This window comes from Lissotriton vulgaris, chromosome 1_1 (genome assembly GCF_964263255.1).
Source record: "Lissotriton vulgaris chromosome 1_1, aLisVul1.2, whole genome shotgun sequence".
NCBI classification, from domain to species: domain Eukaryota; kingdom Metazoa; phylum Chordata; class Amphibia; order Caudata; family Salamandridae; genus Lissotriton; species Lissotriton vulgaris.
In genome coordinates this window covers 1612903822-1613192179 of record NC_141685.1, presented here as the reverse complement: position 1 = coordinate 1613192179, position 288358 = coordinate 1612903822, and the positions used below count along the sequence as shown (strand labels likewise).

The window sequence follows — 288358 nt, the reverse complement described above, 5'->3', positions numbered from 1 at the left end:
TAAGTAGGAAGCCATGTAAAGACTCTATCATGACAGATGAAATATGCGCCTTGTGATGGCACTAACGGTGAGGGAATCTGAGATGTATAGAGATAGGTATAAGAACAGATACTCCTCTCTGGCTGATTCTTGACATTCTGACCATTGATTTGTAAACAGAAGTTACCTCGATGAGGCACAGTCCAGATTGGCGGAGAGCCCCTTAATTTGGCCTTTTCCGTAAGACTGGTGACATATCGTGTTATGTTCCACCCATCATATGCTCTCTTCTTATCTACAGGAATTTTATTAATCTGAGCAATCTTAGCCATAGTCACAATTCCCTTAATCAAAGTACTATGACTAAAGTCTGCTCCACCACCATATGGACTGCCAGGACAATATCGCAACTGATTCTGGTAAAGGTTAGAAAACATAGCCAGATAAGCCCAGGCGGAACCTTCATAGGAGAATGGAAAACCCAAGTACGGCATGCCTCACTCTGTATTATGAGGCATGAGCCCACACACCCAACAATCAGTAGTATTCATTACTAACTGGTGTTGGTGTAATAGCTGAATGAACAAATTGTTGAAATATTCAGTCCTCCTAATCTGTTTGTGTGGTGAAAGTGTATAGAACTGGTGTGGGGAGGCAGTAGCAGAAAAAGATACAGGGACAGAAGTAGGAACAGGTAACGGCTGTAGGACATAAACAATCTAGCTTCCACATGCTAGTAAGTACATAAGCATATCAGAACACATAGGTTTATCCCACACGGACTAACCATAAGTTTCTTAAATCGATGTTTCATATTTACAATCTGATTATCAACTTCCACTTCCGCACCCATTACTCTAAAGGCGTTGCTCACGGTAATCTTCCTGGATCACTTAGCTGTGGTTGTTAGCCGTCCTACGACACTGCAAGTCCTGTGGAACCTAGGTTACTACTCAGGTCACAGCTTAAGACTCATACCGTGACCCTGCAACTTGATGGATGGTGGAAGAAAAATACATACACAAAATGTCTTTGTTTTAAAAGCAAAAGAAAAAAAAGGTATGACAAGAAAAATCATAAAAATTCAGTTATTCTCGACCCTTCTTGGTCGCAAGTTATATCGAGTCTTGTTGGGAATCGTCTGATCCGTAAACAAGGTTTCTGGATTTACAGTGTTCGAACGCAGATGTGTTGGAACAGCCTCCAGTAACACATCGTCGTCTTCTTTTTCACAATTCGTGTAGTCCAGGCGTGCACTACTAAATGGCATAAATCTGGGCACTGTCTCACTTTCGTTGTCCGCTATACCATCCCGAACCCATTGGTCAAAAGGCAGGGGCAGGGGTATCTTCTTACAGTGCACGCCGTGGACCCAGTTCTTCTTTCCAGAAACCTTCACAGCCGTCCTCGTGGTCAACAGCACTTGACGTGGTGGGCACCAACGAGGTTCCAGATTCCGCTTCCGCTGAAAATTCTTCACGCAGACCCAGTCGCCAGGTTGGATGGAATGACCTGGGTCTGCGGAGGCCTCGGGCAAAGCATTTTGAACCTGTTGGTCAACAACACCCAATTTAGTGGTGAGGTCATGCAAGTAGTCAATCAGCATTGGGTATGGAATATCGGAGTATTTCTTAGGACGGGGCACTCCCCAGACATTTGCTGGTTGCCCAAAGACGACCCCATATGGACTTAGACCAAAACGAGAATGAGCAGTAATTCTTGTAGACAGAAGTGCTAATGGTAAGGCATCAGGCCAGGCTAGACCTGTGCTCGCCTGAATCTTTGCCAATTTGAGCTTGAGAGTACCATTATAACACTCTACCAATCCCGCTGACTGAGGGTGGTTTGCCTCATGGAATTTCTGTTTGATACCCAGACCTGCACATACTTTCTGCATGATCTCGCCCACAAATTCACTTCCATTGTCAGACCAGACAATGCGCGGCAAACCAAACCTCGGGAAAAACTCCTTCAAAAGGACTTTAGCAGTAGATAAAGCAGTATTGTCCTTTAGGGGGTAGGCCTCTATCCATCTGGAAAAGGCACAAACCACCACCAAAACATATTTGAGATTATTGCAACGATCCATGTGAATGAAATCAATTTGCAATACCTCAAAAGGATTCGTAGGGGGTGCAAAATGACCTGCTGGAGTCGGGGTTCCCTTTCCTGGATTATGCATTAGACAAACAATGCAGTGCTTCACTACGTTTTCTGCACATTTCAGAATTCGTTCATTCTGCCATACTGGAGCCAAAACTTTACAAATGCCCTTCGCACTAATATGGGATGGACCATGCACCATAGTAACTACAGGTAGTACATAGGCGTCTGGTAACAGCCATCGTTGATGCTCTGACAACTCCGTCCAACACCCAGTCGCGTCCAACATTCCCGTGCTTTCTTTCCACTTACTCAACTCTTTCTCAGTAGCCTCTTCTTGAATCATTCTCACACTTTCTATTGTGTCCTCCCACATTCCTCCTTCTCTGATCCATCTTGCAGGACCCACAACATACATTCGACTCGTAACGTCTTTCGCTGTCTCTTTTGCTACCTCATCTGCAAAAGCATTCCCACGGCCCACATCATCGATAATCTTTTTGTGAGCGCTACGTTTGATTATTGCTATTTGTTTAGGCAAAGCAAGTGAATCAAGAAGATCAGTCACCAACTGACCATGCTGTATTTTAGTCCCATGGGAAGTAAAGAATCCTCTTTCCTTCCACAAGCGACCGAAACTATGAGCTACACTAAAAGCATATTGGCTATCGGTGTAGATGTTTACTCTTCTTCCTTTTGCCAAAACACATGCTCTTGTTAAAGCAATTAACTCAGCTGCTTGGGCTGAATTCTGTACAATATGTGCTGTCTCCACTACAGTATGCAAAGTAGTGACAGCATAGGCTGCAGTTGTCTCTCCATTCCGGAGCTTGAAACAGGATCCATCTACCCGTAGGATCCCATCCGGATCCACAAGTGGTGTATCTTTTAGATCTATTCTGCCTTTCGTTTCCTCCTCTGTTCGAAGAAAACAATCATGCTGTTCCTGAATGCCTTCCTCATCCGGTATGGGCAACAATGTCGCTGGGTTCAGAGTATTGCACCGCTTGATGTGTATTTGACTAACCAAAAGCGTTAGCTCATATCCAGACAAGCGAGCACTCGTCAGGTGTTGTGTCTTAGTTGTATTCAAAAGAGTATCTACTGTATGTGGTACCATGACAACAAGGGTGTTGTCCAATACCAATCCAGCAGACTGACGAATAGAAATTGCTGCCGCTGCCGTAGCTTGGAGACAACTAGGCAATGCCTTGGCTACTGGATCCAACGTAGCCGAAAAATAGGCACATGGCCGTGGTTTGTCTCCAAATTGTTGTGTTAAAACTGACAATGCGCAACCTTCTCGTTCGTGAACGTAGAGTGTGAAAGGCTTACTGTAATCCGGAGTACCTAACACAGGTGCGGAACACAAAGCATCACGTAAATCAGAAAAACTCTTTTGGCATTCATCAGTCCAAGGGAGAGGTTGTGGCGTATCTTTCAACGTAAGCGCTAGCAAAGGCTTAGCTAACAAAGAAAAATTCGAAATCCATTGCCTACAATATGAGGTAATGCCCAAAAAGGCACGTACCTCCCTCTGTGTGGTTGGCTCAGTCATTTGTGCAATTGCTTGAATTCGTTCTGGGGTCAATCGTCTTCCCGCCTTCGAAAAGAGATGACCTAAATAGGTAACCTCTTGGCGACAATATTGCAATTTAGAAGGGGACACTTTATGATGTAAATCAGACAAATGACGCAACAAAGAAACCGTCACATCCTTACAAACATCCTCCGAATCAGCAGCAATCAGTAAGTCATCAACGTATTGTATCAAAGTAGCACCCGAAGGCAAAGTAAACGCCTCAAGCTGAGATTTCAAAGCTTGACTGTAGATAGAGGGACTATCACAATAATCTTGAGGAGCACGTTTGAACCGAAAACTTAGGCCTCCAAGAGAGAAGCCAAAAATATCTCTGCTTTCCTCAGCAATGGGAATACTAAAGAAAGCATTCTTTTAATCGATAACAGAAAACCATGCTGCTGAGGTGGGTATCATAGTAAGCAAAGCAGTGATATCTGGAACAACAGGAAACTGGGGAACAACAATCTTGTTGACCTCCCGAAGATCAATCACAAAACGATACACAGGTGGTTGCGAAGGGTCGCTACGTTCAAGAACGGGGAGAACAGGACTGTTACAAACATTACCTCTTGTTTCCTCAACCACACCCTTCTGAACCAGATGATAGATAATAGCCATCAAGGCTCGCTCACCATCATTAGAGATCTTGTATTGTGGAATACGTGGCATTTTAACATTAGGCTTGATAGTAACCACATAAGGAGGAATCTGTAACAGACCAACATCGTTCGGAACTGTAGCCCAAAGTGTAGCAGGAAGAGACTGCAACTCAGGTGGAAAACTATCCTTCGATAAATATATGGGAGAAACTAATTCCTGACCCAAAGTAAGACGCACACCAGAGGGGGAACAGTACAATGTTGCATGAAGACGTTTCAACAGATCCAAACCTAACAAATTCTCTCCGCAACCAGTTGTTACAATAAGTGGAGCTTCCAGATCGTGAGGACCAATTGAAAGAGGCAAAGGACAAGAAACTGGGTTAGCAACTGGGGCGCCAGAAAATCCTACAGAAACGTTTGTTAAGCCAGACAAAGGTGCCCCAGGGAGTTTTGAATGGATCATAGAACTTCTCATTGCACCAGTATCCAAAAGAAATGGTTCTGCAACACCCAAAGCAACTACCTCAACATAAGGCCTATTCTGATCCACTGGAACTGATACGACTCCCTTTCTTTGTCCATGGCTGTCCTAACTAGAATGAAAATCCTGAACCTCACCTTCCACACAATAATCATCATTGTAATATTGCGCAGACTGAGTATTCTGCTGATCAAAATAATTCGAAGAATTCTGAGGGGGAAAGGAATGCTGTCCTTGAGGCAGGGCACCTCACCCTCTACCTCTAGGTGCTGATTGAAAACCACCACGGCCTCGAGGCCCTTGAGATCCACCATTACGCTGCAATAAAACCGGACAGCTATTCTTAAAATGACCTTCCTCTTTACAATAAGCGCACTGATTAGGACCTAGGAAAAGTAGCAGAACAAAAGGCTCAGGTTTCTGCAGCAACCTTTGAGACTGAATAGGCTGCTGAAACTGACGCTGACCGGAACGAGGAGGATAAGCCTGCTGAAGAAGAACTTTCGTTTTTAAATCCTTAGTCTTCTTCTCAGCTTTATCTTTTTCCTCCTTGTCCCTATTCTCATAATATTGAGCAGTAGCCAATATTTGAGCAGATGAAGAAACAGCCCAAGAACTTTCCGAATCTTTTAACTTATGGGACAATTCAGGAAGCAAATTGAAAACAAATTGATCCAAAAATAATCGCTGTCCCCCTTCAGTACTCAAGTCCTGACCACTATGGTCAATAAACGTCTCTTCAAACCGAGTAAAGAAATCGTAAACACTCTCATCCTTCTTCTGCTTGCAAGCAGCCAACTTATCCCAGTTAACACGTAAGGCAGGCATAATTGTCTTCATTAAAGCGATGATTCTACCAGGCAACTGTGTAATCAAATCATCTGACTTAGCACCACCCACTTGTGCTGCCTCCGCAGCAACTATAGCGTTCCAAGTACCACCTAAAGCTTGGTCGTCGTCCTCTCTACGAATCCGAGCCCATAATGCTTGTGGAACCACATTCCCCATCAGCATATAAATATTGGCCAAATTCATAAGACAGGCATCAACAGTCTGGGACAACTCTTTATAATAACCAGCAGGATTTTTACGAGGGTCCGGCAAAGACTGTTTAAGTACTAAAACTTCAGCTCTCTTCCAAGGAACATGTACCCATACACGCTGAAAATGAGCAGGGATAGGTGGAACATTACCTGCTTGGGGAACCGCGTCCCTCCAAACTGGAGGAACTTCTCTCATAGGATAATTTTTTGTTTTCTGTCTAACTGCAGGATCAGGTTCAGGAATAGTCTGGGAAGAATACAAGGTCCTAAAAGCAACAAGTGTCTTTATGGCATCCTGAACATCAGAACCCACTATAAGTCCCTTATCTAACTTACCCTGTATCTCCAACAAACCCTGAGGAGTTCAGTCCAACTCCATATCCTCCCATCCTTTAATGAGCGCTTCACACATAACATTAAAAACGTATCTTTGCGTAGGCGCATTCCATTGAAGAAAGGTACTCAGTATATCGGGTACACTATTGGACCATTCATCATCCACCTATGAGCAAGGGAATCAAACACAACCCGTTCCTCAGAATCCAGAAGTTGACTATGAGATTGTCTTCGAGAAAAAGCAGGAGTCCTATTAAACGAACCAAAGAGAGGGGAGAAAAGACCAGAGACAGTATCAACTAACCTATTACGAACAGGAGAAGAAGTGAGGAGTAAAACTGGAGATTAAGTATTAAGCAAAGGCAGAGAAGGGCTACCTGTCCCAAAGAGATACAAAAGGCAAAGGAGATTGAGGTACAGAAGATTGTGGCAAAGGGGGTGCTGGCGGTATTACTGGAAGAGCCAAAGGTACAGGCGCCGAAGCTCCTGGCGGAACAACAGGTTGCTGCGCAGGTGGCAATAATACGGGTGGATTAGCGCCGGGCGCATAAGGCGGAGGCAATTTCAGTAAATGCGACATTAAAGGATCTTCTTCAAGATCTCTAGGCTGTTGGGGTAACACAGGATAGCACCTATCTATTGCCATCTGATGCTGCCTATCCGAGACCTCAAACGCTCGATCAGTCTCATCGTCTTTAAATTGCTGAGCAGCCTGTATAACCGTCATATCTTTCATTTTCCTATCTCGTTTTGCTTGTTTAATTTCTTTCTGTTTGGCTTCCTTACGCCAAAGGCGGAAAGAGTCAAACATCGCCGGCCGGGCTTTTCTTTTAAACAGAATCGATTCCAAATGATCTAACATATCAGGCTCAAAGCTACCATTTTGTGGCCACCGTAAGACACCATCTTTCTTGGTATATCGGATCCATGCATCGTTAAAAGCAATACGACCATTACCATGTTTAGAATAGAGCTCATAAGTGGGAGTTCCAACCGGAGGAATCGGATATGATTCCTCAAGCCGGGAATCCCTAGAACAGCAAAAACAACAGAGTTTCCTAAGTCCGCTCAGACCAGGCATTTCAAGCACACTGATCCGTTCACTAACTTCGAGGAGTGAAAGCAAAGAACACAGTACAAAAGTACTCACCACTCAGCTTCGTCTATTGCAACAGATGAATAACAAAAAATCAAAAACAAAACAAAGAAGTGGGCGCTACCCACGAATACTTAACTAGATGGTCTTCTCACGCCAACGGCGGTCCGTCTAACGTCAACGTCAATCGAACCAGACATGGATTAACGAACTCAGCCAAACCCTGACATCGGGTTTCATGAACAAGGACAATAGAGTTGCTTCTTAACTAGAAGGGACACTTAGCATCTGGAAAAGCAAAAGCAATGCGCTCGCCGTGTCGCCTGAGTGAGGGCAACACAAAATGGCAACAGGACATAAAATGGCGGCTAGATACGGGATGAAATCTGAAATCGCAGAACCTCACAACTGAGGCATGAATTGCAGGGATAACTGCAAACCTATGTGAAGAATAAATTGGGATTAATGCAAATTGCAAAGATGTGTGTGAGTGGAAGCGCTATATGAACTGCACGCACACACTGGCTTTTTAAGCCCCTAGAAGCACAGAAGGTGCTTTTGCTGATGCTGCTAGGACATCTGAAGAAGAAACTGCCTAAATGTGAGGAAGAAACAATTGCCATGTCCTTTCCTCGTCTGACATTTAACGGACAGTCCAACCTCTCTTATGAGACTACAGGATCAGTTCTGGTAAGAGCGAAAGGTCCAGTCGGTTTGGTCCAGCCAAGACAGCTCAAACAACAGGCATTTTCACTCATTTGTCACTCCCAACACGAGGATGGTACACTCAGCAAAGGAGATAATAGGTGGTCTGAGACTAGGAATGCTCTTGGGGGCTGGGGGGAGCTAGATCTTTCTACCCTATCCATTATTTAAATATTTCCATCAACACAATGGTGAACAGAACACACAAGGGGAGGAGTATATTTTACTTTGGCATTTGTTAGCTTACGGCTGATAATGACTTTAGAAATAACATGGGTTGCATACACAATGTCAGCACAGAGTTTCTGCTCTCAATGGGAAAAAGCATGCCTTGCTTCCCACATGCCCCCTCTCCCCACCCATCTGACAGTTCTTAGAAACAAGGTTGAGAAAAGCAGAAAAACAATGTCAGAGAGAGAAAAACCTTTCTGTGCAGGAGACATTAAATGAAGACAGAAAGAAACGGCCGGACTAACACAGAAAGCTCTGCGGTGTAGAACGTAGGGAAGGTGAGACTCCTGAATGCGAATGTCTTAGTATAAGGAAGAACATCAAATAGGGAGTGAGTAAAGTCAGGTGAGGGTGGGGGGGTAAAGGTGTGGGGGTGGGTGTTGGGAAAGAGTCCTTACAGTGTGAAGGAGAAAGAGTGTGCATGTGTAAGAGAGAGTAAGAGTCAACGAGGGGGGAGGAGAGAGAAGCATGAAGGTGTGTGATCTTGTGTAATGTAATTGGGCGCTCATGTAAAGCGCTCCAATATCTTTTAGTAGAGTTTGCGCTATATATTTAAAAAACAATCCAGAAAAGCGAGAGAGCGAGAGAGACCAGGAGAGAGAGAAAAAGGGAGAGAGAGGAATGAAGAGATGGAGATATAGGGGCAGTAAGTGAGAGACCAGGAGAGAGAAAACGAGCACGCAAGTGGTGCGTGCGTGTGCGTTTTTGTATAAAGTGCAACTTCCAATTCTTCTCATGACTTTACACATGCTGACTAAGACTGGTTTGAAATTCAACAGCGCATGAATGTGAGACTCCAAGGGAGGGGCTATGCAGTAAGGGTCAGGGAAGGAGCCAACTTGTGTATGGGAAGTAACGGATGCGGGCAAAAGAATATTTTAAATGGCCTGCTTCAGTATAGAGAGTCAGGGGCTGGGGGGAGTGGAGGCCAGCAGAGTGATGCGATCTGTGGTGGGGGAGGGGGAGGGAACTGAAGCGTGGGGAGAGGCACACAAGGCTTAATGAGCCTTGAAAGAAACCCACATGGCAGCTGCGCACGTGCACGTGCACGAAAGCTTGACCCCAGTGGTAGCACTTTGAAAATCCCCTTACTAAAGTCGAGCAAGCAGCGCATGCGCTACTCTAGGCTCGACCTAAAAAGGAGCCGTGGCACAAGGAAACAAAGGACTGAAGGAAACTCCGAAACGCGTCGGACCTAGTGTTGTCATTAAACATGCTTTTAAACTGTGGCTACGGCTCCTTTGTTTGTTTCCTGCTGCAAATGGCGAGTAATGCATTAGATTTGAGGTGGATGTATGGGGGTGGCTATCCCTACCGTGTGTCCACCGTAGAAGTGACTTGGGTCCAGCCAAGCTAAAGGTGGTGTGAACAAGAGTACATCGTACTCTAAACGCGTCATTGAAAGGTTGCAATAAAATATAACATCTTGCCTGAAACGTGGGGTCCTGCTTCTTCTTTCGCCACGCCGTCTATTTGGGCTTCGACTCTGGTTTTTCCAAAAGGAATATGGTACCAGGAATTTGATATACTGAAGGTTTGGTGACCCTGTCGAATGCCCGCTGTGAAAGCGGCAGAAGCACGCCATCTGTGTTATATATATATATATATATATATATATATTAGCAGCCTGCCCCAGCGTTGCCTGGGGCAGAAGGGGAAGCATTTATAGATATATAGGGTCAAAATTGTTTGAATAATAGGGAAATTATTGAGTTAACATTAATATCTGCCTGAAGACAACCATGTATTCCTCTAAGGGCTTCTATGAAAGTGCATCTATCTAAATCTAACTCGCACATTCTAGCAGACCGTTTTCTAAACATCCATCAGATATGTGCCCGCCCAGATTACGTGCATCCTTCTGCTTACACTTTTCACGGTGTGTGAGTTTTGTGTCTCTTGTCCATCATTTCTAGGATCATTGTCGTTAACATGGCACTTGGTGTGGCTTGCCGTGATTTCGCATTTTCATTGGCACACATCGCTTTTATATTGGTTCAGCATTCAAACACAGCCCCGACATTGCCCAGACCGCCTCCCGCCTCCCTTCCGCCTCCCTCCTCCCACCTCCCGCCTTGCCTTTGCCTTTTCATTACCTGAGCCGCCGCTCTTCCCTGCGCTCCGGACTTCACTGCCACTCCTCGCTGCTCGTTACCGCTCCTCCCCGCCTGTCGTCATCAAGCACGTTGCGAACATCGCTAGGTCGCGGCCAGCGCTACGTCGCGGCCGGCGCTACTTTTAGGGGACTACTTTGTTTTTAAAGTTTAATTTTTTAATTTACGTTTTATTTTAATTTTATGCAGCCTATGTCCATTTACACACCCTGAGGATTACAACAATGTATTTGGTGTGTGGATTGGCGCTGTGGTTCCCGAGTTTACCTTGCCAAAAGGTTTCTGTTCTCTCTTTATAATAGTAGTATAGATATATATAAATATGCATAGGCTGGAGACTGGAAGACCCTCTGAGGGGATTCGGGCACAGCCTGTTCCCGATGAAATTGATGTACTTCATCAAAACTCCCACAGCTGCTGGCTGACAAGCGGGTCACGGACACCAGTTAAGTGCAAAATGTTCTTCTTTATTTGCTGGCGCTTGGCATGGCTTATGGCGCGTTTCAACCACTGACTGGGCTGATCACATGACAAGATTAAAGAATTTGGCCTCTGGCTGTCTTAGATATCTTTCTCTGTTTCCACCCCTTCTTATCGGTGGCACAGCAGCAACAACAAAATATTTTAAATCATCCAATTTGTTTTGATGTATTGCTTTAAAATATCTAGCCACCTGATAGGTCATATCTGAGTTGACAATGTTGCAAGATACACACATGTACTTGTAACTTTGTGCTGCCCACGTATTGCAAATCCCATGTGCAGCTCAATACGTCAACAGCCTATTCAGTGCGACAGTTGTATCTATCCTGCAATTTTCTTGTGATGGGGCCATAAACCGTTCTGTATTGGGATGTATTGACCCCAAATTTACACGCTCGGCATGTATTGCATTTGATAAATCCATCCGTTGCTAACCACATAGTGCTTGATTTAGCTGTATTAGAAACCAACTCAGGACTAGACCTGACTAGAGCGTTGTGTTAAAGTCGGAGGGGCAGGAAACAGTTGATTTAAGACCATATCAGTCTGTATAATTGGCTCACTGATTAATATAAAATCAAAGACTCTATTTAAAAGCAGTATTCTGCATGTATTTAATGTCATGAAAGTTTTCCTTTGCGCTTTCTGCAATAGAATACGGCCTGCCCGTTGAAAAAGCAAACCACATGGGTAATTCAAATGTCAGAGAAACTGACACCCGTGATCAAGGCTCTGGTGAGCAGAAACGTTGGAATAGTGAGCATCTTGCTTCTGTGTCGTTCCATGAATTAAATGAATTTGAAAGTAACATAACCAGTGTCAGTGCGCTGCTTTCAAAGGTATAGGAGGATTGATGGTGTTCCAATCGCTCAGTCCACAGAAGCATGAAAATCAAGCAAGTTGGGTATTTCAGCATTGTGCTTTTACTACGGAACCCTGCCTGATTCCCACTGGGACTATATTTCATTTGTTACCATCATGCATGCACAAGGGTGCTGAACAGTGTACCATGCTGACAGCCATTACAAGGTATTTTCCATTACTCACCCATATGAAATGGTGCATTCTGGGAACTGTATGCTAGAATCAGTCAGGTGACCAGGGACGCAATAAATATGGAGGCACAGACTCTACAGGTTTGATTCCTGCCCGTGATCAAGGCCAAAGGTGCAGAAACAAGTTGGGACTACAAGGAATGCTGTGCTGTAAACTTGATTAAATGCTCCCTGTTCACTGAAGTGGGCCTCCTGTGTGGTGCTTCATTGTGTGGAATTGCCGGGTTTTGGAGGTGTTTTCTTATATATATATATATATATATATATATATATATATATATATATATATATATATATATATATATATATATATATATATATATATATATATATATGTATATATATATATGTATATATGTATATATATATATATATATATATATATATATATATATATATATATATATATATACATATATATATTACCTACTGGCAGTCGCCAGTAGGTAGTTATAGTTAGGATTATTTTGTATAAGGAATTCGCAACATTCTATTGGGAATACATTTGGCGCCGGTTGAAGAATCTGCCTGAAATTTTCCTCAAATTTGCCTCGCGGCGCTCCGCTCCTTCCCTGAAAGTTTGGGGGGAATTCGTCAAGCGGGGGCCGAGATAAAAGGGGGGTCCCAAAACGTGTTTTCCCCATGTTAATTTCCATAGGGCGGTCAAACTCACTTTTAGCCCGAACGGCTGAATGGATTTCCACCAAACTTGGCAAAATTGTAGGGACTGGTACCCCGAAGTGCCTTTGCTATGTCTCAAGATATCTGCTCCATTGGATTTTGAGTAATTTAGGTTCAAAAAAATATATATATCTATAAGCGCGCCCCGGTACGCGCACCGGGGCGCGAAGCAGCGCGCTACGCGAGTTTGCGCGCGGAAAGCTGATTGGCTCTTGGGTGTCTGTCAACATTCCAAACAGTCCGGAGCGGCCGCCATCTTGTGTCTCGGTAGGATCGAGACACAAGAGGTGGCAAAAACAAAGGGGGAAATGACCAAAAGGGGCCAGAGTAGACCCCCCCTGACCCCCTAGGTTTGATGTGGGGGCCATAAAAGGGGGGAGCGCCCGGTACGCGCACCGGGGAGCGTACCGGGGAGCGTACCATGGGGGAAAAAGAATGACAGAGTTTTTAAAAAATGTAGCCTTTTTTTATAAATTGGAGGTAGTTCTAAAAAGAACTGTTTTTTTCATCTTTTTGTTGTATATTTTTTTAATGTTTTTTTGAACATTTTGTACTTTTTTGGGCTTTTATGAACAATTTTATATTTTTTTGTTATTTTTATGGGGAGAAACAAAAAACAGGGAATTGTAAACGGCTCAACTGAAGCAAAAAAAAATCAGGAAAAAATTAAGGTTTTTTGGGGCAATTGTGGTTGTCACCAGCACGGTTGATGAGCTTTATGCTTTTCTCACCATAGGTGATTGTTTTACCACAAAATATACAAGTGATCTTGTATTGCCCAAACTGGGGTTGTATGTTTGGGACCATCTCCCTTGTCTCTGGTCCCGATGGAGTGGGTTGCTTTCTTTTGGAGGTGCTGGGTGAAGATTGGGGAGGGTTTCTGGCCAGTTCTCGGACCTCTGCCGCAGCATAGTTGTTAGGATGCCGTCGCAGCATGTGGCGAATCATGGTGTTATTGCCAAAAGAGTACTTCTTGTTAGGGTTCCCCCTTGAAAGTTCAATGCCACAGATTAGGCAAGTAACCCTTGGCGCATTCACTTTTTTGAGGTCCTTTGGATGGAAAAAAACTCCCAGATAATGTGCTGCTTTGGCCTATATGGGGTATTATCTTCTGGTAGGAACATCCTCCTCCCCCCCTCCTCCTCCTCCTCCTCCTCTCCTCCTCCTCCTCCTCCTCCTCTTCTTCATCTCCACCACTGTGGTGTTGTGGTGGTCCTTTTGGTGGTGGTGGTGGCTGAGATGCTCCTGCTGCTGCTGCTACTGAAGCCATTTTTCAGTCCAAAAAGGTACAGAGAGGTCTTTCAACAGGTCTTCTTCACTCAAAGTACAAAGTGAGAATGAGGAAAAAAGGTGGGGGCTTTCATCATTAGGAAAAAAAAACTGTCCTGAAGCAATGAAAAGTGTTATTTTCAGGTCACATGACCAAGGCTTTCATCATTTGGAAACCAAAACTGTCCTGAACCAATAAAAAGTGTTATTTTTAGGTCACATGACCCGACGCGCTTACGCTAAGCGCCCCGGGGCGCGCCCAGGGGCGCGTCGGGTGCTTACGTTGCGCGATTGTATGCACTCGAGTGCTTCCGGGTGCGTTTACACCGTGCGCATAATGCGGAAACGGCTACGCGATACGTCACGATGATGTTTTAGTTCGCGGCAATAGCGCTAACGGGACGCTCACCGGTACGCGCCGCAAGACTGCGCTTACCGGTGCGCTCACCGGGAGCGCTCCAGGGCAAAAAAAAACAAAAAACCATGAACAATATACATAAAAAAAATAGTATTACATAAATATACAATATAGGATTCATTATAAAAAATATTACATTTCATAGCTATAGAAATTTGCTATTAAAAAACCCTTGAAATTCACTGAAAAAACCATAGGTTTCACACCAGTTATAGTTAGGAATTAGCATTTAAAAAACCTATGAAATTCACTGAAAAAACCATAGGTTTCACACCAGTTATAGTTAGGAATTAGCATTTAAAAAACCTATTAAATTCACTGAAAAAACCATAGGTTTCACACCAGTTATAGTTAGCTGGAAATTTTACTGACATAAAACCATTGAAATTCACACGTTATAGTTAGTTGGACTCACTATAACTTGCGCGCCTGCAATGCACTGCTGATGACGTCACATATTACATCACTCATGACATGGTCAGTGACATCACTCATGACATCACTGATGACACCATCCTTGTGACAGACTGACAGACCTCCTTTCAGTGTAATGTAACCCTTAAAACACATATTCAAAAATAGAAACTAACATTTTCAAAAAAATGGAGATACCCATACCAGTTACAACAACCAATTCAGTAATTCCACCATCTATATACACATCCTCTCATTCAGCAACAGTTCTATATAGTCACTCATACATATACTCACTCATCATATGTAGTGATACACATATACATCCTGTTACACACCGACAGTCATCCAAAAGTTACTCACACACATACTCACACATGCAAATAAACTATTGAACATCCATTTATTTGCATATACAGCTATACACACACTAGCACATTACTTCTAAGGAAACTTACACATACTTACTCTCTTAAACAATCACTTATAGAAACACATACTTATTTAAACAGGAACTCTTTCAATATCTCACTCTCACCTATACTCACTTATATACATCAATACTCACATATACTAGATTAAAACATATGTAGTTACTCATAAAGACACTAGTGAGGCAGGCATTCACTCACTAACACACATATACACAGTCATCCACCCATACAGTCCTGCACATATGCTGTCTTCAAAACACATACAAACAGTGAGTCAGTCACCAACCCATGCAGCCACTTATACACAAAGTGAAACACTGAGACATATATTTAAATATTTAAAAATTACTCGCTAATATATGTATTCACTAAGATACACTTTATAAGCCAGTTAACCAATCAATATTTTATTAAAAATAAACATCCATTTACACACTTATTTAAACATTTATTCGTCCATCGACCTTTACAAATACATATATAAAACATATTGATTTTCCAGAAAGACACACATTCACTGGATGGTGTCATCAGTGATGTCATGAGTGATGTCACTGACCATGTCATGAGTGATGTAATGTGTGACATCATCAGCAGTGCATTGCAGGCGCGCAAGTTATACTATAACGTGTGAATTTCAATTTTTCAATTTTATGTCAGTAAAATTTCCAGCTAACTATAACTGGTGTGAAACCTATGGTTTTTTCAGTGAATTTAATAGGTTTTTTAAATGCTAATTCCTAACTATAACTGGTGTGAAACCTATGGTTTTTTCAGTGAATATATATATATATATATATATATATATATATATATATATATATATATATATATATATATATATATATATATATAGATGATCTTTTCATCGTGTGGCAGGGTACGACTGTGAGTGCAGAAAAATATATTGTGAGTTTGAATAACAACTGCTACAATCTACACCTCTCTGGAACAATTAGCCGAGTTGCAGTCGACTACTTGGACCTGAGGGTGTATATTGATGAGGATCAGGTACATACCTCATTGTATAGGAAAGAAACGTGAGGTAACTCAATTCTATTTGCTAAGAGCAGTCACCCACCCACGCTTATCAGAAGCATTCCCTATGGGGAACTTCTCAGACTCCGTAGAAATAGTACACAAGAACAAGAGTTTGAGAAGGCAGCCCTTGAGTGCCTGGAACGTTTCCGACTCGGAGGCTATGACGACTCCCTATTGCAGAGCACACTTAGGAGAGTCAGGAAGATTCCTAGAGCCGAACTGCTGAAAACGAAAGAGAAGGAACAGCCAATCATGAACAATACTACTACAGAAAAGAGTAAATTTAGGATGATAACACCCTATTCCTCTGGAGCTAATCACCTCAAGGCCATGATGCGTAAAAACTGGCACATCCTGTGCACAGACAGTACGTTGAAGGAGGATTTGCCTCCACATCCTCTAGCGACCTTCAGTAAGTGCAGATTGCTGGGGGATATGCTGGTACATAGCCATTTTAACAAACCCACCATCAAGCCGAATACACTGAAGGACATGAGTGAATTCTACCCATGTGGCCGCTGTAAAGCGTGCGCAGCCAGTAAGAGAGTCCTTCGATATGAGAATCAGATGACGGGTAGATCTATGGTAATCCAGAAATTCTTGACTTGAAGTACTATCTATGCAGTGTATTGTTTGGTATGCCTGTGTGGCCTTCACTACATCGGAAGTACCATCAATCAACTAAAATTGAGGGTGTTAGAACATCTTAGGGCCATTGATAAGGTTGACCCCTCCTACCCAGTAGCCCGCCATTTCTCTGAGTATCATAACAAAGATCGCAGCAAATTACAATACTTTGGGCTGGATTGTATACCTAATAACATCAGGGGCGGAGATAAGTTAAGACGACTGGAATCGAGGTACATCATCGATTTAGCGACTAAGTATCCAGGAGGTCTTAATAGCGGGAAGGAAATGGCCGTCCATCTAGGGAAATGATTTACCTAGGGGAGATAGTAGTATCCATGCTGATGCACATGTATAGTATGTAGGACAAATCTGTGATACGATCTCAGAATATGAATTAGTATGATTTATGAGCATGAATTTTTGCTATGACCTTACACAGCTTGTTGACCACCCTCTTTATATTTGTCTACATATGTACACATATAAATATGTATATTTCAGTATTATTCCTCAGCTCTTCTATAGTTTTTCAGTTTTCTGGCTTCCCCTCTTCTTTTCCCTTCCTTCTTTTATCTTCTTTCTTTCTTTACTTCATCTTTTTTCTATTCTGTTTGTCTTATATGGAAGAGATGAGTGTAGGGGTATATTGTTTAACCCCGTTTGGGTATAGCTAAGGCATACTATGGCTATCATCTATTTTATTTTATTTTCTGGCTCCTAGGACAACAGGATGTAGAGATATTTGAGTCAGGTTAGCCATTTAGCATATACATCTCTCCGTGTATTTATGTATATATGTATATATTTGTTGGTGTATTCGCTCTTTTGACCGTTATGCTGATTCAAGCTTTACTCCTATAGGAACAGACTGATAACTAAAGGACTTATGCCGATCCACGGCTAGATGTTGTCACAATATACAATTTGTATAATTATCATTTTTTGCCCTTACCACTTGTTTTTTCAATGCATGAAGGGTAGATGCATGTGTTATTTAGCGCATTTTATCCACTACAAGATGGTGTATATATTCGACCTAGGGCTAGTCCTTTACCTATGTCTGTTATCACTAAGGAGCTTTATAATTGAGTCCTGTTCTTAGTGTCATTGACACTGACGAAGGCTGACGCCGAAACACGTTTGTTGTTGATCTTTCATTAAAAAAGACCGCTGTGATATTCACCACCCCCGGAGTGCTGTCGTTCCTTTTGAGGGAAGGGACCTTTGAGCGTTAGATATATATATATGTATACATATATATATATATGTATATATATATATTACCTACTGGCGGTCGCCAGTAGGTAGTTATAGTTAGGACCTAGTTTCCATAGGAAATCCGCAACATTCTATTGGGAATAACTTTGGCGCCGGTTGATGAATCCCCGCGAATTTCTCAAAGAAGATGGCCCGCTCCGCTCCGCTCCTTCCCTGAAAGTCTCGGGAAGATTTGTCAGGCGGGGGCCGAGAAAAAAGGGGGGTCCCAAAACGTGTTTTCCCCATGTTAATTTCCATAGGACGATTAGATACGGCTACAGCCCGAACCGCTGAACGGAATTACACCAAATTTGGGGAAATGGTAGGGTCTAGTACGCTGATCACGCTTTTGTTTAAATGGTGTAAATCCCTCCAGTAGTTCCTGAGGAAATTAAAGTTGAAATCAATTATATATCTATAAGTGCGCACTGTGCTCGCACCGTGCGCGCACCTTGCCGTGCACGAGCTTCATGCTGATTGGCTGCCACTGTCTGTCAACATTCCAAAACAGAAATTGATGGCAGCCATCTTGTGCCTCAGTAGACTGAGGCACAAGAAAGCAGAAAAACAAACGTGTAGAACTCAAAAAGGGGGCAGGGTAGAAGCACCCTGACCCCCTAGTCCTGCCCAGGGGGTCCCACAGGGACCCCCAAGGCAAAAAAAAAATATTTTTGGGGGGGAAAATCGCGGGGAGCGCGCACTGTGCGCCCACCCCGCGATTTCCCCCACCCCCCCCCTTTTTTTTTGCCTTAGGGGTCCTTGTGGGAACCCCTGAGCAGGCCTAGGGGGTCAGGGTGCTTCGACCCTGCCCCCTTTTTGAGTTCTAAAACTTCTCGAGCACGAGCTGCATGCTCATTGGCTTTCAACACTTCAAACCAGGAAGTGTTGGCAGCCATCTTGTGCTCGGTAGACCGAGGCACAAGAAAGCAGAAAAACAAACATGTAGAACACAAAAAGGGGGCAGGGTAGAAGTACCCTGACCCCCTAGGCCTGCTCATGGGGTCCCACAAGGACCCCCAGGGCCAAAAATGTTTTTTTTTTTTTCAAACCTGGTATGTTTATTTAAAAATTACCCCCCAGGGGGACCAAATTGTGGGGGCATAGTGATAAAGAAGTGTGGGGGGTGCCCAATCCCCCCCCCCCACACTGCCCCAGGGTCCGCCGCCCTCCGGGGCAAAGCAACGCAGCCCCTGGCGCATACGGGAGGCTCCTGGTGGGCTAGTTGCCTCCCAGGGACCCCCACTATGCAAGGGGAATTAGTTCCCCCTCTGCAAACACGCCCGGGGGCTGCGTTGCAGAGAGGTGTAAAAAGGGGCATAGCCTCATTACACCTCTCTGCAATGCAGCCCCCTGGCGCATACTGGAGGTTCCAGGTGGGCTAGTTGCCCCCCAGGGACCCCCAGTATGCAAGGGGAATTAGTTCTCCCTCTGCAAACACACCCGGGGGCTGCATTGCAGAGAGGTGTAAAAAAGGGTGTGGCCTCATTACACCTCTCTGCAATGCAGCCCCCTGGCACATACTGGAGGTTCCAGGTGGGCTAGTTGGCCCCCAGGGACAACCAATATAAAAGGGGAATTAGTTTCCCTTCTGCAAAGGCGCCAGGGAGCTGCATTGCAGAGAGGTGTAAAAAGGGGCATAGCCTCATTACACCTCTCTGCAATGCAGCCCCCTGGTGCATACTGGAGGTACCAGGTGGGCTAGTTGGTCCCCAGGGACCCCCAGTATGCAAGGGGAATTAGTACCCCCTCTGCAAACGCGCCCATGGGCTGCGCTGCAGAGAGTTGTAAAAAAGGGTGTGACCTCATTACACCTCTCTGCAATGCAGCCCCGTGGGGAATACTGGAGGTTCCTGGTGGGCTAGTTGGCCCCATGGACCCCCAGTATGCAAGGGGAATTAGTTCCACCTCTGCAAACGCGTCAGGGGGCTTCGTTGCAGAGAGGTGTAAAGACATTTTTTTTTATTTTATATTAAAAATATGTAATGTAATTTAAAAAATAAAATATCTAAAAATAAATAATTTAATATAATGTAGTAAATCAGTATAGAAAATATAACAATTATTACATTAATAATTTTTCAATTACAAACCATTGAAATTCACTGAAAAAACCATAGGTTTCAGCCACGTTATAGTTAGGAATTACCATTTAAAAAACCTTTGAAATTCACTTAAAAAACCATAGGTTACAGCCACGTTATAGTTAGGAATTAGCATTTAAAAAACCTTGCAAATTCACTGAAAAAACCATAGGTTTCACACACGTTATAATTAGGAATTAGCATTTTAAAAACCTTTGAAATTCACTGAAAAAACCATAGGTTTCACACATGTTATAGTTAGCTGGACATTTCACTCCTACAAAACCATTGAAATTCCCCCGTTATAGTTAGTTCAGCTAACTATAACTCGCGCGCCCGCAATGCACTGCTGATAACGTCACATATTACATCACTCATGACATGGTCAGTGACATCACTCATGACATCACTGATGACATCTCAAATGACATCACTGATGACATCACTAATGACATCATCCAGTGAATGTGTGTCTTTCTGAAAAATAAATATGTTTTATATATGTATATCTAAAGGTCGATGGAAGAATAAATGTGTAAATAAGTGTCTAAATTGATGTTTTTTATTGTAAAAATGATTGTATAACTGACTTAATAAGTGTATCTTAGTGAATACATGTATTAGCGAGTAATGTTTAAATATGTAAATATCTGTATCAGTGTCTCACTTTGTGTATAAGTGGCTGCATGGGTTGGTGACTAGCTACATGAGTGTCGATATGGGTTATTAGTTGGTTTTTCAGAGTATCAGTATGAGTGTCTGTATGGTTTGGTGGGGGTATTACTTACAGCATAGATGCATGAATGTGTGACTCACTGTTTGTATGTGTTTTGAAGACAGCATGTGTGCTGGAGTGTATGGGTGGATGAGTGTGTGTATGGGTGTGTTAGTGAGTGAATAACTGTCTCAATAGTATCTTTATGAGCAACTACATATGTTTTAAACTAGTATATGTGAGTATTGATGTGTACAAGTGAGTATATGTGAGAGCGAGAGATTGTAAGAGTTCATGTATAAATAAGTATGTGTTTCTATAAGTGTGTAACGTGATCTAGAAGTAGACCAGGACGAAAGTGGGGGTTTGTTTGACAGAGTGCTATTTATTTGTACTTCTGACACTAAACGGAAACAAAATGTTCTCACTGAGTCTGGTATTTTAATAGTCCACACACTGTCTTTATCCCAGGGGGTTATGGGAACTGTAGTCCGCTGTTTTCTTTCACAGTTCGGGGAAGTGCGTAGCTATTTGTCTGCCGGTTCGGGACTATTTCGTACTCCACATTGTGGCAGGCCAAAAGAGAAAAGAGAAAGAAAAAGAAATATCAGGAAGGGATTCTCCTTCCTTCCTATGTCGCGGGATGCAGGGGGGAAAGTGAAGGGAAGTCACCACTGTCACCACTGTGTAGCGCTCTTGCGGCAAATAACCGGTTTCCTAGGCTTCCTCACCCGTACCGCCCCTGGCCTTTCCCAGAACCCAGGTCCCTCCCGGTAACAGTTCGAGACGCCCCCGTACCTTGTTAAGCCACGACCCTTCTCCTGGGCTGCGGCGGGCTTCAGCGTAGTGCCAGCTAGGGTCTGGCTGCCCTTCTCCTCGTTCGTCCGCTCTCTCATGCTCCAGTGAAGGCTTCTCAGTAACAGCTGGCTCCGGCTTCTCCTCCGACGCGTTGTTCCACGGCGGCACCTCAAAGGTCGACACCAACGTCTGTTCCTCCCAGGCAGGTCCCGACGAACGACGGTTTCCCTCTGCGTCTTCCTTTTTCAGAAATCCTGTACCACATGCTCCCATCAGCTGACCAGCCCTGGCAGAGGAATTAAAGGGGCCGTATTCATTCTGTGAACATAGAATGGGAGAACAGTGAGGGGAAAAGTGCCCCGACTGGGCATCCACAGAGTCCATGTCCTCACACACCCCTACCCTAGTTTGTTCACGTTCGGGGAACAAAGGAAGGCGGGAAAGAAAGTCGGCATTGCCATTGTCAATTCCCTTCCGATGGACCACCTCAAAGGAATAGGGCTGGAGGGACAGGAACCATCTCAAAATGCGTGGATTGTTGCCCTTGTTGCGGCTCATCCACTGCAAGGGAACGTGATTGGTGTAAAGAAGGAAATGGGCCCCCACCAGATAGTACCGTAATTTCTCAATTGCCCATTTCATGGCCAACGCTTTCCTTTTCAATGATTGGTTGCCTTTGTTCCCGAGGAAAGAGTTTTCTACTAATGAAAAGGATGGGGTGTTCAGTACCATCAGACGGCAATTGGGACAATACTGCTCCCAACCCATGTTCAGAAGCGTCTGTGTGCAACAGGAAGGGTTTCGAAAAATTAGAAGACCTCAAAATGGGGGCAGAAGTTATGGCCTTTTTCAGGTTCACAAATGCTGTTGTGGCGCTCATGCTGGGGTGTTGGAAGTCTTTGGTTTTAACGTTCTTCTGTAGTAGGGCGGTCAAGGAGGCAGCCAGTTCGGAATATTGTGGAATGAACCTTCTGTAATACCCCAGAAGGCCCAGGAAAGCTCTAACCTCTTTCTTGGTTGATGGAAAAGGGGCCTCCACTATTGCTTTCACCTTTTCAGACTGAGGTTTGATAACACCGTTTCCCAGAAGGAACCCGAGATACTTCACCTTCCTGTAGCCTGCCCTGGACTTTTTCGCATTGATATGTAATCCTGCCGCTTGAAGGGACATAAGAACCTAGGTACAATGCTGTAAATGGGTGTCCCAGTCAGGGCTAAATATGACGATGTCATCAAGGTATGCAGAGGAATACTCCTGATGCTGTTGTAACACCTTATTCATAAGGCGTTGGAACCAGGCAGGTGCCCCATGCAATCCAAAGGGTAAGACCGTAAACTCATACAAGCCGGTTGGTGTAACAAAGGCAGTCTTTTCCTGATCTTCTTGTTTGAGGGGTACCTGCCAATAGCCTTTTGTGAGGTCAAGGGTTGTAATGTATTGAGCCTCCCCCAATTTCTCTATTAACTCATCGGCTCTAGGGATGGGATATGAGTCACATTTTGAAATAGAGTTAACTGCGCGAAAGTCAATGCAAAAGCGAACTGAGCCGTCCGGTTTTGGCACGAGCACTATAGGAGAGGACCAGTCGCTTTTGGAGGGTTTTATGACCCCTAGGTCTAGCATGCTCTTTACCTCCTCCTCAATGGCTTGTCTCCTGGCAGCTGGAATGCGGTATGGTTTCTGTTTTACTACTTTTCCAACCTGTGTGTCTATGGCATGCTCAAGTAACTGTGTCTTTCCTGGTAGATTGGAAAAAAGATGGGAAAAAGGATTCAGGGCATTCTGAAGGGTTCTGCCGTGTCCTTCAGTCAAATCAGGATTGACATTTAACTCCTTCAGGGTGGTTTCACTCTGGGGCGAGATCCATATGTGTTGTATGTTTTTGGGCGGGGGGTGCCCTAGCCATTTTTTTGTAACAGATTTATATGATACAATTGGGTCTTTTTAGGTTTGATCTGTACCTTGTACGAAGTTAAACCCACTTTCTCTGTGACTTTATACGGGTCTTGCCACCCTGACCGTGGTTTCCCTAGGTTGGACGGTAACAGGACTAGTACCCAATCTCCTACATTGAGGTGGCACCACTTCTTTCCCTTGTCATATAGGGTTTGTTGTTGTCTCTGAGCTTTTTCTAAGTTGGCATCAGCGAACTCCCTCAGTTTGCCAAGCCAGGCGTGAAGGTTTTGGGTATACTCCAGAAAGTTTTTAGTATCTTCTTCTTTCTCTTTTTCCCACACTTCTTTAGTAATCTCCAGAAGACTCCTGGGCTCCCTCCCGTAGAGGAGTTGAAATGTGGAACACCCTAGACTGGCTTGCACCTGGCTCCGGATTACATACAAAGCTAAGGGAAGTAGCTGATCCCATTCTTTTCCCTCGACAGTAAGGAGTTTCTTCAATGTCAATTTCAAAGTGGCGTTATAACGTTCACAGAGTCCATCCGTCTGAGGATGATATACTGATGTTTTGATGTGGGAAATGTCCAGAGACTTACAAATCTGTCCCATTAACTTAGAGACAAAAGGAGTTCCCTGATCGGTCAGTATTTCCCGAGGGAAACTAACTCGTGAAAACAGCTCCAAAAGTTTCTCAGAAATGTTTCGGGTTGTGGGAGTGCACAGAGGAAAGGCTTCGGGATACCTTGTGGCATAGTCAACCACAACCAAAGCGTAGAGATGGCCCTTCTTGGTAGGTGGTAATGGACCAATGAGATCCATACCGATTCTTTCAAATGGATTACCCACAATCGGTAAAGGTTGTAACGGGACGGCTGGTGGCCTGTATGGATTCTTTTTTTGGCAAACTTCGCACTCTTGGCAGAATCGAGTGACTTGTGCAAATATGCCAGGCCAATAAAAATGTTGCAACAATATCTGCATAGTCTTTTGGGCCCCTCGGTGCCCTGCGAGGAGATGCGAATGAGCAAAAAAAAAGGACTAGTTCTCTAAAAGCTTGGGGCACTAACAACTGGGGATTATCCCCTTGTTTCCCTATGTGATATAACAAGTCGTTTTTTATTTGGAAGGAAGGGTAGCTATTGGGTGTTTGTTGCACTTGAGTCCATGCTGGTTGCAAAGTTGGGTCGTTTTTCTGAGCGTACGTGAAACTTTGGTCTGTGACCCAGGGAGCTTGGGTTAGAAGAGTAGGCTGTGCTCTAGATGTGGAAGGGCTGTTCTGCAGCTTGCTTCTTAACATGTTAAGAAATGAGAGATTGTCTTGCCCTATTATCATTTGTTCAGGCAGACTAGGTACAACCCCGAGCCTAATATCTACAGTCTGACCTTGGGGAAGAGTGACAGGGATTTGGATGACGGGATAAACCTTCACATCCCTGTGAACACACCTAATTGGTACAGAGTCTTCTACTGTCTCAGGAAACGGATGTACAATTGACTGTAGAATAACTGACTGTTTGCACCCCGAGTCTAACAATGCCCTTACGTGCACACCTTTGACTTGGACACTTATGTGGAAGCGGGGTCCAAGTTCCACGGAATATAGGATGGAGCGGGGTATGCATCCGATGTCCATGGGCTCTTCGGGGGGCTTCTTCCTGGGACAGTTACGTGCAATATGACCCCACTCTCCACATTCAAAGCATTGTGGATTGCGTAGGGGAGGTGGTTCTAAACGTGGTGTTCTTGGTTTTGCTATCTCTAGTGGAGCTTTTAGTGGTTTCTTTTCTGTCTTTACCTGACCACTCATGGGTTTTGTAGATTTGTCAGAGTCCCAAGGTAAGGCCATAGGTTGAGCCCTATAAAACGTAGTAGCCATTTCTACAGCCTGTTCAGGACTCAGGTGTTTATGTTGTTTCAACCATCTTTGAATGGGGTATGGCAGGGCCTCTAAGAACTGCTCTAAATAAATAATATCCATGATTTCATCCTTTGATTGTGAACGGGGTCTTAACCATTTGTCTGCTGCTGCTTTTAACTTAAAATACAGAGTTTTGGGATTGTCTGATGCGGTGCCACGTTCTTTCCTGAACCGTACCCTATACGCCTCTGCATCCATGCCCATATGGTCCAAAATCAAGTCTTTTATTTCAGTATATGGAGTAAAGCCATTAGGGTTAGCCACTTGGTAAGCAGCTTGTGCTTCCCCAGTAAGAAGCGGTGCTAAGAAAAAAGGCCACTTTGCTTCAGGCCACCCAGATGCCCTTGCCGCCCTTTCGAAATTAAGTAGGAAAGCATCGGGGTCTTCTCCTGTCATATATTTCTGGAGAGATACATTTGGCCCTGTTCCTGCCCGAATCTGGGGTTGTGTTGTTAACTCCCGCCTGTCATCTGCTACTTTCTGCATTTGGTCTGCATGGTTAGCCAGACTGTCTCTCATAAGTTCCCTGTCCGCTTGAGCAGAATTCATCTGCTTTTCTACTGCCCATTCCAGTTTTTCTTGCCCACGGATTAGCTGCTGAATTAGGTTTTCCAATGTGAGGCGAATCAAGATCCCACTTCTGACACCACGTGTAACGTGGGCTAGAAGTAGACCAGGACGAAAGTGGTGGTTTGTTTAACAGAGTGCTATTTATTCGTACTTCTAACACCAAACGGAAACGAAATGTTCTCACTGAGTCCACACACTGTCTTTATCCCAGGGGGTTATGGGAACTGTAGTCCGCTGTTTTCTTTCACAGTTCGGGGAAGAGCGTAGCTATATCGTCTGCCGGTTCGGGACTTTTTCGTGCTCCACGTTGTGGCAGGCCAAAAGAGAAAAGAGAAAGAAAAAGAAATATCAGGAAGGGATTCTCCTTCCTTCCTATGTCGCGGGATGCAGGGGGGAAAGTGAAGGGAAGTCACCACCGTCACCACTGTGTAGCGCTCTTGCAGGAAATAACCGGTTTCCTAGACTTCCTCACCCGTACCACCCCCCGGCCTTTCCCGGAACCCAGGTCCCTCCCGGTAACAGTCCGAGACGCCCCCGTACCTTGTTAAGCCATGACCCTTCTCCTGGGCCGTGGCGGGCTTCAGCGTAGTGCCAGCTAGGGTCTGGCTGCCCTTCTCCTCGTTCGTCCACTCTCTCGTGCTCCAGTGAAGGCTTCTCGTAACAGCTGGCTCCGGCTTCTCCTCCGACGCGTTGTTCCATGGCGGCACCTCAAAGGTCGACACTAACGTCTGTTCCTCCCAGGCAGGTCCCGAAGAACGACGGTCTCCCTCGGCGTCTTCCTTTTTCAGAAATCCTGTACCACGTGATCCCATCAGCTGACCAGCCCCGGCAGAGGAATTAAAGGGGCCGTATTCATTCTGTGAGCATAGAATGGGAGAACAGTGAGGGGAAAAGTGCCCGACTGGGCATCCACAGAGTCCATGTCCTCACAAAGTGATTGTTTAAGTGAGTAAGTATGTGTACGATTCTGTAGAAGTAAGTGTAGTGGTGGTTGTATAGCTGTAAATGCAAGTAAATGGATGTTTGATAGTTAATTTGCAGGGGTGAGTATGTGTGTGAGTAACTCTATAGATAAGTGTCAGTGTGTAATAAGATGTATAGGTGTATGAGTACATATGATGAGTGAGTACATGGTTGAGTGTGTGGTTGTGTGTGTGGTATTGTGTGGTTGTGGGTGTGGTTGTGTGCGTGGTTGTGTGTGTGGTTGTGTGTGTAGTTATGTGTGTGGTTGTGGTTGTGGGTGTGGTGGGTGTGTTGTGTGGGTGTGGTTGTGGGTATGTTGTGTGTGTGTGGTTGTGTGTGCGTGTTTGTGAGTGGGGTTGTGTGTGTGGTTGTGGTTGTGGTTGTGGTTGTGTGTGTGTGGTTGTGTGTGTGTGTGGCTGTGGTTGCGGTTGTGTGTGTGTGGTTGTGTGTGTGGTTGTGTGTGTGTGGTTGTGGTTGTGTGTGTGGTTGTGTGTGGTTGTGTGTGTAGTTGTGTGTGTGTGGTTGTGTGTGTGGTTGTGTGTGTGGTTGTGTGTGTGTGGTGTTGTGTGTGTGGTTGTGTGTGTGATTGTGTGTGTGTGTGGTTTTGTGTGTGTGCGATTGTGTGTGTGTGGTTGTGTGTGTGGGTGTGTGTGTGGTTGTGGTTGGATGTGTGGTTGTGTGTGTGTGGTTGTGTGTGTGTGTGGTTGTGTGATGTATGTGTGGTGTGTGTGTGTGGTTGTGTGTGTGGTCATGTGTGTGGTCATGTGTATGGTTGTGTGTGTGGTTGTGGTTGTGTGTGTGGTTGTATGTGTGTGGTTGTGTGTGTGGTTGTGTGTGGTTGTGTGTGTGTGGTTGTGTGTGGGGTTGTGTGTGTGGTTTGGTGTGGTTGTGTGTGTGGTTTGGTGTGGTTGTGTGTGTGGGTGTGGTTGTGGGTGTGGTTGTGGGTGTGTGGTATGTGTGGTTGTGGGTGTGTTGTGTTTGTGTGGTTGTGTGTGTGATTGTGTGTGTGTGTGTGGTTTTGTGTGTGTGCGATTGTGTGTGTTTGGTTGTGTGTGTGGTTGTGTGTGTGGTTGTGGTTGGGTGTGTGGTTGTGTGGTTGTGTGTGTGTGGTTGTGTGATGTATGTGCGGTGTGTGTGTGTGTGGTGTGTGTGGTTGTGTGTGTGGTCATGTGTGTGGTCGTGTGATTGTGTGTATGGTTGTGTGTGGTTGTGGTTGTGTGTGTGGGTGTGGTTGTATCTGTGTGGTTGTGTGTGTGGTTATGTGTGGTTGTGTGTGTGTGTGTGGTTGTGTGTGAGGTTGTGTGTGTGGTTGTGTGTGTGGTTTGGTGTGGTTGTGTGTGTGGTTTGGTGTGGTTGTGTGTGTGTGGGTGTGGTTGTGGGTGTGTGGTATGTATGGTTGTGGGTGTGGTTGTGGGTGTGTTGCGTTTGTGTGGTTGTGTGTGTATTTGTGTGTGGGTTGTGTGTGTGTGAGGGTTTGTGGTTGTGTGTGTGGTCATGTGCGTGGTCGTGTGGTTGTGTGTATGGTTGTGTGTGTGGTTGTGTGTGTGGTTGTATGTGTGTGGTTGTGTGTGTGGTTGTGTGTGGTTGTGTGTGTGTGGTTGTGGGTGGGGTTGTGTGGGTGGTTTGGTGTGGTTGTGTGTGTAGTTTGGTGTGGTTGTGTTTGTGTGGTTGTGGGTGTGTGGTATGTGTGGTTGTGGGTGTGTTGTGTTTGTGTGGTTGTGTGTGGGATTGTGTGTGTGATTGTGTGTGTGTGTGTGGTTTTGTGTGTGTGCGATTGTGTGTGTTTGGTTGTGTGTGTGGTTGTGTGTGTGGTTGTGGTTGGGTGTGTGGTTGTGTGTGTGTGTGTGGTTGTGTGATGTATGTGTGGTGTGTGTGTGGTGTGTGTGGTTGTGTGTGTGGTCATGTGTGTGGTCGTGTGATTGTGTGTATGGTTGTGTGTGTGGTTGTGGTTGTGTGTGTGGTTGTGTGTGTGTGGTTGTGTGTGTGGTTGTGTGTGTGTGTGTGTGTGGTTGTGTGTGGGGTTGTGTGTGTGGTTGTGTGTGTGGTTTGGTGTGGTTGTGTGTGTGGTTTGGTGTGGTTGTGTGTGTGTGGGTGTGGTTGTGGGTGTGTCGTATGTGTGTTTGTGGGTGTGTTGTGTTTGTGTGGTTGTGTGTGTGTTTGTGTGTGAGTTGTGTGTGTGTGAGGGTGTGTGGTTTTGTGTGGTTGTGTGTGGTTGTGGGTGTGGTGTTGTGTGTGGGTGTGGTTTGTATAGTTGTTAGGCATTGACGAGCAAAGTAAATACGTGGTCGTGCACCAAAGAGACTACAAAGTTTGAGACTGAATAAAATGAAATGAAAAAAAATGTATAGAGCGCGATAGATACCCTAAGGCGTCCTAGCGCTACAGACTGGTGCGTGCTGGTGAAAGGGAGGAAAGTTAATCAGGGTGAGAAAATAGCAGACTAATAAGTTTATTTATAAGACTAATAATAATAAGACTATTTTGAAGCAACTCGAAAAAGTTTGCATCATGGTAATTTATATTTGGATTCAAACAAAAGTGAAAGTGATCGGATGAGGTTGTGTGTGTGGTTGTGGTTGTGTGTGTGTGGTTGTGTGTGGTTTGTGTGTGGTTGTGTGTGTATGGTTGGGTATGGTTGTGTGTGTGTGTGTCATTGTGTGTGTGTGGTTGTGTGTGTCATTGAGTGCGTGGTTGTGTGTGTGTGTGGTTGAGTGTGTGGTTGTGTGTGTGGTTTTGTGGGGTTGTGTGTGTGGTTGTGTGTGTGGTTTTTTTGTGGTTGTGGTTGTGTGTGTGGTTGTGTGTGTGGGTGTGTGTGTGGGTGTGGCTGTGCATGTGGTTGTGGGTGTGTTGTGTGTGCATGGTTGTGGGTGTGGTTGTGGGTGTGTTGTATTTGTGTGGTTGTGTGAGTGTGTGTTTATGTGTGTGGCTGTGTGTGGGTGTGTGGTTTTGTGTGGTTGTGGTGTTGTGTGTGGGTGTGGTTTGTATAGTTGGTAGGCATTGACGAGCAGAGTGAATACGTGGTTGTGCACCGAAGAGACTACAAAGTTTGAGACCAATACGTTTATTTGTAAGACTAATAATAATAAGACTATTTTGAAGCAACTCAAAAAAGTTTGCACACCATGGTAATTTACATTTGGATTCAAACAAAGTCAAAGTGATCGGACGGAGGCAGAGGGGAAAGTAACTTAATGACCTGTGACGGGAGAGAAAAATGGCTGCTGCGCGCGTGCACACGCACGTGCAATCAACCTTCAGACCAGCAAAATTCTGGTAGGTAGCACTTTTTTTTACCCTTTACTAAAAGTCGAGTAAGTCTCGACCTAAAAACTGCGACTCTTACTGCCCTGTACACTTCTCTGCTTCCTGCTTTGGGCGCTAAGGCTGCTGTCACCGCTTGAGCCCCAGCTGGCCGATGTGACTAAGCGAGTCCCGCGGCTTCAAACGTGGCACTGGGTCCTGCTGCAGCTCTGCTCGGACTGAAGGCCCATCCTTGCCTGTGAGACTGCTCTTCGGCGACCCCCCCCCTTTGAGCTGCCGCTGACCTCCTCCCCTGTGTGCATCAGGCCGGATATTGACCCTTCAGCAGCATGAGGGGCATTGGTGCCCGCCAAGCATGTTTCTCCCTTTGCTGCTCTCTCCCTGATATGGGGTGACACCCAAGAGTTGCGTTGCAGTTAGAGGATGGCTAAGGGAAGGTACCTCTGCCCTCTAGGTAGATTGGCCGAGTTTTGGGGGACTGTGGGGTGGTTTGGGATCTACTGTTCTGTTTTTGCGACAACGCATTGAAATTCTATGTTGTGAGAGGAGGGACTGGGACGGGAACTGTATTTATTGCTCTAAACAGTATTGGACAGGTACACATCGCTACATGTACTCTTTTTTTGCTCTGAGACAACTGTACCTGAGGCATCAACATAACCACCCTTTAGCTTATCCCCAATACAATGCCAATGCAGAAAACTCCACCTTGTATTAAACTGCTAACATGGAACATCAGGGGTCTCCGCGAGCTTTGCAAGAGGCGACAGATTTTGTCATATTTAGATAGATACCACATACAAATAGCCCTGCTCCAGGAGACACTTATGGACCCTAGATGACCATCGTGCGTTGGCTCCAGGTGGGCCACTGCACGTACATTCTCGTCCTATTCAACATACTCAAAGGGCTTGCTCATCTTAGTGAAGAAAAACACACCATTTATACTAGGAGGCACGTATAGTGACCCTTCGGGCCGCAGTTGTATACTTTGGGGTACCCTGGCCACGCAATCTGTCACACTGGTTTGCAGTTATGGCCCCAATTCAGATGACCCGGGGTATTTCACGACATTATGGGGGCATATACTTAAAATTAGTTCCACACATGTCATTTGGGGAGGGGATCTTAATATCGCACTCTGTCCCGCCACGGACCGCTCTAATCACCAACCTCATCATTACACAAACGCCCGTACAACTCTCTCTGAGCTGCTTGTTGAGCATGACCTTTTTGATGCTTGGCGGCATGTTCACCCTGATGCAAGAGAAGGCACTTTTTACACGGCCGGGGACGCAACACGGTCTAGGCTAGACTACTGTATATGTTCCCGCTGGGTTGGTCCATGGATAAAAAATATTACTCATTTGGCACGCACATTCTTGGACCACACACCAGTCTGCCTTGAACTGTTGCCCCCTAGCTTCTTTGTCGTCCCCCGTTGTTGGCGGCTAGTACCAGAGGCTCTCTTAGATGCGGTGTTCCAGGCTGAACTTGGGGAGGAGATTGTTGATTTATTTCACAGAAATAAGGGTTCAATGGATAGTGTGGGTCTTCTGTGGAAGGCATTCAAGGTTACGGTCAGGGGTACTTGTATATTAAAAAAGTTTTGGAGTGCTTGTGACATTAGGGTGAACCTGAGGTGCCTAGAACTCAAAAGCAAACACCTAGAAAAAAATATGTGGGCCTCTGATTCGGGCACCCAACGTGCAACACTCCACGAGAAACTCACAGATTACATTGACACTGCTAACCGGGAAGTAAAATTCCGGGGCAAATACTTTATCGCCCGCCGTTATGGAAAGGGGGAGAGGCCGGGTTGGGCATTAGCATGTGCGATTAAGAACCCACGCTTTTCCAACAATGTCCTGGATGTCGTGGACAATGATAGTGTGCGACACAGGGACAGCCTCGATATTCTTAAAACATTCACTGCCTATTATTCAGAATTATATATTACGCAGCGTACGGTTCCTTCTGATTTCTCCCCTTACTTTCAAGATATCGCTCTAGGCTCGCTGGGAGACTCGCAGCGCAAATTTCTAATGGTGCCATCCCAGGACGATGAGTTGCGGAAAGCTATAATGCAGATGGCTTCGGGAAAGGCACCAGGCTCCGATGGGCTTCCCATTGATTTTTACAAAACTTACATTGACCATCTCCTCCCTGTGCTCAAGGAGGTTTTTTTTAGAGGCCCACGAGTCAATGATCCTGCCTGAGTCTATGAGAGAAGCGCTCATAACGTCCTTATTAAAGCCTGGCAAGCCGACAGATCGTTATGAATCCTATAGGGAACTCTCTCTCATCATTTCAGATACGAAGATCCTAGCTAAACTAGTGGCAAATCGACTCAGCCTACTTATGGATAAATTGGTTTTGCCGGACCAGGCCGGGTTCATCCCGGGTAGAGCTACGTCCCATAATCTTATGACCCTATTCTCCCTCTTGCAGGCAATAGACCCAAAGTTGCAAATGGTAGCGGTCTTCAAAGGCATTTGATTCCGTGGAGTGGGATTACCTATTCACCGTCTTGCAATGTATGGGCCTCCCCGTCAGTTTCATAGCATGGATTAGGCCTTTGAACACTTCACCCATGGCGAAAGTCTTAATTATTGGCCACACCTCTTCTCCCTTTCCTCTCTCCTGTGACACGTGGCAAGGATGACCCCTCTCCCCCCTTTTATTTGCTTTGTTTATGGAACCCCGGGCAGCAAAAATTCGACAACATTCTAGTCATTCGGGCCTTCGTTGTTACCTCAGCCCGATACTCATCTCCTTATATGCAGATGACGTTACCCTTTATATTAAAGACCCACAGCATAACCTTAACCCGTTACTAAGAGAATTCGTCAAATTCAGGGGCTAATCCGGTATCCACATAAACTGGTCCAAATCACAGATTTTCCCATTGACTAGCTTGGTTATTCTTTTTGATACGGACTTTCTACTTGCATGGTGCTTGGACGAGGTTAAATATTTGGGGATCTGCGTCACGTCTGCTAGAGATAAACTAATGCGTATGAACTATGGTTGTGCAATAGAGAGCATCACTGCATGTGTTGCTTGTTGGATTATCCTTCAGTTGACTATGGCTGGACGTATATCCCTCATTAGAATGGTGATCCTTCCCAAATTGTTATATCTTTTTTTAAAATATTCCTTATGCCCCTGGACGCCATTTCTTTGCCACTCTTCGGTCGGAATTGGTTCGACTGGTGTGGGGCAGGAAGCAGCCGCGCATACAGTGGAATACGTTGATGCAACCCTATTCCCAAGAGGGTTAAGATGTACCCAATTTTGAACTATATTATTTATGTGCCCAGGCTCATTATGTCCATTATTGGTTCCACCCACCCCGGTACACACCCCATGTTGCCACTGAACACTGGCTTGTAGACCCCATCCCGCTGGATGGGTTTCTTTTGTCCTCCACTATGCCCCAGGACCGTAGCCTGTCTTCTGTAGTTTGCACACTCACAGCATGGTCTCGCATTTTGGCTTACACACATGCAGCCAGTTTGTATTCCCCCCTGCCACCCAGCGATATCACTATTACAAGAAGGGCTCTTTAAAAAAAAGGTGCGTATGCTCAATATGCGCTGTTGGGGAGGCCTATATAGTAATGGCACATTTTGCACCTTACAACAGCTGTGCAAAGCTCCTCCACCATCTATTATGGACACCTTTTTGTATGCTCGCCTTCGCCATGGCATTCAAGCCTGTAGTGATATTTTCCCATCAGAACCTGCAATATTCACCCCCTTACATAGTGTCTTACATGCCCCCACTGCCTCTCACTTAGTGTCCATACTTTATCATGGGTTATATGGAGACGTAGAGTACCCCCCATGCCCTGCACGTGTTAAATGGTCACGAGAATTGGGCCAGGATCTTACTGATGCACAATGGCTATACTGCTGTCGGCAGACAGAGCTGATCTCTGCCAATAGCCGACTTCGTGTCATACATTACAGATTTCTACACCGCAGCTACTACACCCCAGTTACACTGCATGAATTTGGCTTGAGGGACCCACATAATTGTGATGGATGTAGGATGGAACAAGCCAACTTTCTTCACCTGGCCGGGGACTGCCCTGATATTCGTACTTATTGGGACACTGTCCTTACGTCCATGGATTCTATGGTCTCTGTACAGATTCCAAGGTCGCCACTCGTAGCCCTCTGAACAACTCCCAGTCCAACACCGAACATTTACGTCCTTCTGCCTTACTTTGGCTAAACGGCATATAGCCTGCCGATGGGGTAGGGGTCGTGCTCCTAAATTTAAGGACTGGCTTTCTGACATGATACTCTGGCAAGACCACCTTTGCACCTATGCTGAACTTCTTCCCCACTCCTCCCGTCCCCGTGATATTTGGAGCCCACTTCAGACATACCTCCTAGAACACCTGTTCACTGATGAGTCCACGACTTTAAATGTAACCCCATCTCCCTCTACATTGGGCCGCCTTTGACTGGTTTGTCCTTTTCTTTTTTAAACACAGCCCTATTGGACCATGACTGTTTATGTTACATTCTGTTGGAGCCTCTGGCATATCTAATTTTTACCTTCTGGCTATACTAGCAATTGTATAATGCCCGATTTTGTTTTGCTCGCTCTGTACTGTTGTCACTCTTTGTTTATGTGTAATGTTCCACAATATTTAACTTGATACATGGCTACGGATTATGCTGTACTTCGATGTGTCTTTTGAACCTGGTCCTACTTGTCCCAAATGTATGCTACGTACAGATATTGAATGTTCTTGATAAATGAAAAAATTCTCAATAAATAAAGTTAAAAAAAAAAAGGTTGGTGCCTCAGGAACCGGCGCGGTGCCTACTCACGTTCCGTGCGTAGCGGCGGCTCTCCCAAGGCATGGTTCGCAATCCTGTAGCTCCGCCAGCCTTGCCACAGGTTGGCAGCCAATTCGACCCAAGCTCGTGCTCGGGGTTAGGCTCCGACAACATATGTACTTATCCAATCACTCTGCCAATCCCCAAGCACTTATAAATTCACCATACACTCTCCTTGCACTGCTCTAATCATCCAGTCCATACCCATGTACTCACAGAATGACTCAGACAAAGTTACATAACCAAGGTCTTCCATACTGCCAGAGGTAACATGGTTGCGTGCGCAGTCATCAGCACAATGTAATATGGTAGAGCCCAGGGCCATCATGCATACATAATGAACACACGGACACAGATAGATAGTAGAACTATCTACGGGCATGTGCGCTCGGCCCCTTTTTATTATCAGGGTCACATGACCAGTGACTTCTGTGCTGGATGCGTGTGGGTTGAGTGTAAGCCAGCCCTCAGGGAATGGTTGGTGCTGGAAACAACTATAACAGTGATCATCGGATCACACACAGAGATTCAATCATAGAGGGTCATGACTTGTGGTGCACTAAGGTAGGGGCAGCAGATCTGAAATCATACACAAAAGATTCTATCATAAAGGGTCCATGAGTTCTGGTGCAGTGAGGTAGGGGCACCAGAGATTAGCATGCTCATGTGGAGAGATTGTTAATAGCCCTTTGGAATATTCCTGCTGCCTGAGGAGACATTGTTGCGCCAGGTCTCTACAGCACAAATCATATCGGGTCCATGAGTTGTTATGTACAGAGTTAGTGGCACCTGAAGAGCTCAGCGTGTGCACAGCCAGCGATGATGGCATGTCCTTGCAGGACAGGATTGGATTGGATATGTGTGAGACCTGCTGACCGCAGTGTAGGCCGGAGGCAGCAGTCAGCAAGGGCCCACAACCACTTGGTGTTGACTTGTGGTGCACTGATTAGTGGCAACAGTGGCGTTCATCGTATGCACAGTCAGCGATATTACATGGTTCGGGCAGGCCGCACTGGGAGCAATGTCTTTTGCCTAACAAATTCTGCCTCAATAAGACCACGTGGTGGTGACTTGTGGGGCACTGAGTTAGTGGCATCAGAAGCATGCAGTGTGTGCGCAGCCAGCGATGATGCGTGGTGCGGGCGGGCCTCACTGGGAGCAATGTCTGTTGCCTACTGGACAGTGTCATCTGCAATCGTGACTCAATCTGAATTGTGAGCCCTGCTGTCCTCAGTGTAGATAGGAGGCAGTAGTCAGCACAGACATCGAGGAATGCTTTTTGTCACTTCCTCTTGACAAAATCCGAGGACATAGAGTACAATTCTCTCTGCAATTAATAAACCAAGACTGAATTTGAATTGTGAGTCCTGCTGACCGCAGTGTAGGTGTATAGAACAAAAGATTAAATATGTGTGGAATACATGGTTGAAATATGTAGGTTTCGGAGACGTTATAGTTAGTTGCCTACGGGACTCTGAAATGAATGAATCAAGACTGAATTTGAATTGTGAGCCCTGCTGACTGCAGTACAGGACGGAGGCAGAGGTCAGCAAGTGCCCTAAGGCATGTGGCATTGACTTGAGCTGCACAGTTAGTGGCACCTGAAGCACTCATTGTGTGCACAGGTAGCAATGATGCGTGGTCCAGGCGGGCTGCACTAGTAGCAATGTCTGTTGCCTACTGGACTGCGTCATCTGCAATCGCGACTCGATCTGAATTGTCAGCCATGCTGACCGCAGTGTAGGCCCGAGGCAGCGGTCAGCAAGGGCCAACAGCCATGTGGCATTCACTTGAGCTGAACAGAGTTAGTGGCACTAATGAATTAATAGGGCTATGTGGCAGTGACTTGTGGTGCACTAAGTTAGTGGCACCTGAAGTACTCAGCATGTGCACAGTCAGCGATGATGCGTGGTCCGGGAGGGCCGCACTGGTAGCAATGGTCAGCAATGGTCAGCAAGGGCCCACAGCCAGGTGGCGTTGAGTTGAGCTGCACAGTTAGTGGCACCAGAAGCATTCAGCGTGTACTCACCCTGAGATGATGCGTGGTCTGGGCGGGCCGCACTGGTAGCAATGTCTGTTGCCTACTGGACTGTGTCATCTGCAATAATGACTCGATCTGAATTGTGAGCCCTGGTGTCCGTAGTGTACATTGAAGGCAGTAGTCTGTACAGACATAAGTCTGTGGTGCTGTGCCGCCGGGTTCGCAGGGGGCCTGTGTCGAGGAGGCAGGCTGTTAGGTGGCTGCCTCATGGCAGGGTGAGGGCCGCCGCTCTGGCAGACGTGTTGGCCTTCCCAGAAGTGAACCACGAACAGAGCCCCGGCCAATTTATTGACACTCCTACGCTGGAGTGGCATAGGTTGGACCAGCCCACTCCGCTTCCGCTTACAGGGGGAGACGACACAGCAACATGACAGAGATATTCCCCACTACCTGAGGTAACATTGTTGCATCCACTGTCCACAACACCACAAGCACCAGCAGTATATGTCCACATGGAGAGGTCTGTGATCTGTATAGTGAGGTCTGTCCAGCACATCACTGATAATACACTTGGCATTGTGTGCATTGTTATTGACGGGTGACTTGCCTCTTTCACACATATTTGATTCCCACCTCTCCCAACATTCAGCTGTTGTGTGGCTGAGGGGCCATGCCATTTTGGGAAAGTCCGCTGTCCTGTTCTGCACTGCCTCAGTGGTGGTAGGTGGGTTGGTCCTGGGGGTGGTGGCGGTGGGTGTTGTGGCCTTCTTGGGTGTCAGAGTTGCATGATCAGTAGCTCTATGACATGTGTTGGTCTTCAGATGTGGCTCTGGGTTGGGCTCCCTTTCATACTGTAGGTAGTCGTCCTGCTTTACACCAGTAAAATAATAAACAAAACAGCTGCCAATACTGCTCTCCTTCTGACCTATTATTTTTCACAGCACAATGGAATCAAACCAAAGTGGGTTCCCAGACTAATTTTTCAGTCAGATTGAATCATCATTTAGTTTTATTCACTTTAAATGCATATGTCAATTATTTTATACACTTTATACAAATCTTTACATCCCTGCAATCAAAAACATTACATACAATCAATATTAAATACAGTTCAAAAACAATACCAAGCATACATTAATTCCCTACCAATCCAAACATCCAACATTCACCCAGTCACTTTCATACTCAGAAAAATTGTTCACCATTTACATAAAACAATCATTGCACCATAAACAATATTTATATATGTTTGAAAATTTGAACAAAAATTACAAATATTTGAGATCATATGGCGTATGAACTAGCAGTCTACGCATTTTGAACAATCCCCAGCACCACCTGGGATGTTGGATTCAATTAGCCGCCGTAATAATTGGAGCGAAACTTCTGAAGAATTACTTGTCTGCACCTGCAGGGACCTACTCCCCCTGTCAAGCAATGCGGTACACTATTGGAATTAATATTCCAAACATATATACCGTCTCATAGCAACACACCGAACTACAATTCACATCTACTCCGGGGTTTTGTAGGCTCAATTGCCGCTCAATTTTAGTAACGCGCAGACGCGAAGAGACCAGATGTCCACTTCAGTTGCTTCCGCGTTGCTTCGCAGAACGACAGACTGCTCGTGGAAGGTAAGAATCATAATTGGACCGTTTCAGGCGTACAGGGCGTTTAACTGCATGGCGCACGCTTCCCTGATACACTCCTTACTTGTGTCTTTCAGGATTAAATACGAGCGTGATTCAATCAGACCCTTTGGACATACGGTGCTTCGTAAGAACTAAAGTGACTACGATGAGGTAATTTCTCCATCTTGGCTCACAACCACCACTCACTGATAGACAGATAGCTAGGTTTAACAGAGAATCTCACAGCAGCATTCATTGTACTTCCATACAGGATCCCTGCTTCCTTATTATCTCCATAAAAGAACCGCTTCTGTTCCACCAGACCAGGGGCAATTGTGAGTATCCCCACCCAGTATGCAGCATGTGGAATGTAAGAAATGTTTGGGTGAACATTGTGGTAAAATAATGGTGGCTTGTTTGTTTTGCCACAGTGTCCCTCGTCGGATGTAGTTTTGAAACTCCTCTTCGATGAAGGAGGTAAGAGGTAGTAGCATTCCTGAGGGGGCAGCCATTGATCCATAAACAAGAAATAGTTATAAACAGATCTTTCTGTTTTTTCCCACAGTCATGAGGTCCTGATGAGAACTCCTAACCCATTTGGAGTTCGAAACGCGTAGACCGCTAGTTCATACGCCATATGATCTCAAATATTCGTAATTTTTGTTCAAATTTTCAAACATATATAAATATTGTTTATGGTGCAATGATTGTTTTATGTAAATGGTGAACAATTTTTCTATGAGTATGAAAGTGACTGGGTGAATGTTGGATGTTTGGATTGGGAGGGAATTAATGTATGCTTGGCATTGTTTTTGAACTGTATTTAATATTGATTGCAGGGATGTAAAGATTTGTATAAAGTGTATCAAATAATTGACATATGCATTTAAAGTGAATGAAACTAAATGATGATTCAATCTGACTGAAAAATTAGTCTGGGAACCCATTTTGGTTTGATTCCATTGTGCTGTGAAAAATAATAGGTCAGAAGGAGAGCAGTATTGGCAGTTGTTTTGTTTATTATTAGGTCAGTGGCTTGGCCTTACTGTTGGGAGCCCATACCCAGTGGTGTTTTCTTTTTTTTTTTACTCCAGTAAAAGGCAGATGTTAAATTCTTACTGCTAACGCGACTTATCGCCTGTTTTTGGATCGCATCGCAGATTTGGTTGGTCATTGAAAATATCTGGAAGTGGTGTTTTCGTGGTTTTTTTTGTACGAGAGTGCCTACTCTGCATATCATTAGTGTTAGTTGTCGCTCTCATTTGTGGTGATGTTTTTTGCGGACGCTTTCTCTGGAAAACGGCAGTTTGCACCAGGTTAAGAATGGGATGATAATTCTTTTGTCTTTTTTGCCGTGCTAAAGTGCCGATAACTCTGCGATAAGTCCTTGAGAATACGCCCCATCATTTATTTTTTTACTTTGGATTCACGCACCCAGCCGCTTTAACAAAAAAAAAAATTATAATAATTTTTGGGCCCTATGGGTTTTTGTGGGATTCCCTGAGCAGGCCTAGGGGGTCAGGGTGTTTGTAACCTGCCCACTTTTCTTTCTTTTTTCTAATGATTCGCATGTAGCTACAACAAAGTCCTAATAAACACAAGGGCTCATTTTAGAGTCACCCTATAACCCAACAGTGTGGACTTATCGCCAAGTTATCAGCACTTTAGCGCAGCAAAAGTGGCAAAAGAATTATCGCTATATAAATCAATAAAGGCTAGCTAGTTTAAGGGAAATATTAGGGAGACTCAGGTACGTCAGCAGTGACAATATGTGGAAAAAACACTGTTTTCCTTTGAAAGCCCTCACCCACCGACCTAGTCGGTGGCATGCTTCATCATCGGGCCCACCACAGTGGCACCGAATGTGCCCCGGGTGTGCTTCAACGCCAGGTGACTGCGGAGCTGGTATTTTGCTGAGTGTGCAGTGAAGGGGTGTGAAGGTGAGAAATTAAAATGCTATCCAGGAGGTCCCAGCACCCGAGGGTTTAGCAATATTTAATAAACTGGGCCTCTGTTAGCAGGTTAAAAAGGCGATAGGACGTTTTAAGGGAGAGTTACAATGACCTCCAGCGTCCAGTGTGGTCTTCACTGCACACTCAGCAAAATACCAGCTCCGCACAGTGTTTTTTCCACATATTGTCACTGCTGACGTACCTGAGTCTCCCTAATATTTCCCTTAAACTAGCTAGCCTTTATTGATTTATATATATAAACTGGGTATACAGGCTAGCTTATCTAGTCCTCTCTCTCTTGTTGATCTGTATAATAATAATAAAAAGAATTATCGCCCCATTCTCAAGTTGGTGCACAGTGCCACATTGCCCACAGGCTGATGGTACCAACACAGCAGACAATCAACATCCTTCCGCAGACAAAGCTGCTGGCTGTGCTGCACCTGTTGACCTCTGGTACCTTCCAAATAACAACTGCCAGAGTCGGAGGAGTCTTACTGTTGTGTATAGATTTAGATTCCGTATGAATTTCCCCCTTCATTGCCCTTATATATTCATAGAAATCCAGTCCTTATTTAGGCATAGTCCATGCTACCCAAATACAGGCATGGCTACTTACATCCGTTCATCTACGTCACAACGATTTCTTGGGAAAACAGACTCCTAAGCTGTTAGGGACTCATGTGACCGCACGTGCTCATGTGACCGCAGGGTAAGTGGAGTGAGAACGGTGTGAGTTCATGGCGAGTGGCATAAGTGCAGGGTGAGCGGATGCTGTGAGTGCATGGTGATCGGTGTGAGTACATTGTGATCCCTGTGAGTGCAGGGTGAGCATGAAAGTAAAGGGCGAGAATGAGGAGTGAGTTGTCTGAATGCAGGGTCATACACACTAGTTATTGAGGGACGACATAGGGTTTCAGATATAAGTTAAACTATTGCTTTTATGGCATTATTCAGGGTCCAGGTATTACGGGTGGAGGAAATAAATATTGTGCTCATCCTACAGCAAACTTCCAGTCTTGTGATTTGGTTTGCAAGCTAATTATATTGATGTCCCAGACGGTACATAAATAAGAAGAAGACCCCTAATGCCTTTTTTCAGCAATATCTGTGCATACGTAGAACAGCAAAAATAAATAGAAAACATTTTTAATTGTGTTCTAGGGCTGCCTCAATCATCCACAACTGATAATTAAAAGTAAGATTGAAAAGTCACATTACAAATGAATACAGACTATTTTATTTATAACCCTATTTAGTGTAAAGACAAGGCCTTTGCAGGCTCTTTAAAAAACACATAGCTGTCACTTTTCTTTTGGTAACCCTACTTTATATTCTGTTTCACGAAATGCATTCTAACACTAACGCAGTACGTTCAACTTATACCCAGAGATCGCCCCAAATTGCTTAGCCAGATCCTTAAGTGTACTAAAAGCAGATGAAACATCGGATGTTAGAACAACAATATCATCTGCGTATGCTAATGTGCGGTAAATAGCACCCCCGGCCCTTATTGGTAATATCCCCTGATCGCCCTCTATTCTACTCAGGAATTGATCAATATACAGGGCGAACAACAGGGGTGAACATGGGCACCCCTGCCGCGTGCCCCTACTGATGGTAAAACCGCTAGTTTGTTGACCAGAGATATGGAGTGCAGCTTTTGGAGAGGAATACAATGCCTGAATCGCCTGTATAAATTCGATAGAAACACCTTTCCACTGAAGCACGGCCCACAAGAACCCCCAGGAGACCCTGTCGAACGCCTTCTCGGCGTCCAACAGGATCACCCTGAGGGGAGAGGCCGTGCCCTACGCCCAATCTAATAGTGCTATGACACGTCTTACATGGTCCGAAGTGTCCCGTCCAGGAATGAATCCATGCTGTCGCAGGGAGACCAAAGGCATAATTACATGCGATAGCCGGACTGCTAGAATTTTCGAATACATTTTCGAGTCACTATTAATTAATGAAATCGGTCGAAAGGATAACGGTAACAATTCTGGTTTCACCCTTTTTTTTAAACAAAACTATAATGGTATCTCGCTACGATTCCGTAACTAAACCGTTCTGTGCCGCTCTGAGTACATTAAGGAGATCCTGTTTGACCTCTGCCAAAAATACCTTATAAAACTCGAGTGGTACAGCATCTGGGCCACAGGCCTTGCCATTTGCTAGAGATTTAAGCGCAGTCTCAACTTCCTCACACTGAATTGGAGCAGACAGAGCTTCACTCTGCTCCAGGGGGACCTTTAGAGTATCCAACCCTGAAAAGAAAGCCTCCACTTCAGTCCCTACCTGAGACCAAGAAATATCCTCCTTGTACAAATCAGAATAATAATTCAAGAACACCTAGTCAATACCCTCTGGAGTATCATGAACTACCCCAATTACATCTTGGATTTTTGTTACCCGACTCTGTACACTTCTCTGATGGAGTCTCTTAGCAAGAACCCTGCTGGCGTTCTCACCAAACTCGAACATCTCTGTACGATATTGCAGATATTTTGCGGCAAGGTCTTGTCCGAAAGACTCCAACAATCCAGCCTTTATTATTGCTACCTGCTGTTGGCTAGATTCTATGTCCGCTCCCTCTTTAATTGTACTAGCAAGTTCTACTTCTGCCTTCCTTAGGTCTAATAGCCGTCTCTGGAGCTGCTCTTTATCTAATTTCACCCTATAGGACGAGAAACTTTTTGTCTCACCCCGCAATCCGGCTTTCAGAGTATCCCATACTATCTGATCTGTTGCCGTACCCCTATTAATCCTCACAAATTCTTCCAACCATTTCCGCATATTCGCACTATAACTCTCATCAAATATTAGCTTTCTTTCGAATGTCCATTCGCGAGGAGGTTTTCTAATTCGAGGCCACGGGCATTCAGCTACCAATGGATTATGATCTGAAATAATCCGCGGAAAAGAACTAATCGAAGAGGCAGCTGCCACCTGCTCAGTAAGAAAAACATAATCCAATCTAACATATTTATTATGGGGGGCTGAATAATAGGTATACCCATCATCCATTTTATTATGCAGAAACCATAGGTCTACCGCACCATGCTCTTGAAGTAGAGTCTGCAGTGCTTTAAAGACTTTTGGTTTCCTCCCAACATAGTTCCCGTCTTTAACAATATTAAAGTGGCTTGCTAAATTAATGTTCATATCACCGCAGAAGAAAAGCGGGCTTGGCCAATTAGCTAATTCAACATTTAAATACTTCAGTACTTCAGGGTCATCTAGATTAGGGCCATACAGTGTGCACACCGTCAGAGTCCTTCTCTGGTGGTGCAGACACATGACATGCCAGTGTCGGATGCCCGGGTGGCTACTGAAGCTCTCTATTTGGGAGTTTCTATAACTGCTGCGGTTGAAGCTATTCCGGATTTAAATATCCTTCCGGTGATCGAGGCGGCGAACATTAAATTAGAGCGCTTAAACCATCTTCATCTTTCATTGTATGGGCGGTGTAGTGTTCTCAAAATGCTAATACTTCCTAAGTTCTTATATTTATTTAGGACCATTCCTTTAGAATTTTCTCAAAGTAGTTTGAGGAAGGCAGATAGGGTCTGCTCTAGGTTTTTGTGGGGATATAGACGGGCTCGTAGAGCCGCCAAGTTCATGTGCCTTCCTCGGGATCGGGGGGCCTGGTCAGTTCCAAACCTAGTTTTGTACTACTGGGCAGTGATGGCCCAGTCGCTGGGAGTATTGCTACTTGGAGATAAAGCTGTGACTCCACTGTGTAATCACCCGACTATCTTTGAGATGGGTTTGGGAGAAGGGGCCAAGGGGTTGCTGTTGGAGGTTTTGGAGCCAAGCTATTATAAAAGAACAAGATTCAAGGTGATTATAGCTGCATTCACCATCTGGCAGAGAATGAGGCGGAAACTTTGTATACCAGGTATTAATATTTATACACCTTTAAAAGCTGCTCGACTTCTACCTGCCATATTTCAGAATTCTACTATGGTTAGATGGCAAGCTCTGGGAGTACGAGTTATAGGAGATTGTATAGGGGAGGGGCTTGTGCTATCTTATGGTATTATAAAGGACACATTTCAGCTGTTACCACATGATTCTTTTAAATACTTACAGATTCAAAGCTTTTTTTATAGGCAATTGAAGGCCGAACCAACCATATTTGGCAAAATTCCCATTATAGAACTGATTCAAAAAAGATCTAGAATCGGCACAATATATCAATATCTATTGTTTTCCGGATGATCTATTTGCCCAGAGCATTAAATGGTAAGGTAAGCTTGGCAAGTCCAGTATAGATTTAACACCGGTGCTGGAACTTGCCAGCGAGGTCCTGGTTTCTGGGTCACTTAGAACACAAAGTTATATGACAATGCTGGACTTATATTATACACCTGCAAAAATCTCAAAATGGGGTAGCAGGGGAGATTCGTGTGCAAGGTGTGGATTATATGCGGCAGATATTATCCATATGTTCTTTGCTTGTCCCTCCCTTTCCAGATTTTTGATAGATATTGAGGGTTTCATTAATACTAGGCTTAAGATTGGGTGTAATCTGACTGCAGAATTGGTGATATTTGGCTGGGATCCTGGGAGTGTGGAGGCAGTCTGTAATACGCAACACGTATCTGCTTTATTATTTTTGGCTATGACTCAACTTCGGTTGTGTATAACGTCTCAGTGGTTATTTCCTGAAGCTCCCACTTTTTTTAATTGGCGAGCTAGACTGCTGGCCATTTACAAGTTGGAATTTTCTATTTTCTCTATTAAGGGCATGAGGAGGCGACAGACGGCAGTAAAGATATGGCAACCGGTTGAGGATTGGATCAAAGGATCTGATTAAGATATGTTTTCTTTTATTTTATCGCTTTGTGAACTCATATTTTTGTACTTAATATGATGGCTTTTGTTATAATTCTTTTTGTATTAATTAATGCAATGAATGTATTTTTGAATGTTAATCTCTGCCAATAAAAATTAAAAAAAAAAAAAAAACTAACACTAACGCAGTAAACAGTAAAATCCAAATGAAATGAATAGGCAGAGTCGGGGCCCAGGGGGTACTGGAACCAGAAAACAAACGGCCTCTGTAACCAGTTTACAAAGGTATGGGAAAATGCACATGGTCTTTAAAGACCTGTGAAAAAAATCGGGCGTTCTGGAGATAAGACTCCAGACACTGCCCAGCCGAGTCCACAGTAGATCGAGCTGCACCGCAGCCCGGGCTGAGACACACGCCAACGGGGGCTGAAGCCCTTTCAGCCTGCTGGGCGTTGTGCGCCTGGAAGAACAATGGAAGGTGAAGTGGTGGGACGCGCGCCCCCCCAGAAGGCCTATGTTCTAAGTTATGGAGCTGATTAGAACCGAGAGAAACCTTTGGCAATTCTTGGCAAAACTAAACCTTATGGTAAAGCAGCACCTACTTCTTCCCTCGTACTAGACCTAGGTTAGGTACACTGGTGTAGGCGTATTTTAGAAGCACCAGTTGAGTATTTTAGGCTGTGTTATTTGTGTATGTATTTTTATATATGTCATAGCAACAGATCATGCTATTACAGTATTATTTTATATTACTGTTTACGCTATACACATTATACTTTCTATTCTGTCTAAAGATTGTAGCAGTTCATATCTCTTGCATGAAAAAGAAGACTGTTCAAGAAACCCCTTTTATTGAAACGCCCGTCTCTCTATTTCTATGCAACTCTGTAGAAACGAAGCATGCACGATTCACTGAGTGAAATAGTTATGTATTGTTTCCACGACTCTAATGATATTGTTCCGACTCTAAGGGAAACAAAGTTGTTATGTTTATCGGTTGTCAGAGACTAATCCGTTCTTGTTCATTCAAGAAAGTTTCTAGTGACCTCTGAGTTAGCTGGCACACACACAATTAAGTTTAATATACTCGATAGAGACATACTGAACTCAGTCCCATGTCAAATCTATAGTGTATGTTATTCCATTGCACATAGCACATTAGGGATATAGGAACTACACTACATTACAGCCAGCCCTATTAAACTTCCTCACACGTCTTGGATGCATGTCCACAAATGCAACGTAGGGCCCCTGTATCTGCACCACCCGCTCATCCCAATTCGAAGTATTCCTGCACAACCAACCCCAACCCCAGCCGTTGCTTGATGCCTCTGTGCTCAGATCCAAAATTGTAGTCACTGAAATGAGGGAGCAACAGGTCATGAAGTCTAGAAGTCAACAGTAGTGTCAACAGTAGTGGAAAAACAGTACTTTATTAGAAAAACATAAACGAACAACACAAAAACATCAAACAACGAGTGACATACCCAACGGGGGACATCATCAGGGCAACTTGTGGATCTAAATAACAGTAGATTGTCCTGGACATCCCAATACTCCATATTCAGAAACCTGTTGGAAAAATGAAGACAATGGTCAAGCGTTAGTATGGTCACAAACGTAATATGGTACAATGTATTGCACTTGGACAAACCGGAATGCTTTCAGGTATGATCAATGCTGCACAAAATGACCGTAACAGTAGTTTGTGTGGTCGTAACCTTCTTAGGAAAGAAAAGGAACATTTCAACCACAAAAACTTCTGTTATGGCTCATTATGCAGGATTTATCATACCTGTAAGCATCACAGTTCATTTCAGCTTGATACACCTGCATGTTCACTTCACCCACACTGTGCAGGAACAACTGGAGACCAAGCAAGACTTCCTACACGTGTTGGGGGCAGTTGACTCCACACATGTACTACTTGTGCCCCCTGCCGACACTGCACACAATCACCGCAACAGAAACCACATGCATTCCAACAATGTGCGGGCAAAACTGGACCACCGGGCCTGTACATTAATGTCATCGCAAACTTCTCAGGCAGTGTGCATGATTCCTACATCTTTCGCAAGCATCCCAGCCCTGGTCCCCTTACCAGTCCAACGCCCAGCAATGACAGCCTGACCCTGTGCACCCAAACCTTAATGCTCACCTGCCGCCACCAGCGTGTCTCCTAAAGGGACCGCCACGTGCCGGAGCAACCTCCTCAGCTGTCGCTGGATTCAATTTTTTGCAAAATACTTTATTCGGTTTTAGAAATCATAAAACCATAAAAGTTACATTGCATCCAATACAATTATTAAAATTCATGGGAGCACTAATACATATTTCCTAAGCACAGTACATAAATAAACATTTATATTGAAGTGGGGGATATATATAATAAAAAACAATCATCCATAGGGTGCCTCGAGGCTCTCTGGGGATAGCTACTGGGATGGCAGCTACAGTGTAAGGGCATGTTAATACTCCAGACGGTTTCTGATTTTCAAGGAGGATTTCAAAAAACCGACTACAAATAAGGTGCATTCTGGGCTCAGCATTTGTAAGAAGCAAAGGGCAAGATGGACCTGAATAAAATTCAACTTTTGTAAAAGTGGCTTTAAAAAGAACCTCCGGGGAGCATCATAGAGGCGACAAAAAAACATAACGTGCACCAAATCCTGACGAGACACACTGTTGCAGCCACAGGATGGCAACACCTGGCCTCTGCGGCTTCCCTTCGGTACTGCAAGTAAAAGATGGAAATAATCCATTGGAAACCTAGTTAAAATAAACCGCTCGTGAGCCGACAAGGGCCACAGAAGATATGGCTCAATAAATGGCGTGGTTTTAAGCATCACGAATTTGCGGACGCTGGGTTTGCACAGATCTACCCCATCTCTGTTACATTTTTTCAGTAGAAAAAAAGACTTCTTTACGAACTCCACATCCGCAGCGATAACAAAATCAGGTCTTAAAAAAGGTCCGGACGCCCCAGCTCCGCAAAACAACCTTTTATATATTTTAGCCATGGAACATTTAGCAAATGGTCCAGACACAAGGCTTCTTTCAGTAACTTGTGGTTTAAAACTAATTCTTTACTCAACCAGCAGTTAAGCCAGAAGAGCAATGGGCGCAGGGCCAGCGTGTCACACATAAATGGTAGCCCCATTTCTTCATGAATTACTACATTTGAGGTTCCTTTAGGTACGCCCAGAAACTGTTTTAAAAGGCTGTTCTCTTCCACCTGAATACCCTTGGGTGCTGCATACCCCCTTAGCTCACTGCCATAGCTGTCAATTGCCACACTTTTTGCCTGGTATATTTTCAACATTGCCGCAACTGGGCGCTTGCCCATCTTTGCGGCAAAGTTAAAAATAGCTGTGTTCGCTCTCATGAACTCCCCCCTTTTTCTCTGACCATGTCATGAAGGATGTAATATGTGACGTCATCAGAAGTGCATTGCGGGTGCGCGAGTTATAGTTAGCTCAACTAACTATAATGGGGGAATTTCTATGGTTTTGTACGAGAGAAATGTCCAACTAACTATAACGTCCCTGAAACCTATGTTTTTTCCAGTGTATATATATATATATATATATATATATATATATATATATATATATATATATATATATATATATATATATATATATATATATATACACACATATATATATATATATATATATATATATATATATATATATATATATATATATATATATATATATATAAGGAGAACGAAACGCGTCTTGTGCCATGCTGTGCTGAAAATGCAATTGAAAAATAAAAGACAATTGGCAAATAATTGGTTATCGTGTGCGGCTCCACTTTCCTCTGCGGGAAAACTGTTGAAATATATGATCGGCTTGGTTCCGCCGAAGGAGACTGTGCTGCCATCCAGAGCGCCAAACACCCTCTAAATGGAACCCCACTGTTGCATTCCGAGAATACGGCCAAGGAGGATGTGGTGCTCCCGGGTACTGGACCCGGTTTTGGACCCAGACGTGCCATTAAAAAGGGGCTGTGTTTGGGGAAACCTGCTGCCGGACAATGCACCGAGAAAGGAAAGAAAAATAATAACGGCATTGGAACAACACCGAACCCACTGGAGGGTAGAAAAACTTTTAATAAAGGAATCTGTGGAACCGCTTGCACTACAGGTACCACCATGCACAGTAACAGGAAGTAACCTGCCACAAACCGACCATTGGAGGCTTGAAAAACATCAAAATCATTGTGCACCTGTGGTAGCAAATGGACTTTCACAGAAGAACGGTGTTCCACAACTGAAGAAGTTCAACGGAGAACGAAATGTGTCTTGTGCCATGCCGTGCTGAAAATGCAATTGAAAAATAAAAGACAATTGGCAAATAATTGGTTATCGCGTGCGGCTCCACTTTCCTCTGCGGGAAAACTGTTGAAATATATGATCGGCTTGGTTCCGCCGAAGGAGACTGCGCTGCCATCCAGAGCGCCAAACACCCTCTAAATGGAACCCCACTGTTGCATTCCGAGAATACGGCCAAGGAGGATGTGGTGCTCCCGGGTACTGGACCCGGTTCTGGACCCAGACGTGCCATTAAAAAGGGGCTGTGATTGGGGGAACCTGCTGCCGGACAATGCTCCGAGAAAGGAAAGAAAAATAATAACGGCATTAGAACAACACCGAACCCACTGGAGGGTAGAAAAACTTTTAATAAAGGAATCTGTGGAACCGCTTGCACTACAGGTACCACCATGCACAGTAACAGGAAGTAACCTGCCACAAACCGACCATTGGAGGCTTGAAAAACATCAAAATCATTGTGCACCTGTGGTAGCAAACGGACTTTCACAGACGAACGGTGTTCCACAACTGAAGAAGTTCACAGGAGAACGAAACGCGTCTTGTGCCATGCCCTGCTGAAAATGCAATTGAAAAATAAAAGACAATTGGCAAATAATTGGTTATCGTGTGCGGCTCCACTTTCCTCTGTGGGAAAACTGTTGAAATATATGATCGGCTTGGTTCCGCCGAAGCAGACTGCGCTGCCATCCAGAGCGCCAAACACCCTCTAAATGGAACCCCACTGTTGCATTCCGAGAATACGGCCAAGGAGGATGTGGTGCTCCCGGGTACTGGACCCGGTTTTGGACCAAGACGTGCCATTAAAAGGGGCTGTGTTTGGGGAAACCTGCTGCCGGACAATGCTCCGAGAAAGGAAAGAAAAATAATAACGGCATTGGAACAACACCGAACCCACTGGAGGGTAGAAAAACTTTTAATAAAGGAATCTGTGGAACCGCTTGCACTACAGGTACCACCATGCACAGTAACACGAAGTAACCTGCCACAAACCGACCATTGGAGGCTTGAAAAACATCAAAATCATTGTGCACCTGTGGTAGCAAACGGACTTTCACAGAAGAACGGTGTTCCACAACTTAAGAAGTTCAAAGGAGAACGAAACGCGTCTTGTGCCATGCCGTGCTGAAAATGCAATTGAAAAATAAAAGACAATTGGCAAATAATTGGTTATCGTGTGCGGCTCCACTTTCCTCTGCGGGAAAACTGTTGAAATATATGATCGGCTTGGTTCCGCCGAAGGAGACTGCGCTGCCATCCAGAGCGCCAAACACCCTCTAAATGGAACCCCACTGTTGCATTCCGAGAATACGGCCAAGGAGGATGTGGTGCTCCCGGGTACTGGACCCGGTTTTGGAACCAGACGTGCCATTAAAAAGGGGCTGTGTTTGGGGAAACCTGCTGCCGGACAATGCTCCGAGAAAGGAAAGAAAAATAATAACGGCATTGGAACAACACCGAACCCACTGGAGGGTAGAAAAACTTTTAATAAAGGAATCTGTGGAACCGCTTGCACTACAGGTACCACCATGCACAGTACCAGGAAGTAACCTGCCACAAACCGACCATTGGAGGCTTGAAAAACATCAAAATCATCGTGCACCTGTGGTAGCAAATGGACTTTCACAGAAGAACGGTGTTCCACAACTGAAGAAGTTCAACGGAGAACGAAATGTGTCTTGTGCCAAGCCGTGCTGAAAATGCAATTGAAAAATAAAAGACAATTGGCAAATAATTGGTTATCGTGTGCGGCTCCACTTTCCTCTGTGGGAAAACTGTTGAAATATATGATCGGCTTAGTTCCGCCGAAGGAGACTGCGCTGCCATCCAGAGCGCCAAACACCCTCTAAATGGAACCCCACTGTTGCATTCTGAGAATACGGCCAAGGAGGATGTGGTGCTCCCGGGTACTGGACCCGGTTCTGGACCCAGACGTGCCATTAAAAAGGGGCTGTGATTGGGGGAACCTGCTGCCGGACAATGCTCCGAGAAAGGAAAGAAAAATAATAACGGCATTGGAACAACACCGAACCCACTGGAGGGTAGAATAACTTTTAATAAAGGAATCTGTGGAACCGCTTGCACTACAGGTACCACCATGCACAGTAACAGGAAGTAACCTGCCACAAACCGACCATTGGAGGCTTGAAAAACATCAAAATCATTGTGCACCTGTGGTAGCAAACGGACTTTCACAGACGAACGGTGTTCCACAACTGAAGAAGTTCACAGGAGAACGAAACGCGTCTTGTGCCATGCCGTGCTGAAAATGCAATTGAAAAATAAAAGACAATTGGCAAATAATTGGTTATCGTGTGCGGCTCCACTTTCCTCTGTGGGAAAACTGTTGAAATATATGATCGGCTTGGTTCCGCCGAAGCAGACTGCGCTGCCATCCAGAGCGCCAAACACCCTCTAAATGGAACCCCACTGTTGCATTCCGAGAATAAGGCCAAGGAGGATGTGGTGCTCCCGGGTACTGGACCCGGTTTTGGACCCAGACGTGCCATTAAAAGGGGCTGTGTTTGGGGAAACCTGCTGCCGGACAATGCTCCGAGAAAGGAAAGAACAATAATAACGGCATTGGAACAACACCGAACCCACTGGAGGGTAGAAAAACTTTTAATAAAGGAATCTGTGGAACCGCTTGCACTACAGGTACCACCATGCACAGTAACAGGAAGTAACCTGCCACAAACCGACCATTGGAGGCTTGAAAAACATCAAAATCATTGTGCACCTGTGGTAGCAAACGGACTTTCACAGAAGAACGGTGTTCCACAACTGAAGAAGTTCAAAGGAGAACGAAACGCGTCTTGTGCCATGCCGTGCTGAAAATGCAATTGAAAAATAAAAGACAATTGGCAAATAATTGGTTATCGTGTGCGGCTCCACTTTCCTCTGCGGGAAATCTGTTGAAATATATGATCGGCTTGGTTCCGCCGAAGGAGACTGCGCTGCCATCCAGAGCGCCAAACACCCTCTAAATGGAACCCCACTGTTGCATTCCGAGAATACGGCCAAGGAGGATGTGGTGCTCCCGGGTACTGGACCCGGTTTTGGACCCAGACGTGCCATTAAAAAGGGGCTGTGTTTGGGGAAACCTGCTGCCGGACAATGCTCCGAGAAAGGAAAGAAAAATAATAACGGCATTGGAACAACACCGAACCCACTGGAGGGTAGAACAACTTTTAATAAAGGAATCTGTGGAACCGCTTGCACTACAGGTACCACCATGCACAGTAACAGGAAGTAACCTGCCACAAACCGACCATTGGAGGCTTGAAAAACATCAAAATCATCGTGCACCTGTGGTAGCAAATGGACTTTCACAGAAGAACGGTGTTCCACAACTGAAGAAGTTCAACGGAGAACGAAATGTGTCTTGTGCCATGCCGTGCTGAAAATGCAATTGAAAAATAAAAGACAATTGGCAAATAATTGGTTATCGTGTGCGGCTCCACTTTCCTCTGCGGGAAAACTGTTGAAATATATGATCGGCTTGGTTCCGCCGAAGGAGACGGCGCTGCCATCCAGAGCGCCAAACACCCTCTAAATGGAACCCCACTGTTGCATTCCGAGAATACGGCCAAGGAGGATGTGGTGCTCCCGGGTACTGGACCCGGTTTTGGACCCAGACGTGCCATTAAAAAGGGGCTGTGTTTGGGGAAACCTGCTGCCGGACAATGCTCCGAGAAAGGAAAGAAAAATAATAACGGCATTGTAACAACACCGAACCCACTGGAGGGTAGAAAAACTTTTAATAAAGGAATCTGTGGAACCGCTTGCACCACAGGTACCACCATGCACAGTAACAGGAAGTAACCTGCCACAAACCGACCATTGGAGGCTTGAAAAACATCAAAATCATCGTGCACCTGTGGTAGCAAACGGACTTTCACAGAAGAACGGTGTTCCACAACTAAAGAAGTTCAAAGGAGAACGAAACGCGTCTTGTGCCATGCCGTGCTGAAAATGCAATTGAAAAATAAAAGACAATTGGCAAATAATTGGTTATCGTGTGCGGCTCCACTTTCCTCTGCGGGAAAACTGTTGAAACATATGATCGGCTTGGTTCCACCGAAGGAGACTGCGCTGCCATCCAGAGCGCCAAACACCCTCTAAATGGAACCCCACTGTTGCATTCCGAGAATACGGCCACGGAGGATGTGGTGCTCCCGGGTACTGGACCCGGTTTTGGACCCAGACGTGCCATTAAAAAGGGGCTGTGTTTGGGGAAACCTGCTGCCGGACAATGCTCCGAGAATGGAAAGAAAAATAATAATGGCATTGGAACAACACCGAACCCACTGGAGGGTAGAAAAACTTTTAATAAAGGAATCTGTGGAACCGCTTGCACTACAGGTACCACCATGCACAGTAACACGAAGTAACCTGCCACAAACCGACCATTGGAGGCTTGAAAAACATCAAAATCATCGTGCACCTGTGGTAGCAAACGGACTTTCACAGAAGAACGGTGTTCCACAACTGAAGAAGTTCAAAGGAGAACGAAGCGCGTCTTGTGCCATGCCGTGCTGAAAATGCAATTGAAAAATAAAAGACAATTGGCAAATAATTGGTTATCGTGTGCGGCTCCACTTTCCTCTGCGGGAAAACTGTTGAAATATATGATCGGCTTGGTTCCGCCGAAGGAGACTGCACTGCCATCCAGAGCGCCAAACACCCTCTAAATGGAACCCCACTGTTGCATTCCGAGAATACGGCCAAGGAGGATGTGGTGCTCCCGGGTACTGGACCCGGTTTTGGACCCAGACGTGCCATTAAAAAGGGGCTGTGATTGGGGAAACCTGCTGCCGGACAATGCTCCGAGAAAGGAAAGAAAAATAATAACGGCTTTGGAACAACACCGAACCCACTGGAGGGTAGAAAAACTTTTAATAAAGGAATCTGTGGAACTGCTTGCACTACAGGTACCACCATTATTATTATTATTATTATTATGTTTCTTATATAGCGCCTGAATCGACCCCCGAAGGGGTATCTCCGCGCTTGCCTTGGGAACCCGTCCTGGCTTTTCCCTGTGAGATAGCCCCTACTGGGCATCCCCAAGGTGAAAGCCAGGCATCCCGCCGCGGGGGGCCGTTGTGGAGATTAAGCAAGCTTAATGCCCAGAGTTGCAGAGTGTGAACCCATGATTAGGTCAGGCACCGAAGCAAGAATTATCAAGTCCATGGACATTTGAGCTCAAGACCCTGCAGCGTCGGGAATTGAACCCTGGTCCCGGGTCTGACCTCTGCTTCAGGGTCTGCCTGCTCTAACCAGTGAGCCACACTTCTCCACTTTTACTTCCTTAGGTTACTTCCTTTTACCATGCACAGTAAAAGGAAGTAACCTGCCACAAACCGACCATTGGAGGCTTGAAAAACATCAAAATCATTGTGCACCTGTGGTAGGAAACAGACTTTCACAGAAGAACGGTGTTCCACAACTGAAGAAGTTCAAAGGAGAACGAAACGCGTCTTGTGCCATGCCGTGCTGAAAATGCAATTGAAAAATAAAAGACAATTGGCAAATAATTGGTTATCGTGTGCGGCTCCACTTTCCTCTGCGGGAAAACTGTTGAAATATATATATATATATATACTTATATATATACATATATATATATATATATATATATATATATATATATATATATATATATATATATATATATCTCCTTACCATGCACTGCTAACTATCCCACATCAGTCATGTCATCTTCTATGACATAATTGATAAAATAACTGTAACGTTTCAAATAAATGTATTGGTGAGATAACTGTGCATGGCAGGGTGCCGTTATAGTTACCTTAGGGCACAAGTTATAGCTCAATTTCTATGTTTTTTTGTGTGTAAAATCTGAACCTAACTTTAACGTCCCTGTAACCTTTGGTGTTTTTCACTGAATTTCTAAGGACTTTGCAATTCTATTTCATAACTATATTCTCCCTGGAATCTTTGTTATTTCAGTGAGTAGATATATACACTGAAAAAAACCAAAGGTTACAGACACGTTTTAGTAAGTCTGAGATGTCGCTTATGCAGTTATAGTTACCTGAGCTAACTATAACTTATGCCCCCGCAATGCACTGCTTAGGACCTCACGTATTACATCACTCATGACATTGTCAGTGGCATCACTAATGACATCTCAAATGACGTCACTGATGACATCATCAAGTGAGTATAAATGTTTTCAAGAGTTTATTGATGTTGAATATATATACTAACCTACTACAAAAGTTACATTAGTATACTAGGTGCACTACTACTGAGTAATACTGCTTCTAACATACATTATGTGAATGGCTGTGTGACTGTATGTATCTTTGTGTTTATGGGTGTGTATTTGGCAGTATGAGTGTATAAGTGGGTGTGTGTGTAGCTGCATGGGTGAGCGACATGCTATTTGAGTGGCGGCATTGGTGTGAGGGGTGTGTCAGTGGCTGTATGAGAGTGAGTGGCAGTGTGAATGGCTCTATGGGTGGGTAAGTGGGTATGTAGTGACTGTATGAGTAAGTGAGTGGGTTTCTGAATGGGCATATGATTGAGTGACCTAGTGTGAAAATGGCTGTGTGGGTGAGTGGTTATTTGAGTGGGTTTTGGTAAAGTAAGTTGGTGTGTGAGAGGCTGTATTTGAGTGTAAGTGAATGGCTGTATGGGTTCATCCCCTAACCAGCAGTGGACCAGCAGGCAGATAATTCTTATATGTTATGAGCTAATAACCATGCTTAGGTGATAAATCTTTCTGAATGGGTTCTTCATTATCCCAAATTAGGGTACTTTCATTTGGAAAGAGCTTTAATGAACCCATAATAAATGGTCCATCTCCTTGGAAAGGGACGGCATTGGTTCAGATGCAGGAGTGATCATCCCCAGATGTTGGGCTACAAGACCCCATGTTGGGAAATGAGCCACCCCAAATGTCAAACAAGCTCCAGACTCCAAAACAAAGTTGGTTGAGCCTGTGGGAGTAAGGAGCCCTTCTCCTTCATTCCTGGCTAATCACAGCGCTCGAAATCCTGGAGAAAATAAAGGCCATGCAGAGCAGCCCCTGGAAGTGTGCCCTTGTGCAGGGAAGGTGTGTTTGACAGCATGTGTTCGATCCCTCCTCCCTGTGTTCTGACACTGGAGTAGCAGCAGCTCCCACGGATTAACCTTCACCTCTGTCCTCCGCTCAAGGTTTATACCACCTTAATCCCCCCTGATCAGCATCTGAGCAGATTAGCTACTAGTTGGCTCCTGTGAACTTTTCTCTGTTTAAAGGCTCCTGCGAGTTTTATACTGGTTTGGAAAGTTGGGAGGGAGGTATCAGGGAGGTGACTGCCAGAGGACGTGGACCTTTTGGACAGCTCCTGGGCAAACACCGCCACCATGGGAAGCGCCGGCAGCTCCACGGTGGACGACCTCCAGGCTGTGGAGATCCACCACTGGTACAAGAAGTTCATGACAGAGTGTCCTTCGGGGCAGCTGACCCTCCATGAATTCAAGCAATTCTTTGGCCTCCGAGGGCTCTGCGGGGAAGCCAACAGCTACATAGAACAAATGTTCCAGACCTTTGACATGAATAAGGTAGGGGTTGCTGCATTTTGGAAATCCCACCTGTGCTCTTCCCCTTATATCATGAGTGTGAATTTTTGTCGACAGCGCTCACCATCTAGGGATTTATAGAACCCTGCATAGAATAGGAAAAATAGAACTGCAAGTCCCAAAATGCTTAGTGCTGTCTAAAAGTTGTGTGTTCTTAGCCCACTCTATGGATGGTTCGTTTCAAACACTGCTATGAATATAAAATAAAATAAAATACGACAAGTGTGGAGCAAATGAAAGCAATAATTGTTTTCGAGCAGAAAGAGACGCTTGTCTGTAACAGTGGCTAAATTGGATGGCACCAGCAAATTGATGTCTCTAGGGGGCACAAGCAGGGCATGAGTCGGGGGGGGGGTACACACAGGTGGACAGCCAAGAAGTTGGGCCCCATTGAAAAATATGCAGAATTCGTCCTGGTGTAATTTGCAAAAACCATGACACTTTCAGCAGCACCTGCACGTTGTTGTCAGCTTTGTTGTTGTCTGCTTTCGCTCCGCAACAATGTACAGGTGGGGAAGGGGGCTTTCTCAGTTCAGACTCCTGCTGGGCCCATAACAAAGGCCACATCTGAGGGGTCATCAGGCCTCCTTTTGTTGAAGTCTCCTGGAGGAGCAGCCAGGAGCCTCACACCGAGATGCAAATGCAGCAGAGGGGAAATAAAGGCTTACACCTTGTTACTTCACACATCACTCCTTGTTAGCACTTCACACATACTTAAAAAGAGGCAGCTTTTCACTTTGATAGACCTGAGGCTGATTTGGGACCCTGAACGGTGACACACACACACACGCTCCGTAGGGACTGTAGGCTCCGTAACGCTCTCCAGGACTGCACATTTCATAAAGCATGGTGACGCGACGTTATGCACTCTTGCCGGGGACGTGTACAGCGTCCTGCTGCACCGGATCTGCATGACGTGTCGGCACAGACGGTGTTTTAAAAAGAAAAGGGAAGCAATGGAGAGAAAAAGCCCCTGTGCGCCGGGAAGGCTTGCGGCGGGATTAACGGGCAGAGCTGATAATCTGGCGTTCTTTGTCCGGAACTCCCTGTTCTGAGGTGTGTGCTAAACGAACAACGAGGAGACAGGTTTAACAACACGTTATATTAAACAGTGCTGGCCACGCAGCAGGGTGCAGACCAGACTCATTTGTGGGTTTTTTGTAGTTTTATATAGCGCGACCTCGAACCGAAGGTATCAGCGCGCTTTATATGAGCATCAGTTGCATTGTAGTTGCAGACCAACACATTCATTTTAAAGTCACTGGGAGATTAAGGGATTTGCCCAGAATAACAGGATGCTCGAGCCTCTCGCCAAGATTCGAACCTGGCTCCCACGCTTCAAAGTGGGAGGGGCGGCTGGGGAGGATAACCCTCAGGGGGCAGCTTCACGGGAGGCCCAAAAGCCAATAATCATCTGTATGATGTACGAGTCTTAGAGCACTCATCACGTTGGGCATTTCTTTTTTCTTTATAGCGCGAAATCGACCCGGAGACATTGGAGCGCTTTACATGAGCAACAGTTATGCTACACAAGAACACATTAATTTGTTTTGGTAGGCACGGGGAAATTAAGTGATTTGCCCAGAATCACAGGATGTGGAGTTGACCCCAAGGCTCGAACCTTGGTTTTCCAGTGCCAACGTCGGCAGTCCAGCTGTGAGACCACATCTTCTCCTCTCCTTTGCTACCTTCATTTGGTGTTAGTCGTGGTGTGGCTTTAAGGTACACCACAACACAAGCGGTTCTCCAGACCTGCAAAGGTCTCGCGTGAAACTCCCACTGCAAGTCCCATGCCATGCCCCATACGTTTATTTCAGAGCCCGCTCTCAATTTGATGTTAGCAGGGAGACAGACTCGCAGCCTTGTTGGTGCTGCGTCACTGTCTCTCCTGGGCCGGCACACAGACGACACTTCAGCGGTTAATGTGTAAACTGGGGGGGCATATTAGCAAGGGCAATATCGCCGCTTTAGCTGGACTTTTTCCACGCTAAAGTGGCGATATTTTTATCGCCCTATCAGCAAGCTGTCGCTAACAGTAGTTAGCTACAGCTTTTAGGCGATAGCGACTGTTTGGGGCCCGCTTTGCATGTCAGCGATATTTATCGCTAATGGCATGCAAAGTGGGCTGACCCAACCTGTTAGCGACTGAAAGCAGTCACTAACACAGCTATCGCCTATTAGCAATGCCCGCGATGCGATAACAACACGTGCGCTAACCGCGATTAGCGCCAGGATTTTACACCTGGTAAAAACATGACTTAGCCATATTAGTCAATGGGAGGTGGATTCTATGGCTAAGTCCCCACCTGCCTATTAGCAAGATTTTCCTTAGCGATAGGATTTTTATCGCTGGAAGTCTCACATTTAACATGGGTTTCGCCGCTATCGCTGGATTTTATATCGCATTGGAGATAAACGTTGGTAATCCAGCGATAGGAGGTGGTGAAAAAATTCACGCAAAGCGAGGTTTGCGATAAGTTTCGACACTCCCTCTAAAACTTGACAACCCTTGCTGCAGCCAGGGGCGAGGCTTGATTTGTAAGAGTGGTGAGACCCAACTCAGGCCCTGATTTAATATTGTTGAGCTGGGAAAAAGTTGAAGAATGCCATCATTCATCATTATACTTTAGCACACGCACAGAAACAAATAGTTTTTTGGCGCAGAGCAACAGCCCCCTAATATTTAGACAAAGGGGCCATAAGGTAGTGTGAGATACGCAAACACCCATAGAATTTTATTCAACACCCGATCTGCTAAAACATTGTGATCTGTATGTGCTTTAAAATTGAAATCCCAGTCCTGAATGAAAGTGGGTGTAAAGAAAGGGCAAGTGGAATTCTGCACGACATTCCCATGCAGAATGTGTGTAATTTCCACAAAGTCATGCAATGTGTGCAATTTACCCTTAAATAGCGGCCACTCCACAGACATCTGTGCTAGAGGTTGTACCTCAATAGCACATTTCACACCAACAGCTTGCTCTCGCACCACAGTTCAATCGTTAGCATCATGCAAAACATTTTTGTGTGAGTGCTTTGTGAGTATGGCCTGCACTGCTTCCCCCATATGCACAGTAGTGGTGACTGCATAAAGTTTAGCAAATCTGAGGCCCAAGAGACGATGCAATGAGCAGGAGAAGGGGGTTTAAGGAGTTGGGAGAGTAGAAGGTTGTGTAGTGGTAGTGGAAGAAAATTGATATTTTGAAAACATTTAACACTGTGGAAGCATTTCAAATCTATCCAAGCATTGATGTATATGTATGAGGCACACAAAAAATTCACTCTTCATCACCAACTACAGAGGAGAGGCGGGTATAGCATACATAAGACGGCGCATCTTTGCACCCACCACTGCCATCGCGTAATCCCACAAAACCCCATTGGTAGCTCCGCATTTCTTCCTTTCCAAGGTGCAAGTAAGCCAGACCTACGCACTTTAACAGGCCAGGCTCCAGGAATTTTTATTTGGGTGGGCCAAGGATGCATTTGGGTGGGCCACTGCAGGCCCAATTTGACACTTATATATCTAGTCATGCCTTCTTCAGGGCCCTAGTTTATCGCTCCTTAATCCTAGAGCGGCCCAGTAAAACACACTTTTTTCTTTCCAAATCTCTTTCTATATGTTATCACTCTCAACAAGTATTGGAAATGCAATAGGGCTCGCATTAGAAAAGTTTGAGCTATTGGTCTTATAAATGATTTTTTTTTTATTTATGTGTTATTTTTTAAAATAGCTAAATTAATAACTTTGTCAATTACAATGCCAATAGTTATAACTTTCGCAAATGTGACACCTATAGCATTTGTAATGCAACATGTTTTGTATTTACGTGACTTAGAAGTATTGATATTACAAATAACAATGGCTTTTAATTTTTTAAAATAATTAATACTTAAATAATGTATTTAATTTGTAATGGCAATTGCTTAAACTTTTGTAAATAACTTTTGTGAAGATTATGTTCAGTGTTTTTTATTGTGACGAAAATCCAAGAACAGAAGTGAATTATTAACATCTTTTTGTGATTTGTAATAAAGCGTGAAAGCTTGAAAACAGCTTGAAACATTGAAAGAACATATTTGAACCAGTGATGCTGTGGTTGCGCTAAGTGATGCTGTGGTTGCGCTGAGTGATGCTGTGGTGGCGCTGAGTGATGCTGTGGTTGCGCTGAGTGGTGTGTGCATCGGTGGAGCTTAGTGGGTGCATTGGTGGAGCTGTGTGGTGGGTGCATTGGTGGAGCTTAGTTGGAGCATCGGTGGAGCTGTGTGGTGGGTGCATCGGTGGAGCTGTGTGGTGGGTGCCTAGGTGGAGCTGTGTGGTGGGTGCATCGGCGGAGCAGTGTGGTGGGTGCATCGGCGGAGCAGTGTGGTGGGTGCATCGGTGGAGCTGTGTGGTGGGTGCATCTGTGGAGCTGTGTGGTGGGTGCATCTGTGGAGCTGTGTGGTGGGTGCATCTGTGGAGCTGTGTGGTGGGTGCATCTGTGGAGCTGTGTGGTGGGTGCATCTGTGGAGCTGTGTGGTGGGTGCCTCGGTGGAGCTGTGTGGTGGGTGAATCGGTGGAGCTGTGTGGTGGGTGCCTTGGTGGAGCTGTATGGTGGGTGCCTCGGTGGAGCTGTGTGGTGGGTGCATCGTTGGAGCTGTGTGGTGGGTGCATTGGTGGAGCTGTGTCGGTGGAGCTGCGTGGTGGGTGCATCGGTGGAGCTGGGTGGTGGGTGCATCGGTGGAGCTGTGTGGGGGCTGCATCGGTGGAGCTGTGTGGTGGGTGCATCGGTGGAGCTGTGTGGTAGGTGCATCTGTGGAGCTGTGTGGTGGGTGCCTCGGTGGAGCTGTGTGGTGGGTGCCTCGGTGGAGCTGTGTGGTGGGTGCATCGGTGGAGCTGTGTGGTGGGTGCATCAGTGGAGCTGTATGGTGGGTGCATCGGTGGAGCTGTATGGTGGGTGCCTCGGTGGAGCTGTGTCAGTGGAGCTGTGTGGTGGGTGCATCGGTGGAGCTGGGTGGTGGGTGCATCAGTGGAGCTGTGTCAGTGGAGCTGTGTGGTGGCTGCATCGGTGGAGCTGTGTGGTGGGTGCATCGGTGGAGCTGTGTGGTGGGTGCATCGGTGGAGCTATGTGGTGGGTGCATCGGTGGAGCTGTGTGGTGGGTGCCTCGGTGGAGCTGTGTGGTGGGTGCATCGGTGGAGCTGTGTGGTGGGTGCATCGGTGGAGCTGTGTGGGTGGAGCTGTGTGGTGGCTGCATCGGTGGAGCTGTGTGGTGGGTGCATCGGTGGAGCTATGTGGTGGGTGCATCGGTGGAGCTGTATGGTGGGTGCATCGGTGGAGCTGTATGGTGGCTGCATCGGTGGAGCTGTGTGGTGGCTGCATCGGTGGAGCTGTGTGGTGGCTGCATCGGTGGAGCTGTGTGGTGGCTGCATCAGTGGAGCTGTGTATTGGCTGCATCGGTGGAGCTGTGTGGTGGGTGCATCGGTGGAGCTGTATGGTGGGTGCATCGGTGGAGCTGTGTGGTGGGTGCATCGGTGGAGCTGTGTGGTGGGTGCCTCGGTGGAGCTGTATGGTGGGTGCCTCTGTGGAGCTGTATGGTGGTTGCCTCGGTGGAGCTGTGTGGTGGGTGCACCGGTGGAGCTGTGTGGTGTGTGCATCGGTGGAGCTGTGTCGGTGGAATGACACATAGAGGGGAGAGACGGCCGGTGGAGAGTGTTATAGGAGAGTTGAAAGGCTGAGGTGAAAGGAAGAATCCGGTATGAAGCAAAGACTCTAGTGAAGGAAAGGGCAGGATGACAAGGAGAGTCCGTGAAATGCCGGTGGAGAGTGCCACAATGAGAGACCTAAAGATTGTGATGAAATAGGGGACTGGGTGAGAAATGGAGAGCCTCTTGTGAGAGGAGGTACAGAATGACGAGGGGAGAGATAGTACGTGAAGTACCGGAGGGGAGGGTGGGGGGCTATTAGAAGAGTGTGAAAGCAGAGACTCTGGTGAAAGGAGGAGTCCAGTAAGCAATCGCAAGCCCCTGGTGAAAGGAGGGACAGTGTGACCAGGAGAGCTGAGAGAGAGCAGTGAAGTACCGGTGGTAGAGCCGTAATGAGAAGGAATGGATGAGATGGAGGAGAGTGAAAAGGCTGGGATGAAAGAGGGGCCGGGTGATAAAAACTGAGGCCATGTGGGGAAAAGAGGGAGAGTAGACACGGAGAGGCAGCCCATGGGGAATGCCATTAGGAGAGACTGAAAGGCTGAGGTGAAAGGAGGAGTCCGGCGAGAAGCAGAGACTAGTGAAGGAACGGGCAGGATGACCAGGAGAGCGGAGAGACTGAAAGACTGAGATGAAAGGAGGAGTCTGGCAAGAAGCAGAGACTCTAGTGTTGAAAGGGGCAGGATGACCAGGAGAGCGGAGAGGCAGCTGTGAAGTACAGTTGGGGGGTGGGGGGAGGGGGGTACCACAAGGACCGAGCGAATGACAGATGAAATGAGTAATCGAGTAAGAAAGAAAAAGACTGATGATTGGAGGGACAGGGTAACAAGGAGACAGGAGAGATTGCTGTGAAATACCGGTGGGGTGTGCCACAAGGAGAGACTGTAAGACTGAGATGATATGAGTGAGGGGGTGAGAAACAGAGAGCCTCTGGTTAAAGATGGGACAGGGTGTCAAGGAGAGGGGGGGAAACAGGCTTAAAGTACTGGTGGGGTGTGTCAGGAGAGACTGAATGCTTGAGATACAAGAATTTGCAATGCAATCAGTGTTGTATTTATGAAAGTTAGAGGTACTCGTGTTTTAAATGGTAATGTTTTTACATATGATATTTTGTTTGCAGTTTGGATTTTTATTTATTTTTCAGAGGAAATTAGAGTTATACTTATTGTGGTTGTAAATCAAGCGATCAGCGCTCAGAAGACTGCGGCAAGGGAAGTCGTTTGGGGTGGGGAGATGAGAGGCTGGGACAGGAGAGACAAGTTGGATTAACAGTGAACAGCGGGAGGGGGGTAATTTGGGTACGGGAGAACTGGCTGTTGGTTCAACACCTTTGGAAAAGCAAATCAATCGGTTTGTGAAATAAAGAAATGCAAATATGTAGTAAAAGCGACTCCGATCTTAAACAATTAAAGGCACTCTAAAAGTCAAAGCGTTGCCGTTTAGAATTAAAATAAGAAGTGAGTAAACGTGGGCTTGCTTTGTGAAGTAAATAATTACAAGGGAGGAAGGGTGACGAGACGCACGGGGAGCAGCAGGCCGTGCAGTGAATAATTAGGGGAGGAGAAATGCCGGCCTGAGGCAGAGCGCACGCTGAGAAGCTTGTGGGAGGGGAGGCTGGGCTGCCTTTGATGGGGTAATGCGAGGCAGGCAGGCAGGCGGCTGGTGGCATTGTGCACGCGCTTTTTAGGGCTTGCGCTTGCGCAATGACCTAAAAAGCACATGCACTGCAAGGAATCGCCAGTGGAATCGCCAGTGGTGGTTAAACTCTGGATAAGCCACAATAGAGCTTTGCCAGCTATACGCAGAAGCGTATCAGCAGGCGAGCCCTAAAAAGTGTTTTTTTCCATGTAATGTCCTGATGGGAAGAGGAGGTTTCTGAGGTGGGAGTATCAGGCAAGTGACACTTCTCGGACTCTCCCTCATGACCTTCTCCTCGGATTCCCTCACCGCCACCCTCCACCAACGCTTCTCATCTCTGTGTAGCTCCTCCCCCTATGAACCTCCTCCTCGGATTCCCTCACTGCCACCCTCCGTCAGCGCACCTGATCTCTTTCTGTACCCCCCCCATTGACCTCCTCCTCGGATTCCCTCACTGCCACCCTCCACCATCGCCCCTCGTCTCTCCCTATCCCCCCTGTTGACCTCCTCCTTGGATTCCCTCACTGCCACCCTCCACCATTGCCCCTCATCTCTCCCTATCCCCCCTATTGACCTCCTCCTTGGATTCCCTCACTGCCACCCTCCACCATCGCCCCTCATCTCTCCGTAGCGCCCCTCATGACCTCCTCCTCAGACTCCGTCACTACCACTCCCCTCCAATGGCATGTATCACTTCGTAGCCCCTCCCCCTATTGACCTCCTCCTCGGATTCCCTCACGGTTTAAGGTTGCCTGGTGCCAAAGAGGATTTGTCCTCTTCAGCATGCCCCTATTTTACCTGCACGAGTGGGCAGGGACACAGGCCACCTTTCTAAAAGGAGATGTGTGATTGAGGGTGCCTGTGAGAGAGAGCCCAGGCCCAATCATGCAACTCCTAGAACAGGAAGAAAAAACAACGTTCGGAGGAACGTTTTACATGAAAGATGCCATTTACTACTGGCCTTCGTGCCGTCACTGCCAGGGCCAAGGCTCATGTTTAGGAGGGCCAAGGCTCACGTTTGTGTGGGCCTGGCCCACCCGGCCCACCCGATAGAACAGGGGCTGCACTTAAATAGTAAATCGTTTGGTTTCTGAGTGTCAATCAACTTTTTAAAATCAGAGTAGATAGTTTTGCAGACATGCATGGTTTTACTTAAACAAACTTATTTGTTTTAGTAAATCTATGACCAGGGGTGTGGAGGAACAGGAGTGTATGTTACACGGGCACGGCACATTTTGTAAACACAAACTTACACGACTGACTGCGTTCACAAACTCATCTTTGATTCCCTTTCTAATCGCCTTATGAAATGTTGATTTACTTCTGTCATTGGTTGGAGTATATCCTTTTCCAAAATGGGATAGGAAAAAGAACACCACACAAATTTTGGGGATTTCTCGAAAGGGGTTTGGAATGGGGAAAACATTTCCCTTGTGGGGTAATAACAAAAGCTAACAAGTGTATATGCAATTCATCTGTGTTTTATTTTCACAAGTGAAAATATGTTTGTATATATGCATGTGCGAAATTAGAATTCACAAAAGTTTAGCCAGAGTGCGCGGTTGTATGACGAACCGTCGCACACAATTTTATCGCAGCACTTCTAATCGCGCCAATTACATCGCAAAGGCCGTCACACCGGCCATTATCTCATCGCATGTAGTTGCGACGCAAATGCGGCAATGTAATTGGATCGCGTGTCACATAGGCGATTTAACATCGCGTGACATGACAGCGCGATGTTTAAGATATTTTGACACATTGTCAGTGCAAGATCCTCGTAAGTAGGCACCTAAGTGTCAAGCCGCTGCGTCAAAGGCGAAAATGTTTTTCAGTCACAGACTAAAATATTAACAAATGCTATGCACGCCTCGAAATTTTGCGAACACGACTTGTTGGGAGAAGCTCTCTGCTTCGTGCAAGGGGAGCAGGTCAAAATACCACATGTGTCCTGTTAATTGAAACAACTATAGAAAGTATACTCCATCTCAAATGTGATTGAAAGTGAAGAAGGAAACCTCTGCGTAGTCGCTGCAGAGAGGTCATATTTTTGCATGTAAATATACCGTGATACCAATTAAGTTATGTAAACAATTGCTTGTTATGGGAAAAGTTGCTGTCATGCATCATTTGACCTTTGAGCTCTCAACCTTTTTGTGCACGCTTTAATTTACGACATCCTAAATACTATTTTTTATCCTGAATTTGCGTGTCCTTCTGCCCTCTGTTCCCCTCTATTTGCGTGCACCTCTGCCCTCTGTATCCCTCGTTTTTTGTGTCCTTCTGCCCTCTGTTTCAATCGTTTTCCCCTTGTTTTTCGTGCCATTCTGCCCTCGGTTTCCATTGTTTTTCGTGCCCTTCTGCACTCTGTATCCCTCGTTTTTTGTGTCCTTCTGCCCTCTGTTTTAATCGATTTTTGTGGGCTTCTGCCCTTTGTTTCCCTCTTTTTTCGTGCACTTCTGTCCTCTGTTTCCCTCTATTTGTCATAACAATCAGAAATAAGTATTCAGAAAAGACGTGAGAGCACTTCTGCCCTCTGTTTCCATCTATTTGCATGCGCTTCTGCCCTCTGTTTCCCTCTATTTGTCATAACAATCAGAAAAAAGTATTCAGAAAAGACGTGAGAGGATAAAAGGAGAGTCAAAAAAGTCTAATCATGTTTGCTGGATGAGCGTAGTTGTCAAGCTTTGCATCCATCCATACAGCCATCCATTCATCCATCGCCATCCATTCATCCACCCATCCATACACCCATGCATCCATCCATCCGCAATCCATTCATCCACCCATCCATCCATGCATCCATCCATACAGTCATCCACCCATCCATACATCCATCCATCCATTCATCCATCCGCCATCCATTCATCCACCCATCCATGCATACACCCATCCATTCATCCATCCGCCCGTCAGGCCACATCCTCTCACTGTCATCGATGCGGTCATTCGCAGCTAGATGTTAGCCCGTTTTTAGTAAAAGGACATTTTCTTGTGTTTAGCCCGTAACCCGTTTTTTGCTTTGTGTCACCCCTTATACAATATGTTTGTTACGTTTGTTGCTTTGTGTCACCACTTTTAGTATTTAAACCCGTTTTTTGCTTTGTGTCACCCCTTATACAATATATGTTTGTTACGTTTGTTGCTTTGTCTCACACTTTTAGTATTTAAACCCGTTTTTAGGTCTCGCCTGTCAATGCGCATGCGCATTGAGCTTGCGAGACTATGAGGGCTTAAACAGACTTTAACCAACTTGCAAGGAATCGTGGTGATTCCTTGCAGTGCCCGTGAAATTCAAGCTCAATGCACATGCGCATTGACATTAAAAGCGGGTGCACATGCCCCCAGCCGCAGTCTTTTCCCTCAGGCGCACTCCTCCCACACCCCCGCTCCGCCCCCTCCCCTGCCTGCCATGTCGCATTTCCGTCTTGGCTCCCGCCTGCCTTGCATGTCTTTTCCCTCAGGCGCACTCCTCCCACACCCCCGCTCCGCCCCCTCCCCTGCCTGCCGTGTCGCATTTCCGTCTTGCCTCCCTAAACTACTCGCTGCCTCCTCCCGCTCTCCTTAATCCGCTCTCCCTCTCGTGAAATCCTTCTGGTGGGTGATTAGCTGGTTTGTGTTTCACCAAAAGAAACTCACCAATCCTGCCTGCCGTGTCGCATTTCCGTCTTGTTTTTTTAACTTGTTCTCTTGCATTTTACATTCCGATTTCCCACCCACTCCATTTGCGTGCAAACCTTTTCCTTCCTCCATTACTTTCACCTCCTCTCTTTCTGATCGTTCTATCCCCCTGTCTCGTCTTTTTTAGTTTCTCTCGTCGCCCTCACCCCTCCTCCCCGTCTCGCGTCTCGCCTGCAGCTGCACTTACTGCAAAGCAAAAGAAACTCACCAATCCTGCCTGCCGTGTCGCATTTCCGTCTTGTTTTTTTTAACTTGTTCTCTTCCCTTTTACCCTCCGATTTCCCACCCACTCCATTCGCGTGCAAACCTTTTCCTTCCTCCATTACTTTCACCTCCTCTCTTTCTGATCGTTTCTATCCCCCTGTCTCGTCTTTTTTACTTTCTCTCGTCGCCCTCACCCCTCCTCCCCGTCTCGCGTCTCGCCTGCAGCTGCACTTACTGCAAAGCCGAGGACACCACAGGCTGCCTGCTCCCCACCCCACATCCCTGCAGCTGTACTTACTTCTGAGCCGAGTACACCACAGGCTGCCTGCTCCCCACCCCCCTCCAGCTACACTTACTTCAGAGCCGAGGACACCACAGGCTGCCTGCTCTCCACCCCTCATCCTTGCAGCTACACTTACTTCCGAGCTGAGGACACAACAGGCTGCCTGCTCTTTGCAGCTGCACTTACTTCCGAGCTTAGGACACAACAGGATGCATGCTCCCCGCACCCCTGCAGCTGATCCACGGCATGTGTGAGTGATTAACTCAGCCATACCATTTTCTTTGCTTTCTGTGTCCTGTAGCTTTAGTTACTGACTAAATTCGGGACTACAAGTCCCAGAATGCAAAGTGTCTTTGAGGACTGTGCTCACTGCTGACATTGCACCAGATATCTCAGATATGCTCTGCTCGGTCTAAGGTACACTAATACTGTCTTGCACTCAAGCTGGCTTTGGAGGTAACCGAGCTTCTTATGTGTGCCAGTAATGGACACACTAGGCACATTTCTTTCCTTTGTAACCTGGTGCTTTCAAATGTTATTTCTCGAAATGGAAACAACTCGAAACTACATTATCCAGCATGCACAGACAAGCGGAATGGATGGTTATTCGTATCTGAAAATCGTTTACTGTAAAGTGAACATATTCTAAACATGTTTTGTAAAGAAGAGCCATGCTACACGTACTTCCAGTCATAATTTCACATTGCATTTATGCAAAACAGACCCATACAACGCACACTTGAAAACAGGCCTACTGTGACTTTCACCATATTAAGTGTTAGTAGCTGCTTTTCTAGCAGCCTGGTTTTAATGGGGGCAATTCAATCCTAAAAGCTCATGAGGAAAAGGCCTACAGCACCACACGAGCTGCTTAGACCTGCCAGGAGACACTTTGGGGGCTGTCCTCTTTGCTAACCTGTTTCATTGACCTTCCTGGGTGTTGCTGGTTGGCTGCAACGATCAGGCACACCACCTTTACCCAGAGTTTAGGGTAGTGTGTTGGCTCTGCAGTAATGTCCTGCATGTTGGACATGTGCACTTATTTATTTCATCAATACCCCTGCAGTCTACTTATTGGCATACATCACCCTGAATGCGCGACTTCACGTAAATACACGTGCTGCAGGTCTCGCCTCAGCTCAATTAGACACACTTGGAGCGCTAAAAAGGCTGCCACAGATGCAACCACCCGAAAGAGCAAACCGTTGGTTTCTTTTAACAAGCTACAGAGTTAAAAGAAAATGCACGATCTTCCATGGAGCAGTCATGTATTAAAAGCAGCCTTAATTGAAATTAACAGGACAATATTTATTCTAAAATACTATCCCAGTCACAATTGCTGGCCGTGGAGTGTTTGAACGCATGGTTTTATTTCTACCTGTAAGGGTGTAGCTGGGATGTCATTCGTAACTGTTTATTGGCCGCCTTTATGTATTAAAGTGGGCAGTGTGTACATTTCATGCTGTAGCCTTCTCGTGTGGTGCTACAAATCAAGGAGAGTGAGACTGCGCTTCATGGGTTCCAACTGCTTTCATACATAGAGGTTGGTGGTTCTAGTGAGCACATGAAATAGGCGGAGTACCTCATTTTGTTAATTACTAGAAAATGATTGACTCACAAAGATTGGGCGGGGTTTACGCTCCTGTGATCTGTTACCTCCTCAGGGGGAAATACTACATGTGCTTTTCCCATTCCCCCACATTGCTGGCTTCTAAGAATTGCAGTGTTTTTTCCGCCTGTTGGGTCACATTGTGGCTGATTGATTCTCCTTTCGCCTTGCTCAGTTTTTCAGATTTGGAAAGTAAATAACAAGTTGACATTATTACAGCTCTCTGCATTACTGTGACACATTCCTCGCTTTGCCATAGCACTCTACTATCAGCGCACTAAGAAATTGAGCTGGGAGAAGTTGCAGACCAATGCTAGCTATATCAACTAAACGCAGAAAAAGAGAAATTGAATTTTACATGCCTTGTTATATAAAGCCAGAGCTGCTGGAATTGTGCTAATAGGCTTAACCTAATCATGCTTCCAGGTTAGCTGCGTTATGTGGCATTCTGGGACGTTACGTTTCTTTTATGACATTTTAATATTTTTGGGTACTGAGGCAATACAGACACCAATCCTGCACATTCAGAAAATATCATATCCTACTGCAAGGGCTTAACGATTTGCTGAGCTAATGAGGGAGAGGGGCTTTAATGATTGGTATACTCCGTGGCACAAAGGCTGTAAAGTTTTAAAACATCCCATCCACTGAGGATAATAACATCTTCTAATTTAGCCAGGGAGAAAGAGAAATACACATATTGGAATTTTGGAGCTAAAGTTGTATATAGTAGCTTTTGTTGGTCTTCTGTCACACTGTTGTTTTTAGGTCTCCCCACTCACCGCTCTCCCCACTCACCCCTCTCCCCACTCTCACCACTCCCCTCTCACCACTCTCCCCTCTCACCACTCTCCCCTTTCACCACTCTCACCACTCTCACCACTCTCACCCCTCTCATCCCTCTCACCACTCTCCACTCTCACCACTCTCCCCTCTCACCACTCTCTCTCCCCTCTCACCACTCTCTCTCCCCTCTCACCACTCTCTTCTCTCCTTCCTCTCTCTCCTTACTCTCCCCTCTCCTCACTCTCCCCTCTCCTCACTCTCCCCTCTACTCACTCTCCCCTCTCCTCTCTCTCCCCTCTCCTCTCTACCCTCTCCCCTCACTCTACCGCACTCACTCTAACGCCCTCACGCCTTCACTCTACCGTCCTCACTCTACCACTATGCTGCCCTCACTCTACCACTCTACCGCCCTCACTCTACCACTCTACTGCCCTCACTCTCCCACCCTCACTCTACCACTCTCACTCTACCACCCTCACTCTACCGCCTTCACTCTACCACTCTACCGCCCTCACCCTACCACTCTACCGCCCTCACTCTTCCACCCTCACTCTACCACTCTACCGCCCTCACCCTACCACTGTACCGCCCTCACTCTACCGCCCTCACTCTACCGCCCTCATTCTACCGCCCTCACTCACTCTACTGCTCACTCTACCGCCCTCACTCACTCTACCGCCCTCACTCACTCTACCGCCCTCACTCACTCTACCGCCCTCAATCACTACCGCCCTCAATCACTCTACCGCCCTCAATCACTCTATCACCCTCCCTCTATCTATCACCCTCCCTCTATCTATCTATCGCACTCACTCTATCTATTGCATCACCATAGCATCACTCAGCACCACCACAGCATCACTCAGGGGCACCACAACATCACTATGTGCTACAACAGCATCACTGAACGCCACAGCATCACTTGTCGCCAAAACAACATCACTCAGCGCCACCACAGCATCAATCTGTGCAACCATTCAACAACTGGTTCAAATATTTTCTGTCAATGTTTCAAGCTTTATTACAAATGTCATAAAAAGATGTTAAATGTTTTCACTTATGTTCTTGTTAAAACATTGATTTGTCAGATCAATACATGTAAGACAGGGGAAAACAGAACATGTACCTTTACTAATGCTTTAGATGTAACATTTGCTAACTTTATAACTATTGGCATTTCTAATAACAAAATTAATACTTTTATATTTTGAAAAACATAAACAAAAAGTAAAAAATATTTACATTTTCCACACCAAAAGCTCAAACTTTTCTATTGCGAGACCTATTGCATTTCCAATGCTTGTTTGCTTTGTGTCACCCCTTATACAATATATGTTTGTTACGTTTGTTGCTTTGTGTCACCACTTTTAGTATTTAAACCCGTTTTTTTGCTTTGTGTCACCCATTATGCAATATGTTTGTTACGTTTGTTGCTTTGTGTCACCACTTTTAGTATTTAAACCCGTTTTTTGCTTTGTGTCACCCATTATGCAATATATGTTTGTTACGTTTGTTACTTTGTGTCACCACTTTTAGTATTTAAACCCGTTTTTTGCTTTGTGTCACCCCTTATACAATATATGTTTGCTACGTTTGTTACTTTGTGTCACCACTTTTAGTATTTAAACCCGTTTTTTTGCTTTGTGTCACCCCTTATACAATTTATGTTTGTTCCTTTTTCTGAATCTCGGATTTTTTTGCGTTGTAATGGCATTTTAACATCGCATGCGTTGTAATTGCATGCGATGTTAATGCCATTGCGCCGTTGTAGCATGCGCACTAAAATGCTGCGATGCCAAAAAAAATGCGATGTATTTACATCGATGTCATTGGTCTTTCCCGTATATGCAATTCCTCTGTGTTTTATTATCACAAGCGAAAATGTGTTTGTATATATGCATGTGCGAAATTAGAATTCACAAAAGTTTACCCAGAGTGCGCCTTTGAACCTATGACTGGGGTAGGTTTCAGGCCCACCCTGACATCAGTGAATTCCGAAAATCAGTAAACGTGGATCTATGTGAGGTGTAAGTCACAGGGTGCAGGTTTACTCATGATTGTTTACCGGGCCTAATATGAGGAGAAGATGGTGAATAGCTTTATGCTTGGCACACTAGGACTATTAGGCCATAAGGTGCGTGTTTTCTTTGTGTACTCCTGTCCTGCTTTGTGCATATGTGGCCACTGGCGTAAAAAAACTTGAGGCTGCCCCCCCCCCCCCCCCACCCCCTGCAAGATACGTGGAGGGGCCCCCTCCGGATTCAATCTGAATCTCTCTGGCCAGAGTACTGTGCTCTGTGGGCCCCCTGGTGCTTGCCACCCGCACTGCGGGGGTCAGATGGGGGCTGTGTTACACCACTATATGTGGTAGGAAGATGAGAGTTTCATCTAAACAGGTCGTTCAACTGTGTCTCTAATGATCAGGGCACAAGTCCTAAAAATAGAAGTGGGGGGCTAAACTAATTAATCAGTATGGTAGTGGCATCACAGCACGTGACATCATGGCACATGACATCGCGTTGCCTGAGGCGCGTGACATGACACGCGTGACATCACAGGAAGTGGCATCACAAGAAGTGACATCAGATCTTAAGCCCTCACATATATGTTTCGCATGTCTATCATGAGTACATTTGAGCAAATTTCGAGTTTACTTGTAAACCCTCCAGATTTAGGCAGAAAATTCACACTTTTGTAAGCTTCACATAAACCAATGTTGCCTTTTGTCAGCGTAAAGCTTCCTCTACCCACAGTGATTTAAAAGAAAAAATAGGGATATTTAACAAAGATTGATTGATACATGAATCATAACATGCTGCCTGCATTTATAGGCCCTTCTTTTCTAGGCACTTTAGCACTTTAATCTACATGGCTGGATTAGTCGCAACAGTTTTTGATCAACCCTGCCGTCTGCGTCTCATCAAATAGCGACTGCATGCTGCTTCTGTATACAAATTTTCAGCATGCAATTTGCACTATGAAAGATATTGGCCCCCAGTCACAGCACTTAGCACTTTAGTTTTAGCTCTTATACACGCATCGCTCATTTTTACTCATTGTCTGTATTTTACAAACCATACACTGTTTGCCACTGCTCTACGCACATCAACATCATGGTTAGGTGGCATTTTGAGACGTTGCTATCCTCTGCATGCCCGTGAGCTGTTACACACACGTCATTAGCATGCATTACAACTTTAAAAAAAGAGAAGACAAGGCGTTTTGTACAGAATAGCCTGAATCCTTGCATTTTTATAAGTTCTGTAATTATTTCACTGTGCTTGCAAGATATGTTCCCAGACAGGAAACGTAATTTTTTAAGGGTTTTTATTACGGTGTTCTTATTGTGATACTTGCATTTTATTTAACTTGAAATGATTTTAAGTAATCACACAATAAACTTAACTTGATTAGTGATATTTAAATTATTACAACGCCTCCTCAGGGGTAGTATGCGCGGTATAAATGCTATTCATTTTGTGCAAATACTGGGAAAGATCAACACATCTGATGGCCTTACAGTGCATGCATATCTTGTAAACAGAGCCTGAACAAAGTGAAAACTGCCTCTCTTGAATATGTGTGAAGTGCTAACAAGGTGTGATCCTTTGTTATTCCTCTGCTGCATTTGCTTCTTGGTGTAGGCTCCTGGCTACTTTCAGCCAGGAGACTTCAACAAAAGGCAGCCTGATGACCCCTCAGATTCGATACAAAAGGGGATGATGGACGCAGCGTTTGAGTAAATCAAACACTCACCCCCAGTCAACTGATCTGGGTTTAATCCATCACCATTCTTTAGCTCACTCAGCCACCTCAGTTCAGACATGGCCATATGCAAATCAGTCTCACCCTGTGCCTCATGGTAACAGTTCAGCCCGAACTGCCAAGCCATGTCTTCCCTGGACCGAAAACAAGCATCCTGGGACCCCTCAGATTCGGCCTTTGTTATGGGCCCGCAGGAGTCAAAAATAAGAGAGCCCCGTCCTGTACCCGCCTGCCCGTTGTTGCAGATCGAAAGCAAATAACAACGTGCAGGTCCTGCTTAAAGCGTCCCGATGTTTGGAAATGAGTTCAGGACATTATTTAGTGGGGCCCATCTTCTTGGCAGGGTGGACGGCGTCCACCCTGTGAAAAAAGTGGGTGGACGCCGTCCACCCGCGTGCCCTGCTAATGCTGCTAATACTGCTAATAACAAGGGACATAAAACATTCCTTTAGACTAGGAGTCCCCGCACCCGCCTACCAAGTAGATTTACACCTAGATTCATCAATGTCAAATTCTGCGATTCCTAAATTGCGAGAAAAAGTGAATCGCAATTTAGAAATCGCAGAATGGCATTCATGAAAAAATGCGATTAAAAAAAAAGCGATTCGCAATCGGCCGCAATCGCCGATTGCGAGTTTCCGAAAATCGCATAAAAATCGCAGAATCGCCCGATACCCTTGTTGAAATAGCAATCTCGCAAATACCGAAATCGCAAATTGCGATCTCGCTAATTGCGAGATCGCAAAAACGGGAAGTCGCATTCAGAGCTTAGTGATCCCATCACAACCAGGAAGTAGGCAGGTTCCACCCTTATTCACCATTGTGAGCCTGAAGTGGAAGCAGCATTGCCAGAGCTCCCCTCCAGAGTACCTACAGGTGAAATCCAGGAGACACCCCAGTGCACAACATGTCACAGGAAGCTGCAGGTGAAACTTCCACAGGAAGGAAAAGGAAAATTAAATTTTCTGAAGAAGAGCTAGAATATCTTATAGAGGGAGTGTGTAAGGACCACAACCGCCTCTTCGGGAAGGGCTCGAGAAGGGTGCCTGAGGCGACAAAAGAAGGATTTGAGTGCGCATCCGCGCAAAGGTGAATTCTGTGGGGGTGACCCAGCGCTCTGTGGATGACTTGAAAAAACGATGGTACGACCTCAGAGGGCGGGCCAAGGAGAAGATCGCAGAGAGGCTGGGGGAGCGTGTTGCAACAGAAGGAGGGGAGCCCACTGTCCCACCCAACACCCCACTTGAGGACCGAGTAGGGAACACCCTGAATCCGCAGGTATGCGTGGGGGTAATCCAGCTGGACTCCTCCCGATCCACCCAAGATACACATGGTAAGTGCCATGCGACTGCGACCCTGTCCCCTAACACTGGCCATGACCCCAGATCATCCCATTACAAACCCCAGTCATGAAGCCAAAGCACACCACAAAAGCCCGATTGCATTGTGGGACATGTAGTCTGACCACAATTACCATCTAGCCCCATACAGCCAGACCTGTTTAATGAGAGTCAATCCTGCAGCGAGTCAGGGAATGGTAGCCTGCATGCATGTAGGAAGCTTCAATGTGTAAGAAACATGTCACTAATCAACGTCCACTTTACATCACAGGTGGCGCTGAAGTACCCAGTACGGATAGCGATGCCCTGCAAATTGAAGAAATAACTGAGGACACTTAGGGAGACGTACATCCATCCCCACAGCCAGGACCATCAGGGCAAGCTGCCGCACCAGCGGTCATACCACCACCTGCCCCTGTGGACAGTGCCACCTCTGCGCCAACAGGCGCAGCAGTACCACAGCGAGTGAGTCAAACACCAGTGGGGCTGACAACACCAGCAGCAGCATGCAGACAAACCCGCCGCCCTGTGGCTGTGAGGAGCCAATCCAACGGACTGGTGAGGGAGCCGCGCAATACCACATCACGCGCTGGCAGGGGGTGAACGTGCGGGCACCTGGGCTCTCTATTGAGCGCCGTATGCTCCACGTCCACCAGACACAAGCCCGTCATCTCGCTGCAATACATCTCCAGCTCAACAAGAACGCTAGGAATGTTGGTCAGCTGTCAGACCGTATGGAGAGGATGACCGCTGCTGTGGAGGCCAACACCCAGGCCATGTATAGCCAGCGGGACACCAACTGGCGCAGACCCCGGCAGCTGCTGACCTGCCTGTCTGCATACACACGGTCCAATGATATAATCGGCAACGCGACCTCCCAGCTGTCACAACGCTCCTTGGCCATGCAGGTGGAAATGGTCCAGTGCTGTCAGGACGTCGCAAGAGCTCTGAAACAAGTGACAGCTGCAGTTCAGGGTATGCAGGCAACTGGCCATGGCCAGGCGGGGGGGGGGGGGCGACACTAGTGAGGCTAATTCCAGCCATAGTAGCCAATCCGTGCCACTGGTGATAGCACCCCGCCGCAGCACCAGGCCCTCTGCTGCCTCACGGCCAAATCCGGAAGAGGAGCTGGAAAGAAGATTGGGAGCATCTGGCCGGAGGCGCCATTGAACATTTGGATACTACCATGAAGGGCCATGCTGCTGCAACAAGCATGCCCTACTCAACATGGGACATATGACGCAATATGGCAATCATGTTACAGTTTGGGGAATTCCCACTTTATTGTGCAAAAAACAATAACAAATATTCTGTTAAACTTAATCTGACTCATGTCATTATTACTATTGTCATGCATGAGTGAAGTCTTGGGTGTGGGGAGTGGGTGCACTAGAAACAGTTCATGGTGATTTGGTTGCGGCGCCTGTGTCCTTCTACAGGATTCTCCCCACGTGCATGACGCACATGTGCAGGTGGTCGGTTGTCCCCTTCCGACTCACTGCCAGAGATCTCTACAGGTATCCTGCGCTTGGTAGCAATGTTGTGGAGGATAGCACACACGGCCACGATGCGGCAGCAGACCTCAGGCTCGTATTTGATGGCCCCACCAGTCTTGTGAAGTATGCGGACTCTGCTCTTCAAAAAGCCAAATGTCCTCTCAATGCAATTTCTTGTGCGTATGTGTGCAGCATTGTAACGCCGTTGCTGTGGTGTTGCAGGGTTGAGGTATGGGGTGAGGAGGTACTCACGGAGAGCGTAGCCGCTGTCACCTAAATGATAGGAGCAGAGGGTGAGTGCTTGTTCTGCGCAGCTACATGATCACAGTGTACTATTTTGGGGCATGTGTACTTACCTAGTAGGTGTCCTTCCCCAAAGTCTCCCCTGGCCAGTCGTGTGTGAATACTACTGTGCCGAAATATGAAGGAGTCATGTGTGCTCCCCGGGTACTGTGCCACTATGTCTGTGATGAATGTCTTAGCATTGCACACCATCTGGATATTGAGGGAGTGGTAGGACTTGCAGTTGCGGTACATGTATTCCGTTTGTGCTGGTGGGCAGATGTGGATGTGGGTACAGTCAATGCATCCTATTACATGTGGGAATTGTGCAACGTTGTAGAATTGAAGCTTGGTCTCATTCAAGTCCTGTTGGCTGGTCGGGAATGAGATGTAGTGGTGTAGCCGGGTCAGCATAGCCTCCAGGAATTTCCTTAGGAAGCGGGACATGGTGGGCTGGGATATCCCCCCTGCAACAGCGACTATCCCCTGGAAGCTTCCGGAGGCCAGAAGGTGCAGGCTGCACAATACCTGGACATGTGTGGGCACGGCATTGGTCCTCCTTGTTGGGTGCTGCATCAGGGGGTCTAGGTCCCGGATCAGCTTGATGATCATTGCCCCATTCAGGCGGTACTTAGCGTAAATTTGCTCCGCAGTTTGGCCCAGAAGGGTGAACCCGCTGGCGGAATATTCGCTCCTGGATCCTACGTCTGTTCCGTGCTGCTCGCTGTAGCCTTCGCCGCCTGACCACCATGTAGAGTCCTGGCATTGTGAGAGTCCTCATGCTCCAGCTGCATATCCTTAAGTGTGTTTGGTCAGGCCTGCAGCTGTTGGTAGTTTGTTAAAGTTTAAAAAAAAAAAAATCCTTACTGGTTACACCTGGTTTGGGTTCTCCTTAAATTGTGCGTCGCAAATAGCGATTTTCGGGTTTTTCGCATTTTGCGATTTTTCTTGAATAGCGATTGCGATTATTTTGCGATGTCGCAAATTAATTAGCAGATTCCATGGTTTCTAGCAATTTCCGATTCGCTAATGGGCTTCTTCCTGGATTCTGCGAATTTATTTGCGAACTCGCAATTTTTCTTTAGCGAATTCGCTTTTTTTGAGATTTCACTATCATGAATTCCTTTTATTCAAATTGCGATCGCAATTGCTAATTCGCAGTTATTGCGATCGCAATTTGGCTTCATGAATCTAGCTGTATGTATCTTACACAACAGGCAGACTCGCAGGACATCAATGTCCCTGCTTATAACATGTGTGAGGCACCCAATACACACACAAACCTCTGTCAGATATGTGCAGGCTGTGTGTATATAGAGGCACACAACACACCAACGTCTATCGGATATGTGCAGGCTGTGTATATATATAGGCACACAACACACACACGTCTATCATATATGTGCAGGCTGTGTATATATAGAGGCACACAACACACACACGTCTATCGTATATGTGCAGGCTGTGTATATATAGAGGCACACAACATACTAACGTCTATAGGATATGTGCAGGCTATGTATATGTAGAGACACACAACATACCAACGTCTATAGGATATGTGCTGCCTATGTATATGTAGAGGCACACAACACACAAACGTCTGTCAGAGATGTGCAGGCTGTGTGTATATATAGTTTGTGCACAGAATGGACATGTACGCACACAGGGTGCAGACTCTGGGACATCTGAGTATCTGCACTTACTTAATTAGAAGGAGAGAGTACCAACACTTCTCAGCAAGGATGCAGTACAAGTTTTGGGAGCGTCTCAGCACTTCCCAGCGGCAAGCAGGCAGTTTGGCACAGTGGGTACTTGCCCTTGTATATTTCCATTTCAAGCACTGAATTTAGCTGAGGAGAGTAGGTGGCAACATCCTCAGGGAGTTGGTGTCTACAAGGTGTGCGGTGGAGCACTGCTTAATTTGTAAAAAAATTAAATTAAAAAAAATAAGTGCCAGGGCTCTGTTCATGAGGCCACTGCAGCTTGTACCACCCATTGCCCCTGCCAGCGCTGCCAATGACCGTAACAACCTGACGACTTACCATCACACTCCTACAAGTGTGACAATTCAGCCTATTCAGGCTCCCAAAGCTATAAGAATGAATTTGGCGACAGGCATTAGTCAGTTTTTTTAATGTACATTGAATTATTAAACAACAGTTGTCATACTCCTCTCTAAATTAAACAAACAGTGGCACCATGTGTCAGACCGTCTTATGTGGCGGCGTTGACAATTAAGTGCCGGTAACGAGCACCGGAAACCACAGGCTCAAATTAAGCAATGGGTGGGGTACTATGTGGGTATCCACAAAGGAGGCTGGGTGTGAATCTCAAGAGGGGACCGATGGATGTGTTGGGAGGGAGCTGTGTCAGTGTGCCACAGGATGCACACGACAGTCCCAGATCAGTTTGCGCACAGAGGGACTTCCCTGCAGGGTCCAGTCGTGTCTCAGTGATGTGACCTTAGTGGACAGGGGGCCTCATTTATGAAAAGTGACGCATCGCTGAGTGAAAACAGCGATGCGTCACTTTTCACTGCGCACTCCTTGCGACACCAATGATGCGTCATATTTAATGTATGACGCATCATGTCGCAAGGACTTACAGATACGTCAGTATTTCTGACGCATCTGTAAGCGCAAAAGTGACGCATTGCTGGAGTGTGTCACAAAAGTGACGCAACTCCAGCAATGCATCTTTTCACATGGGGAAAGCCCCATGTGAAAGGGCTTGCATCAGTCTTACGCCTGCTGTGAGGCAGGCGCAAGATTTTGACGCAACAGCAGCCTAAAAGTGACGCAGTGAAATCTCATAGATTTCACTGCGTCACTATTACGAGGCTTTTTGCGGGGGAACGCCCCCTCTGCATACATTATACCTGACGCAGGTATAATGTGGCGCAGGGGTTTAAAAAGTGACGCATCTACCTAGATGCGTCACTTTTTAAATATGGCGCAACAAAGCGCATTTTGTACGCCGCTGGTGCGTCACAAAAAGTGACGCACCGGCGGCGCAAAACGGACGCAAGGCCTCATAAATAAGGGCCAGGGTGTGGTTTACTAGTGGCAGCAGTGGAATAGAGCTCTGGCTGAGCGTACCCAGATAGGTTTGGGTGGGTGTATGCATAGAGAGCTGTGTAGGGTTCCCTAGAGAGAGCTGGGTGGAGTGCCCTGAGAAGGTTCGTTGGGTGAGCTGGAAAGAAGGTGGGTGTTTGCAGGTAATATGTTGTTAGTTGGGGTCCTCAGAGTGACTGTTTGAGATGCCTTTAGGTGGGATGGTGAGGGGCTGTGGTTCCCGTAGTGGATTAGGTGGAATTGCGTATGTGGAACTGGCGGAACCTATCTAAAGAGGCAATTCAGAGGTGTTTAGTTGCAGTAAAATACATTGATATTGATACATTTGTCACAAGTTCAGAGCACACACCTGGAAATATGTTGTTTAAAATGGGGGGAACTGGAGAGATATGCTTGCACTGCTCACATTTAAAGGACTACTTTTTTCTTTTTTTATTCCGCACTTAATGAGTGTACATGCAATTTCTAGCACTCTCCCTCGTCTGCTGCTTAAACTTGTATACCTCTAACACACATTCCTCCATATTGTGTTACTCCTCACCCCTCCCAGCTTATCTATAGAAGCACGCAAAAAGGACGGACATTTTTGGTGGGGTATGGCTGAAGAGCGGACTTTAATGGTTGTTTTTGTTTTACCTCATGCATTCCACATATTGCAAGAAAGCTCAAACTTTGGCACTCTCAAGGCTTTTATGCACTTGGGGAAGGGCCATGTTGGGTGTGTGAGGTAGTCCTTGTAGTCTTTGTAGTAGGTGTAATGCCTCTGCACGAATGTTACTAGCTCCTGCTACTTTTCTGATGCTATCTGCATAAAGTTGTGTGTCTGCTCTTTGGGGGCCAATGAATATTCCTCCTAGGCCAGGAGGGAGGGCGCTATGCCATGGGCAGATCATGCAATGCTTATGCTCTTTCAGGATTGGATGGGTCCTCCAAATGTGAAAGGTGCAGACACTGTGATTGGTCAGGACTGGCCATAAGTACTTGGCCTCCTGACCAGTGCTTGCTTACCAATCTCTCAACTTCCAAGGATGGAGATACACAGTATAGCTGAGAAGGGTGGCATTACTGGAGTAGAGTCTTATTAAGTGCTGCATCCTCTTTCTGCCTGACTGGAGAAACACGCTGCGTCTTTCATGAGATTCTGCCTGCCAATGAGGTCTAAAGGCAGCTTTAAATAAATAAAGTAGAATAAAAACCAGAGCCCGACTGGCTGAGAGGACCAATGGGAGCCGCTGTTATACCACATCTGTTTCTGGACAAGAGGCAGCCCCACCAGCTGCTCTAAAGTCAGACAACATCATCATCCTTGACGTATACCAGCATGGGAGGCCAAGAGAAAAGTCATCAAGAGCAATAGCTGTGAGGATGAGCCTGCTTTAACCCGGACCACCACGCTGTGGGGCGCAGTTAGCACACTATAAATGAGGGGTCTCCAACCTCCTCTATAACAAGAGCTATTTCTGATAGATGAAAACAGTCCTGAGCTTCTAATGACTTTGACACTTGTGGTAGTAGAGACCACTTCAGTGGCAATCACAATAGTAACCACACTTTGCACTAGTGTATTACTAGTAGTGACCACTCAAATGTATGTCATAAAATGGAGTGATGCTAACATGTTATATCTAGAATACTGACTAATGCAATGTGATGAACATACATATTTATAGGTAAGTATGCACGTACTATTCTAAACTACACATCTACGGACATTGAAGATATATATTTACATATATATCTTCAAGATAAATAGATGTGTGGTTAAGAATGTAACTGTACTTACCTGTATAGATTCCCCATTTCCTTGAATATATTGGTCCAAAATAAGAACAATCTGCGACAGTTAAATATCACAAGGAGCCTATCCCCTGGTTCCAACCCGCATCGAATACATCTACGTTCGGCCCAGTCATACATCATCTTGATTCTATTTGGTGAATAACATATCATCCATTTGCAATGAAAAGCCATTCTCTTGAAGTTGACCGCACAAATAGCTTTCCTGCTGAGCTGATTGCAATAATGCCATTCTGCTAAAGATATTATGCAACCAGTGGTAGCGGTTATTTTACTTATGTGATCAAATAAAAATTTCGGACCGCACAGCTGATGTAAAATTTTATGCCAGTTTCCAACTCCTGGTTGAGGGACATGAAAAAGGTCCATCGAATTTTGTCCATTATTTCATTTAAGTCCATCGGGTAGCCAGAACAAAAATGCTGTATTTGGGTAGAGCTAAAACAGAGTGTGGGGTTAATTGGTGGATTCTCCTGCCTTAATGCCGGCCATGTGAAAAATTGATTGTTGCAAAAAAAAATCCTTAAGCCTCCAAAAGCCCAAAGTCGCCCAGTGGTAAGTATGGACCGACCGAGGCTCAAGCCGAGCCGTGAACTTGAATCGAGTTTTATTTGTGGGCCAAAACGGGGTATTTTGTATTCTTACAGGATAAGATTAAAAAGGTCGACCACAATTCGGGGAGTCTTATAACGCTTTGGCAATCTGGGAATCTGTAAAAAGGAGGCATGGTCAATTCCTATTGCTTTTGACATATTATTCTAATAGCAATTATGTTCACTAAATGCCCTCTTTAGAAGAGCTGCTTGATAATACGTTTTAAGCGTGGGAGCGCCAAGCTGCCTTTCCCCCGAGTTAATTAAAGAACTAACAGTTTAAACCACAGTTGTTTCCTTTGCCAAATAAATGCACGCATTTCTACGTCGATGTCCTCAAAGAATGATTTTAATCAATACATTAGAAAAAGCGAACAAAAACAAAGGCAACAAGTTCATTTTTATGAGCGAGATCTGACATTTAGTCAAAAGGGGAAGTATTTCATTTTGTTGATAAACCCTGATTAATAAGGAACCATAATTTAGAGCATATAGATTATTAAAATTTGAGGTTACCCTAACACCCAAGTATCTAATGGGGCGCCCTGCCTGAAATGTCGTACACATAGTAGATGGAAGAATATCTGGGGAACAGTTAAACAATAAGGATTCCGATTTTATACCCAACCTAGTGAAGTACATTTGGCAATCTTGTCAAAGGCACGCTGAATATTCACCTTACCTGCAGCTAAATATAGCACAATATCATCCATATATAATTTGAGTTTTGCCGCTCCCACAATTGGCGGACTAACAGCTTGGTCTTGCTGGATGGCACAAGTTAAAGGCTCTATAAATAGAGCAAACAAAATAGGAGATATCTGTCATCCTTGACACATGCCTCATCTGACAGATATCTCCCTCACCAAAATGTTATTCATGGTTATACTGGCCTTAGCCCCAGAGTTTAATCTCTTTAACAGTTTCAGAAAACTCGGCGGAAAAGAAAATTTATGGAGGATTGTATATAAAATCTCCCATTCTACTAAATCAAATGTTTTGTTATTAAATATCCACCTACTGGGTTGATGCAAAATGCAGTGGATAAAAATGAACATTAATGGAATGTCTTTTAAAGGAAATTGATAGATTAAAGCATTTGCAAAGTATGCAGTGTGTGCAAAAAATTAATAAACTTCATTTAAGAAACCCTAAAATCCGAACAAATTGAACAGCCAACATATTTTCCCTTTGAACGATACGAACAGACACCCTGACGCTTTGTAGTGTACATTTTAAGAGACTGGGACTTGAGTTATTGTTTGTGGTAATAGTATCCGGGAAATGATCACATGCCACTTCTGAAGATCCAGAGCCTTGTCCAGTTGAACACCAATCTGCTGCTTGCCACTGTAAAACTGTAAACATAAAGTGTAGTCCATAAACACTATGATAAAATTCGGAGTCATATCTCTGGCTAAGGAGAGAGATCACATTTACAGCTAAAACCCAGTAGCACCTGACAGGTCTTTGGTTGCATGGGTAGGAGGAAGAGCAGTAGAGGGCATTTTTATGAATCTCATTTGAGACTTCTGGGTGTAGAGGAAGGTTGGATGGTCAACAGAATAAAGGAAGATGCAAAGACAAACAAGGCAGCACTCTAACTGCTGAATATGTTGTAGGTTTTGGATGTAGTACTTTGGCAGATCTAGTTGTAAGGAATTTTCATAGCCCAACATCGATTGCTTGATTTTAGTGGAATTAAAATTTATATAGAGTGTTGCTAAGGTATGACCCTGAAGCAGTATGTGATTCTTGTCTAGTTTGCTGAAACCGGGCTAATCTGTGAAGCACCAGTTAAGCTCTTAGGGCCATATGTATGAAGGTAGCAATTAGCGATTCTGTAATAGCGATTTTTAAGAAATCGCTGTTTCAGAATCACTAATTGCTATGTATCAAGAAAATCGCAATTTTTTAGCGATTTATTGAATTTCCTTAATTGCAAATTTGCAAATTGCAAATTCGCAATTAAGGAATACTTTCCCATTCATTTCCATGGGCCAGGAGGCCCATAGGAATGAATGGGAAGTTTGCGATTCGCAATTTGCTTAATCGCAAATTGAGAGTATTTTCAAGGGTGCAGGGGTGTCCAAAGGACACCCTGTTGCACCCCTGAAATATGCATGGGTGCACATGTGGCGCACATACATGCCCTAAGGGCATGTATGTGCGTCACGTGGCACTTTGAAAAATAAAAGCATTTTTAAAGGAATTCGCAACTTACCACCAACTAGAAGTTGGTGGTAATTTGCAATTCATTAAGGTCAATTTGCGAATTTTTTTGCCTTCTTACATTGCATTTAAGGAATCGCAAAATTTGGCCCCACGCATTTGTGCAGCGGACTCGGGTCGCCAGCGCCTGACCCGAACATGGCGGCCACTTCAGACTCTATGGCGGCGCCATCGGATCTCCGCGGGAGGCCTTCATTGTTTAACCCGCCCCTGCCTCCACATGACGGATGTGTTGCACCGCAGTGGGATTGGTGTCCATTGGGAGGTAATGCTTTGTATTTCATCCTCGTGTTAGTGACAGGGCGCTGCCTCCCCCAGGCACACTGCTCCCCATTGTCTTCATGTCCCCTACAACACCGACTGAGCTCTCCTAACGGCAGGGTGCACTCCACGCGATCGCCCCCCGCTTGACGACCCTGTTTTCTGGTTGGAATTCCGCTTGGCTTTCGGCAACTGGCCCCATGACTCACGCTGCTTGGTCATTGGGCCTTTTTGTGACCTGCACACAGCAAGGGCCTTCAACCCTGTATCCAGTACTGCTCCACAATACTCCTCACAGGGCGACGTTTGCTCCTCCACTGCAAGCCTTGCCTCACTTGCTCTTCTAACCTTTTTCATGCCAGGGGGGTCGCTCCTGCGCTCCCCGTGTTCTGCACTACCTGGGAGCTGCTGAGAGGCGGGGGGATTGGTGCTGGTGTCTCTACTAATCTCCACCTCAAGCTACTACCCGTGTGGAAACTGAAGCGGAACCCCACCTTCTTGGATGTAATCACCTTCCTGGAGGGTCCACCTTATGCCACCAAAGAAAAAGTCATCCAATGGGCAGTGCGGGAGCCTGAGTCACTACACTCTGTTGTCTCAACTCTGTGGCCTCAACTCTAAAGCTACCTTTGTATGATGCCCGGTGGAGCTACCTCACGAACCATAGGGGAGATTAACTTTGGACTCCCTCCTTTGACTATCACCTACCTAGCCGGACTTCAGGCAAACGCTCCTGCGTCTCTCCTGGCCTTATCTTCCCCCTCTCTCTTCCCCCAACCCTCTCCCCTCTCTGCTCCTACTCTTTCCAGCTTCTGTCCTCTGCCATCGCCTGCCCTTGCCCCTTGTCCCCACCCTGTTTCTGAGTGAACCTCTTCCCTCAACACTTGAGACCGAACTATTATGTCTGATACCCAATGGAGCTACCTGGTTTACCTATAGGGGAGATGGGCCGTGGATTCCCTCCTTGGTCGTCACCTACCCAGTCGGTCTTTAGACAGACTTCCTTTCGTCTCTACGGTTGTCTCTTCCCTTATCCTCTCTTTCTCACCTCCCCTACCCCCACTACTTTTCTCTCTCCTTTCTCTCCTCTCCTAATGTATTGCTGATTGCTTGATGTAATGTGTAATTGTTGATCTTTTTCTATTATATTGTTGAACCACATTGTTCCTCTTCCTTTCGTCTCTCCTGTCATCTCCTCCCGCATCCTCCCTCTATTTTATGTCTTTCCTTCTCTCCTCTCTCAATGTATTGAGACTGAACTATTTTGTCTGATGCCCGATGGAGCTACCTGGTTTAGCTATAGGGGAGATGTGCCGTGGATTCCCTCCTTGGTCGTCACCTACCCAGTCGGTCTTTAGACAGACTTCTTTTCGTCTCTCCTGATTGTCTCTTCCCTTATCCTCCCTTTCTCACCTCACCTGCCCCCTCCACTACTTCTCTCTGTCTTTCTCTCCCCTCCTAATTGTATTGCTTATTTTTTGTTGTATTGTGTAATTTGTTGAACTTGTTCTGTTACATTGTTGATTCTCATGTAAAGCGCTCTGATACCTTCGGGTCTAGCCAGCGCTATATAAAACTTTTTTACATAAAAATAAATAAAAAGAAAAAATCAGTGAAGCCCAGCAAATGGACTAGTGGAGTAAGGAGAAAATGGTTGGCGGTCTCGCCCAACTCCTTCTTTGAAATCTTTGCGCTCACTGTGACCACATCATGCACCAGTATAAATGTATCCCGAGCAGCGTACCACTGATCTTTAATGCAGGCCTTCAGTAAGGTTGCTCCATTCAATCGAATGTCTTTTACTTAAACTAGAGGCCATGCCTCCTAGTACTCAGATGAATTCCGCTGGGAAAAATCCAAGTGCAAACGCCTGGAACACAGATGGCGCATGACCAAATCTCCCCCTGACAGAGAAGCCTATATGTTGATGCGCTGTAGTTATAATAAGAAAATTAAAGCAGCCGTAAACATTATATAACAAGAAAAATAAACCAAGCAGGAAATTCTACAAATAATTTGTTAAAGCTGTGAATGAATTTGTGAAACCTCTAGCTTGCAATCATGCCATTCCGGCTTCACAAACGCTATGTTACTCTCTAGCAGACGTTTTAGAAGGAAAGTTTAATACCATCTATGAAAACTTTGACTTCAATCTGCCTCCCCGAATGCTATCTCTGCCTTATTCAAATTTGAGCCATGCTCACAGGAGCAGGTACAGGAGTTATTGCCTGGTGCCAACTCAGGATCCCCATGAGACTTATACCCCCCCAGTATCACTTCCCGCCTATCCCAAATTATTGCACCATCAGTTACGGCTGTTTATAGCCTTTCTCTTGATTCAACTAAACTTCTGGCAGAGTGCAAGTCTACCCAAGTGTCTCAAATTCTAAAAAAGTCCACCGCCAATCCTGAAATTCTTTCCAACTACAGACCTGTCTCACTGCTTCTTTTGTAAGGGAAACGCCTAGAAAGCCGTATAAATAAACAATATGCCCTTTACTTGGAAGAGCATAAGATCCTGGATCCCCACAATCGGGTTTTATAGCGATGCACAGCACTGAGACCGCACTAGTGGCACTCACCGATACCACTAGACTGTCATTAGATGCAGGCACACTGGTCATGTTGGTACTGCTGGACTTATCAGCAGCTTTTGGTAGGTCTCTCATTCAATCCTAATCCACAGACTGCATGCCGCAGGTATACTTGGCAGAGCACTGCACTGGCTCAGGGACTTTCTTATTAACCGGACCCAAACTATCTCCTTAGACTCCTTTAAGTCTTGAACTATGCTGGTCAATAAAGGAGTCCTGCAGGGTTCCTTCCTGAGTCTGACATGATTTAACATCTATTTGACAAAAATCGCTGTATTAATGACCAACAACTGCCTCCAATTAAAGGGTGAAAAAACTGAGATGGTGCTGTTTGGTAAGGCTAAGGAGATTTGGTCGGCACACTGGTGGCCTGCTGAATTAGTACCACCTCCTTTTTTAAAACAGGTGGTAAAAAATCTTGGCATAAAATCCATGAAATACCCTACTAAAAAAATGATTTCCATGGCTCCCCTCCTCATCAAGAAAAACCCTTGTCCAAGCATTGATCACGGATGGCTTCGACTAAGCTAGTGGCGGCAAATCATTCACTGCTAGCTAAGCTTCACATTGTGCAGAACACAGCGGCTGGACTGATTTGCGACCTTCCTTCACGCTCTTCCTCCGCACCCATCCTGAAAGCCCTGCACTGGCTGTCAGTCAGAAAACGCGCCATCTTTAAACTATGTTGCTTGAATCATAAGGCACTTACTCAGCGGCTACCAACCTATATGAACACCAGACTGTGCCACTACCAGCCTAGAAGATTGCTCAGGTGTGCAAAAAAAGCTTTTCTAAGAATCCCTCATATCTGCTTTTCCAGATTTGGAGGTAGATCCTTCTCAGATCCTGCCCCACTTACCTGGAACAAGCTTCTTTTGCAAATTCGGTTCTGTCCGGATCCTTCCAAGTTCAAAAGACTTTTAAAGACGTGGATGTTCTAACTGCACTATACTGCCTCTGAGTAGCAAAGCGCCGAGATACAACTTCGGGTGAGAGTTACTGCAGTATAGCAATGTCCATAACATGCCTGATAATGTACAAAATGAAAATTCCAATAAAATGGTTAAAAAAATCAAAGTCACAATGACAGCAACAAGTCACTGCACACATCTGTCTGATTTATCCGTTCCCCATTCTGTATTATTATGCAAGATGCCCACCATATGACTCTGCAATATAATGATTGCCAGTTTACTGAGTGTAAATCAACCTCGGTTCTTCTTAAGCCTGGCAGGTTGGTCAACATGCTGCATGAAGAAACTCTTATATAACATTCTTGAATGGAAGCACTAATACATGACACTCGTACAAAAATAAGTATTCCTGAATTTCATGCCCTACAAATGTGTAACCGGTCAAATTCTGTAGTGGTAGCATTCCCACATTGAGTAGAATGAAGATACCACTGTTCTATTCCCATACACAGGTGTCTAGATTGTAATCCTCATGAGGGGCACACGTATGGTTGGAAGTGAGTATGTTTATAGAGTGATCAATATGGGCATCCATGAGGGACCAGGGGGCGGGGCTTAAAAAGGAGCTACACACAAGTCTGGCATTGACAGTTAAGAGGATTTTGACACTTTGTCTAAAATTAGTGATTAACTTGTGCCAGTGGTTGCAGGTGACTACTGGCGCTCATTTTTGGGATGCTGTACTTATGTTTCTTCATCAGCCTTTGACCTAGAGCAAGACACAGGGAGATAGAAAATGTAAAAAGAGGCAGGCACTGAAAGATAGGTGAACAGTGGCAAAGGAAGAGAGTAGGAGTAAAATTAACAGTCAGATAAGGCGAAGAGATGGGAACTGTAGGGTAGGGGAAGAAAGAGCCATGAGATGAAATGAAGATAAGCTGCCCTAGAATTCAGTAACCCAATCATTCATCAGTGCAATTGGAGCATTCCTAAGAAAAACTTTGCAACCTGCTTTACTACCCAATGGCATTGAAGCAGACATACACTTCAGGTAGAAATTAAATGTGGTTGTCTCCTAGTTCAAGTTCTAAAAAAACAGGAGAAAGCCATGACCTTGTCAACTTTAGTAGTCTTTACTTTGGAGCTGACAAAACCATCTGTCGGGGAAGAACTCAGGCACTCTTGAGTGGAGTGGCCTAGTTTGTGTTCGAGATAGCACCTATGCAAAACAATCTGAGAAGACATTGAAGTGTGTAACATTATTGGCTTGCAGTCAAAATGATAATGACTCTTCTGTAGTGCGCCCATGGTCAGTGCCCCAAAATCTTTCATCATACAAACAAGATGCCCCTTGAAGCTCAACCACGCTATTACGGGATGATGTAAAGCAAGTGAATATAGGATAGATTCACACTGCATGATTAATATTTTATATTACATTTTATCCAAGCCCCTGAATGAAGAAAGGGTGTGCAATTATAGAGAGCAGGGTAAGCCAAAAAAAGAATGATGGGCAATCGCCCCTCGTCCTACTGGACCTCTCGGTGGGCTTAGACACCGTCTCCCACTACACCCTAGCCACAAAACTCCACAACACTGGCATCCAAGATAAGGCCCTCAACTGGATCTGCTCCTTCCTCACAGACAGAAAACAACGGGTTAGACTCCCACCTAACTTCTCGAAACCGACAGATATCAATGGCGGAGAACCCAGGCTCCTCCCTCAGACTCACACTCTACAACGTCTACATGGCTCCCCTCGCAGCCAATATCACAAACCATGGGCTCAAGATCATCTCATATGCCGACCACACCTAGCTGATCCTCTCCCTCACCAAACAAAACACTGTTGCCAGGAACAACTTCCACAAAGGAATGAAAGCCGTTCCCACCTAGATGAAGGACAGCTGCCTGAAGCTCAGGTCAGAAAAGACAGAAGTCCTCATCCTGGGAGCCTCCCCCTCCGCTTGGAACAACTCCTGTTGGTCCTCTGCTCTAGGAAGTCCCCCTACCCCCTCGTACAACGCACAACACCTCTGCATCATACTGGACTCCTAGCTCACAATGGACCACCAGATAAACACCGTCTCCTTGGCCTGCTCCAACACACTCGCCTGCTTCGAAAGACCTTCAGAAGGATCCCCATCGAATCTAGGAAGACAGTCACCTATGCCCTCATCAGCAGCAGCCTCGTCTACAGCAACGCCCTCTATGCCGGCGTCACCCACAAACTCCTCCGAAGACTCCAGAATGTCCAGAACGCAGTAGCAAGACTAATCCTCAACATCACCGGTCATAGTCACATGCCTCTGCACCTCTGTGACCTCAACTGGCTCCCAGTCCACAGAAGAATAACCTTCAAACTTTTCACCCCCGCATACAAGGCACTTCACAGCACCAGACCCGCATACCTGAAACACCGCCTCACATTCCACGTACCCAACAGACCGCTCTGTTCCACCCAGCTTCCCCTGACTACCATCCCACAAATCCGCAAGAGCAGAACTGGAGGAATGCCGTTCTCCTGCCTCGCTTCCAAGACATGAAACACCCTACCCATCCACCTCAGGAAATCACCCTCACTGACTCAATTCAGGAAGGATCTCAAGACCTGGCTCTTTGGATGAACTCAGCACTTAGCCTGATCCGCTCCCTCCCCCCACAGCACCTTGAGACCCTCATGTGTGAGTAGCCGTGCTTTACAAACCCTGATTGATTGAATCCCCTCTTACCGCCAGGACTGAGATGGGAACTGATGATAGGAAACTCTACCACCAGACAACTTCTAGTGATCTGGGGATATAATAGCGGCTCAGGTATACTTTCTGGATGTGACTCTCACCTCTTGTCGTACAGTCTTGCTCTCAGCCTCAAATCCATATAACATTTAATGTAGCTTAACCACTCAGCCTGATTCACAAAGGCAAATTACACTTTTGAGTATACTTTAGCAAGTTTAGTATATTCAGTATGCACACACTCGGAGTGTAAACCTACAACAAAAGTATAAGTTACATGTCTCCACCCCCAGAATAATGCAATTTGCTTTTTCTTGTGTGGGTGGCTGACATCCCTTCCTAAAGACCACCCTAATCTGCCCTAACTCCCTCTTACTCCTCCCTAATCCCATCCCCTTTATTAGAAAGTCTACCCCGTTTCCAACACACTCCCCTGTGTCCCACCCACATTTACTGCACATATAAGTATAGGCAAAACGTACAGTTTGTAGTATGTTTTGTAGTATACAAAACGTATTGTAGTAGTACAAAACATACTATAATACTACAAAACGTAGTACATGTGCAATTTGTGAATTAGGCCAATAATCTTTTGAATAAAAGGTCCAAAAGATTTGGACTTTTGTGCATTTCAGGACCTTGAGTTCTGGGAACTGTGTGGAGTCCCCATGAAAGGCTAGGAGATTGCCTGAAAAGGCTTGATATGAGTTTCTAGTATGGCTGGCTGGGTGTGCTCTGGGGAAGAGGGCGTTGGTGTCTAAGCTGGGGCTAGGTCGTAGTGCTGCAAGGAGACTGTTGCGTTGGCCTATAGGGTTCTGAATCGGTGTGGGTGCCTGAAAGCACAAATTACCCAGATCTAGTTGACATATTTAATTTGTCATTTAAAAATGGTACTGTATCGCCTTCCTAGAAACATGTGGTAGTAAATACCTCTGTTAAAAAAACATTGTTATATCATGCATTAGCAGAAAATCATAGGCCTGTTTCCCTACTTCCAGGCATCAGTAAAATACTGGAAACACTTGTTAATGGACACCTTTCATAATTTTGGGGAAATTATAATATATTACATCCTACTGAATCAGGATTGTGTCCTGGATGCAGTATGGAAACTGCACTGTTAGCTATCATGGAAGAGCTTAAAAATCCTTGCTCAAGGAGATTGGCTGCAGTCTTACCCTTTAAAGTGTAGGGTGCCACAGGGAACTGCACTAAGCCCAATGCTATTCAATCTGCATGTTGGCCCGCTAGCAGATATTGTAAATGCCCATGGGTTTTCAATGGTGCTAGACGCATATGACATGCAGATTGCCATTTGCTTACCCCTGACAGTCTCCAATCACCTAAATATGTGCCCAAAGGAAGTAGCAAAATGGATGTCTACTAGCTGCTTGAAATTAAATTGTGATAAAACTGATGTGCTAGTAGTTGACAACAACCCCACTAGCTGACCTGACTCTCTAGGGGATCATCCAATCCCTAAATCAGTGGTGTAGCATCCTCCACAGCCCAGGAACATGCAAATGGATATGCCAAACATGAAGCTCTGTAACAGATGTCTTAATTCCTCATCATACAATCACACACTACCCACTGAATGCGTCATAACCATTAATAACCACTCCTTAACACCTCTCAGCAAGTTACCCAATTCCTCTTTTGAGTCCGCTCAGAAACACAAGGGTCCTAGCGCACACAGTCTCACTATACCACATCTCCCCGTTTGTTAAATAAAAAGTATAAACAACAGTTACATTATATTTCTTCAATAAGTCGGCCAGATTGGGTGGCATGAGGTTGTTGAGATGCACTTGAATTGTGCATTGATGGCACAGGTTCTAATGCTTAATCTAGACTGTGAGGCTGGATCACCTCATTCATGATTGCAGGAGCTAGCGTACATTGAAGTAGGTGCCTAAAGTGTAATGAGTTCTTTGTGTTGGACTTTCGGGTACAATGCACCGTCACCATGTGTCCTTTGCACTACACAACCCTAAGATGATCGACAGCAAAGGGAGTGTCTGTTTTCCGCTTTCGTTTCTGCTTGACCAGGGCCCAGACACCTTTATTGAAGACTGTTTCCTAAGCTTGTCAACGCTGATAAGCATATGTTTTCATTTTGCATTTTCGAGAAGTGCCTGTGACACAAACCTTATCAGCATTCAAGGATCGGTCTACTGTCCACGGTGGCAGTTTGGTTCCGATGGCTATCCCAGATAGCAAGGTGGTAGGACTCTCACTAGTTTTGGAGTGAGGAGTTGAATGATAAGCACGTAGCGCATGACACAGGGCCTGGTTTAACTCGATCCCCACCATCCATGCTTGTTGTATACTGACCCTTTTGAGGGTACCCTTAAATCGTTTCACAACACCATTGGCTTGGGGCCACAGAGGAGTACTCTTTTGATGTTTGACATTTAGTCTAACTAGAAACATCTTGAAATATTTGCTGTTGAATGGGGGACCATTGTCAAATTTGAGAATGGCAGGGATACCACACGCTGCAAAAATGTCATCCAGCTACTCGATGACCTTATCATGGGTTGTTAATGATAACTTCTCTACTAAAGGAAAGCTTGAATACTCATCACTGATTACGATGAGAGGATGTCTGTTTCCAAAGGGCCCAATAAAATCAACTGTAAGTCTTTCTCAGGCCTGTGCAGGAAGGTCAGGCATTGCCAAGGGATGCTGTGTCACTTTGGGGGAAAGGTAGTTGCAAAGATGACACTCTTTTAGTTCCCTATTAATTCGCTCGTCTAAGTGTGGGCACCACACTTGGTCTCTTAGGGTTCTTTTGGTGGCTACAATGCCACTCAGTCCTTCATGGGCTAGGTCAATGGCTTGCTGTCTTAGGCTATCCAGTATGATGATGCTCAAGCCTCTCAATACAACACCTTCCTTGGTAGTGGACAGTTCATCCGGTACATTTTAGAATTTTCAAAATTCAACATTGTCAGCAAAACGTTGAGCAACCTGCTGCCACGATCGAGTTGAAATGATGTCTTTGATGATAAGCATGTTTTTATCAGCCTTAGTAGCAGCAATAGCAGCTGATTCTAGCAATAAAAAAACAACGGAGAGAAAATCTCGGCCAATTTTCATCATGGCATGTTGACTATTAGTAACTGAATGACAACTAACTGTCTCAAGTTAAATTCCAATAAAACGGAAGTAATGATATTCGGAAAGCTTTCCCCTAATTGGCCAGGAGCATGGTGGCCCACTGAATTGGGCCCTCCGCCCATACCAGTAACCAAAGTAAAAAATCTGGGAATACTCTTGGACGATAAACTAACATTTGCTGCACATGCAAACTCTATCGTCTCAACCTCGTTCTACAAGCTCAAATCCATTAAGAAAATCCTTCCCTTCCTTCCCCCCAACTCAGGTAAAACATTAGTCACTGCTTTTGTCATGTGATCTCTTGACTATTGCAATGGACTTTTCATCATTGCCCAGCACAAAGTTATTCATAAGCTACAGTCTGTACAAAACGCAGCTGCAAGAATGCTTTCTGGCACCCCAAAGTTCAAAACTATCACCCAAGTGATCAAAGACTACCACTGGTTGGCGGTAAAAAATCGAATTAAATTTAAGGCACTCTGCATAGCCTATAAAGCCTCCCGCAAACTAGGGCCCCATTTTCTCTTGAAATCCTTGGCATTCTATGCCCCCAATAGAGCACTACGATCTATGAATGCCTTGCTGATGACCGTGCCCCGGACTAAAACAGCTTCGTGGGGTGACCGCCGTTTTACTGTCGCTACAGCTAAACTGTAGAACTCCCTTGATATGGACATCAGATCTTGCCCCACTCTCACTGTTTTCAGAAGAAAAATAAAAACCTGGTTATTGAACAAATAATTTTCACTGTCATTTCTCTGGTCTGCCTCCATTCATAGCGCCGAGACGCCCTTGGGCATTTGCTTGCGCTTAATAAATTTCATTAAAAAAATAAATAATAAAAAATAAACAATAATCTGTTCAATGGATAGGGCTGATGGTGTGCTGGACCTCACAATGAAGTTAATGTACTCTCTCAGCCATTTTGGATGTCGAACTGTGACAATTTAGCAGTACTTGTGAAAAGTAATTAGCAGGATTCTGATCTCCGTCCGGCTTGTGTACAATTGCATAGTTGTACTTTTGCCGTCGCAACCCCCACCTCTCAATTCAAGGGGGATCATTGCTTTCAAGTTTCCGAAAATAGTGAGCAGAGCTTGGTGGTCTGTAATGATAACGAAATGTTTTCCATATAGAAACACATGAAAATGTTTGCAGGCCCACACTGCAGCCCGACTCTCCTTCTCTGGCTGAGAATAAGCATGTTCTGTGTCAGACAGGCTTCGACCAGCATATGCCACAATGAGTCTCTGAGCTTTCAGATGACCAATATTTTTTTGAGGAAAGATTGCAACCAGCCGCACAGGGCTCACATCTATTAAGATTTCTGTATGTAATTTGAAGTCAAATTAGGCTCTCCCGGTTGCATTTTTAATCGTATGTTTTATTCTTTTGAAGCTTTGATCACATTCAGCAGACCACTGGAAAGGGACATCTCGTTTTATCAAGTCTCTTGAAGGAGCACTCACAGTAGCAAAGTCATGAATGTACCTTGCACAATAGCCAGGCCTAAGAAGAATCGCAGCATGGTGACATCTTGTGAGTGGCAAGTAGCTGACAGTGCTTGTACTTTATCTGGGTCAGGAGTCATTCCCCCATCAGAGAACATATATTCAAAGAAGTTAATTATGGTCTTGTGAAACTCACACTTTGCTGCTTTCAGAGTGAGACCTGTATTAGCAAGTAACTGGCACACCTGTGTCATACTTCTTTTGCGTTGCTCCAAATACCAGTATGTAACCAATTTAACAAAAAGTATGTGTGACAGTTTGAATTAACTGACATTTAACATCCTGTAATATTTCTGCAGCTGACAACACTCAAAAACTCAACCTTTTATATTTGAACAGACCAACATGAGTCAAGAAAGTAGTGATTTACCTACTTTTTCAGGTCAAGACGGGAGAAGATTTTGGCACAGTTCAGTTGCATGGTCATGTTTGTTATGTGTGGACCAGAATCTCCTTCTCTCTCAATTGCTTTGGTGGCCTGGCTCACAGCAACACAAATGCACACTGCACCTCCACTGTCCTTTTGTGGCACCACCACTATACGTGAAACACATGACGCAGAATCTGTAGTGTGCTCGATGATATCATACTTCAAAAGTGTTTCTAACAAAAAAGCGACTCTGCTGTGCTGTTGGGCAATTGGGGTAATGTCCTCATTAATGTGAAGTTGTACTTTCATTGTCTTGAACCTGCCTAGGCTATGAAAAAATGACAGAAACTGACTCACAATTTCAGGTTGAGTATGGAGGTTGTAGTTGAGAGATATCTGCCCATTTCAGCAACAGTGGCAAAACTGAGTAGGCATGTACTGGACGAAGTTCTTTGAAGAACGTGAATTGGTACTTGCTCTGATCCTGCTTTATGACGCATTGTCGCAGTGAATTACTCTTGACTCTGCAACAGTTTAGAAGCAGCCCACGTGTATACCTTAGTGTTTGATGGGTTGAGGCTTCGCACAGGAGACAGGCTATTAACTTCTCGACTGGTGTGATATTAATCGATGCACCACTGTGTATGATAAAGGTTATGGGGTAACCCTTGACCTTTATTGTAATACTAGCAGCCCGTCCCGACGTTGTCCGGGAGCAAAAGGCTTGGGAGTAATCAGGCTTCAGGGCCCCCGCCCGCCGAGACGTTGTCCGTGAGTCCCCCGGAGCGCACCCGTGGCTTCTTCACCTACCTTAGCAGCTGCTCCTCCCCGTGCTCCTGAGTTCACCGCTCCTCGCCGCTCCTCACCGCTCCTCCCTGCCTGTCCGCCTCTCCTCACCGCTCCTCCCCGTCTGTCCGCCGCTCCTCCCCGCGCTCATGTCCGCCGATCCTCCTTGCGCTCCTGTACGCTGCTCCTCCCCGCGCTCCTGATGTCAGCCCGCACATCGCGGCCAGCGCTACTTCCAAGGGACTACTTTTTTTTTTATCGTACATTTTTTAAACAACGTATATATTCTTTTTTTATATAGCCTATGTCCATCTGCTTGCCCTGACGTTTTCAAAGATGTATTGGGTGTTTGGATTGGCGGTGTAGTTTTCGAGTTTACCTGGCTCAAAGGACACAGTTCTCTCTTTATAATAGTAGTATAGATTTGGACAGTGTCTAAATTAACTCAGTTGTTTCGTTTGGTGGTTTGCCTTTGTCTTTTGTTTTTGCGAGCAAGCAGCCAAACCTACATGTGCCTGTTGTTGGTCGATACCATCATCGCACATCCATCTTCTTCACTGGCGCCTGATAATGATGTTGAAGAGTCTTTGTAGGGGAACTTGACGCTGATTGTCTTTGTCTTGTTTCTACTTGTCGTAACTTATATTGCGTTTTTGGCCTTGTGAGCATGTAGAGAATGCTTCTGGAACTTTCTGGCACCCATTTTCTTTTCTCGTTGTGATGCATTTGGTTTCTCTTTCACTCAGCAGGCCGTTACAAAGTGGTTTTCATTCCTGCAGCCTTTGCATGTCTGCTTCATGGCTGGATATTTACCTTCATGGGGAAATGAAAACCCACATCAGAAACACAACTTTTTCTTCTCTGTAGATATGCATTTGCGCTCATCTACCTTGTGTCTGCTTTTCATTATCAATGCAAATTCACCTTGCACTATTCCAGCTTCCATATCAGAGGCCTGTCGATCTGCACATTCTTCTGCCCTCGCAGCCATTACCACTTTCTCTAAACTGAGTTTCTCTCTCAACATATGTCTTCTGAACGAGTCTGAAACTAGACAACCATCGATGACTCCAAGGTCTTCATCATTGAATTCACTGAACTTGCAATGTTTGATAAGCATGTCAAGTCTCTCAACAAATTCATCCATTGTTTCACCAGCTTGTTGTCATGCTTGATTGAAAATTTACACATCAAGATTGACATTTGGCATTGGATTGAACTTGGCTTTAGGCTTCCAATGCTTCCTTGATTTGACAGTATGAGATTGCATCAGCTTGTGATAGTTTCTTTATCACTTTTTTCACTACATCACCAGCAAGGTTCTTTAATTACTTAATGATTTTCTTGTCATGTGCTTCTACCAGAGCGTCTATAAAATCATCAAACGTCTCAATCCATGCAGTCCACCTGGCGCCAATATTCTGCCTCTTGGTGGTTGTCGTTTCAGAAACACAACTGCATTGTACATAACACTCCCTTTTGCAGCCATTGAAAATATTCATTCTTCCAATGGCTTTCATTGTGCTGGATGCCACTTGCCTCTGTGTACACATCAGCCTCTCAACCAGTCCTGGGTAGTCACACCTGATTCAAGGTCCTGTTCTACTTCCCTCGCTCATGCTGGTAAGTACGCTTATATTTTCATACTTGGTTATAACAGCCTTTAGCGTTTGCTTTGGATTGATAATGGCTCTGTGTTATGGCGTGACACAGCATTTCTTCTTTCAGCCTTACCTACAGATTCTGAGAGTAACTGTGTGCATAAAGTGGCTTGGTTTGTTGTGCCAAGGTAACAGTGGTTAGTGGTGACTTTCGGATCCAGGTCTTTCGACCGCTAAGGAGCTTTTCAGAAGAACCTGGACGGTTGTCCCTACTGCAGGCAGGGTAGGTGCACCCAGTGTGTACCTGTTTCAGGAGGCCGAAGACAGTAACGGTTTGTATAGTTCCTTTTGGGGGCTGGTTGGTGTTTGCTGAGGAGATTAGGTTTGGGCGTCGATTTTATAGGGAAACACCGAGCACTTGTTGCTGATGACTGTTGGATGCTACACAGGATTCCCAAACTGCAATCGATCAGTGAAGGGCAGTTGGTGCCAACCATATTGCAAATAAAGTACCCTGGGCAGTGCACCCAGAATGGACCAAGAAGGAGCGTTGCAAGAAGGTCTGTACCAACCATACCAGAGGCTTTCAGTCACAAATTACTCACCTTCTAACACAACTTCACCCTTCTAAGCAACCTTTCAGTATGTTGCATTTCAATGCAAAGTGACTTGTCTGCATACCTTTATAATATATGTCAGAATATAATTAGGCTGTCCGGTTTTAGGTTTAAACCTATAATAACTGATAAAACCCCACCGGAAGGGAAATAGCCCTCACCAGTGTAAACATATAAACACTGGGAAAAAACCTGCACAATCACAAACTAAATGCCATTCAAAGAAAGGAAAAGGAGAGTGAAAGAGTCATTTTTATTTCTTCTTGAAGGGGTCAATACAATGTAACTTTGTTATATAAAAGGTAGCAGGAAGAAAAACTGGGCTAACATTATTCTACTTGAGGTTTGGCATTTACGGATGTTACTAAAATATTGTTTCTTCTTACTTTTTTCAGTTTGTGGTCTTTGGTCTAAAGATACAGGGGTTAGAAGCATGTTTTAAGTGTTGTTTATTTTATAAACTGTAGAGAATCAGGCATTATCAAAATCATATTTGATTTTTTGGCTACAATTGAGTCGCTGATAGGAAAAATATAGGTTTCATAAGAATCTTTCCCAATATGTACCATCACATTTACCCACAGAGAATGGGTAAAACCCTTGATACATCAGCCCCCTTTTCTAGTGAGTCACTATTGATAGTAGGTGAATTGCCAAACACCCCAGGCTTTAAACATTCAATCAGCCGCGGTGCGTCCATTGGGGCGTAGGGGCGTAGCCCCACTAAGACCTGGACGCACCTCGCAAGAGCAGCAGCATACACAAATGATTATTTGCGCAGCGCTTCAATCCGGGGTGCGGTTGCGGCGGGACACACCCCATAGGATAGGGAGTGCACAGAGGGTGGATCTGGCTGGCTGGTCTGCTGAGTGACAGTTTGCAGAGACGTCAGCGGGCCAGCAGCAGTACTAGTCTATGTGCGCATGAGGAATTTCGGGCTGCACCTAGCCCGAGCATGCGCGTTAGACTAGATGCTCAGATTGAATGGAGGGGTCGGGGGAGGGGTGCTGCTGTAGCCGGGCCTTGTGCTACGGAAAGGCGCCAGGGCGAGGAGTCAGTGTGCACCCCTAGCCAATCCTGGCGCTGCATGCAGCGTCAGGATTGGCTGGTCCACCGCGCTGAAAGGGCTGGCAATCCATTATTGGATGCCGCGCATGGGTGGCACACTGGCTCAGGCTCAGCACTGCATGGCCAATCACTGTGTGGCTTCAGCATGTGAAGCCATGCAGTGATTGGCCATTCTGGACGCGCCGTGATCTAGTGTAGGGGGCGGGCGGGGGCTCTCGTCTCAAGTCGTCGCCACTCGCCAAGTGCACACAGGGAGCAGCAGCAGACGTCCGTCATGGCCTGCACTTAGAGAGAGAGACTAGAGAGTCGCAGCGCTCGCTTGCTTGTGAAGGCATGTTCAGGGCTCATGTGGTCTCTCGGCGCTATAGCTGAAAGAAAGGTTAGTACAAGCAAAAGGAAGTGAGTTAAAGTGAAAAAAGATGGCATTTAGGCCGGCGTTTTCTGAAAAGTAGGAGAGATGCAAATTTGCATCCTGGGACTTTGGTATTATTTTTCACTTGTACACAGAGAACTAAAAGTCCTAAAATTAAAAGAAAAAACACAGAGCTGTGCAAGCAACTTACGTCTGACGTAGGGCGCATATGACAGGATTAAGAACCGGCGGGAGGGAAGCCTTTTGCTGAAGGTCGGGTGTGCTTGATCTAACGAGGTTGGTCGGGCAGGGTGCCGTCGGCGTCAATACATTCGGTAGAGAGCAATCTGTGAAAGATTGGCATGACATCTAGGCGCTTGTTGTCGCTGAGCCGATGCTGAGCCTGCGATATCGGTTTGACAGAATAGCTCCTGAAATGCCCTTGTAGTAAACATGACCTGCCCACCCATCGCCCCCCAGGGTCAGCGCTTTTAGAACATGTTAACTAACTTGTGGGAACGCGATGACAGGCGTGGACTCCATTCCTAGGCCAGGGCACGCTAGGATAATGTTCTACACCGCACAAACCGAGCACCCCCACCTGCAGCTGTCCAGTCGCATCCCGCACGCGGTACAGAGCTGGACTGGCCACAGTGGACGGTAGCTCGGTGGGTGAATGTGCCTCTTACACAGATTTGCGTGCAGCCTGTCTGGCACGGGTTTAAATCCCAGCGTACTAGCCCGGAAAATTAACGCACCTTCTACAGGCATTTGTGGATGATTTACAGGTTCTTGGCTTAAATTCCTCCACGATAGCTGAGATAGTCAATGTGCCTGCTGCAGAGCTGTGTGTGTAATCTACAGATTCCAGGTAGGTTCCAACCGCAGCAAGATTTCGCAGAAGGTCAATGAGCCTTGATCCGTGATCTACAATGGCGCCTGTTATTGACATTAGTGACTTACTACTGTGAGAGCAAGCACTATTAAAACACAACTTTATTGTTATTAGTTGGTGTGAGGGACACAGTGCTGCCAAACGTTCCTCCACCTTCAAGGCACTGCAGCTGCTGCTCTAAAAAGCTGTGGCGGGTTTTCTTCACCCATCGTGCTGCTGTTGGCCATTAAGTTCATGTTGAAATGATGATAATAAAAAGAATAAGAGTAATAATTCATTTTCTTATGGTGTTTTGTATCACATGCTCACAGCTTTACAGTGCTGTGAACAAAGGGTGTTAGTATATAACACATTATCTTTGGAGTCAGTGCTGCAGTTGTCATGACCTGACCTGTAGATTACAGCGACATCTCTGTAACAGCCAATTAACCCACTTGCTTACACGGGCAAATGACAATCCTGTCCACCCGCTTTGGAGGGTGCTGACTGCTGACTTGCTCTGTTGAAAACTGTTAAAAACATGGCTCTTCTAGATAAATCCCATTGGCTGTCTACACCACACATCTATTGACGTTTTAGTGCTCTATAAAACTGTGTTACATAAATCCAATATATGGTATTCGGACAAAAACATAGCTAGGAAAAAACGAGGGTACTGTGTAAAAGTCCCTTGAAAGTTGGTTGTACAACCAAGGACAGGGTCTCCGCAAATTTGCGATTCTGCAACCTCAGCATTTTCTGCATTTGTATGGATGTGCCATATTTCTCACAAATTCCATCATCTGCAGGTCAATCCACAGATTATAACAAAACTGTTCCAAGCTCAAGCGGATCAAAAGTTACTAAAAATAAATAACACGTGTTGTATTTTGACCTTTTGCCGCATAATTCGGTCAATCCTGCCGCGTAATTTGCTTCTCATTTGTTGCATGATTCCAGTGGCCCTGACCAAGGCCTCTAAAATTGCACGAGTCTGTGTCCGTGGCACTTTGTGCAGAATCATTCCTTTTCCACACATGCCACATAATCCACCGTCTGCTGATTAATCTGCAGATTTTAACAAAAGCAAACTTTATTTTTTGCTGAAACAAATCAAATGTTGCAAAAATCTTGAGGATGGTAATGGCGGAACTTGCGGCGCTTCACGCAACGGTGAGGGCCCAGGTCAATTATCGGCTGTCAGCAGCAGATGGGATCATAGGCCCGGGAGCAAGCCCTTACTCGATTTTTGAGACCCGGCAGCCGACTTGTCTCCTGTTGGGCGCCCCAGTGGCGCGTTTGGACCCGGTGCTGGAAGCTGTGCCTGCCCCCGAAGAAATGGAACTCATCGTGTGTGCTGAGATTGGTGACTCTCTTACGTTCTCGGAAACATCGGTCCCACAGTTATCGGAACATTTCACTGCTTCCCCCATCCTGGACACTGTTGGCCCACATTTTAATCTGTATCGGAATGAGTCGCACCCCCTCCCCAATCGGTCTCCCAACATGGCGGATGTAACGATGCTTGGCTTCGGAGACGGGGAGGGACATCGTTTGTGCAAGCCGTGTGCGTTGGGATCTGCTATTCCTCTCCCATTTGCTGGCCCAAGCCCCGGCTGCTTTGGTGTGACTTTTGACTTTCCGGGGATGGGGCTTTACTTATCCGAGGGACTCGGCAACTTTGATAGACGGGGCCAAGGCTGAGATTGTGGGTTGAATTGTTTATGATGGATCAATTGGTAACGGGACTGCTTCATCACCAGACGGATTCCGGGGCGGGGGTTTGTGGTTACCCCGGGGTATTTTTGTATGGTGGACAACTTTATTTGTGCTGGCTTAGGGGGGCCCCCCTTTGTTAGGGCGGGGAGGAGAGACCGGGAGCGCATAGACTATCGCCCTCCTCCACTTCCCCGTTAGGTGGGGTTTCTTTTCTTTCTCCTTTTTCTCTGTCTCTTCTATATTTCGGGTTTGGTTCTTGGGCGACAGGCACACTGCTGGGGGGGGGGGCCGTAGTCATCTGCAGGGGTGCAGGGTGGGGGGTTGGGGGAGGGGATTTTTCATTTTTATTTTGTTTCTATGGCCTTTTTTCTCTTCTCTTATCTGTCTTTGTCTTTTTCCTTTTCTGGGTCAGTGCAGTGGGTTTCTTTGGTATCCATCACTGCTTTTTCATCTGTGCCTCAATTTTCGTGGTGTTCTCTGGGTCTTAGGGCAGGTGACTGGCAGGCGCGAATTGACCGTAATATTTCTTCACATCCTGAACTGCCTGTTTCAGCGCCATTGCTTTGACCGATTACTGTTTACTGTTGACACGTTTACTATTCAGCCTGCCATTTTTTGCTGCTGGGAAATTGTTTGGCACCTGATCCTTCCATCTTATATTATAAAATGAAAACCTTTCATATCCTGTTTTTCTAATTGTGCTGTACGGTGACCAAGAGTACGCTAGCACGGTGATTCTGCTCCCCGAGGTGCTGCATGTGACTAATATTGCTCTCTGTTAATCTAACTGCTTAGCGGCCAGCCCCGGGGGTATTAGGCCCATACTTATATTTGGTTGAAATGTCAATAAAGGTTTAAAAAAAAAAAAACAAGTTGCAAAAATACGACTTGCTTGGTGCAAAGAAGCGGTTAAATGCTATGTAAAAGTTAGCAGGTCGCTTAAGGGGTTGGTCCTTGTAATGGGGGTGTTAATAAGCAGGTCCAAAAGAGGTGACAACTTAGCCCAGGTAATATTAATGCCCCAATTGATGGACTGAGGGAAAGGGTTTAGTCGGAAAAAATCCTTACATGTTTGATGTAATTCAAATTTGGTGGAAAGGATGATTCCTTCTTTGCCGAAAAATTGTTTTCATTACACCACAGACACTGTTCTGGAAGCAGTGATTATGTAAAGGAGCACTCAGAGTTTAGAAGAAACCCACATATGTGACTGCTCTACCACACAGTTCCTCCTTGTGAGACACATACATGTGTAATGTTTAGTCCAGTGCAGCAAGACTGTTTTTGAATGAAAATAGTGTCTTCCAGAGACCATAGAGGGTGAACCCAGGGTAAACCCAAAACACAGGACACGTTTGAAAACATAACATGGTGTTGGGGAATAAAAGAGGCACATCTTTTATTGCAATATGTGACTTATTTTCGATTGAACGCACCATTGTAAGTTTCATACAAACTATATTATTCTGAGAGGTAGAAAGGACTGTGTTAATGAAAGGATCTAAGTGAGTTTTATTATTTGTTGCTAATTATTACTTTGAATAAGATTTGCACAATGTGTATAGCTTTCTTTTTTGTGATCTCTTTAGATTTTCTATAGCAATACAAAACATTTTGTACTCTCGTGTCTTAAAATGTCAAATTAGTGCCATAACAGACCACAGAATATGTTGCGTAAGGCTGTATAGTTTGGCTTCCATGGATGGATAATTTGTCCACCTCTGACACATTTTTTGTCCTCTGTTTCCTCATAATTCCACCAGCTCTCTAAAACTCAAAGAATCTACTCATTCAAACCAGGAATCTGAACCAGGACTCTGAGAGTGTTGTCCGTGCTGCCAAACCCCCTCCGAAAGTGATGAACACGCATTTTTTTTTTGCACCCCCTATGCGCAACCGAGGTCCAAATGGATTGTCCTCATGTGTAGATCCCTCTGTTTATTATCGAGAGGAGAGGCATATAGAATATGCGAAAGTGACACAACCCCGATTGTGGGGTTTGGGGTCTAGTGGCTCGAGGGGAAGAAATCGTACAGGGTGGGTGTCATCTGGGGGTGGCAGCTTTTTTTGGGCTGAGGGGATTTTCACTGTGGTTAGTATTCACTTTTTTAGGATTGGACAAATATAATTGAAGGTCAGCAGAGAGTGATCATTGTCCTGAATCATCATGGTTGTAGAAGTAGATAGTGACATTTCTGTACCTACCGTGTTTGTGTATGAGACCATCATGATTGCTGGGTGGATTTGAGCCAGAGGTGAGTGTCTGCACTAACCTGGGATAATAATGTAGTGCTTTTGAACCAAGTTAGTCTGCTTGTGCACTAGTGTGTCTTTATAGGGTAGTCATGGTGGCCTGGGTGACTTGCACTGTAGTGTGTCACAAGTGAGAGTTGACACTAATCTTCTTGAATATTGCATTGCTTCTTAGCAGAGCTGTTTTTTGTGCATGTTGAACGCACAGAGGTTGTCAAGCAAAGCAGACATGTTTGTGGATGTTGGAAGAGATTATGTATTCTTTTTTTACCTTATGGCAACATATGGCATCATATATTTCCTAATTCATAGTGTGATTTGATTGTCAGTGTAATGAAAATGTTGAAGGGATGGTATTAAAATATCTTAGTGAATTTTCCGAGATTAGTTGTGAGCAGCAACCAGCAATGAATCAGCAAGCCCTCACCTAAAGTCATGGGAGAGCTATGCATTCCATGTGCTTCTGTGTTACAGACTTAAGTGCTGATGTTTACAAGTGAAGAAAGACTGCTGCCAGTAAAGGGCCCATGGCTTGAATTTTTGTCCACATGCCTATCAATTCATTTCATTAAAAATGCACGATTTTTCTTCTTTTTTTCAAATTTTTCTTGGGGGGGTAACCCCCACAAACCCCCCTTTTGGGGTTCAGGCTCGCTCGCTGCGCTCGCTCGCTACGGTGCTGTATGCAATTCACTTTGCGCCGCACCACTTTCAAATGTCATCCACCGCCCCTGAGTGCATTGTTTCTTTAACAAATTCTGCGATCCCTAGTACCGCACCACGGTCAATACTAGCACGAGAAGTCCCGTTTCAAATGATGCGTGGTAGATAGGCAGGCACCAAGTTAGTGCCTTCATGGATGTGCGAGGACTGTCCTAAGAATTTGACTGTGAGGAGCTAGCAAAGACGTTTCATTGATATTCGGATGTGGGTCAAGGTTAAACCTGGTTGCATTGGCAAAGGCTTGTCAAAATTCAGGGGGCCTTATAAAGTGAGGGTGGTTGGAGGAAGTTGGGGTAAATTAGAGAACGGACAGACATGGAATCTGAGGAGGTTGCCTTACATCAACGACAGGGTGAGGTTGAAGTAAAAACCGTTGGTGAAAAAAATTGTGAAAAAAATTGTTCACCATCACCATGTCTCCTTATGGGAAATAAGGAGTTTCAAAACGAACAAAGGAGTAGGTGTGATTAGGTTCCTGAGAGGGGTGATGGTGATGCTGGTGGGGTTCGGTCCATAGGGTGAGCAGGCCTCGGATACCTCATGCTTTTTTGGGAAATTATGTTTTGGCATACTATGGGTGGGACGTATTTTTAGGTGAGATTTTAGTTGTAGTAAGTTATCTTGGGGTTTTTGTCAGAGGGGTGGTGTTATCTCTTTCATGCAGTTACGTAATCTATTTGTTTGTGTCTTCGTTTATTTTTCAGTTGTAAATTCATTCATTGTGTTTTGTTGGGAAGGGAGGGGAGTGTGTTGTAATGAGCTTGGGTTTATGTAGCCTATGACAGGTGGGGGAATGTTCATGTGAGGAGCCTGTCTGACATATACAGATTCTATGATTTTGAATACTGCAGTTCGGTTGCTGACTGTGCCTGGCGCTGGCCATGTCTTGACTTACCTCTGATAAAATAAACGCATCTTCAAGACTTTGTCTGAGAAATCTGTAATTAATATCACAACACTATCATCCCATCTCCTTGCTTCCCTTCTGTACCAAAGTAATGTAGAATGGAGTTAATAGCCTTGTGAGTCTTTTTTGCTGCCCTTCAGATCTTCATCCAAGACCCTGCTATGCGAATCCCTCAAGGGTTCTTCTTAAATCATACTCTGTTTGATCTCTATGTGATCATTCTGGCTGATTTGATCAAGGAATTTTAGCTCTCATGTATGTGTTACTGGATGGTAGAGGAGATGCTCTTCCAATATTTCTTCACAAATCAGAACATTATCCTTTCATTCAACTGTGATTGGAGCCTGACTTTACTAATCCAATGCTCGTTATCACGGTCTCTCTGCATATTTAATTCAACATCTTCGAGAGATAAAGACCAGGGCAGCACAACTGCTTCTTAAATTACCACAACATGTCTCAATCTCAGATTACCTGTGGATTCTGCATTGGCTCCCTATAGACATGTGCATTCTTTCCAAACGCCTTTGTATTTGTTTTAGAGTGTTGCACGGCGTTGGCCCTTATTTTATCCAACTAATCTTTAAATGTTACTTTTCCCTTAGCATAGTATCATCCTCAGCTTTTCTTCTTTAGATCCCCCCCCAAAAGAAATACTTGGCAGGGTGGCAGATAATTCACTTACCAGGTAGGCAAAGCATGAAATTCATTATCACTCGAAGTGAGATTTGCCAAGCTCAAAAGTTTAAAAAAAACTTAAGACTTGGCTATTTATACAGTAAGCAGTGATTAGCGGATAGCCTGTTAGATAGCAATGGGACGCCCATGTGGGCAATTGTGCATTCTATAAACGAATAAATCACTGCCAGAAGGCTAACTTTTCATTAGCCTTGGCTAGGGCTTCATAAGCTGGAATGACCCTCAGCTGTTTGTCTTTGCATCTTGGATCAGCGTGACTTGCCCGGGTTCAGTGCCAATTTTGCACATACCCATTCCATAAAGTTGCAGTTTAAGAGTGTGTAGTTGCTAAAGGCTAAAACACCGGAGATAACAAAAATATGGTACAGTCCATTCATTTAAAATGGCTGTAAAATGTCTTTGGGTGTGTGGTTGAGGCTGGCTTGTGGTTAAGGTTCTCCTATAGGGATGTTCTGGTGGTTGTACCACAGTTTTCGTCTCCTCTTGGCATCTTCATTTACTATGAGGATTGTGAGTGTACTCAATCTCGGGCACCTCTCCCTGTTATTCGCACTAGTGTACACATTCCTACTGTCATACTCTGTATGTTGTTTAGCATTTGTCAGGGGTCAAGGATAGTAATGTTACGCACCCAGGTGTTTTAGTACTCAAGATACAGCGGCGCTTGCAGCTGTGCTGCTTTCATGGGTTGCATTAAAATGAGATAAGCAGTGTCCTGCAGAGACAGGGCAGCTATTGGAGAATCTATAACTGCATATGTGACTATAAACACGGGACATGCATGGAAAACTTCCCAAGAAGGAAAAAATGCTCAAATTTAGCTCCAAAGAAGGATAAACATACTTTGTAAACACACAGGGCCGAGATAAAATATACTTGGTAATCACTGGACTACATACTTTGTTAAAACATGGATGAATGTTAATCTATACTTTACCACACGAGATCCTCGTTAAAACTTACTTTGTAAACAATCTGCATCCTTGTGAAAACATACTATGTAAACAAGTGATCCATGATAAATTAAACTTTGTAAGCACATGGCATCCATGTTGAACCATAATTTGTAAACAAAGAAGACACACGGTATAACAACTTTGTAAAGATAGTTTAAAATATAGTGGCTAAGAACATGGGCTCCATGGTACAAAATGTACTTTGGAAACTCAAGAATCTGCGTTAAAGTATTGTTTTTAATAAAAAATGGTATTCATGTTAAAACTAAATTAGTAAGCAGATGGGATCCATGTAAATACATACTTGTAAATACCCAGAATCCATACTCATACACGCCCGGAAAGCAAACGGGATCCATGGTAGTCCACAGTGTGTAAGCGCCTGAGTTTCATGTTGGAACATACTTTGAAAACATATGGGATCAAAGTCAAATTGCATAGTGTAAAGAAACGAGAGTAGAATTTAAATATACTGTGTGAACGCATGATGCATGCTAAAATGTGTTTTGTGAACACATGGTACCCATATTCAGGGGGCAGTGGAGTTGACCACGTAGAAGAATCTGAAACACTGCGCACTACAAGTACCCAACATGCTTATAAACGCTCAAGAAAAGACTGTACAACTATGAAATGTGCTAATAGCATGCACACACAAAACACCCACGAGCACTGGCCCTGCTCCGGAGGTACAAGGTAAGCATATACATTCACAAGAACTGACTGTATACGTAAAAACTGTGCAGGTGATATGAACACACTAGTAGCATCTATAATCGCAGGCCCTGCCCTAAAAATACAAAGCACTAAGGGCCAGATGTAGGTAAATCCGATTTACCGACTCTTAAATACCGACTCATACAAACACAAAACGATGACAAACACTGCACTAACTTGCAGCTAAGGAAATGTATTTAAACAGGTAAGTAACTACTAGGTGTACAGGTGACATTTGCAAACACAACCATAACACTGAATCATCGCACACAACAGGGGACATGCATAAAAAAACAACCTAACCTTTGGCGATCCCAAAAAATTCAGTTTTGGAGAAATTCACAAACAAAAACAACTACAATGGCTGGTGTCTGGCCTATAGATAACTCATGTTTCCTCTTCGCACTCTTGTCTGTTCTGATCATTATGAAGCTTTGGCAGGCTACAATTGCTAGAGAAACATAGTCACCAACGCATTCCAGCATTTCACAATCGTCTATGAACATATGCAGTCCATTATGCAAATCCTTAAGTACAAAACGTTTTCATTTTTTCTCCCATCACAATCGGGCTGGAAACCTCTCCTGGGAGAGAGGCAAGCAAGGAATGATCAAAACAGGGAAGAGTGTAACTACGGTAAATAATTATAATCATTACCTCTTCCTCCCATCGCTCCGGTGGTCCTTATGAAAACTAATCCTCCATCCCTCTCATACATCTCCCTTCTTGCTCTAAAGTCGTTTTTTTGATTAGTTGAACTGTCTTATAACGCATAACGCTCTTTGTACACCTGAGACTCCTTGGGCACAGTTGTTGCTTTGTAAACGCTCTGACACCCTATGGGTACAGAAGCGCTATATAAGAACCTATATACAAATAAGAAACATGCAGTAGAACATAAGTTGATGAAAGGCAGTTACAGGAATCTCAGTGTGGCAGGGAGATCACAGTTGAAAACTCTGGTGGGACCATAGCTATGCCAACCTTGCCATCACTTACTGTGCCCAGAATCCCTCCTTGCTGCTACCTGTGTCGGAGGAAACTATATGCAGATCTGCTTCTGCTTCCAAGCGCTAAATACTCTGGATTGAAAGTCATATTTAAAAACACAACAGTGGTTGCTAAATGATGTCTTTCACTTAACTTTGTAACTTAAGAATGATTTCGCGAGACTGTTATTTCACCTGTGAACTCCAAAAGTTAATTTGTTTTGTTAACCTGATATCTCGATAGGCTTTTGCCACGTATTCCTCCATGCCAGATGCAGATATCTCTCACCTTTGGGAGAACACTGAGTAGTTGAAGTGTGTCTGTCTAGCCACAGTTGCAAAATATTTATGTTGCCTGAAATATGTCAATGAACTAATAATAGTTTAGCATTCGAGTCAAGCAGTTCAGGAGGCAGCAGCGTGTTCGTCCTAGTGGTAGGACATGGTGTGCATGTGCATTGTGTGCTTCTGTTCTGTCCAACACTCTCCCTGCTGGCTTGTAATCTTCCAGATTGTACTTTCTGTCGCCTGTCTCTTCAGTTTCTTCCAACTTTCACAGTCAGGTTCTCTCGTTATAAAAATCCATCTCTACTATTGCTTGCACCCCCTGTTCAAACGTTATAATATTATCAAGATCCCTGCTTTTTGGGCTTTCATGATGGGGAAATGACTTAATCTCACCCTCGAATTTTTTCCTCTAAACTATTATTCCTCTTCCTTTCTTCGCCCCCCTGCCTGGTCCGTTGCTCCTCTTCAGTGAGTCTTTTATCCAGCAGCAGCCGTCTTATTATCCTTTATGATGTGGTTCGTGGTTCACTTTCAGAGGAAGCTCTTGAACTAAAATTGCTGCCTTGCTCCTCCACGGCTTCTCTCTTCACCATCTATCACTGTGTTTTGCCTGCCAACTTCATCTTGTCCTCACACCCTCCTCGAGCCCAAACTCCGGTTCCCATTTTTAGGTCGAGCCTAGCATTGCAGCGCATGCGCTGCTCCCTTTGTGAGGCATGCAATATTCAGTATAGTTTGGAAGCTTCATGGAAGCTCCACTCACTCTCCGCTCATCGTTTCCATTGGCCTAGGTCCTAAATGCTGCCTTCCAATTGGTTTTAGGCTTGTTAGTCCCTCCTCATGATAGCATGTCATCATTTGTATCCTTTCATGGCTACTGGCCCCTTTACTGCGAACACTGAATCTGAATCTGAATAATCTTTATTCGGATAAGAATATCCATAAAAGTACAGTTCATCACCACCAAAACAGATACAGTAAAATAATAAAAACATATAAATATACAGTATCATCCAATACAAATACACAATACAGGGATAAAAACATGATAAAAAAGGGGTTCGATGGGCCTAAAAACTAGCAGCATAGATGGCATTGTGCAAAATATGAGTCGAGAACAATTTGTGCAAATCAGCCAGGGAATTATAATAAAGTGCATTAAAGTGCGGTCAAACTTGACAGTGCACATTATTTTAAGTAGATCTGTGCAGCGTCAGCAATAATTTACATGGGTAATACTCCGAACACTATTGTCTTCCTTATCTCGCACCCCGCCCCCTCCTGCAGACCGTGACTTCTCGCCCCTCAACCCCCACTCACGTTCGTGCCTTCCCGCCCACACTCCCGTTTCCAATGCAATAGGTCTTGCGTAAATGCGAGTCCTATTGCATTGCAAATGCTAATTTTCCAGACTACTAAACCATTGGTTTGACTGGTTTTTTCGTTCTATTCCGTATCTCTACCACAAATTCATTTGACCTCCTCCGAAAACAGTATCATTCATATTCTACACCTCTATCTTGACCCCTTCTCATGGTTGTCTTCGATTTGTTCTACATTTAATTTTACTACAATTTTGTAAGTGCTTGCGTGGTGTTTTGGAAAAAGTGACTTATAAGTCTAAATTTTAAAATTTGAATGAATGTTATTTGTTACCCACAGCAGGGTCAACATTGTACCACTTGCCAAAAGCCACTCATTACATATCATCTGCCACCGAACCTAGTCCCGAGCGCTATATGTCACGTGGAAACATGTGCTTGACCCTTTCATGACATTTCATGTGTCACCAGCATTAGGGTCAATCAAGACATGTCATCTACAATCTGCTCTCCTTCAATTTATGACATGTCATGCGGCAACTTCCCAAGGCCCCCTCAAGATAGTTCATGCATCAACTGCTTTAGATTACATCTGGCAATGTGCCAACTGCTGTAGTTCGTGATATGATGTGCCCCCGGCTTCAGGATCATGACTAGGACGTGCCAAGTACCGCGTGCCATAGGCTCACTCAAGATATCATGTGCCAGAGGCCCTAGAGTACCACAGAACTGCCCTAGTCTTAAGAAATCCATGTTGTCTGCCAGAACTCTATTCATACTGTATACAGAGAGCATTAGGTGACAACTGTCCCAACTCCCATAGAGCATGCCATGCGCAAATGACTCCAGTAACACCCAGGATGCCATGTGCCAACTGACCTGGACCTATTCAGGACAAGCCAAGAGGCAGCTGTCCTAGCCTGACCTCGGTAACTGTAATTATGTACTGTTATTTGTGCTTAGGATGTCGTCCTGTTGAAGTAGTGTTTGATGGAATAACTCAGTCTTTATTTTGGTCTTGTATTGTAGGATGGCTATATCGATTTCATGGAGTATGTGGCTGCCCTCAGCCTTGTTCTGCGTGGGAAGATTGAACAGAAGCTGCGGTGGTATTTCAAGCTTTACGATGTCGATGGAAACGGCTGTATTGACCGACATGAGCTGCTCAATATCATTAAGGTAATGGCAATAACAAGGTTCAAGTGTCCCAATGTGACCTCCTTAAACTTGTCCCCAAAAACATTTCAACATCCCATCTCACTAGCACTTCCACACAGTACCAGTAGTAGTGATAATTCCTCCAATCCATCAGTGCCATCCTTCAACCATGACACCAATAACTAGGGGTGGGCATAAGTCACAAAATTCTGTGTAGCATAATCACGTAGCAGCCACTCGCGTTTGCTAAATGCGCTCTTGGGGCAGGATTTTGCCCCAATTAACTCCCAACATTTAGAGCTTGTATCTCGGTAAAAAAGGCAGCCTCACATCCAAAATGGAGGCAGGAATGCATTTTGCACTTAGAGTTTAGCGCTAAATGCAACAGAACGCAACAGTAGCGTGAATAGCTGCTCGCTAAATATGCTTGTGCCGAAGGATTTTTTCTCCCAAATTAGACTAAATTACGCAGGCCGGCATAATCGCTTTATTACCGGTAATTCTGTGTCAAAGAGTAATGCACAATTACTGGAACTACTCAGAATATTTCAGCATAATTGAAATTTCATACAGGCCTACCAAAAACCTGACCGACAAAACAGGTCTGAGTTGCTTGTTATTCACAGTCAGTCTATATGAAACGATCAATGCAGTCAACCACTCATTATCAATCTCACATCTACAGGAATGAATGGATGAGAGAATACTTGCCTGCTCACCTGGACTTGGGAGGTGAATTGGTCCGGTTCTCGCAATTCTGTCAGCTTTAGCATCCCAGTAGCAGAGGTTTCTCCTCACTAATTCACGTTAAGCATTTTTAATTGCCAGTCTCCTTTCCTGTATGGAACAACTGGCTTACCCATATGCCTTCTTAAGCCTCCGATAGCATTTCCAAGCAGAGTACTTTACATGAGCTGTATTTATGTTTTTTATTTCCTTCCGCTTTCACACTTTATTAAACCTCTCCTGAGGAAAGAGGGCATTAGAAATTGCATTCCTGCACTGCACTTTTTGCAAAGGATAGAGACTGAGTTTGTCTGTCTCTCTCTCTGTCTAAACCTTACAAATTGAATGAGTGAATATAAAACGCACAGCTTGTACGCCGGTGCCCCTCAATATTTGATCGATCGTCTTCAGATCGTGCAGAATGCGGCAGCTAGACTGATTGGAAATATCCCCTACCGTCAGTCGGTTGCTTTTTATTGCAAAGAGCTACACTGGCTTCCCATTGCAAGCCGCATTCAATTCAAGATTCTCACCCTCGCCTTTCGTGCTATCAATGGCCTTGGGCCAGGATACCTGAAAAAGCGAGTGGTAATATCTCAATCAGTCAGATCACTGAGATCTAACAATTTATGTCTCTAGATTGTACCACGCTTTCGACGATCCAGAATGGGCGGCAGAGGGTTTAGCGTAATGACTGCTAAACCATGGAACTGCCTCCCACTTGACCTCAGGTTTTGCCCGTCTGAATCCCTCTTCCGTAGTAAATTAAAAACGTGGCTGTTCTCCAGATCATGAATCTAGTCCTACAATTGTCCTGTTCCTCCCCTATATTCCTGAGTTTCTGTTTTAGCGCCGGGACACCCCTCCGGGGGTAGCTGCGCGCTGTATAAGCTACTTAAATAAATAAATAAAATCTATCAAAGGCGTTCTGGCTCTGAAAACAGGACAGAGTGCGGGGAGACTTTCTAAGACACGCAGTGAAAAGAACGCTTTTCAGGGTTTTTTTCCAAAATGCTATCTGATTGGATAGAAGATAAAAATAAAGAGGAAGAGGATTCCAGGGAGTGGCACCAAGGTAGAAAAACAATCTGCCTTCTGCTGTGGAAATGTGATATTTGGGGACTTTCCGCCAGGCCTGGGAAGTGGATGAGAGCCGATATACAACATAAAGCAAGAAGAAAGATAGAGTCTTGTGAACAATATATGCTTGGACAGGAAGACGTTTGTGAAAACTGAGTAAAATACGGATAGGAGCATTCTATAGTCTGCAGCCGAGCAAGCTAATACTTTCTTAGTTTCAACAGTGTTCTAGTCATAGTGAAGGCAGGATGAGAAGGCAGTATAGAACACAAGACATTTGTTTGTGATAGAAAAAAAGGACGACTCTTCTTATAATATTTAAGGTGAGCAAAGCAGGACTAAGTGAGCTTGTTCACAAGTGGCGTAAAAGAGAAAGGCTGGTCAGTGGTCTCCCTGGGATTTTACCCTGCCCTAAACGTCCCAAGGCAAAGGGCAGCCCTAAAGATGAAAATGTGCACAGTTGGTCTCTAAAATTCGGATCTGACTCTTCTCCGAGTTAAGTTTTAAAGCATTTGTAGTCATCACAATTGACAATGCTATAAGGGAACTACACAAAACAGAAGGGGAATCAGAGCTATAGCCATCCACTTGTATAAAATTAAGTAACTAAATGTCACCCAGGTAGGTGAAAAAACAAAAAACAAAGGATATGATAACTGCAGCCATGGGATAAGCTGATCATTAAATAATTTAAGCCCAGTAAAGATCTTAGGGGGACAACAGAATCAAGCGGAGAGAAAGAAGTGTGGAAGTAGGGAGCTAAACAGCTTGTTGTTTCAGTGAAAAAGATGTAAGACAAATTAATTCCAAGGATGTGATACCCGTAGAATGCAGTCTAGTAAGTGAAGTGGTCTACAGTATGAAAGGCTCCAGGGAAATCAAGTAGGATCATGGCACAGGGCCTGAATCTTTCGGAGATGAGCGGGGGCAAGGGATCCATAAGCAGGAAGATGGAATGAGCTAGATGGAGTGTGTTACATATGCATTTCACCCATCTTGTTAGTAAAGAATGGGGACGGGTCAAGGCACGCTGAACAGAAACTGGGATGAAGGATGAGAGAGGACTGTCAAGTTCGTTAGCAATAGGAAACCCTCATTAGAGGTGTTCGACGGGGAGCAAATATGGGTTTGGAAAGAAATGGCTTTTTGAAGATGGCCAAAAGTGCTTTATAATTGCTTTTTAGGGTGTAGTAAAATCTCTGGCCATTCGAGCACAAGCTGCTAGCATAGATTACCTGATTTGGACCTCGGGAGAGAACCAAGGCGCGAGGGTCATCTTCCACTCTTAAAGCTAGCACTAATAGTAGCTACTAGATTAACAGCTGTCAGAGGCCAGGCTTAAACTGAATCTGCACAGGCTACAAGATCGGTTGATAGGGTCGGAATGGAGGGTGTCAGAGCTGAACTGAATTTAGTGGAATCAAGTTTCGATCGGTCTTTAAAAGGAAGGTTAGGCCTGCAGACCGTAGATGTTAGAATGTTAGAGTGGGGCTGCATTTTGACAGATAAAGGGATGGCTGAATGGTGAGTCCAAGGAAAACATAAAGTACAGTATTAACTTTCTTATCATATCTGTAAATTGTATCCAGCATGTGATGTGACCAGTCACATGAGTAGGGCCCTGACCTCAGTGCAGGACATACACACTAAAAGACCAGTCTACCGGCACTCATTCTGTCACCCAAACCTCTTAATTTGAAAAATATGTGCGGGTCAAACATATGTGCCCCTCCTTGTGCAATGTGATCATCACACCATATCCAGGGAAGCGTTTGTGGGACGGTCATATCCCATACCACCCTGATATAGCACCTGTGCCAGATTTACTTCAGTCCATTTAACAAAGAACACAACCTGATGCCGCAGCCCCAGTGCTGGCAGAGTTCATTGAAGCTCTTACCCAGTTTTCCCCAGTGTAGGTCCAGAAGTCGTGAATTCATACCTGATTTTTAGGATATCCATGAAATACAATTTTACATTAATTTAATGCAAATAGAACAAACTAACATAGTCATCAATTATCCTGAAAATATGGCCTGTATCTAGCCCTTCCAGAACTATTGTTAGTATTCCCGCTCCAAACGAACCTAATAAAAAATGAATTATCCATTTCATCAAACATGAACCTGTAGGCACAAGTTTAAGAACTACATGTGCACCTCTCATCACGTCATACAAGTTGGCAGGGTAGGGCCATCATAAAATTGGTCAGTCACAAATAAAAAGTAAATCTCATACTTTATACCACTAGAGCCATTTCCACCCATCCCCTGTGCAAGTCAATGCATTTAAGTGTTACATTTTATCATCCAATGAAGCAAATTCAATCCAACAGAACAAATGCAGGAATCTGATCCATTGTACCACTAGCACTGGTCCAGAATATGTAAAGTTCAATTTCCAGCGTAATTTCATTCCAACCCAGAAATACAAATCCAGAGGGCCTTGCTGAAGGAGTACACAGTGCCAATGTCACTGTGCATTACCCACCCAACCAATTCCATGTCAAAACACCAACCATTGCAAATGCAAGACCGTGCATGGCAACTTACCAAAGACCTCAACCACCACTAGTAAAGAAGTTGGATCAAGCCTATCTTAAGCCTAACCCAAAGATATAAATACACTTTCTAAGGAGCCTACTTGCTTTTTCTCTTTGCTGGCACAATGAGGATTTCAAGGGTGTCATATACGTCCGACTAGAGGATGCAACTGCAGCTCCTATGATCCCTTTGTGACTGTGTTACCTGTCTTGAATCTGTTTCTCTGAGATCCTAAAGTATTTTTATAATGTTTACCTTCCTCATGGTCACAAGCTGTGTTGCTTCATACCTAATGATGTAACCAGGGTTATGGGTTGACTGATGTTGCTTCCCATGGTTACCTGGGATTGTCAAATGAAATAAAATGTGGTGTCACTTCTGTAACCCTAAGATTCCCTGCCATAAGATTCTGCCATCCTATGATTCTGGTGAAGAGATGCCACAACTGCTAATGTGTAGTTTGGACAATTTCATCCTTACTGGACTAGAGCTAAGCTGATGCCAAATATTACTCAGCAGATACCATTCCCTGCTGTTCACCTACACATCTCTTTAAAGCCTTTTCTAAAAAAACATGCACACCATCAATGTCCTACAAATTGTTATTAGTAGTTGTTGCATGCGCATAAACCTACTCCATAGCTCTACACAGCGCTTTCATGCTTCAATCTCTTTAGAGCATGCATCTAAAAGGCTAAACAATAAACACAAAATACAGAAACAAGCACTCCTCAAACAAATACATAAATGATTAAATGTTTATTTAATTCCTAAACAATTATTATAAAAAATCTGAAATTTAAGTCTAATGGGAAGGTTGGAGCTTATCTAAATTCAATTTAGGCCACTCATCATCTATGCCATATTCTGTTGGATCCACTTACACTGCTCCCGTGAATCAACCTAAGGATACTATCTTAATTTTAGCCTTCAATTTCAAATTCCTACACACTCACAGAATGTTTTAAAAATTTCAACTCTAAATTTTAAATCTAAACTTTGCTTCTTCAGCAAAATAAAAATAAAAATGTGCTTCTTTATTTAATAATCTGTTAACTTTATTTTATTTCCTAAGCATTCTTGGACCCCTGAGTAGGCTTCGCAGACCCCCCTCCCAGGGGGCCTGGACCACAGTTTAAAAACTAGGGGTGGACGGAACTCATTGTGTTTTGCTCCATGGAATTACATGGAGTTACATGAAAACTCTGCAAGATTTCACAGAGTTCTGCGAGTGGGCAGAAAATATTACTCTTGCGCTGCCTGTGCTGCAAATTAGCATCTTTGGCGCGAACCACGCTGAAAAATCGGTGTAAATGGCACCATGTTGTGTGAAAGAGCGTGTCACCATTCGAGTTGATTTAGCTGCCACTCGATGAGAAAATGTACTTGAGTGTCAGCAAATCTGTATGAGAAGCAGACCTCTGACCGCAACCGCCCAAAACCACCTCCGTTCGAAAATTGCACTAGGGGATGCCAAATCTCGCTTGTGCTTGCTTGCCAGCTCACATTTCTGGAGCCTTGCAGGAAAAAAATCATCCACATGGAAATTGGCGAAATTTGGCTGGGACTCCGCATTACGAAAGTAACACGGAGTTCACCATATTCGGCCTGCTAAACATTCAGCCCACCCATTTTAAGCACCACTGAACTAGAGGAAACAAGTCAACATACTTTACATAGTACATAAGAGAGTAAAAGACAACACCACACCCCCACCTACTATTCCACGAACATGAATTTTCATCAGCAAAAAAAGAATTCAAATGATCAATTGAAAGCTAAACATTCCACTAAGAAGTTAAGGCAACCTTAAGCATAAATTATGGCTGCCCAATGACTCCAAACTATTTAATGTGCAGCCAAAAAAACGATGTGCTATACCAATAATACTACACCACAGAAGAACACTAATGGTCAGATCCCACTCAAAATGACCAACAGCAGACATGTCACCGAAATTTGAGGGCACAGCAAAACTATCATCACCAAACACCACAAACCGCTCAATATTATTTGTGGTAGTCCTCAAAATTTGCCAACTGTAAATGTACCTAAATCAACCTAAGACAAAATAACCTACAAACACCCTATGCCTTGAACCAAGTACAAAGATAACTAAGTGGAAAAAAACTGTTTTCAAATTCACTAACCATGAAAGTAAGGCAACAAGCTATTGGACGTCTGTAAAAACAACCTGATCCTTGCTGTGTAAGATTTTTCATCCTTTGCTGAGGACTTATATCCATGTAGCTGTCAGTTATTTATAGACAGCAGGCCTCATCTCTTGAGCTAGGATATACTATGAAAGTGAGTCATGCAGGCAGTTATGTAGATGGGATTATCGCATAATCTTATATAATAGAATTTAGCATTTCTCCAATGCTCCCGCCTACTAGTGAGTTGCGCAAGCAGCACAAGTAACATAACCCGGAGTACCCTAGGATCATTCCTAGAACTAATCAAGATGATGATGATGATGATAATGTCGCCTAAATCACTTACTACCTTTCTTAAAGGTGACCCTAAAATCCACTTTCTGCAAAACGGATTGATGACAGCAGTGCATTTGCTTTAGGTGTCACTATGTGGGCAATCTGGCCACTCAGTACCTACAAAACTTCCCGAGTATTCAAGTGCTCGATGTACAAAACATCTTCTTAAGTCAGGTGATAGCAGAATGATACACATTTGCATCCTGGTTAGCATAACAGATAATGTGCCTTGGTTATCAATCCATCTACTCATCCATTCTACTCACTGTCATTAAAGCCACGAGACCCTCGAGACTTTTAGGAGATGTGATCAGTTTAAGCATAATGTTTGTTTTTGTGCACCTGTGCTCGCTGTAACATATAATTAAGAAAGTCTGAAGTATGTGCAGTCAGTAAAGTGTGTGCTGTGGGACATGGAACGTGCCAGTAAATTGCCAAGAATGTGCCTCATGCCAGACCATTAACTGGTATTTATTTCTTCACCTCAACTGAAAAAACACCTAGCCAAAAAGTGTTCTAATTTAAATTTCTTTAAAAAGTTGTCTGTTCAATCCTTTGAGGGAACCTGTCATTGTAGGTTTGGTTTGTGTTAAATGTTGATGTGTAAGTGCGCTACATATTTCCTCATTTCAAAGTGCATCAGCACTCCTTGACAGAAACTCATGATATGGAATCACCCAGAGGGAAAGCATAACACGAAAGTCTGGGATCCAATAACATTCTTACTCCCACCTGTAGACAGACATATTGTTAATGGTGTTGAATAGCCTTCCAGGATACACCTTTGTCGGATGCCTGCTAGCAGTCACCGCATTTCATGCATTGGTGTCTATCTCTAAGCGTGTGTCACAACAATCCTACAACGTCCTACTCTTCAATGATCGTTGTAAGCCCCCAGTCATCAGCTATTCCTTTTACGTTCACTTCAACATAGATTTCATATTACATTTATTGTTTAATACACAGTGGAAGGTTTCTGAACTAATAATGCGCCCCTGAGGTGCAACAACTTCCCTGTTCACTACACTAGGTCGATGTTAATTCAGCAAGATATAAAGCTACTTGTGAATAATTGCCCGTAATACTGAATAATGTCCTTTACAAATTGTTTCTTCTTGTTATGTGTTTTCTTTAAATCCTTATTGATCCTTGTTGCCTCACATTGACTGAACAATGGAATTGTCATATAGTTAATGCTTTTCTATATATTGTGTTAATTTAGCATGAGTTTATTAAATGTTTAAACGACATATTTTCCTTCGGCTTCAGTTTGCACACGACACATAATTGTTATTGTAGCTTTCAACCTAGACGAAAGATGTGATTTATTTGAGAATAATATGTTATTGCTCTGATATCAGTTGTGCTTGGTACACTTGGTACACTGTCTGCACACTGAGAGCTGACCCCTCTAAGAATAACCTAACACAAGGTTGCTGGGAGGCCTTATCCTCGCACCACTTTAGACATAACACAAATAAAGTTGCTGCCAACATTGGGCTCTAAGCGGGTTTAAGATAGAGTTACTGAGAATGCAAAAACACACTTGATGGTGCTTCGCATGCAGAGAGCTGGTAGCTGATGATGTGATCTTCTCCTACTGACATTTAGAGGCATGGGCCCGCCCTGCTAAAACCCAAATGAGACCTTCTTAGATATCATATAGTATTCTAAATAGGGTGCGCGAAATATAGGTGATACAGATTTCTATAGATTTTTGCATTATAATATGCTATCACCGTTCGCTTACTATGGATTAGTGACTATGCTGATAACTCTGATTTTTATAATATGTATTCTGGTATTATATAAGATACTGCGTTTGAGAACCTTGCATTGAAAAATAAATATTTCAAACTTGCACGTGTGTTCTTTTACTCCCCGTTGTGGTTTGAAATGATTACAGAGCGAAAGAGTGTTCATGTGTTCCACGATACCTGAGGTAACCCAAGTTCATGTTCTGGTTTGTCTAAGTCATTGGGAGTTTGTTATGACCAATGAGACACTGTAGCTAGTTCGGTAAGGGGATTTTGGATACTAAGGTGGGTTTTGGGTCACCCTAATTCACAGAGGTTCCTGATCTCTGTGCACAGTTCTGTGGGAGAACGGAAACCCTGCTACAGAATGTTGGGAGCTCCATTGAAGACAACAGTCATACATTATGCCAAAACAGTTTGTTTCTGCGATGTGCTTGGGAGGCTGTGTTTGTGCAGGGATTGGAATTATAGATTGTGGAGACTTCATCACACCTGGTAATTACCGGGTGAGATAAACGCCACTCCTCCAGGTTAAATTTCGACATGTCACATCCTCTGGAATGCAATGGTAGAGAAGGGCTGGTCATTACTGGGGCCTGCGGATGGTACTCCTTATTACTGTGGAAAAACTGGGAATAGATGCTGTTTATCGCACCTAGTAAATTCTGAACACCATGGAGTCCAATTTGATAGGGTTAGATAAATACCGAATTCGCCACTTACTTGACTGTGCAAACAGTATCATAGTAAAGATCCCCTTTATATGATATGTACAACATTTCAGATAATTGTTAGGTTTATATGGCCTAGACTATAAGTATGTGTTTGTTATGAAGCATTGGTCTTCTCTAAGAAACTTAAAAGAAGAATAGTAGCTACATCTAAATGCATCCAATAGCCCCCAGAATTTGGTCTGGAATCTAAAATACCTTCACATTTGATCAAAAGTGTAGAACAACTACAGCATTCTAGGAGTGTCATTTTTAACCCGAAGTTTTAGCTTTTATGAAAACGTTTCCTTTTAGTTAGTTGTTCTTAAACGTACATACGGCATCAAAGAATGTTGTAGATGACATTTCAAATGAGACATTGTTCTATTATGGACTTGCCCCAGAGATCTACTTGCTCAGCACCCTTTGACATTTTTTAACTGACCCCCGATGTATTATGAAAATATCACACAGCTTTTCGTTAGCATGAAATGCTGGCCCTTTTGACTGTGTGCATAAGGAATTTCTTCTATGACCTCAAGAACTATAATCTAAAATAGTGATCATCTTCATCTAATTTCCAAATTATGTTTATAACATATTAGAGCCTTAATGATTTGATAAATCCAGTGTTGTGAAGGATACATGCCCTAACGTAAGCATATTTTCTGCAATCAGACCATTCCTTCCTGCCTATCAATGACAGGCCCTAGTATCTCAGGAGTCAATAACAGTTCACTGATACACTGCTCAGTTCCTGTATGAGCATCTGGAGGACATTTACCTCCAGATGACATATTACATCACATATGAATGTGACTGATCACCAGGTTTTCATTAGCTCTTCCATTTAACCCCATTTAGAAGCCCATCAGACTTATTTTTTATACTTATGTTATGGAGTGTTTTGCCGTGTTGGCATATCCACGGTGTAGAGGAAGAAAGCGCGTACTTTGCTAAGTAGAGTAACCATGTTTGACAGACCACTTAGCAAAGAGTATTACTTTCTTCTTTTTGATACTGTCTCAAAATGTCTTGCTGAAGCCACTGACAACATAGTTTATTCTGCTGTTTTCACCACTAGTAGGTCTAAAGATATGTTTTCTAATTCTCAGGTATAAGCCTTGTTGCCAAGTTATAATCTCCCATCACTAATTGATCTTGTTAATATGAAGAGACTACAATGTAAAAAGTTAATTAAGCAACTGGCAAGTAATTCATTCATCTAAATATGAAGCTGATATTGACAAATATTTGGGATTAAAAAAAATACCTGCTACGTCCTAGATTCCTGCAAACATATACTGCAGGATTATTTAGATTTACAAATAGATCCATCTGCGATAAAAAAAATTAAGGTTCCGTCTAATTTATACCACTCGTCCAGTTCTAGGGTTTATGGAAGAAATAAACAACTCAGATGTTAAGTCATTTGTGCCATTAAACTAATGAAACAATTTACCATGCTCTCTGTATCTGTCCTAAATTGCTTGACATGCAGATTTTTTTTTTAAGATCATTGTTCAGAGAGAATGGAATGAAAGCAATTAAGGATGTCACTAAATTTTATTTTAATGGCTTGTTGGGAAAACAATTTGATGTGATAAAATGTATGTTTATTAAGGAAGACTGTTTTAAATGTGTAATTTGATTTTTATTTACTAGTTCAGTGATTTTAAAATAATGACCTGTTCAGTTCAGGTATTGTATCTTCTATTTTTATTGAACATGATTTTAAGAAATGTAAACAATAAACTAATGAAGTACTACTGCTAGGGCTTACGTGACTATTCAATGTATCTATGATAGAATTTGTCAAAGATTTTATTTCACTGAGCACTACTTTGTTAGATATTTTGAAAGGTGAATTTAAAGGGATACTAAAAGACTGAGGGCCTGATTTAGAGTTTGACAGACAGGTTACTGTGTTCAAGCGTGACGAATGTTCTGTCCAGAATATTACAAGTGTATTATCCTATGTCACTTACAATACGGCGGACAGGATAGCTATCACGTTTGCAATGGAATAACCAATCTGCCAAACTTTAAACCCCTGAGTAGGCTTTAACTGCACCCGAAGAGAAAATGGTGTCGCTGGTCGGCAATGTCACTTTTCTTTGCTTCGCACATCCGACAGCCTTAGTTTTAAATACTAATAGGCATTTTCGCTTTTATAATCCGGAAATGTTCAATAGTCTGTAGTCTGAACTTTAGTCCTCCTCTACCAGATACCTGCCCTGCATGGGATTATGTTTAATTCTCAGTTTATTCTGAAGATAAGCATTTTTATGTAAACTATGCAGGAATCTAATAATCTAATAATCTGTATGACTTTTTGCAGGCCTATAGGGAAGGGGGGAGTAGAAGAGGGTATACCAAAATAAGGAAGGAGACACGTGGATGTCTACTGTTCTCATGTGTCCCTTCCAGTAGAGGTTTGAGAGAGATGAGAACGATGGTAGAGGAAAGTCACTGTCATGCGGGCTGCAGGGTTATCACAAGGGTACCAGGTAGCCCCTTAGGCCTCTAAACCCTCTATTTGTCTTCAATCGAGTCAATTCAAGAGCATGACTCGAGAAGAAGGTGAATTGGTGCTTTCAAAATAACGCATTCCTGCTAAACTCTCTAGCCAATGTAATAGTCTCTTTGGAGATGTAATTGATGGGGTATATCTTATCTGATCATTTAAAATGAATGGAGTACAGACTCCAGCATATGCTGTTTGAAAATCAACATCTGGCTCCGGTGGGCTGCAGCCTATGTACTCTGTATGCCCTAGCTTCTGGTTGGAGGGTGAGTCATTCACTTATCTTGAAATCTCCCCCAACAAAACAACAACAAAAAAGTCTAATATACCTGCCTACTTCTGTCTCTCCACATCAGTAAGAAAGCACAGCATCACTTTCATCCATTCTAAAAGGGTCAGTACAAGCGTGCGCCCACCCCCTGTCCACTTTGTCACTTACTTTCTAACAAATGGAGCACAGAGAACTACTGGAGTGTGAGCATCTGGTGCCTGTGATTGGCTATCCTCCTCGGAACCCCTTCTGTAAAACACTGAACAAACCTTAGGGGCATGTCTCACCTCACAGTCCTGGGTATGTCTTAGGGACTTTGACCATTCTATATGCAGAAGGTGTGGTCAAAATAAATGTCCTAGCTGTGTTCACTGTCTTTCAGTGCCACCAGATTCTTTCTCACACCGTCTTTATCCAAGTGTTTGAACCTGCTTGTGGTTGGTATTCTATCAATCTGAAGTTTCATAAAAGTTGATAAAAGCTGATCTTCATCTATTAATAGCTGCCAACTACACTCTGCAGCATCGGATGTGCTGGGGAGCAGCTGCTGAAGCGAGGACAACTTTTGCTGCAACATTTGTACTGATGAAAGGCCTCCTTAAGATGTTACAGTTTTTGAGAGGCAAAAGAGAGCATTAAAAGCATTCATAATGCCAGGACTTGTAACAATGTTCAGATGACTATGGGCTATCAAGTTGGCTCTCTGTGAAGCAAAAGTTTGACACTGTTCACCTATTAGTCAATGTTAGGTGCTTTATATCACATGTTTTCAAACTTGGGTGATGTAATCGGAGAGAATCTCACACAGTGAGCTTTCTTCAAAGTCCCAACTCATCTGTTTCATTATCATAAAAATTCGAATATTACATCAGTATCTTGCAGGGAATGCATGTATTTGAGCACATGCTTGTGGGACAGCTCCTTGTAATCATAGCTGGCAGGAGGCAGTTGCCATTTGAACATCAGATCTTTACAGACTCTTAGGCAGCAGGAATAAATAACAGCCCCAGTCTGCAGCTGTATATTGCGACTGTAAAGAACGAAGGACATTTGTATCCGACCTCAGCCTTTCAACAGGACCTAACTTTATTAACGTTATAAGCCTTGAAAGAGTCCCAAGCAAACAGCCACCAAGGGGTGAAATGTGTTGGCTGGGTGCATTCGAAAGTCCTGGAACCTGTGACAACCTAACCTCTACCAGCAACAACTACAATCAAAATGTATTTTTAAGAATTTTGAAAATGTACACTTATAAATAGAAAATTAATCTTTCTAACATTTTCCCCTTGTTTTATCCAAAGGTGGTTCTCACCCTCTCTAATATAAGGCTGTGAAAAACGTTTGGGAAAACACTCTTATTGCAGCAACACTCAAACCATTGTCAAATGTCAGAACCCACTTTTTAGGTCTCGGCCTGCTAAAGACTGCGCAGGCATGCGCAGTCGAGCTGGCGAGATTTAATGATGCAGGGAGAGTTTCACTAGCGAGGTTAAGCCCCGCCCCTCTTCTCCATTGGCTGGCTTCCTAAACGGTGGCCAGCCATTGGAGAAGAGGTCCTAGTGACGTTCTCCGTTCTCGCTAAGCCCCGTCCTTTTCAGACTGGGTTACTTGACTTACTGCTAAAGTAAAAGGTTTCTTAACTTCTTTATGGGTCCAGATGGCCCCATAAAGAAGAAAAGGAACCTTTTACCCCAGCAGGAAGTCGGGGCACCCAGTCTGAAAGGGACGGGGCTGTGAAGAGTAATTTCTTTTGTTTTAGTATGATCGCGCACCCCCACTTTACTTTTAAAATGTTACAAGTAATGCGCGGGTGCAGCGGTTATACTAAAATGAAAGAAATAGAATGCGCGGGTGCAGCGATTATACTAAAATGAAAGAAATAGACAAATCATCCATTTCTTTCATTTTAGTATAATCGCAGCACCCGCGCTTTACATATAACATTTTAAAAATAATGCACGGATGCCGCGATTATACTAAAATGAAAGAAATAGACAAAACATCCATTTCTTTCATTTTAGTATAATCGCAGCACCCGCGCTTTACATATAACATTTTAAAAGTAATGCACGGGTGCCGCGATTATACTAAAATGAAAGAAATAGATGTTTTTTCTATTTCTTGCATTTTGGTATAATCGCGGCACCCTTGACTCTACCCGCAGGCTTGCTTCCTCTCTCCGCCTGCGCTCAGTGCTGAACTTTCTCTCCCCAGGTTCTCGGCTGCCCTCCTATCATTATCCACTTATTCGCAGTGCTCATCTCTCGGGCCCCCCAAGTGCCTCCTCCCCTCTAGCCGCTGTCCATGGGCAAGTTACGGCTGAGCCCTCTCCCCAAGAAGGTCCTCCGATGCGCCTGAAAGCTTGCCCCGCCTCCAGATGCACCAGCTGAGTCCCCCACTCCCAGGGCACCAGCTGCGCTCTTGTATTCCCCGAGACTGTCTCCCCCCTCCAACCACATCTCTCACCGGGCAGCATCTTGTAAATCTGTATATTGACGTTTAGTGTCATCAAGGCAGAGTGCTCCTCCCCAGGCCTCCGGCCGCCTCACTCTGTACATCAGGTTTTCCCAAGGCTGATCAGGCTCTCTACCCACGCCCTCCCCTCAGTTCTAGAACCATTCATAGATTATTCCCACTTTGGGGTGGGGGTGTCCACCATTCCTATCTGCCCCTCTGCAATCTTTGAGCTGCGCGCTTTGCCTATCTGACACAGTTATTTCATAGGCACAGGTCCCTCAGCAGCGCAACTCGTCTGAGCCTCAAGCAAGACACTGCCTGCTGCAGCCTTGGCGGGGTTGGTGGGGCTGCTCGGCGAGGAAGTGTGCCCCCCTCCTTCTCATGTCTGTGCCATGAGGCAAGATATTCCTGAATGCTGTACACAGCCCCGAGTAAATTCTGAATCCTTTATTTAATGGTGCTCGATGCGCCGACTCCGGAAGGATGACATGCTGATTAGGCCATGCCCAGGTTCGAGCTCTTGAAGTGTAGGTCACAGTAGATATTGGTGCATTGCAAGTCGGAGAAACAGGAGTTAACTGAATACTAGTACTACCCCCCCCCCCGCCGCCTCCTACTACGTGTGATTCACACAGAGGAGTGTGTGAGGGTGCAACGTTTTTGTCTTCTGCACCACACGTGACGTTCCCCATTCGAGAGGGGATGAGGGGCGAGGGGGTGTTCAGTGGCTTTTCATTCCCGGCGCCTCCAGGTGGGCTCAGAAGTCCAAACCTGCCGTAGTGCGGTTGGATGTGGTTCCACAGCACAGGACCGCGCAGGCAAGTGAGGTCTGTCAGCGAGGCTCCGTTCTAGGGTGCTATCCCTGTGCTCCGCTCCTCCCTCCCTGCATCCAGGAGAGAACAGCGCGAGATCGGCCTTCACGGCCGCCTTAATTAGCGCCATTCATTATTTAATTTAATTGTGTGTCTCCCTTACCCCCCCCAAAAACACATACTGGGCGACACAACAGTCACCAACTAAATGAGAAAGCATTAGCAAAGCCAATCGTTCTGGCTTTTGTGTAGCGAAAAGATTTTAGTAAGTGCTAGTAAGATACAAATAAAAGGTTTCTCAAAGTCCCCAGCATTTTGGGGTTCCTGGCACAAATACACTGGGCAGTGCGTGGAATCTCCGCCCCTCGTGAAAAGGTATAGTGCTTGATTTGCACCTTGCAGACACAGTACGGGATGCAGTGACAAGAGGCAATTTTGTCATTTACATGCCAATAGCTCTAACTTTTGCAAAGGCGAGACTGTTGCATTGTAAATGCTTGTTTATTTGGTTAGAATATATATGCTAGCTGGATGTATTCTTCCAGTGGTTTACAGTTCCAGATCACATCTAAGATACATGGTGCAAAACAAATGCTAAAAATTACTAACTTTACTGGGATGGGGTGTCCCGGGTCATGTCCACTGTAGTGGGTTTCAGGTCCCAGTCAAAGAGCAATGGCACCTATTGGGAGGGACAGGGGAGACAACCTAGCCCAAACACACTAAAACATGGCTTATGCTAGCATCAGGAGAGGCCAAGAGGAACATTGCAAGATCATGGGGGTGGCTGATTCACCAACGGTTGGGGTCTGGTAACAAGATTTAGACTGGTGATAGCAGGCAGAGAAAGTGGTTTATCAAAGTAGAGGGTGCCCGAAAAAATGGGAAAAATCTGGACCCTGTGGGTGAGTTACAGAAGTAAGTTGCATGAAGCTGGAGAATTGTTAAACTAGGCGAGGCCAGAGCTCAAGTTGGCGGGCTCAGGAGCAACGAGACATACTTGCTTGTAATTGTACTAATCCTTCAGCTAATGTTGTTCTACCACACCCTGTATGTATATTGTATAGAAGATGTATTGAGCAATTGTTTAATAAAAAGAACTTTAAAAAGAAAAAGAAAATGACTAACTTGCTCAAACATAGTGTAGAAAGGAAGACCACCGTGGTAAAGTGAAAGGTTCTTTATTAACTCAGTTAAACACACAGAATGCCGTCAGCTGTCAACCTTGGAGCCTCGCTGCTGTGTCAACATTCCACAGCGAGCGCCGGCTGTCAAGAGGACTGTACCATGAACTGTCACCAGGGAAGGGGGGAAACAGGGGAATAGGGAGAGTGCATAAAATGTAAGTTACAACACATCATCCTCCCTATAGGAACGGAAGACAGAGAAAGGGCTAGGTAGCAGATGGGGTGGGGCCTGCACACCCACCTAGGTTAGAGGACGGGGCTGCCACCTGCCAGTCCTGACTCTGGCTCAACCACAAGGGAGCCTGCTTTGCTAGAAGGGCTCCCTACCCGAAGCTATCTCATTAGGTAGTGTTTGTGCCACTGGGGGGCGTTCTTGGGTCTGTCACTCCTCCTGTCCAGTCTGGTATCTCTTCTGATGTCCCCACTCTCAGACCTAGTCGTGTGTGACCTGGATACTTTCCCCCCAGCCGGAACCACCCTATCGTGACTCCACAATCTACCATCCTCCATGATCACCGCCGAATTCTTGTTTAGTGTTTTGATTTTACTGGGGGCATAAAACCTGTCACCCCCTTTTCTCAGTCTTTCCGGTTTCTTGACGTAGACGCTTTGTCCTTGCTGGAATTCTCTCTCTCTGACTCCCCACTTGTTGTCGTACCATTCCTTGTACTTTCGCTGATTGGCTTCAATCCTCCTCTTGATCTCTTGGGGGGTTGGCCTCCTCTACTTGTTTTCTTCCCATCCAACTGGGTGTGAGTTTGGTGCCAGCTTTTCTCCCCCTCAGTAACTCGAAGGGCGTGCATCCGGTGGTAGACTTTGGGGTGGTATGGTATGCCCACAACATGTCTCTTATTGCTTCCTCGAAGTTCTGTCCTGCTCGATTGGCCAGCTGTATGCACTCTTTCAGCATTCGGTTTACTCTCTCCACCTTGCCGTTTGCTTTGGGGCAATACAGGGGTGTACGGACATGAACGATGGAGCAATCCTTGAGAAACTCCTTCATTTCTTCAGAGATCAGCTGCACGCCATTATCTGTCACCAGTGTCGCAGGCACCCCCTCTCTTGAGAACACTTCTTTCATGAACTCTATGATGGTTTTAGTGTTCACGTTGTGGACAATCTTGCAGGTTATCCAGCTTGAGAAGTAGTCCACCATGACCAGTATATACCAGTCTTGGGCCCCTTTGCCATGTATCGGTCCGGCTATGTCAAAGCCTAACTTGTTCCACGGTGCCTCGGGTACTTCTACTGGTGATAAGGGTGCCCTTCTTGTGGTCTTAGACTTGTCGCTTAATCCGCACGCGTAGCAATCGCGCACTTTGTCTTCCATCTCGCTGTCCATCGTTGGAAACCAGTAGTCTGTACGAAGTCTAGCTTTGCTCAGACTTCTGCCTAAGTGTCCTTCGTGAGCCAATTTCACTATTTGATTTCTCAAAGCTTCCGGAGGGACAAGTTTCCCGGATTTCAGTATAAAGTCTCCATCTACCGATAGATCCTCCCTCACATTCCAATAAGGTTGGATCTCTGCTTCCATGTCCTTGCATTTCTTTGGCCATCCCGTGAGAATGTGTCTCTTCACTTTCTTCAGTACTTCATCTTGTTCCATCTGGGTTTTCCATGCGTTCTCTTCCACTGCTGCTAAACGCAGCTCCAGGATTGAGTCTTCCCTTGACTCTTCTTCCACCTCTCCCTCTGTCGGTGCTCTCGACAGGAAATCCGCAACCCTATTATGTTGTCCGGGAATGTAGGATACCTTGAAGTTGTAGGCCTGAAGACCCACTGTCCACTTGGCTATGCGAGGCGTCATGCTCTCCATGTCCTTCTTTGTAAATAATGAGACCAAAGGTTTATGGTCGGTTTGTATTTCAAAAGGAACTCCCCAAATGAAAAACTTATAATGGCAAATGGCCCAATAGACTGTCAGAACTTCTTTCTCAATTGTTGAGAGGTTTTTCTCTGATGACGTGAGAGTTCTTGATGCAAAGGCCACCACGTTGATTTTGTTCCCATCTCTTTGCGTCAATGTGGCCCCGATACCTCTGTTGCTAGCATCCGTCGAGATGATGGTTGCACCAATTGGGTCAAATTTCCCGATGAACGGAGCTTCAATGATGGCCTTCTTTATGCCCATCATTGACCTCTCTTGCTCTTTTCCCCATTTGAAGTCACTGTCTTTTTTAATCAAGTCTCTCAACGGCTGTGACACCATTGCAAAATCCTTAATGAACTTGGCCATGTATTCAGCAAGCCCTAGGAATGATAGAATGTCCTCTTTGCTCTTGGGAGTGGGAGCGTCTCTCACTGCTCTGACCAAGTCGAACTTTGGTTTGATGCCCTCCTCCGATAGAGTGTGACCAAGGTAGTCCACTGAGCATACTCCTAGCTTGCATTTGGATGGTTTGGTGGTGAACCCTACCTCTTTCAGCTTTTCCAACACCTCTTTTGCCATCTCGTTGTGTTCACCCTCGCAACCTCCATAGATCAATATGTCATCTTGGAAACAGATGGCGTTCTTGCAGTCCTTCAACACATGTTGCATTACTCTTTGGAAGGCCGCTGCCACTGACGCCAAACCAAAAGGCATTCGTAGGAACTTAAAATTACCAAACGGGGTTGTGAATGCCGTAAGTATTTGAGAATCCGGGTGAAGCCTGATTTGGTAATAGGCAGAGGATAAGTCCAGCACGCTGAAATACCTTGCCCCCCTGATCGTGCTCAACATTTCACCTATCCTGGGAAGGGGGAACCTGTCCACCAGGATGTTCGCGTTGAGGTCTCTCAGGTCCACACAAAGTCTTATACTGTTCCCTCCATCTTTTACTGTGATCGCAATCGGGGCCAACCAGGCAGAACTTCCTATCTCCGATATGACTCCCTGACTGACCAATCTATGAATTTCCTGCTGGAGGGGCTCTCTCATGCGTAATGGTATGGATCTAGTCTTGTGCACTACAGGTTCAGCCCCCTCCTTTAGTGTGATCTTGTGCATATAATTCTTAAAGACTCCCAATTTGTCACTGAAAACCTCTTCGAACTCTTCCATGAGATTTCCCGCTATACCTACTGGGTCAATTAATAGCACTTGTTCTTTATTATTCGGGTCCAGAGTGATACCCAACTGCTTCTGGTGTTTCCAACCCAAAAGTGTAGAGCCACTGGAGGATACATACACCTTTCCCACCGTGTGTCTATCTTTAAAGGAAATTCTCATGGTCAGCCTGCCCTCTAGGGGGATTTTCCCTTTGTTATACCCCTTGGGACTGATGTCCGGTTGCATCAATTTGACAGGATGGTTAGCAAATTTTTCCTCAAAAACATTTTTATCAACCAGGGTGTAAGGGGAGCATGAATCAGCGTACATACTAAACTTCACACCATCCAATAAAAAAACACACTTAGGATACATTTCCTCCTTATCCTCCTCCTCTTCACCTACTTGGAAAATATATGATCTCTCCCCTTCCTCTTCCTGTGTGGTCTCTTCAATGACATGCACTGCTTTACCCGGGGCTTTACACACCTTAGAGTAGTGTCCCCACCTGTTGCACTTCCTACACTGCACGTTCCTAGCAGGGCACTTCCAGTTAGTGGCTAAATGATTGGGACTTCCACATTTAAAACACACCATAGGGCTGGACTTACTGCGATTCACCTCTTTGCTCTTGTCCCCTACTTTACAGACTGTTTCTCCCTCCGTGCTAGACTTGTTCTCTTTGTTTGTCCCCTCCTGTGACTTCATTTCTCTGATACACCTCACTGTGTGTTCTAGTCCCTTAACTATGTTTATGGCTTCCTCTAAGTTGGGATTCTTGGTGAGTAATTCCTCTTGCGTCTTGGTGTCATTAGTGCACCTCACCAATTGGTCTCTGATCAATGAGTCAGTAAGTTGCCCAAATTCACATGTGGCTGACAACCCTCTCAATACTGCTACGTAATTGCTCACTTTCTCCTCCCTCTTCTGCACCCTCTTAAAAAACTTCTGCCTTTCCATTACCACATTTATTTTTTCCTTAAAGTGAGACCCTAATTCCCTCAGTGTGCTTTCATAAACATTGACACCTTCCTCTACCTCCTCTTGTTCATCCTCTACCAACCTCCCAGTTATATCTTCGTAGACCTTTCTGCCATGTGTGCCTAAATTGTGGAGTAATATATGCTGTTTCCGTATATTGGTGTAATTGCTTCCTCCTATGGCTATTAAATAAGATTTGAAAATGCCTTCCCACCTCCTCCAGGGAATCTCAGGTTCTCCTAAATCATTGAGAAAAGGTGGAGGCTGACTCATTCCAGCCCCTGCCATTGCCATACAATTACTTTACTTCCCAGGCTAATCTCTACTCTTCCTACTGAAAGGGGATGAACATAAATTTCAGGAATATTTACTTTAAACAGTAGCCTCCGTTTAAAAATGATTTAACCCCACTGCAGCCCACCAGTGGTAAAATGGCAAATATACAGGAGAAAACAGGAAAACTTGTGGATTAACCAGTCCACTTTCTACTTCCACGGGTAATTGCCTAAAGTCCAATGGAGCAGTAAGCCTCCTCCCCCTGGCGGGATCTTCCTGTAGAGACTTCCTCTCAAGAATAAGTTCCTGTCAGGGTATGTCGGCTTGACAAAGGATACTGAGATTCCGGGTTGTCGACTATGCTTCTGATCACCTTTCAGACACAGTTCATGGACACCCAACCCTCACCGAAGCGAGCGAACAGCACATCCGAGAGTCCTTGATGTTCCTGTGAGGAGAGCTGACGGTGAGCGCGCCGCCTCGTGCCACAGTTCATTCAACTAGCTGACACTTGCTTGATTCACTCCCCCACGAAGCTCCGTGAGCTTATGTTAGATAGCGCGCTGCTCGTCCGCTAACTCCCTCCACGACTACCTGAGCCGTTCACGTTGTATACTTATGTATTTTTTTTTTTCCTCGGCTTCGTGCTCCTTTCAGCTGCGCCCCTCAGTGCCCGGCCTGACACCCGATCGGGAAAGTTACGCGCTGGTCCCAGAGAGGACTGCTTTTATGTAAACACGCTGCCAAGTTAGGAATCTGAGGGAGCGGTGCCCTGACCTGACACCCGAAAACCGTACCAACCACGACCCAGGCAGGGAGCGCCGCGTTAAGGTCTGGTACACGCCAAAGTGCGTTAAACTCTTACTTGAGTTCCATGTTTCTGTCCTCGTGACAACTTAATTTCTGTGACTCGCTGCTTCTCCTTCAGCGCCTCTATGGCTCCGTCACTTTCCTTTTTATATTCGCGTTGACCAGCAAAGTATTCTCACCAGGGAGACGGCATCCACTGTCCCTGGCACAGTTTCCTTCTCCTCGTCGCCAAGAATTGTAGAAAGGAAGACCACCGTGGTAAAGTGAAAGGTTCTTTATTAACTCAGTTAAACACACAGAATGCCGTCAGCTGTCAACCTTGGAGCCTCGCTGCTGTGTCAACATTCCACAGCGAGCGCCGGCTGTCAAGAGGACTGTACCATGAACTGTCACCAGGGAAGGGGGGAAACAGGGGAATAGGGAGAGTGCATAAAATGTAAGTTACAACACATAGTCTATTACTGGAGGAGATACTTCAAACAGAAATCCACCATAGATCCCTGGCAGTGTTTCAGGAAGATGCAATGAATCTCTACTTGCAGTGTTTAATAGGATTAAGTTGACTGCAAGATAAGCTTCTGACAAGCTGAGGAGTTATCCCTAAAACAAAAACTTTGAGTTAAAAGTTCTTTTCCCATTGGTGTCAACTTCTGGAATGTAGACCTTCAAAAAAAGCATAGAACTGCCCAACAGGGTACCTCCAGGATAATAGAAGGGAATAGGCTCAGCAGTGCATGATGTTCATCTTGCCAACCCCTCCTCTTTTACAGTTTATATTATTATTGTTAATTGGCTTCTATAGCACACTTAGTACAGTTAGCTTGGCATCACAGTACATTTTCGAAGGACGTTATCCTCTCATTGGGCATTCAACTTCACCTACTATTAACCTGTATTATGCATTAAATTGTCTCCTCTGGCCGTAATCAGATTGTTTCAGAGTTATGCTTGCCCTGTTGCGTAGACTAGGCTCTGGGTAGTTCCACATGGTTTGGCTTTGCCATCCACAGGTGCCTGAAATTAGTTCAGTGCACCAATGCTTGAGTGTAAAAGTCCAGTATTTTGTAGCCCCATACAACCCCACATTACATATTTGTCAATGTGGTATCTATGCTTTATGGGTTACTAACAGTCCCCTAAAGAGGTCAGGGATACAGTGGTAGCTTAAACTTAATTTCGTTCTTTAGGATAGCACTTACCCATATTGCACTAAAAATACACTATATATTTAAAAGTGTTTATTTATACAGACTCATCCTGTTGCTTAGTACATGAGACGAGTAATAACCACACAGAATATAATTAGAACAGCACTAATGCATGTCACTAAAAGTGAGAATAATATTAACATTTCTAACATTCAGTCAGTCAGTCAGGATATCTTTATTCGACTTATTACAAGTCATACAAAGAAAAAAAACGATAAAACATAACATAGGGTACATATGTACATGCATAACCCAGCGTTTCCATAAAAACATTAAAACTACAAATACATATTAAATACTATATACAAAATTTTTACAATACAAATTATTTCATAAGAAGCAAGCATAATAACCCTTAAAAATTGCTAAGGCGAATTTTGACCAGCAGCTTTCACCCTAGCTGCAGCTACTAAGAAATTCGCGATGCAAAAGGTAGTGCGGGGATTTGACAAAAGCTGTAAATAAAGCAATGCTGGGCGAACCTGAGTGAAACCCGCTTCTTTTAGAATAGGAAGCAGATATTTTTTCCTCTGCTCATGAAAGAAGCTGCAAAACATAACGAAGTGCATTGTGTCCTGCACCGAGAAGTCATCACATCTACAAGGTGGAGCTTCATCTGGCTTCTGCCAGCCCTTAAATGAACCAAGATGGTAGTGTATCAGGTTGAACCTGAACTTGGTTAACAGGAACCTATGATAGGGAAAGGTTACAAAAATAAGATAAGGTGCGATGGAGGGGGCACTGACCAAAAGGTTATGTGACCTGACTGATGGCTTCAATAGTTCATCATCCTCGCGATGTGCTTCCTTACTTTCCATGAATGCCTTTTTTATGTGACCTATATCCAGGGCCCTGATTTTGTCTGGGCATGAAAAGAGCTCAGGGCGACCCAGGTCAGTAAAAGATTTAATTAGATAGGCCATCCATGGAATACTACTGTGTTTGTCTAAGGATAAAACATCCTTCAGTATTTTGTGATTTAGTGGGAGGTCTTCATTTAACCACATTTTCAACCATAGGATCAGGGGTGCTAAGCTCAATAGATCTGACAAATACGGTAAACCCACCTCTCGATGGATTGAATAGGTTGGGGTAGACTGAGGTACGGAGAGAAGGGATCTAATAAACCTGTTTTCCGCTCTCTGTATAGGGTCAAGATTGACATAGCCCCACAAAGGTGAACCGTAAAGTGCGATGGCCACTGGCTTGCTCTTATAGATCTTTAAAAGGGCTTCCATGGGCCTAGCTCCCAACTTGCCTGCAAAACCCAAGATCGCTGAGGAGGATCTAGTTACCGCCAACTTTTTAGCTCTTATCTGTGGCCCCCATGTTCCCTTTTGGTCAAATAGTACACCCAAGTATGGGAATGTCGTTACCATTGAAACGGAGACCCCTCTACAAAAGAAAGATTTATGCCTTTTTTTGAAACGCTCACGCCCCATTACCATTGTGTGAGATTTTGAGACATTTACCTTCAAATCCAAATTATTCATAAAGGTGCCAAATGCGTCCAAAAGAATCTGAAGGCCAACACCAGTTCGAGCAATCAACACGGCGTCGTCCGCGTACAGGAGTGCCGGGATTTGTACATCACCTGCACGTGGGACGTCCGCGTTCTGGCCGCGCAGATGTGCCCCCAGGCCGTTGATATAGATGGTGAAAAGCGTGGGGGCTAAGATGCATCCTTGCCGTACCCCCTTTAAGGATTTAAACAGTGGGGTACATCTACCATTGTTTGACACTCGAACGGCTGCAAACAGCTCCTGATGCATAGTGGCCATAAACGAGACCAATGCTTCTTCGATGCCCAGCTCCAACAGGATCGCCCACAGTTTTGATCTATTAACAAGGTCGAACGCCGATGAAAGGTCCATAAAAGCAAGAAACACAGAACCCTCCTTGGCTACCGTATACTTGGATATGAGTAAGTGCAAGTTAATACATTGTTCAATGGTACCTTTTCTCTCTCTAAAACCATATTGCAGGTCAGATAGGCCGCCACAATACTCGATGTTCTCCCTCAATCTGGCTAACAGAACTCTGCCCAGGATTTTTATGGTCGAGTCCAAAAGGGATATGGGCCTGTAGAATGCGGGATCGTCCCTCCGACCTTTGTTTTTGAAAATGGGGACGATCGTAGATATGGCCCATGAGGCAGGGGCTGGGTTGCCGTTTACTGCGTTAAACAAATTTGACATAACCTCAGCCCAAAGTTTAGGTGAAAACATGAAGAAATCGGCCGGTACTCCATCCGGACCAGGTGCCTTGTGTTTGGTGGTTGCCAGGAGTGCTTTTTCCACTTCTTACGAGTTGAAGATGATGGAATGTGCGTGGTTGCTGGGCAGCTGACCCCTATTCGTGCCTTCGTCATCAGCTCCCCCATATACGTTTTTGAAAAAGGACAGCCATGTTTCATCAGTAATCACACAGTCCAGGGGTGCGTTGTTATCTTCCGCAAATAGGGGCTGCTTCATGATCTCCCAAAATCTCCTACTGTCCTTTAGTACAGCCGCGGAAAGGAGATTGTCCCATGTTTCGCGTTTGATGGCGTCTTTGCGGTTTTTTGTGGCCGCTTTATAGATCTTCCTTTTTCTTGAAATATCAGCTTTATCCCTGGGGACAGATTTTAGTGCCACAAGCAATTCTCTGTGTGCTTTCGAGCATTCATGGTCAAACCACCGCTTGTGGCCTTGTGCACCCGGGGTGGGTTTGGCCAGGAGATCCTTAGAGACCTGAACGCATATTGCCTCGTAGGCTGCAACTATGGTATGCCCTTGAGTGCCCGGATTTCTACAGAGCTCGACTTGAGCTTTGATTTTGGGGAAGCATTTTTTATAGAAGTTTTCCGGGATCACTTTGGCCCACTTCACTCGTCTATCTTGATCAGCGGTCCTCAGGGGTTGTGCCACTTTCTCGGTTGCTGGAGGTGCCCCCATGTAGGCCCCCCAGGCCACTTCAAGAAGAACTGGGTTATGGTCACTGAAGTGAGTGGGTACAGTGCGATAGGTCATAGACCGGCTTAAAATGCCCCATGTGACAAAAATATAGTCAATCACTGTACCATGTAGGGTGCCAATAAAAGTTGGGGTTCTCTGGGCGCAGTCAGGTTCGTTTAGATCAAAGTTGGCCAGGAGTTCCTCAAGCTCCTGCCCCTCTGCAGAGTGTTCGAAATGAGGGCCCTGTATGGCTACGTCCTCCACCTCCTTAACGTCACTACCCTTGCAGGCTAATTCGCACAAATGAATATTAAAATCGCCTAATAAAATTAGCTCATATACTAGGTTGATATCCTGAAGTACTGTGTTTAAAATATTATCTAGACTAGCGATATTGCGACCATTGTAATCGCTGTTCCCAGAGTTATAAAAATTGACATATAATGTCTTACAATCTTTACTGATCACCCTCTCAACCATTAAAATGTTATCGGAATCAGAACTGATCTGCCTATAGCTGCCTTTTAGAGCCAGTGAGAACAAGATCACCAAGCCCCCCTTGGCTCTACCTGCTCTGCTCGGAACTGCAGGTTTAGTAAAACTGGTGTACCCATCCCACCAAAGGTTATTGGATGTATCCCAAGTTTCTTGCAGGGCGATAATATGATGTTTAGAAATGAAACTTAGCCATGCATGGTCCTGACGTTTGGCGTTTAGGCCCGCCACGTTCCAACTTATTATCTTGCAGGAGTCAGTGGGTGACCTTAAATCTACTTTCACGATCTCAACTGCTCTTTCAGCTGTTGGTAGTTGCGATGCCTGACCACCACTTGTTGGTAATGAATCAATCGGCTCCTCCCGTTCTTGAGCTACTCCTGGTTCAAGTAAGTCGCAGGAATTTAAGTCTGACAAGGGAGCAAATCTATTGCCAGTACCAAATCCCCACTCAAAAGGAGTAGCTACCTGGGCCTGGCCAAATGGAGCTAAGTTCCACATAGGTTGCGGGGTTATTGGGTGTACCGGGAACTGATCGTTTCCCAACCATTGTGTTGGCCTAATACCCCTGGTGCTATAATCATAGGCCCGTATGCCAGAACCCCAAACATTTCCCCTTGGCTCTTGTACCAAGGGTGGCCTGGTATTTAAGTCGTTTGGGCGATAGAGTCTTCCTGGCTCCCTATATGCTATGGGCTGAGACCAGTCGTTATGGAATCGAAATCTGGGACCCCCTCCCCATCTATCAGTATTAGAAGTTCTATTGTAACTGGGGAGTTTAGGTAGGGTGGTAAACCTATTTTTGTCAAAGAAGAACTTAAGGGTAAGGGGAATTATGGAGCCACTGCGTCGTTGGGGTGGAAAAATATTGTTTAAGATGTCTGGGAGGACCTCTGCATTGGCAAAATTTAGGATGACACAGTCCCCTTGAAACTTTTTGGGCTTGCTGCCGATCCATGGTACCCTCCTTGACATAACAATGTCCCCTGCCAGCTTATCAAAACCTTGTTCTGTCATGAGCATGTTATTAGTTAGCCAATGTAACGCTTTGTCCTTTAGGTCCTGGTTGGACTCTACTTTGCCTTGTGTTAAAACGGGGACGTTTGCCAACACCAGGACGACCGGCGAGGCTTCCAAGATAAATTGAGCTGAAATGTCCACTTGATGTGTTCCCGCTATAGCTGCAGATGTGCTGATGCGGGGGTCTGCAGCATCTGCAACCTGACCCACTGCAGGTAATGGTGGTAATGGGGGTGATGGAGGCGGAGGTGGCACCCCTTGCTGAATGGGTTGCGAGCTACTCTCATTCGGGGTGACCTCTATGTTTGTGGGTATTAAGTTTGTGACGAGGGAGGATAAATTTTCGACCTCGTCTGCCAGCTTGCTGTGTGCCACACCCAACTTTTTTACCTCGGATGTTAACTTATCTAGTTTCCCTATCATGGGTTTGATTATAGTCCTGATTTTAATATCAATCATGTCTTGGATTCTATTAAAAAGGTCCTCGTTGATGGTGCTTCTTGGCTCGATATCAGTATCGGGATCACGCTGTTTCCTTACTCGAGTAGGGGGTGGGGTAGCAGCCTTCTTCCTGCTTAGATGTTTACCCCCACGTTTTGCTGCAGATTTTCGGCAAGCTCTGACAGCCCTTGTGGCAGGTTGCGGAGATTGTAAGACTGCTTCCGTGGCAGCTATCTGCTGATTTGAATCGTTGATAGTGTTATCTGATAGATCTATCAGATCTTGTCTGTCTGATCGAGGGTCAGAATCAACTTTGTCCTCAGAACCTAGATCTTGAGAAATCAGATTTTCCGGGGTACCAGGAAGGTTTTCTGACGGTGGTTCAGATGTCTCAGAGCTTAAAGCGCTTGTCGAGGGACTTACTGGCGGCAGAATGGGTGATTGGCTCAACCCAAGAGATTGCCTACGCTTGTTGTTAATGTCATTAACTACTTGCACGAGATATGAGTCTAAGGTGTTCACAGACTCTGCTGGGACAGGAACCCGTTTTTCCCCATTGTTAAGATAGTAACAGCAGGTACCCAAGGATCAAAACAGCTCAAATGGGTTGTAATGAAGGTGTACTGCAGGCAGTAATACAACAGGCAGTCAGTAACAATGCAGTGACGGTGCACGTGGAAGCGATGCAATATGGTGACCGGGATATCAAGTTGGGTACAGTACCTTAGTTAGCGTCAGATGGATGACATGGGGGTGGCCTAGCCTGGCCTTTTCGTGCCTCTGAGGGCCACAGAGGGCCCGCCCTTTGCCCGGGCTTAGCCCCGGGCGTCCCGCTCGCGTCCCGCGACGCTGAGGGCTCTCGATTTTGTACAGCCCCTCCCGGCGCTTCTCCCGCGTCGGGGAACGCGCCGCCGCTAAGCCTGATGGGAAACGTAGTCCCAAGGCGGCGGCGCGACTGGTGGCGGGATTCTGGCGCTGTTCTCCGGTCTGGCGTGCGTGGCTCTCCATGTGCTTTTCCCCACTCAGGCACACTCAGGTAAGGCTTTGGGCGCTGTGTGAAAGGCTGTTTCTCCCCTCCGCTCCACCGAGGGCTCTCGATTTTGTACAGCCCCTCCCGGCGCTTCTCCCGCGTCGGGGAACGCGCCGCCGCTAAGCCTGATGGGAAACGTAGTCCCAAGGCGGCGGCGCGACTGGTGGCGGGATTCTGGCGCTGTTCTCCGGTCTGGCGTGCGTGGCTCTCCGTGTGCTTTTCCCCACTCAGGCACACTCAGGTAAGGCTTTGGGCGCTGTGTGAAAGGCTGTTTCTCCCCTCCGCTCCACCGAGGGCTCTCAATTTTGTACAGCCCCTCCCGGCGCTTCTCCCGCGTCGGGGAACGCGCCGCCGCTAAGCCTGATGGGAAACGTAGTCCCAAGGCGGCGGCGCGACTGGTGGCGGGATTCTGGCGCTGTTCTCCGGTCTGGCGTGCGTGGCTCTCCGTGTGCTTTTCCCCACTCAGGCACACTCAGGTAAGGCTTTGGGCGCAGTGTGAAAGGCTGTTTCTCCCCTCCGCTCCACCGAGGGCTCTCGATTTTGTACAGCCCCTCCCGGCGCTTCTCCCGCGTCGGGGAACGCGCCGCCGCTAAGCCTGATGGGAAACGTAGTCCCAAGGCGGCGGCGCGACTGGTGGCGGGATTCTGGCGCTGTTCTCCGGTCTGGCGTGCGTGGATCTCCGTGTGCTTTTCCCCACTCAGGCACACTCAGGTAAGGCTTTGGGCGCTGTGTGAAAGGCTGTTTCTCTAACATGGTTGGAATGTTCTTGGCAACCTAACACCCTACAGACTACTTACATGTGCTACACTATTAGAGCATGGAGTAGCTAGAGTTTTTGGGGATTCAGCACACTGCATGCATGTTCACAGCAGAGAAGCTATAGTCATGAGCCTTTGGCTGGGAGAGAGTGTTCCATCAGAAAGAAAACACACATCATCTGGGCTCAGCTCCTCTCCACTCTGTATCGTCTCTCAGCATGGACATGAATGCTGCAGCTGTACATTAGTCTGGCAGGGCCTCTTGAGATAACCTGGATCAAACCTCTCTGCCTCAGTGGTCACTTCTTGTGGTTTTTATAAGGTGGACCACTGTCTTTTGCCCTACATTGAGGGAACTTTCCATTTAGTCCAATATATAACCAGTATAAACCAGCATGATCAAAATATACATCAACTGAGGCTACATGTTTATTTTGCACATTCATTGTCAAACCTTGAAATGTAGATATCAGGGAATTAGATGTTAACAAAACCATTATTTGAATGATTTGACAAGTTCACAAGTTCCGAGAAAGATAAAGACAAGTGGTACATGAGCCAAAAGCAGACAGGCTAACTTAACATGCTCAAAATGGAGTCTGACTTTGGGGTCTTTATGACAGCTCCTCTATCGAGCAGCATTCTCTGTGTACTTTCCCTTGTACATATTATTCGGTTTAGGTATTGCATTGATTGGCATTGCTTCTACCCAAATATGGCTTGCTGGTCTCACTGGCAGCCATCAGTCTGCCCTACATGACACCATGACGATGGCAATCAATATAGGTGTCAATCGGCATCCTTATCTTGTGCCTTTGCCTTGGACTACCGTCCCAAAATTATGCATCGAGTTCAGACCCTGGCTAATGGGGTGGAATATAAAGGTTTCATCCATTTCAGGAATCCCAATACCATTCCCAATTTTTTTGAGGATCTCAAAGACCTAAAGGGGTGTATTGAATGTCTTTTCCATGTTTGCTGGCATTGGTCCATCTCTAGGAGCTCTATCCAGGACATGGAGTAATTGCCTCAGAGTGATCAACAAGTTATACCCTGGTTTGAAGTTACTTTGTGTCACAGGTAACAGCTTATTTGCTATTGTTTTCTTAATATTTTCTTTTCTTTTTAAAAGGGTGAAACTGTGGTATAACTTTACACATAAGGGGTGCCTTCCCTTTTTGGGCATTACCACTTGTACCTCCTCTTGGACGTCTAAGGCAACATTCTTTTACTCTTTGCCTCTTCATACATTGTCAGCATCTGAAGGGCTAGCCAACATTGTGTATGTCGCATATAATTCCTAAGGTAGCCTGTCTGATCCAGGTTTCTTTGCCCTGACCACCTGGTCGATGGCTTTTTATTTTCTTCAGTAACAGAGGTTTCTCTAATATGTCCCTCTGTTGCAAGGTTATGTTTGTTGTAGGCATGGTATTCCAATATAGTAAGATTTTGAGTTTGTTCCCAGATTGAAGAGGGGGCAGTGTACAACACATCCAATATTCAGCAAACACCACATTTGATACCGCTCATAAATTCACTACAACTCCTGCATCTGTGCGTATTGCATATGTGGGTGGTCTCGGCTTTCAGCAGCCACTAGCCAGGCCTGCACTGACACCTCCAGCGTGCTATTTAATGTTGTATTCTGCATTGTTACAACTAAGATGCCCCAATAGCATGGTATAGTTGGCCCTTGCTATCAGGCGATGAGCTGCCTGTGGATCAGTTGGGACTGTAACATAAAGGGAACTCATTACTTATTCAGCAGTTGTATCTTTCTTTGATGTGGGTTTAGAGGAATTCAAAATCTGACTTTTGTGGTTAGATAAAAACTCACTTTAAGTTCATCTGTGACTCGCCTGTTTGAATGAATATCTGTAGTCAAAGTCAAAACAAGCTTTATTCGGATCATACAAAATGTCCACAAAAGCATACTATACAAAAGTCTAAAATCCATTTATAATGAAATAAAAAAAAAATTGAAACATCAGGAAACATCAATTCATCATTTAAATTAAATAAGCACAAAGCTAAAAAATATGCTTACATTGCTTCATAATTCACTTTCCAAATGAACAAGTTCATTCCTTTGTTTCATTGCCTTCAATATATAACAGATAACAGCGTTACAAACTGAAACATTAACAAGGTACCGTAAATAATTAAAAGCAGTTTTGTAGGAAAACAGGCGATTAGATTTAAAAATAGGACAGAGATACATTTTTCTAATTTCAATATAAAACTTACAAAACAGTAAAAAGTGAAGGGTACTTTGTTTGGACCTGCCATCGCAAGGACAATTCAGCATGATGGCGCACCACTTAACCCTTTTAGGAAATGCAAATAAAAAATGCAAGAAACACAATCTTAATCTGGTTAGGTAGAATCTATGTTGCACATTGGTTACAAAAACAAGGTATGGTTGTAAACCCGTAGCCATGGGACCCTCGAGATAACAAGTAACTGTTTTCTTCGAGTTTGAGGCCTCAACAATCTCCCTTTTAATTCAGCCGTACTGGGATATTGAGCATCTCCCAGAATAAAATTATTTACAGTTAATTCGCAGTCCTCTAAAAGACCAGCAATATAACTTAACCAGGGATTTTTTTACAACCATCTTGAGACATGCAATCTAAAATAATATCCATCGTAAAATGAGTCTCTTCCCTAACCCAGATTCGATGCCACAAATTGAATGCGGCCATACAAATTTAATCACATATGTACGGAGATCCAGTTTCCCTGTGCACAATAATAGAGGGTGTGGCACCGGGGACAGCTAACAAGCGTCTTAGGAAGTTGTTTTCAAGAGTTTGTAATGGAGAAGTATCAATTTGACCCCATAGGGCCCCCCCATAACAACTCCCTGCGATGCACTTTGCTCCGTACAATTTAAGAATCTCTCGAACAGGTTTATTACCAATCATTTGGGAGAATCTAAAAATGGCCTCCACCGTTTTCACAAATTTCAACTTGCATAGGGTTATATGCTTATTCCAATTGCCCTTACTATTAAAAATGATCCCCAAGTAAGAAAACGTAAAGGTTCTCTCTATCTGTGTCCCGTTGATAAAGTGGGATTTTGTTTTAATATTCTTTTTACCACAGGACATTACCAGCATCTTACTTAGATTAATTTTCAAATGTTTCTCCGTCATAAAACTATTAAAATTATCCATCAGGGTCTGTAAGCCATTTGCCGTCCTTGAAATCAGGACGGCATCATTGGCGTACAGTAATATGGGTGTTGCCCGCTTACCGATCATTGGGACATCTACCCCACTATTCTGTAATAAAGTGTCAAAGCCATTTATATAAAGTGAAAACAGTAGGGGGGCAAGAGTACAACCCTGTCTTACTCCACGGGTGATTTTAAAGTGCTTCGTGATTTACCCCGTGTATTCCATATCGTATACTTTCCGATAACCGAGCGTAAATCTGTGATAGGAAACTAACAATATCATCCGGGGCGCCCATTCCCCTTAGTGTCTCCCATAGCTTTGAGTGGTTCACCAAGTCAAAGGCACTTGATAAATCCACAAAGCAGAGATGAAGGGAGCCCTCCCTCACAAGGGTATATTTTCCTAATATTAGATCCAAGTTCATGCACTGCTCAATTGTGCCAACGCCCCATCTGAAGCTATTCTGTGCCTTTGATAATATATTGTTTTCAATTGACCATTGCTCTAAACTGGCCAACAATATACGTCCCATGACTTTAGACGTTGAATCAAGCAAGGATGTTGGGCGATAGCAACTCGCACAACTTCTATCAACCTTTTTAAAAATAGGGACTATTAAGCTCTCCGCCCATGTAGCCGGTATCACCCCATCAATTGTTGCATTGAATAATTTAAACAAAATAGGTACCCAAAGGTCCATGTTGTGTTTAAATACATCAATTGAGACACCGTCAGGGCCAGCAGCCTCACCACTGGAGCTAACCTTAAGGGCTGTTCTAATTTCATCTTGGGTTATGCACCCTACGTTAGTATTATATGTGGTTATGACAACATTATCCTGAACATTTAAAAGACCCAGTTTGGATTTGTTAAAAATTGCTTCAAATGAGTTAACCAGTCCTCAGGGGCCACTACTGTATCAACCTTTACTGATTGCACCTCTTTGAAGAAAGGTTGATCCAGAGTTTTCCAGAAGAGAACTGAATCTTTAAGCTCTGCAGCTTTATTTAAAGACTCCCATGCGTTTTCCCTTATCTCAATTTTTCTCAGCTTCAGGGCTTCTTTATATAGTTTTCGTAATGTACTGATCCCCTCCCTATTGCGTGGGATCATTTTAAGCGCCAACTTTAATTCTCTATTCAATTTAGAACAAAGGTTATCAAACCACCTCAGGGAATATGATATAAATTTCTTGCTTTTTCTTCGTAGATTATCTGAAATTACAGTAGAGATAAGTTGAAAGGACTTAACAATATCAAGACTACTTGATGAATCATCCAAACAAGTGTACTGCATTACAAGGCCCGTCAACCGCTGACCTTATCCTCGGTACCTCCAAATCCCCACCGTTCTGCGTAACCTTTCATTCAAAGGCAATTAATGTATCCTCTATTTTGGACAGCCTATGCAGAATTGGGGACAAGGACGATGTAATTAAGTTTTCCAATCTACACCACATAGCATCAAAAGTTTTTACATGGTGGAGGAAAGCTTTGAGTGTTTTCAGTAGGAATCGGAGGCCTAGCACTATCATGGTTGGAGAGTTTCCTTTCCGGGAGATCACAATCTGTCAGCCTGGGCCCCTTCTGTTCTATCTCCAGGGGGCTCACGAAGGGGGTGCCACAAGGCTCCTGCCTTAGCCCTACATTGTTCAATGTATATGTGGCCCCCCTTGCTGAGATTGTGCGGAAGTATGGGTTCACACCGATCTCCTATGCTGACGACACCCAACTCCTCTACCCTTTCAGCTCTCTTGACTCTAAAGTCAAAGAGAATTTTGCTGAGGGTATGAGGGCGGTGTCACATTGGATGGCGAAGAACTGCCTCCAATGTAATGTCACAAAAACTGAGGTCATGCTTTTTGGGAAAGCAAGCATTCTTTGGTCCCCTGACTGGTGGCCAATAGATCTTGGCCCAGTACCGTCACCTAAACATCATGTGAAGAATCTTGGGGTGAAACTGGACCAAAAGCTGACCTTGAAGGAGCACACCAATTACATCGCAGGATTATGCTTCTACACTATTGGCCTGCTTAGACGTGTCTTTCCGTATCTTCCTGCTTCTTACAGGAAGACACTTGTGCAGGCATTAGTGACCAGTCGTCTGGACTACTGCAACGGCCTGCTGACGTTAGCAAATGCTGACGCAGTATGTCGTTTGCAGGTGGTCCAGAACACGGCAGCAAGACTGGTTATGGGGGCACCAGCTAGGACCCCCTCCAAACCCCTGCTCAGGGAGCTGCACTGGCTCCCAATAAGACAGCGCGTCGATTTTAAGATCTGCTGCACGGTCCATAGATGCATCTATGGCACAGGTCCTAAATACCTGTCTCAATCTTTGGTGCCATATCAGCCCAGTAGGTCCCTTCGCTCAAGCAGTCAAGCCTTGCTAAAGCCCCCGTCCACAAAGAAGTCCAGACAAGGAGACCGGGCCTTCTCCTCAGTCGGACCTGCCCTATGGAACAGACTGCCCCTTGAAGTTAGAACAACCATCAATCATCTATCCTTTAGGAAAACACTAAAAACAATCCTTTATCAAGAGGCATTTCTGCCCATCTAATTAATGTTTCTTATTCACCGACTGAGTTCCTACTGCTGGCACAGCGCGGAGATACCCTTACGGGATTGATTCTTGCGCTTTAGAAGAATTTAAATAAATAAATAAATAAATAAATAAACCACTACAACCGAATCTACGGGTGGCAATATATTCTGGGTACACTGTCCACCTTGTACCTCTACTGATGTATTAAATGGTAAACCCAGATCGCCATCTTCATCAATCGGCACAATATCAATAGCCATGGTGCGATCCGGGATGCATGCAGAGGCTATGGCACCCAAAGATGACCGCTTTGCAGTTTGGATATTAAGGGATAGACGCCGTTCAGTCAGTGCAATCTACAAAGAAAGCATCCATAAGCCATGTCTCCTGTATTAAAACCACATCGCAATGCTCAAAATGTTTGTACCAGTTCACATCCTGTAGTTTATTCCTAGCCCCTGCCACATTCATTGTCATTATCTGTAGGCAATCAGTCTGTGGCTGACTCACAGAACTTAACTCACCCTCTGGCAAAGACCTACTCTTGTGTGCCACTATGCTAGCTTTACTCAGGCTCCTCCCCACAACCTCTGGAAAATCCAACTGCATGGGCGGGATAGTCGCTAAGGACACTGGCAGCTGAGTGACAGAGCTATCCAAAGGTATTGAGCTTAAAGGATGTAGTCAATCACAACAGTCTAAGCCTGACAAAGGCAATCTTTGGCTGGGATCCTGCTGTGTTCTATAATTATTTTGTTCCTGCGACGTCCACCGACAATTCTGGGTTAAATGTGGTCTAAAGAAAAACCCCAGTGGTAACAGATCAATTTTATCAGGACTAAGATCTAAATTAGTACTCCCCAGGCAATTCAAGAGAAATCCCACAACTCGCTTGTTGTTAAAGTTTGCGACTATGCAGTCTCCTCCTCCTACTTTCCTTGATTGCCCAATCCAAGCACATTGTCTAGCCATTATCATATCCTTGCAAATGTCCGGACCCACCGCCCCCGTTTTCTTCAGTTGATTAGAGAGCCAATGCATAGTTTTGGCCATCAGTTGGACGGTGTTTTCTATCTGGCCCTCTCGAAGGGCTGGGACATTCCGTAATACCACTACCAATGGGGCGGCTGCTAGGGGGAGATGTAAAACCTGAGGGCCCACTAAAGCCTCCCTGTAATCCTGGCCCCTCGGCATCTGATACAATTTCTGTGCCAGAGCCCCTAAAAGTGAACCAGATGAGACCGCACCCCTAAGCCTCACACTTGGTCCACTTATCCCTCTTACCTGGCCACATACATCAACGGTACCAATTACTCTGTCGGTGTTATCAATATCCACAACATCTACATTCCTTCCTGTCACACTTAATGTAGCAGGTATTTGCCTTACTGCTAGGGAGTTAGGGGGGGGGGGGATTTCCAGGTACCGCATTACAAGGCCCGTCAACCGCTGACCTTATCCTCGGTACCTCCAAATCCCCACCGTTCTGCGTAACCTTTCATTCAAAGGCAATTAATCTATCCTCTATTTTGGACAGCCTATGCAGAATTGGGGACAAGGACAATGTAATTACGTTTTCCAATCTACACCACATAGCATCAAAAGTTTTTACATAGGGATCTTCTAGAGCAGTTGAATTCATAGTACTGGACATATTCAGCCTTATTGACTGCGAGTCCTCCATTGCAAGGGGTTGAGGTACACCGACCCCTCCATCTTTATTTGGCTTCTTTCGTTTAGCCGGTTTCTGTCTCTGTGGCCCACCACACCCGCTTACTCTTTTGCGAAGAGTCTTGATTAATTGAAGGAACGCAGGGTTTACCATATTCTGGTAGCGATGCGTGGTGGAGGAAAGCTTTGAGTGTTTTCAATAACCACTACAACCGGATCTACGGGTGGCAATATATTCTGGGTACCCTGTCCACCTTGTACCTCTACTGATGTATTAATTGGTAAACCCAGATCGCCATCTTCATCAATCGGCACAATATCAATAGCCATGGTGCGATCCGGGATGCATGCAGAGGCTATGGCACCCAAAGATGACCGCTTTGCAGTTTGGATATCAAGGGATAGACGCCGTTCAGTCAGTGCAATCTCGTGGGCAAGGACTGAACCAACTCTGATTAAGAACTGGTCCAAGGTGCCCACAATACTACCAGTGGGCTGAGCAGATCTTCCCTTCTCCTCTTGCGCGTTCATTCTCTCTGTGGTACTTAGAACAAGTCCAATAGGCTTAAAGTTATTGAAAGATATGCAGCCCTGGTTAAATTTACTTTATCTGTATTCAAGCACACTACGGGAGTACACTGACCTTGTTGAAAATAGATGACTTAGAGGGGGGGGCCTGGCCTCGTCCGGTCTTGAACAGGCTCAAACGGGCCCGCCCTTGTCCCAGGCTTCTCTCGGCGCCGCCCGCATGCGTCCCACGACGTGGGGACCCTGTCATCCTCTTTAACGCCTCCTGGCGCCTTGAAAACGCGGTGGCGGTGTGCGCGCCGCGTGTGCTGCTGGGGACTCAAGTCCCGATCCCGGCGCTGAAAGTGGCGGCAGGTTTCGCTATTAGTCCAGCCGACCTGTGCTGTGAGCGGAACGTCCACAAACAACCACGGACTTGCAGATAGATATCTGTAGTCATTTAATTCAGTTAAATCTGTTTTTCTAAATGTTCAGTAATGGTCTGAATAAGTTAAATTATAGTAATGTCACTACTCAGACTTTGAACAGCATCAATATTCAAAATAAATGTTACATTATACCGATCCTTAAGACATTTAAGAATTAGCCTTTCATACTGTTGCTATGCACTTATCTTTGCTCCTATGGCCACTTTTTTCGTGCAGCCAGGATTTAGGCTACAGAATACTGACTAATGATCTGCTATGGCTCTTTGAAAACGCTTAATAAATTGTAAATGATCACAAGTAATCCAAAGGTTATTTATTCAAGTAAAACTTCTAAAAGAAAATGTACATGTTTATAAATAATGCCTAGGTAATTCATTTGAGTTATGCCTGAGAAGATGGATGAAAGGCGCTGTGTTCTGTTGCACACACAAAGTAGAATATGTCTGGGGAGAGAAATTATATGATCTGTAAGAAAATAGATGGGCATTGATATTAATAAGTGGTATCTTCTGATTAAAGATGGAATCAATCACAACTAAATAGCATCCTCCACATCTTTGTCCATAGTGTTTATCTGAATTGCTAAATTAATTATTTTTTCAAAATGTCAGAGTCTATGCATGTACACACACAAAGTAGTGGAGTATGTATAATACCTTAAGTACAAAACTACTTCTCTATGTGCAAGAGAATACCTTACCTGTGGGCTCAAATAAAGATATGTGAAGATAGTTAAGGGTTTGCATCACCCACTTCTCCTGAAATGTTTCATCATCGGCGACACCCCGAACTTGAGTAAAATGGTACTACACTAGTGTCCTCAACCAAAAACTGGGAGTTCTTAAATATTATTTTCAGGATAATAGTAAAGGTTCGGATAATCAATTAAAAATACCTAAGGGTATTGTCAACAATACAAGGTCTATGGTGCAGCAGATGCTTCTGGGTTATTACTGTATCTCTTTTCAGGAGGGATCAGGCAAGGGTCACAGGACTTCAAATACATTACAAAATGTCAAAGCCATGGCAGACACAAGTATATATCATCCTGTCAATCTGTTGTGTTCACCTGTGTGATAGTACAGACCAGCACTAACAAAGAAAGGGCTAAGTTGTTAACTTCATGGTCTCCCCAAGTGCTGCTCATCAACCCCACAATTCCTATGCTGATGCCATCTTGAAAACATGGGAAGGTCATTGCATCTCTGAAGAAGGAAATATTAGCTAAGGTCAGTTGTAGGCTTTAAAAGACTAATTGCTACCATTTCAAGGATCCCAGACTTTGTATTTTATTTTATTTATTTTTATTGTTTTATATAGTTTCATGAAAGTTTGATAAACAAAACAGTTTATAAGCAGCCTGTATACTCATTTGTTATCTTCTGACACAGGTGTCCAATACAGTGTACAGCATGGTCGTAGACAGCATATACTTATATATAAAAGAAAAGGGATATACCTCTATATTCCAATATATTGTGAAGGAGAAAAAACAGAGATAAATGTGGGGAGTAGGTGGGGGGGACAATAGGATACATTAGGCAACGAGGTCTCAACCAGTGCTTACTTATGGAAGTATGTTTAACAGTAATATACTCCATTAGTCTAAATAATATGATTTAAATAAAGGAAAGAATATAAGTCCAGTCCATTAAAGAACTTCCGGCTTAGTGACAAATCCTAGAGTAGGCATAAACATTTCCGTCAGCGTGGTCACTGTAAAGGATCCCATGCTTTAATGTGGCTATTTAGATGGTTAGTGTTTACGGATCCAAAACACAACAAAAGGAGATAAAGACCTTCCATGCAGCAATATTGTGTTTAGTGGCAGTCTTCTCTGATGTCAGAACTAAATTAGTTTGTACCAAAATACCAACATCACACCTTGTATTAAATATTACTTTAGGTCATTTAAAAAAATGATTGTAATAATTTTCCTATTGACATCTCATGTGATATGACTATTAAAATCTCAATTGATGACTGACTATGCCCCACTCATTCACTTCCTTCGTAAAACATTCTTATAGTGACTATTTTTTAAGATGTGTGAATCATTTGATTGGGTTAAATATCTGTACATTATTTATGATGTTAGAAAGCACAGATATTAGGTTCCATTTATGCAGTATTTTGGCTATACACATAACTTTAAGTTAGCCTCACTCAAAACATAATAAGTAAATACGTTTCTTCATGCATATTCATTAATTTAATGGTGCTGCATTATTCAACCTAATATCCGTATAAAGGTAAAAAGAGCAAACATAGTGAGGCTTATATGGCAGTAAACACTTGTTGGTGAAGTCTAGGTGGCACTTACATTTTGATTATTCAATTAATGAATAACTTCTTCTTAGGTTTTCAGTCAACAAACTTAAAATAGCTAGGCATTATTATTAGTGATGGTGTGAATAACAATGAAGTGTTGTATACTAAAATATTTGCAGTTAAGTTGATAGAATAAAACTATTGTAGTTAAGAAGATTTGTAAGAAAATGGGTTACTGGTTGACAGAGGCGTGAGCCTTGGTCAAGCAGCAACCACAATCCTTGTAAGGGTAAGGCACAAAGAAACCTCAATTTAATCTGTGCTCAACCCTCGGTAGCTTGGCACAGAGCAGTCAGGCTGAACTTAGAGCTAGTGTATAGAGCAACACTTCAAACACTAAAACAGTGAAAACACCACACAAAAAAGATCCCACACCAGGTTAGACACATAGAGCTTAGTTTAATTAATAAAACAAGACCAAAACTACCAAAATCTAATTAGTACAACTAGAGATATTGAACTTTGTCGTTTTTAGAGAAAATAGCACCAAAAGTCGTACAGTGGCAACTCTGCATATCTGGTCGAAACTGGATATCTGGGACAAAGTCACAAGTTCAGGCCGACCAAGACGGAGCGCGGGCCGGCTACAGTGACCAAGTTAGGCCCACTAAACCAAGCACATTCAATCCTGGTTTGCTGCATGTTACGTGGATCTGTATAGCAGATGCGTCGCGCAGCTAAAGCGATGCATTGGTTCCAGGATGCGTCAAGACTGCAATGCAATGGCCTGCATCATTGCCAAGGATCTCATCGACAAAGCTTGTGATGTTAAGTCCAGCATTAAGGATGCAGCACACAGTCAGGGCAATGCATTGGTTCTGAGGAGTAGTGAGGCTGCGAGGCAGAGTCCGGCATTGTTGTCAAGGCTGCCGACGATGAAGGATGTGAGGGCCTGGGCTGAGGATGCTCGCTCAATGGCGGTTCCGAAGACATTGCCAGTTGCGACAGCGATGCGGGTCTTTGCGACAGGTCCAATCCCCGCAGCAGCGGAAATGCATTGGTTCTGCAGGTGGTTGCACAGTGGACTACATGCAACGGTTCCACTGGATCCGCAGAAGTTGGTAAAGCACTTTAAGTCCTCTTCCAAGGTCAGATGCAAGGCTGTTGGGAGCTTGTTATGTCCTTTAGGCTTCAGATCAGGAGGCCAGCCAGATAGCTTCGAGTCACTCTGGGTTCTGGGTTCAAGAGGCAGGTCCAGTCCTTCTCACCCAGCCAAGAGGGCAGCAGGCTTGTGAGCACAGCAAAGCAGGAATCCAGCAGTGTCAAACCTTTAGCAGCACAGCAGTCCTTTTTCCTGGCAGAGTATCCACAGGTCCAGAAGTGTACTGAAGAGATGGGGTCTGAGGTCCATTATTTGCACTCTGTTGGGCCTTTGAAGTGGAGGACAAGCTTCTAGGGCTTTCCCTTCGAAGTACCCAGGCATCCTGCCTTCCCTATCCTGGCTCTAGACTAACTACAGGGTGCATGAAGCTCTTTGTGTGGAGACAGGACACAGCCTATTCATGTGCAAGGGAGGATGTGCCCAGCTCCTCCCTTCCATCACGCCAGTGATGGCCCTTTAAGGCAAACCTAAGCTCCCTGTCCCTGTCTGTCTAGAAGGAATACACAGAGTCCAACAGTCAGCTATACCCAGTCATGTGACCAAAGACAAGCTGCAGGCACCAAAAATTAACTAGTTATCTATTTGCATTTGGAAATTACATTTATGAAATGTAATAGGCAACTCCAATGTTATCCTATGGGAGACATAGGCCTTGCAGTAGTGAAAATCGAATTTAGGAGTTTTTCACTACGAGGACATGTAAAACATGAAAGTACATGTCCTACTTTTTAAATACATTACAGCATTTCCTCTGGGCTATCCACAGCCTACCCTAGGGGTGACTTATATGTATTAAAAGGTAAGGTTTGGGCCTGGCAAAAGGGTTTATTTTGCCAGGTTGAAATGGCAGTTTAAAACTGCACAGACAGGCTCTGCAATGGCAGACCTGCGACATGTTTAAGGAGCTACTAAAGTGTGGTGGCACAATCAGTGCTGCAGACCCACCAGTAGCATTTAATTGAAATGCCCTGGGCGCATGTAGTACCACTTTCCTAGGGACTTATGAGTAAATTAAATATGCCAATAGGGTATAAGCCAATGTCACCATATTAAGAGGCGAGAGCACAAGCACTTATAGTACTGGTTAGCAGTGGTAAAGAGCACTGAGTCCTAAGGCCAGCAAAAACGAGGTCAGAAATAATGGAGGAGAAAGGCAAAATGTTTGGGGAAACACCACCCTAAGCCTGACAGGTCTAACAAGATGCTTTCCTTTGTGAGAGTCATTGTGAATATAGTTACGGTATATTTTTATACTGACCATACCAAGGTATTTTGATTTCTATTTTGCTTCATCTCACAAAGGATAGAAAATGTGTACACTTTGTTTATATTTATTGGAAAAAGAGCGGATGTATCAGCACATACTGATAAAATATATGGAATGTGATATTAGAAAATGTACAAATTTCCAGAAGAAAATACGACATCACAAGGAACGCTAACATTAAAATAATAATGACAGACAAACTGCTGCATTGCGGAAACTGATGCCTGCATTGATTCATATTGAGAACAATGTATAGATCTATAGCTACAATCAGATGGTTCAAACAAAATACAGATGGGCAATATTCGAATGTTGAGAAATGAATGCTATTGAGGGAGTGTCATAGCTTGTCATCAATGGAGGATGTCAACAGAAAATGCTTAAAATACATTTTGTATATGATAACTTTGCACAATGAAAGTCTTTGTGAGATAATGCTGATGCTTTGAAATTGGTGAACTAATGTCTATTACAAGGATTGAAGATGGTATTTTAGTACAGAATATTTTCCTTGTACATTTGTAACATTTTTTAAAGGAACTTTCCAATCTCTTTGAACTCTGACTGTTTGTAGGGTCTGTTAAATGAATAGGGGCCTGATTTAGATTTCGGCGGATTCGGTTTCTCTGTTACAGCGGTGACGATTATCTGGTACGCCAAAATATAAATCCCATTGAATATAATGGGATTTATATTTCAGTGGATGGGATATCCATCACCATTGTGACAGAGTAACTCATCCGCCAAGATCTAAATCAGGCCCTAAGTTATCATATACAAGTGATTGATTAATTAAGTACTGTTACCATGAAGTGACCTACTGCTTCATCAGATTGTCCAGAGCTCTACAAGCAGGTGGAGCTCAACAGATCAATGGAACAACATCTAGAAATGGGGAAGATTGTTTGAAAAGATTTATACACAGGACTTGGTGAAAAGATATTGTATTTAATCGAAAAAGCACAACCTCCTCTACATGCAATTTGAATCCTACACAGTGCAAGTACAGTCAAAGGGGAAGAACAGAGCGCACCAGATGGGTCATAGTGCTGAAATGTGCGACACAAAAAGAGAAAGTTAGAATGGTCACTCACATAAAGGGCACCAATTGTTGCTCCTTTTATAAGTAGCATTTCGATGTACAATATTCTGTTGCCTGTTATTAATCTGAAAAATCACCTTTTACTACATAAATATATGTATTCCTGACTTGTAATTTCCATGTAGTACCATTTAATGCTGCATGTGGCCTGGTGTATTTCATGTTGCTTTGCATATTAATATGGTGCATACCTGTCACCTGGGGGTGCATTAAAAAAACACAATGGGCCCAATTCACAAAGGCAATCTGAGACAAAAGTCTAACTTTACGACTTTTGGTATTCACTAAGGTCATTTACGAGTCGTATCTTTACGTTCGCAGTTGGGCTGGAATATCCGGCTTGGGTTGTACTCTCCGCACCCAGGCCGTACTTTCTGGCTTGGGCCCTACTCTCCGCACCCGGGCCGTACTCTCCGGCTCAGGGTGGATGAAGTGTAATCAATAGGCCAGATTGCAATTTTTACGAAAAAGAACATTAGAAAAGTGTGATAAATGGTAGAGCAGGTCATGAAAATCAGTTTGGGCAGGGAAAATGCTGTGGCCAGGCACTACATCATATCCCAGAAAAGTTTGCTCCTTTACATCATGGTACATGCAGTCCACAATTTGCTCTCCCCTCAACACTACAGTCAACATTAAGGGGAACATTGTGTTCACCTTAGTGTTGAATGTACTGTTCCTGCAGCGATATCTCTTTGCACAATGAAACATTGTGGTCAGCTTGTCCCAGACACAGGTGTGGAAATTAATTATTCACTCTCTATGGAACGCATATAGATTAAAAATTCTTAAGAAACCAAAACATTTCTAACAATCTAATTAACACAAACTACCGCTGTTTGGCTCCAGAAACAGACAGAAAAAGAAAAAGGACAAAGCAGCCAAAAGTACATTTTCATGTTAGCATGAATCATTTACACAGAGGCCTACATTAACTATGGCTAACTTAAGGTAAAAATCACACTTTATATATGTATAAATAATGTGCAGATTAGTGTAAATGTTCACGTCTCACAGTCAAATCCCTCAGGGTCGGTTCAATGCTCAATTGGTTCCACCCCTCGGCAGCCTCAATTCTGATTGCTATTAAAGCACAGAAGCTTGAGGTGATCAAATGAGGGAAGGAAGGGAAGGAGCAGCAGGGAAGGAGACCTAGAAGGTAAAAACATAACAATTACTCTGCAACACTTTGTTACCATATGCTAACCTCAGTCCTATTAACATTTGTTACCTGTAACTAAATGTAATCTTTACTCTGACTCAGAGAAGGATAGACAACAACTTAATTCTGTTTTATGCTTCCATATGCCTCTTCAGTGTTTTGCTGGAATTTTAAGGGGTCGATTCCAATTCGGTAAAAAAAACATCCGTACGATTCGTATTCGGAGCCCTCTCCGTACGAATCGTAAACATGCCGTACGACCCGACGAGTACGATCCGGAACGGGGTATGAGTACGCGATTCGTACGGTCCACGTCAGGTAAGGGCGATTCGTATGGAAAAGCACACAATCACATACACACCGCATGGTTCGAACACCTCATGATTGCGGGGGTACGGTGCGTACCCTGCGATCATGGGGTGTACGCACCGTACCCCTGCGATCGCAGGGTTTACGCACCGTACGCTCTGCGAACATGGAGTACGGTCCGTACACTCCATGATAGCGGGGTACGGTGCGTACACCCCATGATCGCAGGGGTACGCAACATACCCCTGCGATCATGGGGGGTACACTCCATGGGGGGGGAGGGGCGTTCCGTACCTGTTTTGAGGCGAACTCTACTTTTACGGCAGTTTTCAGCTCCCGAAGAAAAAGGGTCGTACGGTGCGTACCCGACACGAATCGTACTTGCTGGGTCAGAAAAACCAGCAGCGAACCATACGGATGTCGCGTACAGCGGGTTCCGAGGGAGAATCGTACAGGGATTTGATTCGTACGGTGTCTGTACGATTTGTAGGGAGTCCAGCTCCTGGTACGAATCGTACTTCGTCGTACGTACGGGGGACGTTGCAGGGTACGATTCGTAAGGGAAAAACGCTCCGAACGGCTATTCGGAGCGGTTTTTCCCGAATCGCAATCGACCCCTAAGTGACCTGACTATAATGGTTTATGGCAAATACCAACCGAAATTAGTACGAAGCCTTGCCTCATAGGGGAAGAACCAACTTCAAGGACTCAAAGATACTCCCGTTAAGAAAGGCAAAATCTATTCAAAATGAACATCGTACGACTAAATGAGCGCATATTCCTATCATAATGCTTCCATATTGTGATTCATCGTATTAGTATCAGCAGTGTTTATTGTACACCATATTCTGCTGTTGTAGCAATCCACAATTTATATCCACATTGCAAGTTTCATATGTTATCTTATAAAATGTATTTAGCGCATAGCTACCCCAGAAACGGGGATTTCCAGCGCTAGTTCAGAAGGAAAAACTGACTGCAGTAACAGCCTGAGATGAAGAAACACAAAAGAAAACAATCTTAACAAGAGAAAAGTCATATCTTTAGAGTGTTCCTGAAGGACAGAAGGTTCTGGATGCTCCTTGAGGAGGGAGGAAGTGCGTTCCAGAGAGCTGGGGCATTTGCACAGAACGAGAGGCCTCCCATTCTTACTCTCTTGACATGAGGGACAGTGGCCAGATTAAGGAGCTGAACATATGTGACATGAAGGAAAATACCAGGATAGCAGGTTATAGAAAATGGGGGGCCCCAGGGGAAGTTGGATCTTGTGAGCGGTACACAGGGTCTTGAAGGGCGCACACTTCTCCATAGGGAGCCAGTGCAATTTACGAAGGAGACCTGAGGCAGGGCAACATTTTGGAAGGTAAAATAGCAGTCTAGCATCTGCATTTAAAGCCCATTGGAGTCTACTGACTACTGGGTTATTGACTCCCATATACAGAATATTACAATAGTCCAACCACGGTAGAAAGGCTGCCTGAATAATGAGCTGATGAGTGGAAGGATCAAAGAATCCAAGAATGGGCTTGAAAGCATGCAAAAGCCCAAAACGTGTGCCTGACATCGACCTCGCCTACGCTTCAAAAGATAAGGTGTTATCCACCCAGATGCTCAGATTTTTTACAGAAATCTCAGGTGGAGGGGATGGGGGGGTCAAGTGAGGGGGGCCAACAGTGATCGCCCCAGAAGGGGGATATATTTTCTTAATAAAAGAATTTCAGTTTTGCACGTGTTCCGGTGTAAGCAGTTGGCATCCAATCACTCTGCGACAGTAAGCATAACCCTTTGAAAATTGGCCTGGTCTAACTTGGGTTGTCAGAGACGGAGAAGATGAGCTGAGTGTCATCGGCATAAGACACCAGCTCAACCCCAAGGATTTCACAACCTGAGTAAAATGTTGAATACAAATGTTAAACAAAGTAGTGCTCAGAGACGAGCCCTGGGGAATGCTGTGATGCAGGCCATGCAATTTGGAACTGGAGAGGGAAATAACCTGGAAAGATCACTCTGAAAGGACTGAGGTGAACCAAGACAGTGCAGATCCACCAATGTTAATATCCTTAAGGCTCTAGAGCAGGATTTTATGGGGTACCGTATCGAATGCGCCGCTTAAGTTGAGCCGAATCAGAGCTGCGGACTTGCCTTCAACTAAAGTACTGCAGAGTTGTTCTGTCACCACAAGAAGTGCAGATTCTATACTATGCATCAGCCTAAAGCCACTCTGGGAGGTGTCCTAAATCTGGTTCTTTTCTAGGAACTTAGAGTAGCATTGACAGGGTGGAGAGGTGTGGTGCAGCGGCCAGAGCAGTTGACTTCGGAGCACAGTGTTCACGGTTCAAACCCTGACTCCGGCAGCAGCTCAGTTCAGCACCATGTGACTCTGGCAATAGGTCACTTAATTTCCACGGCGGCCCCCAGCGCCTTGAGACCCATAAGGGTGAGTAGTTTGCGCTTTTACAAATACATATTTACATATTGACATGCATTTAATGGCCTTACTATTTCTCAGTAAGCCGAAATCTCGGTTTGAAAGCTGTATCCATCAGCTAGGATGGCTTTCAAGCCTTAATAGTCCCAGAATAGATTTGAACACACTGCACAAAAGCTGAAGTCACAACGGATGCGATTCCCACACGGAACTTCGAAATATGGCCCCAACTCAATTAGACACAGAAACACACACACACACTATACTCCAGATAAGGCTGTTAAAACAACATAACGCTGTCAAAAAACAGAATTGGTTCTTAAGCACATCACAGTTTGGAATTGGGCAGACAAGAACCAATTAGTTGGTGCAAGTACCCATGCCACCTCGCACATGGGAAAACAACAGCTTTGAGGGATTCAGGACAGGTTCCAGGAAGGAATAATCTGCCTAGTTTCACAAGCGGAAGTGACCATCATAGTATTTCCGGATCGGAGCTTGCTACCAATTACTACAAGGCTTACTCCACCTACCAGCAAGTGTTCATGGGAGTTGTAGTTTGTTCTTCCCCTTCGTTACATAATGCAGCAGGGTGATCTTTGCTCATATGTCTTGCCACCACCCCTGGGTGTTTGATACAAGGTGACTAACTTTGGACATTAGCCTGATTTGCGGCAATGTTTGCCATGATTAGGATCTACTTACACCTGACAGTGTTAAAAGCGTTTAAACCCCTCCTACTTGCCTTGCATGTAACAAATTGTTATGAAATCATAAAATAGTGACAGACAATTCCCCTCTGATGACTCAAAGAGTCATCAAACATTACATTCATCATTCTTAGATGACTGAATTTCAAGTCAAGTCAATAAGTCTTTATTTCGAATTTTCATCATAAAAGACATACTATACAAAAATCCAGCATTACATCCAATTCATACGTTGAAATGTTGGTATCACAGTATAATTAAAATAGAAATAAATAGAAATACTAAAACCAGGTTTAAAAAGGTATTAAATGTGCAAAATGGCAAAAGACTTAGACATTACGATAATAATTAAAAGAGGAGACTAAAAAAAGGGGTATACTCCAATCAGACCCAAGCCCCACAGAGGTTACCTCCAACACTAAAGCCAATTGATTATATTATATCCACCACTAAATTAGGGGCTAATCTTACACATCCGGAGTATCCATGGCCAGCTCATAAATTTGGCTACACCTACTACCACCAAAGTGGAGGTATCCGATTTCAAGATTCTACTTGCAGCCAGTGCAGATCTGGTACCCAGTGCCCGGCAGAAAGGATCTTAACCACCGCATTCTGGGCTGTTGGTACTCCGGACAGACAAAAAGGAAGTGATCAACCGTTTCAACCTGATCTACACGAAATGGACATTTGTCACTACCTATGATGTTCCATCTGCTTGTTAGCCCCCGTAACGGAAGGGTTCCTACCCTAAACTGGTGATACAGTTTACGGTCTGGGGGTTTCGTTATTGTGTCCCAATATTCTTCCAGGTAGGAATCGTCCTTAATAACAAGAAAGGCTGCAGACATAGAACTACCTATCAGGTATTCATGCCTCTTGGCTTTGATTCTGGCCCAGTACATATCCCTGAAAATCTTTTGGGGTGGGAATACAGCAGTGTCAGGGTTAGCCCATAGCTCCCCCATCCCCATGTCAATTAATATTGATTTAATTTCAGTCAGCCAAGGGATCCTGTGAGCTCCTCCAGTTTCCTTAACTTCAAAAAGAGCCTTGGCATATAAGGAGAGTTCCGGCGTAGTCCACAGGCGCTGCCAAAATGCCAGTGGTCTATACCTTACTACGTCCTCAACGGGCTGACAGCCAAGGTCATACAATAGGGGCATATGTGGGGTTGATTGGGGAAGCCCTACCACTGTCCTAAGGAATGAATTTAAAATACCAGTTGTTGACTTTTGCTATTTAGGTCTGCACTCTTGATTCCTTAATTCATCAACAGGTGACTTTCCATCCCCTCAAGCTTCACTTCTTCTTTCTTTCGTTTACTCCCATTTCCCTTTATCACTGATTCTCCTCCCTTACACTTTGATATATTCCTTTCAGTTATCAACCTGATTCCCCTCATAAAAAGAAACAAGCATATAGCTAAGATAGCAATGATCAAGATGGTGGTCAAAATAGTCTATAATAATCCACTGCCAATGCCACTAAGCTGTCTACCAAATGCAGAAAATCCTTTTCCTATGGCCTCCCAGGCACCTGTTGCTTCCAGTTGTTCAAATCTTTATAAACATCAGCAATATTAGTAATAAACTTGTTAATCTCACTACTGTTCGTTACGCACATAAGTACAACATTGCTGAACGTGTAACTTGCAACAGACTCCACTCTCTTAAGAGAGTAAGGTATCTAAAGCAAGCCTGTTCTGTAGAACCATGGCTCTAATTGCCACAAGTTCTCTATTATTAGTGGATAACGCACCAACTGTGTTGGCTGCAAGAAGATCAACCAATGTAGACAGCTTTCTAATGTTCAGACCACTCAAAAATACTCTTACAGAAGGAATCACTGCATCATAGAGGTCTCCAACTATTTGCAAAGCACTATGTTTAGCTCTCCCATTTAATGTATAGAAAAATAGTCCCGGTAATTTTATTTACCACATAATTCTGGCGCCCGAACAGGGACCCCCTCCCCTTCCCCACACGCCGGCGATGTACGCAGGCCCCTGACCCCTTCTACAGCCGTGACGGACTCCTGTGCACACCTGCGGGTTTTCCTGCTATCTCCCTCAGGCCCACGGAGGAGACGGAGACTGCGGTCCGGCATCCAGATGAGGCGGTGAGGAATGCGGAGAGTCCCGACCAGAGCCCAAGCCGAGAGAGCAAGGTCCGAGGTATCTGGAAGCCCACCTGTTCCGAAGCGCATGCGTAGTAGCAGCCAGACGCCGTAGCAGTCCAGTCCAGTCCAGTGTCGAGTTTCCGAGGCCTTCAGTTTTGCTTCCCGGTGAGTACCGTTGTTGGGAACGCATCTAGACGGGTTCATTAATTTGTGCCCGGTCAAGACGGGTCTGGGTACACAGACCTGGTCCAGACGTGTTCACTTAGGTGGATGCGGTATGACGTGTCTCTTTATGGGACGGGTATGTCTGTACTGTTCTAGCAGTGCATCTAGTAATCCAGTATTCTAGCATTGTTTCTCGAGATTTCAGTATTCATGTTTTTCTATGTACCAGGTAGTATCAGTCTGAAATGTTTTAATGTGTTTAATGTCGTGGTATGAATGATTGTTTGCTATTCATTACTGTGTTTATTGTGTTCACGTTCAAGTAAGTTCTAATATGCCGCTGTTTTCGAAATTACGTCAGATAGGAACCAGGAAAGGGATACTCGAAGAAGCAGTTCCTGTCCCGCCTAGGGACACTCCCGGACATTTTATGTACCATAAGCACGGCTTAGATGCCATACTGTACTTAGATTTATGGGTTGATTATACCAAGGATCTGGAAGAGAAATATAGATGGCCTGTCTCCGGGACATGGGATGCCGAGTGCATCATGAGAGTAGAAGAAGCATTGTGGAAAAAGAAAGCCAGACAATCCCAGAAAGATGCCATAGAATTGTGGCGTAAAGAAGCGCATAGAAGAACAGAGAAACAAATTAGGAAAGCAGAGAAAAGTAGGGAATCATCAGAAAAAGCCCAAGAAAAATAACTACTAGAAGAAGGTGAACGAGTTAGAGCAGAACAGTTAGACCGACAAAGAAATGCCCTTATGAAAGGCATGTACCCCCTTCTCGCCGAGGGCCTACCTAAGGCTACCCCGGAAGTACCCAGTAATTTACCGCCACCATTGGTTCCGACTAAATTCCGTCATAAACAGACCGCAGCAGATATTTTCCTGTCCTCTTACCTAGACGACATTGTCTCAGAATATGCAAATACAAATCCTCCTCCAGTTGTTCATCCTCACAACCCTGTTCAAGACGCGATACCCCCCACTGTCTCTCCTGCCACTGGTCCTAGCAATCCTTTTGATACACCTGCAACGCAGGGCCAACCTGCATTACCTACATTACCTACCCCTACTTTACCAGCTACATTACCACCAGCTACAGCACAGCCACTAATAGTAGACGACCGCACTTCAGGGGGAGCAGTAGGAGGTCTCCCTGTTACCCCGCCTCAAGTAAAACGAACTACATTAAGAGAAGCAGCATTACAACGTACACCCAAAGTAACTACATACGCAGCCCTTAAACAGTACCTTACTGATTGCAGATATGATCCAGTACCAGGCGAAGACAGATGATATTATATTCAATACGCATACGACGTGTTACAAATTATTTGACTATTTTACCGGACATGAGGGACCATTTAGACAACATATATCATTTTATTAGAACGGGGGAGAGACCAGGAAGTATTCACGAGGCCATGGCACACAGAAAGGTGGAGACTCAAGGCATGATCCTACAGTTTCTGATAAATTGTTTAATAAGGGAACAAGACCAGCCAGGTAAAGACAAAGAAGAGATGAAAGTCCTGATAAAATGGAGTGACAACATAGCTGATGGAAAGCATAGTAAACAAGGTTGTATAGAATCCATGTATAGAAAGATTTGTAAAGAAATCCTAGACATACACGCAAGGGAAAAAGCAGCGAGAGAAGCCGAGAAAGCGGATGATGACGTCTCAGAAGACGATGATATAGAAACAGAAACACAAGGCAGAATAGCGTACGTAGGTAGGGCGAGACCTTTTGACAGACCCTTTGACAAACCCATACGTCTAGAATGTAAGAAAAGTTTTCTTCCTTCCATACCAGAACAATGTTCTCTTGAACATCTATTCCAAGCCACTGATAAAGTATTGAAACAACGAATAGGTTACAGTGAACTTAGTACCATGCATGAAAAAGAACTAGCCCGGTCAGCAGTCCAATGGGCTGGCAATACCAGCGTATATAAAGATGACATAGTAGCGCAAACATTTCTGAACCTTTCCCCAGACGAACAGCGACTAGCTGGTATGTACATGATTCAACATCTCATTACACTGTACGAAAGTCAGCATTCTGATCCAGGTCCCTTATATAATATATTGGAAGAGTTACTGCTAGGCAGATGGAGTGGCCTAGGTACCGATTTGATTAATGTCATTCTAGAACAACGACACAAATACAGAACGTTCCTGACTCCACATTTCGTTCCTGTTCCACCCCCAGTAAGGAAAACATTTTACATAGACAGACAGAATCCCTTACGAGAAGTTCATCCCGCCCGGACCACAGGAGGTGAGCCAGAACGAGTATTCGTATACACCCCCTTGACTAAAATGGAATTATTAGAAATGAAAAAATTTGTGCCGTGTCATGACAAAGATCCAGCAGGATTCCACCGTGAATTAAAAGACATGCTCCTCATGGGGGATTATACGTATCCCGATATCCTTAAAATGTTAAAGGTATTGTTGCCAGCAGGCATCTACGAAAAACTGAAAGAAAAAGAATGGGAGGTGGGAGATAAAAAGATTATATGGGCAGAATTAGAAACCGAAGAAGATGGGCGAGTCCCAGGTACAGGTCTTGGGGAAAAAGCTAAAGCATTACCAGGATTATTAGTACAGGTCTTGCCAAGGTTATTGACAATTCAAAAGGAAGACTGGGATGCTATCTCAGCCTGCAAACAGAAACAAGACGAAGACACTAGCGATTTTTATTCCAGATTCGAGAAATGTTTCATTATTAATAGCGGCCTGAAAACAAGTAGTGAATCCTATCCACATCTTTTTGTGACCAAATTAGTAGAGAATTCCTTACCACAGGTTAAAAATAGAGTACTGAAAGTTGAAAGTACATGGCAAGCTAATACCCCTTCCCAAATGTTGCAAATGTTACAGTACCATCAAAACCAAATTAGAGAAGAACACGATCATGAACAGAGACGTATGAAAGACACGAAAATGAAAGTACTAGTTGCTCAGTCTGTCCCAGCAGATGGTCAGAAGAGGGGTATGGCACCTACTAGTCATCCTGCAGCTCCTGTTAAAGGGAATTGCAATTATTGTAAACAGCCAGGTCACTATATAAACGAATGTACCGTCCTGAAATATAATATAGCCACAGGAAAGACAAAAGAAAGACCGCGTCCACCTAGACAAGAACATGTTCCACAGAATATTCCGCAGAACACGCAACCTCCTCAGAACACACAACAGACAGTAGCTGTACCTCAACCCCAACCCATCGCTGCCACACAACATGTCACGCAACAAATATATCAGATTACCCCGATTATCAACAGTATTCATGAAACAGCCTAGAGAGGGTGGTTGGCTTGCCCCTTATCGAGGTTCCTGTAGATCAAGAGGGTCCCTATGTACATAGTCAGGTATTAGGGAAAGACAGAAAAGTTTTGATTGACACAGGGGCGAGCAGAACTACCATCAGTCATGACGAGGTTCCAGGGGCACCCTTCTCAGGCTCACAGAATGTTTCCCTGGGATTTTCAGGAAAGCCTATTGTTAACGAAGTGTCAAAGCCAGTTTCCCTAGAAGTTGGTCCATTGTCTCGTACTACTGACTTGTTACTTACGAAATCATGTCCAGAAAACTTGCTTGGTATAAAAACATTGAAAGCATTAGGAGCAGTGATTTGTTGTTCTCCGGAAGGAGTGAGATTGTTTTTACGTGATTTTAAAGGACATTATGTGTTAAGAGATTTTGATCCAAGATTGCAGAATGTACCACAGAATTTATGGGCACAAGGTCCAACTGACGTAGGTTGTATGCACATTACACCATATAGTGTTACTCTCAAACAAGGAGTTGTACTACCTCGAATCCGACAATACAAGTTACCACCAGAGGCTGTAGCAGCCTTACTGAAAATTATTGACGAGCTCATTGCTCAAGGAGTGGTTGTAGAAACTGACTCCAATGTGTGTAATTCCCCGATCATCCCGATACTTAAACGTACTGACCCGAATGCACCACCGGTCTACAGACTGGTGATCGACCTTCGAGAACTGAATAAATGCATAGTACCCCAGTACCCAGTGGTCCCAGACATTTCTTCTCTATTGACTGCCATTGATTCCGAAGCAGCGTTCTTTACTGTAATCGATCTCAAGAACGCCTTTTTTAGTGTTCCCATTCATCCAGAAAGCCAGTATCTCTTCGGATTCTGTTTAAATGTCCGAAGCTTCAAATTTGCAAGTGCTCCTTAAGGATTCACAGAGAGCCCTAGTATTTACAGCCAAGCACTGAAACGACAACTAGACTGTATTCACATGCCTACTGACACTGCCCTGCTCCAGTATGTTGATGATCTATTGATCACAGCACGAACAGAACGAGATTGTGAACGTGCATCACTGACAGTCTTGTATTTTCTGGCCGAAAAGGGGCATAAAGTGTCCCCTTCGAAGCTCCAATTCTGTGTCCAGCAGGTGGTTTACCTTGGACACTTGCTGTCCAAGAGGGGTAGACAGTTGACACCTGACCGCATCCAGTTAATTGCACATCTTCCACAACCCAAGACACAAAAGGAAGTACGGGCCTTCATTGGCCTCACTTCTTACTGCAGACAATGGATTCCCCAGTATGCATATCTAGCCAAGCCACTCATCCAGTTGACAACACAGGAGGCAGCGACTTCGACTGTCCTCCCTTGGACCCAGGAACATACACAAGCTTTTGACGAATTGAAGAAAGCCCTATGTCAGGCACCTGTTTTAGCGACACCATGTTACAGCAAACCTTTTACACTTTTTGTCACTGAACGCGATGGCACAGCATTATCTGTACTCACACAAGATCAAGCAGGAAAACACAAGCCTTGCGCTTATTTTTCTAGTACATTGGATCCAGTAGCCCAGGCGCTGCCTGCGTGCCTGAAATCAGTTGCAGCAACAGCTCTAGCGATCAGACAAAGTGATTCCATAGTGTTAGGACATCCACTGACAGTACAGGTTCCACACTCCGTGGAAGTTCTCCTAAACAGGACACAGACTCAGCACTTGACCATAGCACGACTGACAGGATATGAACTGACACTGTTTCAACCACACATAGAGATCAGACGTTGCAACACGCTAAACCCTGCTACACTTTTACCCTCAATCACAGCAGACCCTGCACCCATGACTGTGTGGACGTCATTAATACCGTAACCAAGCCAAGACAAGACTTGACAGACATTGCATTACCTGACCCAGACCTGACACTTTATGTGTATGGTTCATGTATGAGAACAAGTACAGGAGAGTTAGTAGCCGCATATGCAGTGACTACTGAAACTGAAGTCATAGAGACACATCGTATTGACACACTGTCTGCTCAAGCAGCAGATCTCATCGCTCTGACCCAAGCCTGCATACGAGCTAAGAACAAGAAAGTAAACATATACACAGATTCACAGTACGCATTCGGAGTCCTCCACGACTTCGGCGTTCTCTGGCAAGAGAGAGGTTTTCTGACCTCCCACAGAGCCAAGATACAGCATGGTCCCCTTATTCAGGCTCTGTTAGAAGCAATACACATGCCTACAGCCATTGCCATCATGAAGTGCAAAGCACATACGAAAGTCACTGACACTATTTCCCAGGGTAACGACCTGGCAGATCGAACAGCTAAACTTACAGCTCAGACTCATACAGACATACCGACTGACACGACAAAGACTGAAGTAACTCCACCGACACATTGCATGACAGTCAGGGATCCCACACAAGATGTACTCGACATACAGTTACATGCCACTCCGGACGAAATCAAGAAATGGACTGAACAAGGATGGGTCCAGACAGATCAGGGATGGATGACGAAGGGAAAAGCCACATGGTTTCTCCCCGACTCTATGGTTCAAGTTATCATTAATACAGCACATAGTCCAGCACACTTAGGAGAGAAAGCTATGCTAGACAGTATCCAGAATATCTGGTTCAACAAGCATTTACGTGCAGCAGCAAAACAGAAAGTATGTACCTGTATGATCTGTTGTCAGTTCAATCCAGGAAAAGGCATTCCCGTGGAACAAGGTGGATTTCATCCTCCTGACCATCCTTTTGAAGTCCTCCAGATGGATTATATCCAGATGGACAGATGCCGAGGATTTAAGTATGTCCTCGTAGTTGTATGTGCCCTTTCCAGATGGACAGAAGCTTACCCAGTCCCAGATTACACTGCTGTAACGACTGCCAAACAGTTGGTCCGTGAATTTTTCCCGCGATACGGTTTGCCCCGTGTCGTGTACTCAGATAATGGACAGCCTTTCTCGTCCGAGCTCATGAAACAGGTATCACTCCTGTTAGGATATCAGTGGAAATTCCACTGCGTACGACACCCCGAAGCCGCTGGTCTCGTTGAGAGACATAATCAGACTCTGAAAACACGGTTAGCAAAGGTCTGTGCAGAAAAAGGAATAGATTGGATGGTAGCCTTGCCGGTTGCCCTCTTTTACATGCGTATGGTAGCTCATTCCAGAACCGGACTGTCTCCTTATGAAGTAGTCTTTGGTAGACCACCCAACATGTGGGGTACGCCTATGCCGCGCAAGATAACTGATGTTGATAGTAATATGCTGACAGATTACCTGGCTTCCTTGATGTCTGCACTACTCTCTTGTCGTTCACAGGTCGCGGCTGCCTTCCCGGACAATACCCAAGTGAAACCGCATGAAATCGTTCCGGGAGATTTGGTCTGCGTCCGTAATTTTGACCGCTCAAGCCCTCTGGAGCCCAGGTGGAAGGAACCGAAACTGGTGTTAATGACGACGAGGACCGCAGTAAAGGTCGAGGGAAGAAAAGGGTGGCTCCATTCCAGCCACATCAAGCGATTCCATGAACTGTGTCCAGAGACATTTCCCAAGGACTGCTCCGTTACTGATACCGATACTAAACTCCCCCTGTTAGAGAAAACTCCACAGCAGGAGTACAAAACGAAGTTGAGGTCTAGTAAGTCAGACAGCGTTTAATTGTTTAAGTCCCTCTCGGGTGAAGCGGTTAGACAGGTTTCTGACATGTATGAGATAGACCCAAATAGCCAGAGAGATAGGCGAAATGAGAAGAGAGACAAATACTGCAAAAATATTCACAGCCGATGTATCATCACTTTGATTTTTATGTTTTTTCTGAGTCTTACGATCATATGCATAAGTTGGACGTTACATGTTTTCTTTCCTCCTCATGTACATTCTTCTTCCAATGACACCATAGAGCACACTTTCAGTGACCTTCCCCCTCACGAACTATCCTATCGTCTAGCACTGCGCAACAATACTTTTATCCGTATGTTACACCATTCTCACCAGACCAGCAATGTCACGAATTGTTGGGTATGTGGCCGACTCCCGCCTTACCAGAATTACAAGGGAGCTCTGCCTCTCTTTCCTTACCCGTTTACACATAATGGTTCATGCGGAGCATGGTTTACTTTAATGTCCTCCTTAGACAGTATGTCCACAGTTTCCCAGAGTAATTGGATATGGGGAGACCTGAATACAGTTATGAATAAAGCATGTTTCCCAGACAAAGACGGCCTTCCCCAAAGGACAGGGACCGATCTAGAAAATGAAGTATATGGATTAGGAAATTTTACGCTTAACCTCATGATTCTGAACGTTCAGTCCGAGACTAATTCGGACTTGCCGTTTATAACAGTTTTACCAGTGAAAGGTGAATTATGCGTCAGAAAGAATGGTTCAGTACACCTAGGACACAGTGATTGTAATACTGTGGTCGAATTCAGTGATAAAGGAAAGTCTACTTTCAAAACTTCCCACCATTCCTATTTTATATGTGGTCAGACAGCTTATGTACGTCTGCCATTAGATTGGGATGGAACGTGTTACATTGCGTTCCTATTGCCTCCTGTTTTTCTAGCCCGGCCTTCCTGTCTTCTTGCAAGTGATTTACCGAACCCGTTACCATGGTATACCCATGGCCCCCGCGCATTGCACCAAGACACGTATGCACGCACTAGCATTCAGTATTGAACGGCCTCTGCCCGAGAGACCTTTTACTTCAGACAATACATCCTCCAAACATAAGATACCAGATATGCTATAGGTGCAGGTCGTTCTGACATCCCAGACACCAGACTCCTCTACTAGTGCTAAAGTCAAACCCCCCAGCTCTCCCCAGTTACACGTCAATACCACGTCATGCTCAGTTGCGCACGCACCCATGCCAAAGGTTTCTGCTGACCCTGCAGAATCTCTCTATGCATCCACCCACTTATGACATTTCTGTGACGTTTCCAGTACACACCTCCGTGTACGCCTCTGTACACGCCTTCTTTTACGCCCATGTGTTCTTATCTTTCTCTTCCACACTGGTTACGCCTACTGTATTCAATGCAATTATACTGTTTTACTATATATAATGTGTGATGTTAATAAAATGTTGAATATCCCTTCCTGAACCTTAGTGGTGATGGAACTCGATGTCCAGGGTCTCGAGACACTTAATTAAAGCCCGTATGACTCAGATACCACGGGCTCTGCCTCTCATTTATTGAGCTATCCTTATTGTCATTTAATGTATAGAAAAATAGTCCCGGTAATTTTATTTACCACACTCCCATGAATCATTACTCCCTTATCATCTATCTCATCTACATGATACGCCTTAGGGACAACTAAAGCTAAATAGCAGCTGCCTACCCAATTTGCAATAAGCTAAAATTAAGCATTCTTCTTGCACACATAATAAACAGTAGGAAAAACGGGATTTCTTCTACTGAACACTTGATCTCCAAAAAACTTCAAATCTCTTCAAGCATTCACTCCACCATTATCTGAGGGTTTCTAATCTTCCCTTTTTTCCTCATAAAACAAAGATTTTTTTGATGTTGCCCAATTCAAACTCAAGTTTGGGTGTAATCCTGCATTCTTTAGTTTCTCTTCTTTTTTCCCACTCACCTTTACATTCTCTCTTTGAATGTAACTCAATGTATTCATTTTTGTCATCCAATTCTTCAAAAACATCCTTTTCAAGTCTAGTCAATTTACATGCTATCTTTTCTTTCTGAAAACAGGGAACATCAATCTTTGTTTGAGGCCGAAATATATGACATATCCTATCCATATATCTAGCATTATAACGAGGATTAAAATGTTTGTACAGAAGCACCTCAATAAAAGACTAAATCAAAATCAAAATTTGAAAAATAGCCCAGATGATAAAGAAGACTAAGAAATACACTTATATAGTTGAGACGTAGGTGATGGTATTTTGCTCCCGCCATAGTAGATGTAGGTAAATATGTGAATATAAAGCAGTCATGTGCATGCATGACTCGAGAATATTCATGCAACAGGTTACAGACATTATTAGAAAAATTCCCTTCATAACCATTTCTATGTAAAATCTTCAAAATAAATCTATGCTGTTCATCTACGTGAGTGGAACTAGACTTAGCGATAGTGGAAGCATGCTCAACAGGAGAATTTAAGCCCACTAGTAGACCAATCATAAAAATGACTAAGACAATAGTCACTGGTTAAAATTACTCTACAAGGCCATCCTCAGGCACTACCACCAACTCCAGAGAGTTACCAAGAGAAGAGCCCTCATGGATCCGATCGAAGCCAGCTCCATCACCAGCAAAGAGATACTTTCCATTATCAAGGGATTCACCACCCCAGACACCTCAACCATCTCCATCATCCCCTTACAGGAATGACCGTTTAAATTGCTTCAACAGCAACATCGAGAAGATCTACTATAATTTTAAAAAGCAACCCAACCCTGAGCATATCATCAGCAAACTGCACACCTACCATATGGACAGGCATCTACACAACTGAAAAAAACACTCACAGAGGAAGACACATCTACTATCATGAAGACTGTCCAATCCGGGGCCCCAACAGACACCATATCTACAACTTAGGAAGACCTGTGACGAGCAAATTCCTCACCCACAAGTCCTCAACTTCCCAGAGGAGTGGAAGTATGCTCTAGTCACAACCATCCTAAAAAAACATTGGCTGACCCCAATGAACTAAGCAACTTCCGACCACCCATCTCCCTACTACTTTATCAAGCAGAGTTGATAGAGAAACCAATCACCCATCAACTCGCCAAACACCTGAAACTCCACAACCATCTTAACCACTCCCAATCCAGCATTTGCAGCAATCACAATTCAGAGATAGCACTTATCACCGACTCAAATGAGATTCTAGACCAAGGAGAAACCGCCACCCTCAAACTCCTGGACTAAGTCACACTCCAGCCTCATCAAAAGATTACACGATACAGGCATCAAAGGGCCAGCCCTCAAATTGATATGCTCCTTCCAAGTAGGAAGAACTCAGAGGTCAGATTTCCCTCCTATACAACGTAGCCCAAGGACCTGATCTGCAGATTCCCCCAAGAATCATTCTTCAGCCCCACCCTGTTCAACAACGGCATGACATCACTCGCTGACATCATAAGATCCCACAGTGTCTCCATCATCTCCTATGCCGATGACACCCAGCTCATCCTTTCTATGTCCCCTATGACCAGATCTAACTTCACCAAATGCATGACCCACCTAGCAAAATAGATAAGAACCAACTACCTGAGACTCAATACAGTTAAGACAGAAGTGCTGATCTTCGGGAACAAGAACTCGCCCTGGGACTCCACATAGTGTCCAGCTGAGTTCAGTCCAACTCCATCACCCACCAAACACATAAACTGGAGATCATATTGGATGACAAACTCAACATGGCCGCATAAGTGAATGCAATTAGCTCCTTCTGCTTCCATATGCTACGGATTCTCAAAATAATCTTTGATGGATTCCAAAGAGAACCAGGTGCACCATCACTCAAGCCCTAATCACCAGCAGACTTGACTTTTGCAGCGCAGTGTACACTGGAATCCCAAACCACCTCCTCCACCGTCTTCAAACTATCCAGAATGCCAGAATGCCAGACTCACCCTGGACCTCCCTCGGTGCACTCATATCATGCAACACCTCAGAGATCTGACTGCCAATACACAACTGCTGCCAATTTAAAATCCTAACACACGCGTACAAGGCACTGCACAATACTGGACCAATATGCTCAACTGTTGCCTCCACTTCCATCAGCCTACCAGACACCTATGCTCTGCCTCTCTCCCTCTCTCTCGCACACATGCACCCCACACCGCAAAAGCAGAAGAGAAGGCTTACCTTTCTCATAACTAGCACCCAAAAATGGAACAAGGTCCCTCTACACTGAAGGTCCTCCTCCTCGTTTCTGTTATTCAGCAAGAAACTGAAGACCTGGCTCTTACACTGAAACCCTGCAGACAACTTGCACCTGCTCCAGCCCCTGGATACCCCTTGGGTGATAATTCAGGCTTTACAAATCCACATAACATAACATAACATTTATTTGGTTAGTAAGACACCATGGCTTCTTCGGAGTCAGACTTCAGGGGGCAGAAACATCAAAAAGCAGAAGCAACTTCTATTTGCTGTCTTCTACTTGTGGAAATCAGCAGAACGTTGATTAATTCAAAGTTTAATATATATTTAGTTATCTTCAGACGTTATACCCAACCTTACATCAGCTTCTTCTAAAATGACAACCCTACACTTCTACTGGGGCCTGGGCCCTTAGACGTTTCACAAGTTTCAATATAATTCTCGATATTTTAGAAATGTCACTTGGGTTGAGTAAGTCAAAATCAAATATTGACCAATTTTCGTTAGCTTTAATTACTAATTTTTTTATTGTATTGAATTATACTATGGGCGAAGCACTACATAATCTCTTGATCATTGACCGGAGATTCAGGCCCTGTATAATAGTACAATGATCTATGTGCACCATTAGTATTCTATAACTATAGCCAATCACATAAAGAACTGTCACATTCGTAAATCCGCAGCATCAAACACTATCAACTCAGAGGTGATGCTGACGTCTTCTCTATGTAGCACTATTTTACCCTGACCTGTGCCCTCAGGGCAGCACTTTCTCCAATTCAAAATTACTACTTTTTTTCAGCCTTATCTATGCAGCCCCCCACACGACCCCATGAATATTTTTTCCATTCTGTTTATATTTAGAGTGTTTTGGGCAGAGTATATATATATATAATATATTCAGTAGCCATTACTGTGATATAAAGCTTAAACGCTGGTGAGAGATCTTTACTGTATCGTACGCATGTACGTGACCCGGAACTGGTTAGATGAAGCCCGTGAATGGATCGGGTACATTTGTCGCACAGGCCGTGCTTGCAGGTTCTGACACCGGCTATGCCTGCGCATGGCTGGGACGGCTCAGAGGGACCCACTACTTGTGAAAACTGCCTGTATGGTCTTTACGCCTGCGGGGGAATCCCTGTGATGTAAACCCCAGGCTCAACGCAGTCTAGACTTGCAATCCTTGCTACTACACGTGTAGGCTCAAGAAAGAGACACCGTGCTTTAAATGGAATACTATTTTAAACTGTGCTGTACCCATACATGTCAACATTTTAAAAGAGGAAAGCAGGAGATTTAAACAAAAAAATTGGGAGCATGTACATTGACTTCTATGGAAACGGAGGCGATTTCAGACGGAAGACAACCAAGATCATTTTTTGCTTCAAAGTCGGGAGTCTCCCGCCTGAATCGGTTATATTTGCGTGCATGGACAGTACCAGACCTTAAGTGGCAGGCGCCATGCTTTCGAGGTGGCTGCGTGCCTTCCTGCAGGGCCATTAGCTCTTTTACATGGCACCCTGCCTGCTGCATCGCGTGGCGGCGAAGGCATTTACCTGATCCTGTAAAGGGAGGTAATCTCCAAGCTGATGCTAATAATAATTAATCTCTTCTTGCAAAATCACCCCGCCTTCTAATCCATGACCTAATTACAGCCCTCCACTTCTAAATCTAACCGAGCTCAGCAAATAGAGGCGAAAGTCCATTATGGGAGCGCAACAGCCTCAGCGGGAACTGCTAAACACCCCAACGACATTAGACAACAGGTATATAACACTAGCCCCTCCCCCCGCCCCCCACCCCCGAAACACACACACTGTGAGACAAAATCTATAGCACAGTGCCCAAAATACACACATTATGAGAAAATACATACAGAAAACAACATGAAACACGCAGAAAGCAAGAAAATAAGAACACTCGAAAGTAATGCTCAAAATACACCAGGGGACAAAAATATGAAATAATGCCCAAGAAAGCAAATATGGGACAACAGTGTGACTAATGAAGTGCTCCAAAAAGCAAGTACTATTAAGAACACACACAAGACTTAAAATATAACACACAGATACAAATATTCACCTCCGCCCACACAGAAACACGGCACTAAACAAAATAATAATCCCCAAAATATGCACATCATCAGATAATAATAATGCTCAGAACATTATCCAAAATACAAACCATTGTCCACAGTACGCGCAGTGCTTGAAACAAGAACAATTCCCAAATGCTGTTCAAAATGCACAGAGTACATTCCAAATGACACACACAATATGTTACAAAACACACAAATCCCTGCTCGAATACACTTACATGGCAATGAGGCAGAGTACTGCTCATAAACTGCCTATATTGGTAAATCATAACAATAGAAAAATACACTGAGGACTGTATAAACCAGGGATCTCTACTAGACTTTTCTACAACAAAAGTTAATTATTTTCAATAAAAACTATGCTTAGCTAGTAACATTATTAGTGTTGTAATAGTAACCAGGTTATGCAAAATTACATTGGTTGTCATCCTCTGCAAGATTACCGGCAGCGATCCTCTCTGTGCATCAGGCAGTGTTGCCAGCAGTAATGTAAAAAAAAGGCTTTGCCAGTATGGATGACTCTACATGGGTAAAACATGAAAGTCACAACTGCAATGCCTGTCGCAACAAGATTATGATTAAGTCTCCCAGTTTTCCGTTTTTTCTGTTTTTTCCAGATAAATTCAGACAGAAAAACATTTATTTTCTTGTCTGTATTTATTTTTAAATGTGGATAAAAACGGAAATTGGTTTTTTTGAGTGATTCTAAATACTCGCTGCCATGACCACCAGGCCAATAGCTGTTTGGGTTGATAGATAAAGGGGTTAAAAAAGAAAGGAATTTCATTAAAAAGGCTTAAACTGCAGTAGATATGCACAAGATTATACTTAAATTTGCGTATTTTCATATAAATTGATTTATTTATCTTCATCGTGTTCAGATCACCGAAAACTGGCAGACATTCAACCATGAGTGCATATTTATTGGTTAAATAAATGTGGAAATATACCAATTTCAGTTAGATTTTTTCACAAAACCCAAAATAAATATGGATAAATACAGATAAAATTTGCAAAAGATATATATGGATAAATACTGACAGAAATGTAAAAAAATATATATCATAAAACTGGGAGCCCTAATTATGATATTAGCAGTAAGTCTGCCCAACACCACATGATTTATCTCTCAAATATCAGCTTTAAATATATTTTGAAAACTGAGCAATTTTTTTCAAAACATCAGTTTAAGAGTTCTGAAATGACACACCTTTTCATCTCAAATACACAGTCTCCATTTTGGTATCTATCTATAAATTCATCCAAGGCAGGGCTTCTAACTTAATAGGCTGTGCTGCACACAAGAGAGACACCTACAGTCAGCTGGAGAACTACCAGTTGCTCACAAGCTACTCATTGGAAAAGCCTGGTGTAACCATATATGGCAAAAAAAAAACAAGGTGATGGAAGAAATGCTTGAATTAATCTCAGCCACTCAGGGTCAAATTGCAGGCTACCGTTTTTTGCCCACTGTGCCATTCTAGACAGTGACTTTGAAATAGAGGATTGATATTTTTTGAAGGTATGCAGCAAACTTCAAGATGGATGAGACAGATGAAAGAAGCTGCCATGATGAGTTAAGAGAGCATCACTCAGAGAGTGGTGCCTAAGCTTGATGTTGAAGATCCAAAGGATGTTGTGCAAAGAGAAGGTGGGGTAAAATCAAGGAGTTTTACTTGAAGGGACTCCAGATTAAAATGTGGTGGGCTGGTTGTCTAACAGTGATATGTGTTATACATCAAAATCCACTTGCAAAAACGGTGGCAAACATGGTCATTTTGGGTGTTTGCCACCATGCAAGAGTGAAAAGTGTGGAAGTAGTTATAAGTAATGTTCATTAACTAGTTTTGCAGATTACAACCCTGTCAATCAGGTGAGTGGTACAGTTGATGATGGTCGATTGACTATGCCTGATAGCAGTATTGAAATGGGGGGCACATTAGTAACAGTCCCTGCAGATTCAGAACAACCATGCGCTCCTATTGTTGACAAGAATTGAGAGAGCATTTTTTAAATGAGAAACATTAAACTTTCATCCCCAGCCGTTAACCAGGTGGATCTGGGGGAATTAAGATTGATTGTATTCGTTTTATTTTCCTGAAGATTGTTTTTAAAGATCACAAAACCTTTGGCAAGGTATATGTTGCCAAACAGGATGAGGAGGCAATATTTTAGGTTGGAGGCACCAGAGAGATTTAGGGATCATGCTCAATCTTAATTCTCCTGATCAAGAGCTAATGTTATCTTACATGAAAGATGACTCGCTGTAGGAAAGTAGAATCTGCTTTCATGGTCACCCCCACTATTTGCTAGTGTTCTACTGTTTTTCTGACTAGTCTGACTGGGATCCTGCTAATCAGGACCCCAGCCACTGTGCTTCCTCCCTAATTTGGCTATGGTGAGTACCTTTGTACATTCCTAATCAGTTGCTGGTGTAGCACAGTAAGTCCCTGGTATATGGTACTAAGGTACTAGGACCTAGATACTCCAGGGGTTCCGCATGGGCTGGAGCATATGTTATGCCACCCATAAGGTACCCTCCAAACTCTGATTACAGGCCTGCCATTGCAGCCTGTGTGAGTTGATGCATGCACCTCTCACAAAAGATATATCCTACATCACTGCACTTGAAACGTATAAATCACCCATCTAGCAGGCCTTTCTGTCCCAAAGGCAGGGTGCTTGGTTCTGCATGTGCAGACCACCCCTACAAACCCTGGAGTCCATTCTCCAGACTTTCTAAGTGAATCAGTCATTACAATATAGAGAGGCCATGCGTCATTACACAATGGCCATCTCTAAACTGTCTGGAATGAACCTGGGCATGTTTGGTATCAAACAAGTTGGAATCACACCCCAAAAAAGTATCCGGTGTTGGAGGTATGATTCCATCCAAGGTACCAAGCCTGACAGCAACCTAGGGCTGCTGCCGATTTCAGACATGATTCTGCCCTCCTCCTGCAGGGCCAAGCCTGAGCAGGGGAAGGTAGACCAATAGGTTTCCTGTCACAGGGAGGTGTAACCACCTCCCAGGCAGGACGTTGTATATCAGGCAACTGCAACTGAAGCCTCTTCATCAACTAACCTGTTTCCTTGAATTCGAGTGGCCTTCAGCTTCCGTGCCTCCTGGACGTCCCGGTGTGGCATAGACTCTGTCCCTTCTGCTTTCAGGTACTTTTCCACACAAACCCACGCCCGGGTTCCAACAGACTCTTTCAGCCTTCTGCAACAGCGGTCTCATCCTGACGTCCTCGATTGTGCTCAACAGTAGTTGTAGGTGTCCTGATTCTGAGAATTTCCACAGATGGGGTGGCTCCTCAACCTTCTGTCTTCCATGGGGTCTCTTCGGGGTCCACTGGGAAGGGTCTTTTCCTCTTTAAGACTGCAACATACCCTGAGTAGTATTGAGTATGCGGTCGTGTATCCTCTTGGCATACCACTATCATGGGGTACCTAGACTCTCACCTGGGGTGGTATCTTGGGTCCCTGACTCTCTACACCTTCTCGGCCCAGTCTCATCTACTCTCGTGGTTCACATTCCACTATTTTGATACATGGTTTGGTCTCTCCATAGGGACCACTGTGTATTGGTACTGCTTATTGTTCTATTTTGAAGTATTGTGTGCATTGACAGTATATCTCCAGGTAGGAGATATTGTATAGTGTTAGTGAGTGATTGAAATAAATATCTATTTTTATGAGTACCCTGTGTAGTTCTTTTTCACTTAGCATATGCTAAAGATTGGATACTGGTAAACCGAGCTGCTTTTTTTATTTTTTTATTTTTTTTTATTAGTCCTCATTACGCAACAGTTAATAGTAAGGAGTTTTCAGGGACCTTTCTCAACTTCGTGGCTCCCCAGAGAAAAGAGACCCCATACGTCCATACACTTATAAGGAGGAGGATTGTTGTATCGTAGTAGGTTGAGCTAGCCATATTTGCTACTCTTGCAATCCTTCCTCGACATTGTTGCGATAGCGTAATCATTGGACTTTATACAGAGAAGAAATGGGAAATCCAGAAATGATACCTCCATGTTATGTGCACAAAATATATAATATATACCTCTCCCTTAAATTCACCTCTTATGATATTCTTCCCACAAGTCCCAGAATCGATACTTTTTAGAAGCATTTTTCTTATTTCTGTCTAGGTTAAACACTTTCAAAACTGAAGCCAGCCATTCATTATGAGTGGGGGGCACCGGAGTTATCCATTTTACACAAATTTCCCTTCTTGCCAAGAGAATCAGTATGAAAATTAAGTTTTCTTGAGCTTTAGTAAAAGGTCTTCCTACAATCGTACTTGAGACCCCAAAGATAACTAGATTGATACTTACAGAGAGTTGTCTTCCTAAAACCCCTTCTAAGGTAGTACCCACTTCTTTCCAGAAGGCGTCCAGGCTGGGACAGCGCCAGAACATATGCAGGTCATCCGCCATCTGTAGACCACACTTTGGGCAGCTCTTCACTGTGGCCCTGTTCAGTTTGGATAATCTTTTCGGTGTCCAGTAGCCTCTGTGTACAGTGAGTAAATGATTTCTTTTGAGAGCAGCAGACGTTACAATTGACCAGCATGTGCTCATAGATACTTGCCATGCAATACTTGTATCCAGCGTCGGCAGGTCCTTTCCCCAGATACTTTCTGGAATTCGGAAGTCGTCCTCCCCAGCCGAGATTAGAGCCCAGTACCAGAAGGAAATTTCTTTCGGAAATGGTTTGGACATCTGCATCTTTATCTCCAGGGCGATGTTACCTTTTCTAGTCTCTTTGAGGGACTTACTCCAACTCAGTAGTTGGTAATATTTAAATTTCGAAAGAGTGGAGTTCGTGCATTGAGATAATATGTCCCAGTCAAGAAGTTTATTTTGAAACAGGAGCTGTCCCCATTCCATTATTCCTGCTGATCTTAGCGGAATCGCTAAACTGTCTTTAAGGCAGTCTGGTGTGATCTGAGAATCCCAGATCGGGGCCTTATCACTGTAAAAGGGGATATCCACTGTGGATCTAATACAGTACCACAGTCTAGCTGCAGATTTCAGGACCTTCAATTTAATTTTTTTAAAGAACTTCGGATGACCAAATTTGTAGAGAAAGTGGCTGGAATTATTTGTTAAAATTCGTAGGTATAATGGATAGTTTTCATAAGGACCCAACAACACTCTAATACTTTTGAATTGGAAAGCCCTGCAGTATTCTAGTAAATCTGGGCTTGCTATACCTCCTTGCTCTTTAGATCTTCTTAATTTACGCCATGCGATTCTTGGTTTTCTAGAAGACCATATGAAACTAGATAGGTCTCCCTGCATCTTTTTTATCTTGTCTCTATTGAACTCGAGCGGGATAGCGTTAAAAATAAAGGTGAATTTTGGTAATATTGCCATTTTTATGATGTTCGATTTACCCAGGAATGTTAAGGGCAGAGCTCTCCAGACTTTCAGTAACTTCTTTACCTCCATCTCTACCCTATGAAAATTTGTTTGGGTAATTCTATCAATCTCCTTTACCAGATCAATATCCAGGTATCTTATCTTTTCTTTACTAAAGGGGGATATAACATTTTCATTCCAGCTTACAGTTTCAGTTTTTGTTTGATTTATCTGATAACCAGATATCCTCCCAAAGTTGATTAAGGTCTCTTCAGTTGTTTTGAGAGCCTCTTCTAGGTCTGAAGTAAAAATCATGAGATCGTCTGCATATAAAGCAACTTTCTTATGCCACCCTTGATAGCAGAATGGGGGGATTGAAGGGAGATTCCTAAGATGTTCTGCAATCGGCTCTATATAGAAATTAAAAAGCAGGGGGGAGAGGGGGCATCCCTGGCGTGTACCTCTACCTATTTGGATGTTATTAGTTAGGTGACCATTAATTAATATTTTGGCTCTGGGTGAGTTGTAAATATTTTCTACCACTTTTATGATGTTGTCGCCCAGTTTAAATTTCTTTAATACCTCACTTAGGTAGGACCAGTTTACCCTGTCAAATGCTTTGGCAGCGTCAATTGTAATTATTGATAGTGGGATTTTCTCTGCAATAGCGATGTCAATTGCCCCAATCAACTCATGTGTGAGATCCTGAAGATGCCTTCCTCCCATAAAACCCTTTTGATTAGGGTTTATTAGTGACCCCGCTATTTTCCCCAATCTTTTTGCCAGGATTTGGGTAAAGATTTTATAAACACAATTTAGGATGGAAATTGGACGATAGGATTCACATTTCTTTGGGTTTTTACCTGGTTTCAAGATAATAGAAATGGTAGCATCGTTCCATGATTCCGGGATTTTAACGTTATTTATAAAAATCTTGTTAAATAGTATTGTTAACTGGGGAGCCAGTGTGTCTTTTAGCTTTATATAGAATTCATTTGGGAGGGCGTCAGGACCTGCAGCTTTTCCTCTCTTTAGTTTTTTTATCGCTTGGACAACCTCCTCTGTTTTTATTTCACTATTTAAATTTTCTTTTTCCTCTGGGGTTAAGACTGGAGTGTTTTGCGTTTGTAAAAAGTTGGTTATCTCCTCAATTTTTGGATTACAGTCCTCAGTATAGAGGTTGGAAAAAAAGACCGAGAATTCTTCTTTTATTACTTTCTCTTCAGACCCATTTTGAGAGCTGTCTGTTGGATCAATACAGTTAATTTTATTTCTAACTTGGTCTGTTTTAAGTTTCCACGCGAGCATCTTCCCGCAACCTTCTCCATATTCATAATGGGCAAGTTTACTGCTTTCCCATCTTTCCCTGATTTTGCATTCTAGTAATGTCGATAACTTTTCCTTCATCTTGAGCCTTTCTTTACTTAAGTCTTGACATCTCAAGGGAGAAGTGTCTATCAAGATCTGACGGTCCAGAGCTTTTATCTTCTCTTCTATTTTCTGGATCTCTTTTTTTGCATCTCTTGATTTATGAATGGCCAAACCGCAAATCTTGCCCCTTATTACTGCCTTATATGCGTCCCAGACCACTTGGGGTGAGGCACTCCCAATATTGTTCTGAAAATATAGTTCTGTCTCCTGAGTAAGTTGGTCAATTATTATGGGGTCTAGGAGGACAGAACGATCCAGAGTCCATCTCGGTAATGTAATATCGTCATTTATTTTTAAAGTCATTTGGACAGCCGAGTGGCCTGAGAGATGAGCGGGAAGGTGGGTCAGTTTGTGAGTATTTTCTACTAGCCCCTGGTCTATTAGAAAATAGTCAATTCTTGATTGTATACCGAGCTTTTTATTATTAAAGGTAAACCTGTCCTGTTTGGTGCCCTTCTCATCCCATACATCAATTAAGTTTAGATCCCTTTTATAAATTCCTAACCATTCTCTCATTTTAGGAAAACTGGCCTGTTTTTTTTTTGGGAGCCGATCTGTATTTGGATTTAAAATTATATTAAAGTCTCCGCCTAGAATCACGGGAAAATTTACAGAAATCAAATGGGAGTATAATGATTGTAATGGGGTAGGATCATCTAAGTTAGGGCCATAATACCCGGCCACATTAAAGGTATTATTAAGTATGCTAATCTTAGCTAGCGCCCATCTCCCCTTAGGGTCTGTCTCGGATGATAAGATTCTTGCCTTCAAGGATTTTTTTATGAGGATAACAACCCCTTTTGTAACACACTGTTGGTCAGTACAAACATAATCCTCAACCCAATGAAGAGTTTTAATGATCTCTTCCCATTCTTTTCTAAGTAGGTGTGTTTCTTGTAGAATTAAGATTTCGCTATCAGCAGATTTTAGATATTCAAAGATTTTCCTTCTTCTGCTCTTAGTTCTTAACCCATTAACATTCCAGGTAATTATTTTTATGTTCTTCAGGTTTTTTCCCATCTCCCTCTGTAAAGTGTTTTGCATCCATTATTAATTAACTGGTTCCTGATTATCTCCTTTGCTTTAAGATGAGGACTTTTTTTTATATTTTTCCCTATTTTGCTCCCAACCCTCATGTGCTCCCCCCCCTTCTCCCCTCTTGAAAGTGCTGAAAACCACTTGTGAATGTGGTAATTTAAGATAAACGTGAAAGAAAAAAGAAAAAAGGAGGGATGGGGAGACACATACCCTCCCTGGGAAAGCCTCCCTTTCCTTTGGGCCTTAATTATAGCCCTCTTTGAACCCCGTGCCTGTATTCAGATAAGGTAATTGAGGATATTAGTGTTGTAAGAATGTCTTAATACTAGATATCAATTCTTCATTTTAAGTATATACCATCTAGAGCACATATATTCAGACTAGGATTGGGATAGCGCTTGAATTTGAGTTTGATCCCGCATCTGTACTAAAAGATTATCGACTTCAAGAGGATCTTTGATGTTATACATCTTATTCCTCCACATAATCCTGAGTGAAGCCGGGAACTTCATTTGGACTGTGGCTCCGAATGATTTTAGTTCAGGCATTTTTTGACCCAATTCCCATTGCCTATCTTGTGTCACTTTCGCAATGTCAGATCGGATCCTAAAAGACCAGTCATCCCTGTTATATGCTCCACATTTTAGTGCTTCACTCAAGATCCTCTCTTTGATGTTGTAGGATCTAAAATTCACCAGGATCTTCCTTGGATTCTTCCTTTCTTTAGGTTTCCCAAAAGGATCACGATGCACCCGCTGGATGTCATTTTCCAAATCTAGGGTTTTACTCCATGGAAAATAATCCTCTATTAGCCAAATTATAAATTTCTTTATATCTGACCCTTATCGACCTTCCGGCACATTAAGAATTCTCAAGTTAGATCTTCTAGACTGATTTTCCAAGGATTCCAGCTTTTCCTCCATACTTTTGTCCTTTGCTTTTAAGTCTCTAATGTTTCGTTCTGATGCTTCCACCCTCTTAGTCAGGCCGACGGCTACCGCTTCCACTGTGGAGACCCTCTCGTTTAGTGCCAGTAACTTTGAGTCCAATGCTTCAAATCTATCATGGAGTTTGATTTGGTTTTCTTCTGATATCTTGAATCTGGATGTCATCTCAGCAAACATTTTTTCCATTAGGACCTCCATACTGCTACTAGGCTCGCAATGAGTCTTGTCAGATTTAGCGTTAGTGTTCGTTATATCTGAGCTGTGGGAGTCAAGGGATTCGATATTTATAGCATTCTCCAAATCTGAAGCAGGAGGCATAGTTGGACAGCTCAGGGAAGATTCGGTTCCAGAAGAGCCTTGAGGTATAATCAATGTATGACTCTGGGTCTGGCTGGAAGGAGACCTTGAGATAAGATCCTGAGATTGGGCTGTTGTCAGAGGCGCCTCGTGATCCTGATTCTCTATCTGATTCTCTAACTCTCTCATCGAGATTTCTGCCAAAAATTTGCTCGGGTCGCTTACGTCCTCCGATAATGGCTGAGATAACACCGGAGAGGCCAACTTATCCATTGCAGCTATAAAATCGACTTTGTCCTGCACTTTAAAATAAGACCTCAAGGAAGGTGTGATTTTTAATGCTGATTTTTTTCTCCTCTCAGCTACTTCCAGCCTCCCTTCTGACACTCCTTTCTTGTTTAATTGTATCCCTTTATCTATTTTAGGAGCTTTACGTGAAACTCTCTTTGTAATTCGTGGAATTACAGGTTGTTTAAGGGCCGCTGGAGCTGATTTTTTGAGAAATTGCCTGTTTCTTAAGCAGTAGGTGGACTTTTCTTGCTGTACCAGATCAAGTTCAGTTTCGGGTTTAGCAGCCAGACCCAAATTATCTACCTTATCTACTATAGTGTCAATTTTGCCTATATCACTGAAACTAGCTAGAACCCCTGTCTGCTTTGATAGTACAGGGATTGCTGGGGGTGAGGAACCACAAACTGTGCTTTCTTTCTGCCCCTCCACTTTTACTTCACCCAGCCTCCTTAAAGTGGTATGTTGTATTAGTAGATAGTGTGGCAAACTATTGTTCTCACAGGCTCCCACCAAATAATTCACCAGGAATAGATAGTCAGGGGGGAATATATTTAACAAGCTTCCCAAAACTGACGTGTCAGATTCAGACACTGTGCTATTAAACTGAGGCTGGTGTATCTTAAGCAGTGCCTCTGTAGAAAGGTAATGAATAATTCTCCTGTTGCTTCGCTGAGCCTCAGAACTAGAACTAGGGAGCTCCCCAGGGGAGTGTGCCCGAGCTCTAATCACTTCTAACCCCCCTGCCTTACCTCTAACACGAAATGAAAATCGGCTCACTGCTTTCCTGCAGTTTCGTCGCGCGTTCAGAGCAGCCTCCCACTTCCCGGCGTCTATGCCTGTGTTGAACGCCGAGTCACCGATGAGCTGGCTTGTTTTCCCGCTGCTCGCTGCTACTGCAACAACGGGGGTTGGGGGAGGATCTGGGGCAGGAATTCGAACGCTGACCGGGATCAGCATGAAGCACGGAGAGTCGAGACGTTGTCCGGCAAAAGCAATTACCGCAGGTAGGAAGCGGCTTCTCTATTTTAAAAGCACATGCGGTGCTCCGTAAAAAAGCCGAGAGAGAGGAAGAAAAACACTACCGCTAAGCTAAGCTGAGCTACGAGAGGTGCCGCCGCCAATTACTTCGCTTATTCACAATTAGCACGCCGTGATTTAAGCTAAGCTACAGTTGCCCTAGACACTATGCATCCTCATTGCACAGTACCGTGCATGGAGTTCAGGCACGGAGCTCCCGACCGGTCTCAACAGCCGGCCGCCATCTTTCCCCTAAACCGAGCTGCTTTACACTCCTCCTTGACTAAGCCTGAAGGCTGCTCTCCACAGCTACCACTTAGAGAGCCTTTCTAAGGTTGTCTAAACCACTAAAATCACCATAAGGGTCGTCTGGATTAGTGCAGGATGCTACACTTACATAAGTGAGCATCATATACTAAGCCAGCCTCTCACACTCCCTTATTATTAAATAATTTGGGAAGGTGTTTAAAGATGTTAGGGCTGCTTAAAATTTTTGAGCACAAGAGTATTTTAAAAGATAAAGTAAAGCCTGTAGTACACAAAGTCAGGGGAGTACTCAATCTTATGGGTGCGCCATTGAGAGCAGAACTGGACAGATTTTTAAAGTTGGTGGATTCAGAGGAGATTGAGGCCTCTGAATAGTTTGCACCTGTGGTTTTTGGCACCCAAGGACGGTGGCACCAAGATCAGAACTGGGGTCCATCTTTACAACCTTAATCAGATTAAAAGGGTGGAACGCCAGCCTCTACTAACTATATCAGAAGCCCTATCAATGTTAAGTGAAATGAAGTTGTTCAGTGTGATGGCACTCCACCAGGTATCACTTCAGAAGAAGCCAGAACTTTGATTTATTTTATGACAACTCTGGAAACATTCAGGCTTTTAAGGATACCCTTGATGGCAGCATATTTCCAGAAAATCATGAAATAACATTAGAGAAATAACTTTAGAGTGTATAGATCATGTGATGTTTTTCCAGGATGACATTTTAGTGTACGGAGAATGTCATGAGAAGACCTTATGTGTTCAGGGTCAGTGCAGGGTGTTAACTTGGTTACACTGTGTCAGGCAAAGGAGTCAGTCAAATCTAGACCTGGTAGTTTCAGTGATCAAGTCACCCACACTTAGTGATAAAGATTAGAGAAGATCTTTTCTTAGCCTGACCAAATACTATTCCAAATTTATCAGGAATTTTGCCAGTGCAGTCCAACCCTTAAGAATGCTGTTTAGGAAGGCTGTCAGGTTCTCCTGGTCTGGTGAATGAGAACAAGCTTTTTCGACAGTAACATCTGAGATTGGGGGGAAGCCCCTATTCTGGCATTGTGATGACACTAGAAGAGCAGTGGGTATCACTGATGCCAGCCTTAATTGTGTGGTTCCAGTAAGAACCAATTCGTAGTCAGTGAAGAAAGAGTAATTGCTCTCCCCTTAGACTCACTAAAAGGTGCTGAGGAACATTACTCCGTGATTGAGCGTGAGGCACTAGGTTGTTCATGGGCAATTCATCATTTCAAGTTTGCCATTTATTGTACAAATGGACCACAGGCCTCACGTCCAAATTTTCGTCAACAAGTGGCCAGAAACACAACCCCTCACATCAAGACATAAACTTAAGGGTTGGTGGAATTGTATGTCTGGGCTGAATATCTCCCTGGTTTAAAAAATGGAGCAGCAATTGTCTGTTGTGTTTGCCCTTGAAGAAGCAGTGTTGTGACATGGAGCCATCTGAATTATGGGTAAACAAAGGGGTCTTGTCCTTGCCAGAGTGGGAAAGCAAGCAGAAGTTGGATGCCCTGGGGCAGGAAATAATGAAGTATGCATTTGAAGGTTGGTCAAATTTTGCAAAACTGTCTGAGATGGTGAAAGAGTTCTAGAACGTAATTGGAGAATTCCGCATTTCTTATGACGATTCACTTAGGGGTAACCAGGTGGTACCTCTGATTGACTCAGAAAGAAGATGGTAAATTTGACCCATCAAGGATATTTGTGGAGAAATTTGACTAAAGTGAGTTCAGAGAGAAATAATGGTAACCCAAGGTGGACAGCGAGGTCTCAGATGTGGTCAGAGATTGCAATGTGTGTGTGGCCAACAGCAGGTCTAAAGTAGGTAGGCTGTTCCTCTTTCATCTGTGGAGATTCCTGAAGAATCCTTGGTATAGGCTTTGGTTAGACATAGTAGGCATCTTATAGCTGTTGTTGCAATCTGAGTGGCATGTGCTTGTCTTGGTTGACTATACTTCCAAATGGGTTACTGAAAGTTGTGTTGGTACCATTACTACCGGGGTAGTGACAGAATTCTGAAAGAATACGTTTGCTTGTTAAGGGATCCCCAAAGACGTTTCATTAATCTCCCTGGATAGAAAACCTTTATTTACATAATCTCTCTGTTGTTCATCAGAGAACTGCACTGTTCGCTCCATCGGCTAACGGGTTGGTAGAGTATACAAAAGGAGATGGATGGAATGCTTGAAATAATCTCAACCACTGGTAATTACTCAGGGCTGCATCCCAGTCCATAGTTATTTCGTACACCATGCCACGTCAGTTTGGACCCAGTCATATATGCAAATCGTTCTTGACCATGCTCCAATGGGAACAGTCCAGCCCCAACTGTCAGGCCAGACCCTCCCTGAACCAGAAAACAAACAGCCAAGGACCTATTTCACACAGATTAGGGCTCATCAGACAGGTATAGCTTGGTTCCAGTGACACAGTGTGCACTGGATCCACGTCTGAGCATACACATCCCACTTAGGGAGACACACTGAAGTATACAAAAAGTGATGGTTGGATTAATCTCAGCCACTGGTAATTTCTTGGGTCACACCACAGTCCATTGTTATTTTGCAAACCATGCCATCTCAGTTTGGACCCAGCCATATGCAAATCAATCTTGACCCTTTCCAATGGGAACAGTCCAGCCCTAAATGCTTTGCCAGGTCCTCCCTGAACCAGAAGCCTGGGACTTCATACTGGACTGTTCCCACTGGAACAGGGTTGAGACTGATTTGCATATGGATGGGTACATGCTGAGGACTGCAACTATGGACTGAGCTGCAGTCCGAGTAAATACCAGAGGCTAAGATCAATTCAAGCATGCTTAGCTAATTGCAGCTGTCTGCTGAATTTAAAGGTGTCAATCCTCATATGTGTACAGCCAAAATGTTGCCCCAGGTAAAAAGTCAAGTAAAGTCTCTTCCTCTTCCTTTGTCATAATATGTTTTGATAAGTTAACTATAGTCTTTCATTCTTCTTGTCTGTTAATTAAATTTAATTATTCACTATTCTCTGTTGTCTCTTGGTTCTCTTCCGTTGTTCTCCTTCTTCTTTTGTTTCTTCTGCATTGTTCACATCATATTGATCTCTTGCTTTCCCTCGCAGTCGCGCTCAGTCCAGCCCTTCCTCTGTGTTGCTTTTGCTGTCCCTTTTCATCAATCTGAACTTGTCGAACTTTCTCGATTTTAGCCTGCTTCTCTTCCACCACGGAAATCTTTTTAGCCCCGATTGCTGCTGCATTAGAGAGAGGACCCCGGTGCTTTTGTATTTACTGCTGGTAGAATTCCGTTCTTCCGAGGCGGCATACTTTCCCCCAAGCCGCCGCCGGATTCCGCGTTCCGCTCCTGCACGGGCTTCCCCACAGACCACGCCCGCCACAGCCTCAGGTGAGTACGGCAACGAAGCTCCGTCACAATCAGCCGAACAGACCTCAGCCAGGGTTTTCGCTGTTCCCAATCGCCGAACATACGATCAGAAGTTAACAATGCTTCTACTGTTGTTCTGATCTTCTTGCGTAAGTCTCCTTCTAGCCTTTTCTCCCATATACGCCAAGAAAACTGCACATCTTGACCAGGGAGTGACACTTGCACGATCACTCGGCCGCTATCTTGCCCACCGTGATTTATGTGATGTTTTAAACAAAATAAAATATTTTTATTTTTGACATATTAATGTTGTTTATGTAATTGCTAGGTTCTACAATATGGGCTATATTAGTTGTGGTGAGACGTTGTAATGCAGGGGTGACATAACAAAAATTCTTTTGTGTGGGCCCAAGCATTGCACTGAGTGATCTGATACAATTCTCCACCAAGGGATAATTCTTTTAGGTACCCTACCAGGGGAGGTTTGGCTTAAGGGGTCTCTCTTTTCTTTACTATTTCTATGCTTAGCACGTGGCAGTGGTAGGCTGGTTTGTCGGTTGTAGAGTCAGTTGATTCTGCAGCTCCTGCTGACCGGCGGTTACTTGTCATGGGCGAAGATTGCAAAAAATAAACGTACCTTTTCTACTGGAAGACTCCTTCTTTTATTACACTCTGTTAAAACAGTATACTAGTGCCGAAGTGCAATCTGGAAGACAAGTGACCCAGGGGACTTCTGGCCCTCGATCAGTCATACCTGTACCAGCACGGATTGTCTGAGCGTAATCTCTGAGAGAGCCTCACTACATAGGCGTGGCGGCTGCTGCAGGCTGCCTCTGGTGAGTATCACACATGCAGCTCTGTAGGGACTGCGGCTGGGTGTCCTTGGTGGTCCTCCAATGCATTGGTGAGTTTCCTTTGGTCCACATAGGTTGAGAGAGAGGAATTCAACAGCTTCTGGTCCCGATACTTAATCGGGGTTCTGGCCTAGGGTCACCACAGTGGCCTCTCCTCACGAAGATGACAACCACCAGCCTATGATCCTTGTCTTTTTACGGTGGCCCCCGTCTAGCATACTGGGTCACCACACCGGATCCGTACTCAGACAACCAACCAATCGGCACAGCCGCAGATTTCTCTTCATGGCAGCACCCTCTGGCATATGGGTCACCAACTTATAATCCGCACATGGGCGAGGGCCTGATCAGCACAGTTCGCTTCATGGCGGCCGCCTCTGGCATACTTGGTTGTGGACTTACATATTGCATCCCGGTGATGGCCCGATCCACACAGTTAACTTCACTCCAAGCCCCCTCTAGCATACAGGGTCGCAGAGTTACACACCACACACAGGCAATGGCCGGATCGGCATGGTTCACTTCATGGCATCCCTCTTGGGCATAAGCGGTTGCTGACTTACAAACGTCACATAGACAGTGGCCCAATCGGCACTGCTGTTTTGTACCTGTACGCTGGCAATTACCAGATCAGTGCAGAAGCCATCTCCTGACACCCGACTACTAGGATCCAGTCACCAGGATCCCACACAGAACTTTGCATCCTCCAACACTCTCCTCTTCCTTACAAGGATCACTGGCCTTAGAAGACACTGGTGCTCCAGGGGCAGATAGTCTTCGATGTCCCAGGGTGAGGTCCCTGACCCAGCTGGAAGACTAGCAGGTCTTAGCCTCAGCCCTCGTCACACTCAGAAGTCTTCCAGAGCTTCCCCTTCTCTCACAGCCTGACTGGCTGTTTGAAAGTTCATAATTTTGGGGGCCTCGAACTCCCTTTCCTATAGTCCATTTCCAGACATCAAATGCGATTTGGGGTCTGAGTCTTTGAAGATTATGTTGGGGTCTTCTTCCTTTTGAAATGCCTACTTCTTTTCCCTGCCCAAGCTCCAGAAAGCAGTCTGTCACAGCAGGAGCCACTCCAAAGCACCACAACACAAACCATGGGAATTACTGAGGTTCACACCTAAATGTCAGCCACAGTGATATGTATATCAAAAGGTTACCCCAGGACCTAGGCCCTACTCTTTATGTTTCTCTTATTGGCCCCCATCACCTCCCTGAGATGTGTCCAGGCCCCTTTCCAGTGGCCTCTCTCTGAATCAAAGAGCACCCTTTGAGGTGTGGTGGGGAGCCTGGCTCCCCTTCCTCCAGTATGTTCCCAACCCAGTTCATAGGAATGAAGCAATCTACAAATCTGTCTAGGGGGTTCTTGAACCTCATCATGCTCCTACCGTTGCCCTGAGTCTCCCAAAATGTAACCCAAAATATTCCATGTACTGTACCATACATATACACGCATACACTCAGCACATTCATACAACCCGCACACACTGCACACCGCTACATACTAACTTGCACAGAGCAGAGGAACTTTAAATGAGTGTGCCTGTAGGCCTCAGTTCAATGACACAGGTCAAATAAGCCTGCTTTGATGTTTGTTTCAATCTGTTTATTAACATTTTGCCATTTTGGTTACGAAATGATATGCAATACAATAACATGAATATAATTTTAGTTCCATTGAACAGTTATTCAGCAAACAAAGCACCCAAAAGCTGTAAAGTATGGAACATTGATTAATGTATCATGAAAAATGTGTCATTTGTGGCCTAAAGGATTTGCAAACTAACAGTGGCCCAGGGGCCATCTCTCCATAAATCAATCTTTCCATTGGTATATTCTAGTTTTCATCACATTACAGTCAAATATGTGCGCATACGATCTAATTGCCAATTGTCATAAACTTCTGAACATTGAACTAAACATCGGCCATCTGTGTGTCCGTGAAGTAATGGGCTAACCTATTACCAAATGCGCAATGTGGCGATTGAGGTGAAAGTGCATAGGAACGCTGTGATCTACACAATGAAGAAGCAGCAGGATATGCAATTCTGTGTAGGGAACCATTCATTTGCTATGCCACATGAATCTCAGGCAGTGTGGTCACTGTGAGTAGTCTGGTGGTGGAGTGTTCATTTGAAAATGCGCCAGGATAGTGTCTCAGATGCCGGTTAAGCGGTGTTTATGTAACCCTAGCGTATCTTCCCTATGCAGTGTGATGCTTTCCACTTGAGCCCAAGCTATCACCGAGAGCTCCCATGCCATGTATGTGAGGGGAGTGGGGGATTTCCACTTTTGCGTAATTAGTTGCTTGGCTAATAGGTAACCTGAGTCAAGGAACCAATCTGCGGCTCTATGTTTTTTGTCATAGTGGTGTAAACCCATTATACAGATCTTCAAGGCACCCAGAACTGGGCGCTTGGTGCTGTGCGCCAAACAAGAGGTAACCTCCGGCCAATAGGAAGTTAAGGAGGGGCAAGCCCACAGCATATGAATGATGTCAGCATCAACAAGACCACATCTTGGACAGGCTGCGCCAACATGCTGAAAAGATCAATTATCTTGTGTGGGGTTAGATAAGCCCTGTGGAGGATGTAGTGATGAATGAGCCAGAAGCGAGCATTGCGTGGGATGCAACTGGGTGCCTCCAGCACCACATCCCACTCTTTGTTCACCCATGGGCAGCGTAAGTCTGTTTCCCACTGGGGGACAATGTGAGGAGTGTTGGAGCTGTGTGGGTGCGCAAGGAATCAGCAAACCAGCAGATCAAGTGTGTGCCTGCTTCCTTGACGTGTACATTTTGTATGGTGAGATGCATGGGGCATTTTTTTTGTAGGTCCCCCAGCTGTTGCCCAGCACAACTATCAGTAAGTTGTGGAGAAGAAACTGGCCGGGGGTAGTCTGTCATCCTCAATCATGGAATCTAGTGGTATAAAGGCGCCTTCTCAATACAGATCCCCAAGAGCGTGGATTCCTGCAGTATGCAATGAGGTGAGCTCAGCCAGCAATGTAGGTGAAACGTGAAGTGGTGTTTTTAACAATGGAAGCGCTGGTGTGTATGGGTAGATATGTTTGGTGATGAAAAGGGAGAGCACTAGAAAGCAACGTGCAGGGGTGGAATAATTGGCAACAGTGCAGACTGGTTCCAGGCAGGAGTGGTGTTGGCGGTGTCAAATGCAACAGTGCAGAGTGGTCCCAGGCAGGAGTGATGGTGGCGGTGTCAAATGCAACAGTGAGGAGTGGTCCCAGGCAGGAGTGGTGGTGGTGGTGTCTGCCAGGCATGTCAATAGGCAAAAAAGGGGCCCCCTGTAAGGACGGATATATGGCAGACTAGCAGGGGAAATACAATCAAAAGCTAGCACGAAATAGTATCGCCCTTCTACTCAATAGCCAAGGCTCAAAAGAGTCCCATCATACGATTGGCAGTAAATATACTCACTACGACCCAGAACAACATGGATTAAGTCAAAACCAATTCATTATCAAAAATATCTTTGTATTTTATTTCATTTTTTCAAAAAGAGGGATATCCATTAAGATGTAATATACAACATAAATAATACAATCACCGAAAAGATCACAATAATTCTGCTATCAATGGTAATTTCAATAGTGTCCCACACATCCAATCACTCATCCTACCAATTATACAATGCACTCGCTCATTCTAACAACCACATTAACCTCAATACATTCACACATATTCTCACATACAATCTTCATTCTAAATACATCAATCTAGAGATGCCAGATGTAGTACACATATCCAGCGTCCTGGGGGGTCTCCGGATGTAGATAGGAGACTAAATAACCAGGGCACAGAACAGTTCTTAAGCGCCAACGCGCGTTTCGGTGCTTGGCCGGGTCGCAGGGCCGCAACTTCGTCAGGGCATACAATAGAAGGGGGAGGAGAGGACAGTGGGGCAACAAAACAACAGCATTCAATCCCGGGAAGGTTTTAGGTTCCCGTCCAGTTAGACAAACAATGGTCTTTTTCCAGGCTGAATTTCGGAAGCCGCGCGGGCAGCAATATGACCGAATGCCACACCCGTGGGTCGTAGTGAATATATTTACTGCCAATCGTATGATGGGACTCTTTTGAGCCTTGGCTATTGAGTAGAAGGGCGAGACTATTTTGTGCTAGCTTTTGTCTGTCAGGCATGTACCAGCCATCCATCCGACCAACCATTGCAGCTGGGAGGCCAGATAAAAGTTGGGTACAGCTAACCCTCCCTTGTCCTTGGGCAAATACAGCTTCTGTAGTGTTACACAACAGTGCATATTATGCCAGATCAATGATCACATCAGACCTTCCAGGGTGGTGAAAAAGGGCTTTGATACATAAACGGGAAGGTTAGCAAAATAATAAAGAAATTGGGGTAACATAATCATCTTAATGAGGGAAACGCAACCTGCAACCCCATCTGCACGCGCACAGACATTAGTGCCCTGGGGAGGTTGCCATCATATAGATCTGTAGGTGAATAATAAATGCCTAAATATTGAAACATATGGGGCTGGCAAGGCAGGCGAAGACCGTTTAGCATGGACACTGGGTCAATTATTGTGGTTGAGAATGGATATAAACAGGATTTGGTCCATTTGACCTTCAGTCCAGACAAGACAGCAAACATTTTGAATATGGAGGCTATGCCTTCTGGCAACAATTTGACATCCCTGAGATATATAAAAAGGTCGTCAGCATACAATGACACTGAGTGTAAGGTGTCCCCTAGTGGGATATCCCAGGTACAACTATCAGCATGAAGTGCCAACTCCAGTGGCTCAATGGCTAATGAAACAAGCATTTGCAATGTAGTAGGTCTCACATTTTTTAGAGTTAGAGCTATTGGTATTGTACATGACAATGTATTTTACCTATGTGTTTTGGTTTGTAGTGTAGTGGATGTATGAATAGAGACACAGCTGCAGCACTGCCTAGAGGACTTAGAATGAGGAATACCCACTGGGACCAGAAAAAAGCTGCAGCACTGTCTAGAGGACTAGGAATGTGGAATTACCACTGGAACCAGAGAAACAGCTAGCAGCACTGGTTAGAGGACTAAGAATGAGGAATTACCATTGGAAACAGTGATGCAGCTGCAGCACTGCCTAGAGGACTAAGATTGAGGAATTACAACTTGGACTGGAGAAGCAGCAGCAGCACTGCCTACACGACTAAGAATGAGAGATTACAGCTCTGGTAGGGAGATGGGTTGGAGATGGACGATGAGGAGTGGCAGGAGGCTCTGGCCTCCCCAAAGGAGGTTGCAATCTCATCCAGGCTATGTCTGGTCCAGTTAAAGGTACTCCACAGGATATATGTTTCCGGACCAACCCTGGTTAAAATGGGAAAGATAGATGAGGGTAGCTGTAGGCGCAGATGTGGGCAGATTGGTCATTTATGCATATAAATGGGAGTGCCTCCTTATCCAGTCCTATTGGTCATGGGTGGACGAATGAATGAGTCATGTGTCTGGAGTAGTCATACGGCCAGAGGCTAAGAGATGTCCCTTGAATATTTGGGAGCCTACCGACCTCAACAGTTGAAATAAGCTTTGGCTACACTGGGCCAGATGGTAGCTAAACAGAACATTGCGCAGCTATGGAGAGCGCAGGAGCCACCCAGGGTGGACTCCTGGAAAAATGACATGGACTGGTGTATGTTCAGGGAAAAAACGTTTATCTCTCCCGTGGGTGTCCCAGGAAATGGTCCTCCATATGGAACAAATGGAATAACTATCGCAGGTGTATTTGTACCGCCCTAGATCCTGTTTCAGATGACCAACTTGCACCATAGTCATTGTTGTCACTCAGAAATATTTGTATGCTTGTACCTAAGTATGCTTTAGACTCGAAGCATGTATGCATTTTCTTTGCCCTGTAATGTCGCCTTTTGATGGTTAATAAAAATTAAAAAAGGAATGAGAGATTACCACTGGGACCAGAGAAGCAGCTTGCAGCACTGGCTAGAAGACTAAGAATGAGGAAATACTACTTGGAACAGAGACACCGCTGTAGCACTGCCTAGAGGACTAAAAAAGGGGAATTGCCACTGGGAACAGAGACACAGCTGCCACATTTGTGACCAGATAAAGTACAAGATTCACAGTCCTGTTTACAGAAATCGAGCAACAGAGCTCCTAGTGGTGAAACATAATTAATGCAAAAAATTAAAGACTCGGTGAAAGGGAGCTAGCGAGTAAAGTAAAATTTCTAACATACTAACTTTGTGACTGCTCAACTTGATTTTCATTGACCCAGACAGGCATTAATCATTTGTTCGGTAACTGATCAAACTCACATGCCTCAAAACACTCAACTATTACCCCACTCCAATCACGCACTTCATATACTTTGCCAACATGAACTAACCTCTAAAGGATTTGAACCTGTGACCTCAAAAGTAGCAAACTGAAATGAACAAAGGACCCCGCAGCCCCCGCAGTTTGGGGGGGGGGGGCTGAGCTCCAGGGGGCCCCCCTCAGCCCAAAAGAATAGTCTGAAAGCTCCGGAGTATGTCAGGAGGGGGGCCCATCCATGTACTTTGTAGGGAAGCCCAATCAAGTTTTGTTACGCCACTGCTGATGCATGCTAATTTCCAGCTGAGCTATGCAACAGCTTTCTTGACTTCACTATGTTTAAATGTCTCCACTTCCATCTTGTGCTATACATAAACAAAACATGAACTGTTTCTGGCTTTAAGTTCAATTGTTTAGTCTTGCAAGGCTTCAGTGTTGAAGCTGGAGCCTTGAATCTAAACACACACATTAATGCAAGCATAGAGTAAGAGCTTAAATAGGCAGAGGGAAATTAAGTGCCCACCTCACACTCACTGCATAGAGTGTCCACCTCCAACTCACATTATCTATTTATTTTATGTTTAATAACAGAAAATTTCAAACTTGTCTTATTTCATGCTAATTTATTTCAGCAGCGCCTAAGTGATGTGAGACTGTTTTGGGATGAAGGTAGTGTCATTTAGTAAACAAAATTATTTACCACCATTTTCCCTAGGGCACTGGGTGGAATATGTGTGTTTTGAAGGAAGCCACAAGTGACCCAGTAGAATACAGTGGATAAAGCCGAAGATGTTTGCCGAAACATTACATTTATGGGATCCGGGAACAATCTTTACATAGAAAGATATTAAACATTGACACAGCCAATGGTTTCCGAGTGATTATAGCGAAGGACACGTTACCACAACTGAGAATATATGAGGGAGGAGAAGAGAGCAGAGAGGGTGCAGTTTTAGAAGAAGAGGGACTGGAAGAGGGAAGACTGGGTTTGAACTGATAGAGGAGAAGCAGGTGCTGGCACAGGATCCCGAGCAGGGAGATGGGTCAAAGTAAGAAAACGGCACTGTCTCAGTCCACAGTGACCCACGCATCCTGCAGGTGAGGGGTGCAGCTCCACTGGCCCGGGGTCGAGTATGACTCAGAGATTGAGACAAAAGGAGGATCACACGGACAAAAGGATTAAAGTAGGTGCAGTAACAGTCAGCCACAGCCTGAAGGGTAATCCAGAGTGGATTGCTTATGAAGCTTTCATGCACGTCAGGAGACTTAACTGAAAAAGTGTTGTCCTAAGGCAGGCCAGATATCCCAATGCCTTTGACCTGTTACAGGCACTAGACACCAAGAATAAGACATGGATACCCACAGAGAGCATCCTCACTGGTGACTGTTGGTGCTGTATGGTCTGCTACCCAGATACCAACAAATACTCAAAAGATACCTGTGATGTTCACTTAACAGTGATTATAGCTTAAGATTTGGAATCGGCTCGGTGCAGCAGAGGGATCCTGGGCCTCACACAGAAGCAAGATGGTGGTTGGACGCAGCGACGGGTGGAAAGCAAAGCGGCTGCACCTGAAGTCGTGGCACGCTGGAAACATATGAAAAATTTCCCAAAAACACCACATGAACAATAGAAGCAGACAAAAGAAGCGGAAGGAAACTGTACTTGGGTGGTGCTCCTGTGAGAAAAAACGGAAGTGACATATCGCTGTATTAACCATTTATGAAGCAGCAAAGAAGAGTGACACTGCACAGAACCAATGTGAAGGCAGCAGGTGGGAGCAAAGTCCTTTATCGAATACAGCTGCAGAGGCTAGACTGAAAAAGGATAGGCGAGAGGGGGCAGCCCTGGCGTGTGCCTCTGACAACAAGAATGGGTTCAGAGATGAGGGTGCTGGTACTCCCACGTCAAAGGGAGAGTGTAGAGAAGCCAAACCATACAACAAAGCGGGCTACAAGGCCATAAGGTTTTAAAACCTTAAAGAGAAAGGGCCATTCTATTGAATCAAACGCTTACTCCAGATCTAGAAACATGCAGACAGACTGTGGTCAGGAAATGGCGTGTATTCCATAACCCTAAATATTCTGTGCAGGTTGAGTGAGGTACTGCGGGCTGGGACAAAGCTGTTCTGGTCCAGGTATACCAGTGTCGGCACCAGCGGCGCCAGTTAGTCAGCAAGTATCTTGGACAATATCTTGTAATTAGTGTTCAAGACAGTTAAAGGCCTATGGGAGCCTAGTGCTGTAGAGTCCCTATCCAGCTTGGGGAGAGATAGTAGTGATGCTTCCCATATCGATGGTGGCAGTCAGAAGGCTTGAAGTGCTTCATCGTAGACTGTCAATAGACAAGGGGCTAATAATGGAGCGTAATTCTTGTAGACCATCAGGGCCCGGCAACTTGCCAGTCGACAAGGACCCAATGTCTCCCGACTTTCAGAGAGAGTGAAGGGGCTGTCTAGCTCTGTCTTCTGCTATAATGTGAGTTGCAATATAGTGACGGTAGTGATGAAGGCATCTATGTCAGAGGTAGTGGCATTAGAAACCGATTAATATAATGCAGAAAAGTGGGCAGTCAGCTCTGCATGTATGTCGCATTGAGTGTGGAGTAAATCCCCCAAAAGTTGTGCGCAGTGTCAGTATCTGATGTCGGGGTTGCTCTTTACTGAGTAAGGAGGCCAATAGTGCTCCAGAGTTATCAGCATCTGCGTGAGTCCTGGCTAAGTGAGCCGTATAATTGAGACAACAAAGTCTCTCCAAAAGGTCCATATGTTCCTATCATGCCTGTGTCAGTTAGTCCCGGTAAATGGGGTCCTGCAAGGCTTGCGTTTCATATGTTAGTGTTGTTACACTCGAGTTTCGTGATGTCTTTGTCAAGTTGGTGGTGGACGTTTCAAGTGGTGCCTATTCACTGCCGCCATATCACTACTTTAAAAGGATCCCACTCAATTAACCAGGAGGTTACAGTATCTGCATTTACTTTGACATTTTCTGTCATAGCAGTGTCTAGACAAGTATGGAAGGGAGTTTACTCAAGTGCAAACGCCAAGTAGGTACAGGTGAGGGAATCTTATGCTAGTTGAAATGCAGGGGTTCAGGGTTATGGTCAGAGTGCATGCAACCCAAATATTCAGTATGTGTGACATGTGGAAGGAGGTCCGGAGAGCCAATAATATGGTCAATGCGAACATGTAAGCTATGTAGGTACAAGTAAAAGGAATACACTAGGGTCGTAGAGTTACGCGCTCGCCAAATGTCTACTAAGCGCCAATTTCTGAGCCAGTCCATAAGATGTTAGGCATTCGTCATGGCAGTTGTGTTGGAGAGGAGGGGAAACGAGCCATCAAGGTCAAGTCTCAGGACACTATGACAGTCTCCACCCACAGCCAGGGCAGTCAGTTCCAGGCCGACAGCACAGCAGATAACTTGGTCAAGAATGCTGCCTGGTCCGTGTTCGGAGAATTTATGCTGCCAATTACAATGTGTCAACAGTTTAGTCTGCCCTTGATTAAAATGTATTGTCTGTCTGGGTCTATCCTGGAATCATTAGTCTGAAAAGGGACCCTAGCCTTGATCCACACCAGTACCCCCCTCACGTATGTTGAGAAATTAGTAGAGTATACCCCCTCTCCAGCACCTTTGCAGCTTGATAGCCTCGGTGGTGATTAAATGTGATTCATGCAAATAATCATTATGAGTATTGCGGCATCAGGGGTAGGAGTCCCCGGTATACCTGCATGCTGGAGTGTGCATACCACGGAGGTTCCATGGTATTACATTTGTGCCAGACATGGCCCAGAGTGGGGCTTGTGTCTGAATCATCTGGCTTCGCCAAGAAGGGCAAGCATCAGATCCAGGGTGCTGCACATGCCGATTGGGTGCAGACATGAAAACCTGTCATTAACCAAAACAAAAGAACAAGAAAGTTCGAGCACATAATTCCATTGGGTGCAGAAATACAACGTGCATCCGTTCAAACTGTGTAACATAGTATCCCTAGCGAGAGAGAGACCAACCAGTGGAATTAGAGCAGTGTCAGGTGCAGACAGAGGGGACGCCTCTGATCAGACACGACGTGGGAGTCCTTTTGCTTTGTCTCCAAGCAGAGAAGGATGTGGCGAATCAGGACCTTTAGTGTCAGTCCAGTGCCAAGCCTCCTTAGGATCCATGAAGAAATAAGATTTTCCATCCATCTGGACCCGGAGTTCTGCTAGTAAAAGAAAGGAGTATTTTACTTAATGTTCATGTAGGGAGCGTTTCAATGCCATAAATGACCTCTCTGACACTGCATCGCCAAGGAGTAGTCTGGGAAAAGCATAATCCGGTCATTATCCACAGTAAGGTCAGCCCCCTTGCGGGCCTCTCGGAGGATGAGGTCCCGGTCCCGGTAATGCAATACCTTGAAAGTCAGAGGTCTGGGGTTCGCTCCCAGCAGCGGTTGGTGGGCCGGCACATTGTGTGCTCTTTCGATCGAGAAGAACGGTGAGGGGGCAGACGGGGAAATAAATCCAAGAATCCACAGTTCGATGTAAGTGATGGCCTTCAATGTTCGCCCGGAGGCCTACCACTCGGATGTTGTTCTGTCTGGATCGGCCCTTCACGTTATCTGCTCTTTCTCCGAGGATGCGAACATGGTATGCAAGACAGTTGAGTTGAGTTTCTGTTGCATTTTCCTGAGGTTGTAAGGTGGTCAATGACTGTTCTGTTGCGTGCACTCTATCTGCCAGCTTCTGGTGATCAGCATGGAGAAGATTAAGGTCAGCTACAACAGTGTCAATCTTTTTTTCTGGTTAAAGTCTCGACTTCCCAATTGCCACCAGTACTATGTCAAATTTGTCCCTAGGTGTCGCCACACTGCCAGGGTGACCAGGGGGTTCTGATGTGTCAGAAATTGATCTAGAGACAACAAAATGTCAGGAGGGTTTACTCTTAGGCGACCCATGAGTTAGTCTGTTAGTTGTGCGGTGATTGAATTTCAGGATACAGTCGAGCCTGCTTGCCTATACCAGATGGAGTGACAGTATATGGCAGCAGGAGCAGCTCACCCGTGGGTTTCAGCGGCAGTTCAGGATGTTGGAAGTCACTGCTTTAGCTGTTGCATAGACATATTTAGAAGCCAAGATAGCTGCAGCAGTTCTGAGTAGGAGCAGTTGCCGCCGGACGTTGATGCCAACAGGAAGTTCAATAGGGTGATGGCTAGGGCCTGCTTGCACAAAAGGGATAGTGCAGTAGGTGCAGCCCTAAGTAGCCAAGTGATGACGGAGGTTGGCTCACCGTCGCGGGCTCACGACAAAAGCAACAACAAACTGCACCAGGAGCCCGGAAGAACCATGCAGGAGTCGTCCAATATTGGCAGAACATGGTGGCACCAGGATTGTGCGCGGTTATGAAGGCAGTCCTTAGGGAGGAAGTGCAGTGTTCAGTGACAAGGTGGCTAGCGACTCTGTATATGGCTTCAGGAGATGTAGATAAGATGTACATTGTCAGGGCAAGCTCACTCATTGTTTGTATCCGAGCAGCGATTAACGTGCACTTGATGCACATCAGTATGGCTGAGGCATCGCAGTGGGCCAGTGTAGGGGGCAACTGATGCAAGTGTCCTAGCTCCCTAAGTAATACAAACAGTTTGGGTAGCACAGCAGAGGTGTCCTGGTGAGCACTTCAGTGCAACCTCCCCCCCAGGCCACGGAGAGCTCAGGGGCATGGGCCTCTGAGCGCAGAGGCCATGCTCAAGGTAATTAGAGGAGCGATAGTGGCTGGCCAGTCCGCAGTGCAACAGGTCCCTGAGACACCACCAGCTCCCAGGGGGTCAACAAACAGGTCAGCACCCCATATCCAACAAGGCAGCACAGGAGCAGGGGGAGTGCAGTCGTGCTTGAGTGGCCCATGACACCTCCGGTGCGTCCGCCCAATCGCCAGTAAGACACACTATGATGTTGTGGTGGCGCTGGGTCTAGGGCAACAAACGCCAGCCCACCGCTCCACTGCTCGGTTCCAGATGTGGCCCCAGGATAAAAGTAATCTGTCCGGGCCCTCCTCTAATAAGGGGAGGAGGGGCCTTGTTTTCCGGTCTGGGGAGGACCTAGTCCCTGCGTTTTAGCACTGCCCTACTTGCACCTGAGCCATTCCCAGCACACACAGAGAATGGGCGTGCAAGGCTGCCCACTGGTGGCGGTTGAGGGGGCTCCAGAGTAAAGATACACCAGGACTGGAAGTAACAGAAAGTCAGCATAATGCCCTACCTGATACTGGGGTGATAAAGTCCGAGTTGCCAATGGAGATGTACGCTGGCCCACGGGCACGGCTTGGCACAGCAGCCCTCTGCTGTCAGGAGCCCGGGAGGTGAGGAGCTGGAAAACCAGTCAAAGCAGCTCCCAAGCCATCTGCAGGGTAGGCATACCCGCCTCCGTCAATGAATGCACCTTGTGCATTGGATAAATGGAGGATGAGAGGGATACGGTACAGAGCTCCTTCTGAGAGCATCTGCCATCTTGGCCTCTGATGCCACACCTCCCTAAAAAGGCCTGTTCACTTCTACTGATTACTACACGACATGCTTCCACCACCGAGCTTGTCTGCTTACCTCTGGAAAAGGCAGAAGCCTTTCACCACTTTGAGGGTAGAAGGTGGGTGCACCACCCAGTCCACAAAGACGGCAATCCTTGAGACAAGCCTATGTCATGGCACACGCCCATGATCGTGTTCGCCAGTAACAACAGAAATCAGCACCACGTATCCAGACATTGTTGCAGCTGGGGCACTCAGGACAGGGGTACACGTCTGTCAGTGGTGAACAAGTCAAGTCAAGTCAAGTCAAGTGATTTATATAGCGCGCTACATACCCAGAGGGTCTCAAGGCGCTTGAGGAAGGGTGGGGAATTACTTGTCGAATATCCAGGTTTTAAGTTGCTTTCTGAATGTAAGGTGGTTCTGAGTGAGGCGAAGGTGAGTGGGAAGTGAGTTCCAGGTTTTAGCTGCCAGGTAGGAGAAGGATCTGCCTCCCATGGTGGTTTTGTTGATGCAAGGTACAGTTGCAAGGGCTAGGTTGGAGGATCGTAGGTGGCGGGAGGGGGTGTAGAAGGAAAGTCGTGAGTTGAGGCATTCGGGTCCAAGTTCGTAGAGTGCTTTGTGTGCGTGGGTTAGGAGGCGGAAAGTAATCCTCTTGTTAACGGGGAGCCAGTGGAGGTTTTTCAGGTGTCCAGAGATGTGGTCTTTACGCGGGATGTCTAGTATGAGTCTGGCTGAGGCGTTCTGGATGCGGAGTTTTGCGGTGGTACCGGCGTATAGGGTGTTTCCGTAGTCCAGGCGGCTCGTGACCAGTGCGTGGGTGACCGTTTTTCTAGTTTCGGTGGGGATCCAGCGAAATGTTTTTTTGAGCATGCGAAGAATATTAAAGCAAGAAGATGAGACGGCGTTGACTTGTCTGTTCATAGAGAGTGAGGAGGTTGACACTCAAGATAACTTTTTTAATATTGCAGTGCTGAGAAAATAAATGTCAGCGTGTTTCGGCTTTTACAAGCATTGTTCATGACATCGGCCACCCTATTGAATCCCCCTTATCAGCCTCCCATGACATAAAAATAGAAACAAGGTGTGACTGCTTCCTCAGGTTCCTACACATCATAGGGGCCATCTTTGTCAATGCAATTCTACATACCTGCAAACTCAGTCTGTATTTATTTAACAGTACATTCCTACTTATATGCTATTGCTGCAAAACTTTTCAGAAATGAATATATAATTATTCAATATTAATTCATATTTCTAAGTATTTTGGTTTAAGTATTTTGTCTCATTAATGCCCAATTTCATTTCATTTCATAGATAAACTCATTACCGCACCTAACATATTGAGGTACTCATTCCTCCCAGGTGTGTTTCTTTACGAAGTTGAGCTAGTACAAATCAGTTCATTCAATACTCCTTAATTTATATATATATATATAGTAGGTGGAATGATGCACCAAACAGCCAATAGCATCCAGTGAGTGGAAAATGATATATGTGTGTGTGTATATATATATATATATATATATATATATATATATATATATATATATATATATATATGTGTGTGTGTGTGTGTGTGTGTGTATATATATATATTTTTCACTCACCGGATGCTATTGGCTGAGTAGGGCATCATTCCATCTGCTTGCATTGTATTGCATGAGGGACGATTTAACAACTCAAAAGTACACTCAATCATCACAAATCAAATTATTTATCTCATAGATAAATTGTATAGAGAAAGCAATCTTTTTAATTACATTTTTTTTACGCAGCACTCTTTAATGTTTTAGTCAAGACTTAAAATGCAAGCCAGGCTGATGACTTGCCAATTCTTGTCCTTCCTTTAGGCATTTTTCTATTTTATGAACTCTTCAATGAAGATGGTATCCACTCCAGTCACTCCTTTCTTGCAACAGGGACACAAGTAGACATCTTCTGATCCTTTCAGCAGGTCTATATAATACCTCCTTGTTTCCAGGCATACAAGAGTATTTAAACAATAGATCTTCGATGCTTTACCTACTATCTTGGAAATAAAACAGGCTATCCCATGTTCCTCGTCTCATGTCAGAACTACAGATTACAATAACATATTAAAGGGAAAGTTCTACATTATTGTTTTAATGAACAAACCTTTTGCAACTTTATGGGGGCATTTATTTCACTTTCTGCCCTGCTTTATAGCTAGTATAATTTCCATCCACCCAAATAGCAAAAGTTCTACATCTACTAAAGCCGCTTTAGAAAATCCAATATTAAGGATGTACTGATAGGGCGTCACCCGTGTCTCCACCAAAGTGGCTGCATCAATCACAGGAGGATTCATTTTGGGGAGATATTCCATCAATGCCCGTCAAAATTAGAGGAGTCTTGGTTGTGGATATCAGACATGTGTCCCTAAAGTAGGGATGCTTTGTCAGTGACCTCATGTGTGATATCCCTCAAACGCTGGAATGCTACATAGCATGCCAACAACACTACACTCCCTTATTGAAAGCTAGACGGTTGAAGGGATGGCTCGGAGGACCGTCGCACCCACTTAAAAGTTCTCCCAAAGCCTGAGATGAAAAATAAAATGGTAATTCATTATTATTTTCCATCCTCCCATCCTGAACTAAACGTCAGGACGGGGGGGGGCTGCTCAATGACAGCAGCAGGGAGTGCGCTTGTTCCTTTGGCTGGCTGTCTTGAGGCGGCCAGCCAGACATGCGCTCTTTGAAACCCCTAACTCAACTATCTCTGTCTTAAGACAGCTGGGTTAGACTAAGTGCAGGGCTGCAGTGTCCTTGGGAGCATCAAGTGCGGCCGCTCACTCCAATCAGGACGATGCTTTCACAGTATGAGAGCAGCGCCAGGATTGGTGTAGGGATTTTCATGGTGGCCGAGCTTTAGTCTCGAGAGCTCGGGAGCAGGAAGTCCTTTCCTATGGTAAGTTTACTTTTATACTTTTTTATTTTATTTGTGCTCCCGTGCCTGTTTATTTTCTAATGTTTTAATTGTATTTGTTTGTTAGCATCTCGCACCCCCTTCCCCGCTGATGCCAGCCGTCACTGTCTGGTTATAATTCACAGTGTTAAATCCTACAGGCATGGTGGAAGGCCAGTCAGTTTGAATGGACAGCTGACTCAATGTCATAGCTGGCAGAGTCAAATCTGGACCTGGGTAGAATCCATGAAGCCAAAGCACTCCCCATCAATGACTCTCTCCTGGGTGACATGCACTAGGCCATGTATAGTGCCGGTGGTGCATTATGAATGTGAAGGTTTTGTTTTGGTTCATAATGAACATTTCTCTCATTCTTGATGGTACATTTGCGACCACACAAATAGCTGGTTTACTACTGTGATGGTTCAAGTCAGTCCACAAAGTAAAGCACATTTGAGTATGGGTTTATTCCAGGTATCAAAGACCCAAGACACGACACGTCCTGCAAGTATGGATCCCAACAGCTCACTGACATAAACTTATGTTACTAGTAGAGTTGTCATGAATGACTGCGTTCATTAAACTAAATCTAAAATGATCCACCTCTTTCAAAAGGAAAAAGATGCCCTCTCCATGTCCCTAAATGGTGTATCAAAGAGATGCCTCTCTAGCTAATGAGTCTCCTATCTCTCAGACTTTCTCACACGTCCCTAGCTCACCGCTAGCTTTTTTAATACACCCCCCCACCATTCTCTCACATCGTATTCCTAGCTTTCTTTTTCATGTAACCTTTATATGCCACCACTTCTCTGCCTCTAGGGAGCTTTCCTTTCCCTTTCTTTCTCACTCTATATTTCATCTTCTCGCCCACTTCTTTTTCTCTTCCTTACTTCTTTCCCACTTTTTCTCTATCTTTCCTACTTGATTATCTCATTCTGAATCTTAGTCTCTTTCTTAACTCTCTTTATTTATTTCTCAGTTAAATCCGTCAGCTGCTGCTCAATCTATTTCCATCCTCCCAACCTCACACTCTTGCCTATACCTCTCACTCTTGCTGTTCTACATCACACTCTATTCGACCTAATTGTCTCACTTTCCCCTCTTTCTCTTTCATTCAAGGCTGTTCGTGCTATCAGTGGCTGTGAGCATGAATGCACTGCAGAGGAGTTTACCAACCGTGTTTTTGACAAGATCGACGTCAACGGCGATGGTGAGACCCGTCTTATTTTTAATCCCCTCCACTTTTCCTCCAACCTTTTAGATTTTTAGGACTGTACTTCTGAATATCGACACACATAATATTGTCATATAAAAATATCAAGGGCAGAATATCGAGGGGCAAAATATTGAAAGGTAAGTGCATATTGTGAAATACAGATTTACTATTCCTCACTCAACATCGACCTGCTTTGAAAATGTATGTACCGCTTAGGTACATATATGTGAAGTTAGGTATAGAAAATGTAGACCTAGTTACCTTTCAATATTTTTGGGGCTATTTTGCCCTCTATATTCTGTCCCATCGATCTGCAGGAGTCGATATTCAGGGTGCACACTGATTTTAGTACGTCTGTTACTACTCACCCTACCTGCTCGTTATTCAATCCACCACACTCCGCGCTACTTGAGGTGGTCAAGTACAGGAGAGTGCGGTGATGAGATGAGGTAAAGAAAAGGAATGGCTAGAGTGAGGAGACAGAACTGGAGGGGGAGATATCTCCAATACATGAAATAACCTAGGTGGCCCGAAAGAGTAGAGGCAGTCTGGGCTACTTGTTAGGGAAAGAGACACCATTAGCCAACAGAAGAAGTCTGGGGAAAGACGCCGCTGGGATAAATATGTTGTGAATAAATGCTCCCAAGCAGTAAACAGTTTTCTTGGATCAATCCAGACTATCTACAGAAATATAGGTAGCCTGAAGAGGGAAACAGGGTGGAACGACCAGGGATAAGGAGGATGCAGGTAGTACCCTGACACACTGAGGACATGTTGATCTCTGTATGGAATCTGCATAAGAAAATGGACGAGAACGTCCTCTCACCTCCCACAGAGATGCCCATGGTCCTTATAGTCAGTGGAAGATCTGAGGCATCAGTGCCAGGCAATCACAGTTCTTTGCAAACCTTTCTCTTGCATGCTCTTGTTTGCCACATTCATACGCTTGTGCACACCACACGCTGACCCTCTGGCCTCTCTATCATCCACAGGTGAGCTTTCTCTGGAAGAGTTTGTGGAAGGCGCCAGGAAGGATGGGGAGTTCATGGAGGTGATGATGAACAGCCTGGACCTGACCCATATCGTGACAATGATTAACAACCGGCGACACAGTGTCTAGAGAAGGCATACGGAAGGAGGGCTGTAGAGGATAGTGTGCAAGAGAGGGTGCTAGGGATAGTGCATGCATAAGATGAGTACACAGGCTTGACAAAGACAGATGGGGACAGTGTGTGTGTGTGTGTGACAGAGAGAGAGTGACATGTGTATGCATTAGGGCTAATGTGGACAGAGAGAGTACGCATGTGCAAGAGGAAAATGGAGATAGGGTGAATATGAGGGGGCGGTAGATAGGAGTAGTGTGTGTGATTGCCAGAGCTAGGTTTAATGTATGTGAGGTCAGTATGTGAGAGAGATAAGAACAGTGTGTGAGGGAATAGTGTGCTGTCACTCTGGGCCACTCCAGGTCTGTGGTCCTTCAAATTCTTCACATGATAGTAATCCATTGCAAGTAAAGGTGCATGATGGGTATATGATGTGTGGTTTTTAGGCGTTCCAACACTCAATCTTCCTATGTCAATACTTCCACAGAGACCTGCGGCTCCCCCCAGATCCTACTGACATATGTATATAACCTCTATTCACCTGGTACTTCCTGTGTACTTCCTCTGAGCTGTCAGATACTGACTGTCCAGCCTCGTTATAAATGCTTGTAACTCAGTCACAGAACCTTCCTGCTCTTAGTGACTTTAGCCAGCGCTGCATGGTTTGGTCGGATTACTGCTTCGGACACTACTCAAAAAAGCCAGTGCCAAACGAGTCATTACCACCGAGAGGCATTGGGTAAAACAAGAGATCAGATCTGGTCTGCAGCTGTACAAAAGGCGTAGACACGGAACAAAGGCACTTGTGTGCTTTGGAGCATGTCTGGTTTCAACAGGCCTATCTTGTGTGTTTTCCTCTGGAGTCTTTAAAGAGCTATCCTGCTGTGTATTGTAATTTAGCTGAGAATGAATGCTTGAATGTATCGCCTACACACTCTTGGCTCCAGGCTAGCTTTGCAGGTTGGGTTTACAGTACAGACCCATACTTCACTTCCTTGACATGGAAGATGCTTCCACGTCACTGCATCTGGCTTCCAATGCCTGGCTTGTTGCAAGAAAAATCAGGCGGTATGCGGTTTGGAGCACTCCGCTTACTGCATAGAAAGACATGCTGCAGCTGGGGCTTCAACCAAGATACCTGTGAGAGCCGCTGGGCTTCCATTGAGTCCAGTGTCAGTGGAGGTCTGTGGGCAGCGTGGTATTGTGCCACTGGGGTCAGAGGGCAGAGCTTTCTATTCCAATGGGGGAGTCCTCCAGAACAGGATGGGGCAACAGATCGAAATGACTTCAGCTAAGAGTGAGAAAGAAGGGAAAGAGGCTCTGTAAGGCCTACTTCCCTCAAGGGAAAATGAGAGAAGTCCTGCAGGAAAGGGAGGGAGCTGATGCAGACGAGGGAAGGGTTGTATTGAAGGGAAGGAACTTTGTGAAATGGGAAGGAGGGAGAGAGGCCCTGTAAGGAATACTGTGAAATTGAAGGGAACAACAGTGAGAGGACTGAGATGAGGGTAAGAAGTGTTCGACTAAGTAAAGATACAGAACAAGCTTCTGTAAGCTGGTGCCATGTATATACACAGGCTTTTGATAGCAAAGCGCCGTGCATAGAATATTGTGCAATATATATGTGTGTGTTTTATGTTCACCTCCCCAGACCATATCACTTTCCTCTGAGTAGATTCTTTCATAAAGAGATGTTCATACTGTGTTCTTTTCCACTCGATGAGGGCCAGGTGAATGTCCTACTTGAGTGAGGACGAAGATGAATAGGCATGATGTGAGGGAAGTGACGCCAGAGGCAGGTCCATGGGGCAAAGAGGATTTACAATCTTCAGGGGGCCAACTAGGTGACTCGAGATCTGCACGACTGAATGTTAGTCTCAACAAATAGGGTCTCTCTGACTCCTCAGTAGTGGATGGTCATTATGGGAGTTCAAGTGCCAGGGATCACTCTGGATCCTGAGGACCGCTTTAGGAATGGATGATCAGTGTCGGTGCTTATGGTCCAGGGATAACCCTGAACACAGATGAAAATGTTAGATCTTTATTGGATAAGGACCATAGGAATTGCCGTGCCCCTACCAGATGCTGCTGTTAGTCTCAGCATAATGCTGCTGCTCTCTCGAGTGTGCTGACAATGTGTATTGTTTGACTGCCAGTGCCATACGATGAATGTTGGACAGCTGACAGGACTGGCAGGGTTTGTGCCTTCCCCGTGGCATTGTTCATGGGACCATATGTAAATAGGAAGTGGCTTTTTTGCAATTTGTGCTTGATTTGTACTGTTGTTTGAAATAAAACGGTCTCAATATCCATCCAATGGGTGTCAGTGAGGATCTGTTCGCAGTAAATCCAACATTCATTCAATGTTTCCATCATCCCTCCATCAATGGACGCATGTATCCAACAATCTAGCCATGTATTCTCCCATCAAGCAATCAAGACAAGAATCCAGCTATCAATCAGTGCTCCCTCTCGTCAATCAATGAATGCATGCAACCATCCGTGGACTAAGACATTCCTCCATCAGCCAATGAATGCACCCATCCATCAGGCAGTCAGTCTACGCATTCATCAGCCACTGAATTCATCCAGCCTTAAATTTATGTTGTTGTCTCGCCAGCAATCAACACATCAGAATACGTGAAGAATGGCAGAAGTCCAACAGCAATCTTTGCCTGGAGCAGCAGCTTCTTTTTGTAACGCTCTGTCTGCACATCTAAGACCCAAACCCTTGCTCATGGCATCCAGACAATATTTACAAGATCACTTTTCATCTTTACCTAAGATTGAATTTCCTCTGGGTATCATGCCTTTCCCTGACCCACCTGCTTACACACTTTTTGTTTAATGAGAAACACTGCTGTGTCTGCTGTTCAGTCTAAAGTATCCTTATATTTCCATAAAAGTATGTGCAGTACATAAATAGCACTTATTTAGCAGGCCTGCCATTCATCCACTCACACCTGCCAGGCTATAGGTGTTTCCTGTCCTAACCCCTGCCTCCTACTGTCGTCACTGGCCTGGCACTGCCTGGGCCTCATAACGCTCAGTCCTCCACTGACACGTCCTTAACCTCTGTCTGCCAACCCTGTCCAAGCCTCACACTGGTAGCCCTGCCTTGGCACGTCCAGATCGAAGCCTTACAGCACTACCTGGCAGGGCCCACGCATCAGACTATCAGCCTCAACCGGAGGCGCCTAGGTTCTCCCCATCAGCCCTGAGCTGGCACTGCCCATGCCCCCGTGTGTGACATTGCACACTGGCATTATTCCATTGTCCGTACTGAAGAGGTGCGCTAGTGCCCACTGCAAGGGGAATGTCCAGGGATCACTCTCTGAGTCTCTCCTGCCACTGCCCAAGCCTTACTCTATTAAACCTGCACTGGCACACTCCTCGTTTCACGGCATCACCCTTTCACAATCTGCAACTCTGCACTGGCACTGCCGAAGCACGAGACTACCATCCTGGCACTAGCAGTGCCCACAACTCAAACTGGCAGTCTCAGATGAGACTGCCAAGGCCTCACATTATCATTCACATACTGGCACTGCTAGTAAATGTACTGGCATTGGTTATGATTCGCACAATTGGCCCTGCACAGGCATTGCTTACGCCTCACACTCTCATGCCAGTAATGGCACTGTCCAAACAGTCTGACAGTCCACCCCTGGCACTGCCAAAACCTCTGGTGCTGTCCAGAATTCACATGGCCATACCTGCCTTGGCAAAGCCAAGCCTTGGATAGACTGGTAGCCCCTAAAGATTCATGCTATCTGTGGTGCTTTGGCATTGCCGAAATTTCATACTAACAACCCTGCACTGGCACTGTCAAGCGGCATGCTTAGTCCTGTGATGGCAATGTAAAGCTGCGCACTGCCAGTCCAGCACTGACACTGATATTACCTTACATTATCAGCCTCCAGGGACTGCACCGGGACTGTCCAAGCCTCATCTCATGTTCATCCATGAACTTGCACTGCCCAAGTCCCAAATTGCATAAGCCCACCAAACTCACATTTGCATCCACAGGACTGTAATGGCACTACCCAACTTCACACTGTCAGCACCCACGGTCCTTGCCAGGTCCTCCTACTCTCATCAGCCCAATGCAGGCATTCCCAACTCCTCAGACTATGATGGGCTTATTTATGAGATCCCTGTGCCACTTTTGCACCATGTAAAGAATAAAGATTTAAGAAGCCACGCAAAGCCTCCCTGCGTGGCTTCGAGTGGCCCATAAATCATGAGTAAGGTGACGCAACGCAAATTGCTGCGTCGCCTTACTCTGTGCCCTGGAAGCATTCCATGAGCATTGCAGTGGGTTTTCCCATGCAACCCTTATCCCCTTCACTGCTGGCCCGTTTCCGCCCCTGTGCTGTAAACAAATGAACAGGGGCGGGCCATGACGAACCCCAGCCGTCATCAGCACACAAGCACCCTTATAGAATTTGATGCTGCCCCAGATTTACAAAGTGATGTAAACTTGGGGAAGCGTCAAATCTGTATGCCACTCCAGGTGCCCTACCATTAACATATTTCTTCTTGTTACGCCTTGTAACGAGGAGAAATATGCTCATTTCTCCTTGTTGTTTCCTCGTTCTATGTGTGCTGCGTTCTACAGCACACACGAAAGAGAAAAGGGGTCTCATAGGATTGTTTTTGTGCAGGAATGGCCTTCCTGCACAAAAACAATCCTGCCTGCTATGGAGCCACCCTTGCACCATGGTGCAAGTTTGCCTAAGTAGGTGCTAGGCCAAAACGGCGCCAGCGCAGGCAGAAAGAACAGGAATGTACCATATTGCTTGAATACGGTGCACTTGTGCCCTTTCACTTTGGCGCAGGGCAGCGCAGCAAGGTGCCATAAATGAGCCCCCAAAATCTCCACTGACACAGTCACAGCCTTACAGGCTCAGCACGGCACTGTATAACATCACCCTCCATGGGCACTGCCAGGCATCAGACTAGCTGCCTTCACTGCTCCTGTCAGTGCCCAAGCCTGGCAACCTTCTCATCTGGAATCAGTCCGGAATGCACAATGCTTTTGAGAGAATTTTATTGATTAACTTCCAAACTTGAAAATAAGACCAGAGCAAGAGTATTTGATCACGCGTCAGTATCACATAGGACGCTGCATGCGATTGAGAAGGAGAGAGCTGATCAGTGTTCGGACAAAAGGCTGGGCCTGCGAGGACACTGCTCAACAAGGCAGATCCAGAGAGGAGGCAGCTCCAGGAGTGTTTCCTCCACAGCATTGTTCTTCGGGTGTGTGGAGCAGGGGGTGGTGATAAGGCAGGCAGGCAGGCTGGCAGGCTGATGGGGTGAATTCGTTTCTGTAAGTGATAGAAGGGACTCCAGCTTGAGTTAACAAATGCAGGCAAAGGTGTCAGTCAAATATGTTCTGATAAATAAGGGTAGTTTAGCACAACCATGTGATTATTTTAAATCGTCCTGTTCTGTGAGAGTGTGACTTGGTCGTTCCTGAGGGCTAATTAAGGCCACATTACATATCAAGAGTCGAGAGACACTGTCTAGGGCTGGCTGTTGCACTGATTCCTACAGCGGGTGGGAAGGAGAGCAGATCCCTAGACAGTGAGGGTTATGTCGGCCATGTGATCTGGTCAAGGTAAAAGGTTTGCTGGAAGCAGTGGCATAGTGTTTACCGAAACCATACCTGGCGAGGGCGTGGGATATCAGGTCACAGCTATTTAGGGATAGGTTACGGGATAGATGTGCTGGCCTGAGATCTATTGTAGTTTTACATGGTGATGATATTGAAACCATGGGAAGGAAGGGGAATTTCTCCAGAGTGGTAGACCGTATGTCCTCCCTCAACTAAATTGAAAAGAAACACAGTCTTATGAGCACCTAATTATAAAGTTGGAACCCGACTGTGTTATGTCAGGACAGCTGGTCACAACAGGATGACAAACCATTTTGTGCCTAGCAAAATGAATGTGTCTGCCTGTAACGTAACTGGTGCTCATGTAAAGCGCTCGGATACCTTCGGGTCTAGTTTGCGCTTTATAAAACTCCACAAAAAAAAAAAACACCCGTCTAGTGTGGCATGTTTCATCACCTGTTTTCCTATCTACCATAGGAAGCATCCTGAACTGGCCCTATAGGTAAATAGACTCTCTATGGTATGATTATTCAGTAGGGAATAAACTTAGTACGGCCTATAAGTGGAGGTACACATTGTTTCTTTAAAATTACGAGAAAGGGGCGGGGTACCACTCTGTTAACAGATGTATTGAGAGTGGAGAGAAACAGAGAGTAAAGGAAAGTGGTGATTGATGTGTGAATAGATATTGCTATAGCTTCTCCTTGCACTAAGACGGTGGCAGTGGGTCTATCATGCTGTAAGCTTGAGAGAGGACTGTGTCAACATGAAGGCGTATGTTAGGACACCGTTGGAGTGGATGGTGTCTCGGAGCATGGCTCTGCGTCAGGAATGGGCTGGCATCTCTTCACATGCACTCCCACCACTCCAATTTGCACGCCGATGAAAGCCCCTCGAGCCTTGGTAGAGCGCGTTTCTCCATTTCCATAAAAGCGTGTGAGAGTGGCTGAGAAAGGCATATCCACTGTTATCTTCCTCCCCTCCATAATCACCTCACACACATGGTTCGGCTGCACTTCCGTCTCCAGCGAGAGGGTGTGCGTCACAGACTCTGTGCGAGTTGTCCCTTCTCGCCAATCGAAGGACACCTCTGCTGAAATGGTTAAAGATGTCTCCAAAATCTCGGGAATGCCCGCCTTGATGGTGGAGCTGACCCCGAACTTTGTTGAACGTCCAATGTCCCAGCGCTGCTCAACGGTGGTCGTTCTGCTCAAGGTGGCGGTCTTCTTCACTGTCTTACAGTCCTTGTTGATGACCCGGGAGGAAGCCAGCAGTTGAGGGGGCTGCTGGTAAAATTTGGCCTCATCTTTTAAGTACTGCACATCTGAGATCTTCTGAGCCTTGTAATCAGCGAAGATGCTCAACACCTCATAGCTCTTGTACCAATACTCCTTGCCTTTGTAAGGCAAGAAGAAGGCCTTGTTATGGGTGTCGACTTTTCCTAAGCCGTACTTGTTCTTCCCAACGTAGATGTTCACTCCGGAGCAGCTCCCAACGGAGTTCTTAGGAATGGATCCGTAGGACCCGGACTTCCACTCCAGAGACTCGAAGTTCTGGAGATTGACCAACACTCTGAAGGCGGAGGTGCGGTATTCCCGGTTTCCATAGGGGTAATAGCAGTATGGCCCAGTGGCAGGGCTGTAGAAACCCACTGCGCACCCTGGCGCAGCGCAGACATAGTCCGTGCGCGAGGTGTGCGAGTTCCAGATGGAGACGGCGCCTTCGGGAAGAGAGCCCGTCCACTCCTCCCAGTAGTAGTAGTAGTGTGTTATATAACCTGTGTTGCTGCATTTTCGTTTAATGGTCTGTGTTTGTTTAGAAATTAGGGATTTTACTTCTTTTTAATGTAGTCTGGATCGTGAGTGATATTTAGCATGTTTTGGTTTTTAGAGTGGTTAATCATAAAATAAACTATTCATATCCCTTCTCGAATGTTGCTCTTGTTCTCAGCTCCTGACAACTTGACGCCACCCTGTGGCAGGACCTGAAATTACTTTGCATGGTATTAAAGGCTTATACTTAAAAGCATATAATTAAGGCGCATGCAGAAAATCGCCTCCTGTCTGCAAGCTGGAACTTCTCCTGCGTGCAGATGTTTTAAGCAATGTAGGGATTCTCCATATGCGTTTCGTGTCTTTCTTAGTTGCTGTTACTTGTTATTAATTAATCAATTGTTTCCTTCTGTGTTTTTGAGCCTGCTGATTTCACTGTATTCAATGCCTTTATTGGTCAGCTTGTCCTCACAAAGAAGAAACGGCCATTTTGGGTAACCATAATCAGATACATCTCCCATCCCATTGCTGTGCTAAGACTGCAATACAATCCTTATTCTGCATTAAGTGTCAGAACAGTTCACAGAACGATACCGCACTTTATCAGGAGCATCAGAAAACAGAATGGGATATAGCCAGGACAGTTAGAAAGCACTGTACGGCTCTCAGCAGACCTTTCTGTGCCAATCGAAAAAACAAATACTAATTTTATGACTTTCTTCCAGCAATTCAGAAAGGAAATTCGGTAGCCTTCGCTGATACAGAAGAGATACTTTTAAATATATGCAGTTACTCACTGGACAAAATTTCAGACAATAAAAAGGCCGAACTCAGAGCTTTAACTCCTCTTGAGTTTTTTCTAAGTGTTGGGTCCACAAGAAGGAATATAACAATTTTATACAAATCGATCAGCAACTTACGTCAAACTCCGAAGCCTTCAGAGATGGCCACTTGGCAAAATGAACCTGATACACAAATAGGAGAGGACACCTAATTTAACATTTCTACACGGGCAGCTTAAACTTCGATTCGCAAAAAACACAAAGAATGTGGCTGCCCGAGGCCACCGTAGGGGGCCACTCAGGAAGGCGGCCCTCTAGTGCCATTGGGCTTCCCCCCCCCTTTCCCCCCCTTCTTGTCCCCAAGAGGGGGGTTGGCGAGAGGAGGAGTCTGCTGGGGTTGTGGCTGTGGGCGTGCTACGTCACGTCCGGTGCACCAGGCAGGGCGAGGGGTACTTAAGTCCCCCTCGCCATTTTCCCTTCCTCTTGATGCACCGGACGCGCAGTGGACGCCTGGGGGGTGGACACGCTGTCTGATCGCTTCCCGTCATGACGGTCGTGCTGCAAAATTCGTGGCGAATTCGCGTGCAGGATATCAAGGTTAGCCTGGGTCGTCCCTCCCCCACCCCAGTTGGGGCCCACCATGCGAGGGTCCCGTCGAGGTCACACTTTGGCGTCCGGCCGTCGCGAGGTTCATTAGGCTGCTGAGGGGGCCTGGGGTTTTGCTGGGCGTGAAAGGGGGTGGTCTGAGGCCTGCCCTGTGCAGTAGAGGCCCTTCGTTTTAAGGAAATAAAAGGTTTTCTGGAGGGAGGGGACACCTTGGGCCCATCCAGGTGCACAGAGACACCTGCTCCTCTTCCAGGAGGGTGTGGTATCCCCCGCCGCGGATTGTTGACCTAACGGGCACGGGTAAATGGGGGAGAGTGCCAAGTCGTTTGTCAAGGGAGGTTGTTTTTCCCTAGTTGCGGACGAGCGTGTCCCGTGGAGAACCAGATGCTCCCATTTCCTCCCTTACACCCCGCGCCCCACCCCCACCTAATACAAAATGGCGGCATACGGGACAGAGGATTGACTTACCAGTATCTCCGGGGCTCCTCGCTGGGCCGGCGGGGTTGCGGGTCTGCTGCTCCTCAAGGGTTGCCGGGGGTCGGTGTCCAGCTGCATTCTTCCATGGCTGGGGTGCGGGCAGATGGCGGATTAATGCGACCAGTGTCCGACTACGGTGGCGGCGGGCGTGAACCACGGTGGGGCCGCTTCACGTTCCTTCTCTCTGTGGCGGGATGCATGAATCGCAGTGTTGCAGGTCTCTCATGCAGGGCCTACCATCTTTTGCGCGGCAGTCATTTGGCGGCAGGCATCGGTTTTAGGGGCGCCGTGTGCACTAGAGGGTATTCGCGTGCGGGGGATCCTAAATTCAAGGGTTGTTTCTATCCCCCGGCGCCACAGAGTGCAGCACCGTTGCCGTGGGGCTCCTACCCGGCCTCACGGGCCCCGCAGCACTCATGGCGTCGGTCGCTGCACTCACGGGTCGGACTTCCGCTTCTGTCCGCAGGACCCGCCCACAAACAGGCGGCCGCGGGCAGCGGCAACGATTCCCGGACGGAGGCGGCAATGAGGGGTAGGCTCCCTCGGCAGACATAAACGCACGGAGGAGCGGGCACCAGCTGGGTTAAAAGGCCAAAGTCGCCGGGTGGACTCCCGTGCAGATAATTAACGGGCGAGTTGTGGGGTGTGAAGCAGGGTGGGCACCTGCAACGAAATTCTATGACGAGCGGGGTAGGCACCCGTCAGACATGCTCCACACGGGAATCCATTTGGGAGGGGTCCCCTCCAACAAGTCACGCAGCACAGCGCTGCACAAAACCCCACATATGCCTCCTCGGTCACAGGAATATTGGTAGGAGCATAGCGCTCCAATGTTGTGAAAGTTCCTGGGGGTTGGGAGGAAAGGCGTGCACGACGTGAGGAGGGGTGGGGTAAATAGTGGGGAATGTCTAGGATAGATTAGGCACCCCCGCTGGTAATGTTACAAAAATCCACCTATACATGGAGAGTTAATTTGTGCAGTCTGTCGAGTAATTAAGTATCCCCCACGTGCCTTTTCAGCTTTTCATAGAGTTTGGAATTGACTGCCTACGTAAAACCAATACAAAGGGACAATGCAGGGAATATGTGAAAGGTTTATTAATGTAATTCATTTATTTTGTACAGGCTACAGAACAGAAGGCTTTTCCCCCTTCCTAAGGCACAGCGCTGACAAGCATTAGCAGGTAATGGGAAAGTGGACAAGGTAGTCGTGGGGGTTCCTCAACTATCCAGTGTGTGGCATGCTCCTACGCATGAGTCTTCCGTGCGCTACTATGCATTAGATGGGCCATTTTAGTGTGGATATACAATTGGTGCTGGCGAAGGAGGTCAGGGTTCAGTATGCCAGCACATGGTTGCAATTTTCAAAGGGGGTCATACTGGGGACCCACGGATTAAGGGTACGTTAGCAATCCTCTCACGGTGTTGTCTTTCCTTTTCAGTCCCATTCCGTGCCGGCTGACTTCATCGAGGCATAGGTTTCAGCACAGGCCCACCCACAGGAGGCAGGCTCAGAGGTAATACACGTGGGGGGGATGATGTGCAACCAGTCACAACTGTGTGGGACACATAGAGTCTCACCAGCGGGGGGGTGGTTGGGACAGGACGGGCGGGCAAGGTCGCAGCGGTGCCAATGCTCAGCGGTCGTCAGGAGTTGAGTTGTCAATAATTCTCTCCTCATCCTCCGCAGGCAGGGTCAGGGAGAACTCACCGCCTCTCACCTCCCCCCCAACACACAACTCAAGTGTTGTCAGGATAAGTCATTGCAACGAACAGTGAAGTATGTACTGTGTGGGGGGATGGGACCGAGCAGACAAGGGGAGGGTCAGGAAGGTCGGCTCGCCACCTTCAGTTAGGTCGCTGGCTTACAGTTCTATTTCTTTTTCAGGTGATCTGAGTCCGAAACGCACAGTATGAATAGCCAGGGATCCTCCCCAAATTCTCACAGATGTCCCAGGTGGAGGATTCCCTGCCAGGAACCTCCCAAGATGCGCAGCTGGTAGCCGTTATGGAGATGGTCAGGGTTAAAGGAGTGGCGTAGGCTACCGAGCTAATGAATGCGTACAGTCCGGGTGACTCCGGAATCAACATGTCTGTCCCGCCTACGGGGCAGGAGCCCGCCAACGAGACAGGCCCCACCAGGTCAAAGAGGGTTCACAGGCCCACAGTAAAAGACTTCCCTGCAGATCCGCAGCCAGTTAAGAGTCGGATCATGGAAAATTCACGTGCAGCAGCCACTCCGGTCGTTGACCCTCCCCCCCGCAGTCGGACCGGTGGTACTCCTAGCCTGCGCTATGCCGTCGTCTACTTTTGCCACACGTGAGGGTCTCGGTAAGCTCAAGGACACGTTACCAAACTTTATGACTGAAGTCAGAGCTGGCTGCCAGCAACAACAGTATGGTCACTAACACGAATAGTGTGGGGGGGAGTAGTGTTATTAGCTCCACCGGTGCAGGCGCAGGATGTCCCATCTATCACACAGGTATGGGGTGGAGGGGAAGTTTCAGTTAGGACACAGGGATGCCCGAGTTCACACATCACCCCGTCAAGGAGTGAAGCGACAGGGGGGACTGCAAGTGATTTAGGCTGCCAACAGAGGGCAGAGCCTGTCTTGCCGTCCACAACAGTGTCTTTCCTTCCCCTGTTAAGTGCCCCAGCTGCGTCCCCACATACCGCGCTCCCAGATGAGAGCAATCCCACTCCCACAGCAGCGATGCAGATGGCGCTCGCGGTGCCTGGGCCACTAGTGACTTTGGCCCCCCTGTTGTCAGGACGGTGCTCCTTAGCGTGGGAAGTGCCACTTGCAGCCAAGGAGGGGATATGGCGGAGGTTCATTGATATTTTTACATTACTAATGCATGGGGCTGAGGGTCTGGATACCAGGAAAATGGGCGGCAAGGATGAGGAGAAGAAAGTGCGCTTTCAGGCATGGCCAGAGAAGTCGATTAAGACATGGGGACAGACCTTCGCCATCCTGGCAGCTGTAGTGATGGAGCGATACCCAGAACAGGGACCGGGTCTGTTTCAATATGCAAGCATCATCACCAATGAGGCTGAGACTAACGGGGGAATGGGTTGGTACAAGTACGACTGTGAATTTAGGAAGAAGATGGCCATGTGCCCAAAACTTGGTTGGGACCAGATGGAAGTGCGTCTTTGGATACAGCACATGGGCAAGGGTAGGGTGGAGCCCGGCGAGAAGTCTAGTACTAACTATAACAAGGGGGAGATGAGCAAGGGACAGAAGCGGGACAAGAAAGGTCAGTTTAGGCAGCCCTTTCGGGGAGGCTGTGGCTGGGGGCAGAAGCAAGGAACTAGACGACCCTTTAATGGGACGTGCAGGCTCTATAACGGGGGGACATGCTCCTGGGGGAAGGCTTGTAGATTCTCTCACACCTGCAGCAAGTGTGGCAGTACACACCCTGCCACCTCGTGTGACAAGTGCGAGCCCCCCACGGGGTCCGCTAGACAAGATAAGTAGGTTCTCTGACTGGCTGACCCCGGCTAGGTCCCCTCCACCCCCCATTCTCCCCACCTTGACTACTCCTGCATATCCCTCTCCCGCTAATATGGTCATGGTTGCAGTTACTTCCCCTGGTGCGCTTCCCGGAACTCTCCTGGCAAAAGGCCCATCTCCTATTGGCATTCCAAACTTGCTACCTCTGCTACGGGAGTATCCAAATGCTAAGGACAGAACTGTGTTAGCGCAAGGGTTCTTGGAAGGATTCAGAATTCCTTTTCAGGGGCCAATGGTTGGCAGGGATTCTGAGAACTTCAGGTCGACTAGGGATCACCCCAAAATGGTAGGAGTCAAGGTTAGTAAGGAAGTGGCCCTGGGGAGGGTGGCGGGCCCCTTTCAGCAACCTCCTCTTCCGAACTTTGTGGTCTCTCCCTTGGGTGTGGTCCCTAAGAAGGAGCCAGGGGCCTTTAGGTTGATCTAGCATCTGTCTTACCCGGAGGGTGACTCAGTGAACTTTTGGCTGGAGGAGGGCTCATGCTCGGTCTCATACTGTTCCCTTGACATGGCTGTCGACATGGTTAGGAGAGCAGGGAAGGGAGCATGGTAGGCCAAGGCTGACATCGAGTCAGCATTCTGACTACTGCAAGTCCACCCAGAGAGCCAGCACCTTCTTGGTTTCAAGTGGCAAGGGGATTTCTTTTTCGACAGGTGCATGCCCATGGGCTGTGCGGTGTCTTGTGCCTTCTTTGAGGCCTTCAGCTCATTCCTGCAGTGGGCACTCTCACGAAAGTTTAACGTGTTGGGGGTGACCCACTACCTGGACGATTTCCTGTTCATCGGGGGAGTTGGTACGCAGGAGTGCAGCAGGGGACTACAATGCTTTCAGGATTTGGCCTGACACCTGGGGGTGCCATTAGCACCTGGCAAGACGGAAGGCCCTGCGCAGGTTCTCACTTTTCTGGGCATTGAGTTGGACACGGTGATGGGTGTATCGAGACTCCCTGCGGAGAAGGTGCAGGCATTGCAACAGGACATCCGGTCTCTGCTGGGGAAAGACAAGGCGCCTCTAGGGGTCATCCAGAGCCTCTTGGGCAAGCTTAACTTCGCAGCCAGAGTCATTCCGGTGGGGAGGGTGTTCGCCAGGAGATTGGCCAGGGCCACTGCTAAGGTTTCCAAGAAGCACCATTTTGTTAAACTGTCATTAGGTCTGAAGAAGGACCTGGCCATATGGGGCGAGTTTCTGTCTCATTTCAATGGCACGGTTATCTGGAGGGCTCCTTGGGTTGACAGTCCTGAGCTTAGCTTGTTCACTGATGCATCAGGGAGGGAGGGCTTTGGGGCAATCCTGGGCAAGCGATGGTGTGCACTGGAGTGGCCCTATGCCTGGCATAAGCGCGGTATTACGTCCAAGATCACGGTCCTGGAGCTGTTCCCCACAGTCATCGCGCTCCACCTTTGGCCAGAGATCCTGTCAGACAGAAAGGTCCTATTCTGGTCTGACAACATGGCGGTGGTACAGGCCATCAATGGACAGACAGCCAAGTGCCCGCTAGTGCTGTGCTTGCTGAGGGAGTTAGCCAGAGGGAGCCTGCGATGCAACATCGAGTGTAGGGCCAGACATATTGAGGGGGTCAAGAACGTGGCCGCTGACGCTCTCTCTCGTTTCCAGTGGCACCGTTTCCGGGAGGCATGGCGGCAGGCGAAGATGACCCCCTTCCCCTCAATCCTCTGGCGAATTTTGTAGTGGAGCAAGAGTTGAGAGCACTGGGGGAAAGGTCCTTGGCCCCAGGTACTTGGAAACGCTACTTTGCCAAGCTGGCTTCATTCAATCAAGCGGTGGATGCTTTGGGCTTATTGGAGATACCCATGGAGGGCAAAGTACAGGCTTTTGTAGTTTGGGCATAGAAACAGGGAAAAAGCCACTCCTGGGTTTGTGGACATTTGGCGGCAGTCAGCCATGATCTAGGTTGAAAGGGGGGCCGGACCCAGCTAAGTCCTTTGTCATCAGGGCGGCCTTGAAAGGGTGGGCCAGAGAGGAGCCTAGGATTCCAGACAGCAGGTCCCCTATCGACTTTACCATGCTACAGGCCATGCTGGATGTCCTAGGAGTTGTTACCCACTTGCCCTTTGAGGCTTCCCTATTTGCAGCTGCATTCTGCTTGGCATTTTTTGGAGCCTTCCGCATTAGTGAGCTAGTGGCGCGCTCGAAAACTGACAGTTCAGGGGATGCCTTGTGTATAGCGGATATTGGTTAGGAGGACAGGTTGACCATCCACCTCCGGAAGTCTAAAACAGATCAGGCAGGGAAGGGCGTAGAGGTGGTGTTAAGGCCGTTGGGTGACCCCAGGTACTGCCCGGTCTTCAAGGTCAGGGAGTACATAGCGCTGCGCCCAGGGGCACCTGGTTATTTATTGATCCATGCAGATGGGGGGGCCTTTAACTAAGTATCAGATGGAGCGGATAATGGGGGCGTGCTTATCTAGGGCGGGCCTCTTTCGCACTGGCAAAAAATATTCCAGTCATTCATTCAGGATTGGGGCCGCGACCTCTGAATTTAAATCTGGCATGAAACCGGCAGTTGTTAAGAAAGTGGGACGCTGGGAGTCCCAATGTTACAAACGCTATATCCGCCCTTGAAGGCGTCTGTGTTATAGAACGTAGTTTTGCAGTGTTGTGTGACAATATGGTTTGCTGTGTTTTGCAGTGTTTGTGCAATGGCATAATAAAAATACTGAGTTGAAACGTGTCCTTTGTTTTATCAGGGTCCAGAGTGTGGGTCATTGGGCACTCGGCCATCTCCAGGTTAGCCCGTTGGGCATCGATCAGGAACTGGATGCGTGGATTTGAACAGACAAAGTTTGAGTGGTTGGGTTACCCAGGAATGCGATAAAGCAGCCTCAGGAACAGACTTGAGTACTATGCTGGGGGCCCCACCCAATTGTTTGGTGATACATCTGGGGGGCAACGACCTCACTACCTCTGGGAGGACTTTACTGTTGCAAATGATGAAATCCGATTTGGGGGAGATCAGCAAGCGCATGGGGCAGTGTGAGCTCTGGTGGTCAGAGATTGTGCCGCGTAGCGTGTGGCACGGGGCAAAATCCTGCGAGGTGGTGGAGCGCTCCAGGAGACGCGTTAACAGCTCCATGCGTAAATTCACGGAGCAGAGGGGCCTGGGTTTCATCAAACACGAAATGATCCAAGAGAGGGTCAAAGGCTATTATGAAGCTGATGGGGTCCACCTATCACCAGTAGGGATGGACTTGTTCCTGTAAGACTTGAAGGAAGCATTAGCGCACAAGGGTTGCAGGTAAAGGACCAGAGCGGTTTAGTGGGGGGCCCTGGCGGCGACGGTGGCCGCCTCCAGGGCTGTGGCGGAGTTACAGGGCGATCTGGAAGCATATGGGTACAGAAGGGTACCTCAGCGCGGCAAATAGAGGTGCCAGAGCCTTACACCAGGGGCCTCATGGGAGGTGCCAGGAACCTGTGTCTGCGCCCCGTTAGTCCTTCGTGCGGTTGTGGGCCTGAGCAACCTAGGGCTTGCCTAGCTACGCTCCGCCCCGAAAGGGGCGTGAGTATAAGGGACCAATGGTCATGTGATCCTGGAAGGGATTACCAAAAGGGGCAGTACATAGGTGGTACGCCACGGTGCTGCTTGGCTCATCAGGCGGGCAGGTGGCGAGAATGCTGCCTGCCCTTGGATCGCCCGTAAGCTAACCCACAATGATTAAATAACGTTGTATGTAATAAACCTGCAGCAGTTTTTCCCAAGTTAACACTTGTGTGGTGTGTATTCATTTGCGGGATGCATGCTAAGAGGGGTGGGGGCCTGTTGCCATGATGGTACTAAATAGTTACAAAATAATACTTGGTACCTAACCCTAGCCCGCCAGCACGCAATGTTTGGGTTACCAACATGTGCTTTAGAAATTGCAGGGGCGTATGTCTGTTGGTCTTGAAGGCTAGTTCAGCCAGTTTGGAGAATGGTTTTAGATCACATTAAATTAGGAACAGTTATTCATTTGCCCTGAATCATCTAAATCTATTATTAGAAGATATAGGAGGGGATTGAGAGTACTTCTTAACTACTCTTACAGGCAAACCTTTCAGCCACTTTCTTTTGGCTACACGCCTGAAGATAGCACATTCACGGAAACAACCTAATGCATCCCCCCACCCCCTCAAATTGTGAAGGTCTAAACTATGGTTAATTTATGAATCCAAGTCTGTGCTTAGTTTGTGCAGGCTGTTGCCCCAAATTCATTTTTTGGGAACTGCGACATACTTCATTAAAATTAGACCCGGAGCAAGAAATAGGGAGGGAAGGGAAAAAAAAGGAAAAGAAATAAGAAAAAAGGGACAACGTGAGACATAAGACATGAACCTACAAGGGTGAGATCAAGCATCAGAAAGTTTGACAAAATGAGTTGTGAACAAGGAAGGCAGCATTGGTATTTGGCAACTCCAGCATTCAGCAGTGATGGTGACTGGCTCCAAAGGAAATCGTTGGTTCCCTGCTCTCATTTCTTTACAAATGAACCACTAGTCCCAGTACCAGCTCTTTGCAAGATTATCTGGAGAGTTGACCCCTGATGCACTTGAGGTTGCAGTAGCCTATTGCTACCAAATGTTTCCTCGCATTTTTTTCATACCACTATACGACTCCATGATGCCTCCTACACGCATCTTACTTTCCTCCTCTAAGGGGTTAGATACCTCTTGCGCCTGGGTTGTGAGCCTTGTCATAGGAAGATTTGTCTTTTAGCTTACAGACTCTGCTTCAGTGAACCACAGCACAGAGATAGCCCTCATCGCCGCCACAGACGACATCAGGCGCCAACTAGACAATGGCGAAACATCAGCCCTCATCCTCCTGGACCTCTCAGCCGCCTTTGACACGGTCTGCCATCGCACTCTAAAGACACTCTCCATGTCTAAGCAGGTCAACGCCGTCTCCTCCTCCTGCTACAACACCCTCTGCATGCTCCGCATGGATCTACAAGTGGATCCCGACCGAAACAAGAACAGTGACACCGGCCCTCGTCAGCAGCAGACTGGACTACGGCAACACACTCTAAGCAGGAATCCCAGCCAAACACCTACGACGACTACAACGCATCCAAAACGCCTCCACCCGAATGATCGTCAACGACCCCCGCAGCAACCACATCACCCCCCAACTGAGAGACCTAAACTGGCTCCCAGTCGACAAGAGGATCACCTTCAAGCTCCTCACCCACGCACACAAAGCACTCCACAAAGCCGGACCAGCCTACCTGAACAGCAGACTCAGCTTCCACACCCCCACCCGCCAGCTCCGCTCCGCCAGCCTCGCCCTCGCCGCTGTCCCCGCATCCAATGGACGACCTACAGCGGCAGATCGTTCTCCCACCTCGCTGCCAAGACCTGGAAAACCCTCCCTACCCACATACAGCAGCCCCAGACCTACTCACCTTCAGAAGGCTCCTCAGGACCTGGCTCTTCGAGCAGTAGCAGCACCCCCCCCCCCCCCCCCCCCTCAGCGCCTTGGGACACACCCGGGTAAGTAGCGCGCTTTACAAGTACTCTGATTGATTGATTGATTCTCTACAACTGTTCTCCATTAGGAGTATTTCCCTTGTTGTCTTTGCTTCCTTGGCTGAGTATTGTGACTTAATTAAAGTCTGTTTACTTCATCACCAAGAATTCCTTTCTGAAGACGAACACAGCCAGACCCAATCTAGGGTGCTATAAACACCCAAAATATCACTTGTCGATCGTTAAGCAAGTAAGTGAACTTTTTATTGATACTTTTTCTGAATTAACATTGTAAGAAGTAAAAAGCCTATTTTGGTGATTCCAAGAGAAGTGGAAGATTTCCTAGGCTCTAATGCCTCATAATCAGGCACGCCAGACTCCCATTAACAAGAGACGCCAGGTCCTCAATTATACAGAGTTCCTCTGGAACAGAAGAACCAACAAATCCCAAGAGCTCAAACGTGGACTACAAAAAGGATTAAAAAAACAATCAGGGGAAATTATCTGCTTTGTCCTGTGCCAAGACTAAAAGCAATTTCTGCAAAGTTGTTACATTTAGAAGATCACACAGGACATCCTTGAGCATGGACAACGTGGTTCTGGAACATGATTTGCATAATTTAGAAGAAACCTCATTCTAGGAAATGCAAAGGTAAAGAGGTAAACTACAAATAATGAATGCCAAAAGATGTTCTCATCTCAATGGAAGAAAACCCTGCAATGTAATCGGAGGAAGTGACAGCAGCCCTCGACAAAGGAAGGGATTCTGCTTCTCGCACTCTCTTTACAAAGATCTCAAAATCTTGGAGAAACAGGGCAAGACACATGTGAGTAGCCGCGCTATATAAGCTCCTGATTGATTGATTGATTGATGTAACATATGGAAGATCTCTTCCTCTAAAAGACAAGTTTGAACACAGTCACAGCCAAATATATCTGAGAAAAGACAGACATATTGCACTTCAGTAATCATTCATGCTGGGTAAAGGCAAATGGGAGGTGGACCTGAAGACCCTAATGAGATCTTTTCTGTTGTCACCTGAGATTGATGTCTCTTACCAGGCTAGATAGGGTGTGCCCTCTTTGCAAAAAAAAAATAAAACTCAATACAAAAACAAACCACCTGCAAGATGACAGAAATACATTCTTCCGTTCTGCAAAAGAGACTTTGCAGCAATCTGCGGTCACCATTTGAATGCTAATATGTCGGTGATGGGTTTAGATTAATACCCAGGAAGTAATGGCGCACTTGCTGATACGTGTAAAGGATATGGTAGTGAAAGTAAAGTATACGGTGCAAACAGGTCAGGGGAGAACAAACCCAAAACAAAACAACCCCAGCGTTTGTGTGGCTGTTAGTCCACACGTACAAATGAAACAAAAGTCCTGTGCACACGTGTTAAGTGGAGGGTTTGCAGTGAAACCGGTTTTTCAACACTTGAGGATGTTCCAATGATGAAAGATAAGTCCTTGAAAGTTACAGCAAATGGATTTATAAGTCAATTCAGATCAGTACAACATACATTCTACCAGCCGACACGTGTTTTGTCACAACGTGTACAATTGTGACTCTTCAGGGCTGGGAAGGACAAAAAAAACAATTTATCGCATGAGAATTCTTACAATAACTGTGGAAATTTTGGTCACATTTACAGATATAATGTTTCCGGTTTTGTCACTGTAGACAATCCTAGTCTATCGCACTCTTCCCTAATTTTGCCATCGATAATGTCAATTACAATTTTAGATTCACTTTAGTAACTGCTGACTAGTGGTCACTAGACCTATATGGTGTATCTTATGATGTTTCTTGTTTCTGTTTTAAGCAGGCATTCTTCTAATTACTATCCAGCCATAAATGCGTCAGTACTGATACCTATTCTGTCTTGAGTTTCAGGAGTTCAGATACCTTGTTTTGCAATACCATAACCATGATCATCTATATTTTGTTACGTGTAGATACTGTGTTTCTTGGTCTTCTCTTAGATGCTGACATTTTACCATTCCAACCCTCATATTTACTCCAAGGCTAATGCCATTAGGCCACTGTGCAGATTTCAATTTGTCTTCTCTTAGATGGTCTAACATATTGCGCTGCCATTGAGCATTTGGTTTCATACTTCCATCATAGTGCGTGCTCCGGACACATTTGGTTCTCTATGTATTAGACAGTCACCATCAACATGCATCTTTTCACTATAGGGTTTCCACTGCCAATAGGGTGTTTCCGTTTTTGTCGCTCCTTTTGTTTTAATTTATTTTCACTTTACAGTCATTTTGTTGAGTTTCCTTGTCATTTATTGTTTTTTTTGTCCTTCCCAGCCCTGAAGAGTCTCAATTGTACACTTTGTGACGAAACACGTGTCGGCTGGTAGAATGCACGTTGTACTGATCTGGATTGACTTATAAATCCATTTGCTGTAACTTTCAAGGTCTCATCTTGCATTATTGGAACATCCTCAAGTGTTGAAAAAACGGTTTCACTGCAAACCCTCCACTTAACACGTGTGCACAGGACGTTTGTTCCATTTGAATGTTCTCCTGTAGTGTTTTAGGTTTATGCAGGTGCTCATTATTGAATTAAAATGGAATGCAAAATGGGACGCTGAAGCACAGAAGCACAGTCGAGGAGTACCAGGCCTGTCCCTGCTCCAATGTTTTTTCCAAATCTTTCTACAGCAATCCACTTCAATCTACCCCAAACTAACCCACTCTACCCGAGACCAATTTACCCCACCACACTCCAATGTACCCCACTCTACAACAATCTACTAGAATATGCCTATCTCTACTCTACCTCAATCTACCCCACCCCAATCTACCCCACTCAACTCCAGTCTATTTCACTCCAATATACCTTACTCCACTCCAATCCACACTACTCAATTCCACTCCAGTCCACCCTATTTCAATCCACTGACCCCACTCGAATCCAATCAAACCCACTCCACTCCAATCCACTCCACTCAATCTCATTCCACTCCAATCCACCCCAATTTACCCCACTCTACTTTACCCAATCTACCTTGATCTACCCCACTTCTATCTACCCCTCCCCAGTCTACCGCACTCCACACCAATCTACCCCACTCCTATCTACTCAATCCACCCCACTCCAATCCAATCAACCCCACTCCATTCAAACAATGTATCCAATTCTGATATGATCTGCCCCACCCCGCTCCACCCCAAACTACCCTATTCCACCCAGTGGTTAATTTGTAAATAAATAAGTGCCAGGGCTCTCGTCAGGAGGCAGCTTGCACCAGTCCATTTCTCCTGTTAGTGCCGCCTAAAACAGAACCATGAATTGGGGGAGAAGATGTGGCCTAATGTCCAGAGCTGTCGACTTCCGAGTTGGGGATCCAGATTCGAGTCTCAGCGTCTGCTCAACATCCTGTGATTCTAGGCAAATAACTTAATCTCCCCTTGCCTACCAAAAATGATTGCGTCCTTGTGTAGTGTAACCAGTACTCATGTAAAGAGCTTGGCTACCTAGGGTTGATTTCGCTTTATATAAAACTCCCAAAAAACGTTGGAACCTTTTTTACAGCACACACCTGGCCTAAGGGAAATCAAGTGCTTTACATTTCCTGTAGTACTGGGGCAGGAAGATTAAGGGCCAGATGTAGGTAAATGGCATTTACCGATTCGTAAATACCGAATTTTACTGATTCTGTATTTACAAATCGGTAAATGCTATGTAGGTATTTTTACTGATTAATTTACAGAATCTGTAGAATTCGGTAATTACCGAATCGGTATTTACCGATTCGGTAATTGCCATTGGTTCCTATGAGCCTTGAGGCCCATAGGAACTAATGGCAATTACCAAATCGGTAAATACCGATTCGGTAAAATTAACGAATTGTCAAGGGGGACAGGGTGTCACTTTGACACCCTGTTGCACCCCTGATTCAGGCTTGTGTGCCATGTGACACACATACATGCCCTTAGGGCATGTATGTGTGCCACATGGTACAGGTGTACATGCACAGATGTGCATGTACACAGGAATTCGTTATTTACCATCAAATAGTATTTGATGGTAAATAACGAATTCTTAAGGCCCTGTGGCACTGTTTTCAGTGCCACATACATGTCAAATTACCGATTCGGTAAATTTACAGAATCGGTAAATACCGATTCTGTAAATTTACTGATTTGGTAATTTTTTAGCCCCCTACACCTGAAAATCCAAATACTGGTCGGTAACGGCCGAAATCGGGCGTTACCGACCGATATTAGGTGACCTACATCTAACCCTAAGTGTTTTTCCAAGAATCACACACATCGTTGAGCCGAGGTAAGGAATTGAACGTTATTCCCCATGTTGCTGCTGAGTCAGCAGCTCTCACTACTATGTCCCATTCTCATTACTTAATAGTAATCTTCGTCACTGATAATGCTACCCCTCCTCTTCCCAGTCCTTGCTCGCTATCAGGCCTTCAACAAGCGCTTGGCAGTGATTGGGGGATGCTGGGAATGCCAGGCGTCTCAGGGTGCCCAGATGAGGGAGGTCAGGGGATTACTGGCACCATTTTCCTGAAGTTTCCTGGCTCCCGAGGTAGGATTCGCCTCATGAAGCAATGCCTGGGACCACTAGAACTATGAATAATGGGCTGGAACAGAACACTAACAAGAGAATCTTATGTAGAATATTTTAATTCTGATTTATGGGGCCCTAATTTGTCACTGTTTTCGGTAGACGTGGCAAAGTAAAGAAAAAAAACATGTTTAACTTTTGCAAATGTTAAACAAAAAAGGATTGCACACGTCTCAGCACGTACCAATTTATTGAAAAATATATAAAAATGAAATACGGAGAGTTTATGCAGTAACCAGAAGAATGCAGGCCCAAGGAGGTCAATGGTCTGCAATAGGTCGGTTAGCCTGGAGGGCTTGAGGCACTTCGCGTCCCAGTTCCCCTGCATAGAGTCTCCACACCAGCCAGACAGGTAGTCCCATAGTGTCCCTGTGCCAGGTTACTCCTAGCGAGTCACTGGTTGTCTATTTGATAACTGTGCAGGCCCACGAGCCGGCAAAGCTCACCAAGGGGCCTCTAGGAGCTGCACGTACATGCATCGCTCATACAGACCCAGATACTTACCATATGTGGGTGATTGCCCATCAGGCGCTCACCCCGCGTTTGGAGCAAAGTGCCACTGGAAAACACCAGCTCAAATTAAGCACTGATTTCACTCCACTCCACCTTCACTCCAATCTACTCTATTGCACTTCAATCTACCCCACAAAGCTGTACTCCAATCTACGCCATCTGCTCCACTAAAGTCTATCCCAATCTACCCCACTTCACTAACATCTACACTAATATACCCTACTCTACTCTATTCCAAACTACCTTGATCTACCCCACTCCTACCTACCCAACCTCAATCTATCCCACTCCACTCCAATGTATTCCAATCTACCCCACACCACCCCAATCTACCCCACTCCGCCATCACTCCAATTTACTCCATTGTACTCCAATCTACCCCACACAGCTCTACTCCAATCCACCCCACTCTGCTCCAGTACAATCTACCCCAATCTACCCTACTCCAGTCTGCCTCACTCTACCCCACTACAATCAGCCACATTGTACCCCAATCTACCCTACTCCACTCTACCCCAATCTGTCTCTCTCCACTCTATCCCAATCTATTTTATTTATTTAAAAGGTTTTATATAGCGCTGGCTAGACCCGAAGTATCAGAGCGCTTTACATGAGTATCAGACAATAATTGCAGGTTATATCTTTACAAAGGTTACACAGTTATTAGAGCATGGCAACATAGTGACAAGTAAGGTTGAGAAAAACAAAAAACAACATACAGACAAGGTAAAAAGCAGGCAAGGGGAGATATTCCGAGGAGTGTGGGGGGGGGGGGTAGGAGCAGGGGAAGTAGACAGAGAATGGAGGAGGGAAAGAGGAGGGTAGGGTTAGAGACAAGGCATGGCAAGAGGAGGGGGAGGGGGACGAGGACACAAACCGGTAGACGAGTCAAAACGGCGCCCAAGGTCCAGTAAGCTGTGATCCCAGAGGGAGTGGTATCATTTCCCCATCTCTGTAGCGAGAGGCTCCCAAAGCGCAGTGGACTCTCTCAGAGGGGTCTCTGAGACTCCAAGGCCTACTTACTGGATTCTTCCCCAAAAAGAGTATAGGAAGTGCTTTGGCAAGGGGTGCCATACCATACCTCAATTGTGAGTGGCCCCCTTGGCACTGTGGACTCTCTCCGCAGGTACGCTGAGACTCCAGCGTATATATCTTGGATCTTTCCCCAACAAGGGGAGAAGGAGTGCTTTGTCAAAGGGCACAAAAGGACAAGGGTCTAGGCGGTGTAGCGGGCAAGATTCAGGTGAGAGGGGATAGGAGCAAAGGAATTAGACAAAGAACGAAAGAATGCTGAATGGGAACAGTTAGAAAGATAGGAGACAAGGAAAAAGCAGAGTAACAGAAATACGATGGGAGGGGTGGGCGAGACAGGGAGACGGGGAGAAAAACTGTGCCCAAAGTCCAGCTGTGTAGGTGACGGTCAGGGGATGAACCAAGGCCGATCTCCTCAATAGCTGAACAGAGCAGCTCCACCGGGCGTCGGACATAGTGCGTCGGACATAATCTACCAACTCCACGCTACTCCAATCTACCGCATTCTAACCCCACTCAAATCTACCACACTATACCTCATGCACTAACATAAAGCCGTGCTGAGCAGCAGCCACACTGGTGTACAACATGGCTAAAATCCATTGCCAAAGCCAATAGCTCTCGCATAGGCAAGGCATTTTAGCTTTGTCAATGCTTGTTATTAAAAGCCCTGTGTTGTGGGTGTACAAAAACAGGGAATAGCTGCTAGGGATTTCAGACCCTTGCAAGACAGTGTAGCACTTTAAAGCCCTGTGGAGCAGTGCAGTTTCATGATGCCCAATGTGCTGCTTTTTTGAGTAAGCCCAAACGACTCGGTTAGTGCTGTAATGATAGAAGAAAAACTACTTTCTGCTGTGTTTATATATGTTCAGTAGTAAAAGACAAATGGAAATGTTGTCGTCGTTTACGGGTGCCAACACAGAGTCACAGTACAGTAACAGTAATTACAATTATCAAAATAATTCCATGGAAAAGATGGCTAGACCCAAGATATGCTCTACTCGAAAGATGGGTAGGTGCAGTGAAGGATCAAAAGTACTATCAAAAGTACTAGATGACTCTCTAGTTATATACTTTGATATTTCAAAAGTAGGATAAAAAGGGTAGAAGATGAAGCCATTAAATAGTTCAGAGTTATTGGATACATTTAAATTCTGCTCCTCCCTAAAACACATTGATTCTGGTGACATCCAGGAGTGGGATTTGCGGAGGTGGTAGTGCCCAGAGGAATAACAAAAGGTACACTATTTCCCCACACTATTAAGAGTATTATAATAGCAGCAGGAAAAGAGTTAATTCCCCAGTGAAGTCAAACAACAGCATTCGAGTCCCTTCCTGAAGTTTCATGTGGGGTTAGGATCAAGATATGTAGTCGTCACCAGGGGTGGGCGAGGTAGTAATCAGCAACATAGGGTAGTAGAGCAGGCCGTAGAAAATTTGCATATGGTTGTTATGGTGAGAGCTAACAATAGTTATGAATGAACGAGGAGGATTCAGCGTGCTCAGAGCTTAGTGGTCTAAGAAATCTCAATTAGGATATATCCAGCTCAGAGAATCTATTCTTGGTAGTTTGGAACGTTCATGTGTTAAAACATTTGCTACATTTGGAATTATATGAAATTTTTTGGGAGGAGAAGGATATTTTATGCTTCAGGAACTTGGCTTCGTGGGATAAAATAACAGTTCCTCACTTTATTCAAATATTTTCATACACCGCTCCGAATACTTCTGGATGCAACTCAGGAGGCTAATTACTTTGGTCTCAACCCGAATTACAAAACAGGTTATTCAGGTATTCTCAATAAGCGACTGGTTGCAGCCTTGTAAGATCACCTTGTTTTTTAACAATGTGACAGTAGAGAGCAATCTTATTATAAATGTGTATGTAAACCTCAGAGAAATGATCTATAATTTCCAAAAATTATCACTGCCTTTGGGAGACTTGGACCAGATTGGCTCACGCTTCATGAAAGTCATGATAATAATTATTAGAAATGAGGTCTCTAGTCGGCAGAGGTATTCACCCTGTCTAAGTAGGGACCACCACTCTAGTCAGGGTAAGATAGATACACACTAATAGATAACCTGTGCTCACCGTCTGGTAGCTTGGCTCAGATCAGTCAGGCTTATCTAAAGAAGCAATGTGTAAAGTATTTTTGCAACATACACACACACGCCGTAACATAATGAAAACACCCCAAAAGACTCTTCATTGGGTTAGACAAATAGACAATAATTTTATGAGTAAAACAAGCCCAAAGCGACACAAATTCAATATTTAGAACCAGAGTTATGAATTTTTTTTAAATAAATAAAACTATAATGCTTAGAGTCATAAAGCGCCAACCGGGATTATATAGTCATGCAAGACCGGAGTAAATCTAAAGTTCAGGCTAACCGTGATGGAGTGCAGGCTGGCTACTGTTCTCACGCAGGTCCTGCTGAAAAAGTACCTTGGAAGGAGGAAGCATCGATGTGGAAGACCTGATGCAAGGACCAGAGGAGGCGATGCGCTGTTGTCAATCCCATGGATGTAGGCGATGCGTAGGTTTCGACATGCATAGTCAGCAAAACTTAATTGACGAACTCCTTTGCGTTGCAGGCCTTGCTCCATTCTCAAGCCGTGCAGTCCGTCGTCGTCAAGCTGCACAGTCTGTTGAAGCGGTTGCCGAGCAGCAACTGCGTAGGCCCGGAAGGAGATGCGACTGTTCTGATCAGTGCAAAGTTGTTGATGCGTGGATTCTGCTGAGCAAGCACAGAGAAAATCACTTTCAAGGGCCCAGGACTAGATTGGCACCCATTGGAAAGGCAGGACTCAAAGATGGCAGAGTCCAGGTGCTATTGCAGGGTTGTAGGAAATCTTTGATGTCCCTGAGATTTCCCAACAGTGGCAAGCCAGCATGCCCTTGGAGTCAATCAGGGTTCAAGTGAAATTGGTTTAGTCCTTTCTTCTGCAGGGCAGATGGCAGCAGGGCAGTAGAGTAGAAAAGCAGTTCTTTCAGGGCAGCAGTCCAGCAGAGTAGCTGTCCTTGTAGCAGCAGCGCAGTCCTTACTCCTGGCAGAGTTCTTCACAGGTCCAGTAGTATACTCTCTTGGTGAGGTCAGAGACCCAGTTCTTATACGCAGTTGTGCCTTTGAAGTGGCAGTGACTGCAAAGAAGAGTCTTTGAAGAGCTCAGAAGCCCTTCCTTTCCAGGCCTGGCTCCAGCAGGGGGTAATCAGACCTTTGTGTGAAAAAAGGGCACTGCCTATTCAAGTGTAAGTGTCAGCCCCTACCTTCCTTCCTGCCCATGAAGCAGATGAGTGCTCAGCCCTTCCTTCCTGTGTTTGAGGCTATCTAGAGTGCATGCCCAAAGTGCAGGTGTCACCGACCCCAAACGTGTATTGAAGATAGGCCGCAGGCACACAGAGCAGAGAAATGCCCACTTTCTAAAAGTGGCTTTCTAAAATAGTAATGTTAAATCCAACTTTACCAGTAAAGAGGATTTATCATTGCCACAGATATAAAAACATGACAAAATTACTCCCTTCTAATAAGGAATTAGAACTTCAATGTTTATTAAGGAATCCCCAATGTTAACCTAAGTGAGGAGTAGACCTCACAGTAGTGAAAAACAAATGTAGGTGTTTTTCCCTACCAGGACAGGCAAAAGTCAAAAGTACATGTCCTACCTTTTATTTAGCACTAGCCATGCAACTCACATGGCCACGTTCTATCAGCCGGCCTAGGTCGTTCACACACCTTAGCAGCCGGCATCATGTTGTGGCATAAGAATATCTCTCTCATTTTGACCTTCTCTTGTACGTCTGTTTGTGTCTTTATGTTATGTGTACAGTAAAGCAGAGGGAATCCCCCTCTTTACACGTATAGCACCTTAGCGAGTGCGACACTTTTTAACAAACACTTATCAACTAATATAATTTATTATTTTTTCACTCACACACACTCATTGGTCCTGAGGAAAGCCAGATGTAAATAAAAAGCCTGGCTGAAACATGTAGACCACATAGGACGTGGGAGCCCATAACTAACTCCACTGCGTCCGACTGCCTTTTTACCTGCTAGCAGGGGCCCAGATATTAAAGTTATCCATATACCCTCTGGAACTGGGACCCACTGCATAGCTTTTAAAATCACTTTCACACCCCCCTCACATGCACACTCAGCAAGTATACCAGCTCCTCAGTAATCTGGAGTCGAAGCACACCCGGGACACATTCGGTGTCACTGTGGTGGGCCCGATGATGAAGCATGCCACCAACTAGGTTGGTGGGTGAGGGCTTAACAACCAAACCAATAGGTTTGCCAACAGACGTACATACTGAGTCTCCCTAAACACAACTGAGTCAGTCCATTATTGATACTACACTACCTTTTATTTACACAGCACCAGGCTCGGCCAGTACAGGTAAGAGCGGTGGGGCTGGGGCAGGGCTGGGTGTTGGGGGGTGGGGAGGAGAGTCGACATACGACTGGATAGGGAAAACAAAATAAATAAATAAAACCACTTTACGTGCGCTAGCCGCATCGTAAGGTCAGCTATGGGCTAACTAGGGCCTACCTTAGAGGTGACTTATGTGTAATAAAAGGGGAGTTGGCAAAGGGTTTTAAATGCCAAGTGGAAGTGGCAGAAAAACTGCAACCTCAGGCTTTTGAGTGGAGGCCTGAGACAGGTTTAAAGGGCTACTTGTGTGGGTGGCACAGTCCGTGCTGTAGGCCCACAAGTAGCATTTAATCTACAGGCCCTGTGTATATGGTATACCACTTTACAAGGGACTTACAAGTAAATTAAATATGGCAAACAGGTGTAAAACAATTATACCATATTTAGAAGAAAAAACAGATGCACTTTAGCACTGGTTACCAGTGGTAAAGTGCTCAGCGTCCTAAACCCAACAAAAAGATTCAGCAAATAGAGGAGGAAGGCAAAACGTTTGGTGTGCCCCTTAAGAGAGGGCTGTTTTCCAACAATAATCATGAGCGATTTCAATTTATGGTCCCTTTCCACAAGGATATTAAGATTTAGTGAAATAATGAAGCATCACTTAATCCCGTTGGCATGTTTCCCTAGGTGCGTAAGTTCAAGGATTGGTCGGTCAATGCAAAAACATTCAGAAATGTGCAATTTCTTTTGTCTGAATGGATGATTTCAAATGGACTCACCGGATAACCAGACTTATAAACTTGGGAAGTTAAAAGGTCCAAGTGACTACATTTGTGTTCAAGACTGGCATTTTCCTCTAGTACAGGATTTTCAACTACTTACTTTGAGGGGAAGTGATCATCTTCCTCCAGAGCCAACTAAACTCAGCTCAGATTAGTCAGTACCCTTCAAGGGGAGGAAGAGCTTTCTGAGCTGGGTGCGCAGGAATACATCGGAAACGGAGAGCTTATGTGGGAGAGAGATGCAGACTGTGCAAATGTTCTGCTGGATTATGGACACCCTGTTGGGAAATTTACGTTAAAGTGTAAGCATTTGGAGACCTGGAATTAAATGTAAACTCAATAAAATATGATTAAAATAAAAAGGATAAGAGAGCTTCGTCCCTACAGGCTGATCTTGTTCCATCATGTACCCTTCATGAAAACAAGCAGGAACTGCTTGCCCAGGGGAAGCAGGCTTCAAAGAGAAAACGCGAAGAAATTTGAACCAGCAAGACTAAAAGAAATTAAGTTCTTCCAAGACGCCACAGCAACAGTGCCACATTACAGAATTGTTATTGTATTAATTATAACATTTGGATAGCGCTTACTACCTCTATGAGGGGCGCTGATGTGCTTACTCATTTGGATAGCAAGGTACACTGAGTGCATGGTTGGAAATGCGTTGTCTTTGCTTTTAGTCCTTTGTCTAGTCTCACCGCTTTCCTGCTGCTGCTCATTCTTCCTTAGCTCCCTAATTAAGGTACTGCGCTGTAGTCCCCCAAGGCTCGATCCCACTGTGGGGATTAACATTTTTGGTTTGTTTTTGCCTTGTTATTTGTTTGCCTTCAGTTTAGCTGCCCTGATTGGCCTTGCCCAAATTCTTTTGCCTCCACTTTTATTTCATTGTAAGCTACTGTTAAGTGGTAATTTCATAATTTGTTTTGTTTTTGTTTTGTTTGTGTATTGCTGTTTTGAAGCGGATTCTGCCGCCATTCCTGCTGCTTCCCAATCCCACCCTCCCGCCTCCTGCCGGCTCCTCCGAGGACTACTTATGAAGGCCATTGAGTGGCCCCTGCGAGTAACTCTTGACCTTCGTGGTCTTGTGTCGCCGCTCCCCTTCTACCGCTCATTCTGCCTTGGCTCCCTGATTAAGGTACGGAGCCGCAGTTCCCCGAACCGCTGGTTCGATCCCGCTGAGTGGATTTAAATTTTTGGTTTATTTTTGCCTTATTTGTTTACCTTTGGTTTAGCTCCCCTGTTTTGCTTTGCCTAAATTCTTTTGCCTCCACTTTTATTTCACCATAAGCAACTGTTGAGTGGTAATTTTCTTTTTTTTTGTTTTCATCTCGTAGTGCTGTTGCAAACCCCGATTCTCCTGCCAATTCTGTCGCTTTCCACTCCTGTCCTCCTGCCTCCCTGCTGGCCCGTCCCGCCTCCCAGGAGTACTTATGGAGGCTGCTGCATGGTCGCGCGCAGCAGGCGCACCACCAGTGCACCAAAGACAAGCTTGTCTGCGCCCGTTCACGCCTAGACCGCACCCAGCCCCAGGACCTCTGGATCTTAAATCCCACAAAGCTACACAGCTGCAAACCTCCGAGCCGTATGCACCAACACCCACTTCTGCTGCACATCCCCGCACACTACCAAAGGGCCATTCTTCTGCCGATATTGCCACCTCACAAAGCACTAAAGCAATCAACAACACCAGAGACACCGCAAATGCGGCCACATCCGCCATATCGCCCAAGACCACCATGACACAACTCCAATGCATCCTACTCAACGCTTGATTAATTGGTAAACATGGTACGGAGCTCTGGGACACAATCTCATTCCTCACCCCCGATGTAATCTTCCTCACAGAAACCTAGCTAAACCCCACCTCCGCACCAGACATCGCCACAGCCATCCCTGCAGGGTACAAGATAACACACCGGGACTGAACCAACAAACATGGAGGTGGAATCATCATCCTCTATAAAGACACTATGCGCTGCACAACATCCCAATTCACGGTTGCAGGACCCACCCACTTCAGCACCATATCGCCCTGAACTACGCCTGAGACTGGAAAAAGTATCAGAAGGTCAGTGGAACACCGCTCTTTGTCCCTACTTCCCAGTCTCTACACAAGACACAGAATAAGCAGCAAAAACGACTTCCTTTGGATCACAGAATGCACTTACACCATCCCCCCGCCAGGACAGCCAAAGTCAAAGTACCAAGCAAAAGGCCTTACTGGTTCACCGAGGAACTGCACTCCACCAAATGCAACTGCAGGAAGCTAGAAAGGAAGTGGCGCATCAGTAAAAAAAAAAAAAGAAGACCGGACCGCCTTCAGGATCACTCTCAACCAATACCACCACCTTCTTAAAGAAACAAAAAAGAATTCCCCGGTATACCGCATTGAAGCCAGCACATGCCACAGCAAGGAATCATGAAAGAATTCTCTAATCCCACAGCCACCAAGAACAGTACACCCTCTAAGGAACTGTGTGACAACCTTGCTGACTTCTTCCACAACAAGATGTCAGCCATCTACGAAAACTTTGAACTCCAACCCACTGCCAGCTCACAAACTCGAACACAAAATCAGAACACCCGCTCAACAACTGGAACCCCCTCACTACACAAGACACTATCTCCATCATGAACGCTGTACATTCGGGAGCACCCATGGAGTCATGCCCCCACCACATTTTCAACCTCCAAGTAAGACCATCAGTGAGGAGCTCGGGAAAGTCCTGAACACCTCCATCACCGTGGCCTCCTTTCCTGAGGACTGGAAACATGCTGAAGTGAGACCATTTCTGAAGAAACCGTCAGCCGATCCAAAGAACCACTGGCCTATCTCTCTCCTTCCCTATACAACAGAAGTCCTTGAGAAAGCAATCAACCAACAACTCACCCAAACCCAAGAAGACCACACCTCCTGGACCCCTTCCAATCCAGACTTTGAGCTAACCACAGCACTGAGACAACCCTGATCGCAGCCACCGATGACATCAGAGCCCTCCTGGACCACGGAGAAATGGCAGCACTCATCCTCCTAGACCTCTCCACCGCATTCAAAATCATTTCCCATCACATCCTGATCAACAGACTTCTCCACATAGGGATCCAGGGTGACGCCTTCAGATGCATCGCCTTATACCTCACTGGCAGAACCCAAAGGATACATCTCCCACGCTCACCTCGGAGCAAAAAGAAGATCATTTGCGGAGCCCCCCAAGGATCGTCCCTCAGCCCCACCCTTTTCAACACCTACATTACCCCCCTGGCTGCCACCATCAGATCACACAGATTCAACATCATCTCATAGGTCGACAACAACCAGTTCATCCTCTCACTGTCCGAAGATCCTTCAACCACCAAAACCAACTTCCAGAGATCCATGAGGAACATTGCAGACTGGATGAAGGACAACTGTCACAAACTCAACATGGACAAGACGGAAGTCCTAATTTTTGGGAATAACACCTAGCCATGGAACGACGAATGGTGGCCTGCAGAACTCAGTCCACCCTCCACTCCGACAGACCATGCCTGCAACCTCTGCATCATCTATGGCGTGGCAGCTACCCATGAAGAAACAAGTCAACGCAGTCTCATCAACCTGCTTCCTCACCCTTCGCGTGCTTTGTAAGATTTTCAAGTGGCTCCCAGCCAACACCAGAAGGATCTTCACGCAGGCCCTTATCACCAGCTATGGACTATAGAAGTACGATCTACATAAGAATCACCGCAGGCCTCATGAAGAGACTCCATGACAACGTGCAGATGCTTTTAAGTGTCACTCATCTGGGCTCATTATGTCTGTCTAGGGCAGTGAGCATGGTATATGATTATGTCGTGCAATGAGTGATATACGATAAGCAGTGCTGTTCAGACAATCCTATACGTGATGAACTTAAAGAACTGGGGGAACAGGGCCAAAAAAGAAAGTGGGGGTAAACTTGGAGCTAAGTTGGAGTATCCTGTGAGTCTGCCCCGGATTGTGTGTGTGTGTGTGTATGTGAGTAGTCCATTGCACCTACACCCGCAACTCAATCAGCTGTCCCCCTGGCCAATGCCTGCCCCGGATATCGTCATGCGGTTGGTGACAACAGGTCAAGTGTCTTTGAGTGGCTTGGAGATGCAGGACACATGCGTGGCGTCACTTGGGTAGGTCAGGCACCTGCAGAGGCTAGTCTGGCTGATCTGTACTCTGTTGTAGCGCTGTCAGGATTACATCCCAGTTTGCTGCTATAGGAGTTTTCCTAAGTCCCATGGTTTCTTCACGTCAAATCGCTATGCTCTCTGCTCTAGCCCATGCAAGAGTGGAGCGTCGCCATGCATTTATATGTGGGGGGTTTGGGCGTCTTCCACTTTTTCGTGATCAGTCTTTTGGCTGTCACTATGCCCAGATCTAAAAACCTGGAGGTTACGTGTTCTGCGGAATTTGTGTAGTAGGCACGGCGGCCAGTCAAAGGGTATGTCTCTCTCAATGCAGGTGCGAAGTACGTCTGCCACCGCCCTCCAATATGAGCCGAGGCTGGTGCAACTCCAGAGCATGTGTACGAGATCAGCGTCGGGGACGGCACATCTGGGGCAGGCAGAGTCAGCACAGTGAAAATATCTGTTGATTTTACAGGTGTGAAATACGCCCTCTGCGTAATATAATACTGTATTTGTCTGAATCTCATATTTCTGGTGATCTGTACTGGGCTGGTCACAGTACTTGTGCCCATTCCTTGTCTGAAAATTTCCGGCCCAGGTCGTGCTCCCACTTGTGTCGAAGAGGGTCTGGGCTTTTCACTGCATGCTGTCTCAGTGAGGGCGCAAACCAGCGCGTAAGATGTCTGCCTTGTTCCATGATGTGTAAGTATTGCACAGTGAGATACGTTTGTGGCTCAGTGGTGAGGTCACCCCATTTCACTGTTAGCGTGGCCATCAGCTCAGCTTAGCCATCAGTGGCAGAAGGAATCGCCCTGTAGGGAGCCCTTCAATTTCTATTAATGTCGCATTCGAAACGAGTGAGCGAGTTATCGCATTATAAGTCATCTGGAGTCTGAATTCCTGCCTCATGAAAATGTAGCAGTTCAGCAGCTGAAAATACTGCCTGACCCCTAGAGTGTCTTCTAGAGGGAGCGCAGGGGCATAGGGCGTAATGCTTCATTTTATGCAGAGGTTTCTTCGATAGCATTTGTATACCACATTCAACATTAGGGGCTCCGGAGGTCGCGTTCGTGCGCCAGGATGGAAAAGCTTGAGGAGCTGGGCGTATATGGTGGGTGCATGGTCGCCGTGTCGCCTTGCTGACGGTCTGCCATCCACATGGCAATCCAATGGAGCTGGGCTGCCTGATAGTAGTATTGGAAACAGGGTGCTGCTAGGTCTCCCTGGTCTACAGATTCTTTACCGCCACCCTGTGCCAACTGGGGCCCCAGATGAAGTCATGACCATCTTCTCTAGGGGGTGAAAAAAGAGGTGGGTATATAGAAAGGCAGATTGGCAAAATAGTACAAAAATCTTGGCAAAGCCACGATCTTTACCAGTGCCACTCCTCCTGTGACTGCCAGTGGGAGCATGCTCCAGAATAGCATCTGGGATCTGATGGCAGTTGGTGCCCTGCCCAGGTTACTATCAAAGAGATCCTGCGGCTGGCGATACACTTGTATGCCTAAGTAGTGGAATGTGCCCTCAGTCCACAGCACCCTCTTGCCACTGAGCACAAGCCCTGAGTTGTCATTCCCTTCGCCGAAGGCACATCAGATATGTCTCTGAGATAGACCAGTAGATCATTAGCATACAATGACACTGTATGTGTGCCATCTCCTAATGGAATGCCATCATGCTGATGTGAACTTATTGATTCTGCGAGTAGCTCCATCGCAAGCGCGAAGAGGAGGGGGGACAATGGACAGCCCTGCCGTGTGCCTTTTCGCACTGGGATCGTGTCTGATATGTATGGCCCGTTTTCACCCTTACCACTGGATTTGTATAAAGCGGGTCAGGTTCAGGAAAGAGGGATCTAGGTTGTATTTTTCAAGAGTGGGGAACATGTAATCCAGCTCAAGAGAATCGAAGGCTTTTTCGAGATCAAGTATGAGGCAACCCGCCCTCTGCTACGCGCATACAGAGAAGGCTGCAACTCGGGAAAAGCAACGTAGATTGAGTGAGGTGTTTCAGGATGGCACAAATCCGTTTTAGTCCGAATGGATCAGAGTGGGAAGATTTGGACTGGGCGAAGGATTTGTAAAATGGACAAAGGTGTTATGTGCTTCGACCACAGCTAGGGTAAGACTGAGAGAGGTGATATCGGGCCAATATTTGATTCAGAGGGGCACCAGGCAGGGATGCTCATTGTCGCCCCTGTTGTTTGCATTGGCGATCGAACCCTTGGCGGCACAAGCGAGGCTGGGAAGATTCTATGACGGACTACTGCATCGGGGCGACCCGCACTACATCTCCTTATATGCTGATGATCTGCTCCTATTTCTCCGGGAGGCCGAGGGGGACTTAAGCGGGGCGACCTCTATGCTATCCAGATTTGGGAGGGTCTCCGGTCTTCGGGTGAACTGGTCCAAGACGTGCCTCTTTCCGGTGCGGCGGAATCTCTCACCCCCCGCTGAGCTGGGTACCGTTAAATGGAAACCGGCATGCATCACTTACTTGGGGGTCCGGATATATCATGTAGACCAGGATCTCCTGTAGGCCGAGGTATAAGAGCTCTGAAAAAATGTATGGAGTTCTGGGCAACGCTTCCTCTGTCGGTAATGGGGAGAATTGCACTTCTTAAAATGGTGGCGCTCCCCAGACTCCTGTACTATTTCCGTACACTGCCGATATGGATCCCAACGAGAATCTTCAGGGAACTGAAGTCGTTGATGGGGGGTTTCATCTGGGGCAGCGGTAGGCGACGCATAGCCCTGGCAACACTGATGAGGCCCAGATCGGAGGGAGGCCTGGCGGTGCCGGACTTTGAACGCTATTATTTGGCGGCCCAACTGCAGGTATTAACGCAGAATGTAGCGAAGGAATATCGGGGTCCGGGGAGTAGTTGGGGAAAGGGAATCCCTCGTCATGTGCAAGCCTACATAGTTCTGCAACAAAAGTTGGACCGGTGGGATTTGACGGGGGAAGAACGGACCCTCAGGCTTTGCTGGAATAGGATGCAAAGACTAGCGAGGAATCCCCCCCGTACGCACCGGAGATACAGTTGGGCATGTTGACAGCATTGCCGCATGGGGGGAACTGGACCCCATTGGCGGTCTGGGAACAGATGGGGGTTCAGGTGGTGGGAGACCTGTATGTGAACCGGGAAGGGCTGAGCACTTCATGCTGCATGCTGCGGTCACGACTGCCATACAAAAGCACTGGAAAACCGGAAAAATGGAATCAGTGGAAAACCTTGCTTGCCAATATGTAGTGATGGCGGCGGGGACGGTTAAGGCGGTGACCTGCATCCAATCCCGGCTGCTCCATGAAAGCATGCGTCCTCTGGATGCCCTTAAAGCGAAACGGGAGGAAAATATAGGTCGGCAGATTCCGGATACTGCTTGGGCCCAAATCCTTAAGCGGGCATGGAAATGCACGAGAAACGCGCGTTTCCAGTTCATCCAGTACTGTGTGTTACATAGGGCCTATCTGACACCGGAGAAGGTTCGGAGATACTTCCAGGTCCAGGATGCAGCGTGCCTGAGATGTTTGGAAGGGGATGCTGAGCTAGAGCATATGCTATGGCTTTGCCCATGCATGGGGGGCTACTGGGAGGAAGTAGGGGAGCTGCTGACCATGATCACAGATAGACAAATGGAGTATGACATGGCCGCCTGCTTGCTGTACTGGTTTCCACATACGGCTAAGACCAAGGTAACCAGCAAATTTATTGACTTAGGGCTTTTGCTGGCGAAACGTGAAATAACATGGCATTGGAAAGCGAAGGAGGGCCCGTCCTTTGAGAGATGGAGAAGGGAGTTCTGTAAGTGGAACGAAAAAACAGAACATATGTGTGGAGGGTCAAGGGGTATATTTATTAACCTGTCTGCTCGCTCCCCTACTTATACGATACAAAATACACAACAGAGCAGACCAGGTCTGGAAAGGGTGTGTAGCTGTACTGGCAAATGTGCAACAGTGGATGCATGCATGAACGTATGCCGTTGAAAACACACAAAGGCTAGAGAAATCCCATCAGACCACCCTTATGGTGGAGTTTACGTCATGTGGGATGTTGCTGATCCTTCCATCTCACATCTGACCATGTAATGTCGAAGTGAAAATGGATGTCAGTGAACTAGCCCATCAAAGATTGGTGTTACTAAAGTGCAGTGCTCAAGTGACAGTGAGAAAATAATGAATAAATAAAATAGACTACGCAGATGCTGCAAAATGTTCAGACAGCGGTCCATGTGTCAGAGGTTAAAAACACGCCGGGTAGTAAGACTACCCCGTGGCGCTGTGTGAGACGGTCGACATGTTTCAGCCTGTGGGGTATTGCCCCGGCTTTCTTCAGGACCATTGAATGGCTACTGCAACTGTGAATAATGTGTGAGGTGAAAAATAAAATAAGAATGTACTAAAAAGAGAGTTACATATCTACCAGGAACCTTCACATTTGAATGCCCACTGGAAGGAGAGAAGAACATCTTCTTCCTAGAAAACAAAAATGTTTGCAAAAACACTATTTTACATACATACATCAGCATGAATACACAGAGACCGTACAGACAAACACACCTGCATGAATGATTTGCATTCAGCGTTCTATGAAAAGCATAATAGCTTAGCCAACCCGAGGCATTTCCTTGAGATGCTACTCACCCAGCTTTGTGTGGGTGAAAGACTCACCTCACCCGGCGACCGCTCGAGAGTATGAGGCCCAGCTCTATAGTGTAGAAAAAAGACACAGTAAGCACATACCTCTACAGTGTCTAAGCCAATTGCTCTACACAACAAACCAACAGACGTGTGATAGTCCCCCAACTGTCCAACCATGAGCTAACCTACATTCAAAAGTCCGTAAGACATTTAGCAAACACACATATTTTAGTATCTCACTTATCATAGGGCACACAAAATACTTCTGTTCACCTCTGAATGGCTTCTTATTAATTCCTCAAAAACTGTTTCAAATCACAGTATATAATTATTAGTAGGGGGTCATAATAGGTTAATAGGAGGTCATAGTAGATGCCCCAAGGGTAGTACCTAGGATTAACCATTATGAAGGGCTACTCGGGTGCCCAAGAGCATGAAGCATAAAGCAGTAAGGGCATTAATAAGCCCCAGATTCTAATGGACTTGTGGGGCCATCCAAAATCTACAGTGCGAGATTACTCAATTTCGATTTCAGATTCCGATCTCTGTCTACCCGCTCGAACTCTGAGGATGCAAACTTATATAAATCCCCTCTTCATTTGCAAAGAAGTAGTGACAATACGAGTTACATCAATACAGAATCTCTCGTTGTATTTACGCTACTGCGCATGTGCTAAAGAGTAGTGTCTTTTTTCCGCGCCTTCGTCCGTAGTTGGATGAATCTAAACACCCATTTCTGCTTCATTTTTTCAATCATCGGTGGCCACAAAAGTGCGCGATGCGCTCTGACCTACACCTCCACTTCCGCTCGGTTTACCAACGGGGGCACCGACGGACAGGTGAGTCCCCTGATGTTCGTTTTTTCACCATCAGTTAGCCCCCATTGAGGGGCGTAGTTGAGTAATCTCGCGCTGTAGATTTTGGATGGCCCCACAAGTCCATTAGAATCTGGGGCTTATTAATGCCCTTACTGCTTTATGCTTCATGCTCTTGGGCACCCGAGTAGCCCTTCATAATGGTTAATCCTAGGTACTACCCTTAGGACATCTACTATGACCTCCTATTAACCTATTATGACCCCCTACTAATAATTATATACTGTGATTTGAAACAGTTTTTGAGGAATTAATAAGAAGCCATTCAGAGGTGAACAGAAGTATTTTGTGTGCCCTATGATAAGTGAGACACTAAAATATGTGTGTTTGCTAAATGTCTTACGGACTTTTGAATGTAGGTTAGCTCATGGTTGGACAGTTGGGGGACTATCACACGTCTGTTGGTTTGTTGTGTAGAGCAATTGACTTAGACACTGCAGAGGTATGTGCTTACTGTGTCTTTTTTCTACACTATAGAGCGGGGCCTCATACTCCCGAGCGGTCGCCGGGTGAGGTGAGGCTTTCACCCACACAAAGCTGGGTGAGTAGCATCTCGAGGAAATGCCTCGGGTTGGCTAAGCTATTATGCTTTTCATAGAACGCTGAATGCAAATCATTCATGCAGGTGTGTTTGTCTGTACGGTCTCTGTGTATTCATGCTGATGTATGTATGTAAAATAGTGTTTTTGCAAACATTTTTGTTTTCTAGGAAGAAGATGTTCTTCTCTCCTTCCAGTGGGCATTCAAATGTGAAGGTTCCTGGTAGATATGTAACTCTCTTTTTAGTACATTCTTATTTTATTTTTCACCTCACACATTATTCACAGTTGCAGTAGCCATTCAATGGTCCTGAAGAAAGCCGGGGCAATACCCCACAGGCTGAAACATGTCGACCGTCTCACACAGCGCCACGGGGTAGTCTTACTACCCGGCGTGTTTTTAACCTCTGACACATGGACCGCTGTCTGAACATTTTGCAGCATCTGCGTAGTCTATTTTATTTATTCATTATTTTCTCACTGTCACTTGAGCACAGCACTTTAGTAACACCAATCTTTGATGGGCTAGTTCACTGACATCCATTTTCACTTCGACATTACATGGTCAGATGTGAGATGGAAGGATCAGCAACATCCCACATGACGTAAACTCCACCATAAGGGTGGTCTGATGGGATTTCTCTAGCCTTTGTGTGTTTTCAACGGCATACGTTCATGCATGCATCCACTGTTGCACATTTGCCAGTACAGCTACACACCCTTTCCAGACCTGGTCTGCTCTGTTGTGTATTTTGTATCGTATAAGTAGGGGAGCGAGCAGACAGGTCATTAAATATACCCCTTGACCCTCCACACATATGTTCTGTTTTTTCGTTTTGAGAGCAACTTTTCAGTTGCGGGTCTTAGGAATGGATGCAACGCATTTTTTGTTGCATCCTTATAGCTCACCCAACATAATTGTGGGTGTTTTCCTTCTGTCCTCTTAGTCTAATCCCTACATTCTCTGACTCTTTACGATAACAACAACTTCCTCAAACCATAAACATTATGATCCTTCATAAGCGTCATATCGCGCCTTACCATATATCGTTTCCTATTATTTTCCACTCTGAGGCACAGCCCTTCCTCATAAAAAGCGGTTGGGAGTGGATGTCACAATTCACCATATAGTGACCCTGTATGGACTAATTATTAGTTTCCATTCTGGGGCTAGGCCTTTTCTTATAATGAGCATTGTGGTGGAGATATCTTAGGAAAACCGTCTCTGTGTATATATATATCCATAGAATTGGTAGAACCTTACCTTCTCTTGAAACTAAGTTTGGGCTTTTTCCACATATCAGATGACCATTCACATTCTTCATAAAATTCATGAGAGTGTTGCCATTAAGCCTTAAGGTGCATGGTACACATTTGGTGCCCGTATGGGGATATGTGAACTGATGAGTCTAGGACGCTCCTGTCTAGTTCTATTCAGTTATTTTGGACGCATGTCGTAAGCACAGTGTCTCCGTATCGGACATGCGCATTCATCCATGGTGGTTTCTGGATAGAGGCGACCACCACACCGAGTAGACGTGCTTACCATTTAGAGGGACTCTCATGAGATTCCGATCTCTGTCTACCCGCTCGAACTCTGAGGATGCAAACTTATATAAATCCCCTCTTCATTTGCAAAGAAGTAGTGACAATACGAGTTACATCAATACAGAATCTCTCGTTGTATTTACGCTACTGCGCATGTGCTAAAGAGTAGTGTCTTTTTTCCGCGCCTTCGTCCGTAGTTGGATGAATCTAAACGTCCATTTCTGCTTCATTTTTTCAATCATCGGTGGCCACAAAAGGGCGCGATGCGCTCTGACCTACACCTCCACTTCCGCTCGGTTTACCAACGGGGGCACCGACGGACAGGTGAGTCCCCTGATGTTCGTTTTTTCACCATCAGTTAGCCCCCATTGAGGGGCGTAGTTGAGTAATCTCGCGCTGTAGATTTTGGATGGCCCCACAAGTCCATTAGAATCTGGGGCTTATTAATGCCCTTACTGCTTTATGCTTCATGCTCTTGGGCACCCGAGTAGCCCTTCATAATGGTTAATCCTAGGTACTACCCTTGGGGCATCTACTATGACCTCCTATTAACCTATTATGACCCCCTACTAATAATTATATACTGTGATTTGAAACAGTTTTTGAGGAATTAATAAGAAGCCATTCAGAGGTGAACAGAAGTATTTTGTGTGCCCTATGATAAGTGAGACACTAAAATATGTGTGTTTGCTAAATGTCTTACGGACTTTTGAATGTAGGTTAGCTCATGGTTGGACAGTTGGGGGACTATCACACGTCTGTTGGTTTGTTGTGTAGAGCAATTGGCTTAGACACTGTAGAGGTATGTGCTTACTGTGTCTTTTTTCTACACTATAGAGCGGGGCCTCATACTCCCGAGCGGTCGCCGGGTGAGGTGAGGCTTTCACCCACACAAAGCTGGGTGAGTAGCATCTCGAGGAAATGCCTCGGGTTGGCTAAGCTATTATGCTTTTCATAGAACGCTGAATGCAAATCATTCATGCAGGTGTGTTTGTCTGTACGGTCTCTGTGTATTCATGCTGATGTATGTATGTAAAATAGTGTTTTTGCAAACATTTTTGTTTTTTAGGAAGAAGATGTTCTTCTCTCCTTCCAGTGGGCATTCAAATGTGAAGGTTCCTGGTAGATATGTAACTCTCTTTTTAGTACATTCTTATTTTATTTTTCACCTCACACATTATTCACAGTTGCAGTAGCCATTCAATGGTCCTGAAGAAAGCCGGGGCAATACCCCACAGGCTGAAACATGTCGACCGTCTCACACAGCGCCACGGGGTAGTCTTACTACCCGGCGTGTTTTTAACCTCTGACACATGGACCGCTGTCTGAACATTTTGCAGCATCTGCGTAGTCTATTTTATTTATTCATTATTTTCTCACTGTCACTTGAGCACAACACTTTAGTAACACCAATCTTTGATGGGCTAGTTCACTGACATCCATTTTCACTTCGACATTACATGGTCAGATGTGAGATGGAAGGATCAGCAACATCCCACATGACGTAAACTCCACTATAAGGGTGGTCTGATGGGATTTCTCTAGCCTTTGTGTGTTTTCAACGGCATACGTTCATGCATGCATCCACTGTTGCACATTTGCCAGTACAGCTACACACCCTTTCCAGACCTGGTCTGCTCTGTTGTGTATTTAGTTCTGTAAGTGGGCCAGCTGCGAGAGTGTGGTGTGGTTCCGACAGGCTACCCGCTCAGGTAACGAGAAAGCTCTGGAAGTAGCTCGGTCATGGGAGGCCTTGGTCCAAACCTTGAGGGACAGCCAGCTGAGAGAGGAGGGGGAGTAGGTTTCGCATCCACATGATGGTTACAGATATAGCGTAGTTTTGCTGACCCAGCGATCACCCAGTTGAGGTACACCAAGCAAAGCAGTAAGCGCCCACACCACCACACATGTCCGGGGGGTGGGCACCGGGGGGGGAGGTGGGAGCTGGAGAATACGGCGGAGAAGTATTGTTAATGTTGGCTCCAGGGTTAGCTCTAGTTTGTTTAATGGGATTTTGGAGGGAGAAAAGAAAAGCGGATGCAGGAATCCTTCTGTTAGCCAAAACAAGGTTTTATTTCTGTGAAACATGCACGCATGCTTAGACATTGGAAATTGCCGCCCGACCCTCGGGTTGTGGGCTAAATGGCTGTGTAATTCGACTAGCACTGTTTCGCAGACATAAAAAGCTGATTACAAAGTTGTTGACTGGCTTAAATGTGTAACAATATATCTGCAATAAAATATATTTTCAACAAAAAAAATGGATCAGAGTGGGAACAACTTACGCCAATCTGTGTACTAAGACTTTTGCTAACAGTTTGTAGTCGAAGTTGAGTAGGGGAAGGGGTCTATAGGAACTCATGTCTGTTGGGTCCCTTTCAGGCTTGGGCAGTGATACTAGATGAGCTTCACGCTTCGTAGGAGGGAGTTGCCCTACTTCTACATCTGTCGGCGTGGCACTAGAGATACACTATACGCTTTATAGTATTCTGGTGGGAGCCCATCAGGTCCCGGGGTCTTCCCTGTAGCCAAGGACAATATTGCCTCCTGGATTTCCTCCAGTGAGATCGGGTCGCTCAATATCTCATTATGTGCCGGCGTTACTTCAGGCAGGTGTATTTGGTCTAAGAAGGCTGCTAGGGTGTGTGCGTTGCAGCAGCTTTGGGACTGGTACAGTTGACTGTAGTGTTGTGCCATGGTGGTGTGAGTGTTGCGCTGTGTATGTACTAGAAGCCATGTGCTAGTGCGCAGTGCACCTATCGATTTGTGAGTATGTTCCTGATGGATTAGCCAGGCCAGAAGATGGCCCGCCCGATCAGCTGTGACATGAGCTCGGTCGGTGTGTGCAGCATAATTGTGGCAGCAAAGGCTTTCTAGGAGTTCAGTGTGTTCTGTGCGCCGCTTCTCTAGGTGACGCGCATCCCTTCCCCCTTCTTCCCCATCTATTTCATTTCTATTTTGCTTAGGCTAGAATCTAGCTACCTACGCATGCTCCAGGTCGCAACCATACAATGACCTCTTGTTGTAACTTTAAAGGCTTTCTACTCCACAAGTGTATCCCCTGCTGTGTTTTCATTGAGTTAAAAATATTCGAGTAGTGCTGACCCTAGCATCGAGTGAAATGCTGGGTCTTTTAATGCTGCCGTGGGGGCAGGGGTGCGCTCAGGCTCCCAGGCAAGTTTCAGTAGTTAGGGGTTGTGGTCAGAATGTGTCCTGCCTAGGTACTCTATCAGGTGGACCAGGGGAGCAACGCAGGGGATCCTATCACACGGTCCAGACGCACGTGCAGTCTGTGCACCGCTAAATAGTATGAGTTAACCTGTAAGTCTGGGTTAATGGTGCGCCATATGTTTAAGAGTGTCAAGTGCCCTAGCCAGTCTGTGAGGGTCTGTGCGTTGGATGCCACTGTCGTCTTGGTCAGAGGCAGCAACGATCTGTCCAAGTCTATGTTAAGCACAGAGTTAAAGTCTCCTCCAAGGAACCAGGGGATCCCAACCCATTTGGTTAATATCTTTGCTAGGCTGTCTAGGAAGGATGACTGACTGACGTTCGGGGCATAGATGGAGCCTATAAGTATCTTTTGGCCATTAAGTCGCCCACTGGCTAACACGTACCTTCCTGCTGGGTCAATTAGCACGTCCTCGCTTATGAACGAGATACCAGATGAGTACACCGCACGCGTGGGCAGAATAGCGTGTGCCATACACTTGGCCTCTCCATCTGCTGCACAGCCGTTCTAGTTGCATGTGGGATATATGGGTCTCTTGGAGTAACGCTACACTAGTAGCCCTGCGCTGTAAGTAGGCATAGATTGAGTATCTACGTGCCGGCGTGTGTATACTGCGCACATTCCATGTAACTATATTGACCTGTGTCATTTTATTCCCTTAGCTAGTAAGGGTAGCTCCGAGAGGGCAGGGCATTGTGGCTCTTGATGGGTGCAGATGTACTCCAACTCAGTAATGCTATTAACGAGACAAGGGTACGAACTGAACCGTGCATAACTGTCATGGGCGAGACCCAACTGGGTATTTGTCCAAAATAAGATGCCCAACTTATGGCAAAAACAGTGCCAGTATGACGTGTGGTATAGGTGTGTGTAGCGCGAGACAAACTAGGGTTGTTACGACCCTCGGTATTGTAGTGGAGTTTTGTGTTACCCCTGCCAATCCTTTACATGCGGGATGCGTGAGCGCCGCAGTTGACCTATATTGTGGAGTTCGGAAAGTGTGCAGGGCGGTGTTGTCGCTTGTTTGGAAGAAGGCCTATATGCAAACAACATGTAAATTATTACTCAGCGTCTAGCTAGGCCGACAGGTGCTTGCGCGTGTTACTTTCTGAAGGGCGTGTCTGATCCCAGAGAGTCATACAATGTCATCTGCTGTCTGTGGCATGACCTCCGGCATCTGAAACTCTTCGGAGTCGCCGAGTCTGGAGGGTGTGGAGATGGCGGTGTCTGAGGATCTGGACAGGCTCAGGTGGGAGCTGGGGTTTTGTGCCATGACTCCCAGTGTTGCAGCCACGTGTATTGCCCCCTGTCTCTCCATTCTTCTCTGCCCTGAGCTGGGGGCAGTGGAGGCTGCAAGGGTGTCTGCTCTAGGCCCATTGTGCCCGCCTCAATGACGCCTTCTTCTGTTGGGCTTCTGTAGTGCTTCTTCTTCACGCAGCCTGGGGCCCGTCCATGCTCCCGATTCCTCCAGCCAGTCCCAGACTTCAGTAGGCGAGTCGAAAAAGCGTGCCACTCCTTTGGCAACCACCTTTAGTCTGGCAGGGAATAGCAATGAGGATTGAGTTCAAGCACACGCAATTGCCGTTTCACTACAGCATATGCACTTCTGCACCGTTGCACTTTTGCCGTGTAATCTGGAAATATCATAACTTGGCTGTTGCCTATCTGAATGTCTGCCAGCTTGCGCGTTTTTATTAGTATCGCGTCTCTGTCCCTCTAATTTACAACTTTGAATAGGAATGGGCATGGACGGGCTACTGGTGGGGGTTTCTGTGCTGGGACCTGGTGTGCTCTCTCGATAACAAATTGTGAGGACATTATGCCAGTGGGCAACAGTGTACTGATCCAGGGCTCTGTGAATTCTTCAGGTTTGCGTCCTTCTTCACTTTCTGGCTGGTCCACAACTCTGATATTATTTCGGCACAAGCACCCCTCGGCGTCCTCCACCTTATCTTCCAACTCATGCACACGACTGATTAAGTCTTGTAGGGCTGCGGTGTGACTCTGCGCGACAAGTTTCAGCTCTGCGAGTGTTGGAACCTGCTGACGTACTTTCTCCCTCAGCTTATGGTGATCGGCCCTCAGCTTATGGTGATCGGCCCACAGCAGGGTAAAATCCAGAGTAACTTTATCAATTTTTTACTCCAGTGAAGAGCGGGTTTGATCAAGTGTAGCTCCACTCTTCTCCACTGCCGCAAGCACTAAATCCAGCTTGTTGGAGAGCACTACATGTGCCGCCTCCGTGGCGGCGCCGTTTTCCGTGGCCGCCGAGTCTGGATTGCTGTTCCGTGGGTTGGGCTGCTGGGCAATTGTGCGTAGGCGACCCATTGCCAACTGTTATGCTTTAGGCATTCGCAGTTTGTGTAAGCAGTATCAGTCATTCAAGTCGCAACTTCTCGGGTGCAGCGCTGCATGAGGAGCACTCACATGTGGTCATTGTGTTATAGGACAAAGTGCTTGGTGGTGAAATTAGTTGTCGACTTTAAAGACCCTCCAACCATGTAATAACATTGGGACACAAACATCAGTTTTATGTAGACTAAACGCAAGAGAAACATATTTAATCGAGCCTGCAGAAGAGTTTGAGGAGGACTCTGGCTAAACCATGTTTAAGTAACTCAGGTGTGCACTGAGCTGCTCTACAGACAGCACAAAGAAGAGAAACCAAGCTAAACCAGGCTGATAGAAGTCTGAGAATTGTGTGTTTTTGAGTCACCAGGCAGTGAGCCACCTTCTTCGTGGGTCTCAGTATCTGGGAAACGTTCTAGGAAAGACTGGGGCAGTCCACAAAGACGTAGATGAGAAGGGAGCAGGCCATGGCTGGAATGCGCACCTCTGAAAGTGGTGAAAAGTGTTTTAATTTAATATCTTTCTTTAAATTCCACATCCATTTTCCTAGTGACAAGAATTATTTTCTATCTAGACACTGAAATGTTCCTTCTTCAATTAGCCTTTTGCTGCTGACTGGGTTTAATCGATTTGCCTTCCATTGACGTCACGCAGCAGAGTGTGAATCCACTTCTTCAGATAATACAGACTCCCACTTTCTCCATTTCAAGTTACCACTCCTTCGGGAACGAGCCATCGCCATTGCTGCTTGATGACTCTTCACTATTCCATCAACATTCATCCTTGGTGTGACAGCGCCATCTAGCGAAACCACGCCCTGCTTCCGTATATGAACTCAATGGAACAATCTCCCTAATAACATTGCCAATTCTGCTCTGCACTCCCCTCCGTGGGCTCCCGGCCGGGAACCCTGTGAGTTCTTTGTTTTCACTTCCACCACACGGTGCCACGTTTACTTAAATACCAGTCATCCGGTATTACATCCTCAATTCAGGTGTCCCTCTATTGAAACGTCCTGAAGAGACCCTATAACCACGAAGGGTCGGAACGCCGTCGACAGTTTAAAAGACACAGACCACGCATAATAGTTGTCCTTACTTCCAACTATTATGTACTTATCTGATTTATTGTATTTTATGGTCGTCTCTTTTCAAAGTGTATAATATACAATCAGAAACCGCTGTTTATGTTATTTTATGTTTCACCATAGAAGCACAGGTTCACTTTCAAATATTCACTTGGGACACATTTTCACTTGCTAAAGTATGTATATATATATGTGTTACATATTCTGTAATGTTAACCCCCACCTTTTAAGTGTGTATAAAATATGGAAATACTTCAACATCTCCCCCAGTGTATATGCAGCTTCTTTATTTCGACATCCACTCCAAAATACCCACATTGCCCTTGTGCATAAATAACCTATCATATATGATTCATATCTATCCACTGGAGCCGTTGTTTCCTTGATATAGCACTCTCAAAGAGAACCGATACTTTAAATATTTTTTTTTTAAGTCTGTGTGGATCCTGCCACATCTCAAGGTCCTCTAACACACACACCAACACCCACCCCCAGAGTGCACACTCAGGAACTCCCCACTCAAGAAGGAAGTGCCACTCACGCAAGGGAGCACCATCAGGGAAGTGGATGCAGGTGGCCCACTGTCCCCAGCAAAGAGAACAGCCACATTTCACATGTCCATCATCTCCATGTTAAAGCTCCCCTTCTTGCTTGTGTGCCGAGGCCCTCAACATCTGGTATCATCAGGGACACAGGGCCTTATTCATGGGATTTTGCTGTAGGGCTGCTGCTGCACTGCCTACACCAAAGTGAAAGGGCAGGAATGCACCTAATTAAGCAATAATGTGCATTCCTGTCCTTTCTGTCTGCGCTGACGACGTTTTGACAGCCTAGAGCCAACGTAGGCACCCTTGCACCATGGTGCAAGGATGCCTCCGTTGCAGACAGAATTTGTTTTGTGCAGTAAGGGGCACATTCCTGCACAAAAACAATCCTACCAGGTGTTTTCCTCTTTCTATGTGTCTGCTGTAGAATGAGCACACATAGAAAAAGGGGAAAACTAGGAAAAATTAACATATTTCTTGTTGTTACGTCTCACCTTGAAAGGCCTACAGATATGATGCTGCCCAAGGTTTACATCAATTTGTAAATCTGCAAAAGCGTTAAATTCCATGGATATTGCGTTGGAACACCGGCCGCAACACCCATGGAACGCCTCCCAGGCCCAGAGTAAGGCGACACAGCGATTTGCATTACGTTGCCTTACTCATCATTTATGAGGCCACTCAAAGCAAAGCAACGTGACTTTGTGTGGTTTCATAAATCTTTATGAGAGCCCAGCTCCACGCAAGTTCCACTTATCGGGGTGCAAAAGCGAAGCAGGGCTCTCATAAATAAGCCCACCGGAGCTCAAGGTCCAGGAGCACAGGAAGGAAATTTGAGGTTTAGGACCAAAATGTAAACTTTTACCAAGCAAAAGACAAACCTGGGGTGAAAACATTTGCTAAAGTCAATGGGGACCACTGCAACTGGTCAAAAATGAATTTGTATGCCAAGGCGGGAGGCGTGAATGCACCTGTTTGAACCTCTAACGTCTGCTGCGAAAAGCATAACCCGGAGGTTAGAACTATTGATGGAGCTGAGAGTCATGAGCTTTGAAGTAAATGTCACTTATACTTATTCTGTACACACAAGAACTCCCAAGGACTCCTGATAGTATTTTGTGTATGGAGATACCCCAAATTGACCTGACTTACCTGTAGATTGCAGCTCCACCATAAAATCATGGTACTCTGGAAGGTGAAGAGCCTTTGTGCATCCCAAGAGCAGGACTGCCAGACACCCCCACAGCATGAGCTTCATCTGAAATGGATTCGATCGAGAAAGAGATCAGAGCAAGCGTACGGGTACATAGGACACACAGAGCTGGAGAAGATGGGACAGCGAAGAAGGACAAAAGTGAAGGGAGCGAGGGGAACATAAAAAAGAAGGAAGGAGAAAAAGGGCAGAAGTGGGAAAATGCATCTAACTTGGGGGTAACCGGGAGGAAGTAAAGAGAGGGTACGTGTGAAGTGAGAAGAAAGGAGGGAGACAAAGAGAGAAGAAAGTGAAAATTAACACAAGACGGAAGGAACGAGACTTACACTGCAAAAACACAACTGATGCAACAGCTTTATGTATTCAACAACTGCCCAAGGAAGCCTTACAAGATACTCTCATTCCCACTGCATTCTTACACATTCATGCCTATCTGCTCCTGTTTTATATAGCCACTCCGGCCCATTGCATCCTTACACATCCAATGTCATCCTTCTGTTTGCTTGGTTTGCCCTACGTTGGCAGGGTATGCCCAGACGTGGGTCCCTTGCTCACTTTGCCACTGGATTCAAGCTAGCCTGGCTGATGAGGGGTGTTACCCTGAAACCGGTCCCAGGTTGCTTGTTTTCCGTTCATGGAAGACCTGGCTTGGCAGTTGAGGCTGGACTGTTCCCATGAGGCACAGGGTCAAGACTTATTTGCATATACCTGTGTCTGAACTGAGGTGGCGAAGTGAGCTAAAGAACGATGATGGATTCAACCCAGATCTGTGACTTGGGTGAGCGTCTGAAAAGTTTCCTTGCTCCGTCCATCATCTCCTTGTGTTTGCTTTGTCATCCCAGTGCAGGCATACACAGCCACCACCTCTGCTATATACAGCACCCTGCCCACTGCATCTCTGGAGTCATATCACTGCCATCTTAGCCTTAATCAGCTACATGTACCTGCTGCTGCTCTTTACTGCCACCACAGCCCACTGCATCCTTACATCGACATCCACCCACTGCATCGTTAAATAACCACTGCCACCCCCTACTGGTTTATGCAGCAACCACTGCTCACTGCAGATTTAAAGAGATGCCCTTCGCGATGTAGTGTTACACATCCACTGCGGACCGCGGTTGCGTCATACAGGCAGCCCCCTGACTATTGCAGCCTTACAGCCACCTCTCCCACTGCAGTCTAAAGAGCCCCTCTGCTCACTGCAGTCTTACGTCGTGACTGTCTGCACACTGTAACCTTACAATCATGTCCGACTGCTTCAGTTAAATGTGACAGTTTACTCGACCACTGACACCACACTGCGGCCTCCACGGGGACAGCTCGTGGACTGAGAGCACACAGCCAGGTCGCATAACACCACAGAAAGCCACCTCATGTCCAGTGCGGCCACCCTCGGGAGTCTTACACAGCTGGAGCACGGCACAGCAAGTAACGCGGACAGTGAACGCTGCAGTGCACACTCCTCACAGGGTATGTCATGCTCACTCCACTGCAAGGGGCGGTCATTCCTCTGGCATTTACGCTGCACCTGACTAATAAAGTCCCCAGTCATTGAAGTTCATGTTCTTCTCTTCAGTTGATGCGAAGCCGGGAACAGGTATTCCCTCAAGGAGTCAGTCTTTCCTGAAGCCCTTAGAATGCGCTAGATGAGCGATCTCCAGTCGGTTCCAAACACGAGGTAAGGGGGGCTTGGGGGAGGGCAGCCGACCCCTGGGAGGTCTCCTCCCCCGGGCTGTTTGGGAGGTTTGGGTGGGGGCCATTTTGGAGCAGCTTCCCCTTTTTGGGCTTCTTTTGGTTGTTTTTGGAGCCCAGCCTATAAATGTGTTGGGCTCCTCCTCCCGGCCACCATTTTAGGCTTAGGTGACCTGGTGGCCGGTTGGTTTTGCAGCTAGTTTTTGTGGCGGTTGGTTTTTGTAGGCCTTTTCAGTAGCGAATTTGTAGGTGATTGTTTATTCAGATTTCGTGATGGCTGGCAAAGATTATCGCGTGCTTGAAGCGATACGCCTGCTTAGCGAGGCGGGCCGCTTAGATTTGGTCATAGGTGACCGAGAACAGGTCGGGCCCCAGCGTCCCCAGCGTTTGGCGTCAGCAGGGGTGTCGGCGGTCGTGGCGGCGTGTTTTTCTCCTAAACGACGGCGCCAAGAGGCGGTAAGTGAAAGGGGCTGCTCTAGATCTAGGAGAGCGGTCCCGGGTGTGAGGGCTCGGCGGGGCAGTGGTTCGGGGCTCTCCGAGCCTGTGGGTGCGGTGGGGCTTGCTGCGGGCGGGCCTGGGATGGTTGGAGAGATTCAGGCTGCGCCGGTTGAAGTACCGGTAGCAGCCTTACGTGACAGAGCTGCTTCGGCTCCAGTATTGCGAGGTCGTCGTGCCTCTAGACAGCGCGGTTGCACGCGCCGCTCTGCCTCGGCCTCCAGGTGACGGTTGGTGACGTCACTGGCGGGGGAGGGGCGGAGGCCTTCTTGGAGCGCGAGGCAGTGGCTTTTCGGCCGGTGCAAGGCGGTCAAGTTCATCCTATGTCCGAAGTGTTTTCCCATCAGGGTGGTCATAGGCAGGCTGATTTTTCGGCGCCTGTGGAGTTACAGGGTGAAAGTTTACTTACGCCTAGTCGCATACATAGAGTTTCTTTTCCTTCAGGTCATGAGATTGCTGATTTGTCTGAGGACATTGGGGGTACTGGTGCAGACATGGGTCATTTTAGCCCCTTATTGTTTTCTCCTCCGGTATCAGTTAGGGGTGAGGTGATTTCTGTGTGCAGTGGTTCTGTTGGGGAGGGTGAGTGGGCTCAGATGGGGGGCCTTGAGGGTTCTTCTCTTTTGCATTCAGGTATTGGGCAAAAGGCTTTGGTATTTTCACAGGTTCCCTCTTTGTCTGGGTCAGGAGACAGGGGTGTGGAGGGGTCTTTTCCTGTGGTAGAACATTTGAGTGAGCCTCAATCGGGGGTCAGGGTTCGATCCTGGGGCGGTCTGGATATCTTTCCATCTTGGGAGGAAGGGCTCAGGGACGCCTCGGTATTACAGAAGAGTGGGGATATTGGGGGTATGCCTGCTATGTCTGGTGCGGTGAATTTTCCAGGTTTGAAGGTGGGTGGGAGGGATAGGGTTTCAGGTGCTTTGGGGGGGACGGTGGTTCAGGGTTCTCAGGTACAGGGTCCGGCGTCTGAGTTTATTCAAGCTTTGTTGGATTGTAGTACTGACGAAGAGGTGTGCAGCCCTTCCCCCTCTCCCCCTCGGTTGAGAGCTGTTCTTAAAGGGAAAGACCCTGTTGGTTCAGTCGTTTTTCAGGATAGTGGTCAGGGTTTTAGTAGGGCAACAGGTGAAGTGTCTTCAGCTTCTGGTGTTTTATGTAGTAAGGGACCCGGCACATCAGTCCGGCCTTTTTCTTTGCAGGTTAGAGAGTGGTCTGGAGCAGCGGACTTGGTAGGGCGGCATGCAGCCCAGTCGCGCCAAGGTGAAGGGAGGGTGGAGCCTTGCGCGGCACGTCCTGTACCATCGAAGGATCCCGTCGTGGCCACCACAAGCAGGTTCAGCGCGACCTCGATGGTCCTAACGAGGGAAGTCACCACAGGCAGTGTAAGTAGGTCAAGCGCGACCTTGCTGGCCTCATCGAGGGACTACAGCGCTGTTCATAGGAGCAGGTCCGGCACGACTTCTCTTGTTCCTCAGGTTCTTCAATCTCACAACTTGGTTTTGCCGGTGGAAAAAGCTTTTGTGAGTGGTAATAGTGGGGGAGGGTACCGGCGAGTACAGTCGGCCTCCCCGCCACGGTCACAGTTAAGGGTTGGTAAGGCCCGTGGACGTTCGCATACATTTGAAAAAGTTCAGAAGAATGTGGTGTTACCTGCTCCTCCCCAGTTAGAGGAGTCGTTAATTCTTGATTATGATGAGGATAGCCCTGAGGAGGGCGAAGTGCGGGACATGGTGTCTGGGGGGGGGCATTTTCATGTCTCTCGTAGTTCGTTACAGGCACCGGTGGTGCAGACTCAAGCGGCGTTGTCCAGACCAAGAGAGCTCGGCCCCTCGGTGAGGGCTCCTCGGAGGGCGGATGACGGTTCGCGTGTGGCATGGAGAGCGGAGCCAAGTCAGCCTCGTTTGTTGCGTCCAGGTGAGAATGTGGAAACTCAGGTGCAACCTAAAATGGTGTCTGTTGGGATTGGGGTGGATTTGTTTTCTGGTGGGGCTGATGGTAAGTTGTATAAGGGTCGCATTGTGAAGGACCAAAGTGTGGGTATTGCTGATGAGGATAAAAGTATAGGCGCCAAAGTGGATAGTGGCACTTCCACAGTTGGTTTGGACACGTCCAAAAATGTCTTACATAGTAAAGAGTTAAAAATCAAAAAGTTGCCCTATATGGGTGTTACTAAGCCCTTGGGGGCTCATTTAATGCTCAGTACTAAAGAAAGGATATGGAATGGTGAGTACGTGGAGCTTCTGAAATTGTTACACAGGGAGGTCCGGGCTAAAGAAGGTTCTAAAGAAGAGGAATACGAATTGGCTAAGCGCCCCAAGTTCCCTTTGAATATTGAAAACTGGACGGCGGCCTTTTTAATTTATGCCAGCGTCTATTGCGAGAAGTTCCCCGAGCGCTGTGTTTCACTGTTTAAATATATGGATGTGATTAGGAAAGCACAAATCACAAGGAATGATTTTGCATGGGCACGGTATGATGAGGAGTTCAGGGCACGCATGGCCTGGGACCCGGAGGCAAAATGGGGGGAACTGGACACGGATCTTTGGCAACACACTATGGGTTCCTCTGCTAGTGGTAAGACTATTTTTACAGCTAGTGGTTTTCCTTTGGTTTATCGCCCATTTCAGGCGCGACCCACCCGGGGAGGGGTGGGGGCCAGTTCGTCAGCGCAGTCCAGTTCAGGCACATGCTGGGATTTCAATAAAGGGGCGTGTAATAGAGAATTTTGCAAGTTCCGTCATGAATGTTCCCAATGTGGAAGGCAAAATCACCCCTTGTCGAGATGCTGGGGGCCTAGGTCTTCCGGTGGTCACCAGGGGCCACAGCAGGGTTCGGGACCTTATGTTGCACCACAGCCCCCTCCAGCTCCCAGGGGTGGGATATCTTCATCGGGCGTTGGGCCCAAAGGCTCATACACCGGTTAATGTCCTTCATTTGGCTGACGCTTTGCAGGATTATGAGCCTGCTGAGCTGCGGACGTTTTTATCATCAGGTTTTCAAGACGGTTTTCATCTGGGTTATGAGGGTCCTCGTCTGAGGCGTTGGTCTAAGAACCTAAAGTCAGCAAGTGAACATACTGCTGTGGTCCAGGAGAAGTTAAATAAAGAAGTGTGTGAGGGCAGAATGGCAGGTCCTTTTGATGATTGGCCTTTAGAGAACCTAATCATTTCTCCTATTGGTGTGGTCCCCAAAAAAGAACCTGGGCAGTTCAGGCTCATCCAACATTTGTCTTGGCTGGAGGGTGGGTCGGTAAATGATTTCATCGACAATGAAGCTGCTTCTGTGTCCTATTCTTCTGTTGACGTGGCTATGGCATTGGTAGTAGCAGCAGGCCCTTCTGCTTTGATGGCAAAATGCGATATTAAATCTGCATTTAGACTGCTTCCAGTCCATCCTGAGGATTGGAGTCTTCTGGGTATTCATTTCCTTGGGAAGTGGTACGTGGACAAGGCATTGCCAATGGGCTGCTCCATGTCATGTGCATTGTTTGAAACTTTCAGTACGTTTTTACAATGGTTTTTCACTCAACAAAGTGGACATACGTTGGTCACACATTACTTAGATGATTTCTTTTTTGTGGGTGCTGCAGATTCTTTGGACTGCCAGAATGCTCTGTTTACGTTTCAAACACTTATGGATCATTTGGGTGTGCCACTGGCTCCTGAAAAGACCATGGGTCCTTGTGCGACCATGTCTTTTTTGAGAATCGAACTTGACTCACAGACTATGCAGGCGCATTTACCACTGGACAAGAAGCGAAAAATGTTGGAATTGGTGGAGGTGATGTTGTCTAAGGAGAAAGTTTTGGTGAGGGAGGTTCAAGTTTTGCTGGGTCACCTTAATTTTGCATGTAGGGTGGTCAGGGCGGGCAGAACATTCTGTAGGCGCTTGGGCAGGGCTCTCTCTGGCCATTACTTGCCCCATCACCGAGTTCGATTGTCAGCAGGGGTCAAAGAGGATTTGCGTATGTGGGTCACTTTTTTGCATTCTTTCAATGGTGTGCGTTTATGTAGGGAGGTTGACTGGTTGTGGGATGTTCAGATTTTCTCTGATGCGGCTGGCAGCGATGGTTTCGGCTTGTACTGGCAGGGAAAGTGGTGTGCGCAACAGTGGCCGGAGAGTTGGAAGAATGGAGGCAGGAGCATTGCATTTTTGGAATTGTTCCCTGTTGTGGTGGCAGTTACTTTGTGGGGCCAGGATTTAGCTCACAAGAAGGTTCTTTTCAGAATTGATAATATGGCTGTGGTGCAAGTGATCAACAGACAATCTGCTAAGGACATGCAAATCCTGAAACTGCTCAGAGTCTTTGTTTTAGGTTGCCTTAAATTTGACATTTGCTTTAGGGCCCTGCATGTTCCTGGTGTGGACAATGACATTGCGGATGCTTTGTCTCGTTCACAGTGGGAGAGATTCCGTGGGCTCGCTTTGGAGGCAGACGAGGTGCCGACTCCCATGCCGGAGCATCTGTGGACGGTAGGCAACACAGGGTTGTTCAGCTGGTTTTAGGTTCTTTGGCTCCCTCTACTAGAATTGCATATGAGTTGGCTTGGAATGAGTTTTTGTCTTCTGGAGCTAGTAAGAGAGAGATTCTTTGGCAGAGGTCAGAAGATGTGGTTCAGTTTATTTTGTGGTTAATGGATAAAGGTTTATCTAGAGTTACAATTGCTGGGAAGTTAGCGGGTGTTTCTTTTATGGGTAAGTTGTTCTGGGGCTACTCCCCGTCGGCTGGGGAGCTGGGTAGGAGAATGTTGGAAGGGTGGTCTCGGGAGCGGGGAAGTGTTCAGGCGGTGAGGTCCCCTTTGTCTTGGCAGAAATTGTTCAATATCATAGCAGTGCTGCCTGTGGTGTGTACCGATAGGGCGAAAGCTTGTCTTTTTGCTACTCTGATGGTCTGGATATTTTTTGGAGCGTTTAGGGTGTCTGAGCTGTTGGGCAACAAATTTACGAAAGGTATATTGTGGGGGGATGTTCAGTTGTCAGTTAGGAGAGTTCATATTTGGCTATCTCATTCTAAGACGGATCAGAGGAATAAAGGCAAAGGAATTTGGTTGGAAGCGGTTTCCCCCCCCGGAGACTTGCCCTTTGCGGTGGGCACGATGCTGGTGGGAGTTTTCGGGTGGGGTTGTTGAGTATCCTGTTTTTCAACACCTGGATGGTTCTGTGGTAACGAATTATCAATTGCGCATGGTGCTGCGTAAAGCGCTGCGTCATCTTGGCCTTGATGAGTCTTTATATGGCACACATTCTTTTAGAATCTGATCTGCAACTGAGGCTTTTAACAGGGGTTGGTCGAGGGAGGACATTATGGGTCTGGGGCGCTGGACTTCAAACTACTTTCAGCGCTACGTCAGACGGGAGGTTGCGTCTTCTTCTGTTTTGCCTCTCGGATACATCTTTTTCTTTCAGGTTCCGTGGCTGGTCCTCGCTCTGAGTTCTTGACTGTTTGGATCGTGGGGCATTCCTTCATAAAGAGAGCTCAACTTCAAGCTTGTTTGAGTTATTTTGGCACGATGCTGGGGTTTAATGACCGTTTATTTAATGTTGTTTGGAAGGGGAAGGGGGGTATGTTGTGGAAAGACTTAATTCCAGCCCTTAATTCTTGGTTGGTAGGCGGGGTTTGTCCAGATGTTTTGGTTATTCATCTTGGGGAAAATGATTTGGGTCTGGTTAAGGGTGTTGTTCTTCTTCGAGCTATGAAAAAAGATCTTTCTTTGTTGCATCAGCATTGGTCTGGGTGTCACGTCCTGTGGACTGAATTGATTCCTAGGAGGGTTTGGAGGAATGCGTTGAAACCTAAAGCCATTGATAAGTCTCGTAGGAAGGTCAATCTGGAAGTTTCTAGGTTTTGTAGAGATTTAGGCTTTGGTCGTATTGTCCATAGTGACATTCGTTACGGTGCTGTAGAATTCTTTAAGAGTGATGGGGTCCATTTGTCTCGAATGGGGATGGATTTATATCTCTTGGAGCTGCGAGAGGTACTGTCTCGCTGTTTGACGATTCAAAGTTTCTTGGGTGAGTAGTGTTTCTCTTTTGGTGTTTTTTCTGCTTCGATCTCAACCCCCTCCTCCAGTTGTTTAGTTTCTTTGCGGGGGGCAGAAAGGTGGGGGTTTTCGGTTTCTTCCCCCACTGCTTTCTGGGTGGCGGATTATTTTGGTTTGCCAGTTTTGGGCCATGATGGGAGCTGATAGTTTTTGAATTTGGATTTTGTTGGGGGAAGTTGTGCAGGTTGAATTTGTGTTCGGAGACATGAGTTGGGGATCTGGATTGGCTTGGGATGTAATTGGGGTTTTGAGATATGGCTTTGGGAAATGTTGAAGTTATAATGTTTTTGTGGGATTGTTGTATGGTTTATTATGTGATTGGGTATGTACGGGTGGGGGCGGGTTTGATGAAGGGTGAGGGGCGGGGCGGGTTTTGGGGGGTTGAAAACAATACAATCATTTGGTAAGGTTTAGATTGTTAGGCATTTGCTGAGGTTATTGTTTTGTACATGTGCACCTGTTTCATTAAAGCGGCCTTTTTCACACTCTACTGGTTTCTTGGTCTGCTCACTCTCCCCCACCCCTCCCTCCCAAATAGCTCTTACAGTCACAGACCTCGCCCTGCACGAGGTGGGTATTTACTTACCATCCACGCACGAGGAGGGTACAGATTCTGAGGAGATCGGCAGTGGCTAGAGTCTACACTGCTCATGGTGAATCATTCCTGCAGTCAGGCGCGCAACACCCATTGGACTCACCGGGCTTCAGCACCCCCGTCGTGTGTGGCAGCCCGGGATGAGACAGATCCCGGGGACACACAGAGCCGCACCCGAACGTTTCACAGGTCTTTAAAAGACCATTTGAATGTTAATTAGGCCTTGCAGTTGTGCTGCAGTCCATGCGCTGCACGAGGCCGGTAACGTACAGCTCGTGCTCACCACAAGGAAGGTGCATACCTGCCACCTTCAGTACAAGGCGGCTGCCCAGTGATCTCCAAAGCCTGTACACTGCAGAAGACGAGCAGCTCCCCAGTGAGGACAAGAATACCCCCCTGCCACGCACTGTGCAGGTGTCAGTGACTCCTGCAGTGCCTCCTGGGAATCAGCCCAGCCCAGTGGCTCTGCAAGGGTCCTGCATGTATTCCCACATTGCTCACCTTGGTCTCCGCCTCTTCCTCAGGGCCCTCTTTCTTTGGTTCTGTTCAGTCTCTGTTTGCAGCTGGCAGGAAATAGAGCTTGAGGTGGGAAGGCTGCCTTTATACCTGAACCTGCCAATTATTAACAACAAGGGACAGGCAAGTAACCAATGGGGGGTCAGTTGTGCATATCACAGTTCATCAATGCCCCGCCCCCTTTCAGTATCATGCGCAGACGGGGCTGTGTGGAGAATGTTGCAGCAGACAACGAGGATTTAATGAACCCTGTGGCAAGAGGGTGACTGTGTATGGCAATACCATGGGCAGACAGTAAGTGTGTAGTGACCATCATGAAAGGCTGCGACTTTAAAGGGAATAATATGGTCACACTGAGAATGTATACGGAATATCATGGATAGAGTGACTGTATAGAATATCATGGACAGATGGTAACTCAATATGAGACTTCTATGGATAGACCAACTCTTTACGGAATATCATGGATAGATGGTAACTCATGCCATGGACAGACTGCAACTCGATATGGATATATTATGGCCTGACTGAGACAGTGTAAGGAATATCATGGATAGAAGGTAACTCAGTATAGCAATAATATGGACAGACTGCAACGGTATATGGGATTTCAAGACAGAATGTGACTATATATGGAGTATCAAGCCCAGACAGTGACTGTGCATGGACTATCATGACAAGATGGTTACTCAGTATGGGAACATCACGATCAGACTGAGACGTATCACAACCAGACTCTGACAGTGCATGGAATATCACCGACAATCTATGACTGTATATCGAATATCATGACAGCCAATGAGGCTTTATTGAATAGTGTGGCAGGATGGTGGCTGTGTATGGAATATCATGGACAGACTGTGACTGTATATGGAATGTAATACACAGAATGTGGCTGCATAAAGCATGCCATACACAGACTGTGACTATGTTTGTAATATCATGGGCGGGCTGTAACTTTATAAGGAATATCAGATTGTGGATGTATTTGTACTATTATGGTCAAACCGAGACCTTATAAGGAAATAGCATGTACGTGTATCTAGAATATATCAAGGGCACAAATTAACTCTGTACAGAATATCATGAGCAAATGGTAACTCTGCATGGAAATATCATGGCCACACTGACACCTTATATGGAATATTATGGATATACTGACAGTAAATGGAATATAAAGACCAGATCGTTGCTATATGTAGAATATCTTGACAGTGAATGAAGCTTTAATGCACATTGTGGCAGGATGTTTACTGCCTAGTAATATAAAGATCAGACAGCAACTATGTAATGAAATATCATGAGTGAGACTGAAAATGTGTTGGGGATATCATGGATAAAAGGACTGTATGCAGAATATCATGGACAGGCTATAGCTGTATAACATATATTATGCATATGTAATATGTGTCTAGGTATGTATGTGCAATGTGAATAGTGCCAATACAGCTAAAAGTTTACAAGTTTCAAGTTTAAATGCTTTATTCGACAACATTGTCATAAAAGCTTGTATCCCTAATCTAGACAAAATAAATACTAATCTAATAATAAAAACGTATTAAATACCATACAATTTGTACTTTGTTGGCGAATAACAATTTTTAAAATTACACATTTTTAAAAAAAAAAATATCATCACAGCCCAAAGGAAGCTCAAGTAATTCATAGGAGTTTTAACCACTTGGCTGCTAGGCGTTTTCCCGTCCTGCGCTAAAAAAACATAAATCCTATACACCATGACGAGCTGGCCTTGTCATCCGCGCACGGCAGGTAAGCGCCATGACGAGCCCAGCTCGTCATTAGCCTCGAAGGGGTTAAAGTGCGCGTGCGTATTATCCAAGCCCACCCCAGGAATTTAGCTACAGCAATTGCAAGATTAGGGGCACAGTTTGATTTCAAGACCCTAAAAGCCTCTAAACATCTCCTTGTACCCAAATTTCTGCATGCAGGTTTCAACCATCTATTCCTTGGGGCAGCATATAAGGGGCAAACAAATAGAAAATGCAAGATATCTTCTCCATGGGATTTACAATGGAAGCATGTGTTAACGTTATCAGAAGACCATTTAACAGTAAAAGCATTTAGGGGCAACGTGCCAATCCTGAACTGGAAAAACAATTTCCTATCTAGAGACTTAGAGATCAAATCCCAATACTGTTCAAACATTGGGGAAGTTTTAACTTCTAGGAACTGGGATGTCAGGGCAGGAGATTGACTAGAGGTCAGTACAGCGTTGTTTATCATGTCCCAGTATAACTTTTTTAATGTAGTCTTTGAAGGAAAATCATCTGGGTCTGTTACGGACCACAAGTGTTCAAGGTGCAATTTTTGAAGTAATTTCCTCACTTCTTTTAGCCAGAGAACTTTATGGAAATTATCAGAGTTATCAACATCCAGAAGAGCAGCTGCGTAATGACTCAAATCTGGAGTGGTTTTTATACGCCTCCAATATAGGAGGGGACGCAGTCTGATCATGTCCTCAATCCTTTTCCTCCCAAGGTCGTAGTGGAGAGGAGTTGAGGGGGTGCTCTGTGGAACACCAATTAGACCCCGCAGAAATTTGTTTTCTGCCGTTGTTAAAGTGTTCAAATTGGTGAAACCCCAAAGTTCGGAACCATAAAGGCATGCACCCAGCACTTTCATGCCATAAATCTCCATTATTGGCTGTAATGGTTTTGTGAATGAAGATTTGTGCTTTTTGGCTATTGCTCCTGCCAGCTGATTAAAATTTAACAGTACAAAGTCCATATGAGATCTCCAATTCATACTAGCATTCAGGGAGATGCCTAGGTAGGTGAAGGCATCCACTTCTTCCAAAAAAGCCCCATTGTAAACCATTTTCCCCTTGAATTTCTTAGAGGGATTCAGATCCATAAATTTTGTCTTGGTTGTGTTTATTTCTAAGCCCCGGATCCGGCAGAAATCACCAAAAGCGTTTATTGTCTTTTGTAGACCACTAGGGGTCCGCGAGATCAGCAGGGTGTCATCTGCGAACATTAGTACTGGTACTCGCTTCCCGTCTAGTAATGGAGCATCCGTCGGAACTTGCTTCAGAAAGTCCACAATGCCATTGATGTAAAGGGAGAATAAGGTGGGGGCCAAGACACAACCCTGTCTTACGCCTCTCTCAACAGGGAAGGGTTCTGTGACCTCTCCCTGGGCTCCCCACCTTATCCGGGCATAGTTGTTCTCATGGAGCCTTACAAGCAAAGTTAATAATTCAGGACTTATTCCTAAATCCCTTAAAACATCCCAGAGTTTTTGCCGGGGAACTAAATCAAACGCTGACTTCAAATCAACGAAAACAGCAAACAGAGGACCATTTAGCAGGGTAACATTTTTCCAGTATACAGTTAGGAAGTGGAACACCTGATCGACAGAGCTGGTTAAAGGGCGAAATCCTGCTTGGTAAGGGGAAAGGATGTCCTTATCAACTATCCAGGCTTGAATCTTGTTTTGAACCATCCTGCCCATCAGTTTTGGGCACAATCGATGAGGTTGATGGGCCTGTAGTTGCTTGGTAGAGCCTTGTCCCCTTTTTTGTAGACTGGGATTATTTCTGCTCCTTTCCATGTTGCTGGTATCCTTGCCCCCTGTGCAATGGCATTTCCAAGCCATACAAAGTATTTACACCAGCTATCTCTGTCTGATAGGAAAACATCTGCCGGTATGCCATCAATTCCTGGTGCCCTGCCTCTGGTCACTCCATCCATTGCCTCGTGTGCGTTTTTTAATGAAAATAATTCGTTAGTAAAAAATACCCTTTCTGGAAGGGGAACAGCCTGTGGACCTGAATTGTCAGCAGGGTTTGAAAAAATCCACCCAGGACTCCTTAGGTACATGATTTTTCGGGCATTCAGCTACACCCCCTGAGCCCCACTTTAATATGGCCCAAAACTCCTTCTGATGTTTATCAACACATGCCTTCTTCAAATCTAACCAAAGATTTTCGTCCCATTGCTTTTTTGCCTTATTCTGGGTTTTTCTATATTCATCCCTGGCATTTAGAACTCCCGTTCTAGATCTTAATGCGATACTAAGGTTATGTCTTGCTATTCTACATGATTGGTCGTACCATCCCTTCTTTAAGGGTGGTCCAATACCCTTCCTCTTCTTGTTTGTTTTAAAGAATAGCTTCTGAATACTAGCAAAGAACTTTGGCTGTGACTCTTCAATCCTAACTTTAAAATTTTCATCGTGTCTAAAAACCTGTAGTCTGGCGACTTCATCAATCACTAACCCCTCAAGGACCTGCATATCCTCTTGGTTGCCTGCTAAAGTTGCCCATCTGATGTGACGGAGATTATTAGATGGAACAACATCCAAAGTCGTAAGGTTCCTAGCTAAATTTTCTATCATTGTTTTTTGTTCTAGGTTGAATAGTAAAGACAAAGGATTGTGATCGCTCTCCAACCTAGATATGACCTGCATGTCCACCACTTTGCTCCAACCTCTAACATCTATCAGAATATAATCAATCCTGCTACTTGATCTTAGGTTATCAAAGGTATGCCTACCCTGTAGATCAGAAGGGGTGCGGCTGTTGGCTGCCCTCAATCCTCTGGATAGGCATAAACTTTTAACCTGTATAGCTACTTCTGCCCATTTTTTAACCATCTGAAGGTCTATCTGGGGGATTCCCCATTTGGAGTCTTCTTCATGTGTCAAGTCGTTATCTTCACAGCCTAGGGGTTCAAAAGTTGTGTTTAGGTCTCCACCCACCATGATAGTGTATTGAGTGGATAACATCTCTAGGTCAATGTCTAAAGCTCCTACTATATCAGAGGACATACCCCCTTGGGTTCCCCTTGCATAGATGTTGTATATTGCCAACTTGTAACCGTCAATACAAGTGAGCAGTATAGAAAGTAGGTCGCTATTAGAAATATGGTTCTGCTTGATAGTGCATTGCAGGGCTTGCCGTATCCAAATAGTTAGACCCCCTGAAGGGCGTCCCTTAGTATTCTTCTTCGCGGGCACATAAAAGTTTAAAAAGCCCAAGCGAAAAACTGGTGACACTGACCATGTTTCTTGTAACAGCACAATGTCATAAGAATCTATAAAGTCACACCATTCAGGAGTCTCTATTTTATGTTGGATACCCGCGATATTCCATGAGATGATCTTAATGCAACTTTCCCTTTCCATATTCCTCTTACTTAAGGGAATAGTCAGGTTAGGGGAGGGTGCACAAGGTGGAGTCCTTGCTTCAACTACATTAATACCAGTGTGAACAGATAATGAGCTGTTCTCTACTGGATTAAAGGTGTAGTCTCTAGGTTCAAATATCTTGTGCTCACAACAATCTGTTCCTGCTGTCATGAGAATACTAGAATTCCCGTGTTTGACCTTTGCAATCTTTAGTTGCCCTATGCTCGTTGATTTTTCCAGTCAGTCGCATTGACTTAGCCCTGATAGGGCAGAGAACCTATTTTCTATCGCAATTCCCCAATTGTTTTTATTTGTAGGGTATTTGGCTTTTCTTGTTACAGGGTTCCATTTGGTTTTTAACAGCGTTGGGTTTATATTATTTCCCTTCTTTGTGTAAAAGAAGTCCAACGTTAATGGCACTATTTCAGTAGATCTACGCTGGGGGGGATATATATTAGCTAGTATGTTTGGTAGGACTTCAGGATCTGTGAAGTGCAACACCACGCAATCCCCCTTAAACTTTTTGATGCCACCCCCGATCCATTCAACCCTTTTAGCTTTTACTACTTCCTGTGCCAACTGATCCCTGCCTCCTGGTTTAAAAGCCATATTCTTTGATAACCAATGAAGTGATTTATTTATCAAAGAAGGGATGTTCTCTACTTGCCCTGGTTCTAATTGAGGGACATTTGCTAAAACTAATATTAGTGGGGAAGCTTCCACTATTAATTCTACGGGCCCTTTATCTATGTTCTCTGTCTCATTTGTACTTCTAGAGGCGGGCCTTGCAGAATCCTCATCAATGGTAGCTGGGTTTGGGATACCCGTCCCCTCTCCCCCTTGGCCAGGCCTCCACGTGGTGTTTTGGGAAGTATTTGCTGTAGTATCTGGCCCAACTGCAGCTTTGGTATTTTTCGAATCAGCCATAACCAAATTTATTGGAGCTGTCTTTGATGTTTCTTCAATAGTTTTATGCAAAAGCATCCCCAGTCTAGTGACCTCTGCTGTGAGCAGGTCAATTTTGCTTAGGAGTGGTTTAGTAATAATTTTAATTTTATTATCTATGGCATTCAGTAGCTTTTTAAATTGATCTTCATCCAGGTGAGCTTTTCCTCCCCCGTTACTCCCAGTATCATCTCCAGTTTTCTCTTGGGGCGAGGCCTCAAGGCGCTTTTTTCCTGATCGAAGACCACCCCTTTTTGGTATGTTCTTCCCCCCACCCTTTGTTACTCTAGGGGCTGGGACCGGTATAGGGGTTTCCTCTTCTAAAGTAATGATTTCAGTGTCAGTTGTCCATTCAGGAACTGGTTCATTAATTGCAACTAGTAATTGGGTCAAAGGATTATTATCTGAGGTTTGGAAGACCTCGTTACTAATATCAAGAACTGAGGGTGGTAGAGGAGTGTTGTCGATAAGCAAGTCCGGAGAATAGCTAAGACCCAGGGATGATCTCCTGTCATGATTAATTTTGGCAACTTTCTGTACCATATAATTGTCTATAGTATTAAGTGGGGCAGAAGATGCTTTAACCTTAGACATTTTAGTAGCAACGAAGCTGGTCCTTGGGATTAGAGTCAATATGATGTCCCGGATAATTACAGGAATGAGGAGATTACTTCACTTACTTGGGTGTTTTTTGAGCAGCGGTTTTGGCCCTGTTCCTGCCTTTTCCTGCCGATGAGGGCCGTAGAGGGCCCGCCCTTTGCCCGGGCTTAGCCCCGGGCGTCCCGCAGAGCGGGTAACTGAGGCGCTTTTGTGCGCCTCCTGGCGCCCTCGCGTCGTTGGTGAGCGCGCCGCCGCGTAGGCTGCCGGGAATTGAAGTCCCGGAGCGGCGGCGCGTGTAGTCCTGCTTAAAATTGACTCTCGGCGGTGGCGGCTTGTATCCTGGTGCCTGTTTGCCACAAAATGACTCCTGGCGCTGGCGGCGTGGCAGCGTCAAGCAGGTAGGTGATTTAGCTGTCTCCCCCGCTCCGCCGGTAACTGAGGCGCTTTTGTGCGCCTCCTGGCGCCCTCGCGTCGTTGGTGAGCGCGCCGCCGCGTAGGCTGCCGGGAATTGAAGTCCCGGAGTGGCGGCGCGTGTAGTCCTGCTGGAAATTGACTCTCGGCGGTGGCGGCTTGTATCCTGGTGCCTGTTTGCCCCAAAATGACTCCTGGCGGTGGCGGCGTGGCAGCGTCAAGCAGGTAGGTGATTTAGCTAAAAGACAGCTGGGTGCTGTAAATGGTAAAAGACCCTCATTACAAACAATGATTGGAGCTAGCTAAAGCTAGCTTCTGAGAGTGGATTTGGACTGCTGCTTTGTCATGAGGTAGTGTTCTTTATAGATGTTTATCTTCAGCTCTTTCCGAAACTGGAGCAAGTTTGGCCAGTCCTATGGTTATAAAGTTGTTTCTGCAGTTCCTGGGTGCCTAAATGGAGAATTCCTATTGCCTTGTGTTTACTTTTTTTGCACTTCTTCATCTCCAGTCTGATGGCGTCCTGGAAGTAGGTGCGCTGACAGCCAACAGAGCCAAACAGGCAAGGTGATGGACTTGTAGAGAACAGAGCTGTTTTTGAAGATGGTTAAGCCTGCCAAGCAGAGCCATATTTCTTCAGGGCCTAGATGAGTCGTTTGTGTAGGATGCTCTCAAGGAGTGTGGAGCCTGCGAGGTCGTGGACCCGGGATGCCACCATTCAGATGCACAGTATAAGGGCTTGAATAGAAATTCTGAAATGGCTTTCTGGGAAGAATTATTTCAGTATCTTCAGTAGAGGAAACAGGTACCAGGCAATCTTGTGTTTTCTTCACAATGTGCTGCGTGGGGTTGAGTCTGATGCCCAGGGTAAATCTGCAAGACTTGGCACTGGGTGAAAGTTGTCATTGAGCCAGGTTTAGACTAGTTAGTGCTTGTTCTCCTCAGCGAATTGAGGACATTTTGTCTTGGTGGGGAGTAAGCTATAGTTACATGATGGACATTCAGGCGTGGATGAGATGCAGGCAGAGTTTAAGACTTTGGGTACCTGAAGCACAGGATATTTTAAATTAGAGTCGGGTGTTGTCAGAGCATTGGTGATTTTTGATGCTGTTATCAGTACAGTCTGTGGGACTCCATGTAGAGGTTGAATATTATAGGAAACAGATAGGACCTGGGTGGACTCCGCATGAGGTATGGATCTTCCAAGACCTGGAGGTGTCCATATGAATGAACTGGTGTTGGTTGGAAAGGTATGTGGAGAATCTGTGAAGGACTTTGCCAGTGAATCTAATTCAAGACTTCAGGGTGTAAAGACAGTTTAGAGGTAAACAGGAGGCAGCAGTTTGTCTTTAGTCAGAGGGACACAGACTATGATTTCTAATGTAGCTATCGCCATGCTGTAGAATGATCTTTAGCCAGTTAGGCATGAGATGGTTGGCACAATGTGATATTGGAGTAGGCCAGGGAGCACTTTTTCAATGATCTTGTGGGGAAGGTTAGTGATGGGCAAGTAGTTGGTAGGGCCGTCAGGGTCTAGTGTGAGTTACTTCAGGAGTGGGAGGATCTGGACTAGTTTTACAGTTTTTGGGAAGATGTCTTGATGCAGGGAGGTGTTGCTGATGATGAGCAGAGGTGCAAGAGCATCTCTGGACAAGTTTTTGATGAAGGAACAGGGTAAGCGATCATGTTTAAAAAAGGGGGATTTCAGAGATTTGAGGATTACGGTGAAGTCTGTTAGAGACAAAGGTTTAAATGATAACCATTGTGGGATACAACATGGAGATGTGGGTGTCAAAGGAGAAGCCGCTTAGTTGATGTGCTAACTGATATTTATTTTTTCACTGAAAAAGAGGTTGATGACAGTGCAATCTTCTGTGAACTGTGGATTGAATGGTCAGATAGGGGTTGATGTAACGCTAGAGTGTCTCTTAGAGTGTTCTGTTTTAGCTGGCAGCTTCAATTATCAAGCTACTACCTGGTTTTAGCTGATGTGATGAGTTGTTTTAGTGTTGCAGAGGGTTTTCAGCAGTACACAGCCATCCGAGATTCTGTTTTTCTTAGTTTTTTTCATGTAGAAAGTTTATTGTTTGCAGGTTCTTTGGTGTGTCAGGGTGCTAAAGGGTTCACATACATTTGTGATATATTTAGTTGGCGCATGGGTGTTCATGTGTTTTATTCAGAAAAGCACTGAAGTTATGAATCTGGGTGTTGATATCTGCTAAGCAGGTGGCAGGGCAAAATTATTCAATTAAGTCTTTTAAGCAGACAGGGTTGGCTGTTCTCATTTGTGCTGACTGTGCTGTGATGGCTGGATGCTGATCAAGTTGACAAGGATGACAAGGTGATTGGTCCATTTGTATAGCAAGTTTGCATTGGATGGTGATAACGTTAAGAAGACAAGGTGGAGGATTTGGTCTTCTGTGACATGATACACTACGTTGAGTGTGTCGATGAAGATGATAAGGGGGTTCTTTGATTCGTTTCATGCTTGAATTGTCTTACCGGTTGCAGTCAACGAGGAGGGTGATGTGGGCATGCAGGGTGGATGAGGTGGTCTGCAAATTCAGCTATGAAGACCCAATTCTATCTGGAAGACCTATAGATTAGGCTGAAGGTAGAGGACTAAGCTGCAGTGAATGGGAAGTAACAAGCCATGGGCTCCAAGTAGTTACGTTCCACTTGCTGGCTTAAGGTGCAAGACCAGGAAGTGCCCATGCGGTGTCTGTTTGGGAAACCTCATGCAGACTGGTAGTGTGAAGGAAATAACATGAGCATTTGGGATTCTATAGGGAATATGACCTCAGATGGCTGCTATGTAAGATGTATCATTGAGAGATACACAGTACAGGAAATGTCACAAACAGGCTGTCTGTGAGGGTAAAATCATGAGCCACATAGGGTGGACCACTGCCTGATATTGAAGCTTTGGGTAAAATCATGCCCAGGCTGGGGCAATATAGGGAATGGAATGGCCAGGAGGTGACCATATAGGGAGTTCCATGGCTTTATATTGACTGGGTGAGGTAAATATCAAGGACCAGCTATGACAGTTTAGGCCGGAAATATAATTGGTAGGTTGTTACAGTGAAGAGAAAATCATGGACAGGTAGTAATTAAGCAGGAAATATAGTGAACAGTTTGTTAATATTTATCATGGATAGAGGACCCTCCGTAGACTGTAATGTGAATGATAAGTCGCCATGCGGTATAACATAGTGCCACAAGGCTGCAGAATCGGGTGAAAACTCGTTTCCACCAAAATGCCACTGTAAAGAAAACAAAGATTGGGCGGCCGTCTGTGATCAGCCGTTGTGTCAGCACGTAACCTGAATAAATGGATCCATTCTAGCAACAGCACGCCGATTCATTCAGGTTACGTGCTGACACAACGGCTGATAGTGTCCTGCCTAATTAATGTTAATCTGTTAGGATATTCTGAATACTCTGTGACTATACATTTTGAGATCCATTGCAAAATTACAGCCGGGTCGCAAAAAAGTCAGTGCGAAATTTACATCCACTATGTGCAAACTTATAATACAGAAAGCCCAGAAAGCAAGCAGCATTATATAACACACACAGCTATTCTCCCTGCGAAGGCTTTAGACACTATGAGGCAGATGTACAATCGTTTTTTGCGATCACAAATGGGAATTCGGCCTGTTTGCGAAGGCAAAAAAGGTCAGACCCATGTACAAACCATATTTTTCGAGTAGCTAACCTATTAGCGACTCCCAAAATATGGTTTGCGACTTGCTATTAGGAAGGGTCGTGTCAAGGGTGTCCCTTCCTAATAGCGAGTGCAAATGCCATGCACCATTGTTGTGCGACCACATTTGCGGTTGCAAAACACTCGCAGTTTAACACCCTTTTCAAAAGGGTGGTAAAACATTCGCAAACGGAAAGGGGGCTGCAAAAATATTTTTTAAGAGCAGGCAGTGGTCCTAGAGACCACTGTCTACCCTCAAAAATTAAACTGAAAAGTTACATTTTTCTTTTTTAAATGCATCACGTTTTCCTTTAGGCCACCATCCCTGTGAGTGCTAGCCATTCCCAATGGGGTCGCAAATTTCGTATGCCTCATGAATATTGATGAGGAGTAGGAAAATGCATGCTTCGTACATCTGGCCCTTCATATGTTATGGCGGAAGGAAGGGTGAATACAAGTATGTTCTGGGATTGGGGCCTGGGCTGAAGATATTTTAGAGTGTCAGGCAAACACTTGATCACAGATCGACAGGTCAACAGGTATGTTTCAGGGAAGGTAGAAAAATAAGAAACTTATTTAAAAAGTCATGTTGTGGATGGCAGGAAGTCATAGTTTTTTTCCTATGACGAGGTCAGGAGGCCAACGATGTAAGGAAACTACAGAGGATCTTTAAACGAGGGGCGGGGTACAAGGGATACTCCTTGAGGTAGAGGAGAGAGACACTTTTCTTTTTCTTTGAATGGTGGTATGGTTCCAGGGATTGGTTGGACTTTGAGCGTGACAAGACACACATATATTTTGGCGTGGGCCAGAAAAAAAGATATGTTTAAGATGTGGGGTGAAAGTAGCCCAACAGCTCTATTTTGAAAGAGAGAAGAGGAATCGAGGCAGGTTTTAGATCGAAAGGAAGCCAACAGGCATTGTTTGGATGTGAACAGGGTGCTTAGTCGATTTTGGAGGGAAAAGGGGCATTAGAGGCATTTTGGAGATGGTCAGGGGTCCAGGTGTATTTAGGAAGAGGCAGGAATCCTGGAGGATTTTAGAATAGCCCAAGATAGGATTAACTTTCAATGAGGCAGCAGAAGAACAACCATATTTAGGAAACGTGGGTGGATTGGGCGAAGTAGAACTATGTATGTTTCGTATGGGTAGGAAACCAGGCATATTTTTATGCTGACTATAGGCAAATGTGAAACCGGGATGTGAAACTGCATATGTTTCAACAGGTACAGAGCAACAGCTATATTTTGAACCGAGGCAAAAACACATATCTCTTAAAAAGCAAGGCACATGTATGCTTTGAATATGGGCATTAAACTGGATAAACATCATATAGGGGCAGTGGTTCAGACATGTTCTGAGCTGGGGCTTAAAAATAATTATGTTTCCCAAAGAGGAGGTGGCACCAGGCATGTTTTGGAGACGGGCAGCACACCATGTGCATTTCTGATAGCGGGGAACTAGGCACGTTTCAGATAGGACATAGAAACAGGTGTACCTTGCATGGGACAGGGCATATCTACAACTACTATATGAAACTGGGTATATTTGTAATAGCAGTGGGGGCAGAAGCGCTTGGAACTAGGACCTACATCTGTATATATCTCTTATAAGGGTATGGCCACAGGAATGGTTTGCACTGGGGCATAAAAAAGGATAGAAACCTTATAGGGGCAAGGCGTAAAGCATGTTTTGAACTAGGTTTAGAAATAGGGTAAACATCTTAAAGGCGCTGGGCAGTGGGCACCAGTCCTATTTTGGACCCAGGCGTACAACAGGTATACTGGTTTTGGCGCAGGGCACATGCTTTGGACTGTGAGTTAAATCAGGCATGTGTTTTACAGAAACAGGTAACCAGGCATGTTTTGGACTGGTCTCATAGAAACAATAAACCTGGCTTGCTTTGGCATGGTGGGAGCATAGCGTTAGTTATTTTACAAAATATATACCCTCCACATTGCACATTCCTAGGACTCTGCCTTTCACCTAAAGGTCCATAAATGTATAAAAGCACTTTGACTGCAGTCTCGTGTCAGAAGAACAAGTGGCTTCCAAAGTGAAGAATCACACTTGGGTAACTGTGAGTACCAGGAACGCTTTTCACCACGGAGTGCTGAGTGACGCCTGAGAGATGAGAACCCCGAGGGGAAAACATTCCTTTGGTTCACAGCGTCCTTCCAAAACCTGGTGTCATATACAGGGCCTATAATGAACGGGCTTTACGACGTTTGGAATTGTATCAATCAATCAATCACAGACATTTATATAGCGCACTACTTACCCGGAGGGTCTCAAGGCGCTAGGGGGGGGGGCGCTGCTATTGCTCGAATAGCCAGGTCTTGAGCTTCTTACTGAAGGAGAGGTGGTCTTGGGTCAGGCACAGGTCGGTCGGGAGGGAGTTCCAGGTCTTGGCGGCCAGGTAGGAGAAGGACCTTCCTCCTGTTGTGGTTCTTCGGATGCGGGTGACGGCGGCGAGGGCGTGGCTGGCTGATCGGAGATGTCGTTTGGGAGCGTAGAAGTTGATGCGGTTGTTGAGGTAGCTCGGGCATTGATCGTGTAGGGCTTTGTGTGCATGGGTGAGGAGGCGGAAGGTGATTCTTTTGTTGACGGGGAGCCAATGCAGGTCTCTCAGATGTCCGGAGATGTGGCTGTGTCGTGGGATGTCGAGGATGAGTCTGGCTGAGGCGTTCTGGATCCGCTGGAGTCTCTTCTGGAGCTTGGCGGTGGTTCCGGCGTAGAGGGCGTTGCCGTAGTCCAGTCGGCTGGTGACGAGGGCCTGGGTGACCGTCTTCCTGGTCTCGGTGGGGATCCACCGGAAGATCTTCCGTAGCATGCGCAGGATGTTGAAGCATGACGAGGAGACGGCGTTGACTTGTCTGGTCATGGTGAGGGAGGAGTCCAAGATGAAGCCCAGGTTGCGTGCGTGGTCTGTCGGTTTGGGTGCGCTGCCCAGGGCGGGGGGCCACCAGGAGTCGTCCCAGGCGGAGGGCGAGGAACCCAGGATGAGGACTTCCGTCTTGTCTGAGTTCAGTTTCAGGCGGCTGGTCGTCATCCACTCGGCTACATCTTTCATCCCTTCGTGAAGGTTGGCTCTGGCGGCGGCGGGGTCGTTGGTCAGGGAGAGGATCAGCTGGGTGTCGTCAGCGTAGGAGATGATGTTGAGGTTGTGTTGGCGTGCGATGGCCGCGAGGGGGCTCATGTAGACGTTGAAGAGGGTGGGGCTCAGCGAGGATCCTTGAGGGACGCCGCAGATGACTTCGGTGGCCTCTGACTTGTACGGTGGTAGACGGACTCTCTGTGTTCTTCCGTCGAGGAAGGAGATGATCCATTCCAGTGCCTTCTCCTGGATTCCGACGTTGCTGAGGCGCTGCACTAGGGTGTGGTGGCAGACAGTGTCGAATGCCGCGGAGAGGTCTAGGAGGATGAGGGCCGCTGTTTCTCCGTTGTCCATCAGGGCTCGGATGTCATCGGTGGCAGCGATGAGGGCGGTCTCGGTGCTGTGGTTGGCTCGAAAGCCAGACTGTGAGAGGTCGAGGGATCCATTCGTCTCGAGGAAGGCGGCCAGCTGCTTGTTGACGGTCTTCTCGATGACTTTGGCTGGGAACGGGAGGAGCGAGATGGGGCGGTAATTCTTGAGTTCGGTGGGGTCCGCTGTAGGTTTCTTTAGTAGGGCGCTGAGTTCGGCGTGCTTCCAGCTCTCCAGGAAGGTGGCGGTGTCGAAGGAGGTGTTGATGATGTCCCGCAGATGGAGTGCGATGACCGCGTCGGCCTTGTTGAAGACGTGGTGAGGGCAGGGGTCGGTCGGAGATCCGGAGTGGATGGAGTTCATCATGCGGATGGTGTCTTCGGTGCTGATCGGAGTCCAGGCGCGGAGGGTGGTGGTGGGGGGCGGTGGTTCGTTTGTGGCGTGCGTCGGTTGAGTGCTGAAGCTGTTGTGTATGTCCGCGATCTTGTTGTGGAAGTAGGAGGCGAGGGAATTGCAGAGGTCTTGCGATGGGGTGATGTCGTTGTTTCCGGCTTTGGGGTTGGAGAGCTCTTTGACGATGTTGAAGAGTTCCTTGCAATTCTGTGCGTTGTTGTCCAGCCGGTCCTTGAATGCAGTTTTCTTAGTGGCACGGATCAGTTGGTGGTGCTTCCGGGTGGCAAGCTTGAGGGCGGTCATGTTGTCCGGTGTTGGTTCCCTTCTCCAGGCTTTCTCGAGGGCTCGGCAGTTCTTCTTGGAGCTTTTGAGTTCGTCGGTGAACCATGGGGCCTTCTTGCTGCCGGGTCTGCTGGGCGGGGTCCTCAGTGGGGCGAGTTTGTCCGCGCAGTTGTTGATCCACTTCGTGAGGTTGTCGGCGGCCTGGCTGGCTGGCGGGGGGGGGGGGGGGGGGTGCTGGCTCAGGGAAGCGGCGAGCTGGTCGGCTGTGATCTTGTTCCAGCTTCTTCGAGCAACCGGTTGCTGGTGGTGGTGGATCGTCGTTCTTCTGAAGGTGAAGTGGACGCAGCTGTGGTCCGTCCAGTGGAGTCCAGTGGCGTGGCTGAAGGCGATGTCTTTGCTGGATGAGAAGACGGCGTCGAGTGTGTGTCCGGCGAGGTGGGTGGGGGTGGACACCAGCTGCTTGAGTCCGAGGTTGGCGAGGTTGTTGAGCAGGGTGATGGTGTTGCGGTCGTTGTTGTTCTCCAGGTGGAAGTTGAGGTCCCCCAGGAGGATGTAGTCAGCAGAGGGGAGGGCATGCGGGCTGACGAAGTCGGCGATGTCCTCGCTGAATTGTGTGCGTGGTCCCGGGGGTCGGTAGATCAGGGTGCCTCTGAGGGTGGTCTTCGGGTCGGTGCGGATCTGGAAGTGTAGGTGTTCGGCGGTTTTCAGGGTGTCGTCGGTGTTGGTCGTGATGTGGATGGTGTCCCTGTGGATGATGGCGATGCCTCCTCCAGTCTGTTTGACGCGGTCTCTTCGGGTGATCTTGTATCCCTCTGGGTTGGCGATGGCGATGTCGGGTGCTGAGGAGTCATTTATCCAGGTTTCAGTGAGGAAGGCGACGTCAGGAGCTGTGGTGTCGAGGAGGTTCCAGAGTTCGATGGCGTGCCTGTGGACGGAGCGGGTGTTGAGCAGGATGCACTTGAGGTGGTTGCTGCTGGTGTTCGGCTTGGCGGGTGCTGGTGTGGGGCAGGTCCGGATGCAGGTGAACTTGCAGGCGTGGCAGCTGAAGGGTCCGTGGGTGCGCCTCGGGGTGGCTCGGTAGCATCCAGGGATCCCGCCGGTGTTGAGTGCGATGAGTTCGGTGGCGTTGTAGGACAGTCGGGTCGTCTTCCGTCGGTGGGGGCCAGGGGTCCTGGCGCTGGGCGCGGTCCAGGCGCAGACGGGCGCAGACGGGCTTACCTTTGGCGCGCCTTCGGCGCACAATCGGCGCTCCCGCTGCGCGTGACCGCTGCGCGTTCGCACGGTCGCCATATATGGCGAAGTGCGAGGGAGGGCGGAGCAGCTGGGAGGCGGGAGCGGGGAGGGTACAGAAAGAAAAAGGGGGCGTGGTTAGCGGCGGTGGCGGGAAGCGGGGAGCGGGTAGGGAGGAGACGGGGGAGCGAGAAACAGGCAAACAGGCAAAAAACAAATACAAATTCACAATATAATACAATAAATGCGGGGGGCACACAGCAAGATAGCGGGGTACAGGCGAGCACAGCGCTACACCGTAGGAGACCACGCCGCTCGGTGGCAGGGGGCGTGGTCACACGGCGGCGGCCGGGGCAGCGAGGCAGGCAGGCGGGAGGCACACTCAGCAGCTGGTGGCCGTGCGGCGCGGGGGGTGTCCTAAACTAGGTCACACTCACCTGCGTCGCACGGTCGCCATACATGGCCAAGTGCAAGGGAGGGCGGAGCAGCTAGGAGGCGGGAGCGGGGAGGGTACAGAAAGAAAAAGGGGGCGTGGTTAGCGGCGGTGGCGGGAAGCGGGGAGCGGGTAGGGAGGAGACAGGGGGAGCGAGAAACAGGCAAACAGGCAAAAAACAAATACAAACTCACAATATAATACAATAAATGCAGAGGGGCACACAGCAAGATAGCGGGGTACAGGCGAGCACAGCGCTACACCGTAGGAGACCACGCCGCTCGGTGGCAGGGGGCGTGGTCACACGGCGGCGGCCAGGGCAGCGAGGCAGGCAGGCGGGAGGCACACGCAGCAGCTGGTGGCCGTGCGGCGCGGGGGGTGTCCTAAACTAGGTCATGGGTATGGGTGCGTCTGCTGCGTAATATTTGTAAGCATATAAATACAATAATTCACAGCCTGCTTAAAGAAAGGCGTTTATTTGCAACTACATGATACAAGGTTTCTGAGAAGTGTCTTACTTTTTTAATTTATTTGTACACTTTAAATTTGGAAATACCTTTGGTTTTGATTTATTTGCGTTTCCGGTAAACGTTGTTATGCCACAGCAATGGGAAAAAGCTTTGTCTTAACTTTTGTGACATTATTGCAGTGAATAAGCCTTTTCACAACCTTGGCTGGCTATGAGACCCGTAAATACAATTTAGAATTAGAGATGGGTGACAGAGAATTATAGGGCTTCTAAGTGACATCAAATAGGCAATAACAGTGATGCTCGAGTTGTCTATGATGTCACTCAGAACCCACTGCTCGCTGTTAACCCATCTATAATTGTATGTTATGTTTGGCCTCCAAAGTCATCGGTCCCTGATTTCAACTGCTAAGCAGGGGAAGAGAAATAATGGTGAACCGTACATAACATGACCTCTCCTTCCTGTGCCAAATGAAAAAAACCTGACATCCAGCTCTACCACCCTCTAAGCTTTCCCACCCTCACCTCTTCCAAAGCTCTTCCTATGCCATCCATCAGAGCAGAGAGCCAACGCTGAGCTGAAAGACTCTGATAGAGGGTTGTCAGAAAGTCTGCAGTTTCTTTATGGCAGAGCAACAATGGGCAACAACTTTTATTACCAACTGTTGCTACGCCATATAGTCAAATAACCAAATCTAGAATTGGTGTTTACGCTAGTGGCAGTCAGTGAGAGCCATGCATAATGTAGAATTGTAGCTGGGTCACTATGAGTTGAGGGCATGTTTTCACTCGCAGTTACCATCTATAATTTTTTGTAATATATGACCCCCAAGTAATCTGCCCCTGCAAATTAACACTATGCGGAGGCAAATGGGTAATTGGGAGCCATGCATAATATAGCCTCTCCTCCCTGTCCAAAATGTGAAAAAATATTTCACCTGCCATCTTTAAACAAGCACCAGTGCATTCGCTACCTTCATTCCCTCTCGTGAAGTTGTGCTTTTAGTTTTCAGTCAAAGCAAACAAGCAACACTGCACTGACAGGCTCTCAAAGAGCCCTGTCAGC

At 45.6% G+C, this 288358-nt stretch overlaps 3 protein-coding genes across 3 annotated transcripts; 2 read left to right on the top strand and 1 right to left on the bottom strand.

Moving 5' to 3' along the window:
• Positions 1–57031: 57031 nt before the first annotated feature.
• LOC147750897 (guanylyl cyclase-activating protein 1-like) lies at positions 57032–214647 on the top strand. Its single transcript, XM_086918638.1, has 4 exons — positions 57032–57299; positions 114198–114347; positions 209954–210044; positions 211043–214647. Exons 1-4 carry the CDS (start codon positions 57102–57104, stop codon positions 211168–211170), a joined length of 567 nt encoding a protein of 188 aa, XP_086774764.1. The 5' UTR covers positions 57032–57101; the 3' UTR covers positions 211171–214647.
• Positions 214648–216186: 1539 nt separating this feature from the next.
• On the bottom strand, positions 216187–270302 carry LOC147750895 (natterin-3-like). Its single transcript, XM_086918623.1, has 3 exons — positions 270192–270302; positions 260727–260912; positions 216187–218555 (listed from the first exon to the last, which is right to left on the bottom strand). The coding sequence occupies exons 2-3, from the start codon at positions 260834–260836 to the stop codon at positions 217550–217552; spliced, it is 1116 nt and encodes a 371-aa protein (XP_086774749.1). The 5' UTR covers positions 260837–260912; positions 270192–270302; the 3' UTR covers positions 216187–217549.
• LOC147750896 (uncharacterized) lies at positions 263915–269074 on the top strand. Its single transcript, XM_086918611.1, has 2 exons — positions 263915–264968; positions 268461–269074. Exons 1-2 carry the CDS (start codon positions 263915–263917, stop codon positions 269072–269074), a joined length of 1668 nt encoding a protein of 555 aa, XP_086774737.1.
• Positions 270303–288358: the final 18056 nt, after the last annotated feature.

What these genes read in the sequence shown, in the direction of transcription:
- LOC147750896 (XM_086918611.1), top strand. Translation starts at nt 263,915, where the DNA reads ATGTCTGGTGCGGTGAATTTTCCAGGTTTGAAGGTGGGTGGGAGGGAT. An exon ending in GCCTCGTTTGTTGCGTCCAG is followed by an intron (nt 264,969 to 268,460) that starts GTGAGAATGTGG and finishes TTTTTCTTTCAG; the next exon opens with GTTCCGTGGCTGGTCCTCGC.
- LOC147750895 (XM_086918623.1), bottom strand. Translation starts at nt 260,836, where the DNA reads ATGATTTTATGGTGGAGCTGCAATCTACAGGTAAGTCAGGTCAATTTG. An exon ending in TTCTTGTGTGTACAGAATAA is followed by an intron (nt 218,556 to 260,726) that starts GTATAAGTGACA and finishes ACGAAAATGCAG; the next exon opens with CAACACAGGTTATATAACAC.
- LOC147750897 (XM_086918638.1), top strand. Translation starts at nt 57,102, where the DNA reads ATGGGAAGCGCCGGCAGCTCCACGGTGGACGACCTCCAGGCTGTGGAG. An exon ending in AGACCTTTGACATGAATAAG is followed by an intron (nt 57,300 to 114,197) that starts GTAGGGGTTGCT and finishes CTTGTATTGTAG; the next exon opens with GATGGCTATATCGATTTCAT. An exon ending in GATCGACGTCAACGGCGATG is followed by an intron (nt 210,045 to 211,042) that starts GTGAGACCCGTC and finishes TATCATCCACAG; the next exon opens with GTGAGCTTTCTCTGGAAGAG.